We start from the raw sequence: 288,358 nt of genomic DNA, 5'->3' as shown, positions 1-288,358 counted from the left end.
TTACAGCCTGTGCCCTTAACTTATTGAAATCTGAAGTCTTTTCCCACATATCCATCACCTAGGTTAGTAATGACTGTATCGCCCATCTATATGGACACCTACTCCCCTCTTGGATTATTTTGAAATCCGCCCTAACCAACTATTTATTTTGAACAGTAAAGCTCACAGAAAATTTCCAAGTGTAATATAATAAGCGTCCATTTCTCTTCCACCTAGAATTATCAGTAGCTAAGATCTGGTCGTATTTATTTGATTTATCTATGCTTTTTTCTGACTTTTTGGACAATCAGTTGCAGACTTGTCACTATTTTTAATAACAAGTTGTGTGTGTGTGTGTGTGTATGTGTGTGTGTTCAAATGTTTTATCTACCTAAGTTGATATAGTCTCAGAAAGTTTGTCTCATTTTTTTTAGAGTGAAAAAATCACTTGATTTTTTTCATGATTATGAAAGTTATGCAATTTAAAAAATACTAGACAATAAGAAAGACATAAAGAGAAAAGTAAAAATCACCTCAAATCCTACCCCTTAAAGATGTTAACATAGACAAAAATGTGGACAAGGATCCTATTTCCCGCTTTCCTAGTTGTATCTATGCAGGGTCTGGGCTGCTTGTTCACTTCTCAGAGCCTGCTTCCCAGCTATGAATTGGGGATGTGATGGTCAGTCTTATGTGTCACCTTGGCTAGACCACAGTAACAAGTTATTTAACTGAATGCTAATCTTGGTATGGCTCTGAAGATATGTTGCATATGTGGATAACATCTACTTCTATAATTAGTTGACTTTAAGTAAAGATTACCCTGGATGATGTGGGTGGACCTCATCCAATCAGTTGAAGGTCTTAAAAGAGTAAAACAGGTTTCCAGAAAGGAGATTCTGCCTTAAAATTGCAACATCAAATCCTACCTGAGTTACCAGGCTGCCAGCCTGCCCTATGAATTTCAATTGACTAAGCCAGTTCCTTAAAAATAATACATAGCTATAGATATGCATTATCCTGCTGGTTCTGTTTCACTGAAGAACCATGACTGATACAAGGGGTAATATTTGTTATCCATGCCCATCTAGGGGAGGCAGGGCAGGGCTCATCCCTGCTGTTGGAAAGTTGTCCGAGGTCACCAGGAGGCAGAGCTTGGTCTACAGACACCCAAACCAGTGCTCTTCCCAGAGTCAAAGACAGTGTGGTTCCTGAGTAAGGGACAACTGGTGTTAGTTTGCCCTGGTTGGACCCTCCACTGTGTGATGCTGGGTGAAATGTTGGATGTCTCTGAGCCTAGGAATGGGATCATGGAGCATTGTTCTTTTTCTTTTCTTTTTTTCCTTTTTATTGCTTTTTATTGACTACATTTATGGGGATCCATTTCTGGGCTCTCTATTCTGATCCATTGATCAATATGTCAATTCTTTCACCAATAGCAATGCTGTCTTAATTACTGTAGCTTTGTAGTAAATCTTTTTTTTTTTTAATTGAGTTATAGTCAGTTTACAATGTTGTGTCAATTTCTGGTGTAGAGCACAATTTTTCAGTCATACATGAATATACATATATTCATTTTCACATTGTTTTTCACCATGAGCTACCACAAGATCTTGTATATATTTCCCTGTGCTATACATATATAAACTTGTTTATCTATTCTATATATACCTGTCAGTATCTACCAATTTCAAACTCCCAGTCTGTCCCTTCCCACCCACCTCCCCCAGGAAACCACAAGTTTGTATTCTGTCTGTGAGTCTGTTTCTGTTTTATATTTAAGTTCCTTTGTCTTCTTCTCTTTTTTTCTGTTTAGTTTCCACATATGAGTGATATCATATGGTATTTTTCTTTTTCTTTCTGGCTTACTTCACTTAGAATGACATTTTCCAGAGACATCCATGTTGCTGCAAATGGCATTATGTTGTCATTTTCATGGCTGAATAGTATTCCATTATATAAATATACCACATCTTCTTTATCCAGTCATCTGTTGATGGACATTTAGGCTGTTTCCATGACTTGGCTATTGTAAATAGTGCTGCTATGAACATTGGGGTGCTAGTGTCTTTTTGAATTAGGGTTCCTTCTGGATATATGCCCAGGATTGGGATTACTGGGTCATATGGTAAGTCTATTCCTAGTCTTTTGAGGAATCTCCATACTGTTTTCCATAATGGCTGCACCAAACTGCATTCCCACCAGCAGTGTAGGAGGGTTCCCCTTTCTCCACAGCCTCTCCAGCATTTATCATTTGTGGACTTTTGATTGATGGCCATTCTGACTGGTGTGAGGTGATACTTCATTGTAGTTTTGATTTGCATTTCTTTGATAATTAGTGATATTGAGCATTTTTTCATGTGCCCATTGATCATTCGTATATCTTCATTGGAGAATTGCTTGTTTAGGTCTTCTGCCCATTTTTGGATTGGGTTGTTTGTTTTTTTCTTATTAAGTTGTATGCATTGTTCATTTTCTATGTGATAACTTAGTTCAGTGCCTGCCACACAGGAAGTACAAAATTATTATTATTATTAACAAAAGTCTGCAGAATGAATCCCCTCAGAGGACAAAGTCAGACTATGTACTAGACCCCAACAGGGCTCCCATGGCAGCAAGTCATGGTCTCAGTGCTGGGAGGGGAACGAGGCTACTGGGCCCTGGTGAGGAATGTGCGATGATCCTGATACCAGCTGAGGGGAGGAATGGCCCTTGGCGAGTCTCAGGAAGTAGTTTGCAGAGCATGGGGGTGGGGGTAGGGGAAGTGTACAGAAGGCACTTGGAGGACAGCCTCACCCACAAGGCCCCTCTCCAGAGTCCACTGGCATCAGGACCAAGCCCACTCCTAGGCTGGGAAATTTGCTTCCCCACTTAGGACCCCAGGGAACCCACCCGGGTCTGCTCTGCCTGCAGAGGGAGCAGAGGAGGGAAGATGCTATAACTGCCAGGTTTGGGGGTCCTATACCCTCTGCCACCTGCCTGCAGGCTGTCTCAGGTGCAGTCAGGTGGACTGGTCACCGGTTTCTCCCCTGCACCTGACCAGACTTCCAAGTTGTATTAACAGCCCTGTTGTTGAGCCCCTACTGTGTGCCTGTAATAGAGCGCACATGTGTTCTTTGAGTCATTGGATGCATCACTGGCCCCACTTAACAGATGAGGAAAGTGCGGCTCAGAGGGGCAGGGACCCGCCTGAGCTCCTGGCCAGATTGGAACTGTGCCTCCTTCCCACCCACAGGCTCAGATTCCAGGCTGCCACACCCCACCCCACCCTTAGCCTTGGCAGTCTGCCCTCCCAGTCCAGTCCCTCGGCCTGACAACTGACATTCTCCCAGTCATTTCCACTTCCAGAACTCACTACTGCCAGTTTCCAGCCTCAGCATCCAAACAAGATGCTTTCCAACCACTCCATGGTTCCGTGTCCCTGTGCCCATCCTATGCCACTTACCAAGGCGTTTACAGTGCCCTGGGGCTGCTGGCCACCCTTGCTCTAAAAATTGTTAAGTGGCATAGATTTGCTTCTCTTCTCACTAATTTAATCCTTAAACCTTCTCAGGCAACTTTTCCAGAGTAAGAGCCCCCAGAAGGCCTTTGAGGTAATAAAAATAATTGCTAACAATTTGTTGAACATTCACTAATTGCCAAGTACTGTGCTAAGTGTTTTTCTTGCATCATCTCATCTAATCAGCCAATCAGGGCTCTGAGGTAGGGTCTAGTATCATTCCCATTTTACATATGGGGAAACCGAGATTGGGAGAGGAGAAGAGGCACTGCTCAAAGCCACAGTAGCAGTAATACCCTGCATTTACTGGGCACTTCGTCTGTGTCAGACACTGTTCCAAGGAGGTTATACATATTGGGTCACGTACCGCTCTCCACAAGCCTGTGAGGTCAGTACCGTTCCAATCCTCATGTGAGAGGTAAGGAAATTAAAGCGTACAGGGCAGTGAAATATCCACATGGCTGGGAAGTGGTGGAGACTGGTTTCCAATCCAGGGTCTGGCTCCACAGCCCACACGCAAGTCTTGTGGGCTTCTAGGAAGTAGAGGTGGGATTTGAACCCAGGTCCACTGCATGCAGGCCCCAGTTCTCCTCTTGCCTTCCCTGGGAGGTGAGGAATCAGCCAAAGCCAGGCCCTAGACCGTGGGATGGCTTCCAGCACATCAAGGCAAAAACCGCAGCTCGGAAGCAGGCCAGCTTCCAGGCGGACTCAGAGCTCAGCCGATTCCGAGGAAGTGGCTTTGGCCAGGACCCCCGAGAAGGTGGGAGACTCCCCAAGGACCGAGCTGGGACAGGGCCTGGACTCCCCAGATGGCCCAGGAATTGGCAGGCATTTGTGCCGACTGAGTGTTTTGCAGTAATTACTGTTTCCGGCCTCCAAGGGCTTCCAAGTTCTTTTATTTATAGCATATGAGCCTTGCAAACTCCTTTTAAAAAAATTCTTAAACATAAATTCAGAAACACATCTTCAGAGATGACCTCTCTTTGTGTAATTTCCATGCTCTCTAGAAGTTACTGTCAAAGTCCAATGTGGATCGCCCAAGCCCACTTTGAAAGAAAACTTGGAGTGAAACTTGCTGTCATAGCAGTTAAGAGCACAGAGAGCACAGGCTCTAGTGTGAGACAGGCCTGTCCAATCAGCTGTGTGTCCCCAGACAAGTCACTTCACTTCTCTGAGCCAGAATAGTGGGCGCTTTTATTATCACCAGGAGTAAAAGGGATGCCGAACAACCCCAGCGCACCCAAGTAAACTGCGTCTTGGGCTGGGCCATCTGCAAGGTGATGAGCTGTATCATGCTGACCAGACTGTTTTCCTGGAAGGATGGGAGCCCTTGTCCCTATCTCTGGGCCTGTGTCTTAGCTGGACCTCCCTTCCTTCCACTTCCTGACACTGAGGCAATGCCCAGCGGGCAGCGCCCCACCCAGGCTGCACAGGGGCTGGGTGTGACAGCGTCTGTCACCATTACATGGAGCTGGTGGAGTTGTTGCAGGGCCTGGGGCCAGGGTCCTCAGAGCCCAAGAGGCAGGAGATGGGAGGGGTGGAGGTTGGAGCAGGGACCCACATCTCCTCCTTCTGTATTTTCATATCATGGATGTTTCCCAGGGGTATGAAACAGAATTCACCCTTTCTGACCCCACACCTGCTCCACCTCAGTGATGGTATCTCATTCCACTTCTGTGTCAGCCAGAATCCAGGGGTTGTCTTCTCTGTCCCTTAGCTACAACATCTGGGCAGCCCCCAAGCCTCTCCACTCTACCACTGGACTCTAATTGTATGCTCAGCCGGCCAAGACAGCTTCACAGCTCAGGCTGAAGAAGGTGAACAACAGAAATCTATTTTCTCACAGTCTGGAGGCTAGAAGTCTGAGATCAAGGTGTTGCAGAGTTGATTCCTTCTGAGGCCTCTCTCCTTGGCTTATAGATGGCTTCCTTCTTCTGTGTCATTACATGGTCCTCCCTGTGTGCTTCTCTTATCCTAATTTCTTCTTATGGGGACATTAGTGATGCTGGATTAGGGTCCATTCTAATGACCTATTACTTTTAAAGGCCCCATCCCCAAATACAGTTACCTTCTGAGGTACTGGGAACTAAGAGTTAAACATATGAATTTTGAGGGGACACAATTTAGCCCCTAACAGACTCTCGAATCCTCCACCTTCTCTGTGTTCATAACCCCTGCCAGGTCCAGCCTCACCATCTTCTGACTACTGTGTTGACTTTCTCTATTCACCCCTCCAGCCCACCTTCCCCCTGCAGGCACCCTGATCTGATAATGTCATTCTCCTGTTGAAAACTTGCCCTGGCCCCACCAGCTTCCCCAGCCTCAGCTCAGTCTTACCACCTCCATGCCCAATACCTGTCGCACCAAAACCAGGAGCTAGCAATTTACCAAAGGCTGCCCTGCCCAGGGGCTGGGCTAAGATCTTATCTGAGTTAATCCTTATCAACCCTATGTGGTAGGTACTTAATGGATGAAGAAACTGAGGCACAAAGAGGTCAAAGAGCTTGCTCAGGATCACACAGCCAAGAGGTGGTTAGGCAGGACCCAAACACAGGCAGTCTGGCTACACATCCATGCTCTTGACCACTGCACTCAGTGTGCTAAGCTGTCTCAGCCTCTGTGCTTTGGCTTAGCTGTTCCTTCTGCCTAGAATGCCTCTCCACTCCTCTGCCTCATAAACTTCTATATATTCTTCAAAACCAATCTCAAATGCCCCTTCCCTTGGATGATAGCGTCTGCTCTACACTTTGCCCACCTACCATAGAGTACACCAGCAATCATAGTTTGAAGTGATTTTTGTGAACATGTCTGTCTCCCTGGGGACAGGCACCAGATCTGATTCATCTCTGTATTCCTCACACTTGGGATGGGCCAAGCACAGAGGCAGATGCCAGTGAATGAACAAATGAATGAAGGAACACTTCATCACATACAAATTATTAACCTGGGCGTATCTTTGAGAATAGATTCCAATTCTTTTTTAATAAGCCAGATGTTTTGAATCCCCCAAATTCCTGCTTTTGGAGACAAACACCTGTATACTTTTCTTATGGAAATTTACATTTTTCCTCACTTTTATCCCTGAGCCTAGTGCAGCCTTTGAGCCTTTGTGACAAACTCATACCTACCCCCTGGGGGAAGGAGGAGGTTATCTAAAACTCCAGGAGGGCACCCCTGCTGCGAGGTCAAGGGAGGCAGGGAGGAAAAATAAAACAAGGGAAGGAGAAATTCTTAGCACCCCATGGGTTCCTTCCATATCCGAATTCGTTGAAAATGGTGTTTTCTTTCTTTAACACATAATAATAAAGGCTTTGCTTTTGTAAAAATGACCTAGCTCCTTGTAAGATTGAAAAAGACTTAAACCACCCAGAAAGGGACAGAGAAGAAAATAAAATTACTTCATATCTTACCTCCCAGCTGCTTATGCCAGTGTTTTCACGTGTATAGTCATCAAACTACTCCTAAGATGTGAGCACTCTGTGTTATGTTTTACTAAAAAAAAATCACCACCCAGCGAAAGCATTTAATGTCATCTTCCAGACCTCACATCTGCTTCTTATAATATACTGATAATTTGTCTAGCCATTAACTGTTTATTGAGTACCTACTCTGTGTCAGGCTCTGCGCCAGGGTTCTGGGAATAAAGGGTGGAACTGCCTTTATGGGACAGACTTTAATCAAATGATTTGGTTGCAACTGGAGCCAGAGCTGAAAAGAAGGTGCTGGTTCTTTGACCTCGCCAGTGAGGACAGGGAGGGCTCTGTGGAGGTTGTGATCAGTTGATATGAAGGAAGAGGAGGCATTAACCCAGAGAGACTGAGAAAGGCATGCCAGGCAGAGGGCAATGCCTATGGTGAAGGAATCCAGATTTGGCCACCATGACTGGCTGCCCTGTCCCCCTCCTCCATTGCTGCAGAGACCAGATTTTGTTCCAGTGTCTTCCCCTCCAGTTCACTGTTACTCTTTTACTCAGGTAAATCCTGATGGGTCTAAGCTAATCATGGTGGTCCTCATCCCCTTGCCAGTGGTTGGGTGCAGCAAGGGCACGTGGTTTGGCTCCGACTATGCGGAGGGGAGGAACCATCTGCAGGAGGACTTCCAGGAAGGACCAAGCCAATCCCTCTTCTGCCTCGGACACTCACAGTAAAGAAGTGATGCAGAATTGCTGTAGCCATCTTGCACCCCTGAGGATGAGTCAACATGAGAGGGTGGCTGATCAAAGAGAGCAAGAAACTGGGTTCTTAATGATGTCATGGACTTTGAATAATACCCTGAACTGCTTTGCTCAGGACATCTTGTTATGCAAGGAAAACCAGTCCCCTTGTTGTTGAAGTGATTTTGAGTTGGTTTTTTGGGCGTGTTGGTCTAGTCGAAAGTGAAGGGTTTGTCCTGCAGTGATTGCGTAATGAGAAGAGCACACTGTTTATACCTGGATTGTGGGCTTACTAAGGTGCGAGTGGGGGCTAGTGGAGATGATGGTGGGGGCACCCAGAGCTTTATCTTTTGGCTTCACTGAAGCCTATTAATGGGAGTGTCCCCTAACTCAAGAGGCTATTGGAGCTCGAACTCAGAGCAATGGAGAGGAGGCAGGAAATATGGCAGAAGTAGGTACACATCCATGCATGCGGAAGACGCTTGTCAACCCCACCTGTCCCCAGGTTGTCCAGGCACCGTTCAGCATTCCACAACTTTAGCTCCTGTTTCCATACACTGTGGGAAATGCCCCTCCAAGAGTCCTCTGGATGCCTGGTGGGGGTGGGAGGGGTAGATACTCTATTGTGTCACTGGCTTCCTCATCATTGCTTTGGATTTGTCAGTTTCTCCCTGAAATTATGTCAAAATTTGTTTCCTGAAACATTATTCACATACTATAAATTTCACCCTTTTAAAGTGTGCAATTTAGTGGGTTTTAGTATATTTACAAGGTTGTGTAACCATCATCACTATCTCTCATTCCAGAACATTTTTTCACCCCATAAAGATATCCCATACCCATTAGCAGTCACTCCCCAGTGCCCCCTCCCCTTTGCCCCTGGCGAACACTAACCTTTCTGTCTCTATGGACTTGACTATTCTGACATTTCATATAAATGGAATCCTACAATCTGTGGCCTTTGTGTCTGGCCTTCCTCTCACACCAAGCATCCCATCAGATAATATTCATTTTTTTTTCCATCAGATAATATTCTAAACAAGTGCAAGAGCTACTGTAATCACCCCTTGTTACAAACAGCACTTCCCCCCTTGCTATATGTACATACAATTTTGTAGAAGTAAAACCATACTACACACGTGGTTTAAAAATTTTTTTATTCAATCAAGTATCAAGGCCATCTTTCTGTGTCAATACAGGTCTGCACAATCCTTTTTAGTGTCTGCAGAATAAATTACATGGTTAAAAAATTATGTCTGGCTCAAGTTCAGTGCTGAAGCGCTCTGGCCCAGGAGGAAGGCAAGCTAGTCCCCTGCCAATGGGTCTTTATGGCACTTCCAGCTTTGCATGAGTGTAAACAATGAGATGAAAAGCCTTGTGTGTACATTTCTTTAGAGTAAAGTCCTAGACATGGGACTGTGGTTCAAATAGTGTGCATGTTTACTTTTTTTTTTATTTTAATATTCTGCCAAATGTTCTCTGGAAAGGTCAGATCAGATAGGCTGTTCACTACAGTAAAACATTGTGGCCTCTGGACTCCAACTGCTTAGATTTTAATCCCTTCTTTACTGCGCGTTAGTGGTAGAACTTTAACTTATCTGTCTTGGTTTCTTTATCTGTAGAATAGGGATAATGAAAGTACCAATCTCATAGGATTGTTGTGATAATTAAATTAGTGTAAGACATGTAAGCAGTGGCTCTCAACCCATGGTGACTTCCTCCCCCTCCAAAACCCCACCCACCAGTGGGCAATTAGCAATATCTTGGAGAGATTTTTGGTTGTCACAACTGGGGTAGGGTACTACTAACATCTGGTAGGCAGAGGCCAGGGATGCTGCTAAACATCCTGCAATGCGCACGGCAGCTCCCCCACCAAAGAATGATCCAGTCCCAAATGTCAACAGTGCTGAGGCTGAAAAATCCCAGCATAAAGAGCCTGGCCCAGAATAAGCTCTCGTCAGTGTTGGCCGTCACTATGCTTCCACAAGCAAAGCCCGAGAATGTTCATTTCCCTATACTTTGGCCATATCTTTTAGATCCGAGTTAATTTTGATAGGGAGGACTTAATATGAGGACGGATTTCTAAGCCATCAGAGGAGCATTTCCTCATCCCCTTATGGGCCTGACTTCCTGGGATTAGCCTCCATTCTGGCCGTGGATTTCCAGGGAACTAGGTGGCAGTTGGGTCTAGCTAAGGAATCTTTGGCCTTGTGAGCAAGAGCTTCAGAGTCACTGGAATTAGCTGACTGCATATTTGTTTGTCTTTGAATATGTAGAGGCTGGCACATCTGGTGAGTAAAGGGTGAATTTTGAAGTCAGGTCTGAATTCAGATCCCAACTCGTCTGTTTCCTGGTTGTAAGAACAAACGACTCCCAAACCCCAGGTTTCCCTATCTGTAAAATGGAATCGTTGGGAGGATTGAATAAGGTAATGTAGCATCATGCCTGGTTCTTAGTCAGTGCTCAATCCAATAGCAAGTACAATTCATCCAGTGATTACTCCATCCAGGCCCTTTGCTAAGACTTTTCATAATTATTCAACTTAATGATAACTACTGTGATAGCCATCATTATAATCACAGTAAGGTCAGGACCCTGTCTATCTATCCAGGTCCAAGGGGAAGTCACTTGTTCAGCTTCCAGCCAACATTCCACAAATGTCTACTGAGCTTTGCTATGCTCCAGATCAGGCCCTGGGCTCTGCAAAATACCAGTGGCTCCTAATTCTCTCCTATTCATATTAAAGAAGTAAAAAACACAAATAAAATTCAGGGAAAAGACCAGACATGTGAGCTTTCACTATAAATGTAAATGGGTTAATTTCCTTTACTAAAACAAAGGTGACAACAAGACAAGCTGAAAATAGTGGGGAAAAAGAAAATTTAGTTGCGTGTTTTTTATAAGAGAATTAAGACAAGCTATGGAAAGAAAAAGTCTCAAATGAAGTAGCTTTGTATTTACAAATTTTTGAATTATGTTTCAAATGAATAATAAACCACACTGAAAGGGAAAAAAGGACTAACTCAAGCAACTATTTCTTGGTCATTCTTGTTCAGAGGCCAAGTTAATAATCTCCGTATTGTTCCAATTTTAGTATATGTGCTGCTGAAGCAAGCACCCCACATAACTTGAGCACAGAACTTTGACATAGACCCTCACCTAAAGACAAAAAGAATGGCAAACAGATACCAAGACTTACCTAACGGGCTTGTTTTTCATAGTGGCATGGATTAGTCATTCTGAAACTACTCTCTGTATATTGGTGTATTGAGTAAAAGGTGAAATATATTGAAGATGGTGAGAGCCAGGTTTCTTACTGTTGTAGAAGGGACGTGCAAATAGGAAATGGGTAAGGCCAGGAAGATTACTGTGGTTTTGGACCAGAACTGGAGGCATCAGTATGCTCTTAGATTTATATTTATCTATGTATGTGTTTCCTAGTTCTGTTCAATGAGAGGACCTAGAAACAATGATATTCTGAGAACAGTGAGCCCACCTAGTGCCCAGCTCCTTGCTTCTTAATACTGTAATGCCATCCTCCACTGGGAGAACGAGGGCTTCTTGAAGAAATGGCTGGTTTCTGGGCTGGGCCAGAGAAAGTACAGGATGAGTCTTCAGCATTCTTTTGTGCCAGAGAATAAGGAAGTGCTCAGTGAATAAGAGAGACACATCAAAAGGACATGGCATCCACCTCGAATGAGCTCTCACTGGCCAAATCCAGAACAACTTGGTTATTACATAAATAATGATAGTAATGAATTATAACCTGTTGACTAAGTTAAGAATGCATGTGCCCACGGTTGACTGTATGTGTGTATGTACCCCGTAAACTCTTCTTTACAGTAGAATGCTGTCTCATAATGATAGAAATTTTAAGTCACAACTTTGCAATCATCAGAGAAATTAATATAGATAAAAATCAAGATGCTAAAACTAGAGGGTGGAAGTTTATGGGAAATAAAATTTATATAGTCTCAAAGTACTCCCCCACAAATTACTTTTTAATTATGAAGAGAAAGTAGTACTTGTATAATAGATAAAATAAGGTGGTGATAGACACCACCTTAACCAAGTGATCAAAGTAACCATTTCCAATAACAGGACAAATTGGCATCAAGTACTTCTTAGTGTGATGTACTGAGAAAGACTTAGTATCAGATCTGTGGTATACCTGCCCAGAATGCACAGCCTGAATCTAATTATAGGGAAAATATCTGACAAATGAAAATTGAGGAATATTTTACAAAATAAATGACCTGCACTCTTCAAAAATGGTAATGCCATGGAAGAAAAAGAAATGCTGGGAAACTGTTCCAGAGTTAAGGGAGGCTTAAATGTGATGTGTTATTCTGGATTGGACCATGAACCAGAAAAGAATTGCTCTCAGTTTCACCAAATCTGTGTCAGACCTATAAATTAGCTATAACATTACATCAACACTACATTTCCTGATTTTACTAATTGTACTGTGGCTATGTGAGTGTTCACATTCTTAGGAAATATACACTGAAGTATTTAGGGGAAAAGGGGTGTCATATCTGCAACATACCCTCAAATCGCTCAGAAAAAAGCTGTACCTGGAACGATAAAGCAAATGTCACAAAATGTGACTAGTTAGTGAACCTGGGGGAAGAATACATAGGAGTTATTTGTGCAATTCTTGTAACTTTTCTACAACTTTGTCATTATTTCAAAGTAGAAAGTTAAACAGAAAGAAAGAAAGAAAAAAAAAAACCTGTTTGGATTCTTTTCTTCAAAGAAGCTATTTTCCCTCAAGGAACTCATACGTATGGTTGCCTTTTCAGCAAGTCTAGACTCTTCCTTAGCAATTTGGGTAAACAGCCCAATCTTCAGAAACAGACAGGGATTTGTTCCTGAGTTCCTCATTCCCCAGCCATGCGTTACAGGTTATGCTTCCCGACCATCAGCCCTTCCTGTCAGGCTCATGGACAATATCCACTGAATAATTTTGCCTCATGTCATCTCTGAGTCCCCAGTGCTCATCTCTGCACGAGGCCAGAGCAGGAGTGCAGGGGAGTTTGTGATACTGAAAGGCTGAAATATCTAATTGCCTCCAGGGCAATAGCAAGAGTTGGGACTAAGAGGGAATGAGGAAGAACCCAACTGGCCTCCTGCAGGGCAAGGACCCTCATACCTGTCTGGACCCTGGACCAGAAAACTTCAGACACAGAGGTGCCTGGAAGCCTCCATCCTGTGTCCTGCTGACAAGGGGATTTGTCTTGGAATGGGCAGTCAGGAGAGAGAGCAGAGTAAATTCCCCTCTGCAGGGGTGACTCAGGACTAATCCCATCTGTGTGGTTAAGGGTGAGCAGGATGACAGCTTTGCTAAACTGCTCTTCAGGGTTCATTGGAAGTTTACCAGCTCCCGCCGGTTTGTTAAACTCACTGGTGGCAAATGCAGTGAGGTCTCTGCCTGCCCCTCTGATCTTGATCTGATCTTGTGAGTCTGGGCACAAGGTTTTCGGTTCGACTTTCCAAATTGCCTCAGATCCTCACATCTCTGTTCTTGAAGACCCTAGGGTGATGGGGCTTTAGGTTGGGGTTTTTGGAAGTGAGTGGCCATGGATGAGACTGGGGAGGTGAATGAGGCCTTAAAAGTCACCCCTGGGAGTGTGGTTTGATCCTCAGAACAATGGGAGGAGCCATGGGACAGTGAAAGGCAATGGAGTGAAACGGTCAGATTTTTCATTTTAGAAAGTTCACTGTAGCAGCTGAAGTTGAAGATCAGAGGGTGGGAATGGACGACAAGCAGAAAGATCAACGCAGAGGCTGTCACACAAATCCAGGCAAAAACTAGAGTGAGAAGTATCATTCAGACCATGTTCTATAACAGAAACAGCAAAACTTCCTATTCTCAGGGCAAACATTGTTAATGCTTCATTGTCCTCCCTTGCCCTGGGCTCATGGGTGGGCACTCCTGTAGGTGCCCACCACCCATCAATCCGGGTAGGCTCACTGGGTAACAGAAATTTGCCCTCCCCATTCTCTGTCAGAGAAGGCAAGGGAGAGCAACAGTTCTGAGGATGCGCTTGTGTTTGCTAACAGCTCACCTTGCGGCTGCCCCAACCTGAGGCCCTGGGAGTTGGACCAAGGGTGATACCCCAAGTCAGTGCTCGAGGTCCCTCACAGTGCGTTGTGCCTCGGCCTGCTGTATGCCCTCCGTGTTCCCACTTAGCGCTTTTGCACTTCCATTAGCTCATTTCAACCGCACAATGTTCCTGGAAGGTCAAGATTGTCACCCCCACTTTAGAGATGAGGAAACTGAGATCAGAGACTTCAGGTAGACCACTAAGTTCCACACGGGGTAGGTGGCAGACCTGGGATTCAAACCAAAGACTCTCAGGCTCCCAAAGCCAAGGCTCCTTCCACCAGAAGCTTGGTCCAGCTGTAGCAGCTGTTCACATCTGTCACGGCCTCATGCAGAAAAGCCAGAACAGGTTGGGGCAGACCATCTTGGTAACAGTAGCTTTCCCTGTCAGTAAAATCCCTGGCTTAAAAAGACCTGGGAAACTTGACTTCTGAATCACCCTATCTAATCCGCTCTGTGTTGAGCCATGGAGAAGGGAGACTCTGGCCCCCGGTTGGGGGTGGGGGGATTGCTGAGAGGGTGCTGCACAGATGGTGGGGGGTGGGGCCCTCTTGCTGTGGAAGAGAATAAAGTTTCTGTCCTTGTACAGTTGGAATGAGGGCCCCGGAGCAAAGCAGCCAGGGCCAGGGCAGGGCCAGCCAACCTCTGGCACGTGAAATGCCACCCTGAGCTCATGGCAGATAATCTCGGTAATAATTCATCCTCCCTGGCAGGCGTGCATCCTGAAAGCCCTGTCTGTTCCTGCCTCATGGGGTCCCTGTTGGAATGTAGGGGGTCGAGGGGCTGGCCCCAGATGTGGGCAGAGTTCAGACTGGCCCGGGTGGGCGGGGTAGCGTCTGGGCACTGCCTGGGGGCAGAGGGAGTCTTTGTGCTCTGTGCCCTAGGTACCCCACCCCCACCCGCAGTCACCCCGTTGGGGAGAAATGGCTGATGCACCAGGCTAAGGCCTGCTTCCTCTCCTCCCTCCTCTGGGGCGGCTAGGGAGGAGGGTGCTTTCCTGGGTGCAGACTGGCATCTGACAGATCGACCCCATTATGCCTGGGGTGCTCCTGAGCAGTGGGAACGGAGGGGGAGGGGGCCTCAATCCTGAATGCCTGACACAGTCTCCTGGGGAACATTTCAAATAGGCCAGATCTCAGTCCTTACCCTGAGAAACCACGGTCTGTTGGTCTGGGGTAGCACCTGGGAATCAGGCAGTGATTCCACCAGGAGCTGGGTTTGAGAACCACAGGCATGGTATTTTGAGAGCTTGGTGCTACAGCTCAGCTCCTACCAGCTGTGTGACTTTGAACATGTGATGTAGCAGTTGGCGCCTCAGTTTCCTCAAACGTGGACAGAAATGGTACATATTTCGTGGGGTCACTGGAAGGATTCAGTGAGATGATGGTGTAAAGACACAGCAGTGTGTCTGGCACAGAACACACACTCCGTTGTGGTTGTATAGACGTTACTTCCCACCCCAGCCAAGGGGAAATTTTAGGGCTTGAAGTCCTAGGGAGAAAGTCTAGAAGGTAGACAGAGGTCTCCTTTAGGGACCACATCATTAAAGGGGACCAGAGAAAGCTCTTCACCCTGACAGGGAGGCAGGTTGGGAGGTGTTGGCTGCTCTGTGACTCCTGTGGCTCCTGGAGAAGGCCACACCCCTTGGCAAGGCACCTGGAGCCCCTCGGGGCTCCCTGCTCTTGAAGCACCAAGAACACCATGGGGATGTGGTCGCATCTGGCTTGCCTACCTCCCAGCAAGTTCTCAAGGGGAGGGTGAGACTTACTCAGCTTGGTGCCCCTGAGGCGGGCACAAAGGCATCAGTCACGTTGAATATCCCTCAGCGCATGACACAGACCTGCAAGAGAGGGCAGATCCTCTGAGCAGGGAATTAACTGGTCACATGGCAACAGTAGCTACCACTTCCTGAACGCCCACCGTGTGCTCGGCATCATGTTCAGGGCCTACAAAACATCACAAGCCTTGCCACTGTTCTTTCTGGCAGGTGATACTGCCCACCAGGCTGGTGAGGGCCAGAGATAAGTCATTCTGACCCCTGAGCCCACTGGACTCTACAGATGCTGGCCTTTGTTGGCCACTGAGACGCCTTGAACACTGGGTTCAGAGCTGCATGCCTGGCACATCCAGCATCGTGAGAGTATTATTGCCACAGACAGCAGAAATGCCACAGCTTTCTTTGCTGCCCAAGTCCCTGGCTGCAGACCAGGGTGGAGTGTTTAGGCAGGTGTATTTCCCTGATGATGGGTTTTCTCATTTTCATAGAACTGCGGGATGGAGAGTCACTGGAAATATCCCGTCTGCTCTCCAACCTTCTGATCCAAGACTGCATTCTAGAGACTTCCGCCTAGAACCTGACTTAGGGATGGCCTCCACAAATATGCTGCATAAATAAAATGAAAGTGTGGCCCATTCAGTGGCCACAACCTCAAAGCCAAGGGTGCCTTGGCTCAGCAGACTGTATATGAACTTGGCCAAGGTTCTGTGACAGATCACTTGGCTATTTGCAGACATTTGCCGGGGGTCTCCTGGGTGCTGATGCACAAGGAGGGGACAAGCTCTGCTTTCATGGAGATAGGCCCTAAGCATGTAAACTAATAAGTAAATACCTGTTAGTGAAGAGACAGAGGGCTTGTGATGACAGAAACTTTAAGCCCAGTATTGAGGACAGCTTCCCTGGGGAGGTGACATTTCAACTGATACCTGAATGACCAGAGGGAGGCAGTTATGCACAGGTGAGGCTACGAGTGTATCAGGCAAGGGATGCGAAGCTGATGCAAAGGCCAGGGAGGATGGGCCATGGGGAACAGATGGGATCGGTGCCGGTGAGGGGCCAGAGAGGGGAGGTCATGGTCCAGGTTACCCAAACCCCAGCCATGTCTGGCCTGCTTGGAACTAGGGTCAGCCCCAGTGGGGTCTGTGTGGTGAGAGGGACATGGTCCCATCAGCCTCTGCCATGGCAGGAGTAGCACCGTGCTTCTGGCTGTCCTGTCCTGTGTGGAGTGGGACCCTTGTCATTGTACAGGGCCACAGGGACAGTGCCCAGTGCCTAGCTCCCAGGCAAGGCAGGGGCTCTGCCAAGGCTGGCCTGCAGCTGGGGAGGCCGGGGAGGGAAGGCCTGGCTGAATAAGTGTGTGTGTGTGTGGGTGGTTAGTCCAAATCCAAGTCTCCCATCAGCTGTTTGAGTGCTCCTTGGAGGTACCTAAGCCACCACGTGAAGGACCATTGAGTCACATGGGAGAATCTATACCCTTCTGATCTCATCCCTCTGATTACATAAAGGACAATGTCCATTTGCTGTTGGCTCGCCCTTCATGTCCCCTGAACATTTGTTAATCTTCCTATTTACACAAAGAGCTTGAACCAGGCTCACAGGCACAGGGTCCAGCGGAATGCAGTAGTGCAGTTTGTTCTCAGTGTCGCATCCCAGTCACCTTGTATTTGCGGTCACTAGCTTTCTTTTTACTCTTGTAATATTCCTCCTTTAAGAACTAAAAAAAAATTTTTTTTTTAAATTTTTGTTAACAGCTTATAAAGCTTCTCTTTGAAATATAATTATTTTAGTAAAAAGAATGAAATGATCAGAAAAAGAAAGAGAGTAAACCACACTGAAGATGGTAGGGAAATGACAAAAATCTCAAAGAGGGCCTGTACACCAATGACCGAAGTTTGAGAAACATGGGACTCAGTGGTGCTCCAGGCCCCCTCCCCAATTCCATGATACTGTCTTTTTCCCAGGAAAGCATTTCTTTTTGTTCTGACCTCTCCCTCAGCCCCACATTCTCTGACCAGGATTCTGTCTGCAGCCAACACAAGAAGTAGGGCTGCAGGCCGTGTCTGCACAACTTTGGGAATGGTTTTCTTCTCCTCTCCACTGGGAGGGGTCTGGTTTTCAACCTGAACTGGATTCTTCAGCCCTAGTTCATTATTCAGATCAGTTTCCAGCAACAGTAGAGTCACAAGGCCAATTCTCAGAACAAACTATTTTTTAAGTTATTAAATGTCTATGTTAGGATATGGATGCAGACCATAGCATTTGGTCAAGACTTTTAAGTCAAGCTTTTGATCGTGTATTTATTTAAGTACGTTCCAACTTGCTTCAAAAAAGGCGTTGTGGTGATTTACAAAAATAGATAAAATACAATACAATAAAAATAAAGAGATCCAGGTAAAGGTAAAAGCAGAAAGCTAAATGAAGCCAGAGTCCAGTAGGAGACTCAGTACAATTGTTAAAAATAATCTCAATTTGACTTTGAGCTTCTCAGTGGCCAAAGCAAAGAAGAAAATCTGACTGGTTACAAAATTCCTAACAACAGTTAGTTTGGGGCTTTGGTGTAAAAACAGACCTGGTTCAACTCTTGACTCTACTACTTGTTAGATTCATGACCCTGAGCAGTTTGCTTAACCTTTCTGAACCTGAGGTTCTTCACCTGTAATGGGGAAAAGTAATGCCGACCTGGGGGTTCCTGGGTGGATCAGTGACAATGTATGTAAAGGTGCCTTCTAGCTCGATGAGGATACTGCTTGGGCCCTCAGCTGTTCTTGGTCCTCACTAAGCTGCAAGTCTTCAGCCATAGAAGAGAGCTGACATCCGTCCCCATTGTCAGTCCCTGCCTACCCGAACAAGCAGCATGTTAGGGGCACAGCCAGGTTCTAACCCAGGATGCGCTAACTCCTGTCCAGGGCTCCCTGACAACCACCCAGTGCTGCGTCCTCCTGTCAGCAGGGTGGTTTCCAATGCTGTCATGGAGGAAAAGATGCTTTAGAGCACATGGGCTCTTAGGAGCCCTCAAATCATTCCCCAGAACCACCCCCCACCCAAAGCCTCACCTTTGGGCAGAGGCGCCGTTCTCTCCCCAAACAGAGCAGATTAAATATTAAGGCCTGGAAATCTCTAGGGAGGAATCAGAGGGAGGTGGGTGCCAAGTCCCCTTCATGTATTATGTTGTTCAGAAACACCAGAGATGGCTTCCTTAGCCTTCATAGCCCAGGTCAGCAGGAAACGCTGGCCCTCTCCTTCCTTGTTTGAAGTACCTGTTACCAAATGTAATAAATCCTACAACAAAAACCCTTCTCTGCCTCCCATCCCTGATAGGACAAAATCCAATTGTTTTAGAATTTTCTTTTCTCTGTTAATTTATACTGGACTTTGTTCCAAATGTGACTGTAGGCAGTCACTCCTTGGCTTGGCATTTAAGGGTCTTTACAAGCTGACCTCAACCTTCTTCTTGGGTCTCCTATGCAGATGTAGTTTATGGCCAGACACACTGGTGAAAAGCAATGGCCACCACTTCTGGAGCTGCCACTAGAGTGGCACACAGTTGGTAAATAACATATACTGACCAGCCCTGAAAGCCTGAATCTGCCACAAACTAAGCTGCGCTGTGTTCTTGGGTAGTCCCTTCACCTCGGGTTCCTTATCTGTAAAACGTGCACAATCTGAGTATGTATATATACATATACCTTCTACTGTTGTGAAGACGCAAGAAGTATGTGCATGTGGCACGCTTAGCCCACTGTTGATGCTCAGGTTACATTATCTGATCTGGGAACCTGGCTCTCCACTTAACTGCCTCCATTTAACTTCTCTGGGCTCCAGTCTGACCATCTGTAAAATGAGGAAAATAACCACCAACAACGTAACCCACATACAGGGGCTTGAAAACAGAAAGGCCTTAGTGAACGTTTAGAGGCCGCAGCCAGCATCCTCCCCGCCCTGAAAACCATTTTGCTTATCCTTTTTCAAAATCGGTCCATTCTAACTTTCCCTTTTCTCAGACTAACGGGGAAAGAGGAGCCTGAACACTTCTCACATGGTTGGGCTGTGATATCACAAAAGACAAGAGTCTTCTGAAACCCACACCCAGGGCCAAGGGAAACGCCGGGGCTCGCAGCCCCCTGAAGAGTCTGTAAGCCGAGCCCTAGGCGTTCGGCTGGGTGGGGGAGGCTGGATGTGTCCACCGCTATGAGTCAGGCCTTGCTTGGCTGGGCGTCATCATTCCCCTTTATTTCCGGGGTGAGTTACAGCTTAAACAAAACAACATCACCTGACAACGCCTGAAAGAAATGTCTTCTGCACAAAATGCAATTCCTTACACTCTTGGGTATGCAGCTGAATTTCCTAACATGGCAGCTGGGTGTTCATATATACAGATACCTGGGAGCTGGCATGGGGACAGGGTCTGGGGTTGTGTAGAGATCAGCAGTAAACACCTTCCAAAGGTGTTGGGATGGCCTGGGTGCTGGGTGGCCTGTTGCCTAGCTGCCTCTAAGCCAGGAAAGTAAAGGATACAGCTGAAGCCCTTCTGGAAGGAGCTCGACTGTGTCCTGTTCCCAGTGTGACCCCAAGCCATTCTCTAAACCTTTCTGGGCCTATTTCTCCTTTGATGATATAGGGAGTTGGACCAGAGGACTTCTTCCCAGCTCTAAAAATGCTGTTCAAAGCATATGAGGGGCCGGTCTGAAGGTTTGGTCCTCTGGGCTGCCTGTGTCTGAGGCTCAGGGGAGCACCAGGTGAGGTAGTCCACCTGTGCATCCTCAGCCCCAAGTCTTGTGCTCAGGGCCGCCCTGACACCAACATCTCTGAAGCCAGGAAAAGTCCGATTCACAGCCCCTTTCTCCTTCCCTCCCAGCTTCTCTCTGGCTCTTCCCTGCAATCAGAAGGTCTGAAATCTCCTCTGGATCTGACTGCCCAGATCTTAGCCTTCGCCAGCTCCCGAGACTGCTGGGCTATCACACCAAATGACCAGGTTAGGACTGACAAGGAAGAGGGGGCCTGTTTCATCCTGGCACCACCCAGCCTCAGGCCTGGGGTCTTGCTCATGGCAGACCTGGAGGTATCCCTGAGTGCACATAGACTGGGTTCAAAGGCCTGGAGAGAAAGGATGAGGTGGACCCCAGGCCCAAAGGCTCTGGGAGGGTCTGGGGAGAGGTCCCACAGCCCGGGTATGTGGCCAAATCCAGCACTTTTGGGTGGAGAGGGAGCCTTGGGGCCTGGCCCAGTTCCCCACCCTGGTAGAGCTGCTGCTGGCAGGCAGCTGCCTGTAGTCTTTTCAGCTGCTGCTGCTGCAGAAACAAATGACGGCACTGATGAAGAACAAGAGAAAATAAAAATGAGTACAGAGGGAGGGGGTCTTGGAACGGGGGCTGGTATTTTTTCTTAGGGTGTGGTTTCTGCTTAGTGGCTGGGTGACTGTGGAGGTTTGGAATGTGGTCCGACAGTGGGTGGGGTGGGTATGGGGGACGGGCCAAAGGCAAGGAGCAGGGGTATTAGCCAAGGGTCCCAAAGCCCAGGGCCACCAACAGCCCAGTCAGAACAGGGGCCTGGGGTGGCACACAGAACTGGGCTTCCACCCAACACTAGTGTGTTGGTCCCAAAGGCCCCTGGTTTTGAGTAGCCCTGGGGAGGGAGACAGATTTGAAAGAACAAGAGAAACAAAGGAAGAGGGGAGGGGACTGGAGGTAGAGGAGAGCATGGTTCAGATCTCCTCATCTGTAAAATGGACCTGCCTGATCCAAGCTGAGGCCTCAGTCTCATCTGTTAAATGGGCTTAACTGTCTCTCCCTCCAGGGGTGTTGTTGGGAGGATTAAGTGGGTTAGTGCACAGTGATGCTCTTGGCACAGTGTTCTGTGAGTGGAAGTGATTGTTATTCCACTGGGTGCTAAGGAAGTTTTCTCCTGGCTACACAGCCTGCCTAGCACCTAGCCCCGGGCCTGGCCCCCAATAAATATTTGCTGAGGGAGTCCGTTGCAGGAGTTGCTGTGGGGAGCCCCCATGCCCACAGCCACTCCTCTCCTGTGGGCACAGGTCCTCACTCAGACCACGAAGTGGAGGGTGTAGGTGAGCTGGTGGCCATTGTCCCAGGCGTATAGCACCCGCTCCTTGGGGTTGTAGTCGATCTGGGTGGTGTAGGCGTGCTCGTTGAGGAAGGGCAGCTGCGGGCTGGCATCGGTGCCCGTGTGCGTGTCGAAGGCGTAGGCCACGTGGCCCTCCTGCTGGTTGTACGTGTCCACGGCGTACAGGATGCCGCACACCAGGAAGCAGTTCCCGTAGGAGTTCCGACGCAGCCGCGTCTTCCACGTGGTCTCGCGGTGCACTGACAGGTCGCCAGGGTCCAGGCGGCTCAGCACGATCACCTCGGACTGGGCCTCGTCGCTGTCGTCTGTGGCGGGGTAGATGACCCACAGGCCGCTCTCGTCCACAGCGAAGTCGATGTCCGAGTGGCCGCGCCACTTCCAGGGGGTGGTGTCTTCATACACCACGTCAGGCAGCAGCGCCCAGGAGGCCACGAAGCGCTGCCGCAGGTCGTACTTGATAATGTTCTTGGTGAAGGCGCGGTTGTAGTAGAAGGCACCCTGGTACACCACGTGGCCCGTGCCGATCCAGTTGTAGGGCAGCTTGTACATGTTGCTCCAGCGGCCTGCGGTGGGGGGCGCACGGTCACACCAGAGCCTCCCGGACAACCCCCAGCCCACCCTCTGGACCGATGAGGACACCCAGGACTCTTCGGTGCCCCAGCAAGCAATGGATAGCGAGTGTGCTAGGGGCCTGGAGCTTGGCCAGTTATCTTATCCAATCAAGACAGACTCATGAAAGAGGTACTATTATTATCCCATTTGCCGAGGAGGAAACAGGCTCAGAGGGTTCAAAGTCACCCAGTTGTGGAACAGCACAGCCAAAATTTAGACAGCTAATTCCAGCCCCTGTGTTCTGTCTCAGGGTGTTCGCTCATGCTGTTCCCTCTGCTTAGATTGCCATTTCCACCCTATCTGCCTGGGGAATGCCTCTGCATCCCCTCCTCTGGGAAGTCTTCCCTGATCTCCAGGCTGGGTTCCGCAGCCCCCTGAGGTCTCCCTCTAGCACTAAACTGAAATTGTTTCTTTAAGCCTTTGTTACCCATATCAGATTGTGCATTTCTGGAGGGCAGATCATGTCTAAACGACCCTTTCTCCCCATCATGTTCCAGATCTGATAACCCAAAGTCTGCCCTTCTCTGCCCAGACTTGACGCTCCTGTAAGGCCTGGGGCTCTGTTCACCTGTAAAACAAGGTGATAACCCTCCACCTCATGGAGTTATGAAAATACCATATGCTGACACACACAGGGTGATTAGCGCATAACAATCACTCAACAAGTGGAAACTCCAAGTATTATTACCCTTGACAGTAAGTTATACTCATGAGGGCAGGACCATGTCCATCTTGTTTGCTGCTGCATTCCAGCTCCCAGAACGGTGCCAACACATAGGAGATACCCCCAGACTCCCTTTTTTGTGGGAGGTGCTGACCATTTGGAGCTAGGCCAACCTAGCAAAGTCTGGACCACAGGAAACCACAAGGCAAGGAAAGGCCAAGTCCCCATGCGGGACCCGCCCCAGGCCACCCACACCTGCCCCCTTCCCATCCCAGGCGTTCCCGACCTTGCTTGAAGTTTTCCAGGTTACGGAACTCCACCAGGCTATTTCCATAGTAGTAGTTGGTGACGTAGATCCTGTCATCCCTGGCAGCAGGGTCCTTCATCCAGGCTCCCTCGTGGCGCCCGTAGCTGTGGTGCCTCACGGGGGGATCCACGGCTCTGAGGGTGCCCTCACAGCTCGCCTCCTTGCCTGTGAGGAGCGAGGGGTGCCCATTTGGTACGCAGCCCCACCAGCCCCAAGCCAGAGCAACAGTCCTGGGAATATTATCTGCATCTTACTTAAATCCCTCCTGAGGTTCTGTTTGCAGCCTTTTCTTTTCTTTTTTTTTTTCTTTTCTTTCCTTATGATCAAAGCAATGTCTGATCATTGTAGAAAACCCAGAACATTTAGAAAAGGAGAGTGAAGAAAATAAAAATCATTCAAAATTCCACTATACAAAGACACTTTTAAACATGTTCTATTTCCTTCCTTTTCTTTTTTCTTTGCATGTTCAGTCATGCAGACATACTTAAAAAAAAAAAACATGATTCTTCTGAATATACAGTTTTATGTATCCTGTTTTGTTTTCCCTCCACTGAGCAATTTCTCACATCATTAAATGGCCTTTTAATGATGTGATTCCAAGATTCCACCAGGCCACCAGACAGCTATGCCCTTGAATTTATTTAACCAGTCCCCTCAGTGTTAGACCTTTAGATTATTTTCAGTTTTCTGACACTAGAAATAGGCTGCAAGGAAACCAATTAAGCTGCAGCTGTTGTCCACAGATCTGATGGATCCTTTAGGAAAGAGTCCTGGAAGTGGAATGCACGTGGACGAAAGTAGGGAATGGTTTTAAGGCTTGCTATCACAGGTTGCCAAGATACTCTCCAGAAGGACAGGCTCGATGAATTGAGGAAGATTTCTACCTAAGACACAAGCCAAAACTGCAAACGTGCACATAAAAACAGAGCCAAAGGGCTGGACAGAGGAAATAAAAACGTGAAAATAGTTGCTGAATTTGATGACAGGATCCTAGGTGATTTTTTTAAGAAGAATTTGTTGAAGACACTACCTGTTTCACTGTAAATGTTGTCAGACTGTTTCTGTAAAGATCAGATAGGAAACATTTTACACTTTCCAGACCACATACTTCTGTCCTATATTCCCTCTTTTTTTTTTTTTAACAACCCTTTAAAAATGTAAAAACCATCCTTGGCTCAAGGGCTGTACAAAACCAGGCTGCAGGCTATATTTGGCCCACAGGCTGTGGATTGCTGACCCTTGGGAGGCTTACTCACCTTGGCTGGGGACTTCTGGGCGTGGAGGTGGCTCGGTGGGCAGGGGACTGGTGGTGGGAGTCGGGGTAGAGGTGGTGGTGGGATTCGACGTGGGGGTGCCAGGAGCCGAGTCCGCTCTCTCGGAGGCCCTGGGTCCAGCCTCGTCACGCTCTGCCAAGTTGGGCTCGGGTGGCCTGCCCTCTGCCCTGGGTGGCAGCTGCTCTAGCCAGGAAGTGCCCTTGAGGGCGTTGTCTGTGGAGAGAAGTTCCTGTGCTCAGATCCACGCGACACCTGCTGCCGCCCAGGGTTCTGCCCAGGCACACCGGGCTCCCAGCTCTGGGGCCATGGGGGGAGGTGGGCGCAACCCCAGAGGAGTACAAGACCTCTAAGTGGGAGGGGGGAGGCCTTCGTGGTCAGCAGACTGGCTCCAAGCCCCTCGGTGAGTGGCCTCAGCCAAGTCCCCTGCCGCGGTCAGCCTCAGGAGAATCACGAGGTTCACCACGTTAAGCTGTTGTACTGATTAGAGAAAAATGTATACAAAACATTTGCACAGATCCTGGTAAATATGAGGCGCCAGTTGTGAGACCCCTTTCCCTCCTAGGTGTCAAACACTGTACTAATTCTTTCATTTCCTGTATTCAATTCCAGAAGGCAGAAACCCTTTCTCCCATTTTACAGACTTTCTCCTTGTCCTCTGCCCTGGAACCATCCTCTAGTTCCTCTCACCTAGGATTTGCCATTTCAAGTAGGAAGGGCAGGTGCAGCCAGCTTCCCGTCACCTCTTGACCCCTCTCTCTGTCCTCTCGTTCGTCTCCTATCTCCCATCTCTCAGTTCCTGGCACTCCCACCCCCACCCCTGCTTTGCTGATAGGAGGACTTTTGCAGCTCCATGGGACTGGTTTGGGGGCATCTCTGGATCATCTCCGACCCACATAATTCCCTGGGCTGGGTTGGATGCAGTCCGAGGAGGGAAGGCAGGAAGACTCAATGGCACACAGCAGGGGACCAGGACTCCTCAGCTTCCAGGTTCCAATCCTACTAACTCGCTGTGGAACCTGGAGGCAGTCACTTCACCTCTCTGGGCTGCTTTCCTCACCTCGATCAAGTGCAGCAGCACGTGTGAGAGGACTCAGGAAGCTGGGATGCCAGGGACAAAGGAATGGTGCTCTTGTGACTGTGATGGTGTGGGCCCCAGGGATGCACTGAGGCCCCCTGACTCCAGGACAACTGCCTGCCTTCTTCCTTTTCTCTCCCTGCCGGCCTTCCTCTTTGCTCAGGGGCTTAGCTGGGCCCCACTGTGGAGCAGCCCTGGGAGTCTCTCGGGAATGGGGGCACACCCTCTGGTCAGCGGGCCTCAGGAGTGCCTGCCAGGACAGGGGCTTGTTCCCACGGGCCTCGCTGACAGAGTCAGATGCCTGCAGCTGTTCTTGGGCAGAGCCCGGGGCAGGGGTCAGGCTGAGTTGGCAGGATTCAGAGCCAACAGCTGGCACCAGGAGCTGGGAGAAGAGGCCCTTGAGCCATGAGAGACCAAAAACTGAGGGGGGCTCTTGAGGGAGACTGGTCCCTCGCAGTTCCACCCCCCCAACACCCCTTGGGCATAGGCTGGGCAGAGGGCCTCGCGGAGGAGGTGGTCAGCAGGCCCCAGGAAGGGGGAGCAGGCTTGGGACACCTCTCAGGGACATCAGACGAGAGCAGGCGTCAGGGGAGGGGCTCAGAGGGACTCAGGAGCCCCACCAGTGGGGATGGCCCAGAAGTCTGGGCACTCTTGTTTCTCAGTTAACTATTTTGTTGCCCTTTGTTGTGATCTGGGAGGAAACTGTAGGAAAGATACAGGGGTCTGTGGGCTCTTCTCCGGGGGGACAACAGTGAGAGATGCTGGAGAGGCCATCCATCCTAAGACCAGTCTGGAAACGGGAGGTCCTCCAAAGACCCCATGGCATTTCCCAGAACCCTGGTCTGTCTCTGCGTTCTCCCACCCCACATGTGGGGCTGCCTGGTTATGGGTATGTTTTTTGCCACTAGACTCTGAGCTCTGTGTTAAGCAGAATGTCTGGAAAATACAGCAAGTACATAGTGGATCTTCAGCAAATCTTTTAGTGATGAAGGGAAAGTCCAGTGAGGGTGGAGACAGCTGTGAGAACTGGAGAGGAGCTGAGTAGTCCTTTGTGTTGATTTTATCATTTCATTCCCAACAGTCTTCTGAGCGGGGATTATCCTTTGTGTGGGTGAGCAAAGAGCACCAACGGGTAACCCATGGGGCTGAGATCTGGGTCTGTCTGACTGGAGAGAAGACCCAGGTCTCCTCAGGGGCCCCCACTCCCCAAGGTTCAACCCACCTCCACCCCCAACTCACCAGCCATGGCCTCCGGAGCCTCCTTCCTGCCTGCCTTGTAGTAGGTGATGCCTCGGATCACGGCCTGCTGCTGGGCCAGGGCCCGGGGCTTGGCTGTGGGCCGGGGGAATCTGCTCTTACCGCCCTCCATCCTCAGCTTCTCCGCCTTCAGCAGCTTCTCCTTAGGAGGTTTTGGGAGGCCCTTGTCTACAAAGCTCTTCTGCACGGTGCCATATTTGTTGTCCTTGCCTTTCCCTCCAGCTGTGTCCTAGGGGAGAAGGGAAGTCTCAGAGTTGGGGGATGGTAGGAGGGATGTTGCGGGGCGGGGGAGGGGGCGATCAGAGAGGCTCAGCATGTGGGGGCTGGAAGTTAGTCATGTTGCTTCAGGCCCTACATCCCATGAAGTCACAGCTTTCCTCCCATAGTGGTTACATACATGACTGGGGTATGCCTCAGTTTCCCCACTCAGCTCTCTATTTCCCCTGCAGGCTTGAAGCCCACCATGGTAGACTAGATTCCTGATCCACTTCCCAGCTCTGGCACACTCCCAGCCTGGGGGGGTCAACTACAATGGTCGGCTCCCTGGGGAGGTAGGTAATCACTGGTCAGCTTCCCACCCAGTCTCTCTCACTCACTGGTCTCTGCATGTAGACAGGTTCTCAGGCTCCTAGGCAGGGTGACCAATTCATCCCAGTGTGCCTGGAACTTTCCCAGTTTTAGCACTAAAAGTCTTGCATCCTGGTAAACGCTTCAGTCCTGGGCAGACTGGGATGGTTGGTCATCAAGGCACTGCCCAGAGGGCATGCTGTTTCTAACATTTTGTGAATTTTGTTCCTTTTAGTTCCTTTTAAATGCCTCTGATGTCGGCTTGGCACAAGAACACAGAGCCTATGACATCACCCATTGTTAGTCAGAATCCCTGGGAGATACAACAAGGACAGTGTCTAGACCCTCTGTGCCATTCCCCAAACAGGAGTCATTCTTGCCGTGGAACTGGCACAGGAATGAGCAGGAAGCCAGCTCGGGGCCAAGGCACCAGGCTTCCTCCCTGCTTTATCAGCGTCTAGGTGGTCCCCGTTGCAGACACGAATGGCCTCATCATCACAATGTCAGCACAGGAGGCAGAGGGTGGAGAGGAAGAGCTTGGGGCTTGGCAGTCATGCAGATCCAGGTTCCAGCACAGCCACCCTCTCCATGTGACCTCACTCCACGTTTCCTCATCTGCGAGACTGGCAACAAGCATCCCTCCTCATGATGGGTAATGGGGTAACTGACATAACGTTTGCAAAGAAGTCAACTCCCTTCTTCCCCTGCTCCCCAAAAACTAGGCTGCCATGGGAGTGGTGGGGGCTGTGTCCTGTACCTGGTGACTGGTCAAAGGGGCATAAATGGAATTGAAGTCTAGTCTGTACCCCATTTGCCAAGCCACACACCCTGGTGTGTGTCTTTCACAGGAAGGAGCCTTTATACGATTTGCCCAGAGGGAGAGCCTTTTCTGCAATTCATCTGTTTTTAAATTTGCTGAAAGGTCTGTTGTATGTCATGGGTGTCTCTGCTTGGTGACAAAACCACTGCTTCTGCTCACTTTGTGCTCTGAGCTTGAATGTGGAACGTCTGGGTGTTTGCTGCAGGAGTTCTCTACCCCAGAATGGGTTGGATGAAGTGGTATTAGTTGGCTGGGGTCCCGGAGGCATTGCCAACCTCGCCCTGAGCAGGTCTGATCCAACCAGGGCCCCAGTCACAGCAGAGGAGGCTAAAAGAGGTTTTGCTACAGGCAACTTGGTCCCTCAGGGCCAGGCAGGGAGGGTCATCTCTACAGTCTTGTTCCCACTAGCTTAGAACTAGGAATGAGAATACTGCCAAATGCTTGGCTCAGGGGACACACCCCTGGGCTGGATCTCCATGTCTGCTCCCAGCTCACCTGTGTTGACTGCTCACTGCACAGCAGGCACCACCTGCCCCTGCCCCACCACGGACTCTCCAGCTGTGCCAGCTCTCAGCCCCGCCCCATGGCTAGCCTCAAACTCCCATCTAGCTGGCCCTCAGGGCCGAGGTCCTAACACACTGTGCTCCCAGCCCACCCACCTTCTGGCTCCATCATCAGAGCCCTGGCCTCACCTGAGCCTTGCTCCCAGGGCCGGTGGCCGGGGCAGCGTCAGGTGCTGTGGCTGCGTCCTTCTGCAGCAGCTGGAGGCCCAGGCTGGAGAGCTCCTTCTTGATGCTCATCATGATGGCCGAGTGGTTCTCATAATGCTTCAGCTGCTCACTGAAGTGGCGCATGCTCTCCCTCACCACCTCGTTCTCCCGGCTCAGGTTGGCCTTGATGCTCTGTGGGGGCAGGACCCTTTCCAGCTTCCTCTGACCGCACCCCCTCCTCCGCTGCCCTGGGGGTCACCCCAACTTCTGCCATCAAGCTTTGCTGCCCAGAGGCTTTTTTGCCTCTTCTGAGCAGGGCCTGGGGGAAGGGGTGGGGGCAGCACCAGCAAGCATGGGTGGAACAAAGCCAGCTGCTAAGAGTCCCTGTAGTTATTAGTTTTTTATTTAAAAAGTGAATGAATGAAAAAACAGATATGTTCATAGTACTCAATTAAAAAGATACAAATGGGTATAAAAAACTGTCTCCCACCCACCGTTTCTCAGTGCTGACCTAACTTTCTTTCTTTTTGTGTCTGTTTGTCTCTCTCTCTCTTTCCTTTCCACTTTGTCTTTTCACTTGAGCCTTTTCTGGGGACTCTTGCATATCTGTGTGTATAGTGCTGCCTATTCCCTTTACTGGCCACACAGTCTGCCACGGTACCGATGGGCCAAAATGTATTTAGCTAGTTCATTATGGATCCATCATTTAAAAAGTTGCTCTTTTGCTACTTTAAAATTACTTTTTAATTTCACAAGTAATACATATATACCTCCTTTTCATAAAACACTCAAACAATGAAACTCTTTGGGGCTCTGATTCCTCCTAGTCTCTAAGTCTCGGACTTCTCTCCTGGGTGGGGTTGGCTCCTCCCACAGAACCAAGCCCTGCCTTTACTCCTAGTCTTATTCTCCTGCCCAGCCTCATCTCCTCCTTGCTGGGGACCTTGCCTGGCTTTAGCAGCCCCCAGCCCCACCCCTACTTCACCCCGACCCCGTAGTATCTCCTGAGCTACTCCTGGTTCTGAATGCTGCTGGAAACACATGGACTGCTTAGAACCACTAGGCTCCTCTCTGTGGATCCCCCAATCCACAGATCCTCATTGCTGGGCTTTGTCCCAGGCTAGTCTCAACCACTGGGCAGGTCTCAGGAAAGCTAGGTGGTCTGGCAGGTATCAGCCCCAGGTCCCCAAAGCCTCAGCATGTCGGGAGTATGTGTGACATTCTTTTGTCTGAGTCTCCTTCTCAGCTGAAGGAAGAGAATAGAGTCAGATACAGGAAGCACCTCTTTGCTGTGAAGCCCTGGAGCATCAGAATTACGAGCTCATATTCATTGACAGAAATTTGTACAGAGGAGAAGATAACCTGAAAATGATTTAGGTCCATTCAACCCTGGGTGTAAACAGATTCAGGGACCAAAGGCAGCAGGGCAGGAGCTGGGACTGAACTGGGTTCAAATCCTTGCTCTCCACTTCCTGGCTGGGTAACTTTGAGCTAGTAGTGACTTTACCTCTCTGAACCTCAGTTTCCTTGCCTGTAAAATGAGGATCCTTATCATAATAACAACTAAATGTCAGGGTGACTGTGAGGACCAGAAAGGCTAAGGAATAAGAAAGTGCATTCTAAACTGGATCACAGGGCAGACAGAAGGCAAACTGTGTAAGGCAGGTTTCTCAGCCGCAGCACTGTTGACATTTGTGCGCCGTAGGGCTGTCCTGTGCACTGGGCATCCCTGGCCTCTACCTACTAGAGCCAATAGCACCCACCACCTACCTCCCCCAAGCTGTGGGGGACAAGCAGAAATGTCTCCAGATTTTGCTGTCCCCCCACGGAGCAAAATCACCTCTCATTGAAAATCATTATTATAAGGGAAGAAAGCAGAGGGAAGCTGGGACCCCAAATTGCTGCCTGACCTCCTGCGATGTTTCCCCCTTGGGCAGAGGGAGCCAGCTCTTCCTGAGTGAGTTTGCTCCCTCCACCGCCTTCCAGGATTAGTAGAAGTTTTTTGTTTTTGTTTTTGTTTTCAGTTATCACTTAGCGAACAGGAAGCAAAGCACAGATAATGCAAAACAGAACATCATTAAAAAATCATTTCTTTATGACTATGGAAATATTATCTGATTTGTTCCAGGCTCTGCAGAGGTACCCTCCAGATTGCCTGGCTCACAGTTACATGAAGTGGGTTAACATTTCCTATGATTACAAGAGGAAAGGTCAAAGGAGGCTAACTGTGGAACCAGACACAGCAGAGCCTGGCACGTACTAGATGCACAGGAAATAACTGGTGCACAGTAGAAATTCAACAACTGTTTCTCCCAGGCTGGTGTGGGCCTAGCTCGTAAGAGATACTCACCAAACACATTTTGAATAATTAAAGCCACTGTGACCCCAGCTTTCGGGTTAGTAAGGGGTTAATCTCCCATCGTGGGGCACAGGATGCCCAGGTGCCCCCTCCCTCTGGAAAGGAAGCTGGGAAAGGAAGCCCTCACGCCCCTCCTGGCAGCTGCAGGTCCCCAGGCTCCCAGCAGCCCAGCAGGGACCGGATGCAGGAAACAGGCGGAGGCCAGGCTGTGCCAGCAGAGATGCGAATCTCAAACCTCCAGCCTTGGACCTCCATACTCACTCAACTCTGTCCCTGTCCTCAAGAGGCAGTCTCGGCCACCTGCCCAGCCCTCCAGCGCATTTGTCCTGACCAGGAGAAGACACTTAGCATCTCTGCCTCCGCTGTAGGTGGGTCCTGGGACAGCCATGCTGCCTTGAGCCTGGCCCCAGTGGGCTTGGCCAGTCTTGCACAGTGCTCGTATTTTACGTGCGTGGTTGCCCCGGAGTCGTACAATATGTGGGCCCTGGTCTTGGCGAACTGAGGGCAGCTGCAAGTTACAGCCCCCTCCACATCCCTTTCACACAGCCAGCACATGCCTCAGTTTCTCCACCCAGCCTTCCAGCTTCCTGCGGGTCTTTAAGCCCAGTCAGAACTCTTCCCCAAAGGCTGGACTCTGTGGCTTATATCTCCTTCTCCCAGCTCCCTGCTGGACTCCCGCTTCTAACAGCCACCAGGGTCCAGACAGAATTGCCCAGGCCCCTTCGGACACTGCCCTGGGCCCCCAGCATCGTACCAGCCTGGCCTCTGGCTCGAGCCCTGCCCTTACCTCTTCCAGTGTGTTCATCTGGGAAGCCACCTTGTGGACGTAGGCGTGCACTTTCATCAGGTCCATGCTGTACAAGGTGCCCTCCAGGAGATCCACCATGGACTGCAGCTGCCCGGGGAAGGGTGAAGGTTAGGGGAAAGGGCCCAGCACTCGGCCAGGCACAGAGGGTGCAAAAGGAGCCCCACCAGAGCCAGAACCCCAGAGCCTCAGAATGGTCTGCTTGACTAGACCCAGCTTGTTCATATCACGAGAAAAGCACCGGTTCCATCTTTTGAGCACTTACTGTGTAGCAGGCACCGGGTATGGGCTTGAATGAGCCAATCACTTAATCCTCAACAACCCCATGAGATGCAGGAGCTCCATCCTCATCCCCCGGATCCCTCCTACTGCTCCTTGGGCCCATCCCTGGCTTCCCTGTGCCTGGGAGGGTATGTCCTCCTGGGGCTGCCTGTAGGCAATGCCTGCCATGCGGTCATCTAGAACCCAGCCCCCGGCCCCTGGGGCTGAAGCTGGAATGTGAGCCGAGACCACAGCCCTGCTGGGCTTCTTTCCCTCCCTCTTTCCCCCACCAGTCCCTGCTGCTGCTCCCACTTCAGTATCCGTTTTCCCAGGAGCATTTTCCTAATAAAACCCCTGCACACAAGGCACTCGCCTCAGAATCTGCTTCTATGGACCCAGCCTAAGACGGGGCTTGGGTAACTTTTCATCTTACAGTTGGGCAGCTGCCGCTTACAGAGGTGAAGCTAAGGCCACCTGGCTGCTAAATGGTGGGGCCAGGAGCAGAAGCCAAAGCCTCTCTCCTATCACGCTTTACTGCTCCTGTCCTGTGTTCAGATGGGGAAACTGAGGCCAGGAGAGGGGGAGGGGCTTTCACAAGTCAGCGGCAGATGCTGCGTCTCCCTTGCTCAGTTCCGGGCTCTCCCCTGAGCCGCCCCCTCTCCTTCCCCTCTCTGTGGCACCACATCAGGGTGTGATCCTTCTCTCCAGATGGCCAGGATGCCAGCGAGAGTGTCAGGGAACGCTTGGCACAGGGGACGGCTTGGGAAGTCAGCTTTCCCTTGCTCCTGGTGGGCAGCTCCTCCAGCCCCCACTCCTGTGTGCATTTCTCAGGGTCTCAGCAGACCAGCACTCCTGCCTGGCCTTGGCCAGCTGTTTCCAACACAGTTTTACTCCCACTCTCCCAGGGGTGTTCAAGCTGTTTTAAGCCAGAGAGCTTTTCTCTGAGTAGACTCTCTGATCTCTAAGACAGGAAAAGGGGGTGGAAGGCTCTGATGGAAGGAGGGATAGGACCTTCTCTGCTCCCCTACCACCCTGCTCAGGCTCTGAGGGGTTACATAGTGCTCCCAGGGCTCTGTGGAACTCAGTTTGAGAACAACGCATGTAGACTCTCCTGGGCCTCAGCTTCTTTCTCTGTGAAGTGGGCAGCAAGGCTGTGGTGAGGAGCAGTACTGTCTGGGCAGGGCTCAGCTCCGAGCGGGCACACAGCAAGGGCTTTGGGAACATCAACAATCATGATTACTATTCCAGGTGGCTAAATGGAACTTCCCAGCTTCACTCTGCTGCCTTTGTGGCTACCCAAACTGGGTTCCCAAAGCACAGCTTTGACCATGGTTCTCTTCCCTGCTAGATTACTTGCTGTGGCTCCCCAGTGCCCATAAGTAGCTTCTTATCTTCTGTGCCTGGTATAAGAGCCCTCCTTGATCTGCCCCTGCCTCCTTCTCTGGCCTCAGCAAATGTTCACTCTGGGCCAGTGATGAGTAAGACAGACGTGAGCCTTCATGGTCTTTCACAGGCTGTCAAGGAATGCAGAGTAACACACAGGTGCCCAGGTCATTAACAATGGGGCGTGACCTTGTCTGGAAGTGAGTGTGGGTTAGTAAAATCTGCCAGGAGGAAGTTTGGTTTGAACTGAGCTCTGAAGGAGGAGCCCAAATTAGGCAAAGATGGCAGGAGAAGGACATGCCAGGCTTCTGGAATAAAGGGAACAGCTTGTGCACAGAGCTGGAGTTGAGAAGAAAGATGGCGTGTTTGAGCTGTGCTACTCAAAGTGTGGTCTGCGGACCAGCACCAGTCTAAGCTGCTTGTTACCAGCCTGTGATACAATAACTACAAAAAGTGAGAGTAGGCTTTTACACACTTTCAGAGCCATTTGACAGAGCAGTTTTATACCTGTGGACTCTAATAATACAACACTGGAATTTATTTTGCACATCTATTTCCATTCCATTTCATTTCTCTAACAATTCATTTTTATAGTATTTTACAGAAGTATTGGTTCTTGACAGATCTTAAAAAAAATTTGGTCTTTCACCCCCTACAGTTTGAGAAGCACTATGTTAGAGGAACTGACAGGTGCTAGTGGGGCTGGGGCAGAGAGAGGGCAGGAAGGCACCCTGGGTCACACCTACTCCACTGACTCTCACCCAGAATGTCCTTATTTCTGCTCTACCTGAGGGACTCCTACACATCCCTCAAAGCCCAGCTCTAATATTACCTCCTCCTCTGGTTTCCCATGGTTCCTGGGACGTCCCTTGGCTCAGCGCTGACCACACTGCCATTACCAAGGTCAGGAGCTGTGTACCCACAAGACTAGGGATTCCTCAACAGTGGGGCCACGTCTAGTTCATGTCCAGAAGGAAAGGGGATGAAGAGGAGAAAGGTATGCCCCCTGAAGCCAACCTCCCCAAGAAAGGGGATCTAGAATCCCATCCCTCCTACTCAGAGTTATGCCACATCACAGCCGGAGTTCTTAGCTGGAGGGGAAGGGGTGGGGTAGAGACAAGGGGTAGGTACAGGGTGGGTGTGCCCTGGCCCTCTCCACAGTGGCTTCCCCTAACCGTCTCTCCTGGGGGGCTGTCCACGGAGAGCCCCCCACTGAGGGAGGGGGAGCTAAGCCAAATGGGAGAGGCCTCAGCCCTGTCTCACTCTGTCTCTGTCTGCTTCTCCTCCTGGGGTTCTCTGGGTACCTCTCAGGTACTCACTCCTGCTCCAACAGTGTCAGAGAGGCAGAGTATCTTCTCTGTGTTCCTCCTACAACCCCACCTGTGAGTTAATCCCACCACTGCCCCCCTCCAGTCCTCTAAGGCTGAATAAAAACCCCCATGGATGCTGTGCACTGAAGGGCCTAAAGGGCCTAAAGGCCACTGGGCTCCTGGCTGAGAGAACTGCCTAGTGACCATTCCAGTGGGCAAGGGGACACAGCAGAGAATTCCTGGGTTCAAATCTTAGTGCTGTCAGTTTATTACCATGTGCTCTTAGGCAAGTCACAATCCCTCTCTGGGCTTCAGATCCCCCCCCCCCCCCCCCCGGGTAAAGCTGGGAACTTTAGTAAGTTCCCTCTCCAAAGGGTTGTAGCAAGAATTAAATTAACCAGCATTTTAAAAAAGGTTTTGTGGATCCTCATGTCAAGTATGCTTACAATTCAGTTATTGAGAAGTAGATCTGAAAGTTGGGTTTGTCCCTGTAACTGGCCTATGGCTTCAGTGCCTGGAGTCTGCAGGACCCTAGTGGATCCCCAGGGAGATAGTGTGGCCCAGGGACTCACAAACTGTCAAGAGGCCACATGGCCTAAAAGTTAACCCCCCTCCCCACCAACAACTTTGAGAGTTTTGGTATCCATTCAGTTGTTACAAAAATAAAACTAAAGTTATATTTAGAGAAAACATTTTTAGCCACATGCTGGGAGACAGTTGTTCATGGGCCTCTTGCTTTTCTGCATGTCTTGCCTGCAGAGGCACTGACTGTCCTTGCAGACCGTCTTGTACAGTGAGCAGCCTTGGCACATCCAGAGAGTATTTCCCTCTGGAGCCGGGAAGGCATGTCGGTGCCTGTTATAAAAGATCTGGAGTATCTAAGTTGGGGCTTCTCTCTCGGAAAACATCCGTGTGTGTGCAGGTGTTACATGGCCCTCACGGCATCCCCCTGTGGGAAGTGGAGTGGGAGAACCAGTAGAAGAAAGTGGAGACACTCTGAGTAATAAAGTCCTTTGTCCCTGGCTTGTGTCTTCCGACAGTGTCCATGAGACTGGCAGGCTAACAAGTAGGGTGACATTTTAGGCAACTTCACAGTTCTTGACACAAAAAGGGCAAAATAGATACACGTTTGGAAGAAATTATTAACGAAAAAGATCCTCTCAAAAGCCACCAAATTATCTGGGCTATTGCAAAAATGAAGACAGGAGAGCAGGGTGATTTAGAACACATGCTTTGGACACAGCAGGACCTGAGTTCAAATCCCAACCCCACCAGGCCCACCAAACACCAGATCGAGCATGGTGTGGACGGCACAGAGGTGCCTGGCTGGCTGGGGGACTGTGACCTAGCCTGCACATGCCTATCCAAGCCATGGGCCTGCTGGTGGGCCCCGCACGGGGCTGTGTCGCCCAGAGGTGGTGCCACTTTCTAATCTTCCTGTGGTGGTGGTGGTGGGGTTATAAGTACAAAATTCACATAGAAGAATGGTATAAACTTGAGGCTGCATGTCATTATGTGAGAGTTCGGGCCAGGTACCCGACTTCTCCGAGCCTCAGCTTTCTTGCCTATAAAATGAGGACAAAGATCCCATATTTCACAGAATCATTTAAGAATTTAGAGAAATAATGTGTAAGAAGAGCTTAGCACAACATCTGGCACATTGGTGGTATGTGAATATGGGAAATGTTATTATACATTGAACACAATCAAATGCCACAAAATTTAAAATTTAAAATACTCCATGGAGGTGCCAACAGATGACTTGGTTTGGGTAAAATACAGGACGCTGGAGTAGGTGATAAGGGTTAGATTCAGTAAACCAGCTAAAGAATGCTGCCTCCATCACTGACTGGCCGCATGGGCTCAGGCAGGCAGGGAATGGCTTCCTTTCAGGGATCCTCTGTTTCCTCCCCTGTGAGATGGGATGATAATAGTCCCTGCCTTAGAATGTGTGGACTTTTCCTGGAGGTACAGCCTGGCACCAGCCCATGCTAGGTACTCACGCAGGAGGGGTTCCCATCCCTGCCTTTACTCCAGAAAGTCTACCTTAAGGAGCTCGGGTGCCTGTTTCTTGAGTTTCTCCATCTTCCACTCGTTCTCGCAGGGGTTGAGCGAGGAGGGCGGCGCCGTGCAGGAGCAGCGGCAGTCGGTCCCGGAGCTCACCGTCTCCACCGTGTAGAAGTCCTCCACGCGCGCCCGCCCGCTGCGCACGCGGCTGCACGCGTCCTTGCTCAGCGGCCGCATGATGCACTTGCAGCGGCAGTCGGAGCCCTCCGAGGTCATGCGCACCTGGTCCACGTCGCCAAACACCTGCAAGAGGTGAGCCAAAGGCCAATGCTGGGAGGAAGGGGGAGAGGAGGGGAGGGAAGGAGAGGGAGGGGCAGGTAGCGGGATCTCGCCCCCATCTGGCCTTTAGGGGCATGGGTAGGGTGGGCTGAGGAGCTAGTTAGCAACCCTTACAAGGAAACAGAGGCGTTATAATAATAAACAACAATGAAAAGAGTAATGGCTGCTGTGATAAACAGTTTGGCTGTTTCTCAGTACATTAACCATGGAATTACCATGTGATCCAATAATTCAACTCCCCTAGGTATATACCCAAAGGATTGAAAACAGGTATTCAAACAAGGACTTGTACATGAATGTTCACAGCAGCATCATTCGCAATAGCCACAAGGTAGAAACAACCAAATGTTCACCGACTGATGAATGGATAAACAAAGTGTGGTATATCCACACAATGGAATATTATTCAGCCATAAAAAGAATGAAGTACTGATACATGCTACGTGGATGAACCCTGAAAAATATACTAAATGAAAGAAACCAGACACAAAAGGCCACATACTGTATGATTGCATTTCTGTTAATATTCAGAATAGGCAAATCCCTAGAGAGAAAAAGCAAATTAGCGGTTCCCAGGATGTAGAGAGAAGAGCAAACGGGGAGTGTCTGCTTAATGGGTATAGGGTTTCCTTTCGGAGTGATGAACATTTTCTGGAACTAGGTAATGGTGATGGTTGCACAACACTGTCAATGTACTACATAAGTGCCACTGAATTGTATACTTTAAAATGGTAAATTTTATGTTATGTATATTTTACCACAACAGTAAAAAATATAAATGGAGACCTCTTATTGAGCACTTATTATCTCCCAGGTTTCATATGCCTTACACCCTTTAATAATATCTGTGTACGGGGGTATCATTACCTCCAAAGTCCTCACCATGGCCTTCAAGGCCTAGGTGAGCTGACACCCTCTCCCAAACCCCTCCTCTTGCCACTTTTTCCTTCATCCCACCCCAGCCTCAGGGCCTTTGCATATTTGGTACCCTCATCCTGAAACCCTGATATTTCCTTGGTTCATTCCTTTACATTAGCTTATACATCACCTCCTCCAAGAAGCCTTCCCTGATCACCATTTCCATTACTCTCTGTCCCCTTATCTAGTGGCTCTTATTTTCTTTATTGTACCTATTGCTGTCTGAAATCTTGTATCTGTGTTTGCTTATTTGTCTCCCATACTCTAATGAAGGCACCAGTAGAGGCAGGGGCTTTTTCTAGTTCCCTCCTATATTCCCAGAACACTGCCTGCCTGGCCCATAGTAGGAGCTCTGTACATATCTGTTGAATAAATGAGCCTGCATTTTACAGACACTTCAGAGCACAGGGCTAAGAGCATGGTTAGTAACTGTGAGATGGTGGGCAACCCAAAGTTTCTGTGCATCTTTTCCATTTTTAAAATGGGGTTGTGCCTCATGGGTTGTTGTGAAGATTAAATGAGCTAATGGAAGTAAAGAACAGAACCTTGCAATCGTGAGCGTGTTTGAAGACATGTGAGCCATTATTAATACGGTTAAAGAAACCGAGGCTCAGAGAGGTGAATTCACATGTCCAAGTTCACATAGCTTTGACTGGGAAGATCCAGCTTTGGACCTGACTCCAGATCAAAATCACTGGGCTATGCTGCTTCTCCTACAAATCTGTTCCCCCAAACCCTGTGTGACCTTAAATAGGTTATAGAACCTCTCTGAGTCTTGTTCCCTCATTGGTAAAATGGATGACTCGATACCCAGCCTCCTGGTAGTGAGGCTCAAATGAGATAACATGACCTCACTTAGTGGTTTCCGTACCTTCCTCCCTTCTCCTTCAATCCCACCCTGGGCTGCCATACACCCAGTGTCTAGGTGTGGTCACTGGTCACTGGTCACTTTTTGCCTGCAGGAGTCAGCTCAGTGAGATCAGTGGCAGGTGCCAGGCTCAGTTGCCTCCAGACTGCCTGCCCTCACACATCAGCTGGGCTCTGGGAGCCCCAACCCGCCATCCGCCTAGCTGGCTCAGTCAGCCCATCCTGGGCTCCAGACTTTGGGGACACAACTATTCATAGCTCAGTCAACAAACATACCAGGCCTCATGGCTACTCAGCTTTCATGGAAGCCATCATAACCCAGGTGAGTTCATGACTCTCTTGGACTATCTGCTGAGCCCAGCCCCCATGAGTATCCAAGGGCCCTCTGGATACATAGGCACTCTGTTTCTCCTCTAAGCCCTCAGACACATGTTAGAGCTCCTGGCCTCTGCCAGACTGTGGTTGATACCTGGAGGTGCAGAAGAAATAGATGGAGGTACATCCTTGAACTTCTCAGCCATAGGAGAAGCTGACATAGAGAAAGTGCATAGAGAAAGCCACCCATAACGACTGCTTGGAGGAGGGCACCACAGGGGACAATTTGAAACAGGAGCAGAGCATTCCAGGAAGAACAAATCAGATATGCAAAGACAAGCAAGGGCCCGGCACTTTAGAGGCCTGGAGGAGGTTCACTCTGGCTGGTGCTTGCAGAGAGCCTGGGGTGGCAGGAGGTAAGGCTGGGGCGGGGGGGCAGAGCCCGGCTCATGGAGGGCCCTGCAAGCTAGGTGACAATCTGGGCTTCTTCCTGAAAACACTGGGGAGCCATGGGAGGGTTTTAAGCAGGGGAGAGCCAGGGTCCGATCTGCATCATGGGAAGCTCACTCAGGCTGCTTTGTGGACAGACAGTGGATGGAGGAGGCAAGCCTGGGGTGCAGGGCCCAGGGACGAGACAGTTACTGAGAACTCACTGAGTGCTGGGCAAGTATGGGGCAGTGGTTAGGAACACAGCCATGGGCCACCTACAGCTGTGTGCTCTTGGGCAGATTACTTAACCTGTCTGTGCCTGCAGGTTACTACTAGTATCTACCCAATAAAGGGCACGTGAGGACTGAGAATACCAGAATACGCTGAGTCCAGCCACCAGGAGCACGCCCAGCAGCCTGTGTGTCGTAGTTGTTATTATTCCCGCCAGTCACCCTGACAGGAGGTTGTTTATCTCTTTGGCAGATATTCTTAGCAGTGTCCTACAGACAAGGAAACAGCCCTGGAGCTTGCTCAAGGGGATCAGAGCCCAGGGTGGGTGGACCAACACTCCCCTGGAGGATGAGGAGGGTGGGGGAGGGGTGGCTATGGGTGGAAACCTTGTCCTGGGCTCTCTGTGGGCCAAGTGTACTCTGGGGACTGCTGGGCAATTTTCCCTGCCTGTGAACGTGACAGCCAGGCTCGGCGGCTGTGCATTCCTTAGATCGTTGCTAGTGCAGCAGCCTGCCTTCTCTTCAAGGCTTCTGGGCCCCCTTCCCAGCTCTGCTGGGGCCCCTAGCCACCACCACCCACTCCTCCAGGTGGGGCTAAGAGACTAGTGGGTGGGTGTGGTGTGTTCTGTGTGGCCAGGCCAGAGAGGTCTCTTCCTTGGGACCCAACCATAATCTCCACGCCCATCCCCACCAGCAGCAGCCTCAACATCAGACTGCAACATTCCTTCCCTCCTCAGATGAGGTGCTACGTCCTGGTGGGGGCGGCCAAGGCCCTGACATGGGCCAGGAGTCAGGAGTCGGAGGAGGGCCTCTGCTCCAGCCCCAGCTGCCGGGAGCCCAGGCAGGGCCCCACCTCCTGTGGTTACTGTGTCCTGTGGTGTTTGACTGGAGGCTGGAGAGCGCCATGGGAAGGAGCCAGGCCTGGGCTCAAATCCCAGCTCGCACGTGTCCTCCCTGCACGGTCTTGACCCCTCTGAGCCTCAGCTTCCCCCTCTGTAAAATGAGGAGGGTAACAGTCCTTTCCTCATAAGCTTGTCCTGAGGCTAAAATGAGTCAATGCATGCAGAGCGCCTGGCACAGAGCCTGGCACAGAACAACTGCTAAGTGGTACCTGCTATTGAAGTCATTGCCAACATCCCTCCCTACATTTGTACATCATCTTCTATCTCTCTTTGCTCTCAACACAGCCCCATCTTAGAGAGGAGAAATCTGAGCACCAGAGAAGACTAGGAGCTTGCCCAGCATCACACAGCACAGCCTGACTCCAAAATTTAGTTCACATGCTCTTCCTCCTAGGACCACCCCTAGTCATCAGGCAAGGGCTCCTCCACCAGCACTTGGGCTGGGATAGAGAAAGTGGCCCTGGACTGGGCCCAGGAAATGGGGCTCCCACTGGGCCTGATCCACCTTGCCCTTGGCATGGGGGCTGGAGTCGCTGCCAAGCAGGAAAGTCCCTGCCTCAGCCCCTCATCTCTTCTTCCAGCCTCACTCAGCACACTTGCTGCCAAAGCCCCCAGAAGTGTGGGTGGTTTGTGCTTAAAGAGTCCCTAGCTATTTGCAAGGAAATCCCACAATAAGATGGTGAGAAGACGTACTTGAGATTTTTCTGAAGAGAGCTGGATAAATCTGGCCAGAATGGGGAAGAGGAGACTCAACCCATAAAATGTTCTGGAAACAGAACAGGTTCAAATTGTGTCACCTTGAGATTGAGTCTTCCCTCTTCTCTCATAGCTAGCACAGACTCACCGAGAGGCAGTTTCCATGTCCTCCTGCAGGTAAAGACCTCCCCTAGAGCCCACTGCCAGCTCGACCCCACCCCCTGGATGCCCACATGCACTCCAAACTTAATCTATCCAAAATAGGGCCCAGCATCTTCTCCCACACCCATGTCTACCTACACTCCTGCCCAACCCAGATCTCTAGGCCTCCTTACTCTGGAACCTATCAGTCTTATTCTTTTGATGCTTCAACCTAAATATCTCCCATCTCTATCCCTTGCTTTCTACTCCATGGCCACAGCCTGAGTTCAGGTTGCATTAATTGCTACCTGGACAATACAGGAGCCTCCTCTCTGCTGGATTAACCTTCCAAAAGCTCCTCTTTGATGATCTGTTACTCTCTTGCTCCACAAACTTCCATGAGCTCTCAACTAGGGGATGCGCCTCAGAATTACCTGGGGTGGAAAGACTTGTAAAACACAGATGCACTGTCCTTACTCTGCACCCATTGACTCAGACTCTCTCAGGCTCCCCCAGTCATCTGGATGCTCACTAAAGGCTGAGAACCCAGACCTCCAGGAATCTTCAAACTCTCCAAGGTCCCTGTCTAGGATTTTTAAGCAGCCCCAATCTGACTCTTTTGAGACTCAGTATTTAAATCTGTTTAACAGGGAGGGACCACCGAAGTCTCTGAGTGTTGTGTAAGATCCTGAATGTAAATCCTGGGCAGGGGCCTTGACACCTAGGATGCTCTTCATGTACCCCAGCCACTGGGAGAGACGGGGCAAGACCTTTCCTGCAGAGAGTGGCCCTACACTCTCTGTGTGTGGAAGGACGACTCCATCACCGTGCAGTCCTTGCCTGCTCTGGGGCCTGTTTCCAATTATACCCACAAGCGGAAACTCCCTGAGCAGAGGAGGAGCAACACCTAAGTCTCTGCAACTGGCCTGGCCTGGAACATCTGATCCAGCCTGGGACACCACCGCCTGCTTGCTCCAGCCCCTCCTGCTCCCCTCCCTGGCTCAGTTCCCACAAACCTTGGCCTCCCCGCTGTCCACCCAGCAGCTCTTTCACAGACTGAGGTAGAGATGGGGAGTTCTCAGCCACAGTCCAAGGACATGCAGCGAAAAGCAGGTTCCCAGAGGTTTCTGCAGCCATGCCTGGGTGCCGTGTGGTTACCTGACCGTCCATCCTAACCTCCACACTGGGCAGCCCCTCAGAAATGCCAGGGACTCCTCCCACTCCTAAGATGGACAAAGCACTTCCTTAGATGGAAACTGCAAGTCCTGTTTCGGAGAGACCTTGTTATAAACACCAAATTAAAACACGCTGAGCGAGGATCTGGCCAAGAGTACTGGGGTTGAGCTGCCCCTGTACCCCCAGAAAGTACTGGGCAGGAGAGGAGGCTGGACCTCCCAGGAGCAGGAAGTCTGAGGAGGGGCCAACTTAACCCTTTAGGGCCCTAGATAGACTTCAAGTCCCAGACTGGCCCTCCAAAGGGCTCTCCCGTCACCCTCAGAAAATAGGACAGGCTTGAAGAGGAAGGAGGATTGTTACGGGGGAGGGAGAGGGTGATAATGAAAACAGCTCTCTCTACAGAGCCAGCAGGAGTCCGGCTGTGCTGAGGAATGCGGAGTAAATTCACCCATCACTTGATTTTTATTTTTCCCAGCTGGCTCAAGTGCTGTAGGGTGGGAGGTGTCTAGGGGAGGGCTGTGCTGAGTCCCCCAGCTGCTTCATCCTCTAAACTCTAGGATGTGCCTCCTCACCCCACCAGCCCCAGCTTGCCCTGGGACAACTAAACACACACACACACATCCCCAACCTAGCAAGTGTTTGGCTGACTCACTACATAAACAGGCTGTTGGGTTTTCTTTGTCTTTGCTTTGCTTTGAATGCAAGCCCTCCCTCCACAAGCTCTACAGCTCTCTGCACAGCTGGGAGGACACCTAAGACCAAATATTTCTCCCAGCCAGAGAGATGAGAGGAGGCAGAGTGCTGAACAGGTTTTCTGGTTTTTTTTTTGGTTTTTTTTTTTTTTTGCTCACTTGTTCCCCATCCTTAGCCAGGACAGGGAATCCTAGAAGGCCCTATATGGAAGGGAAATTGGGAAGATAATATTTTTCAGATGGGGTGGAACCAAAGTCCAGAAACAGACAGTGACTTGCCCAAGGTCACACAACCAAAGAACAACAAAGGGCCAGAATTTAGGTTTTTTGATTGACAAGCAAGCTGCCTTTCTATACATCCTAATTTCCTATCTGTAACATGGAAATGATACTCTTTCTCTCCTTGTCTTTGGAGCACACGGCCAGGACTGCAGCTCACTTGTTTGCATACCCTGAACTGAATCTTCAGGCTGAGGGTCTGTCAGTGCCCACTGCTCATATACTTACCGTGTGGCTAGTAGCCTCTACCCTTTACCTGCCTCAACTTTTACCCAGGAAAGAGGCTGGAGAGACATCAAGAAAAGTCATTCTTGCTCTCATGCTCTTCCTCACTCTCCCCCAGTCCCAACCCATCCTCAAGGGGTCCCTGCTCTTACTGACCCTAAGTGCTTCCTCTCTCCATGTTCTGGATCTCACCCCCTTTTGGGGTCTCTGTGGTAAGATTTCATAATGACAGTATCATTTATTGGGCACCCACTAAGTGCCAGAGTGATGCTAAGTATTTTCCAGGCCTGATCTCACTAATCTAGAGATCAACTGTGGGGAGCGGAAACTATGTTATTTCCGTATTTACAGGTGAGGAAATTGGAGGCTCAGAGAGGTGCATGCCCAAGGTCATCTAGCTGACAGATGGAGGTAGGATTTGAACCCAGGTAGATCCTTGACACCAGAGGAGATCCTTTTAGCCACAACTGAGAACAGCTCAGTTACTTCTGGAGACACAGTGTCCTCTAGAGGGTACATCAGATCCCTGGCAGGAGCGCTAGAAGTCAGTAAAGTGGCAAGCCCAGTTGGGTTCATTGCAGAGGAGCTTTGGGTCCCCAGTATGGCCTCAAAGCCTTGGCCCAGGGCCTGCTGCAAACCTAGGAGTCTCTGGGTAGCAATTACCACTGCCCCCACGTGGGTCGGCCTCCCATGAAAACTTTCAGCCAGATTTCCAGGTTGCCCTTGCCCAGTGCTCCTGGGAATCCCCTTCCTAGGCTGGGGACTGCATCTCCCAGTCTGTCCCTCCTCCAAGCTCCCGGCGCCCCTTCTCCCTAGCCCTGGGTTTCAGTGCTGACACCTCCCCACTACCCCGCACTGGACTGGGTCCCAGCGCCCCTTTCTGAGGCTCCAGGCCACAAGCACCCCTACGATCTCCAGAGCTTCTTCCCCGAAGCGCTCCTCTCCCGGGGTCCTGGCCCCTGTGGCTTCCGTGGTAAACCCCAGGTCCGGTCTCCCCTCTCCTGGTCCTTGGTTCCCGGCCCTAGACAACCAGCTTGGCCCGCACCCCCAGCCACAGCGCCCCCTCGCGCCCAGCTTCCCGCCGAGCTGCGCCCGGGTCGGAGGGCCGCGCGTACCTTACTGTCGGCGCGCACGGAGCCGGCGTGCAGCAGCAGCAGCAGCAGCAGGAGCAGAGGCAGCGGCCGGGACCCGGGTCTGGGCGCGAGGGTGGCCGCGGCCATGGCGGAAAGGGCACGGCGGGCACGGCGGGCACGGGCCGCGGGCGCGGACGCCGGGAAGCGCGGGCAGCACTGCGAGCTGGGTTCCGCCGCCAGCTCGACCCGCGCGGCGCGCCCCCCGTCGCCCGCTGCTCCCCGCCCTGCGCCCCCTCCCGCGCCGCTGGGGGCGGAGCTAGGGTGGAGGGGGGCACCCCACCCTGCCGGGACCGCTCTCAGCGGGGCCTCTTTGCCATTGGGCGGCTCTCCAAAGGGCATCCCTGCAAGGACACAGAATAGGATCTTTTCCAAGTCCGCAGTGGCTGCGGGCAATGAGAGGATCGCGGGCTCCCCACGCCGGCCGAGGTCCTGTTCAGTGAGATGTAGGACCTTGGGCGTGTCTCTTCACCTCTTTGCGCCTCCGTTTCCTCGTCTGTAAAAGGGGGAGAACAGTGCTTTCCTTTTGGAGTTGGTTGTAGAGTTCAGATGAGAGGTGTTTCCAGGGCAGGCGAGGTTTTGAGCTCTTCCAACACCCCGACATTGCCAGCTCTACCGTTCTCACGGCTCAGACTCGTTTCCCTCACGCTCCATTTCTTCCTCCCTCCGAGATCCCTCCCGTTAATCCCTAACAAAACTGCAGTAGCTCCAACCTTTTAAGCACCCTCCCCATCCTCAGGAGGGAGCGCCTTGTTGCTCTGCTTCCTAAACAGCAAAACTTTCACAGGAGCGGTCTGTGGTCGCCACTCCTCAGATTTCCTGTCCATCCCCTGGCGCCAGGGGTCTTCGGTCTCACTGTGGAAATGCCTCTTGGGGTCCCTGGGACCTCCTGTAACTGAACTCAAGGCGGCACCTCTCTACCTTTTGAGAATCTACAGCCCTTGATCACACCCCCTTCTCCAACTTTCTGCTCTCTCGGTTTCTCTCTGATTGCTCCTCGGATCTCACCCCGCAGTCCTTCTCTGTCCCTTTTGTAGGTCCTTCTGCCTCTGGGTTTGCCAGGGGTGTGGGGGGGTGGACCCCCTTTTCTTCCCTGTCCACGCTGTCTCTGTAGATGACCCCTCCCTTAACCCGAGAAGGCTCCAATTTGTGTCTGTTTACCTGGCTTCCTAAACCTCAACTGCTTAAAAAGGAACACAACTTGTGTCCTCAAGTATTGCCACCTTCCACTCTTACCCCCTCCCTACTCTCCAGCACTTCGCCTCATGCACTCCGCCACCCTTTTCGTTTCCCTCATAGAATTTATCACTTTATGAACTACATTGTTGGTATGTGTTTCTTTGTGTCTGTTCATGCCTTTTCTTGTGGGAGGAAAATAAGGCCCCCGGTCCACATACTTTGTCTATGAGCAGCTAGCTCAGCAGTCTCAAAGTGTGGTCCTCGGACAAGCAGCCTTACCTGGGAACTTGTTAGAAATGCAAATTATCAGGGCTTACCCCAGACCTAAGGAAGCAGAAACTCTAGGCATGGGGCCCAACAATCTGTTTTTTTAACCAGCTCTCCAGGAGGTTTAAGATTTGAGAACCACTGGCTCAGCATAAGGTCTGGTGCTCCATAACTCTCAGTTGAATTAAAGGATCATGTGCAGTAGGTGCTCAGTACAAATTAGCTTCTTTCATAACTAGAGATCGCTTGGGGAGGGCTAGATCAGTGCAAAAATTCAATATGGTGTATGTTCTTATGTGTGGAGACTATATGTGAATGGACACAATTAATGGATGGGGAGGGAGCCAGCTGTTGGGAATCCAGTAAGGAGAAAGGCTTACTTTTCATTGAATACTTTTTTGCATCCTGGGAATTGCGTAACGTGTGTCCTATCTGTTCAAATAATAGACAAAATGTACTTAAAACAAACAGAACCTGGTGGGGGTTCCCTTTCCCAGCCCTTTCTCCCCAGGCAGCCTGGCTCTGACTCTGGCTAAGCCCTGGAAGAGCAAGACTGCTGTCACTGGAGAACTCTGCCCCCACTGCTGGCTGTTCTCCCACATGGCCCCATGGTTTCCTCTAGCTTTTTCCTTTTCACCCCTGCCTCTGCTCTGTCTTTGGGTAGGCGCCAATCACAATGAATTCTCAGTTCAACTGGACCACGGGACCTTTGCACATGCTGTTCCTTCTCCCTGAAACTGTCTCTGCCTAGTGTGACTCACTCCTACTCAACCTTCCATCTTACTTCAAGGCTCATTATCCCAGAAAGCCTCCCCTGATGACAACCCCTGACCAAAATGAGCCCTGTCACACACTCCTATGGTGCCAGGAACTTCTGAGCCTGTTCTCAGTTGTAGCATTTATGTACAAATGTGGGTGTGTGATTATTTCATTTGATTAGTGTCTTACAGGACAAGGCCCCCATGATGGGACCCACACCTGCCTTGTTTTAGCTGGAGCCCTATCTGGTCGTCTGTCTGCCTCTGGCCTTGGTACTGTCCCACAGATCCTTCCTTCTCCTTAGCTACTTTATTTCCCTTTCAATCTGTCTTTCTGAGCCTGTTTCCTCATTTGTAACTTAGAGAGAAAAGTATTGACCTCTCAGGATTGTTGGGAGGACAATGTAGGGGAGGGGATCCATCTTAGGTGCTTACCTCACAGAACCTTATCTGCTGTGACACTGGCTGGGGTCTCCGAACAGTCATTTCCCTAACCTTTCTCAGTTTTATGGTAGTTGGCTCTTCCCAAGAAGCATTTTCAGAAGAGAGGTAACTGGAAGTTAGGACCGCACTTTAAAGAACATTAATAACAAGTCCCATTTATTAAGCCAGACCTTATATTAATTGCTTTGCATGCATGATTTGATTTTCATAACAATCCTGTAACATAGCAACTGTCATCATTATCCCTCCCCGCTTAGACACCAGGACTTTGAGGCTTGGAGGTAACCAGCCCAAAGTCACAGTTATTAAGTAGAAGTCAGATCTGTTTTATTTGTTCTTTCACTCACTCAGTAATTATTCACTGAGTGTCTACTATGTTCAGGCCCTGTGCTCAGCAGTTGGGGTTATAATAATAAGAATGAGGAAAAAAAGGGATTTGACTTGCCAGGGAGATCTAGAAAGGCTTTTGGGAGGAAGTGACAACAGAGCTGGAGTCTGAAGGATGAGGAGTTACTTCTAAGGGCTGAGGTTTGGCTGAACTTTCCTGTCCACTTCTGAGAGTCGACTTAGAATCTTCATCCACCACTGAAACCCCAGGACTTCAGGAAGCTTCTGCAGTGCCATTCTGATTGGACCTCAAGGGAAAGGGAAGTCACTATCTTCAGAGGCCTGTGATAGAAAGGGAATTTGTGGCTCTAGGAAGGCCACCTGGTTCTAACTCATTTTAGAAACCAGAGCTGAGAAAATGGCGCAGAAGATCCAACCTCTGCCCACCCCCCGGGACTCTCCTCCCCTTCTGGGGCTGGGAATGGTAGTGGGGAAGCAGTTACAGAGAGATCATTTCTTGCAGTCCACAGAGAGATCATTTCTTGCAGTCCACAGAGAGCTAACAGAGCACTAAGGGAACACAGAGGTGATCTAGATGTCCCCTGGGGGGAGATATTAATATCTGGGGTGGGGGAATATTTGAACAGGATCTTGAAAAATGAATAGGAGTTTGGGAGTGGGTTGCGTGAAGCCAGTAGTGTGAAGGAGTCAAGGGTTCATGTTCTGGTGTCTGACCCACTGAGTTTGGAATTCCTATTATTCATGGGTGATTTCAACAGCGTGTGATAGGGGCAACATCGGAGCTACCTTACAAAGTAGATGTGAAGTTTAGAGAACATAGCATTAATGTAAATCTCTCAGAACACTAGCCGGCACAGATTAAGGATGCAGTACAGGTTAACCAATGTTGGTAAGGAACAGCCACTCAACCCGAAAATGTGGGGAAGCGTTGTAAAACATCCTGCCTTGCAGATGAGGGAAGGACTGCGACGAGAAATGTGGGCAGGGGTCAGACCAGGCAGGGGTGCGAATGCCAGAATGAGGACTTAAGCAAGTAAAGACATAGAAAAGCCAACGGATTGGTGGGCGGGGTTGGGGTCAGGGTGGGGAATGGGCAGCCAGTGAGAAAGCTGCAGCATAACCCAGCAGAGTAGAGGTTGGCAAGCCACCAGTGTTCCTGTTCTTTGTCCTCAGGCAGGCCAGGTAGAGCTTAGACTTTGGGCAGCAGCCGCTAAAGAGTCCTTTCTTGAGAGGGTCGCTGAAGGCGGCCGCCCCGGCAGGCCCAGAGGCTGGTGGCCGCGCGCCACCTGGTGGCCGCAGGAGGTGGGCTCAGCCAGCAGCAGCGGAGACCGAAAAATCCGGGATTTGCAATGTAAACTGAGGCAGGGAGCGGGGTTGGGAGGGGTTGAGATCTTCCAACTGGACACCGTTCCTATTCTAACCCCATTTTACAGATAGGAAAACTGAGGAGAAGGGAAGGCGAACAAGGCTGAGTAAGGAGCCTCTCAAACGGAGGGCTTCAAGACACCAGGAGTCAAGAATCTGTTTCCTGAATGGCATCAATGGCCTGAAGTTTAGTTTGCCATTCTGTTCTTTGGGCAGGGGGAAAATGAAAGAGGAGGAAGAGAAACTTTAGTCTTTCCCGCCCATCCGGCGGTAAATGGCTTTAAAGAGTACCCCGGAAAGCAGAGTTTTATAGATTCCATTTGCATACGAACGCAGTCACCTCGAGTTAAACTCCGGTGCTTTAATCTCAGGTCCAATTTGTCCCAAAGCCGCGGAGGAAGGCCCTCGTGAATACCTCAATACTCCGCCCCCCCGAGCCCCGCCTACAGGGCTGGGCTTCATTGCACGTGCTCACCCGGCTCTTTCACGATCCGCCTCCTAGGAAAGACTCATTGTTAGGGCGGGGGGGATACGAGGCGCCTTAGTGAATGTTGATCATGGATAAGTCACAATAACGAGAAAGCCCTGAAGTAATCTTTATTCAACTTTTACAAGAACTTATTATCAGGGCTCGTGAATTTGACTGGCCTTGGCCTCCTCTTCTCAGGGTGACTTTTCCCTCCTCCCACCCCTTCAGTTGGTGGAGTCCCGCGTGGTCGGCCTCTCCCGGCGGACTTCAATTCCCAGCGTGCCCCGCAGGGCCGTGCGTGGCAGCGGCGCGTGACGTCGTGGGTGGGAGCTGGCCAGTGCTGAGGGGGCGCGGCGCGGAGGGGCGCGGAGCCGGGAGGCTCGCGGCCCAGAGAGCGCGGCGGCCGGGAGCCCGCCGGCCCCTGACAGCCCCCTCCCCCCGGCGGACGACGACTACGACTACGAGGACGCCGGTCATGGCGGAGCGGCGAACCGAGCGCGGGCCCTGAGCACCACCGCATGGAGCGGGACGAACGGCCGCCTAGCGGAGGGGGAGGCGGCGGGGCCTCGGCGGGGTTCCTGGAGCCGCCCGCCGCGCTCCCTCCGCCGCCGCGCAACGGTGGGTGAGGGGCGTGCAGAGCTCGGGCCCGGCGAGAACCGGCCCCTTTTCCCCTACCCCTGGAATTCCTCTCCTCTTAGCCGACTCTCACTCTGGGAAGCCCAGGCGGCCCTGGGTATCCACAGTGCGGACCTTCACCCCGGTCCCCCTTGGCGCGGACCTTCCCTCTCCTCCTCTTTTTCCGTTCCCCTTCGCGCGGATCCTCCCCCTGCCCGGTTCCCTCCACCTCGACCTTCGTTTCCCCCTCCCCCCGTCCCCTCAGCACAGGCCTCCCCTCCCCCCGTCCTTCTGCGCGAATCATCCCTCCCTCCCCCAGGTCCCCTCTGCACCCCCCTCACTTCGCATCCCATCGGTAGGGGCTTCCCCTCCCCCTCGGGTCCCCTCTGCTCCGAACATCCCCTTCCCGCCCCCCGGGAGACCCCTCTGCGGGGTTCTCTCCCCTAAAGGATCTCTTCAGCGCCAATCCCTTTCCTCTCTCTCGACTCCCCAGCTCTCCTCCACGCGGGTCCCTCCGTGGACGTCCCCTCCGCGCCCTGCCGACGCCACGCCCTTGTCCCCTTGGTTCTCTCTGACCCTCACCTTTTTGGAGCCTCTTTCCCTCCCCTCTGCCGTCCCGCGCTTCCCATGCTGCCCCAGCCTCCACCTCGGTGCCGACCCCCTGTTCCCTAGCTACGGGCTCCGCGTTTCCCTTTCGGACCCCGCACCCCACTTCTCTGCCCTCCTTCCCCGCGCTCTCTTGCCCGTCTGACCTCGGCCCGGCTCAGCTCCTTCTCCCTGCTGGCTCAGGTCTCCGGCTCGAGCGGGTGCCTGGGACACCTGCCTCTTCCCTCCTTCCACCCTCCCGTCCCGGCCCGCGCCTGAGCCACCTCACTTCGCCTCTTTCCCTTCGCGATCACCGAGCCGAGGCCGGAGAATTCCTCACCTGGTCCGGCCCTTCCCACTGCTCTTCCCCAGCCCCCATGTCCGGGCCAAGTCCTCAGGTTCCTTGGGACTGTCGCTGGGCCCGGCTCGCCCTCCTCCCTCTCGGCTCCCTCCCCCCGCGGGGTGTTTTATTTGTATCTGTTTGATATTTTCCCCCTCAGTGTTTGCGGCGGAATGTTTTTATTGGTAACGTGTAAGGAGCTTTTGTGAGGTCGTAAAAGGTGAACTTTTGAACTTGGAAAGCGCCCTGGAGCAATTAGCGCAGGCGATAGCCCCGGGAGGCCTGCATTACAAAGGGTGCTCGTACTGACCGGCAAACGCTTCGGCGGCAAACCCGATTTATTTATTTATTTGCCCTGCCTTCCACCTTTCACATCTCCTCATTTCCGAATAAAGGGCAGGCGCTCGGAGATCCGTGCCTCCTCCCCTTTCTGCGCCATAAACGCGCAATTCTCTGGAAGATCTAGGACCGAACAGTGTCTAACAAGTAACAGATTTCAAATTGAATGCAAACACCCGGGACAGTTAGGAGGCACTAAAAATTAATTGCTTCAGCAAGAAGTTTCTCGATCAGGACAGTGACCTGGCAGGTGTGAAGGAAGGAACCTGGAAATAGGTCACTTAGGCGCTCCATTGAATGAATGAGGAACTACACAAGGGGAGAGAAATCTTGGGGTGGATCTGCGCCTTCATACATTTATTAACTCGTCAAACATTTATGGCCAGTTCAGTAGATCTGATATTTTTAACCAGTTAAGGGAAAAGTCTGTTTAGAAGACAGCATGGTTGATTTCCCTTATGCTGCTGACCAAATAGTGATATGTTTTCAAAGCTGTTGTCCTTTTTTAAGATGTCTGTGATGTGTGGTATCTAGGTGGCTGGCTGTCCCATGGGATGTCTTTGGAGAATAATTTCTGAATGTGAACATGTTTGAGATCAATAAAATTCCGTGTCACAAAGGAGGAGGCTGGAATCCAGTTAGGGTAGAAGGAGACAGTATCATGAACAAAGGATTTTTTTTAGTGCTTTTGACTTTTTAAGCTTTTAAGACGTGATTTGGTTTGGTGTTAATGTGTTAATGTTGTAAATCCTGATCTAAAATTTACCATGTTAATATTTTACCCAAGCCCCAGATCTATCTATCTCATAGCCTGTATTAGGGTGTGTATTTTCATAATGCCTTTCTGTGTATATACTTCCTGTACCCACCTGTGCATGACATGTAGCTGATGGATTTTACTGCAGACAGTATTTACTGTTCTACTTGAGAATATTGTTGTAAGGGAAGCCTAGGAACTGCATTTGCTATTAATTATTCATTAGTACATTTTAAAGAACTCAGTGGTAATTTTAACTGTTAATCAGATTTCCCATTCACAGACTCATTTCCTCAATTGGTCAAAGCCGTTTAAAAAATTATCAAGCAATCTATTTAGGCTAAGGTGGCTTCATTATTTTATATCAGTCTGATTTAGTGCTGCTAATACTTCCTTTTTGTTAAAAACACAACGGGACTTTTGGCAGTTTGATGGACTTTAAAGAAAATAAACTTGTGGGATGTTTTATTTTTCAGGGTAAAAATGAGCACTGTTTTCTGTTTTACAGTTTATATTCATTATCTCTCATAACCTAACATGCTCACAGAAGAATTACCAAAAAAAGAAAAAAAAGTTTACTTTCGGAATGGTGGGACTTTTGTTTTTTCTTTTACACTTCCTAATTAATATTTTCCTCCCAAAGTAAATGAAACTGTTTAGATTCTAAGCAGAGAAAATGAATTCTCTGGCTTTTTATCCTAGTGACTGACTGACATTTTGTATGAATTGTTTGCAATAGCTAGCTATCTAGATAGGAGGTCTTTTGGTTTGTGTCATCAAGAAATAAACTGGAGGTGGAATTTTAGAAATGTTTTCCTGCCGGAAACGCCATTGATGCTGAATTTACAGTCCTTTAAATAGTTTTTATTATTCTATTGGAACAGAGTTGCTAGCCTTTTGATGCACCATCACCCTTCCAGGAATTCCTTGTGGTGATTGCTCTAGATATTTTCAGTTATTGCTTGTAGGTTTCCATGACAAACATGAATTCACTTAGTCATAATTTCAAAGGAAGATGAATGACTTGAGGAACTATATGCTGAATATTGCACTTGTTTAAGAGAATGAGGCAGTAGGCTTTTAAGTATTTCAAGCAAAGGAAGGTTATAAGCCATTATAAGTAATTAAAAACATGTTTTATATAATTACACTTTAGAGGAAATGAGGAGAAGTTCACTAAATAACATCATGCCCTGTTTTCCTAAGACCATGCCATCCAAATGTTTATCCTGAAAATAATAGTTATTTTCCATGACAATTTAACTTTTCAGTTCTGTGACTTTAAAGATTAATTCTGAATCACCTCAGAATATTCTACTTCCATTAAAAAAATGCATACTATGGTACTGTTGTTCTTTAGTACGAATAGCAAACTGATGTTTTTTAAGTCGGTTCTGCGACCTCCAAGGAACACTGAAAGGCAACAGTGAACAGATTCATTGGTGATTTTGAGCAGCTGAGGTGTGAGAAGACCACATTTCCAATCTCAGATTTACCAGATTCACCATATTCTTTCTGAGCATTTCTGTTCCATGTAATCAAGATATGAACATGCTTCCTAATCCATAAGTCAATTCAGAATTCTATAGCAAAAAGGTGTGTGTGCGCGTGCGCACGCACGTGAGTGCATGAATCAGCACGTGAAAGGCAGTTAGATGAGGAGGAGGGAGAGGAGCTAACGAAGAAAATCCTGCTGGTAAATTTCCTAAAATGTGTCCAAATCCTGTTTTTCCATATTATATTCATAATTTCTTGGCTTCTCAATTTTTTTCCCCCTGAGGTTTTGGAGCAAAAGTAGAAAGTAAACTTTAGGTTAAAATACTTAGGTTTATGTTGATGGAGGATGGAGAGTAGAAATGCCAATTGGAAGTATGATATCGGTAAAGAAAGTTTCTTATACCACTTCCAGTGCTTGTTGAGCAAGTTGGCATTAAATTGTTAATGCTGCTTGCATGTTCTGGGGCCTTGGGCTGTATTTGTTAGTTTCATCCTGTATTAAGACACCACTGCTCTGTTTTTATAACTAGGTAGGTATTTATTGGTTTGTGCTGAATAAATTGGCTCATTAATGAATTGTGTTCAGATGACAACTTCCTTCTGAATTTCAAAAGCCAGGATAGCTCCTTCTACATTAGGAGACTTCATTTTCAGCAAGCTTATCTAGGTCTTTAGGGCCTTGTCATAATTTTTGGCTTTTATGTTTACTTTTTGTTGTAGCCAAGTTAATTGATACTTCTTCGATTAAATATTTTATCCATTTGTATAATTAGGTTGAAAGCTAAATTTGGGATGATTCCTTTTATGAATAAATTTTACCGTGTTGGTCAGATCTATAGAAATAGGACAATAAAGATGCCTTATTTTGTGTGAACTAGTCTTATATGTGAAAAAGGCTCACAGAAAAATCAAAAGTTCTGAGTCAACAGATAAATCTTACGTTTCAACAAAGAATAAAAGTGTCCCTGAAACAATTTTAAACAGAAGGTAGCTATTGAATATGCCCACACAAGAAGTGATGTAGAGTATTTCCCAAACCAACTAGTTGTGAAAGAAAATGTTTTCTTTCAAACTTTTGTATTCTTAGGGTCAACTTTTCTCTGGTTCAGGTAGTTTCTTAAGGATTTTTGGATGCCTTTGACTGATAACTAGGGTTCAGAAATACTAGAATTATGTTAAGTTAGCAAGAAGTATTGAGCAGGTAATTCTTTTTCGGGTGTTGAGTCCCTGTTAGAGCCGATTTCAGATCCATCTGAACTTAATTAAAAAAAAAATCTCTGGATTAACTTTGATATACAGTATTTGTAGAATCAGACCCAGTCTTCTGTTTGTTTCTTGTTTTCCGACATGGCTTGTTTTTGTGAAAAAGATAAGGCTGTTAGACCGTAGATAATGGGAAATTAGAAGAAAACCATTGTGAGATGGCCAACCTGCTTTTTCAGTGTGGTTTAGAAATAACTGTAGAATAGAGAAATTTATTTGAAAGAATGAAACATTTCCTACTTTATTTCATTCTTACTACTTGCTGTTAAATAGTAGCCTGCGGAGAATAGCTTCTCAAGAAAACAGCTTTTTTTTTTTTTTTTTTTTACTGTTTACGATTATTTAAATAAGACTTTACTATGTAACCCGGTAATTCTAATTAACAGTGATTTAGTTGGGGAGCGAACCAGGATTTCCTCAGCTGGCTGCTGGGGACCTGAATTGCTTTTTTCTCCACCCTCAGCTGCACCAAATCTTTTGATCCCTAAGCTACAGTGGTTGTCATTTGAGAAAGCAAACTGAGAGAAAATTTAAGTTGTGAAAATAGTCTAGTTTGAGGCTTCATTTGCATCTTGGAAGTTTCATTCTTAAAAAAAATTATAGAGGTAACTGAACCTTCAGAATTTATCTTGAAGGGAGCAAACTCTCATGTCTAAATAGAAAATTCCTGGATTTCCTTAAAAATACATTTATTTCTTCCTTAAAAAATTTGGGGGATGTTTTAATATTGACGATCACTATTTAAAAAGAGAAATTATCCCAATTATAAGTTCACCAGAGACATTCAAGTGTTTTGAATTTCTTGAAGAGAGTGTGTTTGGAGAAAACAAATTAGCCTTTAAGCAATGGAAAATTTTTCATTCAAAGTAGTTGTGGTTTCTCCATCAGCATTATATTAAGTTCACATAGAGAATCACAAATTCTTATGTCATATACTAAATAAATTCTACAACTTGTTATATTAAGAGTTAGCTTTAAAAAGTATTTCAAATGGTGAGATCTTTGGATCTTAATTACAAACTGTACACCCGTCAATTTGTTTACACAGGAGAAGCTATTCAAGCATAAACCACAGATGGCAGTAGCTGCATATTTTTTTATTTTCTGAACAGACTCTTGCCTTTAAGTTGGTGTCAATTCTATGGGCACTGTTGATAAGTCAGCTGTCAAGTGTAATGTTTCCAAAACCAATTCCCTAGGCGGCAACATGTAATGTATTCTGGAAACAAATCTGGGTATTTGATTTGAAGATATACTCTGTGGGTGGTTTGAACCAGAATAGTGACTTTGCTCTCATTGTCAAAGTGAGAAATCATGAAGAGAAATGGATAATAATGATAAAGGAAATTGTTTGAGTAGTAGTTACAGTACATTGGGATTGCAGTGGTGATATTAGCAAAGGATATATCAAACAGATATTTGCTTGAACAACTGTTTGCGTTGGAAACGATTTATAATTCATTAGAAAATATACTCAAGAATTAAAATTTTGAGAGAGGGAAATACACAACTAAATTCCTCATTTGGAAGAGGTAGATAACCTCAGCTTTTTATTTCCAACTCCTTAAGTTTCATGCAATTTTGTATCTGTAAAAGCATTTCAGAGGTCTATGAGTGCTTGTTTTTCCAATGGTAGTGTCAAAATTTCTGTTAATTTTTCTTCTAAAAACATTGATTGACAAAGGACATAATTGATTAAATAGATTTTTAAACTTCCTATAATACTTCCTTTGAGTCCAGAGATACAATCCCATAGTTTAAGACTCAGGAAACATTTTCAGTAACAGATCTAGGCCAAGATGAAGGACATACTGATTCAGTGATGGGGACTACCTTAACCTGTATCGGTTTCATTAAAAAAAAAAAAAATTAATCCATGCACTCATTTCAGTCTTGAAGCTGTACCATCTTGGAAGGATGGAAAATCAGTCTTGATCATTTTTGTTAATTTCTTATGTGCTACTGCATCAGATACAGTGTTCTTTTTATCACAGTTAAAACTCTAGTGTGTGCAGTTTAGTTTTTCTCTCACAAAAGGAAAAAGGACATGTGAAGTGTTAATACACTTTTTATCTTGCTTTCTCACCTCTTGTCTTTTAAAATTTGTAAATGGTTAATTAAATAGTACGCAGTTGGGTTTGTATTTTTTTTTTTGTCACTCATAATTTGTTGATCATTTGTTATTGGATTATTTGTTTCAGACTTACTCTCTTCCTACTTAGTGAGTCCTTACATTTGTTATTTACTGTATTATCTAAAACAGTGGTTTTCAAAGTGTGTTCCATTAACCTCTGGGGGTCCCTGAAACCTTTTCAGGAGGTTCTTGAGGTTAAAACTATTTTTATAATAATGCTGACATTATTTGACTTTTTTACCGGGCTGACATTTGCACCAGTGTTGCAAAAACAATGGTGGGTAAAAATTGTTGGCGCCTTAGCAGAAATCAAGGCACCAAACTGTCCTAGTAGTCATTGTAGTCTTTATTTCCATGCACTTGTAGTTTTAAAAAAAGAAAACCATTTTCATTTAAGAATGTCCTTGATGAAGCAGTAAAAATGATTAATTTTATTACATCTTTACCCTTGGGTATACATGTTTTTGATATTCTGTGTGAGGAAATGGCAGGTACACACAGCATTTCTGCTGCATAGTGAAATAGAATAGTTGTTTTAAGGAAAAGTGTGCAGTTATATTGTGAGCTGAAGTCTCTGCTTTTTTCATGAAACACAATTTTTACTTGAAAGAACAATTGACTAATTATGGTTTATTCAAACTTAGGTATTTGGCACTGTCCATTAAAAAAAAAACCTGAACAATGAGCTTGTTATGCCAGAGAAAACTGACAATGTATGTTGCTACTGAATAAAATTTGAGCTTTCAGATGACAATGAGAATTTTGGAAAATTTGTATCTGCCACTTTGAGCTTGACAACTTCCCAATGACGGTATTATTAATAAATGTGATTTTTTGATACTGTATAATGAAATGTGTAAACATTTTGAAGATCTTATTTCAGTGAAGGAGTATTTTCCAAATCATCTGGTATATATACAGAATTCTGTATGGGGAAAAGATGTGTTCAAAATGCCAGATGTCAGGGGCAGGGAGGGAAATAGCTCAGTGGTAGAAGGTCCTGGGTTCAATCCCCAGTACCTCCATTTAAAAATAAAATAAAATAAAATCTGGTTTTGAGCATTTATTAAAAAAAAAATGCCAGATAGACCAATGGATTTAAATGTAACAGTACACAAAGTTCATTGATACCATTTTAGATTTCAGATTGAACTAATTTTTAAGAAACCACCACTTACTGAGTTTTGGTGTATTATCAAAGAAAAATGTCCACAGTTATTTTAATTAGGGAATAATTCTTCCTTTTCCAATTATAAATCTGTGTGAGGCCAGTTTTTCTGCTTATACTTCATCCAAAACAATATATCACAGCATACTGAATGCAGAAACATATAGAAGACTCTAGCTGCCAGAATTAAATCAGATATTAAAGAGATTGGCAAAAATATAAAATAATACCACTCTTCTCACCAATTTTGTTTTGTTGGAAAATACAGGTCTTTTTTTTATAAAAATGTTATTTATATTAACATGTAATGGGTTTGTTGCTACTTTTAAATGAATAGATATTTTAAAAAATTTCATAGTTTTATTTTCTAGTATGATAAATAGCAATAGATATACTCTTTGTGAACTTTGGCTTTTTTGGTTCCTCAATAATTTTTAAGTTTGTAAAAGGCCACTCAGATGAAAGTAATGTGAGAACCTCTGTTCTAAATGGACCAACTTAATGTCTAAGAAAATGGTTACTTTACCAGATAATAGAACTTAATTACTTTTTTTTTTAAATCTCTGTAAAGGGGCTACGGAGGGAAAAAATGAAAATGAGTTTATATCATTTTAAGTTTTCTTTGCTTGAGTTCACTTCACTGAATTCTCTGATAAGGCTTTTGTTACCTGCTATGTGAAACCTGTTGCTTAACTGTTAATTATTTGTGGCAGAAATTTTCCAACGGAACCTGTTTCCTCACCAAGAGTGGGTTTATAATTGTGGAAATAAATCTCGCAACACAAAAATATTTTACTTAATAAGAGTCATTGCTATAAAAATAAAGAAATATTTATGAGATAAAAATCCTATCTTTTAAAAGCTTCCTTCAAGAATAGTTTGCTTGTTTGCTTTCAGTAGACGTGTTTGGCTCTCACTGAGCCTTCTAAATTTGTGATTTTGGCAGTGTCATTTTGTAGATTGGCTTGCCTTTAACCTGGTTTTCACTGAAGGAGGTCGTAATAAAGTCTGTATAGGAGAAGTGTCTCCTTTTCTGGTGTAAGAATACCCTTTCCTAGTGTGAGTAACATTTTAGTGTAAGTCAATTACTGTGTTGTTAAAGAGTTAGGGATTTACTCCTTATGGTAGTTACTAGGTAGAACTCATTCTGTCGTGAGCTTGCTGGCAGAAGAAATGTCACAGAACAATGTGAATAACAATAAGGAATTACTGAATCAGAACTTAAGATGAAGTTTGGTGGGTGATGAAAGATCAGTGAGATATTTGGGCTACCTTCCTGAGAGCTCTTCGGGGTTATCTTGATGTTCTTGGAGTTTCACGTAACATACCTTTTTTTGTGTTCTCTGGGAGTTGCAGCTTACTCATGAGAAGATACAAGCCTTTCCTTTTTCGTTTTAATGCTTGGATATTCAAGTGTCAGATGAGTTTAAATCGTGTTAGTTACTAAACTTAATAACTGAGGCAGAATTTTTTTTTTTCCTACCATATTTTTGCTGTACTCTTGAAATCTAACCTGTTAGGAGACTTCTCTCTAGTCTTACAATCCTTCCTCCAAAATGCCTTTTTAGCAGGATAATAAACCACCTGGGGGGAACCCCCCACGGATATCTGTTTAGAGGGCTTTGTTTTTTGGAAGTGGCAGTAGTAGTCTCAGCCAGGGAGGAAGGATTTTGGTTAGATGGTGTGAGAGGGAAAGAGCAGGGACTCTAGAGTGTGGCAGAACAAAGATCACAGCTATGTGACTTTGTCACTTGACTTCTCTGAACTTTTGTATTCTCATTTAATAATAATAATATGGCTAACATTTATATAGTTGTTACCATATAATATTCTAAGCATGTTTCATGTCTTAACATACTTTATTCTCATACCCCAGTGAGGTAGGTGTTCTATTATCTCCATTTACAGATGTGAAAACTTGAAGCCCACAGAGGTTAAGCCCTAGGTTTTACAATTAGTAACGCTATTAATAATTTGTTTCCTAGATTTAATCTCTCCTCTCACTCCCCTACTCTCCACATACTATGACATTTCCCTGAAATTGGCTGTAGGGTTATTAGGATTAGTGATTAAGTCTGTAGAGTGCCAAGCATAGTGTCTGCCTCTAAGCAGACACTTGTGAATCCAGGCCATTTATAGTTATTGAAGAGGCCCGGAACTCAGTTCCCCATAGATTAGAGAGTCACAAAGATCTACCCTTAGAGTTGCAAGTGACTTTTTTCTTTCTCTCACGTTGGCTTTAATAAGCCAACCAGAAAACAATGGACCAGAAAATAATTTTGCAGACTCAGAAACAATCTTTGGTGAGCCTAAGGGGTAAAAGAAGGAGTTTTGAGCTATTCAAGGCAGGGATACCATATCTTGTATCTGTGGCCTCAGCACTGAAAACACAAGGAATTGGTGTTCTTGAATGTTGAATGAATGAATGAAAGAAGGGTCAGATCAGGAATGTTGAGTCTTTTGCTTATATCAGAGTCCTTTGAGTATGAGTCTTTTGCTGGTAGTCACAGAAAGTCTACAAAATACAAGGTAAGGAAATGTGCTTTTCAGTCATTTGAGAAAATTGAGGCCAGTATCTAAGTCAAGCCATGTGTTGAAGCTAATCCAAGGTTCGTGGGCCCTTCTGTAACCAGAATGAATTTCTGTTTGGAAATGTGGCTTTCCTAACAAAAGTGACTAGATACACCGGATTAAGATGAGATGGCCAATAAACTCCTGGCTGTTTGCTTCACTGCGTTGGGAAGTGCAGTTTAGGAAAAGGTGGACTTTGTCCTCTGTACTTTTTTTTATTTCTGTCACACAAAAGCTGGCTATCTGGAAGAAGAATCAATCCAAGAAGGCTGATGTGACCCCTTTGAAAATGAAAATACAAGAGCCAGTTGTCCAAAGGTTGTAAAATATAGAAAGTGATTTTCTAGCAAGAAGTTAGTGAGAATGACATGGCAGTGGAGGTTAATAGATTAGTGTAGCAATGTAGTTGAGTAGGAAAGGACTTGAGCCAGGAGGCCAGCGACGTTATTTGAAGAGGTATGAAGCCCAGGAAATAGTTGATGGGTCTCAATGTTGCCTGGGTTTTGATTCTAGCTCTCTTATAAAGTCATGTCCCTGTGTTCCCACCTGTAAAATGAAGGAGCTAAATTAAATTAGATAAGTCCGGAAGAAATTTTCCAGCTTTTTGATACAATGAATTGAGTAAAACAAAATTGCAGTTTAGGAAAAGCCCCGCCTACAGTAAATAGCTGTGGTACTCACAGCCTAGATTCATTGGGATGATTTTTATTTCAGATACTGTTCAGTCATCCCTCAAAGGACATTTACATTTCTTAATGCTTAACTGTACTGTTTCCCTGTTTAAATTTTAGAACATCTGTCTGCTTTAAAGTCTGTAGGATCACATAATTTATATGTAAATTCTGCTTTCTGGGTCGACTTTATGGAAATGTTGACACTTTATGGAAATGTTTGCAGTTCTGACGTTATGATAATCTTTTTTACATTATGATAATTTGTAATGTAAACTCGAACTTCAGTGTAGTTTTCATTTGTGTTTTTTTTTTCTTTTTAACATGATCACTTTGCTTCCAAATTTATAACCCCTCCATGCCATACTTGTCTTTTGTAAGTACAATTCCATTCACTGAGTGAAACCCATAGTTAATTTCAGAGTTTTTTTGTTCCTCATAAATGCATTTTTATCTGAAAAACTCACACAGCATTGAGAAGAGCCCTATCCTCTTATGATTAAATGCCCTGTGTTTGAGAATGTGGGTTCTTTAAGGAAAATTGCAGAACCTCCTTAAATGCTGTTGGTCTGTAAAAAGGGAACCCAGCAGGAAAGAGGCGGCAGTGCATGGGGGAAGGGTAGAGGTGGGGTAGCCAGGGAGCTGCAGTTGTGAAATATTCATCAATCATTTTACTGGCACCAGGAAACCAATCAGCCTTTTAGAAGAGAGAACTTAATCAATCACCTAATGTGGGAAATTACAATTGCTTTCCCACAAAAAAATATTCCCTTACTTGCTGACAGATTAAATCTGGAAGAGAGTTGGGCTGGCTGGAATTCAGAGCTGATGGCAGACAGTTACTGAAAGTAGTACTGTGATGGAGAAATGCATTTAACGGTAAAATGTACTATCTGCTGTGAGCCTTTTTAAAGTAATTCAGAGTAAGTTTGCTTTTCATATAGTGTGTCCATTAATAAAAAACAATTACCGAACACTTATGGGTAATATTATGTGTGTGAAATACTGTAATTTTATTCTCTCAGGCTAGTTTCAGGAGCATAGATGTGGATCCTGGCTGAATAATACCCAGTGTTTTCAGTGCCTTGTTTGGAAAGGAACTTTAGAGCATTATCTAAGGGACACTTCCTGGGGAACACAGTTGGAAGTGTTTGCATGTAAATAAAAGCAGGAGGGATTTAGATGTATCTTGTATTTAGATTTTAAATGGTGTGATTTCTGAATTCTGTGCTTGAATTGTCTGTGGCCCGAAGATCCTTAGGTGTGAGTTGCTTAGGAATCTTTTTTAAATTAGAAATGTATAGTCACTGTAGAAAATACGGAAAATGAAGGGGAAATTACCTATAATCTTGCTACCAAGCAACTTTCATTAACATTTTCTCATTTTCCTCTAAACTTTCTTCAAATCCTAGTTTTTTGCTTATTGTTGTGCTCATACGATATATACCATTGTTTTATGCTTTTTGATTTTACACTTTAAAAAATTATGTTATAAACTTTACTTATTCAACATTAACTTGTTTAAAACTTTTAATAGCTATGTAACAGCCTATTGGTTTTCATTGTTGGACATCAGGTATTTTTCAATTTCTCACTGTTAACATCAGTACTGCCCAGACCATCTTGTGCTTTCTTTTTTTGGAGGGGGTGGGTAGACTGGTAGACATATGTATCTACCTCAGTGTACCATTGCCAACTACCAGTTTAGTTTACACTAAGGTGCTTTGTATACTCACATCTAGGGCTGTCAACAGTACTTATTATTTATTAACTGCCTGATGTTTGAGATAGAATTGAGACACTGGTAGGCTCTTTGCTCTGTTACCATGTTTTGGAGAGATATGTGAAGTCATTCCCAATGCCTTTGCCCTCTGAATCTTTTAGATTTCTGGAACCAAGCTCCCTGTGCACTTTGCCTTCCACCCTCACTCCCAGTATCTTCCAGCCTGGTCAGAGCAGTGCTTAGGAACCCTTCTGAGGCTGCCTTCTTTCTCTTATAGATTATAGGTGAATGGGTGCCAAAGACATTTTGGAGCCTTCTCTCGTTCCTCTAAAAATCTCAGGAGGATGGATTGGTGTGTATGTATGTGTTTGCATGTCTTCACATACAACTGTATCAACTTCCTCAAAGTCTTGAATATGTCCTGAAACTTAAAACTGAATTTGGTTGGAAATTAAGTACATGGAGAGAGAAGTTAAACTGACACTCCTTTAGATACCTGCATAATCTGCATGGCTTTCTTAGTGGCTGACATCCATCCTGACCCTGTACAGGGTTTGATAGTGAAAAATCCTAGATGCATCTTATGCTAATTGGAAAGGCATTCACAGTTTTTAACAGGGCTTGTTTCAGAAACATTTTGGGAGTCTTGGGAACTAGAAACATTTTGGGAGTCTGGCTATCTACATATTTTGAATTAAGTCACGAATCATATTTGCTCAAGTGAAGATTAAAGAGTTTCTAGAAATTTTAAAACTGTATGTTAATTGAGGATAAACACAAATGTTTGAAGATCATTTGCTCTGTTTCTTTGTGCTGGTGGTCAGAAAACTTGCAGTTTGCCGAGATGGTTTTTATAAAGCTCTTTAATAAGAAAGTGAATAAGCCAGCTGTTTTTTCCCTTGACTATACCAATTGCAAACCTCCTCAAATCCTGGTTAGTAATTAAAAGCCTTGAGATGACCTTGAATCTAACTGAACTACAAAAGCTGTGTTGAGTTAAATTTATAGCCTTTGTTGATTTCAAAAGAGGTTAGGAAGAATCCCGTTCTATTTGCTAAAACATTAAGGGTAGCCTTGAGTGTACATTGACGATCAGAACTAATTAATAAGAGGCACTTTTAAAGTCCACTGGCATGGACTAAAAAAAAATTAGGTTTGTCATCTCTTCATTGAGCATTTAAAATATGTATTTGAAAAGGTTTAAGGTAGGGTGAAATTTTCCAGAGTCAGTTTGCGATGTTCAAGTTTGCTGAAAATATCTGTCTTTTCCCCATCTTAACATCAAAGAGATTTTTGAATCAATGGGGAAGTCAGAATATATGTTTAATGCTTTCTAAAAGTAACAGTTTAATTCAGTCTTAAAATATTTTACAGGAATGGGAACTGTGTTAGTAAAAGTTTCTGATTATATTCAGGCAATGTAAAGTAATAATATTTTAAAAATGCTTTACATTTGGGTCATAGTGTATGATCTAAGAAAGAGAATTTTCCTGCTTACCAAAAAGGACAGAATATATTTTCAGTTGTTTATAGAGCCTTGAACTGCTATCTTACTGATAAAAGGAAACTTGAAAATGTTACTACAAGAAAAGTCAAGTTTTATGTGTAAATAGGTGAGGTAAGACATTTCTCCTAGCATCATAAATCTGATAAATCCCAGCAGTAAGGCAAATTGAGAAACCACTGATGTCTTATATAGATCTTGTGGATTTTAGGATTTTTTTAGTTTTTACGTTTATTTAACAAGACTAGCCTATACTTTGATCAGAATAACTGATCATAAATTGTATATATGTGTATGTGTGTATACAGCAGATATTGTCAGTCTGAGAATCCCTAAAGATGGTAATGGGGGTTCTCAAGCAATTTCAGTTGTGCAAAGTTTGATCTGAAATCATATGAGTAATAAGAGTGTCCTGCCTCTAAAATGTTGACTTTTGCCTGAAATTATTCCAGTTTAGTCTGTCAGTAGCGCAACTCAGCCTGTTAATAGCAGATATAAATTTTTGCAGAAAATGGTGAATAGTGTAGTATGGTAGACAAACTGCAATTGTAGGGGTGGAAATTTAAAATTATACCAGTGAACTCTTACTATGATGTAGTGATTACTAGGTGTGTTAGGCCATGAGGTATAGTTAGATCTGGGTTTAAAGCCTGTCTCCTACTTTTGTGATTTTTTTGGTGGGGGAGGTGGGGCGGAGGGTAGTGGTCATAAAGGACATAGAACCACCACACAGAAATTACTGGAGAATGAAATGATGTAGTGTGTGAAGAACCTAGAGTGTCACTGTGTTACTTTAGGAAGGTAATTGAACGTAAGTAAGGTTAACATGCCTACTTCATAGGTAAGCAAGCCAGTTCACCGAAATCCAGATCACTGAAACTAGTTTACCAAATGTCCAATTTACACAGTATTCAACTCAACAAAAATAAATTTGCTGAATCTTACTTGTAGAGCTTAAAGAATTTGTCACTTTCCTTCTCCGTAGTTGCCGCCCTACCATTTTCCCCCTTTTCTTCTCCCCCTTTTCCTGTACCCCATCTCTTCCCCCATTACCTGCAGCCCAGACCAGGCTGTATCTTTCCACCAGCAGAGGTCCCCTCTCTGCCCTGGCTCTTTCCAGTGCAGCAGCAGAGAGCTGGGATAGAGACAAATTGAACATTGTTGAAAATGCTACCATCCTATCTTAATTTGACAGAAATCTTTAAAAGCTAATTAAACTGTCCCATCAATATGAATTTTTATAAACTGTCTACATAGTTAAAACATTTTTGGTAAAGTTAGAGAATTGGCTATTTGGAGATTTGGCCATTTGGTGAATTGACTTGAAACTACCTCACAGGTATGTTTGGAGAAATTAGGCAATGTTATGTAAAATAAGTTGCTTATTACCATACAATGGTTGGACTGTAGTAAGTACTCGGTGTTCAAGTTCTCAAAGCACTGGGAACCGTCTCCCCCATTCTGACTCAAGGATTTTTTTTACTTGTGGGATCTAGTTGGACAATAGCAAATGATCACGTGATCAAGGCTGGTTTATGGACCAGCTGGTGACTTCCCCTCCCATTACAGTGTTGTTAAATTTGCCCAAATGAAGTACCTTTTTTAGGCTTGGAAAACTTATAAAATGGCCCTGCCTTCCCTGCTACCCTTTGTGGTCTGACTTCTCAGTGATTTTAGAAATGTACCACTTTTCTGAAGTACTTATTCCCAGACACTTGTAACTAGAATTATGAGCCTTAGGAGAGTAAGTTGCAGCTTTATCAGGGTAAGAGCAAGGGCAGATCCCTGGAGGTTCTTGGTGGAAAGTATCACCAGAGCAAATGCTCCTGTTTCTAATACACAGGAAGCCTGGCTTCCCCACCCCCGACTCAGTCTCTGGAGGCCTCTAAAAGGGCTTTCTGGTAAAATCTTTAAAAAGGGAGGGGAACAAATGGTTGTTGAATGCTCAGTGTGTGCCAGGCAGTTGCTAAACTAATGTAGTCCTTTCTGTAACTTTTCTGATTGTTGGTGATATTCCCATATTACAGATGAGTTAACTGAGGCTTAGAGTTAAAAATAACCTGCCACTACTTAACACCACTATTCCACTAAACCAGCGTTTTCCAAACTTTAGTTTTTCCTGTATCACCATCATGATTTTTGTCATTCCTAAATTATCAAATATTTTAAGTATTGAATAATTAGTTAATACTTTGCAACCCAAAATTTATTTTAAAAGGAAATTTTGTCATTATCCTAAATGAAAAATTATATGCCATAAAAGAGAAGGTAACAATAAAAATAAATTTAGTGAAAATAATATCATGTTAAATTCTAGCTGAGATACTGTTTTCTGCCCAAGTCTCTATGAGTAGGCCTTTGTTAGAAAGGGAGGTAAACAATCATTAGAGAGGTAATAGACAAACTAGCACCACTCGAGATTTTCCTTCTGATATGATTAGAAGGATTGAAAGAGAACTGAAGAAGTTACAACTTTGGAATGTTTTAAAATGCTTCCTCTTTTACCACTTCAAGTGGTCTCCTCACTTTGGGAAACACCGACATAGGTGATGGTGTGTTCATTTTCCATATGAGTAAACTGAGGGGAGAAAATTTGTTCAAAGTTGAACTACTAGTTCCACAGACCTTCCTGTCTAAGGACCCTTTTCCTCCTCTTTGCTTTTCCTTTTCTCATTCTTCCCTTCTCATCCCTTTCTCCCCACCTTTCCTCTTTTCTTCCCAAGAAGGGCGTTCAGTTGACTACAAGGTAGTGTAGAGAAGATGTTTAGATGCATTTTTCTGATTTTTTTTTTTTGTTTGTTTGTTTAACTACTGTGAGATAGGATTTCATCTTCTGGAATTCAGGTCTTTCTCCAAACATTGCATTTCTTGGTTCTTACTGAATTCTAGATGTTGAGTGTAAAATATAAAGTAATTTTGTAGATATTTGTACCCCTATATAAAGTATTTATTGAAATAACTATAAAGACATCACAAACCTTCCTCTAACACCTAATTAGATAATGTTGGAAAAGTAAATTTGAAAAAGTATACTGCCAGCAGTTTTTGAGACATGTCATTGCAAGTGCAATAAAAGACACTTTCTTTGATTTTACTCTTTTGTAGTTTTGTAACATTTACAACAGTTGTAAATTTAATTAACATTTTATTGCATTATGTTTCAGTGGAGACAGTAAGTACCTGATGTAACTCTGTAACTGGAGTCTAGATTATAGTTTAAATTCTTAAAATTCCATTATTTTAAAAAGATTTACATTTAAATTTGTTTTTTATTTATCTTTAAAATTTTCTGAATAAGAGAAACGTTTTCTATTGTCATTTTTTTCCTTATTGAATTCTGTTCCTTCTTAAAATGCGAAAGGAGGAGTTCTGTAATTCTCTTGTTTAAAAGTTTGTTTCATGAGTTATTATGTAAGAAAAAGATTTGGTTCTGAATTGTTTTAAATAGCATCTTTAAGGAGGAGAGGGTATAGTTTAGTGGTAGAGTATGTGCCTAGCATGCACAAGGTCCTGGGTTGAATCCCTAGTATCCATCAAAAACTTAAAAAAAAAAAAAAGTAAATTAACAAACCTAATTACCACCCCACCCCACCCCCAAATTTAAAAAAATAACATCTTTATAGTTCTTCACAGAAATATTTTGCACTTGGGAAGAAATTTTGAGAAATTTTCTTAGAAATCATAGTTATGATAATATGCAGATTTAAGGATAAGAGTTCTTTTTACTCCAGGAGTTTACTTTGTGAATTGATTTTCCTATGTCTACTTTATTGTACTTTTGTCTTCTTTAAAATTTATTTTATTTTTTACCAAATGAAAGATTCTTTAAATTCTGTAGTGCTTTACAATTTTCATATAGATGATTTCATGCAATTCCATAATCTTTTTTTCTTCCTACCCCTATATTGCCCCTCTCTCTTCCATCTCCCCACTGGTAACCACTAGTTTGTTCTCTGTATCTGTGAGTCTGCTTGTTCTTTGTTTTATTCATTTGTTTGTTTTGTTTAGATTCCACATATAAATAATATATCATACAGTATTTGTCTTTTTCTCTCTAACTTATTTTACTTAGTGTGATGCTCCCCAGGTCCATCCATGTTGCGGCAGACAGCAAACTTTCATTCTTTTTTTTTATGCCTGAGTAGAATTCCATTATATATGTACATATTTTTTCCTTTCTTTATCTGTTCATCCATAAATCATTTTTAACCATTCATCTGTTGATGTACACTTAGGTTTCTTCCATATCTTGGCAGTGGTAAATAATGCTGCTATGAACAGTGGAGTGCATGTATCTTTTTGATTTAGTGGTTTTTTTGTTTGTTTTTTCAGATAATGTACGTAGGAGTGGAATTGCTGAGTCATATGGTAGTTCTATTTTTAGTTTTTTGAGAAATCTCCATACTCTTCCACTGTGGCTGTACCAGTTTACATTCCCACCAACAGTGTATGAGGGTTCCTTTTTCTCAACATCCTTGTCTTTATGCTAGGTACATCTTTGACTATTTACAGTGCATTCTTGATAAATCATCTTGTGAAACCTATTTCTAATAGATTTCTAATCCCAGAGGCCAGACTGGTGTAGTGTTTGATGGTCCAAACCTGGTATAATTTATACTTTAATAATTTTTTTTTAATACTTGGCATAAGCCAAAATAGGTAATTCAATGCTCTATGACACTTTGAACACAGGGTTTCAACCCAGGGCTTATTCCAGGCTAAGATTTGTCAGCATGCCTTGGTATGAAGTAATTGAGACTTTAGAACAAGAGTTTGAATTTTACCACTTCAGATTCTGAAAAACAGAAACTTAATTTCACAAACATAAACTTAATTTCTCTCTTGATTCAACATAGAACATATGTTGAACTATTTGTGTTCTTCCTGTTAAAAAGAAAAATTTTTGTCCTAAACTGATTTCTTAAATGAATTGTGATTTCATCTAAGAAATTCACATACAGAACTAGTCTAATTAGTACTTGATTTGTGACCATTGTCTTTCTCTGAAAATTTTGTAGTTAAGCGTCTCTTTTCTTTCTTCTTAAACTGAAATTTATTGTATGCTTACTGTGTACTTAATTTTGTACAGCAGTCTTACAAGGAGAGTTACATTGTCACTGTCACTTTGCAGATGAGAGAATGGAGGGTAGTTATGTGACTTGGCTCAGTAAATGGGAAAGATGGGATCTAGGTCTCTTTAACTCTAGGTCTCATACCATTGGAATCTCAGCACCAGCTTCTGGTAGAGGAGGATCTTAAGGGCCATTTGTACCTTAAGGAGTCTAGTATTTAGAATACATTGCTTTAATGGTAGGTGCAAAAATTAAACCCAAACATCAGAGTAACGCCACCTCCATTTTTTAGGTTTGGGAGACATGTGCCCTTTGAAAAAAAGGCAATTTGTGGTGTTGGAGAAGGATGCTGTCATGGGGTTTAGGACAGATTCTTGCAAACGGGGAGGCAGTGCTGGCCCTGGGCATGTGACATGGAAGTAGATCTCTGTGTGAAATGGGAGGGATTTTTAATACTTAGTGTCTTTTAAGAAATAAAGCAAACTAGCATTAAGCTACTGAATACTATTTGGAACAAGACAAAAAGTGAATAACGTGAACTGAAAAAACGTGAAGACTGTAACATGGTAGGGACTGTAAGCAGCCAGTATGTCTACACAATTTCAGTTTCCAGGTTAGCTTGTATTTCAGCCTGCCTTCTTGACCTTATGAGTATGCTCTTCTCATTTGACATTGTTAATCAATATTTACTTCTGAAAATTATGGTCACTTTGACTTATTTAGGAATGTGAGGCATATTCAGGAAGGAAATTGCTAAAGTCAGATCAGAACAGCTGTGTACTAAATAATGATTTCTTACTCTGATAGCCTGACATTTTTGGTATTTCACTTAGTTTTAAGACACATATTGGGAAGTAAGAGTGCTACATTGTTTGTGCTAACACTAATGCATGATAATGCTAAAAGAGGAACTTTACCTCTAAGCTGACACACTTTATAACAGGTATCAAAAGGTAAAAGGAAGCATGTATTACATGAATATGATTTTCGTGGGTCAGTGTAGACTGGTGTCTGTAGCTCTTAAACATGTCCCAGTCATTTATTTCGTTGGTCCGGTGATCCAAGATCTGAATGGTTGACCCAGAGGTCAATTTTCACATGAATGCTGTAGCCTCATCAAGAAGCCAACATCTCAGTAATAGCACTGAGTGATGACTCAATAAAAGGTCCTATTCCCTGTGTGTTCACGAAGTGGAACAGTTTTCGTAGAGCTGCTGCAAAGTAGTTTACATTTTTTAATCAAGAAATCTGCTTCACAAGACTTAAATTTGTGGTTTGGGGAATGAAGATCAGAATGACATTACCAGCCATAAATAGTGGCTAACCCTTAAGATTGAACACATACTGTATACCAGCTACTCTCTTGAGTGCTTTAAAATTTTTTGTTTCATTTAATCCTCTTGGCAGCCTTATGATGTGTACATACTGTTATTATTGCCATTTTTTTAGATTAGGAAAATGCCAAAGCCTTAAGGATCATTATTAGTGTTTAAATCAGAGAGAGATGCTACAGATGTTACTCCCTTTACACAATTTCCCCTGTCTGTAAAATGGAGGCTAGAGTGGGATGGAAGAGATTACAAATGATTTATAAGGTTCCTTCTAATTTAAAAAAAAAATCTAAGAATTTTGGCAACCCCTTAAGGGTTCCTCAAGTGTTAACATTATATCCTCTGTACCTCCTAGTACACACAACTGCCAGCTTTTGATAAATGCATAGACTTTAGAGCTGAAAAGAATACTAAGAAAATTGGCCAGACTTTCTCCTTTTACTGACGAGAAAATGGAGCACAGAGGGAGTAGATTACTCAGCATTACACAAATGGCTTATTAGTACTAGAACAAGGCTAGTGTTTAAGTGTCTTGCTTCCTTAGTATATCACTGTATTGATGTCTCAATATTAGGAAATTTCTTTAACATTAAAGCTGGTATAGATATTTTTATCTCTGTATAAAGATTTAGAACTTGGAAGTAAGAATTTATGTATTATCCTTTCAAACTGCAGGATGTGTTAATGAAGGGAAATGAAGGTTGCAAAGAGTAGCTTTTCAAATGTTGTGTTTGCTTATTTCTATGATGTGAGGCCACGCGTGCTGTACTAAACATGTGGAAAATGGGGAGCCAGCCAATAGGTATATGAGAAAATGCTCAGCATCACTAATCACCAGGGAAATGCAAATCAAAACCACAGTTTTGTGAGATAGTACCTCACACCTATCAGAATGGCTATCATAAAAAAGAACACAAATAACAAATATTGGCAAGGATGTTGAGAAAAGGGAACCTTTGTAGACTTTCGGTGGGACTGTAAGTTGGTGTAGCCACTTTGGAAAACAGTATGGATGTTTCTCATAAAACTAAAAATAGAACTCCTATATGACCTAGCGATTCTACTCCTGGGTATATTATCTGAAAAAACCAGAAAACAGAAACACTAATTCCAAAAGATTCATGCACCCAGATGTTCATAGCAGCATTATTTACAATTGCCAAGATACGGAAGCAACCTAAGGTGTTCGTCAGCAGATGAATGGATAAAGAAGATGTAGCATGTATATACAGTGGAATACTACTTGGCCATAAGAAGGATGAAAACTTGCCATTTGCAGCAACATGGATGGACTTGGAGGGTATTATACTAAGTGAGATAATTCAGACAGAGAAAGGCAAATGCTGTACGATATCACTTACATGTGAGATCTGAAAAATACAACAAACTAGTGAATATAACAAAAAAGTAGACTCAAAGAGAACAAACTAATTGTTACCAGTGGGGAGAGGGAAGGGGTGTGGGACAGTATAAAGGTAGGAGATTAAGAGGTACAAACTATTATGTATAGAATAAGCTACAAGGATATATTGTACAACACAGGGAATACAGCCAGTATTTTATAATAACTGTAAATGGAGTATAACCTTTAAAAGTTGTGACTCACTATATTGTATATCTGTAACATATAATGTACATCAACTGTACTTCACTAAACAAAATTTAAATAATAAGGCTTGTGACACATACACACAGATTAATAGAGATAAAAATAAAGTAAGTAAATTTTGAAAATAGGGAACCAACAGAGAATTTTTGAGTGGATTAGGAAATCTCAGTTCCAGAAATGAGAGAAGAAAGGAAACAAAGAATAGTTACAGTAGTCTAGGATTCTAGGGTGGTGAGAAGGCTTGAACTAGGTTTGTCGAGATTTGAGAGAGAATGAAAATGGCCTTGTGATTGATTTGACTTATTGTGATGGGATTTGTGGGAGGATGGTAAAGTGGGAGCCTGGGAGGAGTCCCTGCGCATCTCTGGCTTAGGAGATGGGAGCTGGTGGTACTAAGAACCTGAGTGGGAACACAGGAGAAGCAGGTTTAAAGAGAGAATAATAATAGGTTCAATTTGTTACGTTGAATTTGATGGCGTCTATGGGATATCCTGGTAGTTGTTGACAGTAGGCATTTGGATGGATGGGTCTAGAGAACAGTCTTATCTGGAATTGAAAGTTTGGGGATTACCAGTTGGGACTTACAGGTGAAAATGTGTGTTGATGAGACCATCCAACCAAGGGTAAGAGGGTAGTGTGTGTTCTGGGGTAGGCCTTTCTTACCCTCTTGACTTCATTTAGGAAAGAACATGTAAGGCAGGACCTATATAATCTTCATCTGTTAGGATGTGACTGACTCTGGGGGAAATGTTTGCCAACAGTGGGTAAGAACATTCAGAATACATACAGTTGACCCTTGAACAAACATGTTTGAACTGCACAAGTCTACTTATACAAAGATTTTTTTTCCCAGTAAACATATACTACAGAAGTTTATAATCTGCAGTTGGTTAAATCCTCAGATATGGAACCGTGGAAATGGAATGCTGACTGTAGTTATACTCAGCTTTTCGACTTTGTAGAGGATCTGCACCCCTAAGCCCCACATTGTTCAGGGGTCAAATGTAAATGGCTTACTGAGTACTATTGACTGTATTTATATTCTTTCTTTACTGACTAGCCTGATACAAGTGCTACTTGCCATCAAGACATTTCCACTTCCCTCTGGGAAGAAATAAGTAGTTTGGCTACTGCTGCTAGATTCTTCAGTAGGACATTTCCTTCATAATTCCTTGTATGCAGTCAGATTTTTGTTTTCACGTTTAGATTATAAGAATCTAGGGATAACTAGCTTTATTCATCTTTGTGTCCCTTATTAACACAGCACAGTGCTCTATACGTTGAAAATGCTAGGTAAATATTTTACTGAATTTAATTTTAGGACATAGGAAGTTTGGCATCTAAGAAGCAGCAGTTTTTCACCCTTAATCTTGTCCGTGGAGTGTCCTTTGTGTTTATGTGGTGCTATAAACATATGTTGGTTATTGCTCTTCTATCTTGACTCCAGTTTGAATAGTTTTAAATTTTTTGTTTTGGGGTTACTTCATACTAACACTCTTTGTTTCAGATTTGAAAGATTCTGGGGTAAAAGGTTAAAAATGTTGTGTCTCTGTTGCCACACAATGGATTTCTGAAGTTGGGAGATGAGAGATGGTACTGAGTTTTAGGCATTAATGATTAACCGGTATGTCAGAAAGATTGGTGTCCAGAATTATGTTTCTAATAAGAAGTAATTTAAAAGTCATTTAGAGAATGGGAGTTTTTTTCCCTTCAGTTAAAATGGTCCATTTTAGAGTTAAGCCAAATCATTTTCTTACTAGGATTTTTTAAATGTGTGTGTTTCTGCTTATAAAAACAATATATTTTCAATCAGAAAAGTAGAATGAAGGGGAAAAAAATTAGCCATAATGTCCACACTAAGATAATCAATGGAAAAGATAGGCCAAAATGTGCTTTATCATGTTTATATGTATTGGAATATAGCTGAGCTGATTCTGAAAGTATATGATTTTATATTTTATGTGGTATTTGCCCATTATAAACTCTTAATAAACATTTATAGTGTTCAAAAATACTCCTCTGAATAGGTATGCCATAGTTTTATCATTCTGTGTTGAGTTTTCAGTTGGCTTCTTATTTTGTACTACTTATTTCCCACCCCTTTCTTAGGATAAATTTCCAGAATTGATCCAAAGTGTTAATGTCTTCAAGGCCTTTCATGCTTCCATGCTGTTCCATTTTTATATGGGGTTTTTCAAAGAGAATTAGGAAAAGGTACATTCTGCTGCTTGTGAGGCATCTCTTTGGTTGCATCTGCTCCTCACTAATGGATTTCCTGAACAGACCTGGCTGCTTCTGTTCCATCACACCATCTGTTGGGGATGATATAGGGCATGTTCTTAAATGACCTCAAAAGCTCACACAAACCCTTTGGTCTGTAAGACTTTTCTTCAGTTAGTCTTTAAGATGACAGTGAGCAAAAACAAACAGACAAACAAAAACAACAAAAAAACTACACTCTCCCTACTCTTGTTGGGAGCAACATGCAGGTTTTAAAAGAAGCTAGTTCTTGTCTAATTATTTTATTCATAAGTGTAAAGTTTTATAGTTTGGTTTGGTCTGGTTAGTGAGGTTACTCTGCTTGTGACATAGACATCTTGGATTATCCAAGAGGAGGTTTATAATGGACTCATCTGAGGTGTATTTTTTCTTGGACTCTGAGGCCCTGCTGTTGTGAGGGTGTCAGGGTTTGTTCTTTGCAGTAATATTGAGCTCCCATCTATCTGGCTGTTGCAAAGCACTACGATACAAAGGTGAGGTTTTACTAGTCAAACTGCTCTGAATAGAAGTTCTCTTGTTTTGACTTCTGTAACTTTTTCCATATAACAAAATACAGTAATCTCTTTAAGCCTATAAATTGGAGATAACAGTAGCTCCTTTCAGTAAGAATTCATGTAAAGCATCAACCAATGCTTGGCATATGGTAAGGACTGAATAAATGGCGACTCACTGATTATTTTATGTATTTTATTGTATGTGTGCATTTTGAAGTTTCTTTAACCTCCAGGTTGAATGAATAATTGTCAACAATCCCTTTTGTTACTGCAGAGATCCAGAAATTGTAAATGAAAAATGTCAGAGGCCCATCAGTACATGGCAGTTTTCTGAGAAATGCCTGTACTATATTTCCATAGAAACACTAATGACCTCTGACTCATAAACCAAAATGCCTTCCTAAACTGTTTTCACCTTCTGATTCTGTAGCCATAGCCTTGAAGCTCTGTACTGCCTTTTTTTTTTTTTTTTAATATTTTAAAATTGAAATGTCATAATCTTGGGCTGGCTTTTCTGCCTTCAGTATAGTTTCAAGGCTGTAATTACAAAGCTAGAAGCCTGAAAAACTGCATGAAAGGTGATATAGGTTGATCAGGTGGAACTTATTAATGTTTCCATAGAAATGTAGACACTTCTTGTAAGCAGCATTTAAGCTGAGCAAGTATGTGGGCATAATAGGTTATATAATTGAGGATCCTTGGCTTCCCCTCCCCCAACTCTTTTTTTTTTTTTTTTGGCCCCTAAGGTTTCACATTAAGAAAATAACATTAGGAAAAAAGGCTTTGTTTTTGTTACAGTTTTTAAAATGAGACCTTGACATTTGAAGGTGGAGAAAGGGAAAAATGACTTGAAGCTCTGCCAGCCAGCTTTTGCTCTATGGACTTGTGATGTTATGTCCCTGTATTCAAAAGCACTTTCTGTTATTCCTGAATTATGGTTTATCAGGTTGCCTATGAGAAACAAAAGCTAATGGCCTAAGTGGCTTCTGCTCACTGGATAGAAAGGAAAGAAGCAGATGTGAATTTAATGCTCAGCTGATCCAAAGAAAAGTGTTTTTATGTTAGCTTGGGTTTGGGGCTAACTTGCAGGGTGCAAACCTGACCATGAGGCAGGCCATGGTCTGGCTAGCTAATGTTTGTTACCAAAAAGAAAAAAAAAGCCACATTCCTCTTCAGCCTCCACCCAAGCCATTCATTGTACCCAAAGGAGCCTAGAAGATTGAGCTAGGGGAAGGGCCCTGAAAAATGGAAGAGTTCCTAGAATTTCAGGAGCTGTGGATTGTTTGCCATGTATATCTTGGCTACCCCTCCCCCCAGCTCTTCCTTTTAACTCCTTATGCTTTTAGTTACCTGGTTGAAGTTTTCTAACCACTATATTTAAGTTAGCAGAATTGGACTGGTATTGACAAACCTAGGTATATCCGTATATTACCTTTCTCAGTGACTCTATTGCCTGTAAAGCCAAAAACTACCCTTGTATGTCAGTTAAAACCCTTTATGATACGGCCCTGGCTGGGGCTCCAGTCAAATCATATACCAGGTGACATTGTTCCCTCTCTCTGCTCGTGCCTCGTACATGTGGCTTCCTCTGCGAGTTTCTCCGATAGCCCTGTTCGGTGAGTGCTTATCCCTTCCACATGCCCCTGGCCCCTTGGTTGCTGCTTCTTTTCTCACTGATATGGATCACAACTACCAAACACTTACCAGTGACTTAAGTGGATCATTTCATTGAATCTTTACAACAATCTACAGATGAGGAAATTGGCTCATAGGATGAAGTCACTTCCTAAGCTAACGAAGTTCGTAAGTCATGGTGCTAGGGCTCAAGCCTATTCTAATATCAAAATATATGCTCTTAGTACTCTGCACTGATTCCCAGTTGCATCTTGTCCATTTGTCCCCATCTGTCTGTCCATCATTCACTCCCTACAGTTAATTTTTTAAAATGTTACTATTTATTTTTACTATCTTTATTTCATTTGGCTTTATTTTTTTAATAGTAAAATATATATAACATAAAATTTACCATTTTAACCATTTTTTAAGTGTACAGTTCAGTGGCATTAAGTACATTCACATTGTTGTGCTCCCCAGTTAATTTTAATTCTGAACCCCCTAGACTATTCATTGTCTGACAGTAGGGTCAATCTTACTGATACTTGTATCTTCCAGGCCTAGGACCTCCACAGTGTGGGCAGGTACTTAACATTCAAAAGAATAAGTGACTATTTGCTAGGCTGATAGAGTTACTTTTCTTTTTTTTTTTTTTAACATTTTTTATTGATTTATAATCATTTTACAATGTTGTGTCAAATTCCAGTGTTCAGCACAATTTTTCAGTTATTCATGGACATATACACACTCATTGTCACATTTTTTTCTCTGTGAGTTATCATAACATTTTGTGTATATTTCCCTGTGCTATACAGTGTAGTCTATTCTACAATTTTGAAATCCCAGTCTATCCCTTCCCACCCTCCACCCCCCTGGTAACCACAAGTCTGTATTCTCTGTGAGTCTATTTCTGTCCTTTATTTACGCTTTGTTTTTGTTTGTTTGTTTTTGTTTTTGTTTTTGTTTTTTAGATTCCACATATGAGCGATCTCATATGGTATTTTTCTTTCTCTTTCTGGCTTACTTCACTTAGAATGACATTCTCCAGGAGCATCCATGTTGCTGCAAATGGCATTATGTTGTCGGTTTTTATGGCTGAGTAGTATTCCATTGTATAAATATACCACCTCTTCTTTATCCAGTCACCTGTTGATGGACATTTAGGCTGTTTCCATGTTTTGGCTATTGTAAATAGTGCTGCTATGAACATTGGGGTGCAGGTGTCATCCTGAAGTAGATTTCCTTCTGGATACAAGCCCAGGAGTGGGATTCCTGGGTCATATGGTAAGTCTATTCCTAGTCTTTTGAGGAATCTCCACACTGTTTTCCATAGTGGCTGCACCAAACTGCATTCCCACCAGCAGTGTAGGAGGGTTCCCCTTTCTCCACAGCCTCTCCAGCATTTGTCATTTGTGGATTTTTGAATGACGGCCATTCTGACTGGTGTGAGATGATACCTCATTGTAGTTTTGATTTGCATTTCTCTGATAATTAGTGATATTGAGCATTTTTTCATGTGCTTTTTGATCATTTGTATGTCTTCCTTGGAGAATTGCTTGTTTAGGTCTTCTGCCCATTTTTGGATTGGGTTGTTTATTTTTTTCTTATTGAGTCGTATGAGCTGCTTATATATTCTGGAGATCAAGCCTTTGTCGGTTTCACTTGCAAAAATTTTCTCCCATTCCGTAGGTTTTCTTCTTGTTTTACTTCTGGTTTCCTTTGCTGTGCAGAAGCTTGTAAGTTTCATTAGGTCCCATTTGTTTATTCTTGCTTTTATTTCTTCTAGGAGAAAATTTTTGAAATGTATGTCAGATAATGTTTTGCCTATGTTTTCCTCTAGGAGGTTTATTGTATCTTGTCTTATGTTTAAGTCTTTAATCCATTTTGAGTTGATTTTTGTATATGGTGTAAGGGAGTGTTCTAGCTTCATTGTTTTACATGCTGCTGTCCAGTTTTCCCAACACCATTTGCTGAAGAGACTGTCTTTATTCCATTGTATATTCTTGCCTCCTTTGTCGAAGATGAGTTGACCAAAAGTTTGTGGGTTCATTTCTGGGCTCTCTATTCTGTTCCATTGGTCTATATGTCTGTTTTGGTACCAATACCATGCTGTCTTGATGACTGTAGCTCTATAGTATTGTCTGAAGTCTGGGAGAGTTATTCCTCCAGCCTCTTTCTTTCTCTTCAGTAATGCTTTGGCAATTCTAGGTCTTTGATGGTTCCATATGAATTTTATTATGATTTTTTCTAGTTCTGTGAAATATGTCCTGGGTAATTGGATAGGGATTGCATTAAATCTGTAGATTGCCTTGGGCAGTGTGACCATTTTGACAATATTGATTCTTCCAATCCAAGAGCATGGAATATCTTTCCATTTTTTAAAGTCTTCTTTAATTTCCTTCATCAATGGTTTATAGTTTTCTGTGTATAATTCTTTCACCTCCTTGGTTAGATTTATTCCCAGATATTTTATTACTTTGGGTGCTATTTTAAAGGGGATTGTTTCTTTACTTTCTTCTTCTGTTGATTTATCGTTAGTGTAAAGAAATGCAACTGATTTTTGAACGTTGATTTTGTTATCTGCTACCTTGCTGAATTCTTCAATCAGCTCTAGTAGCTTTTGTGTGGACCTTTTAGGGTTTTCTATATATAGTAACATGTCATCAGCATATAATGACACTTTTACCTCTTCTTTTCCAATTTGGATCCCTTTTATTTCTTTCTCTTGCCTGACTGCTGTGGCTAGGACTTCCAGGACTATGTTGAATAGGAGTGGTGATAGTGGGCATCCTTGTCTTGTCCCAGATTTTAGTGGGAAGCTTTTGAGTTTTTCACCGTTGAGTACTATGCTGGCTGTAGGTTTGTCATACATAGCTTTTATTATGTTGAGATATGTTCCCTCTATACCCACTTTGGCGAGAGTTTTTATCATAAATGGGTGTTGAATTTTATCAAATGCTTTTTCTGCATCGATTGAGATGATCATGTGGTTTTTGTCCTTTCTCTTGTTGATGTGATGTATTACACTGATTGATTTGCGTATGTTGAACCAGCCTTGTGTCCCTGGGATGAGCCCCACTTGGTCATGATGTATAATCTTTTTTATGTGTTGTTGGATTCTATTTGCTAAAATTTTGGTGAGGATTTTGGCGTCTATGTTCATCAGTGATATTGGCCTATAATTCTCTTTTTTTGTAGTGTCTTTGCCTGGTTTTGGTATCAGGGTGATGGTGGCTTCATAGAATTAGAGTTATTTTTCTAATAACAGCTGATAAACTTATAAATTGGTTAGTAAATAACACTATTGTAAACATTTCCACATTTCATTTACTTTAAACCTGCAACAGAATCCAAAAGGTGGCATAACAAATTGAGAAGAGGAAAATCTTTTCTCCTGTCTTACATTGTCCATTGTAATAGCCACTGGCCTTATATGGCTACTTTAATTAAATAAAATTTAAAGATTCAGTTGCTTAGTCTCATTAGTCACATTTCAAGTGCTCAGCAGTTACATGTGGCTAGTGGCTACTGTTTTGGACAGTGTAGATAGGGAACATTTCTATCATTGTAGAATTTCTGTTGGACATTGATTGTTATTCTGCAGAGAATAGTGAAATTTATTTTCTCTTAGAACTTGATATTTTGGGAAGAACTTCATTTTAGTGGCATATGGTTTAGTACCATTGCTTTTTAGAGAAAGAAACAGTTCCTAAACATTTACTGAGCAGCTTTTCCTGGGATCCTGGAACATGCCTCAGCCTTGGGGTGGGGATATGTTTGGGGATGAAATGGGAAACTGATACAGATGACCAGAGCTGATGATCCAGAAAGGACCAGTGAATAACTTATATATCAGTACAAAGCCTGGATAAAATTTTTTAGCTTTTTCTTGGAGAGTATGGAAAACAAAATTCTCTACAACCTGTATTCACAGTCAGTAGCCCTGAACATGATTTGATGTGGGAAGCACAGGGACTTGGGAGCTCAGGGTAGGGGAACCTAACTAAGCAGAGCAGTTTCAAAATGCTTTTAGATCCTGATTTCCTTCTGGAAGCTCTGCTTCATTTCATATTGCACATTTAAAGCTATTTAAAACTTGAATTGCAGTTGACTAGGTGAAATAATGTTATATCATATTTTTAATTGAACATTTTAATTAATGTTAATATATGATTTCTGTGTTGGGGAAAGATAAGGTTTGATTTGAATTGTAGAACTTTGCCTTTTAATGGCCTCACCTTAATTTTGCCTGTGGGCTTCAAAATAGACTGGCAGAATCATAACCAGGATCCAAGTCTTTACTGCACCATGCTGCCTTTCTAAAGTCAAGTTAAATTAAATTAAAACATTCCTAGAGTAATATTTAACTTGCTTTTGTAGAAGACACATTATAGATTACAGTTAGCTAGTCTTTCAGGCTTGGGTTTGTTTACTGGCATTACCCATGGCTTTTATATGTTCACATTTGGTAAAAAATGGATACTCAAAGTTTATTTAAGATCCTATTATGGTGGGTGGGAGGGTATAGCTCAAGTGGAAGAGCGCATACTTAGCATACACGAGGTCCTGGATTCAATCCTCAGTACCTCCATTGAAAAACTAAATAAACTTAATTACCTCCCCTTTGCAAAAAAAAAAAAAAAAAGTTTGTATAAATAATAGCCAAAGATGTATTATTTTCTGTATACTATATAATTCACCATCTTCTCTGTCTTCTGTGAAATACAGCCTTTTCTGACACACAAAAAAGGTCCTATTATGGTAAATACATAACTTTATAGTCAAAATAGTAAAGAAAAAAATCAATAATTTTTTAATCTGTTACTGAAGCCAATCACAGACTGAGGAATCACTGATCTTTTTCCTATTGTCAAATTTTCTCCTATTGGAGAAAAGCTTATCAACTGGATCTTCCTTCGTATTAAAGAAAATCCCTAGACTTTGAGCCATTTATTGACCTCCTGCTGTAAAGTAGGTGATTTATATATATTCACCAAATCTCACAATGGTTGAACAAGATGGTTATTTTTATCCCCATTTCAAGAAATAGGTATAGGGTAGTTAATTAAAAATAGTGGCAAATCTGGGGTTTGAATCCAACTCTAACTCAGATGAGTGAAACATAATTTCACTATGCATCTGTCTTCTAAGGTAACCAATGATAAGTGAATGTAAGCTTTGCACTAAATTATAGAGTGCTTATGAGCATGGTGACTTAGTGATATATCTGTCATTTTAGGAACCAACCTGCATTTTCTTTCACTTTTTAAAGCAATTTAAGTCACCGTCCTGGATTTCCACAACATTTCCTAATCTGTTTAATGTGTTGTATTCTGTGTGACAGAAGGTTTTGGGGTTATGTTTGTGTATTTATGTGGCTTAGTGATCTGCTTTTTTACCAAACAGCTCTGATATCCTTTGCCTTTGTGTTAAATTGAACACACCTTGGGGTTACTTCTAGCAGTGATTTGGATTCTTCTAGCTAGCAATCATTTTGCTAGCTAGATCTGGTTGCTGAGAATCTGGGTGAGACTGTTTGAGACTGGTAGCCACATCTAGCCATTCCACTGACTTGTTGTCAGGAGGTGGAATTAACATTGTTCTCTGTATCTCCTCAGGCCTCCTGCATTAGTGATGATCTGTAAAACCAGAGACAACATTATTAGCCAATGGTCTCAGGGCTGGATGGAGGGAATGTAGACATAGTTACTGAATTCCATAATCAGGGCTCTTTGTGACTGTTGGAGGAATTTTTTAGGGCAAATAAAAAGAGTTCTTCCTTTAGGGGCTCGCATACTACATTTGGAATCACTACATCAAACAATTTCCAGGCTCAAAATATTGGGGAGAAAAAGGTTCAAGAATCACAGCAAGTAAATAAACAATGATGTTATAGGGTTCCATCCGCGGTCTTTGAGGATGATGTCATAAATGGGTCAATAGTTACCTCCTATCATCTGCTCTTTGCTACCACGGATACAGCCCTAGATCGGATGGATCCTTGGGTTTAGTAGTAGCTCACACATGTTGAGCTTTTACTTCGTCAGGTACAGTGCATAGTCTTTACATGCACTATCTCATCTAATCCTTTTAACAGAACTATAAGGTAGGTGCTGTTGTTAATCCCAATTTATAGCAGGGTTAGGGTCAATCCTACTTGGGTCATATGGACTGATTGTGTAAAAGGGTAAGTCTCCAAAGGAAAATCGGGATGCCATTAACAGAAGAAGAGGGGAGTGGTTGCTAGGCAGATAAAAGCAACAGACATCCACTTGAACTGTTTTTCTTAGGGTTGTCTTTGTTTTTTAGTCACCTCCACTTTGTGTTTGATTTAGTTACTTTGAGTTCAGAATGGTATTTGTTTTCAGAAAATGTGTTAGACTTTGTCCTTTCTTGAGACTTCTAATACAGTTCTTTCATTTAATGGTCAGAATCTGAGGTCTAGAATAGGGGACTTGAGTGACTTGCCTAAAGTCATACAACTAAACTAAAAGTGGCTTGAACTATAACTTTGCTACATACATTAGCCTTCCTGTGCTTTTGTCCTATTTTTGAGTGAGTTTATGTTATGTGAACACTTACTCTCAGTTTCTCTTCTGGCAGGGTGTTCAACATTGGACCCATGTGTAATGATGAGTTATTTCCTCTTTGCCTAGTATCTCTCCACACTTTCCTATTCCTGTTGCGTTTATGTAGAAAGGCTTTAAAGTTGCTCTGAGGTGAGCCTTCTTAGGCATCTCAGCCACTTTCGCAGCTTCTAAACTCTGGTTTTCCAGATCAGATTTCCTCATTCAGACATTCCACACACTTTTCAGGCTAGACTTAAAATTTTCTGATCCTATGACTTTCTTTCCCTAGACTAATTTGAGGCAGGATCATGTTTTCTGTTTAGTTCATCCTGCATTTGAGCACCTTGCATAGTGTACTGGCAGCTGCTCTGGGCGTAGAAGCAGCTCTGCAGGTGGATGTGCACAGACCCTACCCTTGAAGCATGGAGGAGGCCGTGTTTCATGGTGGTGATGATATCTGAGCTGGATCTTGAAAGATGATGAATAGTTCTCTACCAAGTGGAGAGGAAGGAGGATGCACAGGAAGGCAAGAAGGCATGTGGCATGTTTGGTGAATGGTGTGGCCCAAACAGCCCAGGATTGCAAGGACTTTAAAAGTTATGGTGTTTAAACATTCTACCTGCTATTTGAATCCCTCTTCTTCACAGTGATTCTTTGGCTTCTGGTTGCCCAGCTCTGATGATAGAAAATGCTCTTGTATTCCTCTAGTCCTAGGGGTTTGCTCCATTATTTTTGAATTTATCGTTGAGATACTACAGTTGATGTTTATTGAACAGCTACTTTGTGCTAAGCTTGTGAGAGATAATGAGGATACAGCTGTGAACAAGACAGGCCCAGTCCCTTTCCCTGGGTCAGTGGAACACTATTAGTGGAACAGTCTATTAGTGGCATTAGACATTGAAAAAGTAACTCCTAGTTGATGAGTGCACAAAGCATTACAGATCGTTATTACAGGGAGCTTTGACCTTGTGTATGAGGCAAGGGTAAGGGAGGCAAGAAAAAGCTTTTCTGAGGAAATGCCTAAACTGAAGATGAGTAGAAAGCAAACTGGAGAAAGTAAGCAATCGTTCCAGGAAAAAAGAACTTTTATTCACTGGGTATGGAATACCTACTGTGTGTTTGCTATTCACTGTGCTTGATCTTTCTCTTCAGCGTGATAATTAACACACTAATCAGACAGATGTAGCTCAGACTTTTTGGGCTGAAATGTACTTTGAGAGATATTTATTCCAACCTGAATAGCATATTTATTAATGGAAGAATTGCTTCCATTTATGTGTACAGGTAAAAATTATTCAACATCTGTGAAAATTTTAAGTAAAATTACCGTTTGATATTTGTTATAAGGTCACATTTGTATATTTTGCTTTCTTTTGGAAGGTAATTAATTGATAACATAAATAGAACATGACAAATATTAAATGAATTGAAATTTTACTATGAATTTTTATTCTAATTACCATTGGCTTGCCTTGCTTATTCATAATTACTTGTGCTGTGTGTTTATTGAGCTCCTACTCTGTGCTAAGTAAGCATTTTGTATCAATGTTTTCACTTAATCTTCTTTACTACTTCATGATAAGTACTGTTACTATCTCCATTTTTATATAAAGATGATTAGATGGAGGCTCAGAGAGGGATATACAGTTGCTAAATGTTAAGTCAGAGCTAAGATTCAAATCCAAATTTGACTTCTGAGTCTGGATTTATTGTCCACTATATGATACTTGATTTTTTTGTATTTGCAAGTACCTTAGAGTAATTCATGAATCATAATCTTTTTTTCCTGTTGTTTCTCTTTAGGTTTTTGTCAGGACGAATTGGCAGAGCTCGACCCAAGCACTAGTAAGTTCTGAATGTTCCCCAGGGCCCAAGGGTAAGAAAAGTATACATGTGTGTACCTTTAAATGTATAACTTAAATGTGTATCTGTCATTGATAGAGCTATTGGCTGAGATTTTATTTTACTTTAATTTATGATTATGGAAGGGCATTCTCTTTTTTCTAGTTATGTTTTCTTTTTCTTCTCCTAATACTGTTTGGTGGCCAGAGTCCAGCCATTTAATAGAAAATTCTTTGCTGAAAATTTCTGTGTAATACTGCTCCCCTTATTCTCCGTCATCCCATGGAACCAGCAGCAACAAAAACTGTGCTTTCATTTAGGCACACATACAACCATATACCCACAACCACTTTTTAGAAGTATTGGCTAATTTTGACATAATGGCTTTCAAAGAAGGATTATATAAAGGTTTAGATATTTATAGTTGATAACCTTCATATCACAGTTTAATTTCTAAAGCACCTTCATCTACATCCTTAATTTTAAGGTATAAGAATGACCATTTCAAGGTCTAATTAAATGAGGCTTTTCGGGACTATGTAAATCTTGACCATAGATAATCATCTGTGTTTATAGTGCTCTCATACTGTGGTGAACACCATTCTGGGATATGGTTACAACTATTGGAAATAGGACATGGGGATATGCAACGTATACAGACCTCATTTTGCTGTAATTCCAAAATGTCAAATGATAGTTTAGATTGAGAATCAGTGAGATGATCCAGAGCTATTTTTTCTAGTTCTAGTACTTCTTAGGGTCATGGAGCTGGCTGTTTGTCACCAATCTGCTGTTGTGGTAAGTGAAAAAGTTCACCTCACCATCCTGGCTAGTATCAGCTCTCTGAGGGTGTGGGCTCACACACGTTAATAGTATAAACATTCATGTTTGTCCAACTAATACTTATTAATTGCAAGATAAAGTAAGTCTCATAATGCTTATCAAACACCAGGGAAATAGATCTGTCTTTTTTGAAAGTCATAAAGTTCAGAATCAGCTTAGTAGGTGTAATGTAGGCTCAGTTTACTCTATCTTCCCACCTGACATCCCAATACCTGTGAGTGAACACACTGTTTTCACTTTGTCTCATGAATAGCTATCATTTAGGAGGAGAAGTAAATTTTTGAATCATGGTCTTTTCTTAGAAGTATTTTTGAACACTAGGAAGACATTGACATGCCCTGTAATCTTTCAGACAGAACTACACGTAAAACAAGCCAGATAATTGAGAACTCAGTTTAGCATTTGAATGTTGTCTCTGCTCCAGGCCCAGTTCTAGGCTCCAGGGATGCACAAAAAATAAGTCTGTGTCCCACCCTCATTTATTAACGGTCTATTGGAAAATATTTCCTTGTCTAGAATTATTTGAAAATATACTTTTTTAAAACCTCTAATTTAGCACTTAGTACCCAAACTTATTCTCCTTTTCTGCACTTAGTAGCAATTGAAAATAGCTCAAAATAGTCTTTAAAGGCACTTGGTATTCTTACGGAGATTATTATTGGATGATTATTCTTTCTGGACCAAGTAATTCTACCTCGTTTAACATTTCTGCATAGAATCTCTAGCTAGATACGGTGATTTATAGACCTCTCCATTCTATGAGAATGAACAGATATTGAACATAACTTTATATATCAGTATAGTATGGGAGTTACCTTGAAAATAAGCACTCTTCTTTTAAGAGTTGTGCTTAACTTATGTGGCCAATATTCTCAGTAATCCCCATACTATTTTTGTGAAGCTAGTGGTATTTTTAGTCTTCCTCTTTCAATGTATAATGATCTGATATTATTATAATAATGAATAGGCAGAAATAAAAATTTATCATCTTGGTATGAACCAACTTTGGAGTTCAGATGAGCACGCTCAGTTCTAGCAAGTGGTAAGAAACCTCAAGACTAAAATAGGCTGTACATGTGTAAGTAGGTTATGGTTGTTGATACTGCAAATTCTACGGCTTCTGATGGGAAAGGAATAATATTTCCTGTGTTAATATCTGTGACTTTTGCACATTAGACTGAAAATAGTAGAGTTTTCTCTGCGATGCGTCTTTGGAATTTAGAGGCTCTAGTGTCTCCCTTACCCACCAAATTCCTGATAGGGATGGTGTGCTCATACTTGCTTATTTTGAACCAGGAAATAACCATTGTTGCTGATTTCCCATTGTGCTTGGCAGTGGTTGTAGACAGCAAGTTTGGGATAACAGGTGGGGTGTGTTGGAACTAGATAAGGAAAGACTGACTTTGTCCAATTCATATGGCTTTTCCCCCTCTACCTTTTTTGTGATGTTTAGAATATGGGCAGCTGTTCACACTGTGGCTGCCTTCCTATGATTCCAGGGCTTTCTGGAGTCCAATGTTATGGCACAGGTTCAGGCTAAGTTCATTTCTACAAGAAGCATCTCTGTACCCTGCCTATTAGCATAAGCTAGGGACAAGGGCAGTCAAAGGTCAAGAGAAGTTCAAAACAGCATAACCTTTCTGTGCTTCTGTTTCCAAATAACCCCAGTCTGTCCTGCTCCCCGAGTTTTTTCCTCAGCTATCATGTTTACCGTGTAGTTGTAAAACTCAAGAGAACAAGGACTGACTTGATACAAGGGAAATTAGAGAATAGAAGTCATTGTTGCTTAAAACAGGAGAAATAATTGATTTATGTTTGGGGGCCAATTAGGCTATAAAACAGGAACAGTAAAGGGACCTGTGACTTCAGGACAGCTACTTGCTCTGATTTCTGTTCCACAGACAAGAGGCTCCCCAATAAAGGCTGTCAGCTTTCTAGGCTAAATTATTAATTCCTTTCATGCCTCTCAGGGATTGTAAACAGCACATAATACAGGAAAACAATTGATACTGTTCAGTTATTGGCCAGATAGAGGGTCAAAGGGTAAATAGTTGGATTAGCAACAGCTGTTCTTCCACCAGAGTCAGACTTTTGTCCCTTATTCTATTTCAGCAAAGCCATTCCTGGGTTTTTGGCCTCTATAGTTAAATCCATTTCTCTTCTTGTAACCATAATTCAACAAATAATTAGACAATAAACACTGACCAAAATTGAAAATACTTGTAATTTAATTGTTTCTGAAGTTGAATATGAGCTTTCTTTTTGGTTACATGCTGACTGTTGTCAAGGAAAGTAACTACTTGAAGTTTAGATTAGAAGCTTTTTAGCTGTTTATACCAACTGCCCGTCAATCTTTGTGCAACTTGATTAAAAGAAAAAAATTGCCTTTGTTTAAACTGATGGTAGGATAATGTATGTTCATTGTGGGAAACACTAAAAGAAAAAAATACGCATAATTAAAAAATACAAAATAAAAAAATATAAAAAAATCCCACCACCTGGAAGTAACCATTGTTTGTTATTTGAAAATATGTCCTTCCAGTTTGTGTCTGAGTGTACTTATTTTACATGGTTAGGAATCATATATACAATTTCGTATCCTGTTTATTCCTTTCCCACTCAGCATTACATTGGGTACATTGTCCCAAGTCATGAAACATTTTTCATAAATGTTTTTAATGGCAGGATAATATTTCATTGTAAGTGAATAACTTTGCCATGATTTATTTAACCCATTTCGTTGGACACTTAGGTTATTTCTAGTTTTTTCTACATAATATAGAATGCCACAATGAACATGTATTTATATAAATTTTTTGTCTGCATTTCAAATGAGTCCTTTAGGCTTTTTATATAAGCCGGAACTCTTCTGAATTAAGAGCATGGACTCTGACTCAAAAGCCCAGGAATGCTTGGGTTCAACTTGGCTTCAGTATTTACCAGTGCTGTAATCTTGGCTAAGCTATTTAACTGCTCTCTGCCTCAGTATTATCATCTATTAAATGGGGACAAAAAAAAATTCCTACTTTACATGGTTGTTGTGAAGGTTCAATGAAAAAATATATGTATTTGGAACAATGCTTGGCAAATGGTAAACACTATTAAGTGTTTGCTATTCTAGGCTATGTAGTATAATGTTGAAATTCTCAGTCTTCTCTTTACTAATGGTCGTTGTAACCACTTTATTCAATTAAACTAGCCTGTGTTTCTTAATGACACTAAGATAAATCATTCCAGATGTTAGCAGGTGTAAGTTACTGCTTCAAGTAAATAGTTCCCTCAGAGGAGCAGAGCTCATAGACTGCTGACCACTTTGGCCAAGACTGTTCTTTACCATCTGGTTGACTGCTAGGGTGTTTTGGACCCCTTCCCTCAATCAGCAGCAGGTAACTCAAATGACCATCTGCCAACTCATTTATTTAACCTCTTGGGGAACTAAAGAAGTTAACCCTCCGCTTATTAAAAATAAATACACAGATTATGTACTTCTTCTTTGATCAGTAGCAAGGTCTTATAGAGAGCATACTGAGGAAGAAATATGTACAATTAAAAACCTGACCATTACCATTTAAAAAACTGCATACTTGGGATTCCTGCTGACTTAAACTTTAAAATATATATGTTATATATGTATTTTTTCTACTAATCTAGGCCCTAGATAAATGAGCATTTTAAAAAAGACTTCAAGGTTAAATTACTCTTTGCCCTCTCTTGCCACAAGATGCCCACCAAGCAAAGGTTCCTGAGTGATGGTGGTATGAACAGGCAAGATAAAAAACAGCTTCTCAGAATAAGCCTAACACCATTAGTTTGCTCTGGCTTTGCATTCATCTGTTATGTGTTTTGGGATCCCAGGTAGACTTTTTGTGGATTCTTCCAGCTACAAACGAGAAATGCACATCTTAGCTAGAGTGCTCATAGGTACATTCCAAAATTCCAGTATTCTGTTCTATGTCTGATGGGTCTGTTCCTTGTTGTCAAACTATCTGTCACAATTTTTGATCTCAGAAAACAGTTCATATAAACCTAGGTGTGGTCTGCAGAGAATGATCTAAAGCTGAGTGTTAGAGAAAAAGGAAAGAAATTGAACATTTATTGTGTATTCCCTTATGTGCCAGGCACTTTGAACATATTCAGTGGTAATGAGAAGGCTTATATCATATAAAATTATCTAAACTCAAGTTTGACTTTGTAATACCTACTTCCATTGTTTCCTTCCTTTCCTGCTTTTCTTTTTCTTTTTGATGTGTGCACCAAGCTAAGACACAGTTCCTGCCCGCTAGGGACTCTGATTTAGTCAGGAAGACAGACACACAGACACAAAACTTGATGATATGTGGCTTTACTAATTAATAATAATAACAATAACAATAACAACAACAACAATAATAATAATATAATAAAAATAATGGCTAAATTTTATTACACACAAAATTTTTCATGTGCATTTTTCATTAAGCACTCGTAAAACCTATTTGAAAAGATACTATCTCTATCCTACAGATGAGAATGCTGAGGCCTGGAGAGGTTAAATGACTCACCCCAAAGTACATAGTGAAGTATCTGAGACTTGAGAGCTGCAGTTTTCCAAATCTTCTGTCCTGTCTCTAAGACTTGCTAATGGAAGAGTTTAAGGCAGTATAATGATTTGTAACATATATAACGGGGCTCTTTGTGTACAGAATAAAGACTATTTTAAAGTGTCATTTGGGCTCTTTTGCATATGTTAGAATGATTTTGGACATAAAGTAGAGTAATTCACTGTGAAATAGGTTCCCAAAGAGATTTCTCCTGTGGTTCAGCTTCAGGGTTATTCCACTATTTATTATCAGACTGGTTTTTTCCTGAAACAAATGAAGGTAAGTTCACAAATCTCCCTTGATTTTTCTCCATTCTATTTGTGATTTTGGTATTTCACATTCATAACAGTTGTAAGAGCCTTGCTTCCAAAGCCTCAGCTGAATCTGCTAGATCACTGCAAGATCACGTCTCCTGAATGTGGCCTTTTACTGGGGAGTTCCCTTCTGATAAGGTTTCTTTTGAACAGGGTTGGGGTGGAATGAGATCCAGAGTTTAGGCTGAGCTCTCATCCCCTTGACCTCTGCCCCTGTTTCAGAGTTTATACTGACTTGGTTGGGACTTCCTATGGAGCCAAGAGTTTAGGACTTGTTTACAGTTGATGAAAAGATAGTTGCATTCAAAGGCTGTTGTTGGGTTCGTGGATAGTCATGGATCTCTGCTATTATCTGTGGTGGGTTCAGGGAATGCTTGAACATCTGGGTCTGGAGATTTGTAATGGATGACTAAGAAGGAATGAGAAGAAACTCTGAAAGTAGGTTGCTGAAATTATTTCTATGGGAGCAGTATTGCAGTAACATTTTCAGAGTAGAGAAAGATTCTTACAAACCTGTGTTTTATTTCATTTTTAAAAAGTTTAAGTGGTTGTTTAAATTCAGTATATGATGACAAAGGGGATGTGTGGGAATTCTTTTGATATCTCACCAAAGAGAATATTTACTGTATTAGGCAAATGTATCAGGTAGTGGAAGGAAACCCTGGATTATTAAAGCCACCTTTTTAAAAGTTATACATAGTTTTACAAATGGATATTTTCTCTAAAAATCTTGTGGTTCTCTAGGTATATTAAGGAGAGGATAGCAACTCAGTCCCAAATGAGTCTTCATCAGCATTTTCTGAGTACACTAGTCAGTTAAGACAGCTTTTCAGCTTTTATACCTGAAGTTACATATCTTTTTAGGGGGGAGGTTCCAGTATTTCTTGCAGATGGGAATCTGTAGGAAAAGATAATCATCTTTCTTTGAAGGGTGCTGACAGTATGAACCAAAATTGAATAACTGCATCCTCTGTTGGTAAGCATAGGAAAGGATAAACTGCATGAGTAATAAGAGTCAAAGTGAAAATAGTGCTATGTCTTTTTCACCTTAGCACAGAATTCCGTGTACTAAATGTAGTCTGGCCTATGGACATAATTTGCCTGACTAATTAAGATGTTTAAATAAAAGCATGTTAGTTGTCAACATTTAAAACCTGCAGGAGTTCCATAAATACTTGGGGTTTTGGCCTTGATAAGTTGAATGGTCCAGCACTGGGCCTGGATTTCTACATGGCGTCTGTTGGCCGGAACAGAGTAGTGACTGCTGTCTTGAAATGAACATGCACTCTCAGGATTGTCACAAAGCCACATGGCCTCCTTCATCCACTTATGTTTCCTTCTTATCTTCTGTAGGCATTTGAGTTTGCAATTCCTACAGTGAAAAATGATAATTGTCAGTGCAAATCAAGGTGTGGGAAAATGGGAAATCAATGAGTATAATCTAGTAATATCTGTCAACACTAAAAATGTTCAGGTTTATTTTTGTAAATTTAGCAGTTTAAAATTCTAAATTTTTAAATTAAAAATTGTAGATTTACCAGTGAATACAGCTAGGTATTTATCCTATAAGAAATAACAGGTGTGCAAAATGTATATTCACAGATACTCTTTTCAGCATTTATAATAGCAAGAAAATTAGGAACAGCGCAAACGTTTGACAGGGGACTGGTTAAATGGATTGTGTTTATCCATGCAATGTAATAGTGTAGAATCATTAAGGAGAAGGTAGATTTTAGTCTGGAAGAAGTTACATTAAATTGTTTGTTACTAATGATATTTTTGGGCAAATGGGATCACAGAGTAACTTTCACTATTTTTGTGTTTTAATTTTTTTTTAAACAAGGCTCTTGTATTAAGAAATGACATACATATTTTTAAAAAATCTCTGGTTCTCATTTCATATGCCAAGTTTCCAGGGTTCTTCTGTGAGATTGAGCCACCCAGGCTGCAGCTTCCCACTTAGATCACAGATTTCACAGTCAGAATTCTCTTATCTTGAAATTGCCCTAAGGAATGGGAATTGGTGTCCTCAAGTGTCAAGAACCATCTTGTGTTTAAAAAAAAAAAAAAAAAAAAATCGAAAGCACAAACCATAAGGCAAAAAAACCCCAAAAGCAAAAACAGAAAGGTTAGTTCAAAAGAAGATATAAGAATTAAAGCATAGTTAAATAGTGACTTCATTCATTATTTTACCAATTGTTTTTCTCTCTCTTGATCATTAGTCTAAATTTGGTATTGAGCCTTTTTACCTTTTAAACCTACAACAAGCAAGGTCCTACTGTATAGCACAGGGAAGAACTATATTCAGTGGCTTGTCATAACCTGTAGTGAAAAAGAATATGAAAAAATAAATATATATGACTGAATGCTCTGCTGTTCACCAGAAACTAATACAACATTGTAAATCAACTATACTTCCAATTTAAAAATGTTAAAAGAGGGGCAAAAAAAAAAAAAAAAAAAAAAAACAACACCTATCTTGAAGCCCATGAACAATGTAAAAGCCTAGAGCAGCATTTTCAGGCTTCTATTTGGAGGCTTCAGGCAGGAGCCCTGCCTCCATTCACCACTAATCAAGCTCTCAGAATTGGCCTCTTTTTTTAGTGTCAAGCTTAACACTACCCTGCCATCAAGAATGTAGGGAACCTTAGTAAGCTTTTCATATGAATTGTGCTGTCTTGGCAGTTGCAGGGACATGTTGCTGAAAGTGACCATTATGGACATCATGCAGTGGAGAAAAACATGAATGGAAGCTTGCATCTTGGCCTTTGCCACTCCTCGCTGAGTGACCATAGGCAACCTGTGAAGATCAATTTCTTCATCCATAAAACAGTAATAATCCCTGTTAGGGGTTGTTTTAAAAAATAAGTGAGATAATATATGTGAATTGCCTAGCATTTAGCTGCTCTAGCCATTCCTGCATGTTTCTCCTTCGCTGAAATATGTGATGAAAGATTTCTAACTTTTTGAGTTAATATTTAGTGAGCATTTACTGTATCCTAATGTTTTTAAAGCACTATCTGATTCATTCTTTCTGGCAACTCTCTGAGGTTGTTCTCAAGTCTTGTTCTCCCCATCTTACAGATAAGGAAACTGACAGTTTTAACACTTGGCCAAGGTCACACAGCTGGTAAGTGGCAGAGCTGAAGCCTGTGTGATTCCAAAGCCAATGTACTTTTTTATCTTTTTAAAGTAGTGATATGATGTACATACAGTGAAACACACAGATACTAAGTGTAAGATTCAAGCAGTTTTCACAGATGCATGTACCCTTGTAATCCATGTTTCATCAAGGTACAGAATATTATCATCTGTTCTGAAAATTCCCTTTTCCTCAGTCGATCCCACTATTCTACCCCAAGAAGCAGTAACTTACGATTTCTCTCATGATAAATTAGTTTACCTGTTCTAAAATGTCTTGCAAATGGAATCATACAACGTGCTCTTTTGTGCCTAGGTTTTTTCAGCATTGTTTGAGACTCATCCATGTTGCTGCAGGTGTTAGTAGTTCTTTTTTTTTTTTAATCGCTGAGTAGTAGTCCATTGACTATATCATAGTTTGATCTATTCACCTATTGATACCTGGGCTGTTTCTAGTTTGGGGCTATTATGAATAAGGCAGCTCTGAAAATTCTTGTGCAAGGTTTTCGTGAATATATGTTTTGATTTCTCTTAGACATCTATCTGGAATTGTTGGGTCACATGGTAGATATATGTTAAACTTCTTATGAAATTGCCAGTTTTCCAAATTGTACATTTTACATTTCCAGTAGTATGTGAGTTCTAATTGTTGCACATCCATGCAAGTATTTGGTGTTGTCAACTTTTAAATTTTAGTTGCTTGAAGTGAGCAGGTAATGGAATTGACGTGGTTTTAATTTGCATTTCCCTGATGACTAATTTCATTGATCACTTTTTCATTCCCTTATTGTCCATTCATATATCATCTTTTGGAAGTGTCCGTTCAGAGTCTTTTGATGATTAAAAAAATCATATTCTTTGTCCTAGTATTAAGTTGTGGATAGTTTTTATTATTATACACATCCTTCATCAGATATGTATGTTGTGAGTATTTTCTCCCAATCTGTGGCTTTCTGTTCTACTTTATTAATGTGATTTTTGATTAGCAGAAGTTTTACATTTTTATTAAGTTCTATTATTAATATTTTTCTTTTATGATTAATGCTGTCTGTATCCTGCCTAAGAAATCTTGGCCTAATCTGAGCTTGCAGAGGAATTATTCTGTGTTTTCTACTAGAAACTTTATGGTTTTAGCATTTCTCAAGTTAATTTTTTTGTGTCATGAAATAAAAATCAGTCTTTATGAGTATTTGTTTCAGCACTATTTATTGACAAGACTTTCCTCACTGACTTTTTGATGCACTTGCTGAAGTATAATTTGATCTTTATGTGTATGATCTGCTTAAAGCCTGTATTTTCTTCCATTAACCTATTTATGTTTTTACTACTACCACAATGTTTTAAATACTATAGCTATATAATAAATCTTGAAATCAGGTAGTGTCAGTCCTCCAACTATTCTTCCTTTTCAAAGTTGTTTTGGCTGGTTTGACTTTTCTGAGGTTTTGTTTTGTTTTCCTTATGCATTTTAGAATGAGTGTATACATTTTAAAAAATTGGATTAGATTTCATTGATCTTATCAGTTTGGGGAGAGTTGTCATTTTAGAATGGAGTCTTCTAATCTCTGAATTCATTATCTCTTCCCACTTATTTAGAACTTTATTTTTTCTTGGTGATATTTTTAAAAGATTAGTGCTGAAATCTTATCCATCTTTCTTTAAACATCACTAAATATGTTTTTTTAATGCTATAGTAAATGGTATTATTTTAAAAAGTTATTTTCCAGTTGTTTGTTGTTAGCATATAGAAATGCAGTTGATTTTTGTATATTGTTTGTATTATACAATGTTGTTAAATTTGTTTACTAGCTATAGTAACTTTAAAAAATTCTTTGGGACTTTTTATATGTACAACTATGAATAAAGACAATTTTACTTCTTCCTTTTGGATGTTTATGACTTTTATTTTTCTCACCTTCTGGCATTGGATAAAATTTCCAGTCTGACAGTAGATAAAAATGTTGAGGGTGGAATTCTTGTCTTGCTTTTGATCTTGGAAGGAAAGAGTTCAGTATTTCACTATCAAGCATGTTAGCTGTAGTTTTTTTCTAATTTTATCAATTTTTAAAAATTAAAAAATACAGATCAAAACACAGATTAACCATTTTTAAGTGTATAGTTTAGTGTCGTTAAGTATTACACGCATATTATTGTGCAGTCATCACCAACTTCCATCTGCAGAACTCTTTTCATCTTGCAAAAGTGAACCTGTAACCATTAACAGTATTTCCCGATTCTCCATACTCTGGCAACCACCGTTCTTTCTGTCTCTCTGAATTTGGCTAATCTAGGTATCTCATCTAAGTGGAATCATACAGTATTTGTCCTTTTGTGCCTGGCTTCCTTCACTTAGTGTATTTCCAAGGTTGATCCATGTTGTAGCATGTATCAGAATTTCCTTCCTTTTTAAGACTGAATAATATTCCATTGTATGTTACATACCACATTTTGTCTATTGATACATCTGCTGTTAGATTGTATTGCCTATACGTTTTGGCTGTTGTGAATAATGATGCTGTGAGTATTGGGTGCACAAATAGCTCAAGTCCCTGTTTTCAGTTCTTTCAGGTATATACCCAGAACTGAAATTGCTGGATTATATGGTAATTCTATTTTTAATTTTTTGAGGAACCACCATGTTGTTTTCCACAGTGGCTGCACCATTTTACATTCCCACGTAACATTGCACAAGGATTCTAATTTTTTTGCATCCTCACCAACACTTGTTATTTTCTGTGTTTTTGTTAGTATCACACACACATCTTAATGGGTGCAAGGTAATATCTCACTGTGGTTTTGATTTACGGTTCCCTAATGATTAATGCTGCTGAACATATTTTCATGTGCTATTGGCCATATATATATCATTTTTGGAGATATACCTATTTAAGTCTTGTCTATTTTTTTTTTATCAGGTTTTTGTTGTTGTTGTAAGAGTTCTTTATAGATTCTGGATATTTATCAGATACTTGATTTGAAATATTTTCTCCCATTATATAGTTTTCCTTTTTACTGTTGATTGTGTCCTTTCATATAAAGAAGTTTTAAAATTCTATTTAGTACACTTATTTTTTCCTTTTGTTGCCTGTGCTTTTGGTGTCATATCTAAGAAATCATTGTCAAATCCAATGCCAGGAAGCTTTTCCCCTTTGTTTTCCTCTAAAAGTTTTATCATTTTAATTCTTACGTTTGGGTCTTTGATCTATATTGAGTTAATTTTTGTATATATGATTTAAGGCTACATTCATTCTTTTGCATGTGGATATTCAGTTTTGCCATCACTGTTGAAAAGATTGTCCTTTCCTCATTGAATGATCTTGGCAACCTTGTCTGAAAATAAATGACCATGTATGTGTTTCTTTCAGGGCTCTGTTCTATTTGATTTGTTTGTATATCTGTCTTTATGCCACACTGTTTTGGTTATAGTGGCTTTAGAGTAAGTTTGAAATCAGGATGCTGTACATTTTTTGTAGATTCACTTTATCAACTTGTGTTTGTAGTTTGCCAAGAGTTTTTATCATGACTGGTGTCAAATTTTTCAAATACTACTTCTGCACCCATTTAGATACTTAGAGTATTCACATGGTGAATTATACTGATTGAATTTTGAAAATTGAGCTAGCCTTGCAATCCTGGGATAAGCCTCATGATGTATTATTATTTTTATATATTACTGACAGTCAAAGCCTATATCCTTAACCTCAGTGCCATATTGCCTCCAAAAGATTTTTTATCTTTGTTGAACTCACTATTTGGGACACATTCATTTTTATTTGTGTGAATCTGTGTTTTTTGTGTAGTCTTAAACCAACTTACTAGGTTAGGAGCTCTCCTTCTGCTTCAAATTTGAAGTCTCCATCTAGTGGTCTCTTCTGGAGGCACAGTGGTGAGAACCTGTGATAATGTATTGGCATTTGTTCCCACTTAGTCCACTAGGTGGCAACAGGCCCTAACTGAAGAGCCAAGAGCAAGAAATTAAAATGAAAAATAGAAAAACAGTGCTTGTAAAAATAATAATTAAACAGAACAGAAAACCAGGACTTTATGAAAAGTAATACGGATATCTCTCAAGAACTGAGAGAAGGAATAAGACTTTAGCTCATTCTAAGAAACTCTAATTAAAGATATATGAGAACCCAGTTGACTGTTTTTCTTCCATTGCCTCTCAAACTTCAGAATCTTGGCTTATTTAGTGGCTATACAGTTGCTTTTCTTTGAGTATTGTGGGTTGGAGGGGTAAGGTGATAGAACTGACCCTTAATGCAGAAGAATCTGAGTTTGGAGTGTGGTGCCAAGAGGGATGTGCTGTTATATCCAAGAGCTGAGAATCTGCTTCCAGGGAGACTGCAGGAAGAGATATTAGTAGCTCCCTGGTGTCCCTTGGGTCTGAGACTTTTTTCCCTTGGGTGTGAAGAAAGGAGTTTTATGAATGTTACAGTCTAAAGTGTGGGCTTCCCTTATAAAAATGGAAATTGGGAGAACAGAAATTTTCCTGGACAAGGAATTGTTTAAGATAGTGGTGAAGGCAGAAGTTCACTTAAGGAGGTGTAAGATTTTAAGAAGCTGTGGGTGGAATTGTCGGGCTGTGAAAATGAAAAGATAATGAGTGAGGTGAGTTTTGAATGCTCCCTGAAGTAGTTAAGAAGAGAGAAGGTTTGGGAGGACAGCTAGGCTGGAAGCAGTGTGACCTGGCAGCCTAGCATAGCTTGCTTGATTATGGCAGTGATGCCAACTTTTTTGACCTCAGTGACTTACGTAGGTAATAAACACAGCTGACTTAAGCAGGACTCCATTACCTACTTAACCTTCCTGTTCCTGCTTTACAGTTCAAAATAATTCATTGGCAATGGACGATTATTTTATTTATTACAAATAAATTTGGGTGGGAGAATGATAAATGTGCTTTAACAGTTGAGGTATGGTTCATTTTGAAATATGACATATATATGTCAGTCTAATTGCAGTACTAGAAAGTTTTAAAATAAGGATACTGTTGATATACTACCTATCATTATACGTAGCATGTATCAAACTAATATGAAAATGCTGATGGCTGAATGAGTCATAATTGAAGATTAAAAAGCAAGAATAGCAGTAATCGAAAAGTATCACTAATTCCCTCAACAGTGATAATGGAGTTCTGAGAACTGCAAGATTTCCAACTGATTTTATCCGTGTATTTGCAATAGGATATTTGGAGCATTGACACTCATTTTGTGGCAGCCAGGCTTTTTAGTAGGATACTAAAGAGTCTCTTGTTACTTTTAGCTTATAAACAGCGAATTTTATTGACAATCCATTACCAAGCTACTTAATAGCCTTTATTCATAAGTAGAAATAAATTGAGCATGAGTTACTCATAAGATGGATAAAGGTTGGATTAATTCGCCAGGACGATCCTTTATATTCATGCTTTCAGAATCATAGTGCTAAAAGCCTGGGGAGGAGGAGAAGCAGATAGAAAAATTAGCCACAGGCTGGCTAGAAGAAGGCTCAGTGCAATGGCCTTTGGAGTTAGGTGTGAAATAGAAAAAGGGTGTGTCTTCTGTGACTTAAAGCAAAATCTCACCATTGTGTGTGTGCATGTGTATGATCACTGTGTATGCACAGATGTTTATGACAATAGCTCTAATACTATTGATAGAATTACTACTCGCATGATTAGTTCTATTGACAGAATTATTTGTTATGTGAGTCTAAGAACTAAAGGAATTGTTCTTCCTTATTTTCAATGAAGTAGACCTACGTAATTGAGAAGGAAATAAAGTTCTTTATGTAATGATTTTTGTACTGGGACTTTTGTTGATTTTTTTTTTTTTTTTTTTTGGTGTCTTCATTATTTAGCATCTCCATTGTCTAGGAATCTCAACAGAACTAAGATGCAGTAAAAACAAGCTTTAAACATTTTCATCAAAATAATTGTAAGACGTCTCTGTCCCTTTCTTTCTCTGTCTTTCTCTGCGAGAGGTTTTGTTAGACAAAAACTTAAAATGTCTTAGTCACCCTTTCTTAATAGTCTTGGTAATTTTGGCCCTTAATTATCTTTTCACCAAAAATGTATTACATTCTTCTAAGTTTTATAAGTTAAGTCTGACTAGTTAGTTTCAACTTCTGACCTTTGTTTTATCTTTTGAAACAACTTGGGTAAAAATATCACTAAGCAAACAAATTTCATAAGCAACATTGGTAAACTAGTGGGAATGACCCTATTAATGCAGATGGAAGATAACAGGGTAATTTGGAAAACTTCAAAAATACAGTGGGCCTAGAAACAAGTTTGGGAGAAATAGTTGTTGATTGGAAGTTGGTATGACTGCTCAAGTGTCAGCGATATAGTGCTGTCATGTGAAAAGAATGTTACCCAGCAGGAATTACTCGTGGTTAGTTTTCTCGGTATGCTTGGTGCCATTCAGATCCAAAATATTAGTGATGTGATTTTTTTTTACCTAATGTTCAGAATGTACAAGTTTAATCAAGGTAATATAGAAAAGAGCTACCTTTAGTGGGGCTTGCTGCATGTCAGATGCTGTGCTGAAGCACTTCATTCTGTTTATGTAATCCCCATCACAACCTTATAAAGTAGGTGGTGGTTCTCAGATGAGAATCTAAGGTGAAAAGGTTAATACCACACTGCCTCTCATTGCCCTGTTCATCATAGCCAAAGAAAACTTCACAATTGCATCAGTAGAATAAAAGACTTAGAAATGAGATTAACAAAAGAAGTATAAAATCTGTACACTAAAATAGTAAAATATTTCTGATAGAAGCTTAAAAAGAACTAAATAAATGGAGATACATTCCATGTTCATGGATTAAATGTCTAAATAGTGTCAAGATGACAGTTCTCCCCAAATTTATATATTGATTCAGTGCAATCTCTATTTAAAAAATCCCAGCAGACTTTTGGGGAAGACTTTAAAAATAATTTATATGGAAATGCAAAAGCCCTAAAATAGCAAATACAATTTTGAAAAAGAACAAAGTTAGAGGACTTATTTTACATGGTATCAGAAATTACTATAAAGTCACAGTAATCGAGACAGTGTGATTTTGGTGTGAGGAGAGATACTAGAACTGGACTGAGAGTTCAGGAATACATCCTTACGAATGTGGTCAATTGATTTTTGACAAAGATATCAAGACAGTTCACTGGGGGAAAAGATCAACAAATGAAGCTTAGAAAACTGGATATTGCTATGCCAAAAGAAAAAAAAAAGAACTCAAGACCCTTAATTTACATGAGACACAGAGTCTTATTAACTCAAAGTGTATTATACATCTAAATCTAAAACTACAAAATGTTTTGAAGGATACCTTTGTGACCTTGGGTTAGGCAACAACTTCCTAGACATGACACCAGTGGCACAAGCCGTGAAAGAGAATTTTGATAAATTGGTTTCATTAAATTGTAAAACTTTTGCATTTCAGAAGACATAATTAAGAGAATGAATAGAGAAGCTACAGATTGAGAGAAAATATTTGCTTGTCTGATATCTGATAAAGGAGTATCCAGAATACATAAAAAACTCTTAAAACTCAATGAGGAAACAACTCACTTTTTAAAAATGGACAAAAAATATTGTATGATTCCACTGATGTGAGATACCTAGAATAGACAAATTCGTAGAGACAGAAAGTAAAACAGATTGCCAGGGGGAATGGGGAGTGGATAGTTACTGTTTAACGGGTACAAAATTTTCATTCAGAATTATGAAAAAGCTCTAGAAATGGATAGTGGGTGATGGTTGTACAGCATCTTGGATTTCATGCGATTGAATTGTACGCTTAAAAATGGGTAAAATGGTAAATTTTGTGTTATGTATATTTTGCCACAATAAAAATAAGTGAAAACCATTAAAACATGAGACAAAAGACTGGAGCAGAAACTTCATCACATGAAAAAGTGCTCAACATCATTAGTTATTAGGAAAATGCAAATTAAAATCACAACAACTTTCCACTGCACACCGTCTGGAATGGCTATAGTCAAAAAGACTATAAAAATGTTCTGAGAAGTGTTGGTGAGGATGAGTGGTATCTACCCAAGAGAAGTAAAAATATTTATCCACACAAAGACTTGGATGTGGATGTTCACAGCAGCATTATTTATGATAGCCAAAACCTAGAAACAATCCAAATGTCTATCAACTGGTGAATGAGCAAACAAAATGTGGACTATCTGTATAATGGTATGCCATTTAGCAGTAAAAAAGAATGAACTACTGGTGCTACAACATGGATACACTTCAGAAATACCCATTATGCTAAGTGAAAGAAGCCAAACACAAAAGACTATGTGTGAGTCTATTTATGTGAAATGTCTGGAAAAGGCAAATTTATAGAGACAGAAAGCAGATCAGTGGTTGTCTGGGGCTAAGGGTAGGAGTGGAGATTGGGAAACAAGCTCAAGGGAAGTTTTAGGGGTGAGGAAAATGTTCTAAAATTGAATTGCAATTGATAGTTGAACAACTCTGAATGAGTGAAAAAAACTGTACACTTAAAATAGATTAATTTTATGGTATATAAATTATATCTAAATAAAGCTGTTATTAAAAAGTACCTAAGATTGGTTGGAAGGAGATAAAGGAGGGGACTTTTGGATAAAATGGATTAAATTCATCAGCCAAGTGATGCCCTATTTGATGATTTGCTCAGTCTTGTCTTTGGAAGCCTGCACCCTCCTGGTCCTAAAGCTTTAGCCTTGACCCCGCCCCATTAAAGAGTCCATTGGGAAGAACTTTTTCCTCGTTTGGGAAGACTGACTCAATTGTTTGTAGTGTGACTCTGATGGATCGTCTAGGCTGGTGACATATATATACCTGCATCTAGCCCCAGGTACAGATTAATAACCTCAGCTAGACATCTTGAAAATATGTGCTTTTAGTTGACAAGCAGGTGGGAGTCCAGGGAGTGAGGGAATCTTGTCTGCTGGAGGTGGATGGCCCATGGAGTAGCGCTGTCAAAGACCAGGATGCTTTGGGCTGTATTGCTGTGTGCTGTTTGTGGCACATTTTTCTCTGTGTTCTTTTTAAGCCTCACAACAATCCTGTGAAGATGGGAGAGGTGTTCTTAGTCCCCCTTTCACAGAGAAGTAAGACTGAACAAGCTGACTCGTTTGTCCAAGAACACATAAACCATGGGAGAGTTGGAATTAAATTCAGGTTTTCTGACTCCATACTATCCCAGACCATTTCTTCTATACTCTACTGTTTTGCCTCAGCTATTTACAGTCATCCCTTGGTATCCACAGGGGATGATTCCAGGATCCTTCTTGAATACCAAAATTTTAGAATGCTTAAGTCCCTTATATAAAATGGTGCAGTGCAGTTGGTCCTCTGCACCCCCAGATATGGAGGACCTACTGTACTGGGAAGAGACGAGAAAGGGACATGTGATTTTGTTTGATTGTATGTGTGTTTCAGTAGATTTAAGTTAGCCTGAAGAGTAGGAGGGGAAGTTGGGCTCCATTGTAAATTCAGGGGTCTACAGCAAGTATAATCAATCAAGATAGCTTTGTTCTGATATCTGGTAGTTAGTAAGATTACACCTCTGTTGAAAGGTACTTCATGGCACAGATGACTTGAAAGTATCCTATGCTTACTTCATGGAGCCTCCTAAGTTACAAACCTAATTGTGCCAGAAATTATAAAAAATTCATTTAACAACCATTTATTGTGTGTATTCCATGTCAGGCCCCCTGCAAGATTTGGGATCACAAGGTGCAGTTGTATCCTGTTGAGATACAGTCTGAGAGGAGAACAGGAGGAGGCTGGAATTTGCTTTGTTTCTTTCTCTGAGGCTGATATGGGTGCCCTCCAAAGTGACCACTTCAACCGTGGACCTGGAGCTTTTTGCTTTCTGCTATCCCCACAGCTGTACTTTCTGCAGGTCCCCATTCTTGATAAAAATAGTCTATCTTTCCTTCCTTTTCCACTCTGGATTCTTCCCTCTGCTTTTCAGCCTAACAGGTAGATCTTGGATCTAAAAGAAATCTTTGCTTTTTAAAAAAGACATTTAAAAATAATTTTTCTTAATTATTGAAATAGTTCGTGTTTATTGCTAAACACTTGGACGATCTAGATGGGTTATAAATAATAAACGTAAAAGTCACCTTTAATTCTACAACTTAGAGATTTCAGTCATTAACATTTTTACTTCCAGTCTGCTTTTTACTTCCTGCCAATGTACACTTGTGCACGTGTGCGTGTGCACACACAAAGATGTTAGTATTTTGTTGTGGCAGGCTCTGTGTGAAATATTTTACACATACTCCTATTGTTCAGGTAGTCCTCTGAAGTAAGTACTATTATCATATCTCCTATTTACAGATGACACATATTTAAAGGGTCAGTAACTTGTTCAGTTTCACATAGTTGATAAGTGATTGAGCTGGAATTTTTACCCTCATTTAGCCCAGGCTCTTCACCACTCCTTTCCAGAAATCTATTTTCATCCATGACTTGCTCTCCAAATTGTTCTCTCCAAGACTGTCGGTAATTGTTTTTAATTTTTGCCTTCTCCAGCCTTGTTTTAAGACCTCTTCTTTGTGCTTTAGCCACACTTGCAGTTTCGTGAAAGCACTATGCTCTTTTGGCCTGCACACATCCCATCTGTTCCCTCTGCTTGGAATGTTCACCGTACCTGTCTTCACCCAGGTAATTGCATTTACCCTGCAAGTCTTCCTTGAGGTCACTTCCTGGACCTTTCTCACCCCTAAGACTAGATTGGCCCCTGCTATCATTTGCTCCCATGGTACGTTGTCTTTCTCTTTTGCAGAACTTTTCACAGTTAAAATTATTTGTTCATTAGAACTTGGTCTGCCATTTTCAGTATGCACTTTTGTTCCCTTCATATCTCTGGTCTTGTGTTGTATTCCAGGTGCATGGTAGATATCCAGTAACTATTTGCTATCTTACCTTTTTCTTTCTGTACTTAGCTTATTTACTTTCAGCTTCATACTTGAAAATTCGCATCCTCTGTTCAAAAAATGAATTCCTCTTTCTTCCAATCTGAAATTGCTCATTTCTTAGTGCACTTCAGCCCCCTAATCTAGTCAAAAGAGTTTGGCACCATTCTTGACTCCTCAGTTTTTTCTGTTTAAATATCTCTGAGATTTCTGGGAGGATATACACTGAACAGAATGATTAAGGGAGCCAACTGGTGGGCTTTAGTTTTCTCTCTTTTGTCTGAACTTTTCATTGACTACATGGTACTAAAAAAAATCCTATTTTGAAAAACAAAAAATAACCGAAACTAAAAGCTAAAATGCCTTTTTGAGATACCCTTTTTACTCTCTCTAATTCTGCTGCCTCAGTTTTAGCTTAACTCCTTTGTGCAACAGATTTCTATTTTTTTTTTGTCTCTTTCAGATCTCTCTCGCCTTCCTCCTACTTCATCTGCTTGGTGAATCTTCCCAGAGTCTTGCTTTCATTGTCTCCTTTCAGAGCTCAGCACTTAAAGTGGCTCCCTATTGCACTGATTCTTTTTTTCTGCCTGACTCACAAGGCCATCTGCAATTTGTCCTTTTACTTTTTCAGTGCTGCTCCTCATGACTTTCTAACATAATCTCTGAACCATTCTGTTCTTGTCCCCTGTACATGCCGTGTATTTTCTCTGTGGCAGATATTTACTTACAAGTCGCATCTGCAGAAAACACCCTCAAACTCACACAACTGTCTCCTTTCTAAAGCACTTAGTTTTATCCAAGAGAAATTACACAGGATTTTGATGGCCAAAATATACATTGTTTTCATTGGCGCATGTAAAGAATACTGATTATCTGTGTAAATAGACAGCATGCTTGTTTTAGGTATACATTTTCAATGTGTCAGACACTCTTTCTAATGTTTTCAGAAAATTTGGAAATAACTGGCAGTTGAAAGTAAATGCCTATGGTATGCATTGGTATTCTGACAAACAGCAATATGTGAATTACCTTCTTTGTGTCCACCAGGATGAAAGAATGAAAACTTTTTTGGGTGAGGAGGAGAGAGGTAATTAGGTTTGTTTGTTTGTTTGTTTATTTGAATGGAAGTACTAGTGATTGAACCCAGGACCTTGTGCATGAATCCTTGTCTTTTTTTTTTTTTTTCGTTTTTCTTTTGGCTTTGATTTCTCTCTTTAGCTTTTGTCTCACTGCACCTGTGCTTCTCCTTCATTCCTGTCCCTGAGAAAAAAAATTTCAGAAGGCTAAGTTGACAGCCTCTTCTCCTGCTGCCTTATTTAATTTGACTTTTGCTGTGAGAATCTGTTTCTATCTTGGACTTAAATATATGATAAATTATTTACAACCAAGGCCCTTGCTTTCCTGTCATTATCATGAAAGATTTAGTGGCTCATCTCATCTCATTTTAGAGGATTCAGAGAGTTGATACTACATTTTAATTTTTGTTAAGAGAAATGATGTGCATCTCCCATCTCACTTAGTTTTTTTCCTACTTGAGGGACATGGCTTACAAAGATAAGAATGAATAGACCCTATAGTTTTGGTCAAAAGAGAATATTTAGGTACATTTGAACAATAATAACCAGGGCATTCATACTAATGCATAATACATAGCCACTTAAAAGAATGAGTGCAATATAGAGATTGTTGTAAAAGCCTATCTATAATATATAGTTGAGTGAAAAAGCAGATTGTATGGGAGTAAGTATAAAATGAGCTAGTTTTTGTTGAAGCCACCCTCCAGAAAACCACAAAGTTGTGGTATGTGTCTATTTGCATGTGCATGGAGGAGGGTCTTCAAGGAAATAATACATTTAGTTTGCTTATGATATTTATTTATTTAATGATAGATATACAACAAATAGTTTACTTTATAATATTTACTATTTTAGTACATTAATAAACTTATTATTTATTATATTTATAAGTGGTTTCCATTGAGGAAATGGATTGTAGATGATAAGAAAAGGGATTTTCAGTTTTTACTTAATAGAGTTCTATATTTGAATTTTAAATAATGAACATGTGATTCTTTTTAACTTAAATTATAAAATCGTTTTTTAATATGATATGATGTTAAGGTATATAGTTAATTCTTTCTGTAAAATATTTCCTTAACTCTAGAACATCTTTAAGAAAAAAAGGAAAAAAGAAAAGTACTAGGAATTTAGAGAATTTACTCCATATTAGAAGCAAACAGAGCCTTTCGCCAATATGCAGGAGACAGTAGCACAAACCCAGCACAGTAGTGGATGCACTTGGGTGATTCTCTGCACATGCTTTTGCTTCCCTTGGGTTGTTTGGTCCGCAGTTTGCATTCATTGATCAGTGAGTTGATTCAGACTCAAACCCACCGACAGCAATGAATGTTGAGTGCAGCCATCAGTGTTTTCATTTGATGGAGTTTCCTTGGCCTGTCCTGACTCCTGGCTCTTTCTTTTCCACAGTTTTTTTGAGGTCTGTGTCTGGCATCTCTTTTAGTAACCAACCATTGAGTATCGACATAATTATAGATAACATTGACATTAGAGCTGGGAAGTTCTTAAAGATGGAGAAACTATGCTTCAGAGAAGGGAAGGAGTTCCAGGAAAAGCTAATGAGTAGCTCTGTGACCACAGGGGCAGTGCTTACGTACCAGTAGGTCTAAACAGCCTGGTTCTTCCTCTCTGTTTTGAACTGAGAATTATGAATGCTTTTAAGGTAAATTAGCACAGATTATGTTTTGGATTAAGTAATGATAATAGCTTACATATATTAGCATTTGTTGTGTGCTAGGAATGGGTACAAAGTACTTTATATATTATCTCACTGAATCTCAAAACTCTACAAGGTAGCAATACTTATTATCCCCCATTTTAAACGTAAGGAAACTGAGACTCAGACACTTGCCCTGGGTCACACAGCTAGTTAGGGAGTTGAGCCAAGATTCATCCCAGATCCTTCTGACTCCAAACCTGACTTTTTACTTGAATTTAACATTTAATTAAGCATCTATGTGGACGGAAATGGTGAGGCAATAGCTGCTTTCAGACAACACATATTGTAGTGGGGCTGTCAAAACTTAACCACATTAACTATAATTAGAAATGGAATATGTTAAGAACATTGCAGACATTGGACAGTTCTGTGCTATTTTTGCTTATTAAATCCTCCCCTTGTCCCTAATTAAAGGTTTGAGGGGACATGGGAGAAGTGGGTGTAAAATACTTAATTGGATTTCACTCCAAAATGAAATACATGTTTTTAATAAATCTCTTCTTGTTACATCCTGTTTCGCACCAGAATGGCGTATTTCTAGGAGATATTTAGATACATTAGGTATTATCACGGAGTACTCCTTATCTTGTTGAGACAAAACATTTGTTTTTCAGAAACACAATAAAAAGCAAGGAACAATGGGTAGCAGAAATAGAGGGGAGCTTTTAAAAAAATAAACTGGACCACCTTTGGGGGACAGGCAGCGATACTGGTTCTGGTGATCTCATGCGACATATGAAGGTACAGCCTGCCCCTTTGCTTCAGGAAGTAATGTTGTCTGTAAGGACCCTAAGGTACAGTCAACGGTCGGTGGTTTTTTCAAATCCCAAACTCACCGACAGCGTTGAATGTTCCTTGGAGTCCTCTGAAGACTGGGTCCTGGCCCTGGCAGCCCTTCTTCAGCCTGCTCCCACGTTCCAGGAGCCATTGGGCAGTGAGAGCACTGCTGATGGAGCCTCTCACATTCTTTTCCAGGTTTCAAGTTGAGAGTATTTAAATTAAGAAATCGATTTGTGTATAGCACAGAGCTAATGAACCTCAGGATTGTGAGGTTGCAGTTTATACAAGCAGACTCGAATGGATGTCTGAGAAAAGAACTTTGAATAATATTTTGTAATTATGAAAATGTCAAATATCCTATTTTATAACAGTATTTTAATTATTAAAGGGCAAGGATAAGAAAGAAATTAACATATACTGAGGACTTACTCTGTACTGGGATTTGTATATTTTTATTTCCTTAAATTCTCAACACACTTTTATCTCATGAGAAAACTGAGTCAGAGAAATAAAGTGATTTGCCCAAAGTTACATAACCAGGAGCCAAAGTTACAAGCCAGAACTTGAATGTTGGACTACATGATTGCAAAAAATCACTGATCATGCTGCCTCTTCCCTTGACCACCACACAACTTACTGTTGTATATCTGGAGGCAGGACCTTCAGTGAGATCTAAGTCAAACAAGTAAACATCCTCTTCTTGTTTGCCTGTAATAATAGTAGGAAGCTGAAAAAAAAAAAGTGACCTTTATAATTGGTGATCTCCCTAGCTGAGATCTTGGATCACTAAGTTACCACAGAGGTTCAGTGGTAGTCTACAAGATATTTTCCATATGAAAAAGCAAAAAAATAAACAAAAACCCCTACCATCTAATAGAAAGCCTGCATTACTTACTAAGCCTGTCCTTAGATCACGGAGAGTAAGTATAATGTCAGATGTCTTTGCTTTTGGCAGAAATGATGACAGTGCGTTGTCAACATACTGATTATTTGTATTGACTGTTGAATGTCCTTGATGAAAAATCTGGGAAATAAATTAATTCCATGGAGCTTTTCAGAATATAGGGTTTATAATGGGAGGAATCCAGAAGTGCTCTGCAGAAAAAGGGCTTACAAAACTGCTGGCTGTTGAGGTTAATCTTTAATTAGGGATAGTTACTACTATTTGCTTTACATTTAAATATTAAAGGTTGATTGTTCTCAAATTCATTTTTAAAGCAGCCAAATGGTACACACATTAAGAAAAAAAATCAAACCATTGGAAATTTGGTTTGGATGTAAATTGTTTACATTTTATATCAGTTTAATTATTTCACCCTCTGTCAAAACACTCCAGTTAGCCAGCTTTATTGAGTCCTCAGTGTTATGACAGTAAATAGTATACAAATGACAACAAAAAAATCAAGCAACTGTTACTGTTTAGTATTTTTAAAACTCTTTAATGGACTTATTTTAAATGGCCTTCCCTGAAGTACTTAATGCCTTATTCCATTTGGATAAATAATCAGGCTTTAAGCAAATACTGACCTCTTCTACCTCAAACCATTAGATGTTTACAAAATATCATTGCTTGAATTCATGGTATTCTAAGGTTTTTCCTATGAAAAAACTAGAAAAGAGTGAAAGGCAGGTTTTTAAAATGACACAGGGGTGTTTCTCATTGTGTTTGAGAAAATTAATTTTCATGGCAATAAATTCATTATCTTCATCCTTTCAATTTGCTTTAAATCTTTAAGCTTAGTTTTTATAATCAAGCAAGTTTAAGGCACATATTGAGTCTTTCAAATGAGTTTGGGAATTTGACTAATAGGCTTATGCAGTGCAAGGATATAATCTATGAGTTAAAAAAGTGTTAAGGGTTAAATTAGCCAAGAGTTACAGAAGCTACACATTTAATAAATTGGTCTACTGTTTAATTCTTGATCTAGACTGGTTTTGAGGGGTTTTTTTGGTGGGAGGTGGGGTTGGGTAGTTAGGTTTATTTTATTTATTTTTAATAGAGGTACTGGAGATTGAACCCACGACCTCGAGCATGCTAAGCATGCACTCTACCATACCCTCCCCTAGACTGGTTTTGAGTTTGTCAGAACTCACCATGCCATCCTTTACTGTTCCACTTACCTCCTTTTCTTTCCTTTTCCAGAGGTACTACGAAATATTTTGGAACCCACATTGCTTTAACTTGGAGATGTAAATGTTTTCACAGTCCTCTTGAGGCCTCTTGATATACTTGAAAGAAACAAAAAGCATAAACTTAATAAAACAATATATATTTGAGAGATTAGTAGCATAGAAGAGGAGTCACTGTCTCCGGTAGCTGTACACCCTTTCATTTCCCAAGCACTATGCAGGGAGCATCTCTAGAAGTATTTGGAGATAATGTTGCTATTCTTGAGGACAAATTCTTGTTATGAAGATGACAACAGAATGTCAGCATGAATTCATGTTCCTCTTAGCCAGACTGCCAGTGTCCTGCTTCATCCTTTTACTAACTCACCAGCAGAATCTTTTCAAGGAATCCTTTCTGTTTCATACAGCCCTTGCCATCACGGAGGCCAGTGTCTACCCAGGGAACTAACACAGACACAGATAATAACAAAGAGGATGATTGCTATGCTGGTGGAATGGTATGAACCAGATTAAGGGAGAACAGAGAAAAGAAGGGTTAATTCTGCCTAGAAATGCCAGAAGTGTATCTAAGTGGTCACATCTGATCTGGGCCTTGAAGGTTTAGTTGAATATTTACTAGACAGAGAAGGAAAGATACTCCAATAGAGGGAACACTGCACAGGAAATCCTAGAGGCAGGAAAGTTCAGGTAATGGTGCGTAGTATTGAGATTAACCCCCTAGAGCGTCAGTTAACTCATCTTTAAGATGCAGGACAGATAGCACTCACTTGTCCTGTGCACACAGCTGTGAAAATCAAATGAGGTTATATATGTGAAAGTAGCATGCAAATATAATTGCTCGATCTCTCTCCTCATTGTTCTTGGTTCATATGTGCTGAAATAAAATAAATGAAGTACCTCATCATGATAGACTTTTCCAGTTGGGTTCTTACTTGATTTTCTCTTTTTTTTTTTCCTTTAAAGCGACCATAGTTTAAATTTTACATAAATTAAATGTTTAAAATAATTTTTATTGACATGTGGTTGATTTGCAATGTTAGTTTCAGTGTAAGCAAAGTGATTGAGTTATACGTATACATACATATATTTTTTTTTCTTTTCAGATTCTTTTTCATTATATGTTATTGCAAGAAATGGAATATCATATCCTGTGCTATAAGTAGATCCTTGTTATTTATCTACTTTACATATAGTAATGTGTGCCTGTTAATTGGGGAAGCAATATTATAGCATAGTAAAGAGCACAGACTTTGGAGCCAGAATCTTGACTTTGCAAGTTACTATATATATGACCTTGGGCAAATTACTTAACCTTTTTCTTCCTCTGTTTCCTTATGTATAAAGTGGAGATAATGATAGTATCTACCTCATAGGACTAAATGAGGTAAGATATGTTAAGTGTGTAAAATAGCACATAACACATATTAAAAACTGTGTGTTCTTATATATGTTATTTCAAAATAGTTTAAATTGTTAAAATCATTTACAGTTATTATTTACATGTTACTAAGTAAAATTGCATGTTTTGCCCTGAGTTTGGTTTCCATATACACTAATATAAAAACCTTCTTATGTAGTTAAAACAATCTCTGACTAGCTATTACATTGTAAATATACATATGTTCTTAAGACATTTTGAAAATTAATGCTCCACCACTTTCTTTGTGACCTTAGGTAAAGTTTTTATCTCCTGTGAGCTGGAATTTCCTCAATATGTAAAAATTAAAATATTAGTATCTGTCTCATATTGATTGTGAGGATTAAGTTAGATATAGAATTTAAAACTCTCTAGAAAGCTATGGATTCTCTCCCTAAATACATACATGTAGGCACAAAAATTTGAAAGGAGTTTCATTTATGGAATCCAAGAACCTACCCATAGGCTCCCTGTGAACTTCAGGTTGAGAAATTCTGACCAGAGCCAGAGACTAAAGTTTTGCAATCTGGTCTTGTCACTAGTGTAACATGGCTATTTTGGAAGTCTTGGTCTCCATCTTATCAGGAGTGGCTACTTGCCAGCAGCAGTGCAGACTCACCATCATCTAGTCATACCTTTCCCTGTAGAATAACCTCTGCAGTGTAATTGGACCGTGGTAACTGTAATGATGTGATGTAATGGTAGTCTCTGGAAAAGTGATTATTTGGACTTCATCAAATTCTGTACTGATTGCAGATACCAACCATTACTTAGTAAATCTGTGCTTATACAATTGGCATTTGTAAAAGAGGTTGATGAGAAGTTAACACAAATATTTGAATGAATTTATCATATTTTGCAGTAGTTCCCCACCTCTCCTCGCTTCCCCAGCAGTCATTTGGTTTGGATCTGATCCTAGCACTATGACTGCTAATTCTGACTTGAAGTTAGTCTGAAAAAATGTGTTGTTTCAAGGCAAAGCTTACAGAGGAGCCTGCTGAGTTCAGAGTGTTTACTTGAATTGAGAATATTAGGAAGCAGGGGGAAAAAGAGTGTGCAAAGATTGTGGTTGTATATGGAGTTATTGATCTTCCTTATATTTAGCCTGCTTGATGTTTTTACCAAGGAGTTGAGAGATAGAAATAGAAACTTAAACTTAATAGCTTGGAACATTTTACTATTTGACATGGCAACTTTATATCAGTTTACTTGAGCTATTTCAGATGAACCTAGAAGACAGGAGGTAGAAGGACCAACTCACTGAGATAGCAAATTGGCATAATGCCAGAGGCATTATTCTCTTCAGATGGGATGCTAACTTCAGAGCCATACATGTAAATACAAAAATTTGAAAGGAGGGCCATTCTAAGGGCCACTTGAATTCTCCATCCCCTAATTACAGTGACTTCGTATGTTTGTGATATTACTGTTTCATTTTGCAAACCCACAGGAAGTAGGACTTTGTTTTTCCATGATAAATTAATTCCCAGGGTATCTGTAATCAATGAACTCTTCTAAGTAACTCTGTACCAAGGATTGTTGTCCAGCTGAGATAAGTAAGTGAGTACATAAATGAGTTAGGCATATGAAGTCATAAAATAAATCCCAAATCATGAAGTAGCTAATATTTATGGGAATTAAGGAATGAGCTGGAGAGAATCTTGGGTTTTATTGCAGTGTGTGAAAGTGTTGGTAGAGATTTTAAAAGTCCTTTAGAGCAACAGGCATGTGTTTTGCAACAACCAGTTAATGAAATAAACAGGAAGAGTGATCAACAGATTCAATCTTTCCTTTTTTACAATAATGAAACCCTGATGATGTATCAGTAATGTAAGACTTTGCATTTCTCCTCTGGCCTATTTTAGTATTGGGTTAAAAATATAATTATATGGTACTTTATGCTTTACAAACTTCTGTTCTTACGAAGTTTATTATTGCCTCAGGTAGATTATAGCTTTGTGTTAAGGAATCATAAGTTATAAGTACTAATTAGATATATTCACCCCATAATTTTTTAGTTATTGATAACATTTAGGGAAAATGCTTTTTAAATGTTGCTTTTCTTGGCTATTCCCAGCAAATAGTTGAATCTTTGCAAACTATGATGTCTTAAAGTTTTTTGAATGTATGTTGTCTAGGAAAGCTATACTTAGATCTACTTTATACTTTCATAAATGAAATATTAGTGTACTAGGTTGGGTAAGCTATTAATACTTGACGAATTTCTTTTAGACTTAGGTCTCCATTGCTAACTTTGGATTAGACAATCCTGATGTTAGAGTGGGAATGCTAATTGTGGATCGGGGAAAAAACTCTGGGTTAAAAGAATAGAGAAGAAGTTCTAGTCTATAGTTTTATAACCTTCAAAGCTATCAGGAGTCTTTGAGGTCATTTAATCGAATGATTTCCAAACCTGACTTTGCATCAGAATTAGAAGTGGTGATCGTGGGAAATACAGACTGCTCATAATGCAGGTTCCTAGGCATCACCCTAGACTTAGTAAATCAAATACTCTTGGAATGGCTTCTATAGTTTTCACAAGCCCCCCAGAGGATTTTAATGTAGCCATTTCATGGACATTTGGGAATCTCTGATTTAGCCTAAGATCTTTCTTTAATAGACGAGGAAACAGATGTAGAAGTGAAATGAAGACCCCCCCCCAAGTCACACAGCAGATCAAAATCGAAATCCTTACTCTGTGTGTGTGCTTCCATGTGTGTATTCACTTATACCACACTATCTCTCCACCATGAAAAAGCAAGCTTTTTGCAGAAGTTTCGTAAGTTTGTCCTCTTGGGCATCTGCAAAGTACTTCAGGGCAACCTGCTTGGCAGATCAAACATCTGAGCTTTAGGGATGCACCCAGAACTAGTGCAACAGACCATTGACTTGAATTTGGTATGGTGACTTGAAGCATTTGACTAAGTAAGTGATGCTGAGTGTGGTGTTGGCTTAAAAACTGTCCATGGTATGAAATGAGAAATAGCTGTAAGTGATCAAAACTCAGTGAAGGCCCTCCAGGCTCTGACATTTATCAGGCACCGCTACACGTTAAGACTTTTCTCTAATCAAAGGTGACTACCAGTGGATGGAAGAGGCTTGCAGAGCCTTTGGCTGTTCTCTGGGGAGGAATTTATTTTAATTGCCAGTGAGAAGGTAGAAATGATTTCAAAAAGGATCAAGAAACTGCAAATCTACTTCAGCTTGGGCTCCTGGCCAAGAGTCCATCCTCAGGAGGGGGTTGGTGTCAGCTTCTGCCTTGTGACTTGATGTATTTCAAAAAACCCAAAGGCATTACAGAAGCCTTTCCTGAATTGGCAGGCAAGAGTGGCACCAAGAATCAAGGCCTGACACATGTCATCAGCCTAGAAAAAGTGGAGTTTGGACACTAATGATGGCTCTTGTCAAGGCTCAGTGTGATAAAGCCAGGAGGACTCAGCTTGGGGGTTAATTTGCATAGGAGAGGAGTTACAGCTTAGAGAACACCTGCCAAGAGTTTTCACTGCCCCAGCTGTGTGTCAGTAACAAATCCTTCACCCTTGACTCCTGTCACTTCTTTTTAACGGTTGATGGTAGATATGCTGGATGGGTAAGGAAGAAAGGCAATTGGTTATATGTATCTGGCATATCTGCCTATTTGCTGCTTGCCATTCCCTGTGTAGAATTAAATTTCTGTGGCCATACTCCAGGCTAGTGTTTTGTTCTGTCTGTATGTGATGGTGTACTGGACCAGAGTCACAGCTCCTCTGTTTCCATAAATGCCACTGCTGGTGACCACACAAATGTTTTGATTGGCAGTCATGAGAAAGCTTTTTTTTGCTGATCTCTCTCTGTTAGAAGTGTTACTTTCAAATCCCATCTGCCATTTAGTAGCTGTGTGACTTTTGGTTTAACCTCTGCTTCTCATCTGGAGGTTAGTGATTAATTGTACTTCTACCACAGGGTTGTTGGGAGAATTAAATGAAAACAGAAATATAAAAATACCTAGGACTTAACATTCGAATTTCAGTTACAGTTATTATTGTAATTATTCAGTCATATTTCCTGCTTACTGGGAAGAATAGAATGAGGAGTTTCTAAACTATGGTCTTAGTGAATACAGGAATTGTAATCTAGAGTGAATGTAAAATTGAAGTCAGGAGACCCAGATTTAAGTCTTGACTATGCTATATGTTACTTCAGTTTCTGTACTTTTCTATTAAGAAAAATTGTACCAACCAAACACAAAGTCAGATCTCTAGATCTCTTGCCACACAAAAAACTCTACCTTCGTAAACATTGAGATTTCCAAGAGCTTTTGTTTATTTGGGTTATAGGTAATCACTTTACTGGATTGGCAATTAAAACAGAAATTAAAAACATTTATTCACTTAAAATAAAAATAAAATCATTATATATCAGCATAACATTTTAAAATAAAAATAAATATAAAAATAGTTATATTTTCCCCAGAAAGCTTAGCGAAAAGTGTAGTATTATTTTATACTTTCGCAGCTCTCTTTCATGTCTGGCTTCATAAAAGACAGTGGAATTCTCGTATCTGCATGTAACTGCTTCTGCTTTCTGTCTGTTCAATATTTTATTTTGGCTGGTACATGAAGAAAATCTGGCCTCTCTCTCACTCTCACTCTCTCTCTCTCACTCTCTCTCTCTCTATATATATGGAAAAGGGAGAGGAATTTTAATAGGTTCTCCAGATAATGGTACGTATTATTCTTTGATACTATTATACCAGATCTTAAGACTTGGTAGTTTCTTAAAAGCTGGTTGCAGTGTGGAATCTGAAATCATCCCAATGAACTTTTCATACTCTATTCTCTTAAAATCCGCTGATTCATCCTGCACTTTGCATAGATCTTATATCCATTCATGATTTTGTAACATCGTGCATTGGCCATTTGGAAAACACTGGTTCACTGAGCAGATTTTCTAAATGTTGATGCATTTCATTATACAATATCAAATCAGTTTTGCTAATATCACCACTGATCTCATTGGAAACACCTTTAAATATTGGAAAGCATGTGAAGCACACGGCGACAGATAAAAGTTTTCTGAAGTTTTAATTTTTGTTTAAAGGCTTGAATTTTATCATTAGCGACAACTGCCAGTAGTTCTCCTTGACACACTCACTTTGTTCATTTTCAGGAAAATATCTTTCAAACATCCAAATCTGAATAACCGTCATTTTCTGTTAGTTTTTCCTTCTCATAAATTGGGGATCCATGAAAAAATTGGCTAGTTCAATATATAAGTCAAACAGTAGCTCAAAGTGCATTTCCTTGAGGACAGCCAGTGTACAGTAGAAGTGCTTTCTGTGTACTTTCCATTTTGTACACAAAACATTAAAAAAATTGTGTACTCAAACATTGAGATTTAATAAAACCAGTAAATCTTACTGCTTCATCAAGGACATTCTTCAGTTATAATGGCTGTTCTCCCCCTGTGGAGTGTGTGGCAGTGATGAATACAATGACTATCAGTGTGTTTTAGTGCCACTGTTTTGATTAGTGCTAAGGCCAGTAGTTTAATTCAGCATTGGCTTTGTGCCATCAGTGCAAATGTCAAGTGAAAAAGACAGTGTCTTATAATTAGTACAGAAAGGATCTCGAGGACCTCTGTAAACCACACTTTGAGAATCACTACTGTGGAGTCCAAATGTTAGGAAACTCTAGGCAAATGGTGGAAACTTCCTTAATTCCTTCAGATTCAGAGGGCTGCTGTAGGCTATCGGAGAGAAGACAACCTCTGGCATATTGTTTGAGCATCCCCTAGGGACTTAGTTTGCATGTAATGGAGCTCAATGAAGGTTGATCAATCAATGTAGATTGCCTAAATAATATATTTAGGAGCTTCTCTTTTCTTCTATACTTTAAAAACACCACATGTTTTCTGAGTCTTGCTGATCCTTCTGTTTGTTCAGAGTTACCTTTTTATAACTTAAGTTAATTAAATTTATTTAGCAGATATTAGTTGGATAGTATTGTTACTATGTGTGTTTTTTGTCTTTGTTGGGGGATAAGTAAATCACATGGGATTGCTCTTTTATGATCTTGGGGAAAATAAGCTGTTAAACAGTTTATCAACCATTGTCCAGATACAGAGGTTAATAGTACCTGGCATAGAATTCAGCATTTAGTAGGTACTTGTAATAAATACCTCCTTTTCTTGAGCATTCTTTCAGTGTCAGGAATTGTGATTTTTTTTTCCCAGCTTCATTGAGAAATAAAATTGACATATATCACTGTACAAATTTAAGGTGTACAGCATGATGGTTTGAGTTACATATATTGTGAAATGATTACCACAGTATGTTTAGTTAATATTCATCACCCGTTGTGATTTTTTAAATGTATATATACATATATATTCAACATATCACATGTATAGATATAAATATAGATATGTATTATGTACGTATATGTAGTAATATAAAATCTTTCTATATAAATCATTCACATTTAATCTTCATGACAGTCCCGCCAGGTATATGGCATTACACTAACTTTATTCATGAGACTCTAATAGGGGATGTGATTTGCTCAAGGTCTCAGCACCTTGGTTTTTGAGGTGCTAGACTTCTCAGTAAATGCCTAATTGCTCAGAGGGGTTAAGCAATGTGGGCTGGACTGGATATAATTAATTATTTTCCCAGTGCCCAATTTTTTCTAAAGCTTTCCCAGATTTCTCTCCCAAATCTCTTCTTTCCTCCTTGGTTCTCATGGTATACCTTGTATTAGAGTTGTGTACAAGGCTTATCTCTTCAACTATAATGTAAACTCAGTGAAAACAGAGACATTGTGTTCAGATATATATCAGGCACTTGATAAATGTTTATATAAACATTTTATTAACATTGAATTAAAATTAACTCATTGTTTATCTAAACAGTATATAAATGAAATCATTTAAATATATTAAGTTAATTTTTAGCATATACTCAGTACTTCCTTTTGAGATGTGACCAATAACCCTATAATCTGTCTATTCTAAAAGTGGCAATAGTTGAATGCATCTGTTTTCGGGTGGGTGTGTCAAATATCTTATTTTAAGCTCCTAAGTTTGAAAAGCAGTGAAAAGCTATAAACATATTGCTTATGTTGATTAAGTAGCACCCTTTTTGGCTCCTGAGAGATGGTTCTATGATAAGATAATTGGAGAGAGGTTACTGACTTGAGTTGATACTACATTTATTTTTTGGATGATGGCAGATGGAAGAAGGTTGTAAAAGTCCAGCTTGCTAATCTTTTTAACGTAAGAGATAGTTTGCAGCTTAATAAATCAATTTGGGGATCAAAGCATCCTCCATTAAGTCAGTCTTGAAAAGCCAGTAGCTGGCAGGGGATTATTTATGTCTACAAAATAAACAGTGATCAGAAGCAGCCAGTTGTATTAATTGCTCTATTTTTGTGCAGTCTCTATAAAAAGATTATTTAAAGAGTAGCATCTGTATAAGAGACTGACCTTAATGCTTAGCTACCTGGAAACTTGAGGTCTGGTTAGGAGAAGGAGACTAGTTGACAGTTTTTTGTAGATCGTGCAGATGGGGTACCTTTGCTTCCTAGTATGCCCTCAGCATATCTTTTTGTTTCTAGGAAGTACTTAGGACTGGAGCTCTTCCCTCTGGGACTTTCTTACTACCTTCTCAAATTTTTATTTCCTAAGCAGAGTCTTAACTAAGTTATGTGAAAGCACAGTGACAAAAGGAATTTATCCTAAAGTTCTCTTCTTAACTGTTGCAGAGATACTTGGTTACACAAATGAATCCATGAATGTTTTGGGTATTAGAAGTAGAATCTTTGTGCTGCTCCAGGATGTGGAGGTGAGAAGAGGCCATTTCTGTTAAATCACAGCATAGTCCATGTAAATCTAAGAAGGTGAGGAGTGCTGAGGAGGTGAGAGAAGTAACACCCTTTCTTTGTGTTATCTTAGTGCTTCCAACAACACTCGTGATAAGGTAGTGGTTATTGCATTTGTCACTGTGCTGGGATAGTCTGTCCCACTCCACTCTTTTCCATTTGACCCTGGAATTGCTTGGTTTGCATTTACCAAAATAATTCATAGCCATATGTTGTCCAGTCACATGAATATGTTAATTTAACAGTGGTGTATATTGCTAAATATATCAGATTAACTAGGTTGTGTCATTTGATTGAAGTACTAAATTCTGCAGTAACTGAAGAGTGGTGATATGTTTATATGAAACATAGACAGAACTTTACTCCATGAAAAAGCTGTTGATTAGGGCACTCTTTAAATTTGTGTGTGTACTGGGGCTAGTATTATGTAGGGATCTGGCTCATTTAGGAAGACTGTCAGCTTCTAGGGATGGAAGTGTGGCCTCAAAATGGTTGTGAGCTTTAAAGAAAATATAATTGGGGTGGGATTTATTCAGACCTTGACAGGCAATAAAAATTCACATATGAAGGATTTAAATTTGAATCTTCTCTTAAAAATGACTTAGAAATGTATACTGATTACAAGCTTTCTTTAAGTCAAAATGAATTCCACTTTTCCTTTTGGTCACTTTCAGGCTAGTATTCTCGGTCTTCTGACCCCTTTAAAATGTTGCAGGGGTGCTAATGGGCATTTCAAATATGTAAACTTTTATTTTTACTACGTTTTTAGTAGTAAACTTAACTGTTTACTGTTTCTACTATTACTGCTTTGAGTTCTGCATAACTTCCTTCTGTTTAATGAGATCAGTATGGCCAAAATGTGTACGATTGACATAGACATTGGCAAACTATTTAAGAAGACAGAAAAGTAAAGCCTAGATCTAATTATTAGTAGTAAAAGGAAAACTTAACAAGTGAAGAATAATGCTATCTGAGTTCAGAATAATAGCTATACATTGGCAGCAGGGGGAGGTCACAAGGGCATATGTGGGCTGGTATAAATGTTCCATAATTTTATTCTGGGGGGTGGTTACATGTATGTATCAGGCTTACTTAAGATTTGTTCACCTTCCCATATGTGTATTATACCTCAAAAAGTAAAATAGTAATAATCCTTTTCGAAGCAAGTGTGACAAAATTCTGATCATTGTTAAATGTGAGTGATGGTTCATTTTACTCTTATCGCTGTTTTTATGAAAATTTGCTGTGTTTCATGATAAAAATAAAAGAAACAAATCCTGTCATTCTAAACATGTCAAATTATATCTAATTTATGAGCGTTAAAAGTGTTTTTTTCTCTCTCCTTTAACCTATCATTTTTTTCTGTTTTCATCTGCATTTTTTTTTAACTTTTTTATTGAGTTACAGTCATTTTACAATGTGTCAAATTCCAGTGTAGAGCACAATTTTTCAGTTATACATGAACATACATATATTCATTGTCACTTTTTTTTTTTGCTGTGAGCTACCACAAGATCTTGTATATTTTAGATTTTCAATTTTGTGTTTTTATTGGATGTTACTGGAAAGAAGAATGAAGTCTTGTTTTTGTGATATCACTTGTTGAAAGAGGAGAGACCCAGTCTTGATCTTAAAACCAGCTTATGTAAAATCTTTTCATTCTTGAATCTGAGTAGAGAAGTCAGATGACTTAGCTCTATTAAGTATATGTATGGTAGTTCTAAACACCAATTTTAAAGGTTCTGTCTTTCATAAGCATATCTAATTCTTATTGGTGATTTGCCATGTATTGTGAGAACTGTCTTTTAGGGTGATATTTCATTTAACATTTGAAGACACTGAGGATTTGAGATGAAATAACTTGTCTAAACTTTCATGGCTGAAGTACGGAGAGATCCCCATTCTTGGCCTCTACAGGATACCTAAGCTGCCGATGTCGGAGTATAAATATGAGGATAATTAACATTATTTGTAACTGACTCTTTATTGCCACAAAACGATAATCACTAGTTTAAGAGACATTCATATACTGTTTTAGATGTCTTTCTAGAACTTGTATTGAATGGCCTTTAAAATCTCAGAATCATTTCTAACGCTTTCTTAATACCCTAGGCAATATGGCTTTGTCCTTTAAAACAAAATCTGGGGTTTAAAAATTTTTTTTAAATCTGGGAAAAATTTTTAAATCTGGGCAATATTTATTTCCCTATTGTATGAAAAAGGCTATTTCTAGGTCATCATTTTTTAAACAGGCAAGAAATTCTCTCTCCAAACCACGTTAGAACCCATGCCAACTTGGTACAGAGCCCTTACCAGAGTAATGATGTAAGAATTTGAAAGAGTACTTAGTGCAGCTGCCAAAGCTCACACTGTTTAATTTCAACACCGTCTGTCTGCCAGAGTCCACAGCTTGATATTTTTTTCTGTATGTACCAAATTATAATCACATATATTTATCTCATTGGGGGAAGGGAAATAAAGAACTATTGTTTGATAAACACTGCTTTCTAAGGTAATGGTGCTGTTTTGTCTTTCACATACTTCTGAGCATCTCCACCCCGCCAACTCTCAAGTATTTATTTATCCTGCTGGATGAATTCTTCCAAAATGTGACACAGGGCTCACACCTTGCCTAGTTTATGTTTTGCAAGGAAACCCTTCCCTTTGCTCGGTTCTCTATTCAGGAAGTTCCATGTGCTACATTCCATCCATTTGCCAAGGTCTTGAACTCTTCTCCAAAGTACAGTATTTGAGTATGCGATTACACATACACATACTGGCAATGGCATACTTTTTCCTGGCCTCTCTTAGAGAAAGCTCAAAGCCAGAGGAGCAAACCCAGATGTTCTTGAGTCTGGCACCCTCAATTCAGTATTCTAGAGGACCAGACTTCATTTGGAAGTGTACCAGGCTTACTCAGCACCTGCTCTTGCTAACGTCACATTTTTATGACTAGAGATTCTGGAGTTTGTTTCTTTTCTGAGCAGAAAGAACATCACACCAGAGCTGCATGGAAGGAGGCTCTCCATCATTTGGGAGAAATCTGATTTGCTTCAACAGGCATGCAGAGGAGGGTAGCCTTGCTGTTGGGAATAAGTCTGGAATGAGAGCAGGTGCAACTGCAGCTGCAGCTCCTTAACCAAATCTGGCCTTGTTTAATTTTTAAATAGTTTAAAATGTTTTGGCATCAACATAAGTGAACCATTATGGGTTCTCTGGCACCTAACATAGTACCTTGCACAAGGGGGAGGTGCTCACTGACTATGCTCAGTTGCTATTTATTGATCACCTTCTGTGTGAACCAGGCAATGTACTAGATGCTGGTGATGAATGAGATCTTTCTTCAAGAAGCCCACAGTCTGGTATGAGGCACAGACTCGTAAACATAAATTACAATTCACTGATTTTATTTGTTGTTGACGCAGTTCAACATTTTGTTCACTTTGTGAGTCAGTGACAAAAGCCAGTCTGCAGGATTGGCTTCATGACCTAAGAACAAGCATGGGATTTCTTTTTAATTCGAAAGTATGCTACTTGCCTGCATTTTTGCCTCTTTAGATACCTCTTCTGACTTGTCCAGGGATTAAGATTCATGGAGGGTGGAAGGAAATGTTAGTATAATGCAGACATTTCTAAGAAGGCTTCCAGAATTGGTTATCCTGTTCTAAGCAATGTTTCCTTTACCTAAAAAAGATGTGAGGATCCACTAGCTATGTTGGTTATCAGACTATTGTAAGGTAGGAGTAGGAAAAATTGTTTCCTTCTCTCTGTGGGATGTTGGCTTCCTTCATCTGAATTGTTGCATAGTTAGGGCAGAGCCAGAAAGCACTTTTTTAAAAAATAACTATTTCTGGACAGATGAGGTCACATTTCCTTAGTAGTGTGTTCTTGTGTTATATTGTTATTCTTTGAGTCTTTCCCCCCCATTTTTGAGGATGGGTAAATGAGTATTTCCGTTGGGCTTCTCTTAACCATAAGAAGAATGTTAAATTGCTTATACCCAAATTTATTTACCCTATTCCTTTGATGCAAAACAGCCTCAGACAAAACATGTGTACTGCTGCTATTAAAATAATAACAGCTAATACTTACATAGTATTTATGTTCTGAGCTTTGTTTTTAGTTTTGTATATAAAGCACTTAAAAGAAAGGTTGTCTAATCCTCACAATAGTACAGTGAGATAGACACTGCTTTTCCCATTTTACAAATAAAAACAGGCAAAGTGAGGTAAATAACTTGCCCAAGATCACATAGCTAATAAGTGGCAGAGCCAAGATTTGAATTCAGGAGTTCTGGACCCATTGTGTTCTTAATCGGTGCACTATACCATTTCATACTCATGGTTACAGAGTGTGATAATGATACAGAGTTCCCTAAAAGTAGGAGGTAATGACAATATCTATCATTTGAGTCCTTCCTGTAGCTAAGGTTATGCATGTCATTTTACTTCTTTTCATTCTCATGGGTATGTGAATTGGTCCCATGCTGCAGATGATAATAACATTTTTGGTCAGGCATTATACTAAGTGCTTTACTTTGAATTACCCATTTGATGTTCATAGTAGTTCTGTGGATAATTAATATTCTCTTTTTGGATATGAGAATACTGAAGGTGGAGAAGTCAGTTGCCTAGAGTCAAATAGCTAAGGAGGGATAGAATTAGGATTTGAATACAGATTTGTTTGTCTCCAGACCACAAGCTCTTGATACCACATAATACTTAATGGGAAGCAGTAATTAGCTATAGCTAATCCAGTGATGAGGTGAATCTGAAAAGACAGAACTCAGCCCTGTATCTGTTTCTCATATTTAACCCTGACATAGTTTGTTGATTAATCTTGAACCTTGCTTTTCTTCTTGTTCACACAGTAGAGAAACTTGATAGGTGTCAGAGATGGCCTTCTTGTGTGAATAGCGGAGATTCTTGTCTAACTGATGTCTTCCCAAATCATGGAGTTTAGCGAACTTGCCTTTTATTAAGGCTTTGACTTTTTTTTTAAATTCCATTTGCTGGGGCTCATCACTCTTTATAGATTTCTTTCTGTTGTCTTCATAGGGATTCCTGGAAGTTACAGTGGGGGAGGGCTTAAGCATTTGTGAGGTTCTGTTTTTGAAATACTGCACTTTAGTGTATCTTTATCTTGCTTCCTTTGGATTGTAAATTTATTTGCTTAACCACCTAAGATATGGTGTTGGAGATTTTTATTTGTTTCTTTTATGTTATTTCTTAACGTGAAACCTTTGTATGTCCCACTGAGTCTCAGTAGTTGTAGTCAGTTCTTGAATCTTGCTTCTCACCCACTCCCATTGGCAAACTCAAAGCTAATGGTTTCAAAATAAGTTATGTTTTCTGTCCCTTCTTCTGTCCCTAAATATCTGTTCCTTTTCTGTCATTCTAGATTTTCTCTTCTTTCTCTTCAATCAGTTGGTCACTAAGAGTTATTAAGTCTACTTTTCAAATATCTTATCAAACTCTGGCCGAAGGTACTCAACATCACTAGATACCAGAAAAATTAAAATTAAAAAAAAAAAGATATACTACTAATACCCACCAGAATGGCTAAAATTAAAATAACAAACAAAAAAACTGACTATGTAAAGTGTTAGAATAACTGTAACACTCAACCTCTGTCAGCAGAAGTAGAGTGTAAATTGGTACAAACATTTGAAAACTTCAGTAATATCTTTGGAAGTTGAACATAAGCAACCCCATTTCTAGGCATATACTCAACAAAAATGGATAAAGTGTGTACTTGAAGACCATGTGTAAGAATGGTCATAGCAGCATTATTTGTAGTAGTCCTTGACTGGAAACAACTAAATATCTGTCAAAAGGAGAATGGATATATGACTTGTAGTATAATTCATAAAATGGAATGCTATGTGGCGGTGATGTGGACAGACTGTCACAGTATGCAGCAGCATGGAGGAATCTCCTGTACAAAATGTTGAGCAAAAGAAGCCAGAAACAAAAGATTATATGATATATGATCACCTTTGTAGGAAGTTCAATGACAGACTAAGCTAATCTGTGGTGATGAAAGTCAGAATAGTGGTTACCTTTACTGAGAGGATATAGTGACTGAGAGGGGACACAAAGGAGGTTTCTGAGGTGTTAGTAATATTCTATATCTTGATTTGGGTGTTGGTTCCACAGGTGTGTTCATTTTGTAGAAGTTAATTGAACTGTACAGTTGAGGTAAGTGTGCTTTACTGTATTTTCACACTTGGATAAGCAAAAATAATTTTTAAAAAACAAGCTAGATAGAAGCTTGGTTTAAAAGTTTGAGGGGAAGCAAAGGCTTGAGGACTTGTGTTAAAAGACCATCTCTAGTTAATGACTTGGGGTTGGTCACTTAAGAGTGTCCTTAAACAATGACTTTTTAAAATGTAAAGAGCTGGAAGGAATCATACCAAACCAATAATACTTCGGGCCAAGAGTAGAGTTGTGAGAGAATTGGTGGGGTTTCACTTTGTATTCTGATTAGTACTTCTTACATTTTTGAGTTATTTTATTTTTGAGTTATTTTTCAACAATACTTTAAGCATGCTTTTTTTTTTTTCTTAAACAAGTTTAATGACAAATAATAGGGTAAGATACTTGAGGCCATGTGGAACTTTGCAAATCAGACCTCATTTAGCTATATTTATTTTACAATTCAGTAAAAATGCAAGAGAATTGTTCAGAGGTTGAATAGAGGAAAATGTCAAAATAAAATAAAACAAGCCCTGGCCTCCCTTTTGCATCTTTTTTAAAAAATTATGGTTAAAAAATACATAACCTAAAATTTATCATCTTAACCTTTTAAAAATACACAGTTGAGTAGTGTTAAGTATATTCACATTGTTGGAATACTACTCTGCTATAAAAAAGAATAAAATAATGCCATTTGCAACAACATGGATGAACCTAGAGATCGTTATTCTAAGTGAAGTAAGCCAGAAAGAGAAAGAAAAATACCATATAATATCACTGATGTGGAATCAAAAACAAAAAAGGCCACTATGAACTCATCTGCAAAACAGAAACAGACTTGCAGACTTAGTAAACAATCCTATGGTTACCAGGAAAAGGGGGTGAGAGGGTAAATTTGGAAGTTTGAGATTTATAAATGTTAGCCACTATGTATAAAAACAGAATTAAAAAAAAAGTATATTCACATTGTTGATCAACAGATCTCCAGAACTTTTTCATCTTGGAAAAGTGAAATTCTGTATCCATTAAACAACTCCTCAGTTTTCCTCTCACAACCCCTAGTAACCACCATTCTACTTTGTTTCTTTGAATTTGACTACTTTAGATACCCCATATAAGTGGAATCATATAGTATTTGGTTTTTTGTGTGACTGGCTTATTTTACTTAGCATAATGCCCGCTAGGTTTATCCCTGTTGTAGCATGTGACAGTCTTTGCATCTTTATTGCCACCATCATTTTTTCATCTGAATGACTGCTATAGCCCAACTGTTCTCCTTGCCTCCAGTCTTGCCCACCTCTGATTCCTCTTCCATCCAGTGGCAAAATGCAGTTTGACCTTACTTAAAAACTTGATGCCCTGACTACCTTTAGAGAAAAATCTAAATACTTTAACCTGACAAGGGCTTTCACTAAGAGGCCCTAATACTACACTAGTTTCTGAGTTACATCTTCCCTTACTGCTCCCAAACTAGACACACCCTTGCTTCATCCATCTTAATTTTTTTCTTGATCGTACTATTTCCTGTTACTAGTCATTATTTGCTGGCAGTGAATCATAAATGAATCATGAATTTTAGTGAGGCTAACTGCGTTTGTCAGCTGTGGAGCTAACCTAGAGAGTTGATGTCAGAATGTAATAATTTAGAAATAAAATACGGACTTCTCATTTCCTAGCTTTTTGGACTTTTTCTCAACAACTAAAAGTAGTCTGATCTAAAACAAACAAACAAAAATCCTTAAGGAATATGTTGACCAAATTCATGTGAGGGGAAGGCTAGCAGAAAAAAAGATGGCAAATAGATTTTGTAAAAAGTTTCTTTTGTATAGCACAGGGAACTGTGTTCAGTATCTTATAATAACCTTTAATGGAAAAAATATGAAAATGAATATATGTATGTATATGCATGATTGTGACATTGTGCTGTACACCAGAGATTGACACATTGTAATTGACTGTATGTCAATTAAAAAAATTTTTTTAAAAGATGGGGAAATTTCTTTATTTTAAAGTCTTCATTCTATTTGGCTCCTTAACAAAGGGTACCATAAAGGTTTTTCTCTCTCACTCGCTGTAATTTAATTCAGTGAGTATTTGTTGAGGGCCTGTTATGTTGTCAATCCTATGAGTCAACAAAGTAGAAGTCTACCAAAGCAGTTTGTGTATCTTAAGTAGCTGTACATACTTCAATAATTACCCAGTTCACATAACTTCTTTGGTTTCTCAAGCAGTGTCTTCTGATACTAGATGGAAAATCATTAGTGTGTGGAGTGCATATACCTTCACAAAACCAAGTATGTAGTGTTTTGTGTTTTTTTTTAAACTAGTTCAATTGAGGCGGAACTAACATATTAGGCTGTCAGATAGGGCTGAAGTCTCCCTCTTTACACAAGTTTAGCAAATTATTACATAGGGTTAAAATGTATTTCACTGTTTGAGTCTGATAAAGGAAGCTTCTACCTCCCTTATCAACCTCCTCTATTCACCTTGTACTCCAGCCACATGGTACATCTGGTTTCTTAAATATACGTCTTGGTCTCTCATGTCAGTGCTTTTGCTCATACTATTCCTTATGCCTGAAAAGCTTCTAATCATATTCTTTCCTTTTCTACAAATTCTATTTATCTTTCAAGACTTATCTCAGATATTCCTCCTCCTGGTTTTCTTCTCTTTACCAGGTTACGTGCTTTCACTTTGGGCTTCCATCATCCTGGGCTTTCCTTTATCATAGCACTTAGAGCACCCTGTTATCTGTTTAAGGTTTGTCTCTATTACTAGACTGTTAGCTTCTTTCTGGCAGGTTTAAGACATTCTTGTGCTTAACTTGCTGCAGGGTAGGTGCTCAGTGACTCCTTGAATGAATAAATTGTACTGTTATTGAATGTTTGGTGAAAAAGTATCTGACTGCAGGAATAACAAAAGACCAATCCCAGATCTACTAAAAAGCTAATTGATTTTCAGCCACAAATTCTGGGCAGTGCAATCCTTATTCCTATATAGGCCGTGTCTGCTAGCAAACCTGGAACTCTGGCTCTTATAGAGAAAAAAACTCCCTAAAGGGAAGGGAACTAATAATAATAATAATGGAACACTTCTTTGTGTTGGGCACTAGGCACTTTGTCATTTAAGACTCTAATTCAGCCTTGTGAGGAACTTAATTTTTCCCATTTTACAGCTAAGGCAACTGAGGCTCGGTATTTTAGTTAGAAATTTAGCAATAAAGCTTTGATTAAACTCATGTTGTCTTACAGTCTGTGGTTTTTTCCTCCACATTTTGCTGTCTACCCAAAATTAAGGATCTTACGTAGTGAATTCTAGTTATCTGTTGTCAAAAGCTAACCACGAATTTCTTGAAACTATTAAAGCAGAACACGTGCCATAAAATAATGATAATTTTGTTTTACTGTTTTCAAAGGGCTTTCACAGTCACATGTAATAATCCAGGGGTGCCGTTCTTTTAGGATATTATCTGTTCTTTTAAAGAACATTAAAGTAATAGCACAGAACTTTGGTGCAATGGACACTAGTGTAGTTTAGCAAACACTGAATGTATTTCTTCAAATTAGATTATATTGCTTATACTTAAGTAAATTTTTAAGAAGATTATATAGTTCCTTCTACTTTTCCTGGAGACTTGAAGCCTAATAAATAAATGATATCCAGCTATTTTTAAAGTTCTATGCATAATTTAGACTGTATGGTTGCTGACATTCAGAAATCTATTTTCATCATAATATAAAATTGCGTTGTACTGCCCCATATCCTTGCGATCTTGGAAACTAGTTCTTTTCAAAGTTAGAGACAGAAAAAATTTATCTAGTCCTTGACAGGAAAAATTTTAAAGGGAGGAAAAAGTCCATCCAAACCATTGAAACGATAGAAACTCAGATTGCTGTAGTCAAATGAGCAGGTCCCTAAGAGCCAGTCATCTGCGGTCAAATCTGGACTCTGTTGTTTCCCTGCAGTTTTGACAATGGACAAGCTTCCCAAGCTTCAGTATCTTCATCAATAAAATAAGTGCTGGTAACAGTACTAGGTTGTTCAGGTGGTCGTGATTATTAAATGACACATTTAGAAAAACATTGCACAGGATTTGACATGCAGTAGGCCCTTAATAAATATTATTTGCTGTTTGGAGAGGTATATTTTTGAAACACATTAGGTATGTGTAGGTATCAAAGTCTTAGATGCAAAACTTTACCAGAAATCTGATCTTTCACACTGATCAGCTTTCGTTTCTGGAGCATGTAGTGACTGTGACAGTTTTCTCTTCTGTGTGGTATGCATATTCTCAGATATCTTCAGGAAGCCTGGGACATCATTTTCTCTTAAGGAGAAATACCTCTTGTCAGACTAAAATTAAGCAGGATTTATAGGGAAAATTACAAAGAAATGAGAAACCATAGTAATTTTGCTAGTTATGAAAGTAAGAGGATTTTTTCCCTTCCTGTCAATATTTGAATTCCTCTTGACTATAGGTACTTGAGTAAACATTGCTGTATGCTAATATGAGGCCATATAAGTGTAATCTATTCGATTGGATTGTATTGAGTTTGGGTTTTTTTTTTTCCTCTCAAGAAATTTTTATTTTTAAGTTGATCATTCAGTACAGTGTCCTGAAAAGTTTTCCTTTTTCTAGTCATGACCTGAAATACTTGATATTTCAACAATTAGGCAGGGCAAATATTACATAAGGTAAGCGGGCCAGATTGTGAAGAATACTAAAGGCAAGCTTTTTGAGGAAACAGCACTTCTTAATGACTTTGGATCTCTTCTTAAATGTAAAAGTACCTAAAACAAAGTTGTCATTCAATAAAGCTTTGTTGAATAAATTATGTTCTTGATTATCTTCTTACCTTGATAAGAATTTATAGACTTTTCTATTACATTTTTGGAAACCAAAAATTTATATCCATATTTAATACTCTCTGCTCACTCCTAAAATTTGAAAATAATCATATGTGAGAATGCTGATTTTTGTGCATTTAAATTTATCAACACAGTTTTCCATGTCATTTTTCTCCCAAAGGTGGGACTGATTTTTGAGTTATGTCATTGTTTTCAAGTAATGAACATATCCATGAGATAGAGTGTTTTGTTTTGATATGATTTGATTTGATTTGATTTGATTTGATTAGTTTATACTTCTGAGATTTTTGGAGCTTAATGTTAAACTTCCCTGTGTCCTGCTGGAAGGTTTGCAAGATTTCTATCAACTGCCTAGCATTTTCAGGGATGTACAGTTTATCTTACTAGGGAGATTCTTCTGTTTTCTTATCCTTATTTCAGTTTGAGTTTTCCTTTAAAATTCTTTTTTTCCCCATTATTGAAGAAATGGAAACTTCATTATATTTGGGTACCAGCTAATTATGTATAGCACATTCTCAGTGTTTATGAACTTAGGGTGAGACAGGTGCTATCAGTACCTGTTAGTAGGAGTGTAAATTGGTCAGACCAAAAAAATTAGCAGAAATGTGGATAGAGATTTCTGTATGAATATGTTCACTATAGTATCATGATACAAAATAACCACAACCCCCCTGGATATCTAAAAAAATTCATTTTTTGCAGACTTTAAAAAAATACTTATAAGTGAACAAATTAGAATATAAAACTTTGTATAAAGGCTTTATTCCATTGAGTATAAACTACACCAAGATATTAATAAGGATTTTCTCTGTGGGTGGGATTACAGGTGACAAATTTTGTTTTTCTTTATGACCTAGGTTTTCTGTAACATGTTACATATATAGTGACAGAAAAACTCCCAGTACTTTAAAAATCACTAATAGATAACTACAAAATAAAACTAGAGGGAAATTTACTAAATATTGACAATGGTTATCTTTAGATAGTGGGATGATGAATAACTTTTTGAGGGGGTTGTGAATAGCTTTTTGTCTTCATATTTTTTGTGCTTCCCAGGCTATCTGCAGTAAGCATACTATGTTTATAAGATGGAAAAAAAGTTATTTTATAAAGTTTATCACTACAGTCTACCAGGAATTTTCTTTCAGAGAAGTTTCTTTCTCTTTGAGACTCATATAATGATCTTTAGAGGAAAGACATGCTTTCTTTGCTCTGCTTGATAACTGTGGTAGACTTGAGAATCCCAATCTTTGTTATGTTTCTTCTATACAATTTCAGATTAAATTGGCTGAAATAGTAATATTGCTAGAAGTAAAGTGCCCTACCCTTTGAAACCTGGTAGAGTACAACGATCCATTTCACCATTAATATCTCAGACTTAAAGTATTTTTCTCATATATTTTTGCTACCTTGTGTTTAGCATATGCAGCCAAAAGCTTTTTAATAATCAGAAGTAACATTCATCCATTAATGGCTTTTATTCTACTTAGCTCTTAACACCTGAAACAAATGTTTTTGATACACTTAGGCCTTTGAAACCTGTTATTTTGAAAAAACCAGAGTGATTCTCATATACATGGATATGAAAGCAGGATGGATAACAGTAGTATCTTCTATTTCTAAAACGTTAGCTACTGTTTGTCAAGTGTCTGTCAGACACTATGATGGACACTGACAAACATAATTTTTACAACAGTTCTTCCAAGTAGTATTATTTCTCCTTTTTCCCCCTGGAGGAGGCACCTACGGTTCAGAGAGGCAGATTTGTTTAGGGTCACACAGTGAATGCTTAAGCTGAGACTGGATTCAAGTCTTTGTGAGTGCAGTGCTGGAGGACAGGACCTTTGTCTTATTTGCTATTGTGTATTCATTTGTCTGTAACCGGGCTTGGCATATACTAATAAGCATTCAACAGATAGCCTTTGAAAGAATGAACTGTATACCTAGAAGCTTTAAGTGGAGAACGTAAGAGATTGTTCTAGTAATGTAGGATTATATATAGAAGTGAGCCTGATAAAATGTAATGCTATTAGAAAGCCAAATGGAGGTACTTCTACCAAAATCTAGGTCATAGTAACAGATGACCAGATTAGGATCCTCTTTTTTGATTCAACTGTCTTAATTTGTTCTGAGTCCATTTGCCAGATCTCTTTTTCACTTGACTTTAATATTCAGTGAACAAAGAAAAAGCAAGACACCTGATGTTAGGTCCTTACCAGTGGGAAAAAAAGTCTGTGTGGAAACCTAAGTTATGTGTCAAGGAAGTAGAATGGTAGTTTCTTGATTGGGATTTGGATACTGGGAGCCTCAGGCTCTGTGGAGATGACATTGTGTCATTGTGGTACATGGATAAACAGAAACTTCTTTATAGCAGTCCTATGACAACAAAGACTAAATTCCAATTGGAAGAGAGGGTAGTATTTAGATAACTCATAGACATGGTTCTAGCTGTACGGTGAATTGCTGCAGAAGCCCATTTGTGACTCTAGCCCCTCTTTCTTGTATTTGTCACCCATGTCTCAAATATTCTTGGTTGCTAAGAGCCAGCTGAGTCATGGATTGGATACTAGCTAGCTGTGTAATCAGGATGGTCATAGCATGTAAGATTAAAGGAAATGGTAAAGTGCCAAGAACACAGTGTAGGGAAAAGTAGGAAAGGTTGTGTGTATCACATTTAATGCTCCAGTGTATCATGATCTGTTCTTGGAATGTCATTCTATGCTCAGACTCCTTTTACTCTGTCCTCTTCAGAAATTATTTTATTCTTAATCATCTGTCAAAAGGAGGCTGAGTTTAATATAAGATAGTGGTTTGCCACAGATCTGAGTAATGGTCATTGTGAAACCATCCTATGTGCTTAAAGGTACTTGATTTAATGGCTTAAAATCCATTAAGAACTTGTAGTTTAGCATCTCTCTTTGCTTGAATTGAACAGAGCTGAGGGTTTACCTTCTTTCATATTCCTATGAATTATGTCAGTTCAGCTTTAAGGGATGGCAGGGCTGTTTCCCCAAATCATTAGATCCATTCTCAGTTTCTGAATTCAGAACCCGACCATTTTTTAAATGTGATGACTTCCAACTGTAGTTACCTCAATTTATAGCTTATCAGCTCCATGAGAGCAGCTTCTATATCTGCTTTGTTCATCATTCAACCTGGGTCTAGCACTGTGTATGGTAAATATTGGGAACTTAATATTTGTTGAATGAATGATTAGAGAAAGAGGGCTCTGACTGATTAGCATTCAGCAAGAACCTAGAAGTACCTGCTAAGGAGCCTTTCTTCTAGATATCTTTTGTGATTTCTTTATCAATGCTGATGGCATCTGTGGACATCCTTGAAATTCTCTGTCTGTCTGTCTATCTATCTATCTGTCTATGTCTGTCTATCTAAGCTACCTGCTTAAGCAGTCTTGTAAAATATTTTATTGTAACTAGGGTTTGCAGAGACTAAATTTGAATATCCTCCGGCACATTGAAATTTCTCACCTCTAAGTGCTGTCTGTCTTTTAGCTTCCAGTATAGATGCGTTTAGGACCACCACTGGTACAGACTCAGAGAGAATTGTATTGTTAAAAGTCACCTACTTAGATAGTGGCAGAGCTAAAATTTGATGTCCTGTCTAATCCAGCTGGTTTCTGGGAGATAAATTTACCAATTCAGATTTCCCAGTATACCACATTATCTCCCTTATAAGTAGTTCTGCTGTTTGCTTTGGAAAAATCTATTGCCTTCTGTACTCTGAAAGGTTTTGTGGTATGTTCAGCATTTTTCAGTTATTTGGCATCATCATTAAGAATCACTTACTATTTCTAGTTTCTGCTAGCTTATTTTCAACTTTAAAATGAGTCTACAGATATAGTACTGATCTTGCCCGGGCATTCCTTCTATGGTTTTCATTTTAAAACATGTGAATTTTCTATGCAGGAGGCTATTTTAATTTCTCAGTCTTGGACAGTATTAGAATTTTCCTGTTTTTGTTTAAATTACCAAGAAGAATTAGTAGAAATCTTATTCCAAAAAAAAAGAAGTCTGCAGGAAATATTATTTCTTAATTTAAGGAAATGATTCTTATATACTTAAGCTTTAAATTAGTATCAGTATTAAATTACACCTTATAAATACTAAAATCTGATGTCCCACCTCACCTTTCAAATAATAATTTTCCTATAATTATGTAATCAATTCATTTAATCTTTATGTTTCTAAGACTTTGTGAAATTTTTTGTGCGGTGTTGACAACTTTTACTTTCATATGTTTGCCTTAATTAAAATTTAAATAGAGAATGACCTGTACTATAAATCAGCCTGGAACCCTTCTATTTACATTCTCTGTATTTGGGAAGAGTCTCAGACAATGAATTGAACCTCAAGCCCTTATTATGTTTTCACAGAATTGACATTTCCAGAATGTTTTCCACTGTGCCAGGAGCAGTTAGAGATCTTTTATATATATGATCCTTGAACCTTAAAACAACTGGCAGGAAGGCATTAATATTCGTATTTTATGCATGAAGAGTCTGAGACAAAGAGAGGAAGTGACTTATTCAAGATCATACAGTAAATAAGTGGCAGAGCCAGGATTCCAGCCCATGTCTACTTGACCCTAAGACCTGGTTTCCCGCACCTAGCAGGCATAGGATGGGTTGAGAATGGCATCAAAATTGAACAAGCTCATATTCATGTTTATTGTGTCTGATTTATTTGATGGTAGATTAGGAGGTTAAGACATGTAGTCATGATAGAAGTCACTTGGGTTTTGTTTTTTGGTTTTTTTTTTTAAACCACTAAAGCCTTGAGGAGGGAGGCACCACTTAATTGCATCTGGTCTTGACCATAAACAAAGTTCACAGTAATTGAAGGCCATAAGGCATTTGATGTTTTGCCAGTTCATTACTACTATTATTATAATCTATGTTATTTAAATGTTCCTTGGGAAAAAAGCTTTAGTACATTAAAAAAATTTTTCTATCTATAGTGTTTCTGTGTGCTTCAGTCACCTCAACAAGGAAGAATAAGTCGTCTTATCATTGCATTTCTAAGATAGCCATTTACGTTTTCTGGAACAGGCATCAGGTTCCCAGTATTTAGAAATCATTACTTTGTATTCACTTAACAGTGTGCATGCATCCCTTGGTAGAGTTTACTTTTTAGCTATAGAACATAGTCCTTCTATGTAAAAACCTAATCCTAGATCTGTAAATTTAAGACTCTGAACACAGAGAGACTCTACTGGTTATTTGAGCCAAGTCTGGCATGAGATTCTTCTGGCAAATATTTCCATTTTATTCCAGTTGAATTACTGACATGGCCAGCATTAGTATTTTAGGATGCTTGTTCATGAAGGCTTACCTTGGGTGTTGAATGTTATCTGTCTCTAAGGAGTCACATTATGAAGATTTAAGGGGAAAATATAATAATAAATAATAGCTATCCTTTTAAAAAGAATCTCTACTATCTGCCCTGGGACCTTACCAGATGCTTTATATACTTTATTGGAGTCTTTTCATGTAACCTGCAGAGTGGATATTTCCCCATTCTGTAGATAAGGATACTAAATATCAGAAAGGTGAGTTAGTTGGTGTAATATTCATCATTTACGTAAAGTGCATGCTATCGATAATCAAACCCAGGTCTGACTGACTTCAAGGTTCTTCCTTTCTGTTATTCTATATTATTCATGGCAGCAATTCTGTGGAGACCCTACATTTAGTTGATTCATATGTTTAGGAAGAATTTGTTTTTGACACCGAATACCATTCTGGAGCATTTTAATTTCTCTGGCCACTGCTACCTACCTGCCACTACTGTCTTAATATTTTTCATAATTTCTTTATTACAGACCAAGAAAAAAATGAAACCTTTTCTTTCAAAATGCTTTTTTTTAGACACCTCTCAAATATCATGGTGCTAGCTACCTTGTCATCTTGTCACTGTGTTTTTTGCTTAGAAATTAATTTCTTTTATGTCCAGCTGGATATATAGTTGAAGACAGGTATTCTAGATATTAGCATGGTCGTGATCAATGCTGTCCACTAGGACTCTCTGCAGTGATGGAAATGCCCTATGTCTGCGCTGTCCAGTATGATAGTCATGAGACACGTGGGGCTATTGAGGGCTTGAAATGTAGCACTTGGGACTGAGGAACTGAATTTTAAATTTTATTTAATTTTGATTGATTTAAATTCAAGTAAAAATAGCCACATGTTTATAGTCATGTTGCCACATGACTGTAGCACAGTTTGAGGTAGTAATTGATGCTTATGTTTGATGAGTAATGATAGAATTTGAGGAAATCCAATAATTAGTAGTTTAAAAGTTGCTGATTTGTTTTCGAGCAACATAAAATTTGGCATGTGTTTATTATCTTAAAGCCATAGGACCAAATAGAGTAGAACAGTTCATATTTCCAAAGTACTTTTTGATCATTCATGATCTCATTTGATGAATATTTCAGGTACGATATCTTGGGATTTGTGTTTGCTAATTGATCACAGAAGAAAGACAGGAGAACAAAACCATTTACAACTTATGTGTAGGGTCTCCTCTTGTTGAAATGGATACGTTCTGGCCCATTGGTGCTCAGGCTGCAGCATGAGGGCCTGGACAGGAGAATTACCCCTCTCCTCTCACCTAGAATGTCCGTTAATCTCATTTTTTAGATCTAAATAGAGGGAAGTAGAGGCAACTTCTAAATTTAGCCAAGGAGCTATAATAATTTGATAACCAACAAAAGAAAGTGTAGTTTTCCTTTCTAGTATTTCAAAATAAGTCCTCAGGGCTTTGATTTTAGTTCTTTGTTTCGGAAAATACAATCCAGAACTCAGAAATGTTCTGTGTAAGATTAGTTTTTAAATTGATACATATCTTCTGAGGAAGCTTTTGATGGAATTAAGTAATAGATTTTATATGATATTTTGAAGAAAAATTTGCTTACCTGGACTCTTGATTTGGTTTCATTTTGATTGTCTTATGAAATAATTTGTAATATATATTAATTTTATTATGTGTTACTAAGTAGCATATTTTTTTCTCTGACATTTTATTTGTAAAATGCTCCTCTCCTTTCTATCAGAGCTCACAACTAATCAACTCTGGGTGCTTTTGATTTTTTCGACTGCCAGGGCATTGAATGAAGTTCCCTGTAGTGAGAAAAGAGAGCACATGGGACTCGTGACTTTATGTACTCCAACAATAGAGCTTTTATGACATTGGAGGTGGTTAAAAAAGCTAGAAGTAGCTCTTAAACATGGCATCGCTGTGTTGCCTTTTTTTTTTTTTTTTTTTTTTTTTGTATTCCCAGAGCTGCCAGGAGTGCATTGGGCCTGTAATTTCCTGTTCTCTGAATCCCCCATCTTTCTGCAGCTCCAAGCTTTGTGTCCCACAGCCTGTGACTCTGTGCTAACAAATCGCTATTGTCCAGTGGGGCGAATGGTGGCTGGAACTAAAGAATTGCTGTCTGGTTTCTATTCAAATCCAGGTAGTGAGATATATGAATGGACTTTTCGGATCGTCATGTGAATAACGTCTGCTCGGCATGAAGGCTCAGAGCCACACTAGGAAAGATTAACTCCTAGACTGACCACTAACATCCTTTGTGGTAGGAGGTAGAAATATTCCCCAGTATCATTTTATTCACACTTAATTTTCCATTTCATCTTCCAAAAGTAGAGTTAGCCATTCAACTATTAAGCTACTTTTCTCTCAAGTTTTAGTGTTTCTGTTGATAATATGGAAGTTTGGGAAAATGCTAAGTTGTTTTTCACTTAGAACACTATTATTTTCTGTCAAAAGTTTTGTACTTTACAATTATAATGGCATAAAGCTATCTTTATAGCATACATGCAAAAATGAGAGAGAGCGAGAGAGAACGAGATGCTTTTTCCAAGAAACCAACCTTTTTAAAACGCTTTCCTACCATTGAAGGGAAAATCTCCTTTTCCCCCCCAATGCATTCTACTTTGCATTTTTTTCTCCCAAAGTCCAAATTTATACAGAGAAAAAAGAAACAACTTCAAATGCAATATACTAACAAAACAAACAAGCCTCCTTCAGATTAGGAACCACCTTAAGCATTTGTAAGTATAGCAGAATCAGGATTTTTAAAATTAGATTTGGAAGCTGGACTATAATTCATAATTCTCATCTATCCTTGGAAAATTGTTATATTATCTTTCTCCTGTATACCTGAAAAAATGTCCACAGGCTTAAAGGGCCATGCGTTTTACATTCCTTCCATATCGCAGGTAGTATGGAATGGAGAGCCTTTTATGTTTCTTTTTGTCTTAAACTCAGACAGCTTTGTAAGCAGTAGTGTGTAGATTACAAGAGTTAGACAAAAGCAGGCGCGACTGAGAAGAGTTGAGGAGGGGGGAGAGCTTGGGGCACTTCCTGTCACTCAACACATTCCAGATCACTAAAAAATTTCCACACCCTCTGCATTCCCTCTTGTCCACCCCAGATCCCAGTAATTTCTGATTCCATATGTTGTGGTATTTATCACACTCCTCGTTATCACTGGGCTCTGGCAAGACTGCTTCAGAGGAGATGCATTCCTTTAGATTGCACAAAGCATAGCTGGGAAAATGGCTGGCAGTTTCAGAATCTAGTCACGATCGCACGCATGAGCACCTCACACATCCATGCCCCTTTCCCCCCTTCTCCCGCCCCTGCAGCTGGCTGACCTGTCTCACCCACTGCTGGCCTATCGAACGGCCAGGACTGTCTGGTTTTGGCTCATGCCTTTGTCCATGTCTGGCTTAGTTCCTCTCTGTCTACGCTTGCCTCTACCCCCACCGCCCCAGGCGGCACAAGTGTTTGGCCACACAAAACTACAGATAGAAAAGGTAGTAAAAACTTCAAACTTTGCTAGATTCTCCAACAGTTTATTCTTTTGTTTATTTAATTTTTTCCTTCTTTAATACTTCATTTTAAGAAAACAAATACAAAATTATCTAAAGGCAAAGAATGCAAAGCAACCTTTGTGTTCCTTATAATAACTGACTTCATAACTCTCTCCAGCTGCGTTATGGGGTGTGTATAAAAAGCTTCTGTTCTGAGAACAAAGGAGCACGTGCAGAAATGAGACTAAAAAATCCACTGACAGTATTTCACCACACAAATTACTTTAAAGATTTTAGTCAAGCCTCTCAACAGATTCAATGTTAAAATGGTTTTTAGTTTTTTAAAAAAAAATTGAAAGTGCTTACCCAGTAAAAGAACCGAAGTAGTCCTGAACTGTTACGTAAGACTTTTTACAGTTGGATCTTTGTCAAAAGGGGGTGGGGGTGATGGGAGAAAGCAGCAACAACAATCAAAAAAGTTCGAGCTGCTGTGGCTTAGAGGACAACTTCTGTGTTTCCAGATAGGATTCTTGCTGTAGAAATGGAACTTCCAGCCAGCACAGCATCCTGTCCCGGTAGAGAAATGAGTTTGTCAGTAAAAAAAATTAGATACTGGAACCCAGGCTAGACGAGGTATTGAACCGCGCCAGATTTCCTTGCAGCCCTGTCTGCTCAGCTCGCATTGAACTATATATGACCCAGATGATGGACAGAAGCACATTCAGTCATGTGCACACTGGAAGAAAGCGGATTTGCTGGTCCCTGGCAGTGCAGGGGTTTGTCTTCTGATTGGGCTGTGCCCTGATCAGTGAAATGTGAAGCCCTCACCATTCAGAGGCCGTAATTCAGGACTGGCAGTTTGAGTGTCTGACTGCCTCTAGTCACCGAGAGAGACTTTGAAGGTGTTGCTTTTGTTTGGTGGCATTACCCACCCAGAAGTTGCTTACACCTATGTACTGGTGTCAGGAGCAATGCTGGTCTTTCTGAAATGCAAGAAGAAAGCCGACTTTTCCTGAATTCTGTCATCTTATTGTTGATGAACTTTGCTCTGACTTACACCAATTATTTGATTTGAGAATTTTTGTGATCTTAACCAAAGCTCATGTCCAGACCACACCCTGGCCCTGATTTTATGGATTTGATAAGGTAAAAATAAAGATGGCATTGGACTTTGAAGCTTCCTAGATGATATAAATTGCACTTAATGAAAATTGGATGGATGGACAGCAGAGAAGTTAAGATTTGGTTCTGGAGTCTTTGAACAGGCTAGGAAAAAGCTTTATCTTCTATTATCCCCTTTGTGTGGCTGTTACTATGATCCCGGTTCTTAGTCACATAGGAGACTACCAAGGCTTAGACCACACTGAACTGTGACATAGCCTTTAATTATGCAAGACAGCCACAGTCTACTCTCTCTAGTCTATCTAAACTAAGGTCCTTGGGATTTATTTCTCATCTTTCTGGGCCGCTAGGAAACCAGGTCATTATTTGGACTGTCAGTTGTGACATTTTTGTTTAATACGAAAAGTTGCTTTGTTTAATACAAGTTAACACTGTTTTTTAAAATTTGAAGCAATAAAGTTGTATTATGGGGCCTTAGATATATGAAACCTACTCTATGTGGACCAATTTTTTTTTCCAGGGACTTTCTTGTCTCTTTAAGAATTAGTTTATATAACCCTAAACTGGTATTTAGACTACAAATACTTTGGTTTATTTTCCGCCTCTCTTATACACTTATGGAAATAAACCCATGGTGAGTTTATAGCATCTGTCTATTTTGCTGTAAATTCTTGGTTTGGGTATTTAAGTACTTGTGATTTTTTAGATGTTACACAGCATCCTATGTGTAGGGACTGCCCAGGAATTCTTTTCATATCTTAACCTGGAGAAGCTAGGTTGATTGGCTACCCGATAAAACAATGATCAAAGTCAGAGAAGAAGGGATACACTCCCTCTCTCTTTTTGTAAGCTACAGAACAATCATTCCTTTTTTTTTAAATTGTGGTAAAATATACATAACAAATTTTCCATTTTAACTATTTTTTTAATTGAAATATAGTTGATTTACAATGTTGTATTGGTTTCTGGTATACAGCAAAGTGATTCAGCTATATGTATGTGTATGTATATATATACACACTTATATATTTTTCATATTCATTTTCATTATACATTTTATTACAAAGTATTGACTATAGTTTTCTGTGCCATACAGTAGGACCTTGTTGTTTTATCTATTTTATATAGTGTGTATCTGCTAATCTCGAACTCCTAATTTATTCCTTCTCCCACCTTTTCCCTTTAGCAACTGTAAGTCTATTTTCTGTCTTTGAGTCTTTTTCTGTTTTGTAAGTTCATTTGTGTCATTTTAAAAGATTCTACATATAAATTATTTCATACGATACTTGTCTTTATTCATACTAAGTGAAGTAAGTCAATCTCTAGGTCCACCCATGTTGCTGTAAAGGTGTTGTTTCATTCTTTTTAATGGCCAAGTAATATTCCATTGAATATAGACACCACATCTTTTTTTATCCATTTATCTGTCAATGAACATTTAGATTGCTTCCATGTCTCGGCTGTTGCAAATGGTACTGCTATGAACTTTGGGGTGCATGAATCCATTTTAACCATTTTTAAGTGTACAGTTCTTTAGCATTAAGTATGTTCACATTGTTGTACAGTCATCCCCACCACCTTTCTGGAACTTTTTCATCTTTTCCCCAAACTGAAACTGTGTACCTAACACTTTCTTATTCCTCCCTCCCCCCAGCCCCTGGCAATCACCATTCTACTTTCTGTCTCTACAAATTTGACTATTCAAGGTACCTCATAAATGTAGAATCATACAATATTTCTCTTTCTGTGACAGGCTTACTTCACTTAGCTTACTATCCTCTAGGGTCATCCACAATATGGCATGTGTCAGAATTTCCGTACTTTTTAAGGCTGAATACCACTCCTTTGTGTATATATATATATCCTTTCACCTGACAGTGGACACTTGAGTTGCTTGCACTTTTGGCTATTGGGAAAATCATTCTTGATCATTCTTCTTACAGTCTTTTGAGGGTTTCTTTATGGAGTTGTTCTGACCCATCTTAGAAGCTATTCCATTTTATAAGTTGAAAGGGTTTGGATGTGCCTTTCACTGATAGAGACTAAGTAGGCCCTAACATCAGGTTTGCTCGAGAAGAGCAGATTCTTTTAATCCTTCTTGGATGAGACTTAATACACGATTCTTTCATACTTACTTTTTATGGGTTTATCTTTCCTATTACACTGTGAGCTCTTCCTGGGTAGAGACTGTAGTCAGTTCTTCTTGAATTGTGCCTGAGACCTATAACAAAGTAGACATAGGTAAAAATTAGTTGGAAAAAAGGTGAATTAATGAATAATAATAGAATAATAACCAATTTTATTGGATTTTTGTTGTGAGAGATGTTATATATATATTATTTAATTTTCAAAACAGCCCTATAAGATAAAGTACTGTTACCTTCATTTAATAGATGAGGAAACTTGTTTAAGGCCTCACAGCATGTAGAAGATATAATTAGGATTTAAACCCTTGTCTCTTTTGGCTCCAGATCCATTATGCAAACTGCACAGTGAGGTGATGATCAGTGGGTTTGGAAGCAGGAGATTTAGCCTAAGCATTGATTCCAAATCAGATATTCTTGCATTAGGTATCAGGAGCTATAGCCCTATGATAGATAATGGTTCATGTGTTGATACTCAGAGGAAAGCTTGACACATTAGTAACTTGAACCTTTTGTATAGCTCTTTAGCTGAACAGCCCCTTGTTGAACTCAGTTAACAGATATTCCCATGTATGTAAATTCCTTCTCATGTTATTTTGAAAATGCAGTTACATAGAGTGTACTGGAATGGATGTATTGGTGTTCTTCCTTGGTTTGTTAATTTGGCAGATAAGTATGTATAGAATGGCGTCATTTATATATATGTATGTACACGGCACTGTTCTATGTGCTAAGGAGAGTTAAGAATAAAACAGAAAAGATTCTTATGAAACTTGCACTCTGATAAGGAAAAAAATAAGTTTACAAAGTAATGTAAAATAAAACAGGAAACCATGCTATGAGGAAAATTAAATAGGGTAATGTGATGATGGAGAATGCCTTGGGGCTGGAGTAGTCAGATGGAGGACTCCTTTAATGAGGAAATAGTCAGGAATGCTTCTCTGAGGGACTGAAATATACAAGCTGAGAGCCAAACAATGACAAGAAGAATCCCAGCATATGAAGAGCTGAAAGAAATGGGATCTGTGCCGTGAGAACAAGAGATGTAAGAGCTCTAAGATACGATTGAGCTGGGTGTGTCTGAGGAGCTGAAAGTGGCTAATGTGGAGTGAGTGCAGGTAGGAGGTGATGTTGGAGAGGAGGGATGGGACCCTATCACATGGGGCTTTGTAAGCTGTGGTAAGAAATTTGGATTTCCCCCAAATTAGTTTTTTTTCCCCCAAATGGTAGGAAATTGGAAAGTTTTAAGAAGAGTCCTCTTGACACCACCATTAACTGGAGTCCTTCCCAAACGAGGCTTTGCCAAGGCTTTCGCATATTAGTGGCGAGCTCTGGGTGTCCTAGCAGAGTGATATTTCTTTTAGAATAGTCCTGGGGCTAACATTGGGTTCACTGCTCTTTACACATCAGAGAGGGCTTGTCTGACAAGAGCCTTTTGTTGTTTTGACTACATCACTGTTGTCTGGATAGGGTTTTGCATGCTGCTTTTCTGTATTAATTTAGGCTAAAATTCAGTTCTTAATTAGACCTGATCTTTCTGTGTCAATAATTTAGAAGGACATGTCCTTGGCAAACGATGATGGCTGACAGTTTCATTTATATGATATACTTAAAGAAGTACTGATGACAAGTAAAGAGGAATTTTCCCAGTATTCTTAAATAAGATTGTATTCAGATATTCTGACTCTAATAGGCTTAATTGCTAGCATTTCACCTACATTATTTGTTTTTTTTCCAAATACTCTGAAAAATAGCCAATATGACATTACACACCTGATAGTCTCTCACTTTATAGGTCAGTGGCTTTCAGATTTTTTCGACCATTATCCTCTGTAAGAAAGATGCTTTATATTGCAATCCATTATACACATTTTTATATATATCTGTATATAATATCTATATGTATCTGAAACCATTCCTTTATGAAATAGAACTTGTCTTTATTACATATAGTCATCTGATACTTTCTTTTATTTTTTCACTTAAAAAAATGTTATCTGCAAGCTACTAAATTGATTTCACAACCCACTGAAGGGGCAACCCAAACTTTGAAAAACAGTGTAGGGGAGATAACTGACTCTCAGAAAGGTTGTGACTTTCCAATGTCACGTAACAAGGAAGTTGCAGAGCTGGGACTTAAACCAAAGGTTAATTCCAAGGCCCTTACTTGTTTTACCACATTGTATAGCTTTTCTAGTGATAATAATCTTTAATGAAACTGAACAAAAATGAAACACCATTTAAGTGACCTTAATTGTGATTATATAAAATGTACATGTCCCAAAGCAGAGGCTGCAGGAAGAGGCAGAAACACTCTTCCTCTGATCATTTTAAGAGCTGTTGGCCACTTGGAGTTGCCTTCCATGTCTTGGACAGAATGCAGTTGATAGTACTCATTAGTTATGCTGGAAACTTGCAGGTTCCCAAAGCCCTTGTATCTCATTACTCATCTACCCCTGAGCTAATCTTGGCTTCTTAAAATAATAGCTGTGTAAGACCCAGCTTCTGAGAGTGAGAATGTGGACTTTAAAAAGTGAGCTGTTGCAATGTAAGTTGGAGTCAGTGCTCAGACATGAGAAAGGATATATCTAGGGTCTGAATCCAGCCCTGCTGTCTCTGACCTGGTCATGGTACTGGCTGAGTTAATTCTGTAGAGGAGAAATCATGTTCTTCTTTCCCTCTAGAGGATAAGACTGTATCAAAGGGGAAGGGAGGGGAGCGAATGCCTGTTGTTTGTACTCTAGGCCTGTACTCTAGGCCCTTTTGACATAGATTTTAATTGAATTCTCACAACAATTCTGTGAGGGGAAAATTATTATCCTTAATTTTTTTTTTATTTTATTTCTTAAATTACCATGAAGGAAAATTGACTGTTGAGTATATAATTTTTTGAATTTGAACGTATGTATGATTTATGTTAGCACCTCCATAATCAGGGTGCAGAACACTTACAGTGATCCCCAAAACTATCTTGTGTATTATCTGTTTTACAGAGAAGAAACATTAAGGCTCAGAAAGAGGAAATGATTCTTAAACAATCACACAGTCAAGTAGTGGCTGAGGCTGGAACAGAAAATTTTTAAAATCATACCTTTACCTCAGAGCTGAACTGGATCTCTGAGTTGATGAGACTGTGTAGAGGGGGACATTACTAGGCTTTAAGAATAAAGGATTATGTCATAGGATGGAAGCCTTGAAAACCTAACTGTGGAAATAGAGCTGCTTTTTCACTCCTGTGCAGTGTGAGGTTTGTCCAGAGTACTTCCAAGACTTTTCATCAATACAGATTCAGAGTTTGGGGCTGGTTTTCAGTCTTAAATGAAAAGCAGGAGTTTGCTTTTCTGCTAGTTTTCTTTATTAGCCAGCTGGGGTGTTTTGTGTGTGTGTGTGTGTGTGCGTGTGTGTGTGTTGTGTTTTGTTTTATTTCGTTTTTCTTTCTTCTGCCATGGTTTGGATCTTCCCCCTGCTCTTTTGGGCTTAAATTGGGTTGATTCTCCAAAGCTCATGGATCTTGTTATTTCTTGGGTAGGCAGAAATAGTCAGGTGCCAGTGTCTGCTAGGGAAAAGAGTAACATCATGTGGGTAGGGTTAGATTGAAGGCAGACCATAAACGGTTACTCCTGTGGCTGCCAAGAAAATACTTTTTTTTTTTTTTTTTTTTTGGTGAAGATGAGACAGGCCCAATGTTAGTCATTTGATTGTATAATTAAAGCAGGGATTTGGGGGTAGTTTGAGGCCTTTAGATGTAAAATGAGGCCTCTTTTTTTCTCCCCCACTTTGTCTTCCCAGGGATCACACGAAGGGTAAAGATGACAAAGTAGAATGAGCAAAAAAATAAAAGAGTTGAGAACTACCATGGGCCAGGCTGTATGGTAATGTGCTTTGCAAAACTGTTAACATTGAATTCTTACAATGTCCTTATTAAGTTAATACTGTCGTTTCCTCATTTATACAAAGAAAACTGAGGTACAGAGAGGTTAAGTAGCTTCACAATTCCTAAGACCGAGCCAGTAATCCAGCTCCGGTTTTTTTGTGGGATTTTGTTCTGTTTTGTGTGTGTATAGGTTTTATTTTGTTTCTGTTTTGTGTGTCTCCAAAGCTCTCTCTTTGTATTACCTATTTACTGTCTTTACTAAAGCACTTTCAATGTCTCTCAAGGGTGTTGCCTGGGTTCAGAGAATGGTAGTGGTGACTATACCCCTTAGGACAGATTCCCCCTCCCCCAAGTATCAAATCATTTCTGAACATTTCAAGTGTAAAAAGAGATTCAGTTCAGAGTTGTGTTATGGTGACTTCACCATCATTTAAAATTCAGGCCATCAAAATTTGGGGGAGCTGATTATGACATAGAGGAACCTAGGGCTGTTGAGATTTGGAATATCCCCTGATCTAGAGCCTCATGGTTACTGGGCAGGAAGTGACCAAAAGCAAAAAGCATGGGCTGAGCCCACATGGGGTCAGACTGTATCACAGGAAGAAGCCAGGAATGAATTCCAGGTCAGAGAGAGCTGAACCTAGGCAGCTACCAGGGCTTCCGAAGGATGTGATTCAGAGGTAGGCCATTGGTGGCCAGTGCTTTGGCCTGACTTCCTATTTGTAATTACAACTAGGCCTCTCCCAGCAGGTCTATTAACCTTTTACATAGAGAGGTCATGTTCAGGAGATATCTGACACTGAAATTACACACTTTCTAGAAGTTTACATGTTCACCATTCCCGTTGGAGTCTTAAGTGCCCACTGAGAAAACATGACAGAAATTAATTTAAGCAATTTTAAGGGAGTCCTTTTAACTTTAAGGATTTTGGATATATAGTTTTCTTCTTTGTAACCATTGTTACCTCCCCCTTTTTTCCCCAGGCTCCCAGGGGCAATAGCTATTAATACTTGAAAACTTAGAAAATTGGTATTTTTTTCTTTTACGTAAATTTTATTTAATTAATGAACTTTATTTTTAGAGCAGCTTTAGGTTTACCCCAAAACTGAGTGGAAAATACAGAGAGTTCCAGTATATTCCTTGTCCTCAACATGCATGACCTCTCCTACTATCAAGATCCAGTACCAGAGTGGTGCATTTGTTACAGTCGATGAACCTGCATTGACACATCATGATCACCTAAGTCCATAGTTTACTTCAGGGTTCACTCTTGGTGTTGTACATTCTGTGGATTTTGACAAATTCATAGTGACATGTATTAGCATTGCAGTATGGTACAGAGTAGTTTCATTGCTCTAAAAATTCTCTGTGCTCTGCCTATTTTGCCCTTCCTTCCTCCTTCCTAACCACTGGCAGCTACTAATCTTTTTTACTGTCTTCGTGGTTTTGCCTTTTCCCAATTGTACACAGTTGGAATCATACAGTATGTGGCCTTTTTAGATTGGCTTCTTTCACTTAGTAGCTTACATTTAACTTTACTCCATGTCTTTTCATAGCTTGATAAGCTCATTTCTTTTTAGCACTGAATACTATTCCTTTGTCTGGATGTACCAGAGTTTATTCACTCACCTACTAAAGGACATCTTGACCACTTCCAAGTTTTGGCAATTATGAATAAAGCCGCTATAAATATCTGTATGTAAGTTTTTGTGTCGACATACATTTTCAGTTCATTTGGTAAATACCCAGGATGATTGCTTGATTGAATGGTATGAGTGTGTTTAGTTTTGCATGCAGCTAGCAAACTGTCTTCCAGGGTAGCTGTACCAGTTTGCTTTTCCAGCAGCAGGGAATGAAAATTCCTGTTGATCTGCACCCTCACCAGCATTTGGTATTGTCTTTTTTTTTTTTGGCTATTCTAATAGGTGTGTAGTGGTATCTCATTGTATTAATTTGCAATTCTGTAATGACAGATGATGTTGAACATTTTCTTCTTATGTTTACTTGCCATCTTGTGTATCTTCTTTGGTGAGGTTTCTATTAAGGTTTTTCACCTGTGTTTTAATCGGGTTGTTCATTTTTGTGTTGTTGAAGTTTTTTTTCCTTCTAGTGGAGTTTTAAGAGTTTCTTTTACAATTTTTTTTATAACAGTCCTTTATCAGATGTGCCTTTTACAAATTTTTTCCTCATCTGTGCCTTGTCATCTTATTTTCATGACATTGTCTTTAGCAGAAATTTTTCATTTAACTGAAGTCTAGCTTACTAATTATTTCTTTCATAGATCATGCCTTTGGTGTTGAATCCAACAATTCATTGCCATGCCCAAGGTCATCTAAGTTTTCTCCTGTGTTATCTTCCTGGAATTTCTTAGTTTTTGTTTTGATCCATTTTGTCTGTGATCCATTTTGTGTTAATTTTTGTGAAGCGTGTAAGGTCTGTGCACAGATTCATTGTTTTACATGTGGATATTCAGTTATTCCAGCACCATTTGTTGGAGACTATCTTTGCTTTTAGTGTTCTTACTTCTTTGTCAAAGATTATTTGGTTATATTTATGTGGATTTGTTTCTAGGCTCTCTGTTCTGTTCCACTAGTCAACTTGTCTCTTCTTTCCTCAATACCACATTGTCTTGATTACTGTGACTTTATAATTCTTGAAGTCAGGTAGTGTCAATTCTCCAGCATTGTTCTTCTCTTTCGGTATTTTATTGGCTATTAGAGGTCTTTTGTTTTTCCCTGTAAACTTTAGAATCAGTTTATTGATATTCACAAAGTAGTTTACTGGGAATTTGGTTGGGATTGCATTGAATCTATAAATCAAGATGGGAGGAACTGGTATCTTGGTGATATTGTCTCTTCCTTATCCATAAATATATAATTTCTCTCTAGTACTTTGATATTTATAATCAGAATTTTGTAGTTTTCCTCATATAGATCTTGTATCATTAAATATTGATTCAGTTTCTTGAATAGATAGTCCTGTTTAGATAGTCTGTTTCTTGTTTGAGTATTGGCAGATTATGTCTTTCAAGGAATTGGTTCATTTCAACTAGGTCATCAAATTTGTGGGCGTAAGAGTTGTTCATAGTATTTCTTTATTCTAATGTCTATGTGATCTGTACTGATGTCCCCTCTTTCGTTTCTGATATTAGTAATTTGTATCTTTTTTTCTTAACCTGGCTAGAAGATTATCCATTTTATTTATATTTCAAAGAACCAACTTTTGGTTTTGTTGATTTTCTCTGTTGTTTCTTATTTTCAATTTCACTGATTTTTTTCCTCTAGTTTTTATTATTTCTTTCTTCTGCTTGCTTTGGGTTTAATTTGCTCTTCATTTTCTAGTTTCCTAAGGTGGAAGCTTAGATTATTGATTTTAGATCTTTTCTAGTATTCAATTTTCAGTTGTAATATGGAATTCAAATTCAATTCTAATACATTCCGTGCTATAAATTTGCCTTTAAGCGCTGTTTTCAGTGCATCCTTCAAATTTTGATAAGCTGTATTTTCATTTTCATTTAGTTCAGAATGGTTTTTCAATTTCTCTTCAGATTTCTTCTTTGACCCACATGTTATTTAGAATTGTATTGTTTAATCTCCAAGTATTTTAAGTAATTTTCCAGCTATCTTGCTGATATTGATTTCTAGTTTAATTCCGTTGTGATCTGAGAGCATATGTTGTTTGATTTATATTTGAATTTGTTAAGGTGTGTTTTATGACCCTGAATGTTGTCTGTTTTGATGGATATTCACATGAGCTTGAGAAGAATTTGTAATCTGCTGTTTTTGGATGAAGTAGTCTGTATATCCATTATATTGAGTTGATTTATAGTGCAGTTTAGTTCAACTATGTCCTTACTGATTGTATGGCTGTTGGATCTGTCCATTTCTGTTCAGAAAAACAGTGTTTTGATGACAGCCCTGCTTTCTTTTGAATGGTGTTACCATGATACATCTTTCTCCATCCCTTTACTTTTTATCTGTCTGTGGGTTTCTAATAGACAACATATAGTTTAATCTTGTTTTTGGATCCACTCTGACAATGTCTGTCTTTTGATTAGTATATTTAAACCATTGGTGTTTAAGGTGATAATTGATATAGTTGTATTAATATCTACCATATTTGTTACTATTTTCTACTTAGTGCCTTTGTTCTTTGTTTCTGTTTTTGTCTTCCACATTTTTTCTGCTTTTTGTAGTTTTAATTGAACTTTTTGTATGATTCTGTTTTCTTTCCTTCCTTAGCATGTCAGTTGTACTTTTTTTTTTAAACCTGTTTTTAGTGGTTACCCTAGGCTTTGCAATAATACATTTACAACTGATCCATTTCAAATAACACTGTACTGTTTTGCAGTTAGTGTACACACCTTGTAATAACGATATATTCCTGATTCCTACCTCCCATCCCTTATATCATGTTGTCATTCATTTTACTTATACATAAGTATATACAATAAAATATATTATTGCCATTATTATTTTGAACAAACTGTTACCTGTTAGAACTAAAAATAAGAAAAAATAAGCTTTTATTTCACCTTCACTTATTCATATTCCACTGTTCTTTTTTATTACATAGATCTGACTCATATCATTTTTCCTTCTCTTTGAAAAACTTCTTTTAACAATCAATTTGCTAAGCAGGTCTACTGGCAATAAATTCCCTCCAATTTTGTCTATCTGAGAAAGTCTATTTCTCTTTCATTTTTAAAGGGTAATTTCACAGGGTATGTAGAATTCTAAGTTGGTGAGTTTATTTCTCTCATCACCCTAAATATTTCACTCTGTTCCTTTCTTGCTCGCATGGTTTTGAGGTTAAATTGGATATAATTCTTATCATTACTCCCCTATAGGTAAGATGTTTTTTCCCTGTGGCTTCTTCCAAGATTTTTTTTATCTTTGACATTCTGAAGTTTGAATATATCTAGGTAGTAGTTTTCTTTTGGGCATTGATCTTGCTTGCTGTTCTCTGAGCTTCTTAGATCTGTGATTTGGTATCTGACATTAACTTGGGGAAATTCTCAGTCATTATTACTTCACATATTGCTTCTGTTCCTTTCTGTTTTCCTTCTAGTTAACCTATTACATATATGTAACACCTTTGGCTGTCCCAAGTTCTTGGATATTCTGTTCTTTTATTTGTTGCAGTCATTTTTCTCTTTGCTCTTCAGTTTTGGGAGTTTCTGTTGTCATATCTCCAAGTTCAGAGATCTTTCTTTAGCCGTGCCCAGTCTACTAATGAGCCTATCAAAGTCTTCTACATTTCTATTGCAGTATTTTTTATTTCTAGCATTTCATTTTGATTCTTTCTTAGAATTTCCATCTCTCTGGTTAGATTATCCATCTGTCTTTCATGTTGTCAGTGTTTTCCATTAAGGCCCTTATTAGCATATTAATCATAGTTCTTTAAAGTTCCTAATCTGATAATTCCAACTTTCCTGCAGTTATCTTGACTCTTGATTCTGACGCTTATTTTGCTTTTTCAGACTGTTTTTTATTTGTTTGCTTTTGCATTTTAGTATTGTGGTTTTTGTTGTTGTTGTTGAAAGTTGAACATGGTGTGTTAGGTAAAAAGAACTGCTGTAAATAGGCCTTAGTAATACAGTGGTAAGATGTGGGGAAGGGGAAGCATTCTGTCGTCTTTTGATTAGGTCTGTCTTTCAGTGAGCCTATGTGCCAGGACAGTGAACTTCATGAGTGCTTCTCAGTCTTTTTTTCCCTCGTTGGTGGGACAGGGTGGTTAGGGTGGGCTGGAGTTGGGTATTCCCCTTACCTAGGCTCTGATAAAACTTCAGCAAGTTAGATTCTGGTGAAATAATTTTTCCTGAATGCAGGCCTTGTTAAGAACAGAATGCTCTGGTATATTTCAAGGGTCCTTTTCCCCTCTCTCTGCCAGAAGCAAGGGGGAATTTTTCTCTGGTACTCACTTTGAGTTCCTGGTAGAGGTCTTGGAGGTAAAACTCACAAAAGTGTAGGGCCCTCCTGTGACTGGGCCCCCCTGGAGTTTTTAACTCTTAAGAGTTTTATCTACATTTAGCTTCCAACAATTCAATTATAACTTTGGTGTTCTTGCCCTGGCACTGGTTCCCGTGGAATTTTCTCCTCATGAGTTTCTGCTTTGGTAGGTTGTGATTCTTTGTTATCTGTATCTGTCTGTCCAATTTGGGGGGCATTGGTTTGTCATGTGACCACACTTCTCTGCCAGATCTAAGAAGAGTTGTTGATTTTTCATTTTATTCAGGTTTTTCTTGTTGTTAGGACAGAGTGGCAACTTCCAAGTTCCTTACATGGCCAGACTGGAAACTGGAAGTGGTATTGGTTTTTAAAAGAAATTGAGATGGAGATATCATTTCTTCCTATTTTTAACCTTATCCAAAAATTGTCATTTATTTAGAGAGCTTTCTGACAAGAAATTTACTCGTTTTTTACATCCTTTTTTGTAAATTTGGCAGGTATAAAAACTTACTCCATGACATAATGGGAGTCTTCATCCAGCTGCAATAAGAAAGCTCACCATTTGGAGTTCTGCGGTTTTTGTTTGAAAAATTTTATTTTTCTCTTGACTATCCCAAGAGTTTAGTACTTGCTTTCTCAGACCTTGTCTCTGGAATTCCTGACCCTTAGCATAAGTCCTCTCTCTGGTATTTGCTCTTGCATATCTACAAGGATCACATTTTCTGAATCCAAAATCAGGACAGCAGATCTTACATGAGATTTTTTTCCCCCTTTTAAATAGACTTTTTAAGAGCAGTTTTAGGTCTTTAGGTTCACAGCAATATTGAGCAGAAAGTACAGAGAGTCCCCGTACACCCTCTTCTAAACATACTGTACAACCTCCTCCCATCGACATCCTGTACCAGAGTGGTATATTTATTACAATCTGTGACCTACGTTGATACAAAATTATCACTCCAAATTCATAGTTTACATTAGGGTTCACTCTTCATATTTTGTGTTCTGTGGATTTTGGCAAATGTGCCATGATATCACATGGATTTTTTTGTATGAAGGCTAGTTTGAATTCCTGAATATTGGAATTTAGAGAACACTGGTTCATGGAGACCACAGAACTTAATAATTTGGAAAATTTAAAGTACAGTCACTGTTAGTAGATGTGTTACTGTATGTAGATCAGTTTCAGTGCTTTTCTGCTTTGGATGGTACTTGAAAGGGCCTTGGAATAGACTACAGAGCAGATGACAAGCAAGGATGCAGTCTTGTTTGCTCAGGTGGTTCAGCAGAGGCTGCAGGAGCTGTCTTGGGGGCTGTTGGGGACATGGAGGCTATATATAGAATCAGACAGATTTCACTTCTAAAGGTATCAAACAACTGAAATTTGAACAGTTTGGTTTGGATTCAACTCTTTTTTTCTTTCACCAATGTCTCTAAAATATATGATGAATATTAAAAGCTCTGAAATCGGTTTAATCTTTGGGAGGATCAGTACATAACAGTTTTTTAGTTGTCTGGTGACAGGATGAAAAACTAAAGTCTGTCATGTGCAAATTTATAGTTTTTTTGTGTTTTATTTACTTTATATTTTTTTCTGATTATATTTCTTTCTGAAAATGGAATACCTTTTCTTCTGGTCTTGGTGGCAATACATATTCATTGTCAAACATGTCTTCTAAGTGTATTTCTTCTGAGAGCTTTACAGTTAAGGCATGTAACTGGTACTCACTTTGGAACTGTTAGATATAACTGAAAGCATTAAAAGTTCAGGAGACATAAAGAGTGATTTTGATACTTGATACGTAGACCTACACTTACCCTTCTACCCAGCTACAGGCCAGAATTCTTAATGCCTTTCAGATATCTCTATTTGCATGTCCCAAGGTCCCTCAAGCCTGCACACTCTCCTTTCTTCCTTATTTCTTTTGGTGGGATGAATCACACAGAATTAAAGCAGCGGTCACCTCTGCTGCCTTCTCCTTTCATGGCCTCCATATCCAGTCAGCCAGCCAGTTCTGTCATCTCTGTTTCTGTGTTACTTTTACATTTCTGCTGTCATTGGTAGAAGTAACGACCTTCTTTCCTCCCTTCCTTCTCTGCAATCATTTTTAACGCTGACATTTTGGGAGAATTTTATATGTCAGAAACTATGTCAAGTGTTTCTCAACTGGAGTTCGTTTAGCAATGTCTGGAGACATTTTTGGTTGCCACAACCGGGGTAGAGGTCGTGTATTGGTAGAGACTAGGGAAGCTGCTAAATACCCTATGATACACAGGACAGCTCCTCCATAAAAAAGAATTACTTGGCCTCAATTGTCAATAATATAGAAGTTGAGAAACCTGAATCATGTTAATTGCTTCAGATCTTACTTAGTTGTCACAACAACTCTTTACATGGGTTTTATTATTGCCACTTTATAGGTGATAAAACTGAGGCGCACAAGGTTTGAATTAACTTAATGAGAGCCACACAGCTAGTAAGTAATGGAGCCAGGTTCAAACTTAGGTTTGAACTGGCTCAGTCTGAGCTTATAGTGGTCATGATACATATTACCTGGACTACTGTAGTGGGCTCCTCCCTGATCCTCTTGCCTCTTGTCTCTTGTCTTCTGATTTAAGTCTGTCTTAAGCATGGCATAAGACTAGTTATGCTGCCTCTGTGCTCACAATCTTGTAATGCATGCAGAATGTAGCTTTGATTCTCCAGCCTGGCATTTAAGGCCAAGGCTGCTGCAGTCAGTCCCTGAACTACCTTTCCAACTAATTTTCCACAATTGTTGTCTTTTCAGAGTTTCTAAGGCATGCTTTATTTCCTTATTTTTGCTTCTTTATGGTTTCTAATATTCTATAACATATATACTTAGATTATTAGTATGTAATATTGTGTTGGAAAGTGTCCTTTATAATATACGGGAAAGAGCCCTAGGTTGTTTGGAATCAGGAGTCTAGGAGTTCTTAGAACAGGAATCCTTTTTTGTGAGATTTTGTGTAATCTTTGAAGTGAAACAGACCTGATTTGAGAAAGTTACTTACCCTCTCTTGAGCCATTTTTCTTGTTTGTACGATAAGGAGAGAAATGCTCACATGGCAGAGTTTTGAACATTAAATGTAATAGTTTGTAAAACATGTTGCCTCGTTCATAGTGGATATTTAATAAAATAAATAAACTGTAAATAATAAATGTATATTATTCTCACCTACAGGAAGAAGTCCAACTGTTTAGCTGAGTATATAAGACCTTTTCAAACCTGACTTTACTCAAAATCCCCCAGTCTCTTCTGCCACTCACTGTCATATACCTTAAACCCAAGCTACACAAAATTACTGCTTTTGCATAGAATGCACTTTCCACTTCTTCCCCCTTCTCTGCCTTTTGGGAGCCTGCGCCTTCAAAGTTGAGCCTCTAGTACCCCTTATGATTATGAAATTCCCATTAGATCTGCCCCCACTCCTCATAGATTTATCCCTCCTGCCTGTGAGTTCCTATTTAGCACCTTGTTTGTGGTTTTATCCGGCACTGTAGATAATTTCCTGGTCTGCCTCCCCAATACTTTCTGGAGAACAGTGACCCTGTCTTAGTGTTTCTCTAGAATTCTCAGGCAGCAGAGTGCATTACTGTATCTCACTTGGGGCTTCCTTTTCGGTTTGAGTTCTAGATGTGAAAAATGTGACGGCAGATCTCTTTGTTTTAAAGCTCTGTGAGATATAGACAGTCCACATGGAGGTTAATCTCATTGCTGAGATTTGGACATCACCATGTGTGCAGTTTCTTTAATCCTCCTCTAGCTATCAAAATGGATTTAGAAGTTAGCATCCTCTTTTTTCTGTCTGGGGCAAATGGAGCTTTGTAGAATTTGGCCTGGAGGAGCAATGACCTTGCCTCCCCAATTTAGAATGATCCTGAGGCATAGAACTAGATGTCATTGAGGCCCTAGCATGACCACAGTGTAGCTAGTGACAGAGTACTTGGGCCCTTGTTTATATTTATTCAGGAGACCAGGAATAACATTCAACCTCTGATTTAATTTTCTGTGACATATTGAGTCTGTATTTTAGCCTACAGAACACTACAGCTGTGTCCTAATTCTCTTCACCCTTTCCCTTTCCTATCTTGTGATCTTCATATCACTACCTTTTAAAGCACTGCTATTCTTGGCTGATAGTCTTGCGTTGGAAGTCACAACAGCACAGTGAAAAAGATAGCTTTGAATCATCCATGTAAGCAGGCAAAAATCACCACTACAAAGGAGCTGAGAGCAATGGCATGTGTTGGGATCAGTGGTCAGTGATCTATTCCTGGGACTCACTTGTTGGTGTTTCTCTACCAAGTGGGAGGAGATCTCATTTAAGAGAACTGAGCTGTATAATTTGTGTAATGACCAGTCTGAAGGGCAGTACAATAGTAGCAATCACCATTTTCTCAGGTCCTACTGAGTATCTAGCTCAATGCTAGGTATTAGAGGCACAGAAATAAGTTGGATAAGGTCCCTATTCTGGAGGAGTTTGCAGTCTAGTAAGGGAGATAGAGTCATACTGCAGTAAAATCAGTTCAGTAATGCTTAGAAGTAGAGTGCTGAGAGCACTGAAGAGAGACATATGACTGAGACTCGAATTCTCAGGCAGCAGAGTGCATTACTGTATCTCACTTGGGGCTTCCTTTTCGGTTTGAGTTCTAGATATGAAAAATGTGATGGTAGATCTCTTTGTTTTAAAGCTCTGTGAGATAGACAGTCCACATGGAGGTTAATCTCATTGCTGAGATTTGGACATCACCATGTGTGCAGTTTCTTTAATCCTCCTTTGGGAGCAGAAAAGGCTAGGCCATTTTTTAGAAAGAAATCTTGTGTTTGATTCTTTTCTGTGGATAGTTTGGCATCTGTCCACTCTCATATCCCATTGCATGAATGTTTTTCCTCCTCTCCCAGACCAAGGGAGGTTCCTTCATTGTTACTCATGTCTTGTGCAGTTAATCACAGTTATCACGCTTAACACAATTATAATTAAATATTTCTTTATGTAACTGCTCAGTGTTTATCCTTCTACTAGTCTGTAAGGACAGTGACCATATCAGTCTTGTTTGCTCTGAATCCCCATCTTGAAGATTGTAGGCACCCAGTGAATATTTGTTGAATGAATGATTGAATCCTCATACTCCTCAAGCCCTTGGGTTGTCTCAACAAAATATAGTGTGTCTGAGGTTTAGGAAAAAATAAGCCTATAATCTTGTGAGAGAAGCATCTCACATCAGATTTATTGTCCTTGCGGTTACATTGTTAGTTAGCCAAACCTGTGTCCTTTACAAGGAAATCCCTTAGGTTCTGACACTAGGCTTTCTTTCTTTTGCATTTTCCACGGTTGGTTTTTGGTTAATGATATCACTCTTCCCTGAAAAAAACAAAAAACAAAAATAAGAAACAGGTGCTAAAAATGGCTGACATAGTGTTTTGATTCTCAATATCTCACATAATAGTTTTTCTCTCATACTCAATATGTGATTGTTTTTCTTTGAAACTGCCGACTTTGCAAAGCATTGGAGTAAGCTACGTTATTTTCCAGTATTGAGTGTACCAGATGTGAGGCTAACTTTTTTTTTGTATTCCTTCCATCTGACTGCTGAGGGTCAGGGTTTGATACTGACCTGGGCAGGATCTCTGCCTGCCTTGAGGAGATGCTGGTGAGACTCTTAAAAGGAATGTGTCTGTCTAGCTCACCATTCTATCCTTAGCACCTAGGAAAGTGTTCGTTGCTTAATAGTAGAATGAAAGTATTTGTGGCCTACATAGCACACAGGCTGTATGTGTGTCCTTGACCTGTGTCCACTTCTTTCAGATAGGTAGCACTTTCCTTTCCTCTCACCAGGACACTCCCCACCCTTAATTGGCCCTATGCTTCTTTAACAGTCAGGAGAAAGCATACTGAAATTTCTTCTGTTCACCTTTTTAGGGTTGCTGAATCCTTGGTTAGGTGGAAAGATTGTTTATGGAATTGGGACTGAAGTAGCTTAAAACATAGATTGGCCTTAAAAGGGTATTTGTTCTCTTATGTTCATCCTGTCTGGAAATTCTGAGGCTCAGAAAATCTTAAAACATCATAGCTGAAAGATAGCCTTACACAGATATCTCCCCAACTTTCTCATTATGTAGATAAGAAGACTGAGGCCCACAAAGGGCCTTACTGTGCCTAAGGCTGTCCAGCAAGTTAATGGCAAAGTCTCTGCTGGAACCTAGTCCCAATCATTGCTTTGTTTTTTGTTTTTTTTTTTTAAGTTAAATAACTGGCAGGAAGCATTCACAAAAAAGCAAAAAAAAAATTTTATTTTTTTTTAATGGTCTTGTGTTGAAGCAGTAATTCCAGATCATGCATGACACTTTTGTTACAAGCCTGTTAGAAGCAGCACTTTGCAAATTTGGGGAAATTTCACAAGAGACCTCCCGAATCTTCAGAATTCCAACCTTTGTCCTGGTCCAAAAAGAAAATAGTAGCTGCTGGGATTGAATAGATTTCAATTTTCCATCTTTATGAGAGAAGTGAGGAAAGATTTGCAATGATTTTGGGGGAGAGACTCTTGGCCCAATTTTCCCTATAACGTATGCATCTGACAGCTGGCCTACCATTCTATTTTTAGACATAATCTATGGGATTACAGAGTGGTTTCATTTCTTTCAAAGCTATGCTGCAGAAATGCAGGCTGTGTAGAAAATGGTTTTGCTTTGTAGCAATTTGGAGGCTATTTAGTACACACTGTATTTAAATTTTTAAAAAGTTAATCAGCTAATGTAGATCCCTTTATCCAAATATTCCATCTTAAAGTCTACTTCAGTTATGACTGTATTTTAACTAATTTGAGAGAAATAAATGCTAGAAATACTAGAAGTGGAAATGAGATTTTACTTTTTGTTATGTCATTAATCTTCATTTCCCTCTCTCTGGGTCATAGGAGGAACAATAGACATATTCTTTATAGAGCTTTAAAGCAATTTATAACAAACATTAAGCACATACTGGCATTTATTGAACACCATCTACATCCCTTGCCTGATACAGTAGTTCATTTACTTTATATGTTACAGTAACCATTAAAAGCAAGGGATGGTATCCTTTTTTGTTTTTGTTTTGTACCAGAAAACGGGATCCAAGCAACAGAGTAACTTGCCAAAAGTATGAGCAAGAATTGGAACCCAGATCTATCTGACCTTAGAATCCACATGCTTTTCCCTTCAATAGGCAGCCTCTACTAGTTTTAAAAAGAAGCTGATTGGTAGAACTGGGATGGCTGAGTTCAGAAAAATCCTAATAATTCAGAATATAACTTTGGGGGGGGCCCTTTAAGTATTGTATATAAAATAGAATTCACATATAGCTATGTGTTCATAAATATTCATTTTGATTTAGAACTGTCATTTTGTAGGTTCTTTTACTTTCTTTCTTGATTATGTGAGTGAAGAAATTTAGAAAACATGGTAGACTACCATCTCAAATGTTCATCTGGAAAAGTTTCTTGCTTTAGTTCACAAAATATTTACAATGTAACAAATGATTAACGGGATAAAGTTGCCCTAAAATTTGAAAGGAAAAAAATCAGTATCACTGTAGGTTACTCTTAACCTGTGCCAAGGACTGCATTATCTAGGAAAACCATGTGGAATGATTTAGAACTTGGTGGGATGACTTTGTTGTTCTTTAGATTGGAATGTCTAAGAAGCTACAACTCTAGTAGTGTTTATCCAACATTGTACACAGAGTGATGTTAAGACAACAGAAAGAAACCATTCTATTTTCCCAGAAAATGGCGGTATTTAGAAGAAGGAGGACACCTCAAGAAAGTGAGAGGCCCAACAGAGAAGACTCTGATGGCTTTGAGAAATTGCCTTGAGAGAGGAAAAACACTCCCTAGCTCTGCCCACTTGGGCATTTGACTACCACTCTGAGCCTCGATTTCATCACTGATAAAATGGAGTAATGATACCTTCTTGCATAGTTATTCTGAAGTCATGGTTATAAGTGGAGTTTTTAACAATCAAGATGAAAGAGAATGTTTTGAAACTACTTGAATTGCAACATTTTACCAGTGATATAATTCTGGCAGTAGTTAAAATTAAATAACTTGCTGTCACATTTTGTTACAGCAAAATACCTTCTCATGCAGCTGGTCTACTTGGCTTGTTTTAATGTAGTTTAAATTAAATTTATTTGGCTTGATAGCAGACAATTCTTTTTTCATTACTTACCATTCTGCAGATTCCTGTCGGTGGTTGACAGGCTCTGAACAACAAGCAAAATGCAGAATTAGTTTTCTCTGTTAAGTCTGTGTGTTTGTGGCCGGAAGAACGTGAATTAAGGATGGATTCTCAGGCTATCTGAGATGGGGAAAGGGAAGAACCTCAGGAGACAGAGGCCTCTTTGGCTTGGCTTTGACTTGACTTATCACTTGGACCTGAGATGGTCAGCAGAGAGGATGTACTGGCTTGTTAAAATTAACAATGGAGACCAAAAAGGGTCCTCCCACCCCATATATCTTTGCCCCGTCTACTTTAGTTCATTAGGACTGCTGCACTTTCTGTTGTTTTCTTTAAAACAAAAAAACAAAACCTCACTCTTGTTTGCTAAGGCATTGCTCTTTACATCCAATCTTTTGCTGTAATGGAACTGCTTGTTTTGATATCCTACTGAAAACCCCTCAACCTGTGGATTTCCAAAGTCTGCTTAAACCCAGTGCTTCTTGTTTTCTACCGTTTGAGCTTTTTGCCATCCCGCATCAAGGAATGAATGGAGGAAGGGAAACAGGTATATCATAGTTGATCACTCCTACCTTTTTTTCTTTTAATGTGTAAGGTATGTATATCCTGTAGTCTGAAATGGGTCAGTGGAGTCAATCTGATTCCAGCTTTACCATTCCAGCTTTTCCAGCTTTACCACATTCTACTTGTATGACCTGTGTCAAAACTGTTTCGTCTCTCAGAGCTCAATTTGTCATTTTCAGAAATGGAAAACATTAATATTGTCTTTGTATTATAGGTGTTAAGGTTGAATAAAACAATATATGTGAAACACCCTGTACAGTGCTTGCTTAACACATGTGAAGTGTTCAGTAAATGTTGGATTCTTTTCTTCCAAAAGTATTTTCTAAGTAGAACAACATTGATTCTTGCACTTACCCAAAAACATGCATTAATCACTCCTATAAGGATAGCGTCTCAATCCTTTGTCTTTAAGCTCCATTTTATTACTGAGAAAAGCCTTTTGAATTGGAGGCAGCTGGCTTACAAGTGACTTTGGGAGCATATGTAATTTATAAATCAGTATCTGTCGTGCTGAAGGAAAAAGGGCTCTGGAGATAAACCTCTGGATTGAATTTATCCATGACATTTCTGTCCCTTATTATTAGAGCATAGGATGGTCATTGTGAATCCTAAACAAAACTAGATCTATTAGTCAGGATTCTCCAGAGAAACAACCATTATGGGGGGGGGGTGTATAAATAAAGATTTAATATAAGGAATGGGCTCACATGATTATGGAAGCTTTTAAGTCCAGAATCTGCAGGATGAGCCCACAGGTTGGAGACCCACGAAAGCCAGTGCTGCAGTTCCAGTCTGAAGGCTTGCAGACTAGAGACCTAGGAGAGCCAGTGTTCCAGTTTCAGTCCAAAGGCAGCCTCCTGGAGGTTCTCTATTGCTCAGGGAGGTCCCATCTTTTTATTCTATTCAGGCCTTCAACTGATTGGATGAGGCCCAACTGCATTGTTGAAGGCAGTCTGCTTTACTCAAGAGTCTACTGGTTTAAATGTTAATCTCATTCAATAGCACCTTCATGGAAGCACCCAGAGTAATGTTTGACCAGATGCTTGACCTGATGGGCCAGCCACATTGGCACATAAGATTAACCACCACACTAAGTTTAATGAAGAGGACAAGATTTATAGATTCTTGTCAAAATTGGTCAATACTTTTGTGCCTCTTAATAATAACATGACTGCAGCTCTTTCCAAAGTATTTTCACATACATTATCTCGATCTTCAAGCAGATCTTGTTAGGTTATCAGAGTAGATATACAACCCCATTTGTTGAAAGAGAGTACTAAGACAGACAGAAGGAGACTTGCTCAAGGTCTAGCTAGTGAGGGGCAGGGCTATAATTTGTCCAGGTCCCTTAACTTCAAGCCCGAGCATTTCCCCCTTGGCCATTCTCCCTATGCCAGCTGAGGGATTCTGGAAATGGTTTTGAGAGCCTTGTGGCTTTTCTTCTTGCAACTATCATACTCCTTCTTGGAACCATTTTGTGATAAAGTTAACAGAATATATATTGGCAGAACCTAAAGGTCTTTTCAGATGATTCTAATGATGTCCCAAGGCAAAAAGAAAAGAAGGAAGGAAGAAAGAGGGAGGAGGAAGGAACAGGGGGAGGACGTTAGCAGCAAAAGAGTAATGTCAGAAAGTAATTAGAGCAGGACAAATGGATTGTGCTGCCATGTTCAAGGCTGTTATTTCTGTAGGCAGTGAGGAGGAAGGGCACTAATGCAATGTGACGGATCTGGAGCAAAACCCAGGGCACTGCGCAAACTGCAGAGACTCAACCAATGGCAAGGCTCAAATTGCAAGGTTTGACTGAACAATATTTGATATCTCAAAGAGTTGTTTCATGTTGTTTGGAGAAACTATTGTGTCCGGGGACCTACTTTCTTGATTTCAGCTTTTGGGAAACAGCCTCATGGTCCTGTGTAGGTAGTTAGTGTGTCCTAGGATAACTCTCATTCCAGCATTTTGTCCCTGCCACATCTCCAGGCTGGGCAGGGACATGATGCCAACAGGGGTTTGGAAGAGAAGATACCTGATATGAAATGACTTGGGTATTACCTATGCAGAAAGAGAATGAAATAAAAAAGGAGTCTTACCAATATGCAATTTGATATTATGAAGTCAAGCCTCAAAAAAGGCAGAAGGTAATACTCTCATCTGTCTGGGGACAGATGTGCTAGCCTAGATAACCTGTGTCTGTGATTCCAATGCTGCCACCATGTATACGGAAATTGCCACAACCCTCGGAGAAGATAGAACTTCCTATTTGCCTGGAAGGAGATCTTTACAAGTCTCTCTCCCCTGTAAGTCACCATACCCTTGAGGTCTCTTACTAATTGCTGTCACTACAATGGCATGGTATTTAAGAGCCTTAATACTCAGACATTCCTGGGTTCATATTCTAGCTCTGCTCTTTATGAGCTGTTTGACCTTGGGCAGCTTACCTAACTTCTCTGAGCCTCAATTTATTTATAAATTGGGATAATAAGCTTACTTCCAGACTTCTTATGAGAATTTGGTAAGATAATAACACATAAAACATTAGCACTGGTGCCAGGCAAAAATTAAGGACCCAGTAAGGGTAGAAGAAAAAGTATGGGGTGGAAGGATATGTGGTTGAGGGAGTGGGTGGGGCCTTAAGTTGTCTACCAAACAGGCCTCATAGGGGAGTTAGATATCTATTATTCATATCTCTGGTCTAAGCAGAGATGAATGGTTTAGCCCTTAAGACTCCACAGAATAGCTGAGGTAGGTCTAGAACAATTAAACTAGGGTTTCTTTACTTAATACTCAGGTGATAGGAAGGGGAAATTAAGACAGAGTATTAAGGCAGAGTGTTATGATTCTAAAAAATTGGACTCACAAGGTATAGATCATTGCTACTGGTCATGTGAAGAGAATCACCTTTCATTCCTAGCTCTTGGCTTGCCTGAACTGCCGCTGACCTCCCACCCACATCCCCATTCCCACCCTAAGATCCTCTGACAGCTCAGAACTGACCGAAGATCAAGTCTTTATACCTTGCCATCATATCCTTACTTTTCTTCAGGTCACTTCATTTTGACAATTCTTTTTCTTGTCACGCCACCATCTCTGCAGACAGCTGACTGGTAAAGAGGGGCAAAAAGAATCCTGTCACTCCCTGCAGAGACAGACCTGTTATTTGGCACACTGCAAAGGGAAGCATATTTCTGGATCTTTAGAAGTACTCTTCGCCTGGTGTTGGGGTCATAGCCCCGTTATTAAGATACTGTAGTTCTATTACAGCGTTGAGTCTTCTGAGGTACTCCAACCATGGATTTATGAACTATTTTCCAAGGTCTGTTTCTCTACGCATAAAATTATATAAAAATTGAACCCACTTGTACATTGTGCCTTGCTTGTGCTGGATCTGTGTATCTATGAGAAGGTCCCAGGAGGCAGAGGAGCTCAGTTTTGTGCTTTTTTGGTTAGATTTTCTAGTACCTTTATTGGTTGGCCCAGAATTCCAAAATTCTGTTTGTGGCTTGTGGCTTTTTTTCCTGATAGCCTTTACCTTCTCTGGGTACCCAAATCCTAAAGAATATGTCAGGTATGAAGACAAAAGTAAATCCCAAATATGTTATGGTGGTCCAGGATTTATAACTTGCTGATCTTCTATCTTTTCTGGTTTACCAGTTGTCTCTAAGGCCTTTCTTTCCGGAGAACATAATTAGGTAAAATTATCTCAGTTGTCAATGTTCAGTGCAAAGTGTTTTAGTTAACAGTTTGAGAGCCTTGATTTTTTTTAGCTGTGATCAACAGAAAATGCTAAGGAAACTTTGACATTTTGCCTGCCTGAGCTTATTTTTCCATCTGTAAAATGGGAATGAACACGATCAACCGCACTGTCAACCCTATTTAGTGTGACAGACACAGGAGTTTTCATACCGGACTAATTCTTTCCTAGCACAGTAACCTGCACCTAGTCAGTAAAAGAGAAGACTGTGGGGAAATCATTGGTTGGTCATACTAGGCTTTTGTTGTTTTCTTAGTAGCTTGACTGATGCTGGAAAGGCCTGTGGAGACTGCAGATGCAAGTGGCTGTTTGTACTTCTTAGCAAAATGGTTGCCAAAACTAACCATCTTGCTCCCCTCTCCCTCCCAAAAGTAAAGAATCTTCCGTATGGCTTATGTTTTGAATTTTGTCTCCTGTCATTTCTCTGTAGTTTTTTTATACAAAATGAAATGCAAGATGCATTTAGAATAATTTCCGAAATAAGCCTTTTAAATTTTATAATTATTCTTCATAGGTGTTAGAATCATTGAAGCTACATTGTGTGCTGAGCATTTTATGACCTACTGAAAAGAAAATTTTTTGTTGCTTCTGGGAATTGCTTCTGGGATCCGTAATGATTTCACTTTTAGCTGAAAAGCATCTTTTATTTTAAGTTTCTTAAATGCACATTTATTCAAAGTTAAAAAAAATTTAAAGCCCCTGTCCTTCGGTATTCAACTAAAGTGTGATCACTCTTTGGCGATTGTTCTTGGAATCTTGCAGTCTTGGCACATTTTTACTGCCACATTTATTGATTTAGTTATGTTTAGAATCTGAGCTCCAGTTGCTTTACTTGCTAGCAGTGGCTGTGGGCTAGTTATATTTCTTCTCTGAGCATTATATTCCTTTTCTCTTCAAAGGGCATGATCCTTACTCTGCCTCACATGCTTGTGAAGGTCAAATAGAATAATGCAAGTGAAAGTCTTTTTTTCCCAGGAGCAAAGTGTTACATGAGCTTAAAATAATGCATGGTTTATAAGGATATCTTTTTCCAACCCCCCCTTTTTTTTTTGTGGCAACTTCATTGACACATGTTTTACTGATTGTACAATTTAGTGTTGTTTGGTAAATTTACCCAAGTTGTGTAACCATTACCATAAATCAGTTGTAGAACATTTTCATCATCCAATAAGATCCCTTGTGTCCTTTAACTGTGTTAATCCTATTCACAATTTCCAATCCAGGTGATCCCTAATCTACTATCTGTCTCTGTAGATTTGCCCTTTTTGGACATTTCGTCTAAATGAAATCAAACAATATGCGTTCTCTCTGTATTGCTTCTTTCACATGGTGTGATGGTATTGAGGTTTGTCCATGTCATTTATATATGAGTAGTTCTTTGTATTTCTGAGTAACATTCCATTATGTGGATATATCATACATTTTGTCTATCCATTCACCAGTTGATGGACATTTAGGTTATTTCTAATTTTCTATTATTATGAATTATGTTGCTATGGAAATTCACATACAAGTCTTTGTGTGGACATATGTGTTCATTTCTCTTGAGTAAAAGAATGTATTTTTTAATTATAAAAGTAATACATGTGACTTCTGAAGAATTCTTTATATATGGAAATATAAAACTTGGTCAGTGGTTACTCCCTAATTACATTTTCCAGAGGTGGTAATGGTAGTAATAATTACCATCTTCTGAATGATTTGAGCATTTGCTGTATGCCAGGCATTGTGCTGCCTTACACATTCAATTCAGTAATTTCATATAACATATATATGAAATAAGCCTTTGAAGTTGATACTGTTTTCCCCTATTTTTTGGATGAGGAAACTGAAATTTAAGAATTAAATGTAAAGTCACTCTTTACATTTAAATTTAAAATTTAAAAATTCTGACAGAGCCAGAATTTGAACTTGGGCATTCTAGTGTTATGTTCTTCCAGACTTTCCAAAATATGCAGTTTTTTTAAAACAAAAATTATGTACTTATTTTATTCTGTAGCTTGTTTTAGTTCACTTAATATGTCTTAGAAATTATTCCATGGTGAAATTTATAGATCTGTCTCATTTTTATAGTTGCACAAATAGGTATGTCAGGATTTGTTTAATTCATCTTTTGTTAGTAGACACTGTTACTTTTTTCCTTCTCTATTATGAACAGGGCTTTAGCAAATAGCCTTGTATAATGCTTTGCTTACTTATGGTGTCACTTTTGTGGCAAAAAGTCCTGGAAGTGGAATTTCCAAGTGAAAGAGTTTGTACATTTAGATTTTGGTGCTATTAAATCCCCCTCCACCGCACCCCACCGCTGCAAAAGGTAGTAAATAACCCCTTCCGACTCCCTCGCCCCTGCATCAGGATATAAGAAAACCTATTTTTGCAGCTTTAGCAATGCTGCATTATTACCTCCATAATGTGGTTATGTATTATTAATCATATAAAGTTCCAGAGAGAAGTTAACATGTCAGGGAAGGGCAGTGGTTAATAGATGGTAAATTAAGTAGTTTCCAGCCTTTTGATAGGTAAGGATTTGACATTTAGCTAGGCTCTCAAGAGCTGCAACATGAAGTAACGCAATCTGTAATTCATATTAATTTAGGATTACCCACTCAGTTGATGATCTAAAAGGAACACCTAAGACATTTCAGCCGCAGCTATTTCCGTTTTCTTCGATCTGTACCCTAACTGCTCTGGCCTGCTGGTTACGTTTCACCTCACTGCTGCCTACAACATCCTTGCCTTGCCCCCAGCTCTCTTTAAAGTGAAGCCAAGAAGGGAGATGAAAACTTGGACATCTGTGACAGATATGCATGCTTGATACTTCCATTCATTCTTTCAGCAAAAACTGCCAAAGTGAGGCCAACAGCCTAATGCTATCCTTCTGTAGTCTTCCCAGAGGTAAGGCTCCATTCATCTCTGTTGCTCGCAAGATCCAAGTATGGTCTCTGGCCAGTATAGCACTATATACACCTGTGTCAGGGGAGCTAAGTTTTCCATCCTGGTGCCAGTAGAAGAATCAAGGACACAGAAGAGTGTTGGATGTTGCTAGTTGTGGATGATACCCAGTTGTCCTGCAGGAGCCAGGGCCTACCACACCTCTCAGATATTGGGAACCCTGGTTAGCACTGCCCTGTGGTTTTTACCTTTATCTTCTGACCATCTCTTTCCTCTCCACTCCATGCTTGGTGTCTTCATCCCTAGGCCCTGTTAGTCTGGGGGATGCTGCCCTCTGCTGGTGGACTGCAGGATACCCACAGCAGTTTAGATGGGTCTGATCACTGGAGGAACTTACAAGGCTATATAGAGGCATAGTTATAAAGCTCTCTAGTCTCCAACTTCATGAACCAATCGTAAGACTTTCTGCTTTGAGATTAATTCAGCAGGCACTAGAAAGTATACAAATACAGAGACTCTCATTATAACATCTATAGTGGTTATAAAAGAGTAAAACCTAGGTGTCCAGCACAAGGGCTTGTACTTAGCTGCTAAAATTGGCCATGTAAAAGACAACATAGAAGAATGAAAATACTTTTCACAAAAGAACATACCAACTGCAGACATGGTAAATATCTCTTATGTAGGATAATGGCTAATCTGGAATCCTCAAGACTAGTTGTCAAAGCTAGGTTGATTTCCTTTGATATTTCATTGATACTGTTAGTGGAATAGTATGCTCAGCATTTCTTTAGTATTGTTATATATCTGTATTTCCTCCTGAAACAAACATTTGACATTTCAGTGACCTGCTACAGACATTTGTATGGTGCATGGTCTTCCTGCAGACTTGATTTCCTAGGCCTTAGGTAGCAGCAGACTAAAACAGGCACCCCAGCTGTGACAGGAACTTCCTAGGCAGCCTTTTCACCTGTGGTAGCTTTTATAATAGAATGGCCACATAGAGTGTAGACATTACTTTGTGTGATTTGATGAGACTGACTTGCCTCCCTGGTATTGGTCTCTCTACCTCAAAGGATGCCCAGTCGGATGGTGACAGCCTACAGTTTATGATATTTCTGAGAATTAAAAAATTTTGTTTGTTTGTTTTGTTTTCTTTTAGCAGGGTGGGTAGTTAGGTTTATTTATTTTTAATGGAGGTACTGGGGATTGAAGCCAGGACCTTGTGCATGCACATACTACCACTGAGCTGTACCCTTCCCTCGAGAAGTTTCTTTTTGTAAAGAGCTATAAGGAGAGAAAGGAACCTTTTGCAAAACCAAAACTTCTGTTTTCTAAAACTAATCACCTCACTTGGATGAAAATAAAAAGTATTGACTCATATACCTTGATCCTTTTAATTTAACAAGTAAATTACTCTGTTTTCAACAGGGCTAGAACTAGAGTGAGGCAGATGAGATACCTACAGTACAAATTTTAAGACTACATTCATTCTCAGGGTCATGCAAGTTCAGGATCAGCCCTGTTTCTCAGTCCCTGAGTACCTCCTGTGTCAGGCCCTGTGCTCAACCCTGGGGAAGACATCATTCTTGATGTGATGGGATAGATTGTTTATCATCTTTTCTCAGTCTGAGCTTTGACCTAAAGCCTAGGCTCTATCTAGCCTGGGTTCTGAAGGCAGCTGCCTGTTGGAGCAGGTTTTGATCAACCACCTGACTTTTAGCCGTGGGTTTAGCACTAGAGGAGTAGCCCATTAATGACAGCCTGACTAAAATACAAAATGAGTCTCGCAGAGTGACAAAGTAAGGTCTAGAATGTCTGGTTTCTTACCTCCTTAATCGCTTCTCCATTTCTTAGCTTTTCCTATATTGGTGAATATTTGAGTTTCTTCTGGCTTTTAAAAATTGTAACATGTTCCAGCAATCATCCTTATACCTGTATCTTTGTGAACATATATTGAAGTATTTCTGTAAGATAGAGTAGTAAAAGTGGGATCCTTGAGTGAAAGAGTGTGCATAGTTTAAATGTTGATAGATACTATAAGCTGTATTCAAGCCATGTATCAAATACCAACATAGTAAAGCATGCCCATTTTCTCAAGTCTTTTCCATCACTGAAATATTCACAGCACTTTAACTTTTTTGCCAATTTGATGGATAAGAAATGGTGTGTAATGATTGCTTTAATTTGAGTTTTTATTAGTGACCTTTTCAATATTGTACTGTAATCATATTAGGGCATCTTTGTTTGATGTTATTTTCCTATTGGAGTGTTTTGGTGTCTGCCTTTCAGAAGTTAAACATGTATATAAATGCAAATATGATCATCTTTTCCTTAATGATGTCTGGGCTTTATGGTTAGACTTTTCCTCCTCCTAATAATAAAATATATATATTCTCATATTTTCTTATTCTGATACTTCTCCAATTCAGTTTTTTGTTTTTGTGATTAGTTCTTTTATATCTTATGGAAATCTGTTTGATGAGCTATCAATGCATTTTATTGCCAAAGGAGAAAGAATGAATTTTTTAATTTAGAAAGATAATAAAAACGAAAGAAGTATGCCCTTTTCGTAGGGATTACATTTGGATTATAGACTTGGGGCCAGGCTACCCCTTTCCTCTCCCCTCTGGTCCAATTATACATCCTTTTCTTACTATCTTTTTTTTTTTAAGTACATGTTATTTTTACTAAAAATAATAATTATATGGCACTTCTGTTTATAAAATATTTCCACACATATTCTGATTGGTTCTTCAGAATACTTCTGAGTTAGGACAATAGGTATAATTAAACCCATTTTACTGTTGAAGAAGTTTAAGATTATGTAAGTAATAAGTAGCAGAGATTTTTCTGGCTCTGATTATTCCAGCTGTGGAATAGCATACAGTTGTCCAAATTCCAAGAACATTTGAATATTGACCTATAATCATTCTTCTGTTGTTCATCTCTTTAAAAAAGGTTTGTAGTTCAGTGTCTGCTTGCAAGGTTTTGCATCCTCCTGGGGGAAAAAAAAGAATAAAACAGTATACCTCACAAATGTTTCTTAAGTGCTTTGTGGAAGGACGGAGAGAGCTGGAAGCTAGAATTTAACAGGACTTTCCTGAAGTTGAAATAAACGTTGTGTTGCTGCTTGCTTGCTAACCTTTTACATTTTCCAGTATCTGGCCTTTGTGGAATTCTCCATCCATACATTTAACATTTTGAGGGAGCTGGATGGATCTTTCACCTGCAGTTCTGTACCTGGCTCGCATTCCAGAGCCCCATCTGTGTGCCTGCTCCCAGTTGCCTCTCAGAGGTCTATGACACATTTTCATTTTGCTGAGGGTTGATTTTCAAATCACTGTGACTTTTGTAGTGAAGCCCTTACTGTTAAAAGTACCTACTCATTTTCTTTTTGTTTTAATTTTTCTTTTTAATAGGTCATTAAAGTAATGGCACTACAGCATGTTAACCTGGAAGTTTAGCAAATTCTTTTTATGCTGCATTCATGTGAGAATTCTCAATGTTAAATGGTACAGGATCTAAGCTCTCCAACTTTGTATTAACTTCCACTGAACAGAGATATTCAATGAAATCCAAGTATCTTTTTTTTTTTTAATTGAAGTATAGTTGATTAACAGTGTTAGTTTCAGGTGTACAGCAAAGTGATTCAGTTTTATATTTTTTATGTATATTCCTTTATAGAGTCTTTTGTATCATAGCTTATTACAAGATAATTGAATACAGTTCCCTGTGCTGTATAATAGTTCTATGTTGTTTATTTTATATGTAGTAGTGTGTATCTTTTAATCCCAAACTCCTAATTTATCCCCACTCCCACCCCCCAACTTCTCCTCTGGTAAGCATAAGTTTTTTTTCTATGTCTGTGAGTCTGTTTCTGTTTTGTAAATAAGTTCATTTATATCTTGTTGTTAATGGAGGTACTGGGGATTGAACTGAGGGCCTTGTGCATACCAAGCACGCTCTCTACCACTGAGCTGCACCCTCCTACCCCCTGTATCATTTTGTTTAGATTCCACATAAAAGTGATATCATATGATATTTGTTTTTCTTTATCTGACTTACTTCACTTAGTATGATAATCTCTAGGTCCATCCATGTTGCTGCCAGTGACATTATTTCATTCCTTTTTATGGCTGAGTAGTATTCCTGTGTGTGTGTGTGTGTGTGTGTGTGTGTGTGTGTGTGTGTACACATACTACTGTATTCCATTGTGTATATATGACCTATATATAGAAAATGTCATGTGTATATATGTATATGACATTTTCTTTATCTATTCTTCTGTCAGTGGACATTTAGGTTGCTTCCATGTCTTGACTATTGTAAAAAGTGCTGCTATGAACATTGAGGGTGCATGTATCTTTTTGTTGTTGTTGTTTTAATTAAATATAGTCAGTTTACAGTATGTCACTTTCTGGTGTACAGCATAATGTTTCAGTCATAATTATACATACATATTTTTATTTTCGTATTCTTTTTCATTATAGGTTACTACAAAATACTGAATATATTTCCCTGTGCTATACAGAAGAAACTTGTTGTTTATTTGTTTTATATATAATAGTTACTATTTGCAAATCTGGAACTCCCAATTTATCCCTTCCCACCTCTTTTCCCCTCCCCACCCCTGTAACCATAAGTTTGTTTTCTGCTTCTGTGAGTCTTTCTGTTTTGTAAATAAGTTCATTTGTGCCTCCTCCTCCCCCTCTTTCTCCTTCGATTCCATGTAAGAGATATAATATGTTATTTTTCTTTCACTTTGTGGCTTATTTTGTATGATGATCTCCAGGTCCATCCATGTTGCTGCAAATGGCATTATTTTATTCTTTTTTATGGCTGAGTAGTATTCTGGTGTGTGTGTGTGTGTGTGTGTGTGTGTGTGTGTGTGTGTGTGTGTGTGTGTGTCTGTATACCACATTTTCTTTATCCATTCATCTGTCATTGGACATTTAGGTTGCATCAATGTCTTGGCTATTGTAAATAGTACTGCTATGAATACTGGAGTGCACATATTTTTTTGAATTAGAGTTTTCTTCAGATATGTGCTCAGGAGTGGGATTGCTTGATCATATGATAACCCTATTTAGTTTTTTAAGAATCTCCATAGTGGCTGCACCAAACTACATTCCTAGCAACGGTGTAGGAGAGTCCCTTCTTCTCCATATCCTGCCAGCATTTATTGTTTCTGAACTTTTTATTGATGACCATTTTGACTATTGTGGGGTGATATGTCATTGTAGTTTTGATTCGCATTTCTCTAGTAATTAGCAATGTTGAGCATTTTTTCATGTGCCTTTTGGCCATCTGGATATGGAGAGATGGCTCTTTAGGTCTTCTGTACACTTTTTGATTCCACTGCTTTTTTTGTTTTTTTTTTTAATTAAGCTGTATGAGCTCTTTGTGTATTTTGGAAATTAATTCCTTGTCGGTTGTATCATTTGCAAATATTATCTCCCATTCTGTAGGTTGTCTTTTCATTTTGTTGATGATATCCTTAGCTGTGCAAAAGCTTTTTAAATTTAATTGCGTCCCTATGTTTATTTTTGCTTTTACTTCCATTACTCTAGGAGCTGGATGGAAAAAAAATACTGCTGCAATTTATGTCAAAGAGTGTTCTGCCTATGTTTTCCTCTAGGAGTTTTATAGTTTCCAGTCTTACATTTAGGTGTTTAATCCATTTTGAGTTTATTTTTGTATATGGTGTTAGAGAATGTTCTAATTTCATTCTTTTACAGATAGCTGTGGGTAGTTTTCCCAGCACAGTTTATTGAAGAAATTGTCTTTTCTCCATTGTACATTCTTGCCTCCTTTGTCGTGGATTAATTGACCATAAGTACATGGGCTTATTTCTGGACTCTATCCTGTTTTGTTGATCTATGTGTCTGTTTTTGTGCCACTACTATACTGTTTTCATTACTGTAGCTTTGTAGTATAGTCTGAAGTCAGGTAGTGTGATTTTCCCTAGCTCCATTCTTCTTTTTCAAGATTGTTTTGGCTATTTGAGGTCTTTTGTGTTTCTATACAAATTTTAACAAATTTTTTGTTACAGTTCTGTGAAAAATGTCATTGATACTTTGATAGGGATTGCATTGAGTCTGTATATTGCCTTGGGTAGTATAGCCATTTTAACAACATTGATTCTTCTGATCCAAGAACACGGTCTATCTTTTCATCTGTTTTTGATTCTTCTGATCCAAGAACGTGGTTTATCTTTTCATCTGTTTATGTCCTCTTCAATTTCTTTCATCAGTGTCTTATAGTTTCTGGAGTGCAGGTCCTTTGCCTCCTTTGGTAGGTTTATTCCTAGGTATTTTATTCTTTTTGGTGAGATGATAAATGAGATTTTTGCCTTAATTCTTTTTCTGCCATTTCATTCTTAGTGTATAGAAATGCAACTGGTTTCTATATATTAATTTTGTATCCTGCAACATTGATGTAGTTTCCTGGTAGTGTCTTTAGGATTTTCTATGTATAGTATCATGTTATCTGCAAACAGTGACAGTTTTACTTCTTTCCATTTTGGATTCCTTTTATTTCTTCTTTTTCTCTGATTGCTGTGGCTGAGGCTTCCCAAACTATGTTGACTAAAAGTGGCAAGAGTGGGCCTTGCCTTGTTCCTGATGTTTAGAGGAAATGCTTTCAGCTTTTTACCATTAAGTATGATATTGTCATATATGATCTTTATTATGTTGAGGTATGTTCCCTCTCTGTCCACTTTCTGGAGAGTTTTTATCATAGATTGATAATGAATTTTGTCAGAAGCTTTTTCTGCATCTATTGAGATGATCATATGATTTTTATTCTTCAATTTGTTTACATGGTGTATCACAAAGATTGATTTGCAGTTATTGAAAAAATCCTTGCATCCCTCGGGTAAATCTCATTTGATCACTATGTATGATCCTTTTAATACATTGTTGGAGTCAATTTGCTAGTCAGTTTTGTTGAGGATCTTTGCGTCTGTATTCATAAGTGATAGTTGCCTGTAATTTTCTTTTTCTGTTATATCTTCGTCTGGTTTGGGTATCAGGGTGACGGTGGCCTCATAGAGTGAGTTCAGAAGTGTTCTTTCCTCTGCAATTTTTTGGAATAGTTTCAGAAGGATAGATGTTAACTCTTCTCCAAATGTTTGGTGGAATTCAGCTGTGAAGCCATCTGGTCCTGGACTTTTGTTTGTTGGGAGTTTTTAAATTAGTGATTCAATTTCAGTACTGGTAATTGGTCTATTCATATTTTCTGTTTCTTCCTGGTTCAGTCTTGACAAATTGTACCTTTCTAAGAAATTGTCCATTTCTTCTAGGTTGTCCTTTTTGTTGGCATATAGTTGCTTATAGTAGCTTCTTACGGTCCTTTGTATTTCTATGGTGTTGGTTGTAACTTCTTTTTCATTTCTGATTTTATTAATTTGGGCCCTCTCCCTTTGATGAGTTCCTCTCCTTGATGAGTCTGACTAAAGGTTTATCTTTTTTTTTTTTTTTTTATCTTTTCAGAGAACCAGCTTTTAGTTTCATTGATCTTTTCTTTTTCTTTTCTTTTCTTTTTTTTTTTTTAGTCTCTATTTCATTTATTTCTACTCTGATCTTTATGACTTCTTTCCTTTTACTAACTTTGGGTTTTGTTTGTTCTTCTTTCTCTAATTGCTTTAGGTGTAAGGTTAAGTTGTTTATTTGAGATTTTTCTTGTTTCCTGAGGTAAGCTTTTATCAATATAGACTATCCTTTTAGAACTGTTTTTGCTGTGTCCCAAAGGTTTTGGATCATTGTGTTTTCATTTTCATTTGTCTCATAAAGTATTTTTTGATTTCTTCAGTGATCTGTTGGTTGTTTAGTGGTATGTTGTTTAGCCACGACATGTTTGAGGTTTATGCATTTTTTTCCTTGTAGTTGGTTTCTAATCTCATAGTGTTATGGTCAGAAAATATGCTTGATATGATTTCAATTTTCTTAAATTTACCAAGGCTTGCTTTATGGGCCAGCATGTGATCAATTCTAGACAGTGTTTTGTGTGCATTTGAGAAGAATGTGCATTCTGCTACTTTCAGATGGAATGTTCTATAAATATCAATTAAGTCCACCTGGTGTAATGTGTTATTTAGGACATGTATTTCCTTATTGATTTTCTGTCTGATCTGTCAGTTGATGTAAGTGGGGTATTAAGGTCCCCCACTATTATTGTGTTATTGTTGACTTCTCCTTTTGTGTCTGTTAACAGTTGTCTTATGTTTTGAGGTGCTATTATGTTGGGTGTATATATATTTACAGTTGTTATATCTTCTTGGATTGATCCCTTGAGCATTATGTAGTGTCCTTCTTTGTCTCTTGTAACAGTCTTTATTTTAAAATCTGTGTTGTCTGATACAAGTATTGCTACTCCAGCCTTATTTTGATTTCCATTGGCATGGAATATCTTTTTCCATCCCCTCACCTACACTTGTATGTGTCTCGAGCTCTGAAGTGGATCTCTTGTAGGCAGCATATATATGGGTCTTCTTTTTATATGCATTTAGCCAGTCTCTGTCTTTTGGTCGGAGTGTTTAATCCACTTACATTTAAGGTAATTATTGATACTTATGTTCTTATTGTCATTTTGTTCATTGTTTTGGGTTTGTTTCTGTAGGTCTTTTTTTTTCTTTCTCTTTGTTCTCTTCTCTTGTCATTTGATGACTGTAGAGTTACATTTGGACTCTTCTTTTTATGTGTGTGTATCTATTATAGATTTTTGGTTTGTGGTTACCATGAGGTTTTGTTACAGAAATATACACACACACACCATTATTTTCAGTTGCTGATACTTTAATTTCAGGTATGTTTTAGATACCCTGCATTTGTACCCTCCTCCTTCACAATTACTTTTCTTGTTTCTAGTTTTGGCTTTCTCTTTTTTACCTACAAAAGTTCCTTTAACATTTGTTGGGAAGCTGATTTTGTGGTGCTTAATTCTTTTAGCTTTTGCTTAACAGTGAACCTTTTGATTTCTCCGTCAAATCTGAATGAGAGCCTTGCTGGGTGGAGTATTCTCAGTTGCACGTTTTTCCCTTTCATCACTAAGTATATCATGCCACTCCCTTGTGGCCTGTAGAGTTTTTGCTGAAAAATCAGCTCATAACCTTATGGGAGTTCCCTTGTATGTTATTTGTTGCTTTTCTCTTGCTGATTTTAATACTTCTCCTTATTTTTAATTTTTGTCAATTTGATTACTATGTGCCTTGATGTGTTCCTCTTTGGTTTAATCCTGTGTGGGACTCTTTGCTTCCTGGACTTAGGTGACTGTTTCCTTTCCCAAGTTAGGGAATTTTTCAGCAATTTTCTCATCAGATATTTTCTGAGGTCCTTTCTGTCTCTATTCTCTTTCTGGGACTTCTATAATGCAAATATTAGTGTGCTTCATGTTAATCTTAAACTATCCTCATTTCTGTTCATTCTTTTTCTTTTTTCTGTTCTGCTGTAGTGATTTCTGCTACTCTGTCTTCTAGCTCACTGATACATTCTTCTGCCTCATTTAGTCTCTTCTTGGTTCCTTCTAGTGTATTACTCATTTCAGTAATTGTTTTCTTCAACTATGTTTGGATGTTCTTTATATTTTCTAACTCTTTGCTAAAAACTTTGCTCTGTCCATCTATTCTTGTGCATTCTCCGATCATCTTCACAGTCATTACTCTAAACTCTTTCTCGGGTTGATTGTCTATCTCCTCATTACTTATTCTTTCTGGATTTTGTCTTGTGCCTTTGCCTGAAACGTATTCTTTTGGTGCCTCATATTGTCTAAATTCCTGTTTGTATTTTTTTGTAGGTTAGTTAAGTTCTCGACCTTGGAGAAGTGCCCCTCTGTAGGAGAAGTCCTACGCATCCCAGCAGTGCACTCTTCTCTTGTCACCCAAGAGCCAGGGTCCAGCTGATCCCAGCTGGCCTGCATTTGTGGATTTCTTCCACAGGCTTTGGGATTGTTATTCTCTTAATTCTGGTATGTGCTCCCTGGTGGATGAGGTTGGACTAGAGGCTGTACAGGATTCCTGGCAGGAAGAGTTGGTGCCTGCCTATTGCTGCATGAAGCTTGATCCTGGCACTCTGGTGGGCAGAGACATGTCTAGAGGTGGCCATGGGCTCAGGAAGTCTGCTGATGACTGGGGCTGTGTTCCTACCTTTATATTGTTTGGCTTGAAGTTTCCCAGCACTTAAGCCTATAGGCTGTTGGGTGGGGCTAGATCTTAGCGCTAATGATCCAAACAAGATGTCAGCCTCCAGCAAAGCTTATGTAGATGAACACTCCCCAGATGTCCACCACCAGCTTTTATGTCCCCAGGGTGAGCCACAGCCTCCCCCCACCCCACCAGAAGACCTTCCAAAACCAGCAGGCAGGTCTGGCCCAGGTTCCTATGAAATCACTGCCTCTGCCCTTCGTCCTGGCACATGCAAGTTTCTGTATGTGCTTCCCAAGAGAGTGAAGTCTCTATTTCCCCCAGTCCCATGGGGCTCCTGCAATTAAGCCCCTCTGGCCTTTAGAACCAGATGTTTTGAAGTCTCCTCCTCCAAATGCCAGAACCCCGGACTGTGGAGCCTGACGTGGGGCTCAGAACTTTCACTCCTGTGGGAGGGCTTCTGAAGTTTAATTATTCTCCAGCTTGTGGGTTGCCCACCCAGGGGTTATGGGGCCTGATTATATCATGAGTATGCCCTGCACCCCTCTCCCCCACTGCCGTCCCAATGTGGTTCCCTCTTTATGTTTTCAGTTGAAGGTGATCTTTTTTTTTGCTAGATTCTAGTCTTATTTTCTGTTGGTCGTTTAGCAGTGGATTGTGGTTTTGTTGTAGTTGTGAGAGGAGGTGAGCTTGTGGTCCTACTACTCTGCCATCTTGACCAGAAATCACTCCTGAGCGAATCTTTTCAGGGTATGATTTCTTGGCAGGCAGGTTCTTACATTGATGTGATTTGAAACTGACCCATCTGCTAACCCAGTTAACTAACTTGAAAGAGAGGAGTTTACTACTGTATAATGTTCAGATATGAGCTCCTTCTGCCCACAAACCTGATACTAATCCCTTTGGCTAGAGTGTCATTTAAGTCCTGCAAAGATGCTTGTGTTTTGATCCAAGCAACATTACCAAGAGAAGATGCTCGGCAAATCCTAGGAAAGCGTTTCCTGCAAGTCTTTGGTCTCTCTTCAGGTTGGGGGGGTGGTTCTTTATCTGCTTTCCATACTGGTTTGTCCTCATAAAGCTGAGTCCAGGGTGAGGTCTATGGAGGGTCTGCATAATTCACTACTTTTACTCCAAATGAAGGTTGATTTCCTGGAATCTGGGTGGACTTGAGGTGGGGGTGAGGGGACAGGAGAGAGAAGTGATACAATTCACCAAATGGGAATCCTTCCCTTTTTACCTGACATCTGGTTTTATTTCTTCATTTGGCTTTATTTGGAAACCTTATCAAAAAGCAAAATTCTTTGGGATACAATTAAGCTGAGCAATACAGCTGCACAACTCAGCTATCACTCACTCCAGGAAGCATTTCCAGACTTTTTGTTCAGTTCATCAAATAATCAAATATATACTAGGAACCAAGAACAATGGTGAGCTGCTCCTACCCCAAGTGAAATAAGGACATCTCTTCTGAGCACACCTTATATTTTGCCTTCCCTCTTCTAAAATACATATATATATATTTCTCTCCCACTGGTTTGAGCTCCTCAAGGGTAGTTGTCTTGACTCACTCACCTCTAGCTTGGCATGAACAGGAATTGCTTATTGTTGACCTGCTCAGTATGCTGAATTCTTTGTCTCTAATTCTGGACCAAAGAAGGGAGAATGGTCTTTGTTTAAAATCACTTTACTGAGATATGATTAACAAGTTTAATGTATACAATATGATGAGTTTATAGACAAGTATACACCTGTAAAACCATCATTAAAATCTATGCCATAAACTTACCCATCACTTCCAAAAGTCTCCTCCTGCCTTCTTATTTATTATTAGTATTAGTATTTGTGATAAGAACATTTCACGTAAGATCCTACCTTCTTAGCAAAATTTTAGGTACACAATACAGTATTGTTAACTATAAGCATTATGCTGTACAGTAGATCTCTAGGGCTTACTCACCTTGTATATCCAGAACTTTGTTCCCTTTGACTAGTACTTCCTGCTTACCCCTTCCCACTCTTCCCAGCCCCTGGCAACCACCATTCCATGGGAGAGAGCCTTTGATGGCTGCTACGGGTTTCCTCTCCTGCATTCGTGTCTGAGCATGTACTGTCTCACTAAGGGCTTGAGGACAAAGCTTCTGTGGTGAACCTAACTCACTGTGCTTAGGAGTAAAGAAAATAATAATTATTGCTAAGTTTGCTGGGCCCATGATAGGTACTTAATAATGTGATAAGTATTTTACATATATTCTCAACCAAAATAGCCTGATCCCCCCCCCCTTTTTTTTTGTAAGGAAAGTGAGCCATAGAGAGATGAAGAAACTGTTTTGTACTATGGAATCTTTAACCTCAAAAGCCCACTATATCAGGACAGAAATAGACTCATAGACATAGAATACAGACTTGTGGTTGCCAGGGGGGTGGAGGGTGGGAAGGGATAGACTGGGATTTCAAAATTGTAGAATAGATAAACAAGATTATACTGTATAACACAGGGAATCACAGAGGAAAAAATATGATAATGAGTGTGTATATGTCCATGTATGACTGAAAAATTGTGCTGAACACTAGAATTTGACCCAACATTGTAAAATGATTATAAATCAATAAAAAATGTTTTAAAAAAAAGCCCACTATATCTGCCTCCTTCTTCCCCTTCCCTGCAGTAAGTTTGAATGAATGCTAAGACTGAAGGGTGCAGGAAGGAGACATTTCCAGGTGGTACCCCAAAATAGCACTCTAAACTGAGATTCAAACTTGGGGTCAAAAGCACATCTCCCCTCAGTTTGGTCTTGGTCTCATTAAAATGTCCAATTAGATAAAGTAATCTGCCCTGTTATCTTCCACAAGATGGCAAGGTTTTTTCCAACTCTTTTAGTTTACTTATGAATTACCTACCTCCCATTCTCCCACAGAATGATCAGTGTCCTGAGTCATCTGCCTCCATCAGTGAGGTTAACCGTGTGCTTAAGGTACTACCACATGGCCTCTCAGAATAATTTGATGAGAAATATAGCCCAGTGTATGAGGTGGGCACTTGTATACTTTTGATATACTTTATTCTGGTGGATATTTTGGCAGTACATATGAAAAATTTAAATGTGCATAGATTGACTTAGTTAACCACTTCTGGCAAGTATGTCCTGAGAAACTAATCTGAATCAACAAGTCATGTAAAGTTTTTTGTCATAGTTGTTAAAATATTGAAAAATTTGAAGCAGCTCAACTGTCCAGTAAAGTACTGTTTAAATTATGCAACATCCATTAATGGAATACTTTGCTGCTGTTAAATAGAAACTTTATAAACAATAATTATTAAATATATTATTATATAATACATATTTAGTATAGAATACATTATATAATATGATATGTATTTGTTAAAGATGATACAGTCTTTAAATATTTAAATAATATTTGACAGCATTGGAGAATATAATATACTGAGTAAAAAAAGAGAGAAAATCATGTGCAATATGTTGACTTGAGTGAAAAAATTAAAAGTATATGTACACACAGAGGAAAACAAAGATGGCAGGAAGTACACCAAACTGTGACTAATATTAATTGTGGTTCTTTTTAGGTAGTGGGATTAAAAGTGTTTTTCTTCTTTATATTTTTTCCTGCTGAACACATATTACTTTATAATAAGAAAAGAAATATTGTTCTGAATAATATTAACCAGAAGTTTATTGATAATTTACTGTATGCCAGGCATTGTGTTGAACAGTTTCTGTAATTTTTAACTCTTTTAGTTCTTGCAGAGACTCTGGGATTGGGATGTAGGTACTGTTAACCCATTTTATAGATGAGGGTATTGAGACCAATGTTGTGTGGTTTTCCTAGAGTTACGTAACTAGTAAAAGCAAGATTCAAAATTTGAATCTGGGTTTAACTTCGCAACTTGCTTGCTTACCCTCTTTATTCTATTTTCTCACATTAAAAAAAAATGAAATAGTTTTGCACATGAGAGAATGAGGGTTAAGTCCAGCTCCAAGATGTACTGAAACAGCCTAAAGGGTTTATTCTCCATTGTACTGGAGTATATATCCCAGCCTCTCATATCTCTGCTGCCTTTACCCAACATGTTTAAATGTCAGGCTAGCAAAAATCTGAATTTCACAGTCCTGAATTGGAAAAAATTTAAGATTCTTCAGAGGAGAAGATGAGCAAATACAAACAGAGGCAGCATGTACTAGGAAAGTAACAGGGAAGCAATGCCCCCTTTGCCTCAACCTGCCAAGCAGTGGTAGGTTGACCCTATTGACAAGGAGATGCCCAAGGCCCACTGGGGTTAGACAGGCTGCCAGTGGGAGAGTGAGGGTGCAAACCTGATGGCCCTGGAGTCTGCTAAATTCTCTCACGGACGTGTGAACATAGCATTGTGTTATATTGCTAAAGATAATTTCAGATACTTTGATCTGTGTACTTATTTTTATTTAATGAATAACTCCTTGGAGTAACTGTTCCGTTTAACAGAGATAGAAGCTGAACTCAGAGAATTGATGGTACCTCGCCCAAATTTGTAAAAGTAGTGCAAGTTGTGTAGTGGTATTTAATTCCAAAGTATCTAATTTCAGGCTGCCTCTAATTTTAGTTAGCTCTTTTTATAGAATTATGGATTCCTTGGAAGCATAGGCCTTTTAATTTTTTTTAAATTCATCAAACATGAATCAAATACAGTCAACTCTCTGTATCAGCAGATTCCACATTCATGGATTCAATCAATCATAGGTCAGAAATATTAAACATTTTTAAAATTCCAGAAAGTTCCAAAAAGTAAAACATGAATTTGCTGCCTACTAGCAACTATTTACATAGCATTTACAGTGTATTGGGTATGTAAGTAGAGCTGATTTGAAGTATACAGGAGGATGTGCATAAGTGATATGCAAATACTCTACCATTTTATGTAAGGGATTTGAACTTGAGCATCTATGGATTTTGGTATCCCTAGAGGTCCTGGAATTAACCCCTGTGGATGCCTAAAGACCAAGTGTACCCATTTTGTGCCAGGTTCTGTGATAGGTACCAACAATACAAAGATGAACCAGGTTATTTCCCTATCTTTGAAATACTCACAGATTGATGAGCAGGCAGGTGTGTGCAAAGGAATGGAACTGTGGAACTTCATAGAACTGGAACCTTTAAGGCAGGTAAGAATTAGAGATTTCTTGGAAGATGTAATGTCTGAATTAGCTGAGAATTAAATAAATAATGGAAACTAGCCAGGCAAAAGGAACAGTACATGCAAACGCACATTTGGGAAACTGCAAATAAGACCATTTGTTGAGCGCACTAGGAATATGAGAAAGGAAAATGAATAGGTTGACAAGAGGCTCGATCAGAACCTTGTAAGCTTAGGAAGGTGCTTTATTCTGAGATAAATGCCACATTTTTAAATGGGAGGATCATAGATTTGAGTTTTAGAAAGCAGCCAGAGTGAAGAATGGATTTGGGAGGAGTCGGGGTAGAAAGATAGGAAAAAAATAGGAGCTAACAAGATAGACCTATAAGAAAGCTCTTGAAATAAGCCAGATGAGAGATAACAGTGACCAAGAATAGGACAGTGGAGATGCAAATAAATATATGGATTCAGGAGTTTTATTTGTTTTACTTTATGCTATTAGGTTTTTATATGTACATAGAAATATAATGAGTCTATGTACTCAGCCTCAACAATAGTCATCACCCAGTGGCTAATCCTATCCCACCCATATCTTTACCTCCCCACCCACTTCCATGTTATTTTGAAGCAAATCTCAGGTATCATATCATTTCATCCATAAAGATTCTAGTATGTGTCTCTACAAGATTTTCTAATCTTTATATTTCTCCTCCATCTCTTTTCCCCTTCTCATTTAATTTAAGAGATTGTGATTTGTCTTGGTTAATTTACAGCAGCCCAGATTTTGCTGATTGCATCCATCTGATGTAGATGCATACGTTCCTCTGAACATATGGTTTTGTCGTTCTTTGAATCTAGAGGCTTGATCACCTTCAGGTTCAACTTTTTGAGCAAGACTTCTTCATGGAGATGTTGAGTTCTTCCATCAGAATATATATACTGTCTTGTTCTTTTTGTTATTTAAGTAGCTGTTGATAATGTCTAGGCCCCATTACTTCACAATAACATTCTAATTCCAGTATTTCTTCTTCATTTATTAGCTAGAATGTTTCTATAAAGAGAAATTTCCCTTTTGCTGCTGATTACCCTGTGGTATATCTCATTTAGGCGAGGCAGGGTAGATACTTGATTCTTTCTCTTTAGTATAATAATTTTTAAAATGCTGTGTTAATTCCCTAGCATCCTTCAATGGTGACAAAATTTTAGAGTCATTAAGTCATGTGTTTCAGTTAATTGTAATTATTCTTTTTTAAAAGATAATCAAATTGTCTCATCTTTCGTTAGAGAGCAGCTGATTCAGCAGCTTTTGAGGAGACAGGAAAAGCAGAAATGATGATAGGGTTGAATGTGGGTGAGGCTAAAGGGGAGAAAGGAGTCAAGGAGAGTCCCAGGGTGGTTGAGGCTGTTCACTCAAACAGGAAGCTGAGAAAGAAGAGCAGGTTTTAAAGGGTGGACATGCCTGGACTTGTCAGATGCCTATGATAGATGCATCTAGGTAGAGCTGCCCAGGAGGCAGTTGGATATCAAGATGTGAGGCTTAGGGGAGCAATCCATGACTCCAGGATCCAGGATATGGCTCAGTCACTATGTGTAGTTGACTCAGATTGCAATTATGTATGCTATATCTTATTTGATAAAAAATCAGTCTGTTTGCCAGCTGAAGCTAGACTTTACCCTAAAGTAAGATTATTAAGCCCCTGTTGCCTTCTCTTTTCCTTGTGCTTATCTCTGTAGAGTCAGGTTCAATCCCTAGGAGAGTAGGAAAGTCAGAGTTGGTTATAGGTAGGATTGCCACTTGGCCGGTTTACAACCGGTCCTGTTGGTTTTCAGATTTATTACACCCAATCCCTCAATTAGAGGAGAGCTCTGTGTATGGGTAGGATTTACTGGAGTTGGAATTAAGACCAGGTGAACTGGTTCTAGCTTTGCAGGAATGGCCTAGGGCAGTCTTTTTGTGAATATGTGTATTCCTGAAGGATTTTCTTTCCTTCTCCCATGTTCCTGCTTTTTGAAGCAACTTCTTCCCTTTCTTCCTTCCTCTGGTCAACAAATATTCACTGATTACCTGCTTTGTGTCAGGCCCTCATGATAAAACAGTGAACAAGAATAGAGAGCATAGTCCCTGCCTTCATATAGCCTGGGAATCTAGCAGGAGATAAAAGTATGTGTTATATATGTTAATCAAAAGATCACCAGCAGCATATGATTCCATCCTAATACAGGAACTCAGTAAATAGAACATATTGGTCAGAAATCTTTTATCACCAGTGCTGGGTCTTCATTATTGGAAGATCAGTGTCCAGTAGGTTTACAAATGAGAAAATATATATAAAACAAAGGACCTGACACATAGGGACTCTGAAATGGAGTTTGTCTAGAGGGAAAAAACCTCTTCTGAAGTAAGATGAAAGAGTTAGAAAATGTGAAAATGAAGTAGAATATGAATACACCATTAAGTTTAATAAAAGAACTGAACACTACCTATCCACCTACATAACACACATACCAAAAACCTTCTAATTGCTTTAGCATATTATTAATGCCTTCTATATGATATACGCTAATCCAAGGCTGGGCTCTGGAATTACCAAAGCTTGACTCTTTGGGGTTATATTCAGATAATAAGGAAGATACAACTACAAAATAAAAACACTAGGTGACTTGTATTATTATGGTATATTTTTAGGGATCCAGGCAGCATGAAAGAAGGGTGTGGTTTGACCCTGACTTGAGGGCTGGGAAGATGGAGTCTTGGAATACCTCACAGTGGAGGTGATACTTAAATTGAGTCCAGAAAGATGAGTAAGTGGTAGTGGAAGCCATAAGGAAGCAGCAAGAGTAGTTATTTCAGGCAGATGTTACAGTTCAGCAAACTTGGAATACAGGTGGGTAAGTATGGCTGGAGTGATGGTTGTGTACAGGGAGTAGTGGTAAATAAAGCCAGAGACAGGGGCTGGATTGTAAGAGCGTTGGGAGTGTGGACCTTTATACTATAGGTGCCTGGGAGCCATTGACTGGACACAGTCAGATTATTCACAGTTGGAAGTTTTTGTCTTGTAGGCCTTTGTCCAGAGTCCTCACTTATACAGAACTGAGTTACTTGTAGGCAGAAATCTCTTTCTGTGTCATCTTAACTTTTTTTTCCCTCTCTGTCAGGCAAATGGATAGGTAGATAAATGAAACAGCAATAAGAAGTCAAGGCTGAGGCCAGAGTCTTTCTGGAAAGTACTGAGTTTCAAGTGGTCTTCCTTTTTAGGGGAATCAAAGGAGAAAGTCTCTCTTCCATTTGCCCTGCCCTCAAGTCTTGCTTTTTACTACTGTGATCTTTCTTACTTAATTTACATATGTTGCTTAACAGCAGTTTGAGCTGTTGCTATATTCAGAGCTGCAGCATTTATTTGCATTAACCTCTGTACTTAATTGTGAAGAAGGTGTACAGGTAGGGCTGCCATATGGGATGAATAAATCCCAACTTGTACAAACTTCTCAGGAGACACAGTAGTTGGCTGTATTTGTGTTTATATACTATATGTCTTTTTCTTTTCTTTTTCTTTTCATTCAAAAGGGCTGACTTATTCATACTATAATCAGTTCTTAATTGTGATACTTTAAAAATCCATGTACAACATCTTGACTGGGGAATTACGGAGATTTTTTGATGGAGGCCTCACTCTTTCTAGGTCTCCAATTTGTGGGTGGGAAACTGATCTAATCAAATACCCTACTCATATTTAAATTTAGTTATCTCAAAAATGACTTTTTCAGGTGATTTGTTCAAATCACAATCCAGGCAAGGTACATACATTGCATTTGGTTGTTACATGTAAGACTATTCTTAAATCACACCCTGTAGTCTTTTCTTCCATTGCCAGTCATATTACTCTTCAGCAAACAGGTTTCATTCCTGACTCTATAGCATAGGCATCAAATTTTTTGAGATCTTCCCGGTTCTACCTATTCTTTCAGTTCCTGAAATACTTTTCCTACCTGTATGCTTGTGGAACACCAAGGTTCAGCTCAAATGTAAAGCCCTCTCTGTGGCATCCCACTCCAATCCAATGAATTGTTCCTTCATGTATCTCCCTGACACTTACTACCTTCCCCTGTTATAGCACTCATACCATCATATTGTCAGGTGTCTGTTTAGTGTGTTTGCACTATAAGTGGGTACATGTGGAATGGTGGAAAATGAGGCTGGATAGATCAGCAGTTGGTGAGCACCTCTCAGGTAAGGATCACATAATATTCATAAGTGTCACTTCAGCCAGCATAGTGCCATCTCATGGGAGACACTCAGCAAATTCTTGTAGGGGTGAAAAACCCCAGTTTCTATAATATTTTTAGTTTGTAGCTCTGAGTTGGGTTTTTGTTTGTTTGTTTTCTGAACTATGGATTCTCCTTTCCAATTCCAGGAATAGATTGCAAAACTGGAAATCATCAAAGTATGCTCTTTGTTGCTCGTGTTCTTTTTCTGAACTCAGGAGGTTTGCTTGTTGGTCCCAGATAGTATGGACTTCATTTGACTATGTTTCATTATTCCTTTTTAGTTGAATTAAACTCCTTTGCTTGTCATAAGGAATGTCTGCGTCAAGGATCTGACAGATGAGAGCCAGAGACCTTGGGCTTTTGTTTTTTGTGGTTTGCAAGGTTAGAAAGGAATTTAAAATATTTTCTGCATATTTCTGTTTTTCTGAAATGGATAGAGGTTTTCTAACTAGTCCCTCTCCATCATATGATTACATGGCTTTCATTTTGCATCAGACTTTGATTGAAACTTCTTAAAAACAAATAAGGCCAAAACGATTCCAATGATTGTGTGGCCACTAGAATTGCTACCTTTTGTTTTACTTTGAAGGATAAATGTATTACATCTTGATTACCCCCTTCAGCTTCAAGCTCTGCCCTCTTCTTTGAAAGCTACCTCTTCTTTGAATAAACATGGGAAATGTTTTTGAATAGTAATGTCTAAAAAGAGGCTTTTTTTTTTCCTGCTCAAGATGTGTGGTATAGTGGAGGAAATGAGGGACTAGGATATTTGTATTTCTTCTCAGTTGATCTGATGACTCCTGCCTTTTCCTTTCTTTGGGCCTCAGTTTCCCATCTTTAAAATGAAAGTGGAACCAGTTTCTTGCAAGGTTAATTAAGGTTCTGCCATTCATAATTTGGACTCAACTTTTGAATTATATTAGATATGCAGTATGCCCACGTTGCATGTGTTGGTTGGATGTAGAATTTTGTTCATCGACTTTTTCCTACATTACAAAGTTAGTATTAACAAATAGAAAATGTTGCTGATTTCCTATTTTCTTTTGTCCCTTTCTCACTCATAAATTCTGTTAGTCTAATCTTTTAAAATGATTTTTCTTCTCTGCGGTTGTTTATAACAATCTTATTGGGAGCCCTGGTTTAGATTTAGAACTTGTCTTTTGCATTCATGTGGTCAGTGAGGTGCGCATGTTCATGTTCTCTGCCCCTTCCTCCCAGTAGAACCTATGAAGGGCTCTCAGAAAACTTGTGGGACTGAGGATGCTGAAGAAATATGACTTTGGATATATCCGAAGATAAGACTTCGCTGTCTTAAACTATGTTAGAGATTTGTTCTCAGGCTTTTGGGCACATCATGGATTATTACTAAGACCCACCCTTAAAAATCAAGAGCTCTGCTTCAGGCTTGATATTAGGAGCTTAACTAATAACTCCCCATTTTATATTTTCCTCCAAAGTTTGGTGCAATAAAGCAAAGAGGCTTACTTACACCTCTGTTGTATGCAGGTACTGAGTTCAGATAAACCTCTGTCCTTCAGGGAAACAGCTGCCCCTTGAATGCAGCTGTTATCAATTGAATAGCTTTTTGCTGGTGGAGTTTCCCCTTGTTCAGCTTTTGCCCTCTTAGTCTATTATAGTCAGTTTACTAAATTTAAAAGAGCTCCATTAAGTTCCCCAGGGACTGAGAAGAAAATCTTTAGTAATTTCTTGTCTGGGTGGGAATGGGTTGGGAATGGGGTGTGAAAGCTGGTTGATGTGTTTGTGTTGGAGTGAGGTATGTGATGGCAGTGGCAAAATTTTTATTTTCAGGCAGACAAATTATATAGCCTTTTCTCCTCCTCTAAATCATTGGTCACTTTCTGTTTAGGCCCTGCTTTGTAAGGTGACCTTAATGCTCTTTTTGTTAGTAACAGTGGTAGCAATATTTGATATTCCATTACATGGCTGCCAAGTGACAGATTCTACTCCCACCTCCAAGAAGGGCCTCCTTTTTTCTAGAATACTGCTGTGAAATGTGCCTGGACTTCAAGTTATTCCCAAGGCAAGCCTAGAGAGAAGGGATATTTCATAGGATGAAACACTTTTCCCAGTTAAAAAAACATTTATTCCTGGCAGTTGGTCTGTCTTTGGGCCATCCTACCTTCTCAGTGGAACTTGCCTTGTTATTGCGTTCTGATATCTGAATGGATAGCTGAATGTTTGACATCATGTGTCATTAGCATATGGCTCTGATTTGCCAGCCTCTGCAGCTCTGTGGCAACGTTTGAGTATTTATACACCCGGTAGGATGCACTCTGCCCTGTGTTACTGGTATGGTTCACAAATCAAGGAGGCATAGCATAATGATTGCGTAAGATCGTAGGAGTTTTAAAGGAATGAAGCAAGAAGCTTACTTTAGAGATTTAAGGTTTTGACTGGGGGCAGGGGATGAAATTTCTAACCTTTGCTTTCTAAAAGGGTTTTACAGACCTAGTTTCCTTTCTCCACTTTATTTCAAACTAGTATGTATAACCACAGGATGAAAATTAAGGGCCAGAGTTAAAGTGAACCCTGCAAATAACTTAGAGCTCCACATTTTAATTTTCTCAGAAGAATTTGCCTTGTCATTGTTTATTATAATGACAAAAAGCAGGAGATTCCACGCCTGCCCCCTCCACATGCGTAACATGGAGTTTTTGTTTTTCCTTTCCTTTGTATCAAAGGTTTTTACTCTAAATTTTCTAATCCAGATTATAAAAGAATATAGTATAGAATAGCTCTTGAAAAAAAGAAGGGGAGAAAAAACCCCAACATACTAGAACTCTTTTAAGTTTAAATGAAAACCAACTCCTAAAATGCTGCCTTTTAATTTTAGGATCTCGGCTTTTAAAAAAAGACCAGAGGATTATTTCCTATTAAATGTTTCCATTATAGTTTTCAGAGAGTTGTGGTAGGCAGTATTGAAAATAAGTCTATCAGTTCCACTTAGATAACCTTTGGTAATAAACGAACTCCATACACATTGTGACCTTAGTGCCTGAACTTTCTAATCACATGACTGGCTTGTAAACTGACCTGTGAGGATGACTGTTGTAGTCCGGGCTAAGAGAGAGAAATTGGCCAAGTGTCGGAAGGGTGGTCATCAAACTGGACTTGTCCTGTAATCTCTGTTTCTTCATGGCTGCAATAGAACTTCTCAGCAGACTCCGAGAAGCATGAAATGGAGACATGGGAAGGTAAGGGGACTGACTGTTTAAGTCTGGGCCCAAATCTAAGGTTTAGAAATTTGCTTTGAAGGTTTAGAGCAAATAGTAGCCTTGAGGGAAGTGGGAGGCAGTCTGCTCCTTTTTTGTGTTTTGGCAGAATTCAGTCAACAAGTTTTTATGTAAATAGCAACTAGCTATAAATGCTTTGGAATAAAGAAAAGCAAGGGAGAACTGTAGTAAATTGGTTGTCGTGGTTGATGTTTTTAAGAGAAAGAGCAAGAAAAAAGGAAAGAAAAAATGGATTTAAATTTTAGTGACTTGAAAAAAATCTTAAACTTCATTTTACATCACAGTCCTTAGATAAACTTTACATTTAAAAAAATTGTTCTGTTTACCTCTTGACAGAATTTGTTTATATTTTAAATTCCCTAATCCAGTTCACCATCTGCCAAAGTCTTATTTAGTACTGTTAATTATAGATAGTATTGGGGTCATAAGGCCTTTGATAAGGCAGCCTCATTTCCTTTGGGGGAACTTAGATACTTTACGGTTTGGGGTATAAGATTAAGCCATTGCTAATTTATTTTTAAGTGGATTGTTTTTAAAATAGGTAAATTCTCTCTCTCTCTCTCTCTCTCATTAATAGCAACTGGTTAGTGTTGAATTCGCATGTTCGGAACAGGCTTTTACTTGTCTGAGAAACCCCAGTGCCCCACAACTTTATTATTTGGGCCAGGAAAGACATAGGCAGCTAAAGAAGCAGCTAGAAAATAAATCATATTATGAAAGATTTGCTCTATGTGTTTGCTGTGTTTATAAAGTGTAGAGTCTAAAAATTTGCCATAAGTTTGGTTTCTCATAAGCAAGCACTGCTGAGTTATAGCTAGAAGAGTTTCAGACACTGAGGCAGTTGGTAAATTTCTAGGAATGGTATTAATCTATGAAATAGCTTGTCTTAGGGAAACTTCCCAGCCCCTTGCAGCATGCCTAACATCTGCCATAGGCATCTTTGCTGTTTAGTTCTTATTCTGAGGACACACAAACTAGGGAAGTAGGACACTCTCTACACAAAGTCCTTCTTTATAGTAATTCTCCCTTGTGTGTTCTTCCCCAGCACTCTGTATGCCAGAATTATCTCAGTGGTTTTTATTATAAATTGACAGAAACAACGAAGTTTATAGAAACTTTTGATTACATGCAAGCCTTGTTATTTTTTTTTTTTATCTTAAAGAGTTTCCTCTCCTTCCCCTAGTAGGCACAGAAATTCTTTGTTAAACTAATCTGGATATAGTAGCTTTTCCAGAAGGGAGTAGTTTAAGAAGTAAGATTTGCTGTGGATCCATTGGAATAGGAGTTTAGGGGTAAGCAGAGATACCAGAGCCATAGTTAGATCAGTTTGGAAGGGATAGCCCATAGGATTTGGATTTTTTTTCCAACCAGTTTGAATTTCATACTGATATATAGTTCACCAGTTCTGAAAGAGAAAAAATACTTTAATAAAAAGTTCTCCCTAAATTTTTACTTAATGAAATAATGAAACTTCAGTTTTTCTTTGCTATTCAGATGTGGAAAACAGTTTACAGTGTTGAAACAAGAACTTACAAAACAAAGGAGTGAATTTTAAAATTTTCACCTGAATCATCCGTTCAGAATTCTAATAAAGCAGAATGAATTATCCCAGCTGAAGGAGGTCTTTGGAAGCTTAAAAAGTAAAATCAAACTAGTTACAAAAGCGATCAGTGAAAAATGCTACTGTAAAAAAGCGTTGCCTGGTTTTAGATATTGAGTCCTTGTCCATTTAAATTAACCTTTGTCACAGCTGGGCATACAAATGTTTTGTTTTAGTTCACAGAGGGTTAACTCTATTCAAGCTTTCACTGTGGCAGGCCTGATCTGTGGAGTCATACAATCTGGTCTTTCAGCCCTGCCAGTCGCTAGGCAGGAAGTCTTATTTCTTAAGCTATCTTTCAGAATGGGGGGTTGGGATTTGGAGAAAGGTGGGGGAAGGGCCTTGGAGCATCTGTAAGGATCAATAACAGAGAACAAGCCGCAGAGAGGCCATTGTGCACACTTCAAGATAGATGTAGCCCTTGTGCATGGCCCCTGCCTGGCAAGACAGACACCTAAAACCAAAACAATGCCACTGAATGAATTCCCTGTGAAAGTAAGATTGCTGCTTAAAAGAGAAAAATATACTTGAGCGCCCTTTTAATGTTGAGAAAATTCTCATTCCTCAGCTTGCTGGGATCCGGCAAACCCCCACTAGAAATAACTCCAAATTGATTTTTAAATGTCTTTTGTCTTCATGCTAATACTGTATTGAATTGGAGGGGGTGATCATTTTGGTCTTAGTCACGTGCATCAAAGCTCTGAGTAATCTTTTTTCTTTTTCTTTACTTCTTTCTTCCTTCCTTCTTTCTTTTTTGTTCTAATGTTTGCTTTACCGTATTGGTGTTGGAGGCATCATTAAGGGAATGAAAAAACCAAAATTTGGTTAGGATTTGGGTAACACATGTGTGAAATCCCTCCCCCAACAGCTGGTATTGGCTCTTGAAACTTCAACTGAGCTAAACCGATCCTCTTAGTGTGTATTTTGAGATCGCTTAAACCAGGCTTGTAGCCATGAAATCAACAGAAATCATAGGTCTTACATTAAAATTCACTGATGTTGTGATATGCCCCATCTTAATGCATGGATGTTAACAGGAATACCTGAGCTTGGGAAAGTGAGCAAATTCCACCAATGAAGTTACGATTGTAAAAGCACTACCAAGGTTGTTGTTCTTTTACTCTAGCCCAGATTTTCATTTTTTGAATTCCCCTTTCCCAAGCGCAACCATAACATTCCTGTTTTACTGTATTCTTTTTCAGAAGACCAAGGCAGTAATTCAGTAGGTATTTTTATGGTGCAAATTCTTTATGGCAGTTGGAAAGAGTAATGGAGTAATTGCAGCCTCTTTTCTCCTAAACCACCAAAGTGTTGGTGACAACTGATGGTAACAGCTGTGGAAAATGGAATCATAAAGAACTTCTAATATCCTTATTCCAATTTGAAATCTTCCAGGAATAAATGCATAAGCTAACTGGGAGTCCTTAATGTGACTTGCAAATATACAAATGAAATAAGGTGGGGGGAAAGACCTGCATTTGAAATGAGCCCCTAGTTTATTTTATGATTTTTGATTTGAGGCCAGACTTATCCTTCTGGACAGTTTTGAGGCTTGAGAGAATACTTTGACACTTCATGAGATCATCCGGATATTTTAACCCATCTCTAACCTGTACACCTTTTCTGGGGGCAATTACGTATAAAAGGAAACTCTAATCATCACAGACCTCCTCGCTAGCATTGTTTTTGCCTTTCTGATACAATTCCGCATTACTCTTTAAACCAAGGGATCAGTTCTTTTAATGGGCATTTTCCAGGGAAGTACAAATATTACTAACAAAACTTGGAATTTCGGTTACCATTTATATTGTATTAAAATGGGGTATGAAACTTACCATGACCCTTTTGAACAATGTGGTCTTTAATGTGCTTTAGGGGGAGGGCCTAGTGAAGGAAAAGCCATAAAAGTCTTCAGGGTTCAAGATGAGGTTGGGATTTTAGGCCATTGCTTTTGTCATTTTCACACACAAACATCACTGCAATCATGTTTGATTTAGCATCCTTAATACAATGAGGTGGGAGAACAAAAGGATATCAGAGGCACAAGTATGGAAGCCAAACATTCCCCCTTCCCCCCAAACTTTTTCAGATCATTCTTTTCTCTCTGTGTTCCCTGCTACTGAGGTTTCTTTTTTAGCCAAGGAAATCAATCCATTTGTAAGAATCTTCTTTATGAATGGTTGATTCGGGCTTTTGAAAAATAAGCTGCTCCTCAAATTTTTTTAAGACACATGAAAAAAAGTCATGTCTCAAAGACTTGGTAAAAACACCACAATTGGGAAAAATGCATCCACTTATATTTTAAGGTTGAGGGTTTGGGGGTGTTCCCAATGCACAGCTGTTTTACATATTTTGAAAAGGCTGATAGATGTAAAGGTCATTGCTAACTCTTAACCGGGTATTGATGCTCACACTGTGATCCAAGGACCTTGCATTAATTAGGGTGAGAAGCATGGAAGGTCAGGAGTCAACTGACTGGTGGGCCTCAGTGGATTGTCATTGGGACCAATCAGAATTCCTATAGGATTTTTAGCCGTTGAAACCAAACAAAAACAAAAACAAAAACTGAAGAACAAAAACAAAACCTGCTGCTGCTTCCATGGCCTCTGAGCAGATCCCTTGGCCTGTATGGTAGGGACTGTCCCTGCTGCCAGATGGCTGATAAAAACTTGGCTGCATCCATTGCTTTGCTACAAGCTTTCCAGTGTTGGGGAAAGAACCTCAGCAACTGGCTCTGTCACTTGGCCAAGTATCTTGGCCTCTGTGAGCCTCAGTTTCCTCATATGTATGACTGAGGTGGAAATACCGATTTCCACAGGGCTGCTATAGGAATTAAATAAGAACTAAATAAACCCATTTCACAGTGCCCAGCGCGTGCCTTGTCATTGAAATGAGTTTTAAACAGTAGCAAATTTAGGGAGATTAGGAAGGAGAAGATTCTTGGGTGAGCCTGTGGCTGCTGCTATTTATATTCCAAGTAGAAAAGTCCCCAGGGAATGCCTCAGTGGGGAACAATCAGGGAAGGACCCTTTGGAAATATGAAAATCCTGTACCTACAACCAGTGAGACGAGCTGTTCGGCTTCTCCCTCCTGTTGCTGCACTAATATTCTGTTCCTGGGCTGATGAGAATGATTAGTAATGAGTGGGTCCCTGCAAAATTTGTGGCATTTTCCCACAGAGAGTCTTTTCACAGTTGTTTTAATGGAAAGAAAAAGGAGAGGGGATGGGCTTTGAGTGAGCACACAGATTAAGTCATTATTAGGAAAGGAAGGATAGTCATGTTAGTCTTATCTCCTTTCGTGTGTTTTGGGAGATAAACAGATGCCAAGATAATTGCCATGGCCATGGTTAGTAGCCCCTTCTCAGAAGCCTTACTGTAAGGATAGTAAAGTTGGGAGTTTTGTTAGCATGCTAATCATTTCCCTGCATAACTTTGAAATCTTCAGTCTCTCTGCCTTCTGCAGTTTGAGAGGATCTATCATAGGTTTACTATTCTTATCTCTGTATTTAAAATAGTAATTTGTGTAGCCAACATTCATTGAGCCCTGGAAGCACAGGTGAATCAGACATAATTTCTTACCTGAACTACAAAAAGGGAAAAATAATTTTAAAGTTGCTTAACAGATACTAACTTTATCGCTCAAAACAGTTTTTGAGGGCAGTTGCTAGGAGAGGAAGAGCATTTGGCTGCCAGAGCAGTGTTCAGAACCGCCAGTAGGATTTGTTTCCACTTTGGGGCCTGTATTTCTTTAGTGTTTTTTACTACATTTGCTAGATATTTCTTGAAATGTTTTTGCTCTTACAAATGTATGGTTCGGGTTAAAATATTCAAATATTTTTCTTAACATAGTAAAATTAGAGTCCTGGAATGCAATTGGCAAAAGCGTAGAGAGACTAAACTTCATCTCCGCTTCTCTGTTAGCATCCTGTTCACTGTTAGCAAAAAAGTTTTCCTTCCATGAGGTTTTAGCATGTGCCCTCAGTTGCTACGGCAATCTAGTTTTGCTTTTCAAAGGAGCTGATAAGTTACAGATCACTTATTAACTATCAGCTATATTTAATTACAATTTATTAAATAACTGCTCTACAGCAAATGCATGTTTGGCCCTAAAAAAAAAAGACCATACCAGAGGTCATTTAATCCCAAAACATGAGTCTGTGGAAAGAGGAGGTGTGTAAATGAAAGTCTTGGCACTCAAAACGTGCTGGTTATGAAGTCCTGACTATTTACTGTTACTATTATAGAAACATATGTACATGTACACAGACTTGTATGCATTCATGGTTTTTGTCTTTCAAGTTTGCCATGAGATAGTTGTTAATTGCTGCTGACAAGAAAATCTACCACCCTTAACTCTTCTATTGATTAGGGGCAGGATAGGGGTAAGGTGATAATGTGCCACAATTAGTGTCTTTCCCTGTCATTGGAAATAGTCCATACCATTGTTTTAAACATACCACATTTCTAAAGGGAACTTTAAGAAATTGACCACCACGTTGTGCTGTTGGGATTCTAGGTTCCTTTTGAATATGTAGAAATTAATTCTCCTTCATCACCTCTGCTCTCATTTCCACATAACCTTTTGCAGTCATGTACACTGAAACACTTGCCATGAGGGTACTAATCTGATACTAGAGAAAAACTCCCCACCATAGGCTATGCTTTAGTTTGGAAAATTCATCATACGCTGGAAAATATTTTAACTTAGTTTCTTAGTTCTTTATTTCCACCAACCATCAGTCTAACCAAAGTAAGAGAATGATGAATGTCTAGGGAGTCTTGGGGAGTGGGGGGAAGGAGTGCTAGTTTTATGAAAGTATTGATCCAAGGCCTCAGGGAAGCAGAACCCTGATGGCTACATTAGTAAAATCACGTGAGTGTAATTGTAAAAGAATGCTCATGTGCATTATTTAAGTTTCATAATTTGTGGTTTTAATGATGAGTGCAGAGAGATTCTAGCACTTCTTCTGAACATTGTTGTACATGTGAAAGTAGTTATAAAAGCACTTTTTGGCAATAGAATGTGACTGTCCAATAATGCACATGTCTGTGTTCTGGTCCTTTATACTAAATCTGGTCAGAATTCTGGATAAAGTGGCCTTATGGTAAGGCAGTGTAGCAACTACATTTTCCACCCTCCTAGAACATACGGTTTCACTTAAAGCATGCTAATTTGTCTCTCTTTCATCAGGACCTTAGAACTGGGCAGGGACCTAGGAAGCTGAGCACTGAGCTTTGAGCATTGGCATAAGGTTTCTGGGCTGGCTTACCAGTTTGTCATTTAGAGTTCTTATAAACTGTGCACTTTGATTTGCAAGTAGAGAAGCTACACTATTCATTCATCCCGCTGATATTCACTGGTGGTTGCCCTATGTTAGGTATTGAGCTATATATTATGGATATACAGGAAAAATAAGAACCTCTCCCTGCTCCGTGGAGCATACAGTCTAATCTAGGGAGATGAATAGATAAGTGCAACAGAATGTTGGAGGCACAGTGATAGTAATCCTGGAGGGTACAGAGGTAAGAGTGTTCATTTCTGCTTGGATTATCAGGTTAGGCCTCAACCAGGAAGGCATCATGACAGATTGGTCAATGTTTGCCAAGCTGCTAAAGTGGGGAAGGGTCTCCCAGGCAGAAGGAGCAGTGTGAGCAAAGGCATGACAATATGAAATAATCTGATAGAGTACAGGGTGAGTTATAAGACCCGTATACACCAGAAAGATTGGTTGATTCTAGATGCGAGGGAAACCCTAGAGAGCTTTGGTTTGTGAACGGATACCCTTACCCCTGTTGAGCAGAAGAGGACCCTCTTTACATTCCTGTCAATCCTGTCCTTGCAAATATATTGAAGAGATTAATGTACTTCACTAGAAAAGGGCACCAGTCTGCCCCAGAGCTGGAGGCCTTGGACGCTGATGCTGCTGGGGTTTAGGGAGAGCATGCTAACTTTGTTATAGATTGCCAGATATTACAGAGGGAGAGGCCTTGGTTAAATAGTTCTAATAAGTTAAAGTTATACTGTCTGTGTTCTGGGGGAGTGTTCCAAAAACAGAAATGGTCTGTTGTATGTTTTTAATGAACAGAGAAAGTCTTAGGAATATCTTACCTAGACTTTTCCACAAGTTTAGACTAAAAGTTTCTTCTGGCTTTCTAGGGCAAGTTGTGTATGTTTTTACTGAGATAGTCCTTGTATTTTTATTTAGAACTTGGTTAAATAGTCAATAACAGTGACCAAAGCATTATAATGTTTTTGGATAGGTAGTATTAGATACTTTGTTTTTTAATTTTTAATTTTATTTTCAAATTACACAGTAAAATTTAGGGGTTTTGAAAGGGGTGTGCAGTTCTATGAATATAGATTTGTGTGACCACCGCTATAATAAAGATAGAAAAGTTTCGTTACCCCGTGTCACCCCTCCCCCTCCAAAATAACACCTCTCCCACATGCCCTTACCTTAATCCTAACCTCCCATCAGTCACTAATCTGTTCTCTGTTACTATAATTTTATCTTCTGGACAGTGTTCTTGGAATGGACTCGCACAGTATGTAACCTTTTGCAACTGATTTCTTCACTCAATATAATGCCTTTGAGATTCATCCAGATTGTTACATTTCTCAGTAGTTCACTCTTTTTTTTTTACTAGTGAGTAGTATTCCATTGTATGTTTGTTGATTCATTCACCTCTTAAAGGACATGTGGATTATTTCCACTTGGCAGTGATTATGAATAGAGCTGCTGTAAACATTTCATGTACAAGTTTGTGTGTGATCTAACTTTTTATTTTCTGTGGTAAATAACCAGGAGTAAACTTGATGGGTCATATTTGTAAGCATATATTTAACTTTATGAGAATCTGTCAAACTTTTCCATACTGGTTGTATCATTTTGCATTCTCACTTGTAAGTGCATGAGAGTTCTAGTTGCTCCAGATCTTCACCATCACTTGGTATTGTCATTTTTAAATTTTAGCCATTCTGTGAATAAAGAAGATGTGGTCTACATGTACAGTGGAATACTACTCAGCCATAAAAAGAGAGGTGAAATCTTGCCATTTGCAACAACTTGGATTGATCTTGAGGGTATTGTGCAAAGTGAAATAAATCCAGTGGAGAAAGACAAATACTATATGATTTCATTTGTATATGGAATACAGACAAACAAACAATAAGTGAACAGATAAAACAAAAATGACATGTAGATACAGAGAACAGTGTAGTGGTTACCAGAGGGGATAGGATTAGTAGGGGGACAGTAAAGGGGAGCAACTGTATTGTGATGGATGGAAACTAAATTTTTGATGGTGAGCACACTGTAGGGAATACAGAAGTAGAAGTATAAAGTTGTACACATGAAACACATGAACCTTATATAATGTTATAAACCAATGTTACCTTAATAAAAATAAATGTAAAAAATAATGACCCAAATAACAAATGTATTTATAAAAAGTATTATGTGATCAGAATCTTCTAAAAAATTAGTTTACATGTACTTTTGTTTATTAGTTAAGGACTAATATTTGCATGAATGAATCTATTGTGGGAATAATGTAGAAGCAGAGTCACGAAACGAATTGAAAAAAAATTTTTTTAGCCATTCTAATATGTATGGTATCTCATTGTGTTATCTCGTTTCTCTAAAGGCTAATGATGTTGAACATATTTTCATATGTTTATTTGCCAGCCATATATCCTCTTTAGTGTAATGTCCAGGTCTTTCCATTTTTTCACTTGTGGTTTTTGGTTTTTCATTATTAAGTCATAGTTTATAGTTTACGCATCATACTTTTATAGCTTGCAGCCTTTTTCTTCAATAGCCAACCTGTGCTTTATGACACAGGAGTTTTTCTCACAATTCTACAGTGCCTTGTGGGATTTAGGAATGTTAAACAATTGAATTGATATATTGTGATTTAGTCCTCTGTAATGCTCTCCCTAGATATAACTTGCTCTTTTGACAATGAGAAGGGATTATTTCCAGTGAATGGAGAAAGGGTAGAATTAGATAAAGTTGGAGAATTAGGCCAGGGCCTGATCATACAGAACTATATATAGGCCGTGGATTTTATTTCATGTGTAAAAGGAAGTAGAGTGTTCTGAGCAGAAGAATTTTTAAAGATACCCCCTCCCTCCCACACATTGTAGAATGGGTTGGAAAATGGATTGTAGGGAGCCCAGGAGAAGTAGGGAAACCATTAGTAGAATGAATGGTCATCCAGGTGAGAGGTGATGGTAGCTTAAACAAGGGCTGAAAGTAGTGGAGATGGGAAGTAGATCTGTTTTGGAGGGCGAACTGATAAGAGTTTGCTGATGGTTTGGATGACCGAATATAAAAGAAAGTAAAAGGATTAAGGAATGACTCATAGATTTTAGGCTTGAACAATTAATGAATATTGGTTTCAGTTAGTAAGATTGGGGAGGATTACCCAGGAAACATGTTGATACAGGAGACACAGGAGTAGAATCTAGAATTATGTTTGACTTTGATAAGTAGATGCCTTGGTAAGTATATGCCTATTAGAAAGCCAAATGGAATGTCAAATAGTTTAAATATAGAAGTTTGGAGCTCAAGAGAGGTTTTTGGTTAAAAACACACTTTGGGGAATTATCACAATATAGGTGGAAGGCTGAAGTCATCTATGAGAGACAATTGATAGAAAAGAGATCCAGGGGTTACAAAGAGTATTCAATAAAAGACCAAGAAACTAGTGGCTTGAAAGAAAGTAGAAAAGCCAGGCAAGTGAGATTCTGGAAGCCAAGAAAGAAAAATGTTTCAAAAAGGAGAGATTTCATATGCTTGTCCAATTTCTTTCATTCATCCAGAAAACGTTCTTGAGTACTTTTCACTTAATGAGGCTCTATGGATAGGTTCAGCAGTGATCAGGACAGATAAAGTAGTCCACAGTAGAGTTTACACGTGTATTTTAAGGATTTCAGTGTGAAGCTATATAGGGATTGGATTCTGAGGGCCATCTATATTCAGTTATGATATTTAAATTCAGAAAGTTGCCTTGAACACTTTAACACTCATGATTCCACAATATTCCCAGTTTTTTTTTCTTTTTTACTAGAATAGAAAGTTTGGTATGCAAATTCATGTGATCCAGAATAGCAGCATTGAGTATTATAGACACACAGGGCACTTAAAGGCTAAATGAAATGCAGAGCCAGCTGTAGTGTAGAAGTTACTTATGCAACATGTATGTGCAAATTACTTTAATTCTCTGGACCTCAGTTTCTCCATCTGTAAAATGAGGATGAGGTACTAGTTTATTTCTAAAGCCTCCTCTAATTCTAAAATTTAATGACTCCATAATCCAGGATCAAGTAATCAGAGAAGTTACAAATGACTGAGCTAATGTAACAAACACATCAACCCTCAGTATCCTTAATATCCTTATCAGTGAAACCTTCAGTAGTCAAATCAGCCTCTAATTCAGTGTCTGTTGATAGAAGTGCAGGATTTTGACAGTTGGAAGCTACACTAATGAAAGTCTGAGGGAGTCTCTTTGGAATATACCCAAAGACAATTTTGTATATGCACACTTTCCTAAAAGAGACTTTGACAGCTTTGGTTTAATGGTTTGGTAGAATTGCACTGTGTGTATTTTTACCTCTCTGATAGGGGCCTTTAAATTAAATTCAAATTCATGGAAGATATTTTTAAAAAGAGCTATCGCCCTTCGGTGGAGAAATAATAACCATAATCATAATAAAATACAACTACGTTTGTTGATCCTCATCTTCATTTCAAGTACTCTACAAGCCTTTTACATATTTTAATCTCATTCTCACAAACAGTTCTGTAAGAAAAATATTTTTACTTTATAGATGAAGAAACAGGCTTAGAGAGATTGTCACACAGCTAAAATAATGATTAACTGGGATGCACAGTTGGGTTTGCTTTTGACTTTATAATAACAGTAAAAAGAAAACAAATTTAAAAACTTCAAGGGCAGTTTACTGCAAAAGGTTAATAAGTAAATTTTTGGTCCTCTAACTTAAGCAATAATCTCAAAAAAACAGAGGTAAATGTTAAGGGGAGCAATCAGGCTGCTAAGGAGAGCCACATATGTGAAGCTACTATAAAAAGATGTTTTTCTGCCTGGTAGGCAAACCCAGTAGGCCCCAGTCATAGAAGAGTTAGCTCACTGAGGTAAATAATCACCTTTCCTCATAGGTACCCTGAACTTTAGAATATCTGGAGCACTTTCTCATACATTCCTATTTAGTCCTCATAGAAACTTTTCAGGGGAATCACTGTTCTCATTTTACTAATGGCTATCCTGAGACAAAATGGTGATGATATAATAATAACATCACACATTTATTGAGCATTTGCTGTATGCCAGGAACTTTATGTGTATTAAGTGTGTTCTGAGCACTAAGCGTGTCACATGTGTGAACTCAGTTCTCACAGCAACTTTGTCATGTAAGTGCTGTTATTTTCATTTTACAGAAGAGGGGACTGAAGCCACCATACATTTAGTAAATATAAAAGCTGAGGTTTGAATCCAGACAGTTTGACTTCATAGTTCATCCTCTTTATCAGTATACTTGTAATCATTTCACAAGTCAGCATTTCAAGTCATCAGATTGTGCGCCTAAAACTTACATGGTGCTGTATGTCAATTATACCTCAATAAAATTGGGGAAAGTTTTAAATATTAAAAAAAATAAATTTTGGTATTTAAAAAATCACTATACTTACTATATTACTTTTTGATATAAAGAGAAATGACCAGCCTGAGACCAGCAGGCTAGCTTAATCTTCACCAGTTTTGTGTAAAAGCTGGAAGTACAGTTGTGGAATGTGGGCCTTGGGCTTCTATAGATGAATCAAAGCTAGGCGGGAAAGCTCATATCACCTTAATAGACGGAAATATCAGGGTGACTCAGACAAGGCAATAAAGTCTTTTTATTTGTCACCAAGGCCTAGTTTATAGGATGTGAATGAGGCAGCTTAGCAGCAAAACATGAAAAAAAAAAAAAAGACAAGAGATTTGTGTTATTGTATATTCAGGACTGATCAATAATATTAATCCATTTTGCAGGCATATAGTATATACTGTCATAAATACATCACAGCTGCCCTAAAGGTGATAAACCCAATTTGCATTCATTAAAAACATAGTATACGAAGGGGAGTAGGGAGACTAGATCCCCTGTATTCTGTACTCATCAAGCCACACGGGATTCTGAGCATCATATTTGCAAATGATCTTTACAAGCAGGAACATGTCCAGAGGGGAAGGCAGGTGACCAGTGTGACAAGGGGACTAGAAATCATATACTGCATAAGTGGGTCTAGGGGTATTAAACTCCAAAGGCTGAAAACTCTTGGTAAAAAGACAGAGGAAGCAGGCTTGTTCAGGTTGGGCAGTGTCCACAGATTGACTTAAGATCATATGTTTTTATTACGGGGAGTCATATTTAAGCTTCAGGAGCCATAATGACTGCTGTCAACTCTTACAAATCCACATGATACGTATAGCATCTCTGCTTCACCTCATCCCCAGCCCTCATCACCACCACTGTCATATAGATGAGCAGCTGCTGCTTTTCTAGAACAAAGGCCATCTTACTGGTCACATTCACAGTTCCAGAGGCACAGAGGAACCCTCAAATACTCATTTAGTGAATAGACATCAAGAGATAATTTGAAGCAAGAAATAATTATGGAATAGTGAATCAGTGTCTACTTTATACTTCCAATTTCAAAAATACTTATTTGTTTAAACAGTAGATCCAAGCTATCTATTAATTAAATATCTATATATTCTTTTTTTTTCTCCCAGAGAAGACTCTTCAGACTCAAACAACTCTTTTTTGCCTAAATGAACGAGTCCTTAAAAGTTCCCAGTGACAATTCAAATAGGGCAGACCACAGATTTGCAGGTTCTTTTCTCCAACTGGAAAGCTTAAATTTGCATGAATATGAAAACTGTTTTTATCACAAATTGAAACTTGATTCCTAGTTCAAAGATCCCTACATATAAGAGACAGGAAGGAGCTAGAGACTGTGGTCTGAATTTTTATGTTCTTACCCCTACCTGTTGAGTGATAGAGTAGTATTTTCCCTGGATTCATTTCCTGTGGCTTTCAGCTAATTTTAATTTGTGAACCATTTCATCTTTGTTTCCAGGCCTAAGAAGTTAATGGCGGTGGTAACATTTTCTTTTGTCTTTTATCCATCTTTTATTCAGTGACCTGTAAGGATAACTCCCATTCATTCCATACCAATCTTGTAAATTGCTCACTTATTTTCACTCAACTGATGTCATTTTTTTAGAAGTGTCCTTTGTGGAACTCCATGTGTGGCCTCTGGAATTGTATTTTTATAGTGGTATGTACAGTGGAGGAGGGAGGGGTATATTAGTAGAAGAGAAATTCTAGGATTTTTACTTATATCTGTTTAAATTCTATGTTTACAAATGAAATTTTGAGAGTACCTGTTCCCAGTTTCAATTCTGCTACACTACCTGAGGCCTTCATTTCAGATGATAGCAACTTATGAAAACGAGAAGAGTCAGTACTTAGACTGTGCAGCTGACAGGGAGTTAGAACCTGTAATCCAGTTGAGACAGATCCCCTTTGTTTTAGATACCCTTTAGCCAGCCAAGTTCCAGATTGCCTTAGTTGTCAGTATAATTTTGGTCTAGTGAGCAGCTGTACTCTCCATTTCCTAAATCTGGCCTTCATCACAGTCTGAAAAGCAGGTTTTGATAAAAATCAGTTTCCAAATGTAATTTGCGCAACCTGAACCCTTGGAATGGGTAAAATGCCCTTCTTGGGGTCAAAGAAGTATTTTTGTAACAGCAGGGCTGAGTGGAGGTTTGAGAGTCAGAGGCATTTTGATAACAGGGTTTGGCCTGTATTTAACCAAATTAAAGTAGAACTGGTTGCTAATATGAAAGTATGAAAGTATTTAGTGCTCACTCACAGCATGGTAAGAATACATCCAGTTAATTCTTTGTTTCGCTGATTTCATCGTGAGTCCTGTTGTTTCTTTGGTTTAAAAAAAAAAAAAAGCCAGCAGCAGCACTGAGGCTCCATTTTGATACATACCATCCTTCTCTTCCTGTATCCTGGCCCCATAGGTGGTTGGTTGGTATACTGGAAAGTCTCTTTGGAACAAAAAGTAGTAAGGTTGAGACACAGCTCCATCAATGACTAGCTGTGTGACCTTGGATGAATCACTTTACTTTTCTGACCTTAAGCAAGTACCTGTATCTTTTTCTTAACAAATATAAAATACATAAGAAAAATTAAAATGTTTAACTTTTTAAACTTTTCACGCAAATTTTTATTTTGAAAGTATGTCTGGATTACGGTTCTTTCTTTTTAAAAGCTTTTGTTCTTATGTTTATCTTTTTTAAATGCATATGAATTTCTACTATCTAAAAAAAAAAAGATCTTCTTAAATCTCCTGCTTCCTGTGTAATGTTTCCCTGTCACTCTTTAATGGAGTAATAAAATACTATTTAGTTTATTTCTTTACTACTCACCTATTTTTAATTCAGCCTCATTTTCATTCTAATCAGTTCACTGAAACTCTTCTCGTCAGTGACCTTTGAGCCTTTTCTTATTCCTTATACTTTTTGACCTGCGTTGTGTTTGACAGTGCTCTCTGTGTGAAACCCTTTTTGTCCCTTATCATCTCATAATCATGGATTTATATTTTACCTGTTTCTTCTTTGATCACGTCATCTCACTTCCCTTCCCTAACTTCTTACCTTCCCCTCTCTGTGTCTCAGTTTTATCCTGAGTCTGCTTCTCCACACATCCCCTTCCTCCTTGGAGTTCTAATCTGTTGCCATCTGTTGTGTTGATGACTCCCAAATCCTTCATTCTAGCCATAATCATTGTCCTCTAAATAACTGCCTTTGGAGTACTTCTGCTTGACTTGCTCATCATCCTCTCTTAAACTAATACCATTGACTTTTTTCATTCCTCACTCAGCTTTTGCTTTACTCTTTTCTATTAGTGATACCACATTTCTCATAATCACCTTGGTTTAGAACCTCAAGTGTTTTTGTTTTTGTTTTTGTTTTTTTTAACACTTTCCTCTTAACTGTCCCATCCTCCCCTCATCCTCCTGTAGAATCTAGTCAGTCAACAAGCGGTCTCTAGGGCCCTTAAGCTTTCTTTTCACTTCATTCAACCATTCGTTCATTACCATTCCTGTTACCTAGATGCCCGTGCCATCCATCTTGTGGCAACCTGCACATCACTGTGAGATTAATATTCCTAAAATACTGCTTTGATTCAGACATATCTCTATTTAAAAATCTCAGTAGCCTTTTAGCAGTATGATAAAAATCCATTATAGTCTATTCCAAACCAGTTTTCTAGACTTCTCTCTCGCCGTTCCTCTATTAATACTCTCTCACTTAACTATATCCTGTGCAGTTCCTTCAACCACACTTTACGTTTATTTTACTTCATTTTGCTGTTGCTGATGTCATTTCCCTTTCCTGAAGTGCCCTCCTGTCTTTTGTTTTCAACCTTTTTATTGTGAAATAAAACACTTAGAGAAAAGTACATAGAACACAAATTTATAGCATAATGAATTAATATAAAACAAGCACCCAAATCAAGAAATAGAAAATTGCCAGGATCCAAAAGCTCCTCTCCACCCAGTCTCTCCTCTCCTCACTCTGGTCTCTTTCCCCTCCATTGCCTGTTTATTGTTGCTACTACTGTTGTTCTAATTTATTTAATATAAATGGAATCCTACGGTGTATATTCTTTTTTTTTTTTTCTGATTTCTTTTACCACATTCTTTGTACGAGTCATCTGTGTTGTTGCAGTAATTCAGGAATCTTTACATACTTTAATCCTTACATTGTATGAATACACTATCTATAGTAAGTTGATGAATATATGGGTTATTTTTAATTTGGGGATTTTATAAAGCATGCTGTTGGTGGTGGGGGGAGGTGGGCATAGCTCAGTGGTAGAGCACATTCTTAGCATGTATGAGGTCCTGGGCTCAATCCTCAGTACCTCCATTAAAAAAAAAAAAAAGATTATAAAGCATATTACTGTGAACATCCCTGAACTTGTCTCCTTATACACATGTGCATGCTTTTCTGTTGGGTATGGACCTGGGGATGGGTCACAAGATAGGTATATCTTCAACTTTAATAATGACACACTGTTTTCTGTAGTAGACGTACCAGTGAACACTTCTGCCAGTGGTATATGAAAGTTAGTTTTTCCAAACTGCCACCATAGCTTGAAATCTTTTTTAATTTTTAGCCATTCTAATGGACATGTAATCGTGTATCATTGTGGTTTTAATGTGTATGTCCTTGATTAATAATAGGTTTGAACATCTTCTCATAAGTTTATTGATTAAGTGGCTAGCCTCCTTTCTGAAATGACTGTTCAGGTCTCTTGCCCAGTTTTATGCTGGGTTGCTTTTTTCTTATTGATGTATAGAAATTGTGTACGTTTGGTTATGACTTCTTTGTATATTGCCTGTGTCTTCTTTCACACTGTTGCTTGCCTTATCACTCTCTCGAATTTCTTCCTCTTAATGCAGTCCAGTTTTGTTACTTTCCTTTATGTTAGTGTTTTTTATGTGTGGCCTATTTTTAAAATCTCTTCCTATCCCAAGATCATGAAGATATGCTTTTTTATTATCATCTGAGTAGTATATTATTTTGCCTTTGATATTTGGGTCTGTTGTCTGCTTGGAATTAAATATTTTATGGTGTGAGGTAGGATCAAGTTTCTTTCTTATTTTTTTTTCATATAGCTATCTAGTTGTTCCAACATTGTTCATTGAAAAGAACTGTATTTTCCTCACTGCTCTGCAGTGCCACTCTTATCATAAATTAAATATCTGTATATGCATGGTTATGTTGTAGGATTCTCCATTTAGTTCCTTTGGTTTATTTGTCTATCTTTAAGCCAATAGATCATTTAATTACTCTACCTTTAAGATGAATATTGATATATAGTAGATCAAGTCTGGTTTTTCTTAAGTATTTGTGCTATTTTTGTTCTTTTACATTTCCATATACATTTTAGAATTAACTTGTCAAGTTATACACATAAACATATACACATAGTTGAGATTTTGAATGGAATTTTGCTAAATCTGTGGGTCTTTACGGTAATAACTTTCTTCCAATCTATGAATGCATAGTATATCTCTCCATTTACTAAAATCTTCAGTTTATCTTAGAAATATTTTATATTAAATAAGCATATTAAATTTTTTCGGTAGAGATCTTATATTCTTTGTTAGATTGCATCCTACCTATTTTGTATTTTTTGATGCTATTGTAAATGGCATCTTTTCAGAATTGTTCTGTTTATAACTGGTATGAAATATGGTTAGTTCTTGTGTATTTCTTACTTTACTGTGCTGAGTAGAACCTCTAGTACAATGTTGAATGAAGATGTTGATAGTGGGCCATCCTTGTCTTCCAGTCTCAGAAGAAAAGCTTTTTAAGTATAGGTTTCTTTAGATAACATTTATCATTTTGAACAAGTTTTTTCCTATTCTGGTTTGCTAAGAATTGAACAATAATTTGAACTCTATCAAAGCCTTTTCTTTTTTTTTTTTTATTAAAGCAGTATTTGTTGCTTTTGTTTAAGATGGATTTCTTTTTAAACAAAATACTTTCTGCAATGTTTCACAAGTTGCAAATTTTTGTCAGTGTCTAGTCTTACAGAAAACCTATCTTTCGTAACATCAGCATAAACTAATGTTTAGTAACAACAGCATAATTATATATTAGGAATTGTATTAAGCAGTATAGTATATAGTGTGAAAGGTGTCGGATCCTAGTGCAAGGTTGTTTGCTTAGAATCCTGGCTCTGCTGCCTACTAGATAGCTAGAACTAGTAGAGGACCTTGTACATATTTCTTATTCTGTGTGTGTGCCTCAGTCTTTTTTATCTACAAAATGGGGATTATAGTAGTGTCTGCTACGTAGTGTTGTGAGGAATGAGTGAATTATTATGTGACACATATGAACAGAACTTGTTACATAATAAGCACCGGTACATGTTAGCTATTGTCCCTGTATACCTTTACCATTTATTCCCTAGCAACTGCATCAGGTGAATACTGTTGTTATCTCTGTTTTACAGTTGACAGGCTTAGAGAACTGAGTCATATGTCCGCAGTTACAAAGTTAGACATGGTAGAGCTGGAATTCATACCCAGTGTGTCTTAATCTCTAAGCCAGTATATTCCAAACTTTTTACACTTTGTTTCATAGTGTGTTGCAACCCAGTACTCCACTGCACACATGAACACACAGATATACAAATGCACACACTTCAATTGAAAGAAAGGTTTCACAATATTTTACCCTTAGTACATGTGATGCGCTGTTGTGTGCTTTGATATTTCCTTTCGTTTCTTCCAAAAATGCTAGTCATGATGCTATGGGTTATGACTTACAGTTTGGAAAACACTGCACTAAGCCGTACCATTTATTCATTTATTGTTCATTTACTCATTCATTCAACAAAATGAGCTTCTTCTCTGTAGCAGTCATGGTGCCAGATGTTACTGTTAATGTCTTTGACTGAGACTTGTTTAACCCACAGTATAATCTTGGTTAGGTGTAACTGAGGGGTCCTGCTACTTTGACAAACAAGAACCTCAGTATTGTAAAATTCTGGTCAGATTGATAACCAGATTCGTTTATAAATATCTTGGTTCTCACTTGCTTTTTGTTTCTGCTAAATGATGTGGAAGTGGAAACCAATTTGTTTAAGCAGGCGCATATCAGTGGTGTTCTGAAGAGATGTTGCTAGGGCTCTATACTTGGTTTAGATTGTTACTCATTTTCTAAGCCAACCATGTCAGCTGCTTTATTCATCATTTTCATTATTTCCTTTGAATTTGACATTTCTGCCTCTGAAGATTAATCTGAGTCCGTAAAGACTCTAACCGAGCTCTGCGTCTGCCCTTCTGTCTTGCAACAGGCATGTTAACATTGAAGAAATGAAATTTAATATGATAGTTCCTGTTACCTGCACTAGAATAATTTTAAGTTTTGGAAGGCTGTAGCAAAGACAAACGTGTTACCTTTTTTTCTAATAATGTTTATGTGTGGTTACATTTATTTATCATGAGTAATCAGCAAATTCCTTTTAGAACATTTTGCAGGAACAAAATGTAGATTCTTTTACATATAGAGAGGTAGGACATATTGGTATTATATCCATGAATATTTCTGTGTAACTCATCTTGATAGTCTTGTTGAAGCCTAGTAAACTATCTTGGCTATTTTAGAAAGGAATGAAATTGTTTCAGGGAAAACGCGAGTTAGAGAGAGGTTTCTAGCGCCAAAATTAAGACATGGCTTTATACGCCAATTCTTTCTTCTGCCTATACCCTCCTTGACTTTCACTTGTCTTACTGGTAGTCATACTTCAGAACTCATAAACTCTGGGAAGTCTGTTACTACTGTACCCTGCTACCAGACTGAATGCTCCTCCTTTGTGCTAGTGGAATTAAAACAATTTTTTTTTAGGTTAAAAAAAAGACAATTAAGCAGCAATATTGTCTAGTACTTTAGGGTTTGCAAAGCTATTCTAATCCAGACCATGAGGAAGCGAGAGCTCCATGTCATTTATAGGTAATCTGTTAACTCATTGATTCTCTCAACAGTTCTTTGAAGAAGATAGTATGACACATTTTATAGGCTAGAAACTGTGGTACCTCTGGAGAAGTTGAGAAACTTTCCAAACACACAGCCAGCAAGTCACAGAGCCTAGATACAAGCCCAAGGATTCTGACTCTGGAGCCCAAGTTCTTAATTGCCATGTTCTGCTGCCTCTGCTTGAAAGATTTCATAGAGCAGACAGTCTTTTATTTCCTTTCCATCTCTGAGTTGGGGCTTGCCTTGCCGTGGGCCCCGAGCTCAACTCTGCCTCCCCACCCAGGCCTGTTCCCTTGACTACCAGGTAGATGTTTACCTACCCCAATTTTCTCAAAGTTTCAAGTTTAAGAGTTTAAAGTTCTTGAAAACTCTTAGTTTTCTCCCTCCTCTCTTCTCTTACTCTTTAGGAGGGGAGCAAGAGAGGAAGATTCCAATAGTTTTTACTTTAGTGTCTGATTTTTTTCCCTTTTATTAATCAATTTTCAGAATAGCGAATTGGTATTCTTGCAGCCTCCAGTGGTAACTAATGAGGTTTTTCTTTTTAATATTATTATAAACATTGATTTTTATGTTTGTTTTAATCCATTGCCATCATTATCTTTTTGGTGATGGCCTGCTCCATCTTAGGCCAGTGGGAGGTTTTTATGTTGATTTCTGTATCCTTTTGACATTAACCCCATTATTAATCTTGGGTAGTACAACATTCATCTTGTATATATTGGAATCAACCATTTCTCTTAGGAGTCCTGGCTCCTGTTCATAGGAAATGCTATTTTTAGAGTTCACAATCTGAACCCTTCTACTTTCTAGTATTCCCGATCAAGACAAATAGTCAGTTTCTCTGATAATAAGAGTTTTCTGTTTCCTACACTATTTTTACCCATTGCTATTTTTTTTATCCATTGCTATTTTTGTAGATAGCAAAGTTCCTTGTTCAAAGTTTCAAATAACTATCATTTTTTAAACCTTCAACTTTTCATTGACTTTTCTGTCTCTTACCTTACTGCCTTATGAGTGCTACAGTTACTAAGGAGCCATAGTCTCCTTTGTTTTTATTGCTGTTGTTACTTTATATATATTTTAATCGTAGTATTTGTAGCAAGTGTACAACATAGTGATTTAATATTTTTATAGATTATACTCTATTTTAAATTATTATAAAATATCGGCTATATTCCCATAGCCTTCACTTTGATGTACCTATTTGCCTGATTTTCTTCCCATTATATTTTCAGGTAGACTAATACAGATGAAGAAATTGAATAAATAGATTAAGAATGCTGAATTAGGAACGCTTGTGAACATCTCCTTCGTGTTAGGCTCACTAAAATAATTCAGACGTGATGAATCTGAAGTTTCAGTGAAGCATGTGACACAATCATGATATGCTTGTGTGTAAGATAGATAAATGCTGGCCAGACTCGGGTGTCTGGCCTAATTAACAGGCAAAACTAGTTTAACAGCTATTTCCAGGATGCTAATTTGTATAAGTCAGACTGGAGAAGGGGCTCCAGCAGCTTGCCTGAATACGATATTGTTGTTGAATATTGTTTTAAGGATGGAAATGAAAATGATCTAATACTGACCATACATGGAAAAAAGGAGGAGGAGGGAGAAATAACTTGCATACTGCGTGGCAGACCCTGATCCCCAAAGATTTCAGTAGGCCAAAATGATGTATAGAATTTATTATATAAGATAGCATTGATCAAGGACAAATGTAAAGTCCCACCTTTGAGTTCAAGAAGTCCTACCCTTCCCGAGAACGGAATTAGAAAGATATGGGTTAATGATATATGTGATAAATACTTCAAGATTTAGATGTATGTGAACCAGATATGAATTAAGTGTAGGGGGATTGGTAATACAGTGGTCTTAGAATCAGAAGGTCTTAAAATTCTAACTCCAGTTCTACTCCTAACTGTGTAGCCATGATTAAATTTTCTGACCTCCTTAAGCCTCAGTTTTCCCATTATAAACTGTGTGGCATCTTTATAGCATATACTGTGTGTTTACTGGTGTTGATAGTTGCAGAAACACAAGGAAAGCTAGTTGAGTCTTAAATTAAGAAAAACAAACCATTCACTTCTGATACTTTTGTTTTATGAGAAATTCTGATAGTATATGGTTAAGAAAAACAAATGGGAGAGGAAAAAAATTCCACAGATAGGAACTCTGTTTATCTTTAAATCTCTAAATGGTTGGTATACGAACTAGGCTAGGTTATACATTTATTTTTTGCCGTGAGCACATAACTCAGGGCAATGAGGAAAGCTTCAGGTTAACAGACTTTGTCTCAGTGTAAAGAAAAACTTTTGAACCATTGAAACTATCTAAAATGGAATGAATGGAATGAAGTGCCTTACTGAGTCACTGGAGATGTGCAGGTAGAGTGTGGGACAACCCTTCATCTTGGAATATTTTACAGGGAATTCATGCCTCGGGTAAAGGTCTGTTCAAGCCAGTTTAAGGCCTTTTCTAACTCTAAGATTCCCAGTTCTGTAATATGGGGATAATGAAACTTCTCACAGTTATTGTGATGAATAAATAAGACAGTACATGTGAAAACTTCTTGAATGTTGCATGGTACATGATTGGTACTCACTGAATTTTCTTTGCTGTATCTATAAGATAAAAATAATCCCTGCCCTGGCCTTGGTACATGTGAGATAATGAAGGTAAACATGCTTTAAATATCCTTCAAGTCCTTTACAAGAATGAAAGGTGCAGAAGTCTATATCTGACATCTGGCCAGGCGTTTGGCTTCAGTGTTTGTTCATTTACAAAGGGAGACCTTGGTTTTTGTCTTTTTTTTTTTTAAGCTTTTCTGTGAGGGGTTTTTGTTTTGTTTTGTTTTCAGGTGGGGGAGGGCCTGACTTACTTGCATCGAATGGATAGATTTGCCTTGCTGTAGCCACAGAATGTGTTGGTTAAGTGCAAAGACTTTGGGGATTCCAGGCCTAGCTTGCTTTCTTACTAGCTGAGTGACTGTGATATCACCTCATGAGCTTCAGTTTCCTTAACGTAAAGTAAGGGTACCTTATTTAGGTTTGTTGCGATGATTCAGCCCAATAACATGTGTTAAGTAATTGGCACAGAGTCTGCATGCAAGTGCTCAGTTAACAGTAGCTTCCTTCATTATGATCTTTTTCCACATGCTGTGAGAGAATTTGCCAAATGCTTCTTTGAAGGGCTATAGGGTTGATTGGGAGATGGCCTTTCTCTTGTACCTTTGAGAAACTTCCTTTTGAGTTGATTCCTGTCTGTGACATAGACCAGCGTCATTTATAGAAGCAGAATATGGCAGTAAGAATAGCTATGGCCAGACAGAGAAGCAGTCACAGGACTCAAGGGGAGTCTAGTCTCTCTGTGCCCATCAGTGGAGAAATTCTCCCTTCCAGTCTTGGATCTCAGTGTGGCCTTTTTTAAACTCTCATGAGAAGAACAAAAAGCATTACAAGACATGAACAGATTCTCAGCATGTCTATATTTGATTGTTCTCCAATGACGTTATTGATCTCCAGTCCTGATACTGGCAGATTGGGGTCAGCCACTCCTTAAATGGACAAAGTACTTAACTTTCTTTTAAATCTCCGAATTTTCTCATTTACAAAATGTTAATAGTTGTACCCACCTTTGGGATTATGAGAATTACATGACACAACACAAAGAAGGCACAGTGCCTAGTTGTAGTAGGTGCTCAGTGAAATCATATCTGTGAAGAAAGGAAGGTGAGATTCTTGTAGATATTGGTTAATTTTAACTATTTCTAAGTCTGTTCTAGTAGAGTTCTGGTTTATATTTTAATGTATACATATAATAGCATATTGGCAATTTTAATTAAAAATTAGAAAACTTAGATTCTTCTGTAGCCAATTATGATTTCCTGGCAGCGTTCCATGCTCTATTTCCAAGCCCTTTGAGCAGCTCAGGCCCAGCACTCTAGGAAATTACATCTCACGCATAGTGAGTGCTGTCCTCATGCCATTCATTTTGCCTGTTTGGCCCTTCCTGGTTTAGTTTTTCAGCTTGCTATTGTAACTTTCCTCTAATGTTTACCTTGAGCTTCTTTTCCTTTTTAAAAAGAAAAGGAATGCTTATTACTCTAGGGCCATTTTTATAGGGTTATCTTAGCCAAGTTTCTTTTAGTTACAAATAACAGAAACTCATTTAAGTTAGTTTAAGAAAGATAAAAGAAAGAATTGTATCATAAGAACATGGGAATGTCAGTTTGTCATAGTCTGTCAGTTTGCCCAAAGTTAGGAAGTGAATCCAGGCTTTAGAAAGACTTGGAAAGGTCTATGAGTAGGAGCTGTAGTCCTCAAAAACTAGACAATTCCCTTTTCATATTTTTCTGTTTCCCTATCTGTGTGGTCTCATACATCTGCTTCTCTCTGCACACTCGCTATTTGCCTTGTGACTTTGAGCAAGAGTCTTAGTATGTCTGGTTTTTTTTGTATGACAAATGTGTGTTAGTTTCCTAGCTGCTGTCAAAAATTACCACTAACCAGTGTCTTACAACAACAAAAATTTTTTCTCTCACAGTTCTTGAAACCAGAAGTCCAAAATCAGTTGGCTGAAATGAGCAGAGCCACACTTCCTTCAGAGGTTCTGAGGGAGAATCCATTTCCTGCCTCTTTCAGCTCGTAGTGGCTGCTAGTTAGTCCTTGGCTTGTGACCAGCTTCTGCCTCTCTCGTCACTTTCTCATGTATGCGCCCACATGTGTGTGTGTTCTCTTTTGTCTATATCACATCTCCCTCTGCCTCTCTCTTATAAAAACATGTGATTGTAAGTAGGGCCCAGCTTTATAATCCAGAATAATCTCCCCTTAATTTGATCATATCTGCAAAGATCCTTTTTCCTTACAAGATAACATTTACAGGTTCCAAGTACTGGGACTTGGTATCTTTGAGTGGCCATTATCCAGTATTACAAATGAGGATCATAAAGATATCTCTCAAAGATGACATATAATAAAGGCTCTATAAATGCTAGCTCTTTCCTTCTCTATGTTCCTCATACACACACACACACACACACACACACACACACACACACACACACACACAACATCATGCCCCGCTTTAACATTGCCTTTGGATGCTTGTCTTTTCAGGTATGTCATTATCACTTTAAATACCTGTTTGGATAATAATGATAATGAAAATAACAGCTATCATTTATTTACTGTCTCTAGCAGCCTAAGCACTGTGCAGAGTACTTTATCCACGATGTATAGATGCCATTATAATCCCCATTTTACAGATAAGAAACGAGGCTCAAAGAATTGACTTAATTTGCTCAAGTTCACCCAACTGCTAAGTGTCAGAACTGGGGTTCAAATAAGGATCCCTAATTCTGAGGGCTGTATTTTTTTTTTCACTGAGACATTTATTTTTTAATTTATTTTTATTGAGTTATAGTCAGTTTACAATATTGTGTCAATTTCTGGTGTACAGCATGTATTCTTAATCATTATAGCTTGCCTGTTGCTCAAGATTGAGCTTCAGATCTCTGGTATCCTGCCTTGGCCTCTGATCAGAATCTTTCCTGGAGGTTTCTTGCACCCGCTAGCAAGGTCTGAGATCACAGTTAACAAGGGTGCTTTTTTGGTCATATGTCTGTTCTGTGGCAATTGCTTGGTCCTGAGTAAGTGGAATTTGAGGGAAGAGAAAGTAGAGAGCTATATTCCAGCCTGAATTTCCACTTTGACTAACTTGTTTGTTGCTAGGCACTGAGTTCCTTGACTGTGGGGATCATGATGATTTATTTTTGAATACCCAATACCTAGTGTGGGACCTGGACACAGAGTAGATACTCTGTTGGAATATCCTTCAACAGGGACTTTTATTCACTGTTGTGTCTGTGCCTTACAACAGTGCCTGGAATAGAATAGTTGCTCAATCTGTATCTGTTGGATGGATGGATGGCTTAGCTGGGCATGGAAACTTCTTTCCCTTGTTAACTATCGTTTATTGGATATATACAATATGCTAGGCACTTACATACATGAAAGTAATTCTTACCACCTTCCTGCAGGGTAGGAGGGATGGACTGTTGCTGAGGAAGATAAGGGAGAGGGAGAAGTTAAAGATACCTTCCACATTTCCAATATGGATACTGGTTCAAGTGATGATGAAACCCAGAGGGAAGAACATGAGGTTTTTTTTTTTTGAAAGGCTGTGTTTGTGGTATCTGCAGGTAGATACAGGAGTCTGTTCTTACATCAAAGGCTTTAAAGATGCCCCCTGTTTGCCAGTTAGCCTGGAAAGGGTGATTTCTGCATCTGTCCAGTGTTGCTTATTTTAAAACTGCAGGCTCAAAGCCATTATTTCCACTGTGTTGTAACTTGAATATGTTCAGTTTCTGTTCCAGATGATCGGGCTGAACAACGAACCTGTCTCATTTGTGGGGACCGCGCCACAGGCTTGCACTATGGAATCATCTCCTGTGAGGGCTGCAAAGGGTTTTTCAAGAGGAGCATTTGCAACAAGCGGGTATATCGGTGCAGTCGTGACAAGAATTGTGTCATGTCTCGGAAGCAGAGGAACAGGTGCCAGTACTGCCGCCTGCTCAAATGCCTCCAGATGGGGATGAACCGGAAGGGTGAGTGGTGCCCATCACTTTACCTTTAGTGTCAGCTATTAAGCCTTGGAGTTACTCATTTCCCAAGCCTACACTCTATGCCAGGCCTTGTGCTGTGTCCTCATAACCCAAAAATGAATCTGCCTACGGGAATCTCCTGGATTAGCTGGAGAAAAAGACTGGTGAGATGTTAAGGATCCTGTGAGAATGAATGCACAGGCTCCACGTGGCAAGACCTCAGTGAATAATCCAGCCATGACTAGTGTTAATATACTCCACTAATTCTTTTTTTAGGGCAAGATGACAGGACATAGGAATTTTAGATGAGAAGGCAGTACATTCCCTGAATGTGTTATCATTTTGTTTGCTAGAATCATGGCCTATTCAGAGGCTAGATATGCCCAGAAATCAGCATCCAGTTTGGTGAAGAATTTGGGATTTATTGGGAAGTTTTCTGAGAGCCATTAGCTTAAAATGACATGAATAAACAGATATTCTGAGAGGATTAACCCCCAGAGGCAGCTTTGAAGAATGGATGGGGTGGAAGAAGCAGAAAAGCCACCTACAGTTTTAGAAAGGTCTAGAAGAAGGTGTGAAGGATCTAAAGGAGGGACGAGAAAATAATGGCACAGATGGGGAGATACAGGAGAAGCTCACCTGAGAGCAGTGGTGACATACCAGATGCTGGGCAGCACCAGAAGTTGAAATTGAAGATTTGAATTAATAGTGAGTGAATTAATAAAAGCAGAGTGGGGCAAAATGTTGGCCTCAGTAGGTGCTGAGTTTGAGGTACCTGAGAAGGACACACATAGATGTCACCAAGGAAGTTGGATATATATGATTGGAACCAAGGTGAAAGTCTTGCCTGCAAGTAGTTTTGTGGAGCTGTTGGCATAGAGGTGGTAAAGTGTTGTTAGTGGGTAGAAGTCACTCAAACAGAGAACTTGGGTGCAGAAGAGGGCCAATGTCAGAAGTCCAGGAACCCTCATGGAGGGTAGAGAGTGCAGTGTAGTTCAGTGAAAGAACAGAGGCTCAGGAGGCAGAAATTGGTGACAGACTAGCTCTGTGACCTTTGGGCAGTTTGCTTTATGCCTCTGATGCTCAGTAGTCCTACCTTTAAAATGATATGATAATCCTTTCAGAGTTCTATGGAGGATTAAATATGGCCATGTATATAAACTACCCAGCAAGGTATTGGGAGCTCATAGTAGCAGTATGCAGGGGTGGGGGTTGGTCAGATTTAATGAATTGTTCAGAAAGGTTTTGTAGCAGACATGCAGATATACTTCAGTTTTTTTTTTTAATTGTGTGTGAGATAATGAGAATTTTTTGAAAACTTACCCATGATGAAGGAAAAGTAAAAGAGATATAGAAGCAAATTTAGGTAAATATAGGTCATTTATAATTTACTTATAATACTAATATTTATTGAGCACTAAATGTACTAGAAAATCTTACGTACTTGTTATACATTATCTCATTAAATACACATAACAACCCTGTTATTAACTATTACCCTCAGTTTACAGATGCAGCTTAGGGAGGTAAAATGATTTGCCTGTTAGTTTAGTGGTGGTTATATTGACAGTTAATAGTTTTTAAATTGTAATTTGTTATTAATCAAGCATGGCTTGTACCTCACCACATGGACAACCTCCTGCTTCATGTGTTTACCATATGGGATAACTATTTGCATGTTGGAATGTCCTCTATTTACTGAACGATAAACACCTATAATAGGGCATTTAAACTGTTACCAGCTTCGTTGCCTGTCCGTGTTTCTAACATCATGTTCTGTCCAGAACTTACTGTGCCTCAAGCATGTCTTACACTCCCCTGCCTGCACTAGATTCCTCCCTCTAGCTAGAAATCTTCTTCCTTCCCCACTATCATTTTATTCCTACAAAAAACCCTTCCCAGCCACCATTACCAAAAACGTCATGTCTTGAAGAGAGTCTTTTGTCATCTACTCACCTTCATCTGATTTGATTTTGGTCTCCAAATCCCTTTGTTGCCCTTACTGTGAGTATTTTACCAAAGCATGTTTATGGGTTGCCTTCTTGATTACTCTCTCTCTGATGAATCATCCTGCTTATTCAGTGTGAAATTCTGATGCTTCCAGCCAAACTTACCTATTTCAGGGAAGCTTACCCCCATAACCCGTGTCTAACCCTAGCTAGGAGATGGCACGTGGGATGTGAGGGGTGTAGAGCTACCTTCCTAGGCCCATTTGCACGCAGAGCAGGCAGGCTCAGTTGCATGGTGAAGGCTGTGTCTCAGAGGGAGAAACCCTGCCACCTCCTGGTCGGTGATGAGAAAGCAGAATTAAAATTGCAGTTGCCTTTGGAATGTTTTGGGGTGATGGAACTATGATGTTTGACACAATTTTATGCATCTGTCAAAACCTAAAGAACTAAACACCACAAAAGAAGTGAATTTTAATGTATATAATTTTTAAAACAATCAGTATATGGCGGGAAAAGATAGGCTATAGACTGACAAATGAATCTAACTGATACTACAAATAAATCACATAGCCACACTAAAGAGACTAGGAAAGAAAGGAGTTGACCTTGGAAAACAGTGTTTTGACTGTATACTGTAAGACTGAAGACAAAAAGAACTGTGTACAAAAAAGCTCTAGTTTATAAATTTGTTTCTCTCAAGGTTATGGGTTAGGAATTCTGTCACTACTTTGATTATATACTAGGGTTGAACAAATAAGTGAATATACTGTAGACAATGAGAACTGAATTTCTCGCATCAGGGAAAGAAGTTATAAATCAGGAAAAGAGAAGGCTAGAATGAAACTTGGTGCTAGATTGGAGTCAGAGGTTTTAATACGGACTTAGGTTTAGGTATATAGATAGATAGACAGACAGATAGACAGACAAATATGTGAGTAGATACATGAGCTGGTATACATATGTATATTTTCTAGCTATCAATAAAAGGAATCAATACTCCTTGAAGAACTGGTTGATTTTACGGCTGATGAAGGGAAAATGTAAGATGAGTGAGCCTGGAGCATCCTGTGGTGCCAGAAAGTTAGAATGTGCTCTGTGTGTGTGTGTGTGTGTGTGTGTGTGTGTGTGTGTGTGTGTGTGTGTGTATTCCAAAGAATAAAACATTCATGAGTTCATACTGATAGAACGAACTGAATGGAGGAGTGGTGATTCTTTACAGAATTGTAATTAGTTAAGAGTAGAAGAAATGAGGGAAATAGAAAATCGCCATTAAAACACCTTAGCAGTAATTGCTGCAGGCAAGATGCACTGATGAATGCTAAAATAAGAGCATGGGTTTAAACAGAAACAGAACATTTGCCCTGTCTCAGAATATTTAGTAATTACAAAGGGAAAATAGTACATTTCAGTAGAGAATATTGACAGATAACACTTTATTCAAGTGATCAAGGGTGACATCAGTGTGCTTACATTGACATCGTGTACCCCCTGATAGGACACACTAAGAAGGGTACACGTATACAGATACACACACACACGGATGGATAGATTCATTCCCAGTCTAATCATGAGAAACATACAAGCCCAGATTGAGAGACATTCTTCAAAATAACTGGCATTCTACAAAATACTCCGCAAAAGTGTCAAGGTCACAAAAGATAAGGAAAGACTAAGAAACTGTCGCAGATTGGAGGAGACTATGGAGACAGGACAACTGCATGCCATGTGGGATTCTGGATTGGATTCTGTAACAGAAGATGGACATTAGTGGAACTGGGAAAAGCTGAATAAAGTCTGTACTTTGGTAAATAGTATTGTACCAGAGTTAATTTCTTAGTTTTGATGAATAGTCTGTGGCTGTGTAAGCTTAGTTAACAGAAGGGGAGGCTGGGTTTAGAGTATATGGGAATTCCCTGTGCTATTTTTCCAGTTCTTCTCCAAGTCTCAACTTACCTCAAAATTTTAAAAATTAACTGTTAAAAAATGCAGCCACTATGTGTGAGCCTGTCCTCTGTTGTCCCCCATCTCTGCACGTAGATATCTTTAGATATCTTTTCAGAGCTAGAAGTTGGCTGGTAAGGAAATTAATTATCAAGGCCATGAGAGAGATGTAAATAGGATGATGAGTAGAGGCTTGTCCATGCCTGTCCATCCCCACTGCTACCCCAGTATCCGAAACGTGTACTCCTCAGCCATCTTGCAGTCTTCAGATAAAGTTGGGCTCCTCAGAATGATTTCCAAGGCCCCTCTGGCATTCCTTCCCTTCTCCAGACTCTGCTGCTCCCCCTACACAATCTGCATTCCATCCCAATTCTCCAAAAACTCGATGATGTTTCTTGTTTGGGGGCTTTGCACATGTGGTTTCTTTTTCCTGGAATGTTCTGCCCCCTTTTCTTCACCTGACTGTATATACTTTTCTTTTTAAGCTCAACTTTTATTTGTAATATTCTCTAAGAAGTCTTCTCTGACACCCCTCCCCCACCAGATGGCCCTCCACAGCCCTTTTTTGCCCTCTGCCATAATGCTCATCCCCTTGTGCTGTGTTTGTATACTTGTCTTTTCCCCCCATTGTTAGACAATGATCCCCTCAAGGGCCATTACCAAGTCCTACTTTTCTCTTGTGTCCCTTAGCAGATAACCCAATTAGGATAGGATGCTTCCTGGTTTGATAGATTGACTGTGGTGGGGGACCGGGACAGGAAGTGGGATGGGGAAATATTGTTAAAATCATCAGAGACAAGAGGAAGCTACACTGAGCCCCATGGGGGAATTCATGTCGTTAAGTAATCATGTGAAAATATTTAAAATTCCCTTAACTTTGTTGTCTCATAACTTGCTAGATAACTAGTTCAAAAGTGAAAAGGTTAAGGAAAGCCTCTTGGAGGCAGTTGATGTTTGTAGAAAGGCATTGTGAGGTGAGACACTGATCCTGTGGCATTGCTATATCACTTTACTAGGAAAAAAAATGGAACACTGAGAAATCTCAAGGAGAGAAAACATTTGAGCAGAATCTTGAGGGAATCAAAGTCTAAGCTCCTTATAAACTAAAAGAGCTTTGTAAAAATGACTCCTCCTCTCCCTCTCTCTCGTGTGTGCGCGTGCGCTCATTTGCGTGTGTGTTTTCTTAACTATTTGGGAGTAAGTTACAGACTTCATTCCCCTTTGCTTCTAAATAACTGCAGCATTATTATCAAAATCAGGAAATTTATACTATTATCTAATTGCAGGCCTTATCCAAATTTCACCAGTTACCCCAGTGACCTTGATAGTAAAGCAGCTTATATTTTCTAATCTAGGAGCCAATCCAGAATCACACATTATATTTAATTTTTATGTCTCTTTAATTTCCTTTAATCTGAAATGATTCCTCTTTTTTTTCTTTAATAACATTGTCAATTTTGAAGAAAACGAATTATTTATTTCGTAGACTATCCCTTAACTTGGGTTTCTCAGTTTCCTGACAATTAGAATCCGGTTATGCAGTTTTGGCAAGAATGCCACAAAAGCAGTGTTGCGTCCTTTCAGTGCATCCTGTAAGAGTCCATGGTGTGAGTTTATCCCATTACCAGTCATGTTAACTTGAGTCGCTTAGTTCAGGTGGTGTCACTTGGGTGAGGTGGTGGTGTAAAGTTTTCCACTGTAAAGTTTCTTTCTGAGTAGAGGCAACAACACGTGCAGAGGCAAAACTGTGTTGTAGAACAGCACGGCACGTTTAAGAGCTAACAGATAGTTCTCTGTAGGGACAGTGTAACATTGTGGCAAAAATCAGATGGGGAGCCCCACAGGAACCAAACCAGATCACAGAGGATCTTGAATGCCAGGCTAGGGAGCTTGGATTTAATTAGCCCGTAGACCAAAGGGAACCACCAGTGGATTTTGAGCAGGGCTTTAATGTGGTTAGCTTTGTGTCTTTCTGGGTTTGGTTGGCTGCTCAGGCCTAAGCAAGTGAGGAATGGTAGGTACATGAGTTCTAGGGTAGAAAAGGTATTTGTGCTTCTTATGAGCGGATGGAAGGACCATAGCTGGTGCCGCCCTCTTGGGCTTAGACAAGGGGTGCAGCAGAACCATTCCTGTGACCCTGCACCCAGAAACCTTTGTTTTGTTTGTTTTAATAAGTTCACTACCAGAAAAACTCTCAGCTCTGCTGGAAAACTTGCTCTTAGCTGAGTGTAGCATCAAGGAACAAGCACAACTTTAGAATCAGAAGACCTTAACTGAAATCCTATCTCTGTCAAGTCTTCCCTGAGTAACCTTGAACAAGTCCTGTTTCCTCTCTGAGCTTCCGTTTCCTCATCTCTAACCTGCATAGGATTATAATAATGTATACTTTCTAAGGTTGTCATGGGGATTAAATGCAGTCACGTATATGTGAGTAAAATACAAGTGTTAAAATAAGATCCAAGTTTTTGTTTTAACAGAGGCACTGTGACACATGGTGGTGTTGCCCACACTTCAGGCAGTTTCATGCTATCTTGAGAGATTTTACCACCTCTGATTAAACCAGTACCATTGTTTTGTCCTTCTTTAAATTATCTTTTTGGAAAAAAAAAATCAAAGTTTATTTTAAAAGGGGATTTTTTTTTTTATCACCTCAGTGATTGGGAAATCGGTATTTTTTTTAATGCATGTTAAGATAAATGTATAATTAAGAATTTATCTATGTACCACCTAAAATTATGTTTCCCTGCTGGGATGCACACACACTTCGGGAAATTATAGTAGTGAAGAGGAGGCTGGTCTTAATCTGATAGTCTGAGTTCCAACACTGAGATTACACTTGGTCTTAGCCAAAAGGCTGAGAAGTGATAAACCCTGATTTTAATGTTTAATTTCTGTCACCCTAAGCAAAACACTTCATTTCTCTGAGCCTTAGATTCATCTGCCCAGGGGGAATGATAATACTAATACTTCCTTCATGGGTTTATTTTACCCAGGACAGCACATAACATATGTATGAGTTTCCTTACTCCAGGTGGGGTTGAGGGACAACATGAGCTTTTAAATACCAGAAGGAGAAATTGGTAAGATGTAAATCTTTAATACTGGTGGTCCTTTAAACAGAAAGGAAAGCATGTTAAGTTACATCCTCAACTCTACGACACTGAGAGTGAACTATCGACTGAAAAATATTCCGTGTTGTATCTGCCAGTGATAGATCTTTGTTCTGTACCTGTGGTTGGTACCTGAAGCCAAGACATGGGAGATATCTGTATTGACCCCGGAACAGCAGAGGAAGAATTTTAAGGATGTTTAGAACTTGAAATTAGGTTGAAAGAGAGCTCCTAAACAACAACCAGCGTGTACCTAGATAATGAATATATTTAGCTGTTTATGTTTCTTGCTCCAGATTTCACAGCAGCCTTGTAAAGCAGACTATGTTACCTCCTCCTTTATACGCCAGGCCCTGTTCTTGCTGCTTTAGCCCTGTTACACATAATCCTCACAGCACCCCACCCTGTAAGACAGGTTCCAGTAGCCTCTTTATTCTTCAGTAAACTGAAGTTCACAGAGATAAGAAACTTGTCTCTAATTACACAAACCTGGCAGAAACAAGATTTAGGCTCAAGCTTGTCTAATTCTGAAGTGTATAATCTTCCAAGACCAAGAATGATGTCTGCTTTAAGGAAAATGAACTTCCTGTCAGCCTTTCAGGTTCCCCAGGAGCCAAGTGTTAGACTTGGACCGCTCACGTTCTGAGGGCAACCAGCCCTGCCCTGAGGACTTTCTAGATTGTTTATGTTAAATTTTTTTAGGCTATTATGGCAGAGCTTGCTCTCACATGATTCCATTAGCTTATCTTCTGTTGTTACTAGTACCCGCTACAAGTCACCCTCCACGGTGGCCATCACAAAGATTTTTCAGAAATGCCAACCTGACCACATGCTCCCTAACATTCAAGGCTGTCTGTGATCTGGCCCCTGTTGGCTTCTCCAGCCTCATTTCTTGCTACTGTTCACACACAACACACACATAACACGCTTCAGCCTAATTGAAGCACTTGGAAATTCCCAGAAAGACCACTCCATGCTTACTTTCAACTTGAGACTTTTTCTGTATACTGTCCACTCAGCCTGGAGCAGCACCCTTTTCCTCCCTGCGTAAATCCTATTTATCCTTTAAGACTCAGTTCAGAAGTTGTATTTTCCAGAAAGCTTCACCAGACACCAGAGCCTTCTATTCATTACAAATCCGAGTTCCTTCTCTGTGCCCCCATATTAAGTGCTCTGTAAGCATGATGGTAATAGTGTTAGCAGTGGTTATTCTTAATGAGGCTGTTACTGTTTAAAGGATTTTTTTTATAATTAGGAAATACTAAATAACTTCTTTTTTTGTTGTTGACTCATCTGAATGGGAAATTAACTGCAAGGGAACTCTACTGACTGCTTTGTAGGGAAGAACCAATGAGATAAAAATTCTGATTAATTAAAAAACAAAAGCAAAAAAAATCTATTTTCCTCATTCTACAAATCAGACTCAAACTTCAACTGGAAATAAAAAATACTTTATTAAAAAGTGAAGTATTCTTTCTATCGCCTCTTCCCCCACTTGAATTTATCAAAGCCTTCACATGCATCATCCTGGTGGGATATTTGTAACTGTAGGACTGTTAATAAAGTTGTCATCTTTGTTGAGCATGCTGAATGTATACATGTGTGTAGTGTGTACCCAGTGCCTTCAGGACCCGGAAGCATCTGTTCCCTATGAGATAGCCTGGGATGATGGAAAGACCCATGTTTTAATCTTGGTTTCACCAATTACTGCCTTGTGCTTTTGGCCAAATAAGTTTTCTTTTTGTACCTAGACTTCTGTGGGCACTCTTCTTACTGTCTTATGTTTCCTTCTAGCAATCAGAGAAGATGGCATGCCTGGAGGCCGGAATAAGAGCATTGGGCCTGTCCAGGTGAGTTCCAAGCCTTACTCTTTGTGATCTGTCCTGAAAGCCGAGGCCTCCATGTGCTCCTACAGCTGCTCCCCTTGACCTTCTCATCTGCTACTGGGGGGAAGCCATCTTTACTTTCCTTCCTGTAAAACTGCTTTTACAGCTTGGATATGAAAGTGCTTTGAAAATCTTAAATATGTAAGATAATGGTTAAAGCTCTTGTGATGCCTCAACCCTTAGTAAGGATTTCAGAGGAAGTGAAACCAATTTTGGTTAAAAGGGCTTTACAAAAGTCCAGGTGAGACATATAGATAGTGGTTTCAGGTAGGGCAGTGATAGTGCAGATTGGGGTAGGGGGATAGAGTCAAGAAATATTCAGTAGGTAAAATCGATAGGATTTATCCAATTGAATGTTAGGGAATGAGAGGACAGAAATACAGAATTGTTTTGAGATACACGCTGATGATGTATGGGAGGGTTTTCTGTCACGTGAGTTTGATACACAGTTGGGGTGTGGTGTGTGCTGTATTCTCTTTTTAAATCACACATTTTTACTTATTTATTCAAGGCATATGTATCTCTTGCAGATTAAATTATTTTGGCCTGCATTCATAGCTCTTTTTGTGGTAAAAATACAACATAAAATATAACAAATTGTTAAGTGTGCAGTACAGTATGCTGCACATTTTTGTACAGCAAATCTCTAGAACTTTTTCATCTTACACTGAAATTTCATATCTATTGAACAACAAGTCCTCATTTCTCCTTTCCCCCAGTCCTTGGCAGCCACCATTCTACTTTCCCCTTCTGAGAGTTTGACAGCTTTTGATACCCCATGTAAGTGGAACCATGCAGTACGTGTCTTCTGTGACTGCCTTATTTCACTTAGTACAATGTCCTCAAGGTTCATCCTGTTGTAGCATATGACAGGATTCCTTCTTTTTAAGGCAGAATAATATTCCATTATATGCATATAGCACATTTTGTTTATTCATCCATCGATGGACATTTAGGTTGTTTCTGCCTCTTGGCTATCATGAACACTGCCTTGACTCCAGTGAACATGGGAGTACGAATTTCTCTTCAAGATCCTGATTTCAGTTCTTTTGGGATTACTGAGTCATATGGTAATTCTTTTTTTTTATTTTTTGAGAAACCTCCATATTGTTTTCCATAGTTGCTGCACCATTTTACATTGCCACTCAATGGTGGACAAGGGTTCCAATTTCCCCAATCCTCTCCAGGACTTACTTTCTGGGTCTGTTTGTTTGCTTATCTCTTCATTTTGATACTGGCCATCCTAATAACTCTGAGGTGATACCACATTATAACTTTGATTTGCATTTCTCTGATGATTGGTGATGCTGAGCATCTTTTCATATGCCCATTGGCTATTTGTATGTCTTCTTTAGAGAAATGTCTAATCAAGTCTTTTGTTATTTTTAAGTCAGGTTAATTAATTAATTAAGTTGCAGTAATTCCTTATGTATTTTGGATATTAACCCTTTATCAGCTATATGGTTTTCAAATATTTTCTCTTGTTCTGTAGGTTGCCTGTTCACTTTGTTGATTGTTTCCTTTGCTTTGCAGACGTCTTTTAGTTTGATATAATCCTGTTTGTCTGTTTTTGCTTTTGGTGTCATATTCAAGAAATCATTGAAAAAAATGATAGGAATAACGGATTAAACTAGTAATAGATAAAAACTACTATATAAAAAACTAGATAAGCAACAAGGACAATACTGTATAGCACAAGGAATTATACCTAGTTCCCTGTAATAACTTATAATGTGATAGAATCTGCAGAAAATCCTGAATCACTGTGCTGTACCTCTGAAAATAACATAATATTGCAAATCTAACTGTACTTCAATTTTAAAAGAAATCATTATCAAGGCCAGTGTCAAGAAACTTTTTCTCTGTTTTCTTTTAGGAGTTTTAACATTTTGGGTCTTATGTTTAAGTCTTTAATCCATTTTGAATTGCTTTTCCTGTATGGTGTAAGATAGAACTCTAATTGCATTCTTTTGCATATCGATATCCAGTTTTCCCAGCACCACTGTTGAAAAGGGTCTACGTTTCTCATTATAGAATCTTGACATCTTTGTCAAAGTTCTTTTGACAATATGTATTTGAGTTTATTAGGGGGCTCTATATGTCTGTCCTTATGCCAGCCAATACATTCCTTTAGCTTTGTAAATGTGTTTTGAAATCAGGAAGTGCAAGGCTTCTAGCTTTGATACTCATTTTCAGGATAGTTTTGGCTATTTGGGATACTTTGTGGTTTCATATGAATTCTAGGATTGTTTTTTTCCTGCAAAAAAATGCCATTGTAATTTTGATGGAGATTACATTGAATCTGCAGAACACTCCAGGTAGTATGGACTTTTTAACAATATTAAGTCTTTTACTTTATGAATATAGGATTCCTTTCCGTTTATTTATGTCTTTAATTTCTTTCAGTGGTGTATAAGCCTTTTCACTTTGTTAGTTAAGTTTATTCCCAAGTATTTTATTCTTTTTGATACTGTTGTAAATGAGATTGTTTTCTTAATTTCCTTTTCAGATAATTCATTATTAATATATAAAAATGCAACTAGAAAAAAATTAAAATGCAACTGATTTTCTGTGTTGACTTTGTATCCTGCAGCCTTGCTGAGTTCTTTTATTAGGTCTTTGTTTTATTCTTTGTTGGTTTAATAGGTTTTTTGTTGGCATCTTTAAGTTATGTACGTATAAGTTCACGTCTCCTGTGAGTAGAGATAACTTTACTTCTTCCTTTCTGATTTAGTGCTTTTATTTGTTTTTCTTGCCTGTTGCTCTGTCTAGGACTTCCAGTACTGTGTTGAATAGAAGTGGTGAGAGTGGGCTTACTTGCCTTGATCCTGATCTTAGAGGAAAAGCTGTCAGCTTTTCACCACTAAGTATGTTAGCTGTGGGCTTTTCATATATGGTCTTTATTTGTATTTTTTAAATATGTATTTGGATACAATAGGAAGTTTATCCATTGGGAGGAATTCTTAAGCATTCCCTCAATGAAAAACCTTCCTCAGTATTATCTAATGTTTTCTGAGTACTTTCTGTGACTCTCCCACCTTGCCAAGGGATCTTCAGTCATTTATATCTCCAGACTCACGTTCTCTCCAGAATTGAGGGGGCTGATGCTCAGAGAAACCTGTTTCATCTGGCATTGCATTTAGGTTTCTGATAACGGGCATGTAATTTTCCTTTTAGTCTTCTATTGTTTCTAGGTGGCGTTAGGAAGAGAGCTGTGATCTCCAAGTTTTTAACTCTGTTTAATTGTAATAAAACTAAGAAGGGGTAGAACTTCCATTTATTGAACACCTGTTATGCACCTGTGCTTAATAACTTTATCTTAAATTAACCTCCCAAGACTATCTGACTCAAACCTGCTTTTTTTTTTTATGGATGATTGAATTTTATTAGGTATACTTTCTTTTATTTTAATTTTTATTTTTAATTAAAGTATAGTTGATTTACAGTGTTTCAGGTATACAGCAAAATGATTCAGTTATATATGTATATATATAAAATAGATACTCTTTTTCAGATTTTTTTCCATTATAGGTTATTACAAGATATTGAATATAGTTCTCTGTGCTGCTACACAATGCGTCCTTGTTTATCTATTTTATATATAGTAAATATCTGTTAATCCCAGATTCCTAATTATCAACCTGCATGCTTCTTTGCTCCAGAACCCTGTGAAGGAATCCTGGGTTAGGAAGGAAGTGATATTATCTCTATCTTACAGCTGAGGGAACTAAGGCTCAGAGTACTTGAATGACTTACCAAGCAGTAAGTACCCAGCTAGGAAATGACAGATGAGATTTGAACCCAGATTCAAGCAGTCCTGACATGTTCCATCCCCTGTTGAACGTGTTACTGATTGCCCAGTGTCCCATTGGACCCACAGGAAGAGACAGGTACAGTCCAACTTTGACTCCCAGCTAGAATAGGCTTGCTTTTACTAACTGACCCTTCTCACCAAGCTCAGGTACTTCAGTGCCCTCCATGCTCTGGTCTTGCTCTCACACCATCACTGAGGCTGCTTCAGTCAGGGCCTCAGTAGATATCTTGTAGTTTGATTTGTCTTCACATGTTTATAAAATGTAAACATTGATTTCAATGTTCTAAGGACCCCTAAGAGAAAAGATTGGGAAGTTTTTGCTACATGTGACTGAAGAAAAAAGACAACCCCTCCAACTGAGTATGCAACCCAAGCTATTTAAAGCCAGTCACTCAACTTGAGCACCAGTTGAACACTTCTCATTTTCCCTCCAAGTCTCCTGTGTTGGCTGGCTTCCATTTCTAAATGCCTCCTGTATTTATGATTAGAGCAGCTCAAGGTTCCCTTACAGGCTCCTGGAATAAAGAAGTATACAGGTTTGAGTCAGACAGACTTGGGAGAAAATGTCCTCCCAGACTTTCCATAGGGACAAGAAATAAAAATCCATCTGGATCTTCCTACTTAGCTCTCACTCATTCTGTGTGCTGAGTTTAGCCAGTTTGGCCTCAGCTCTGGGCTAAACACTCTATAGAAGAAGTGTTTATTCACTGCTTATATGGCGTAGTCACTAGGACACTGGACTGAATACTTGGGTACTTTGGCCTCTTCCTCGAACTCCTGCTCAGACATGGGCAAGTGAGTTCCCTTGTCTAAGCTCTAGTTTCTTCTTTTATTCAATAGGCTTAGAAATATCTTTCTTACTCATATGAAGGTGTATAGTCAGTACTTAATAAGTGGACATTTATTCATTTATCCAACATGCCTTTATTTGAGTACTGCTTTTTTCTAGATGCTGTCATAGCCTAAGGTCTGATAGAGGATATTTTTATGATATGTTACCGTAAGTGCTGTAAAAATAACAATGATGATGAAGATATCATTGTCAACCTTCTGTTACAGTTGCTATGGGCTAGGCCCTTTTCTAAATATATGATAATATATTAACTAATTTAACCCTCACAACAATCCTGTGAGATAGATACTACTGTTCTCTCCACCGTACAGATGACGGAACTTAGGCTGAAATAGTTAAATGACTTGCCCAAGATTGTACAGCTAGAAAGTGGTAGATCCTAGATTAGAACAAGGGTGATTTGATTATAAAATTCATACTCTTAACCATTATGCTATTCTGCCTCTCTCAGAATACACAGAATTATGAGTGGATGGAAGAAGGACCTAAAATTCTGCCTAGGCTTAGTAATAGAAGGATTCAAAAAAGTGACATTTGAATTGGGTCTTAAAGGACAAGTAGGAGTTTGTTATTGAAGAGTGGTATTTCAGGGGTAGGAAAGAATAGACTTAGGGACACAGAGGAATATGGAGGAACCTAGAGGCATTGTGGCTTAAGAGGACGGTAAATGGGCAAAAGGAAGGCCATGGTTATCCATGGTGCTGGGAGGCAAGCAACCAAGGTGTCCTAAGATTAGAGAGAGACCTGGAGTATGGGTGTGGGGGGGAGGGAATTTGGGGGGAGAACTCTAGAGAGTTCTGGGAATCCCCATGAAGTTTAAATAAGTTCTCAGTCCTAAAGAAGGAACAGAGGGTTCTCTGAGCACCGGTCTAATACATATCAATTGCTTGTCAAAGATATCAGAGGAAGAGATCGAAAGGATTATGTCTGGACAGGAATTTGAGGAAGAAGCCAATCACTGGAGCAACCATGGTGACAGCGACCACAGTTCCCCTGGAAACAGGGCTTCAGAGAGCAACCAGCCCTCACCAGGTTCCACACTGTCCTCCAGGTGAGCTTCAAGGCAAACCCAGCATCATCTAGGGATCCCCCAAAGAGTGGACCCACAAGGATCCTCTGGGCCGGGTATTCCTGCCAGTCTCTCTCAGCCATTGTACTCTTGCTCCCTCGTCTTTCGGGGTAGGGGCCAGGATGATGCAAAGCCACATTTTGCAGCCCATTTTTTGCTAAAGACCTTGAAAATGTCAGCAGTCTCTTCTGCAGACTGAGAAAATGCTATAGCTGCCGTCCGTACCCTGCATTCTTCACCCGACAGAATAGCATTTTAATGGTAGCTCTTTTCTCTCATTTACTTTGTCACTGAAATAAAACAAAGCATGTTGACAATATTGAATTAAGTTATAATTTCTCTGCTCAGCAATAGTGAAGATTTTCACTTTTTAAATTTTAAGAATCAGGCTAATCAAATTTGCTGGTATCACGAAATACCAGTTTGAAGACTCTTGGTTCTAGAATGGTATCTTAAGCTGTTAGGTGTAAAATACAGCCATCAGCTACCAAGAAAGATTTTCTTTCTCCAGAAATCTTTCTTACAAGACAGGGATTGAGAAAACTTTTTTTTTCTTTTTTTTTAATAAAGGCCAGATAGTAAATATTTTAGGCTTTGCAGGCCATACAGTTTAGGTCTCAAACACTCAGTTCTGCCATCATAGTGGGAAAGCAGCCAGAGACCATGTGTAAATGAAGTATGGCTTTGTTCCGATAAAATTTAATTTACCAAAACAGATCGTGGATCATAGTTTGCTGACCCCCGTTACAGGAAATGCACCTAGGTAAAGCTAGTTGACTGAGTGGTTAGATTTTTCCAAGAAAGGGGAGGAAGATAAGAATCTGCCTTTCTCTTGATATTTTGTTATAACTTTCATGCATTCATTTATTCCTTAGTTTGTTCCTTCCTTTGAATGTTTAGGGAGTTGTTGCCACATGCCAGGTTCTTCGCTAGGTGCTGGATTTGTTTTATGGCCTTGCAAGGCACTTAGCCTGTCTCTGCCTTAGTTGTCCTAGCAGTAAAAAAATATAAACACCCACCTTTGTCCTCGTACTCTCTGAGTATTCATTAAAAGCTCTCCAAATGTGCACCTGTACAAAGAGGTCATTTAAACTATATTTATTCAGTACAACTCTGCCAAGTCCTGGGTGTCCAAAGGGGAGCCACACATACACACACCTGCACCGAGTCCCTGTCTAGTAGAAAAGACATACGTATAACCACTAATTATGTGCCCGGCTTAATGAAGACCGGAGTGCATGGCCAAAGAACACCTGAGCCACCTTCTAGCTCATTTCCTTTGAGTAGGCAGCAGACCTGCCATGGTTCTGCTTGACGTGAGACTTTTCTCTCCAGTAGGTCTGTGGAACTAAATGGATTCGTGGCATTCAGGGATCAGTACATGGGAACGTCTGTGCCCCCACACTATCAATACATACCGCACCTTTTTAGCTATCCTGCCCACTCGCCACTTCTGCCCCCACAAGCTCGCAGCCTGGATCCCCAGTCGTACAGTCTGATTCACCAGCTGGTGTCAGCCGAGGACCTGGAGCCACTGGGCACACCCATGTTGATTGAAGATGGGTGAGTGAGCCTTGCCCCGTTTAGCCCTGCAACTTTGGAGTGTTCCCTACCCCACAGCCACCTTCATCCCTGGCTGCCATACTCCAGGAAACATCAAAGGACAATTCTGTGCTTATCTTTGTAGTCAGTGGTCCCTCATTTTCCTCTTAAGCATCTTTTCTCATGGAGGGGAGCTATTTATCAATCCCTGTGGCATTGGGATTAATGAACTTTTGTTTCTGGTTGGGCCTAGGTAAGCCAGGCCCTGGGATGGGTCTGAGCATTTCTGTGCTCAGAGCCAGAGATAAGCTATAATTCGGGGATTTTTATACAGTAGGTCTAGGCTTATTAACAAGGCTTTCAAGGCACTAACTGGTTGTGGCCTGTCTGTATCCCTAGCCAACAAACTCGTGGGTAGCCTGGTGCCTTGTGCTCTGTGTGCAGGCCTGAGTGCGTGGAAGGGAATACTCTTTCATCCTGTCAGCTCTGCCTGAGCAGGTAATGGTTCAGCTGTTTAGGCCCACCTGTTGCTGTACCCATTACTCATTAAGCCTGGAGCATAGGCTGTTTGTTATTAAGCTTCGACACTCCCCAGAATGTATCCTGAGATTTCTCAAGCTAGGCTCCAATTTCAGAAGAAGTTCAGATGCCTGCCTACAAGAAGACTACCACCAAAACGTTTATAAATCTGGGTGTGAGGGTGTGGGAAAGAGCCATGCTAAGGGACCTCATCTCAGAGATGAGAAGTGCCCTGCTCTTTCCATCCAGCAGTTCAGAAGGGCTGAGCATCTCTAGTTGCTGAATTCTCACCAGCAGGGGGTGCAGTGAGAGCAAGAAAAGCTGACCATGTTGTATTCTCTTTCATCCATCTGGCCCTGAGGCTCATTTTTATGCCAATCCCTGTATTAAGTGGGCACCAGATCCACCCTAATGGAGCTCTCATTACCAAAACAAGTGCAAGAGTGACTGGGAATTTTTTCTAACACATGGAGCATTAATGGACACTAACATTAAAAGTCATACTCCCTGATAATTGCACAAATTTCTAAGCCTCCTTTCCCCTCAGCAACCTTTTCTCACCAGACCCACCTCTCCTGCCCTAAGCTTGCTGCTAGCCCCAGTGCTGCCCCTTTATCATTAGGCTGAATTGAATAGAGCTGGAGATCCATGGTCAAGGGCAAGGAGCTCATTGCCAGAGACCCTCTGTGCCCTTAGCAGTACCCTCCCCCTTACCCCCATCATCACCCTTATGGCCACTAGATGTAACTTTCCCCTTTTCTACCCCCAGATATGCTGTGACTCAGGCAGAGCTGTTCGCCCTGCTTTGCCGCCTGGCTGACGAGCTGCTCTTTAGGCAGATTGCCTGGATCAAGAAACTGCCTTTCTTCTGCGAGCTCTCAATCAAGGATTACACGTGCCTCCTGAGCTCTACATGGCAGGAATTGATCCTGCTGTCCTCCCTCACCGTTTACAGCAAGCAGATCTTTGGGGAGCTGGCTGATGTCACTGCCAAGTACTCACCCTCTGATGAAGAACTACACAGGTGAGAGCTGCTGGCTGGGGAGAGTCTCAGGCAACCAGACCATTGTTATCCCTGCAACGCAGAGTTGTCAGGCACTCCAAAGGATGCGCATAAAAGCTGCTGGATTTGAGTCCTCGCTCTGCCATTGCCTGGCTTTGTAACTTTGGTCAAGTCTGTGATCCTCAGGTCCTGAATTATAAAATAGTGTAATGACAATACCTCCCCAACAAGGTAGTTGTGAGGAATAAATGATAATGTGCAGCAAAGCTTAGCAGAGTGCTAAGCTGTTATTTTTATCACGTCTAGATTACTGCAGTAAGGTAATTCATCTGAGAAGAAAAAATCTAAACTTTTCCTACAAGGTGAGAGACTCTGAGCTGTAGTTTACAATCCAAGAACAAGAGCTGGGAGTTACCGTGGTACCTGCTGTGTGCCAGGCACTGGACTTGGTATTTTATATTGTCTCCTTTCTTTCTTACAACCTCCAGCATTGTAGGTGTTGTTTATGCCTGATTTATAAATGAGAAAACTGAAATTCACAGGGGCCTGCCCTTGAGAGTTTTGAGTTTGAATCCAGAGCCTGAACCTATGCCTGCCCAGCTGAAAGCTTGGGCCCTTTCACTCTGTCTCAGATGCAGTGACATAAGAGCGTGAGGCTGAAAGACTGAATTGTCCTCAACATTTTCTGGCATAAAGTCTCATCCAGGCTGGCTAGGATACTTCTAACTTCCCTGCCTAGAATGGGTCTTTAACTTACTCACATTTGGAGACCTGGAGCACATGGTGACATCTGAAAGTCGGCAAAAAATGATCTGTTGATACAACTTTTCTGGATTGTTAATTTATCCATGTGAAAAATAAAGTTTAAATCGCATTTAAATAGACATTTCAATATTTCACCTTTATTGGAGAGTTTAAAATAATAGAAGTCATGGGATTCCAGGGCACCAGAAAAGGCGCCTCCATTGATGAAAGCTGAGAAGGTGGTCTCCAAGGACCAAGGTGCATCTCCCTCTGCCCCTCAGTCACCATGACATAAAGATAAGCTGAGACTTAGGCTAGGAGCAAAGCTCCAACACCTTCAAGGACCCTTTGCACAGCTGAGGCGGGGAGGAGTCTGGGTACTTTGTCTCTCCCCTGGTTTTCTAATATTTCCTTATTAGTGATGCTTACAGGCTTGACAGTGATCTATAAATGACAGAGTTTTTAACCCAGTTGACATTTTATCCTGTAAACAGAGCTATCTGATTTTGCAGATGACCTAACCCCTTGACTTGAGCCTCTAATTCATTGTTTCCATCAAATTCCTGTCTCCTGCTCTGTAACTCTGGGCCAACTGACTGTTTGGATAGCAGTCAGCCTGCTCTAATATTGTCAGGGTTTGCAGAGCTGGCCCGGTGAGCCCAGCCTCCCTATTTGCCTGGAATCCACCAGTGCAGCCTGAGCTGCCTACAGAGTCAGCCTTGGAGGGTTCCACTCCCTGCAGAATGATGGGTGTTCCGAGGCCCTCTGCAGGTAGGCAAGGATTACTGGCCATGCAGGGTTCTCTGTGGCTTTAAGCTTCGTAAGGCACCCTGTCTCACTGTTTCCAGTCCCTTAAGCCCCACGAGGAATGCGGGGACCAGTTAACAGCTGAATTAGTGAGGGAATTATTTCCTAGGAAGGCTCCTTACCAAGGAGAATCTAAAGCTGCACTATCCAGTATAGTAGCTACTAGCCTCAAGTGGCTATTTTAATTAATTAAAATTTAAAATTCAGTTCCTCATTTACACTAGCCACATTTCAGGTGCCCAGGAGCCACACGTGGCTGGTGCCTACTGTATTGGACAGTGCAGATACAGAACATTTCCATCATCACAGAAAGTTCTACTGAACAATCTTTACTCTAGAACACATTTTACAGCTGAGTTCTCAAGTGTGTTCTGAGGATAAGAAATAGATTCATTGTTAGAACTCTCACTGCACTGTGAAATCCTTCAGTGGAAAAATATGAGTTAAACTTTAGTGTGTTAGTTCTGATTCCATGCCCACCTGTGTGTGTGAGCGCCTGTGTGTGTGCCGGGAGGAGAGCTGTTGGGATAACAGATAATACAGACGTAGTTTCAGACTTGGAAATGAGGGTCCTTGTTCTTGTTTTAGGGCAAACAGGGGGACAAATAGAAGCTGATACAATCTACAGTCCAGCACGATATTTGTGGAGATTGAGGGGCATCTGAGGGACTGTGTAAGCATGGACTAGGGAGTGAATCCCTCTGCTTGCATAATCAGAGAATGCTTGCCACAGGAAAAGACATTTGAGCTGCATCTCGAAGTGGGAGTTTTCTAGGTAGATAATGGTGAATAGGAGGCAGGCAGGAGAAGCACAGCGTCCTAGACGTCAGAGAGCCTGGGTGGGTGGTTTGTGGAGGTAACCAGAAAGCAACCCTGTGGATTAGGGTAGAGAGAGGATATCTCTGAGAGGCAGAGAAATGAGGGGAGAAATGACTGAAGAGAAAGAGACAGAAAAGATGGGTCATGAAGGTACTCAGATGCTAATCTAAAAAATTTAGATTTTACTGTGCTAACAGTTTTAAGTCAGGACATTTTTAAGTAGAGCAGGTACACGGTCAGGTTGCATTTTAGAAAGACCTCTGTGGCTATAAAGTTCAGGATGGATTGCATGGGCAAGGCTAGTGGACAGTGGCTGGGTAGGAGGCTATTCCATAGCCCAGGTGAAAGTAAAGGAGGCCTGGACAAGGCAACAGTGACTGTGGAAATAGACAGGGCAGCACAGTAAGAGGTGATAAGGAGGTAAAGCCAGTGGAACTTCAGTGAGTGAAAAAGCTGGGATGCTGCCAGGCAGGTGAGCACTAATTCTCTTGCCCGAGATAATGGAGCCTGGGAAGGACAGGTTGAGAGGTGAGTCACTGTGAGTTTACCTTGGGGTATGTCGAGTCTGAGATGCATGTGGAATGGCCCAGGAGGCCAGAGGAGATAGAAGTATGAGAACCTGTGAAATCAGGTTCATGACTCTGAAGCTAGAAACCCAGAGTGTGGAGTCTGTAATTGGCCATGGCTCTTTCCTACCTTGCCTGCTCCAGCATTACTCCCACTCCTGCAAAATGCCTCTTAACTTTTTCACAACTCTTGAGTGCAAGTGAGTTCCTGCTGTCATGAAAAGGCTTTTCCCGAATGATACATGACCACCTCCTTTTCTCTTCTCAAATATTGAATCAAATTTATGGTGCCCATTTTCCTTAATCAGGCTGTTATCAGACAGTGAGCTGGGCGAATTTGATTTAAAGCAGATTGTAGCACCAGCCAGTGACTGCTCCTGGCCCTAATCAAGACTCCTTCACTCTCAGGAGAAGATGCCTTGCACTAGATGGGCTTTAATGGGCACTTCTATCTCATGAGCACTGGCTCCATTTCTGCCAGATCTTTGGAAAGTTGCCTCCCAGCTTCCCTACTGTCTACGACCCTAGCTGTGAGGAAACAGTCTTTTCTTTTTGCTGTTACAATGGGAGTGATGATGATGCTGTTAATATTAATGGCTAACAATCATAGACTGTTTATTGCACCAAATTTCATCTTAAATGCTTTACAAGCAGTATTTGTTTAGTCCACACCACTACCCTAAGAGACAGTACTGTTATCCCTGTTCCACAGATGAGGAGCATGAGAGTCAGAGAGGTGAAAACTCAGGGCTACAAAGTTAAGAGAGATGGAGTTGAGATTATCACCTAAATCTGTTGTGCTCCAAAGCCCAGGCTCTTTGACATCACTACATTTTTTAGCCTTCTCAAAAGTCTGACTTTCTGGAATGTGTCCTGGAGCTGCAGTCTTCCTTTTCATCTGGAGTCTGCATGTGGTTGCTGAGATGGCAATTCCTCTAAAGCTGTGGCTGATCACTGCTTCTGGGGGTAGGTGCATTTAGACAAATGAAAAAGAGACAACTGGGCCTTTCAACCCCCTTAATGGAACATAACTTATGTAGTGTCAGCTTCAATTGCTGACTGAATGGTCCAGTGGTTTGGGGGATCCTGGCAGGAATGTTTTCCTTGTCCTGGCATGCTTGTGTAATGGGAACCTAGAAGAAGAATGGGTGTGTTTGTCCAACTTTCTGGCTTTGAATACTGATAATTTGTAGACAGGGAATACAGGGGTGTTAGAACTGTGGAGTGGGCAGATGTGGAGGAGGCACGGCTGCAGGAGAAAGCAGGCCCATGGAACAGAGAACAATTTGTTTATCAAGGGGTGGGATGCGGGGTGTGGAGGAAAGCTTTGCGGTCGGCCTGTGGAGACTGAGTGGGGGCTGCTGGGCTGGCTGCCAACCCCCCCGACTGCCAGGGGTCCACGATGGTTGCCTACCCTAGGAAATATGGGAGAGAGGGTACGTGCTCTCCCCAAGAGCAGGGGCAGATCTGGGGCGTATTTTCGGGCCAGGCATGTGGGAGCTCCGTTGTGTCCCTCAAGTCAAGACTCAACTAGGAATAGGTTTGGCAATGCTGTCTAGGAGTCTGGCCGGTAGCCACACACCTGCAGGTTCTGCAGTGCCAGAGTGAGCACTTGGGGCAAGAGGTTACTGAGGAAGGGAGAGAGCGTTATCTTTGCTTGCTACCAGACTGCTCAGTCACCAGACAGAGGCTGACCCTGCTGCTCTACTTGCATCCTGCTTTTTAATGCCCTACCCCATCTCCACCCCACCCCTCCAAAGAGATACTGAAGGGAATTTGCAGTAAGACCTTTTCCCTCTGAAGAACAAAAGTAGCTGACAAAATACTGAGATGAGGAGTGATCTTCACTCCCAGACACACTGCCTCCAAAGGTCTCAGCTGCGGGGGCGGGCAGTTCTGTGCACTGCAGCAAATCCAGCACCCATTCTGGGTTGGGCCCTGGGCTGAGTTGCTGTGGGAACACAGAGCTCCTGAGGTCCCCTCTGGTGGCCTTTCCCAGTTGCCAGTTGAGAACAAGTCAGTCAGGAAATGGACGGTAGTGCTGCGAAAGCCACAGGCTTGGAATGAGGTGACTTGGATTTAAGCCTTGGCTGCACCAGCATTTATTTCACTTATAACTTTGGGGAAGGCACCTCTTCTGTCTCCTCATCTCTAACATGAAGGTGATATTACTTATCTTACAGGTTATCAGGAGGGTAAAATATAAGAATGCAATAAAGGCACAATAAATAATTTCTGAGCCTTTGTTTCCACATGTAAACAAAGATTATCATATCCATTTTGTGGATTATTGTGAGAATCCATTGAAATGATGTATGTAAAATATTTAACCAAATGCCTGGCAAGTAGCAAACACTCAACAAATGGTAGAATAGTACATACGGTTATTATAGTGGTTGTTCAACATAAATGTGTCTGTCAGCCAGTCTGGGGAAGTATTAAAGTTGTAAAAGCCATTGGGCCAGGCACAGAAAGTAGAGTCAGCCGTGGTAGCTCAAATCCCATACTGACTGGGAGCCACACCTGAGGCAGAGGGTCAGAGCTCTGGATTGCGTGGAGCTGCTGCTGCGGCTCCCCCTGGTGCTTGAAAAGTGCAGGTGCCTCTGGCCCCAACAAGAGCCAAGCTTTCCTTCAGGAAGAGAAAATGTCCTGCCTTGTCCAGGAAACCAGGCTCTTGCGTAGCCTTCAGGGTCAACACAAAAAGCAGTAGGACACAGACAGCAGTAGTACCTCCCCAGGAGTTCTGGACCCCGCCCAGATAGGGCCTTTTTGCCCAACACGGGACTGCAGTACCCAGATCTGAACATGTCACCAGGCAGCAACCCTGAGGCTGAGTGTCCTGTGATTCAGCAGCATCTAAGACCTTTCAGGAACTCTCCAGCCCACATCTAGAAGGGCAGAGGCTGGGCCTGACCCCAGCTTTTATAAACTCCTGCTTCCCCATTAAGCCTTTGCCTCCTTGGTTTAGGGGTGTCTTCATCTCTGATATAAGATATTCTCCACTCTGACCCAGTATATTGGTCTCCTAGCCTTGGACTCCTTTGCCTAAACCTTGGTCTTTCCCCAAGGAACTAACTCCTAATCCACAGAAAGGAGCATGGTCAGCGTTGAGTCTTCACTGCTCATGGATGCCACCTCAGATGCTCAGAAAACCAAGATCTTGGGGAGTTAGCCCAGTTTCCAAGTTCCAGCTCCACTGCCAATGAGCTGTGCGCTTGTGGACCAGTCCTCTCTATGCTTTGAACTTCAGTTTCTCATCTGTACAATGGTGATTATAATCTCACCTAACCCACAGGGCTGAGAATGTTAAATTAAGCAAGATAATGCATATAAAGTGCCAGCACAGAGACAGAGATGGCATGGAGGCCCAGTTAATGTTCCCCTCCCTCCCTAGCTGAGGTCAGGGATGCCAGTAGAAGATTTCACTATGTATAACCTCAGCCCTGCTGGAAACAGTGAACTTAAACAAATATAATCAGTAGCCCTTTCTTTATTGCGGTAGACACTCACTCAGAGTCGCCATGGCAGCTGCCGTTGACACTGGAGGCTGCGTCGCAATGACAGCAGCATCTTAAAAACGTCCTATTTCACTACATTTACATCCCAGACCCCCTTTGGCCCTTGTTACCCCAAGCAGGCAAGCGTTACATCTTACAGAGGAAGACCTCAAAGCTTAGAGGGGTCAAAGAACTCCCCCAAGGTCTCGTAGCGTGTACGCGATGGGCTGAATTTTTAACTTGGATTTGACTGACCCTACCTGACCTTGGGAACAGCAGCTCGTATGAGTTGCCTTGGCCTCTAGACAAACCGTGGCTCCACCTGCCCTTCACAAGTGTTTTTGGATTCCTTTTCCCCCCCAAGCTCAACCTCTTTCCTATCTTAGCTGCCTTAAGGAGCCGTGGGAGATTCCTGTCTTCCCTTCCACTACCTCCGCTGGTATCAGGGCCCACTATTAACACCTGTGTCCATTCCCCAGATTTAGTGATGAAGGGATGGAGGTGATCGAGCGGCTTATATACCTGTATCACAAGTTCCATCAGCTGAAGGTCAGCAATGAGGAGTATGCCTGCATGAAAGCGATTAACTTCCTAAATCAAGGTGAGTGGCAGGGGGGTGGAAAGAAGGGACTTTTTCTTTTTTTTTGCCAGTGAACACCTGCCCTCATGTTTCATGTCTACCCCCTTTACCCTCAGGACTGTCACACAGAATCTGTCACAGCACATGGGGACCGATCTTGGAAGGCCTGTGCCCCCCTCCTCCTCATCCTGCCCCTCTATAGTGCAGGGCATGGTTTGAATTTTTTCCCTTCAAGCCTAAATGCCACAGCCTCTATAACTCATAGAGAAAGGAAGAGGACTTGCTTTGTTTAGTCAGTTTTAATGCATTTAAACACAGACACCAAGGACAGTACATGCGTCATTTAAAATATGCACGAAGTTTACCAACGACTGAAGAAGAGCAGAGTGACTGATGAAACTATTGGAGATAAGGCCCCTGTGACAGGCTGGCAGCGGTTCTGACGGCCCCTCCAGGGCAGAGTGAGGGTGCACAAAAACACAAACATGCATATCAAGCATGGCTTTTAGTTAGAAGAGTGGTGAATGTGATTTAAGGGGAGAATTACCTGCAAAGTGGAGCTTGGTAGCTGCTGGTAACCAGAGTGTGCAGGAGAATTTGTGTGCTCTTTTTTTCCAAGATAGCTTGTGAGTGCTCTGCTCTCAGAGTAGAGCTGGGCTGTTTTGCTGCCTGTGACGTTGAAAGTGCTCTGTTCCCATGTTCCGGTTTCTTGGTCCCCCTCCTTTGCCCACTCCTCCCTGATCATTGACCAAACCTCCTCCTTCTGCTTCTGCACCATTCATGCATTTATCTGATGTTCTGTGTACCTCCCTTAGACCAGGCCCTGTGTTGAGCATTAAAGACATTTAAATAAATAAGATTGCAGGTTCCTGGCCTCAAAAAGTATACATTCTGATGGCACATGATACATTGCTTGAGCCTGAGGGTCGGTGGGGAGATCAGTAACTAATTGGAGGAAGAGAAATCTGAGAGCTGGGCCTCAAAGTCTGGGTAAGATTTATATATAGAATACTTATATTCTATATATAAAAAAAGGGTAGGTGTGTGTTTATATATATAAATACACTGTATAATATGTATGTATGAGAAAGAGACGTCTACCTTACAGATACTGCAGGTTTGGTTCCAGACCAAAGTAATAAAGTGAGTATTGCAATAGAGCAAGTCACATGAATTTTTTGGTTTCCTAGTGCCATAAAATTAATGTGTGTACTATACCATAGTCTATTAAGTGTGCACTTAGCATTATGTCTTCAAAAACAATGTATCTACCTTAAAAAAATGCTTTATCGCTAAAAAAGGCTAATGATCATCTGTGCCTTCAGCGGGTCGTAATCTTTTTGCTAGTGGGGGTTCTTGCCTCCATTTTGATGGCTGCCAACCGACCAGGGTGGTGGTGGCTGAAGGTTGAGGTGGCTGTGACAGTTTCTTAAAATAAGACAGCATGAAGTTTGCTGTATCAGTTGATTTTTTTCCTTCATGAACGATTTCTCTGTAGCATGAGATGCTGTTTGATAGAATTTTACCCACAGTTGAACTTCTTTCAAAATTAAAGTCAGTTCTCTCAAACCCTGCTGATGCTTTATCAACTAAGTTTATGTAATATTCTAAATCCTTTGTTGTCATTTCAACAGTAATCATAGCATCTTCACTAGGAGTAGATTTCATCTCAAGAAACCACTTTCTTACTCATCCATAAGAAGCAACTCCTTATCCATTGAAGTTTTATCATGAGATTGTAGCAATTTAGTCACATCTTCAGGTTCCACTTCTAATTCTAGTCCTCTTGCTATTCCCACCACACCTGCAGTTACTTCCTCCACTGGAGTCCTGAACCCCTCAAAGTCATCCATGAAGGTTGGAATCAACTTCTTCCAAAATCCTTAATGTTGATACCTCTTCCAGTGAATCATGAATGTTCTTAATTGCATCTAGAATGGTGAATCCTTTCTAGAAGGTTTCAATTTACTTTGCTCAGATCCACCAGAGGAATCACTATCTATGGGCAGCTATAGCTTTACAAAATATATTTCTTAAATAGTTAGACTGAAAGGTTGTAATTAATCCTTGATCCATGGGCTGCAGAATGGCTGTTGTGTTAGCAGGCATGAAAACAACATTAATGTCAATACACATCTCCCTCAGAGCTCTTGGGTGATAGGTGCTTTGTCAGTGAGCAGTAATATTTTGAAAGGAATCTTTTTTCCTGAGCAGTAGATTCCCACAATGGGCTTAAAATATTTAAGAAACCATATTGTGAACAGATGTGCTGTCATTTGGGCTTAGTTGTTCCATTTATAGAGCATAGTTAGATTTAGCATAATTCTTAAGGGCTCTAGGATTTTCAGAATGGTAAATGAGCATTGGCTTCAACTGAAAGTCGCCAGCTGCATTAGCTGCTAACAAGGGAGTAGGCCTGCCTTTTGAAGCTTTGAAGCCAGACGTTGGCTTCTCTTCTCTAGCTATGAAAGTCCTAGATGGCATCTTCTTCCAGTATAAGGCTGTTTGGTGTACATTGAAATTTTGTTTAGTGTAGCCACCTTCATGAATTATCTTAGCTACATCTTCTAGGCAACTTACTGCAGCTTCTTCATCAGCACTTGTCTCACCTCACACTTTGATGTTTTGGAGACTGCATCTTTCCTTAAACCTCACGGACCAACCTCTGCTAGCTTCAATCTTTTCTTCTGCAGTTTCCTCACCTCTCTCAGCCTTCACAGAACTGGAGAGGGTTAGGGTCTTGCTCTGGGTTAGGCTTTGGCTTAAGGAAGTGTTGCTGGTTTGATCTCCTATCTAGACTGCTAAAACTTTCTCCATATCAGCAGTAAGGCTGTTTTGCTTTCTTATCTCATGTATTCACTGGAGTAACACTTTTAATTTCTTTCAAGAACGTTTCCTTCACATTCATAACTTGGCTAATGCATAGGAGGCCTCCTTTCAGCCTATCTCAGCTTTTGACATGCCTTCCTCACCTTAATCATTTCTAGCTTTTGATTTAAAATGAGAGATGTGTGACTCTTCCTTTCACTTGAACACTTATAGGTGATTGTAGGGTAATTAATTGGCCTAATTTCAATATTGTTGTGAATAGGGAGATCTGAGGAAAGGGAGAGAGACAGGGGAACAGCCAGTCAGCGGAACAGTCAGAAAACACACATTTATCAATTAAGTGTATCATCTTATATGGGTGCCCCAAAATAACTACAGTAGTAACATCAAAGATCACTGATAACAAACCTAATAATAATGAGAAAGTTTGAAATATTGCAAGACTTACCAAAATATGACACAGAGTCACGAAGTGAGCAAATGCTGTTGGAAAAAAAATGATACCAGTAATAGACTTGTTTGGTGCAGAGTTGCCGTAAACCTTCAGTTTGTGTTTAAAAAAAATAAAAGCAGTATCTGTGAGGTGCAATGAAGTGAAGCACAATAAAACAAGATGTGCCTGTATATAGAAAAAACAAAACAAAATTGGAGTGACCTGGCAGAACACCAGTGGCCCCCGTAGCACAGCGTGAGTGGAAGCACACAGGAGACCAGGGGTGGGGGTGGGGGTGTCCGCAAGGCTTCTGAATGGCTCCAGTAAAAGACAAATTTACAGATACTGTGAAGGGTAAATTGGGTAAGGTAGATTATTCAGTCAGTTATTCAGCGTCCCCTGCTGCCCTTTTTGTGCCAGCTGGATATGGAGCTGAGAAAGATAGACCTCAAGGGACTCAGTCTAGTGATTGTCCTTGATAATTTTTCCTTTATCTTATTTCTCTTCCCTTAACCATGGCTTTGTTCCTCCATGTCAGAGAGGAGATCCCCTGTTTGTGACAATGTTTAATAACTTTTCATTGAAAGATACACATATTCAAGGAGCTGGTGTTTCTTCCACATTAGAAAGCCCCACCCATTTCCTGTGTCGTTTTTTCACAGATATCAGGGGTCTGAGCAGTGCCTCGCAGCTGGAACAGTTGAACAAACGATATTGGTACATTTGCCAGGATTTCACCGAATATAAATATACACATCAGCCGAACCGTTTTCCTGACCTCATGATGTGCTTACCTGAGATTCGATACATTGCAGGTAATAATCTGGGTCCTGGGCTTCCAGCCCTTCCTTGCTTTTCTTAGCTTGTGAAGGGGATCAGGAAAGCAGTGTTTTCAAGATGCTGATGACAGGCCATCACCAGCTGAATAAAAGAGGCACTACCCTTGCCCTCAGAAAAGTTATGTTATAATGAGAAGTTTGTTTTTTCTTTGTAGGGAGGAGAATCTAACATTTTCTAAGCTCCTGGGATGTGCAGGGTACTTTGTGGCCTGATGTTATTTAATCTCAGAAAAATTTTTGCAAGGCTGGTTGGTGATATTATGGCCATTCTGTGGATGGGGAAACAGGCTCAGAGTTTCTCATTAAGTTCATTTCTTGAACTATATACTTTAAAAGGGTGGATCTTATTGTATGTAAACTATATCTCAGTTTTTAAAATTAACTTTATTTCATAGGATTGCCTATAGGTTTTTAGTGATCATTTATTTATAGTGATATCTTTAAAACAGTCCTCAAAAATCCTATGTTTGTAAAAGACTTTTTGTTTTGTGGTTCTGACCGTCTTATGAGCTTCTTGACATTTAAATAGCTCCATTTCTACATAAAATCCTGGCTTTTGTTGTTGTTGCTTTATTTCATTTAGTAAAGATTCTTGTTTATAGCTATATATATGGAGGGGCAGCTAAAAAATGTGACCTCTAGGCTGAACTTGTTCCTGTGTAATTCAGCATTAAATACAATTTTGATGAAAAAAATTTTCAATCTGTCAAAGGAATTTTTTCCTACTTTTTGGGGCCACCGAGTAGTCTAGGAGACGTGAACTAGCCCTAAACTATTGGAATCTTAGGAACATTTTGCTAGTTTATGACTCAGCATTTTCAAAACTGTTCTGCCAAAGTGGAATATTAATCAGGTGCTCTATGAAAGGAAGGGAAGTCAGTAATTACGCCCTGCTCGCCCTGGCAGAGCTGGGCCGTCAGCCCTAGCGGCGCTTAGTCACCTGGGAAGCCTTTACGAAATGTCTGTGCTTGGGTTACACCTCCAGAGATTCAGATTTAACTGGTATAGCGTGGAGCCTGGGCATCAGTATTTTTAAAAAAAAACCTAAGGTACTGTCAGGGAGAAGAACCATAGCCTCAGATATTTACAAAGCACGGTAGCACGCTGAGCACTGTGAGACATCCTCCGATAGAGAAACACTTTTTAACCCTGAATTTCTCAATTTATTTGACCCTGTAACCACCCTTTTTTCCTCAGTATTTTTATTAACCCATTATACTTTCTGAAGAGCAATGCTTTCTAGAATGCTAGTTAAAGAACCTACCAGGAAATAAAACAGGATATGTTTTTCATGGTATTTTAGCTCTAAGAGGAATGTAGGAATACCTCTCAGTTTCAGATTCCTTATCTGTAAAATGGGGGGAAAAGTAATTATCATACAGAAATATTGTGAAAATTAAATGAATTAATGCATTTTAAAATACAGTGATTATAGCTTGCACCGTTACTAGATTCCCTAGGGCGCCAAAATGAGTCCGAGTATCAGGACGCCGGCCTAGTCTGTCTCACCTCTGTAATGCTCCCGGCACTTTCCTTGCCCCAGTCACTCAAACAGGCGACGTTCTCCCTTCACCAGCCCGAGAGGAGGCAGACACGCCCTTCCCCTAGTGTCCACCGCTTACTCTTCTTTTCCCACCTTTTCCCAGGAAAGATGGTGAACGTACCCCTGGAGCAGCTGCCCCTCCTCTTTAAGGTGGTGCTGCATTCCTGCAAGACAAGTGTGGGCAAGGAGTGACCTGTCCCCAGCACCCCTCCTCCGGCCAGCCACAACGCCTGGGGTGGGCAGGACGGGCTCCAGAGGAAAGAGCCAGAGAGACCAAGGTGGAGGCTGTGGAGCAGCGTTGCCAATTGCCTCCAGAGCAAGAAGAGTGTTTGTTTGTTTGTCTGTTTTTTTAACCTCATTTTTCTATATATTTATTTCACGACAGAGTTGAATGTATGGCCTTCAACATGATGCACATGCTTTTGTATGAATGCAGCCGATGCATTTCCTTGCAGTTTACAGAATGTGAAGATGTTTAATGTTACAGTGTTGTCATTGTTTAGAGATAGTTCTTTTGTATTTTGAGGGAGAGGGTGGGATGGGGCTGAGATGACTATTTCCATAATGTTGACAAAGATGACTACCTCAGTGGAAAGGGAGGGGTGTGACCATCCCTACTTTTTCTGCAATTTCTCAGCAGACTCATATATCTGTCAGAGAGCGAACTGCCTTTTTCTAGCCGCAGAATTGACAGGTAAAAGAGCACACTGTAAAAGGGAAAGTAGTGTGCGGAGGTTTACCTGGCAAAGTGTGTGCGACATTGGGGGCAGGGCAGGAGATGAGGATTTAGCCATCTCTTTTCTTTGGAAAGCATAAAAGCTGAGAGAGTCAGGCATGGTGACCAAATCTAGGTTAGGTGTCCTCCCTCCAAACAAGTCCTCAGGGAGAAGGGTTTCTATTCTCGCACCACTCTGGGGGGCTCCGCTCCCCACCATCCATAGCACCACTACTGATTTCTGCCACTGTCACTTTTTCTCCCAGGCAAAGTCCTGGCAATAAGCTAAGTCTTGGGGCTTGCCTCCCAGCTCCGTCGGGGCTCACGGCTACCTAGATTCCTCTCCTGGATCTGCCAAGACCTGCTGTCCTCAGGCTCCTTGCCTCTCCCTTATAAATTTGACTTCCTATTGGCCCTTTGAAAAAACAACCATACCAATTGTCATGATCTGAATCCTGGTGCCCACTACTGATTTATTCTCCTTTCACCTTCAAAACATAGTGTGACAAAGGCCAGACTGCTAATAGAATGAACACTTCTCCTTTGGAATTCCCTGCTTCTTCCCCACCCCATCCCCTTCCACCCTCAGGTCTGAATCCAAAACTACACACAGCCTCTTTTTCAAGCAGTAGGAACATTTACGCATCTGCCGACCAGAATTTTTGCCGCTACATTCTGCTCCAGGCTCTCCTGATCTCTCCAAAATGAGTCCAGGCTTCCTCCGAAGAGAAAGCCCAAGGTCCAGAATGGCTCAGTTGCCCCTTAGAGCCTGGCTGACCGAGGCCTGGAGGGCTGGAGTCCAGAGCTCCTGGGAGGGAAGGGGGGCTTTAAACTACCTCACGTTCCTAAAGGCCTGGCTGCCCCTCTGCAGATACGGCCTGGACCCCTTGTTCTTCTACTACCTGCCCCGCCTAGCCCCGGGAAGTGTTTCTTACCCTCTTGGCTTTGACCAGTGGTCACACCAGGTCTGTCGTGGAACTCTTTCAGGTGTTTTTCTCTTCTCTGCCTCACTGCAGCAATTGTCGCTGCCTAAACCCGGGTACCTCCCAGAGCCAGTGTAGCAGACAGACCACGTAGCTGGGTACAGACCTTGGGTGGGCCTGAGGGGCCTACAGCACCTCCTTTTGCATATTTAGTCAAAGGCCGTTTGCTCTCTTCCCAGCTCAGCCTAGCACACTTACTCAGAGGGCCACCATACTGCGTGCGTATCAGGTAGTCTGTAATTGTGATTTTTCCTTTCCGGTGAAATGTTACGGGTACCAGCAGAGTGATGATTTTGTCACTTGATGGATCTAAAACTCAGAGCATTACTTGTCAGTGCTGTTTCCTCAACGACTCTTGAGAAAGAAAGAAGAAACATGTTCCTCAGGAAAAGCTTCAACCAGAATGTTTTTCACATGTCAGTGGGAAGATTTTTGAGTGTATATCTGTTTATTTCTAAGTTCACAACATTTTTGTTTTTCTGATTTTTTATTTAACCAACTAGATAACATTCTTTGGCTACAGGTCAGACTCCAAGCCACTTTCCTCAAAATAGGGGAGGGTGCACATTTCAGGGACCCCTTCTCCAAGACAGCTCCTGTGTGCAACATCTCTCTTTGCCAGATCTCCATCGGTCAAGTTATTAGTATTTTTTGAAATTGCTTTTCTCTTAATTAAGCATTTTGCCGGTTGTGTTGGGTATCAAAGGAAAATTGCTCTCTGATGAGGCAAGAACACATCTCTTTAATAATGCAGCATTAAACAGAGCAAGTTGTTAATTTGTAGAGTGGGGGAAAGGTTCTGCAAGTTGCCATTGTACAAATCCATTTTTACAAATGTTTGCAGCAGATTCCGCAGAACAAAGAGCCCATTCATTGCCGAGAGCCCTGCAGAATCGCTGAGCCAAGTGGCCGTGTGTTCTGAGCCGGAGCCTGACCTGTGGACCGCCTTTAATGTCTTCTGCACCCAGTCCTTTTATGACATGGGCTTTTTTTAAACAGGGTAAAGTGACTGTGTTGCGTCGCAAACTCAGGTATTATGAGAGGAAGGTAGGAGTATAGCTAGCAGCGTGGAGACATTAGGTCAGCCACTAGATGTATTTGTGAATTCAGTTTGAAGGACACAGAGAAAGGTTGGAGGGGGAGGTTTGGTGTGTTTGTTTTTTGCCTTTCTTCCCATAATGTTTGGTTAACAGGTAGCCTTTTTGCTAGTGGAAAAGAAAAAAGTTGTGCGTGTTGTCTCTAATTCCCCTCTCTTCTGTCCTCTCTCTGATCCCCTGCCACCAACAGCACTCACTTTGAGTGAGACTTTTTCCACCATGAAAAGACGACCATGAAAGCTGTGTGGTAAAGGAGAGTCCTGCCTCCTTGCGCTGCACTGAAACATACAAGCCTTTCCCTTCCTTTCCCTTTAGATGTTTCCTTGACCCAAGACAAAGGTTTGGAATCTTGGAACTTTAACTACAGCTCATGCTCTCTGTCTCCTTTGTAGACTTTTGGAGTCTTTCACAAGGTTTGGTGGTCTTGTCCTGAGTCTGGAGAAACTCGCCAGAACCTGTCTCAAAGCACTCCACCTGGCTCAGAGGATCCCCAGGCCCTAGCCCGATCCATAAGTGAGGTGGGAGAGAGAGAAGGCAGCAGGCAGGAGCTTCTCTGCCCTGGTCCCAGATCCAGAGGGGGGAATGGAGGGAACCTAGGGGTCTCCACGACATCACTGACAGTCACCCACTCCACACCATCCTGCCTCGCACCTGCCACCCCTTCTCAGGGAAGAGAGTCCTGCCGTGGCCGGTGTGCCACCAGGTCCTAAGAGCCCTGGGCTCTCTGAGCTAGCTGCTTTGCTCTACTACCTGTTTCCTACCTTTGTTTGTTCTCAGTTTTCTGGGGAATGGGACAGATGGAGACAGACAGACCCAGTATGGGCAACATCTAGGCCATGTCCAGGGTTGGCCAAAGTGAAGGGACACTGGCCTCCCAGCAGGACAGGAAGCTGAGCAGTGGTTCCAAGTCTTTAGCTCTGGGCCCCTGGTCTATGTCTTTTTTTCCATGTTGCTTTTTAAATTTTTGCAATTGTTTTAAGAAATCCAGTCTTTTAGATCAGCCTTTTTATTAAACTTTAAATTTTTCTGTATTGATATTTTTAAAAGTAAAAAACAACCCCCCCCCCAAAAAAAAAGCCAGAAAACAAACCAAAAAAAAAAAAACTATAAACAAAAAACCCACCACTGTTTCCCCGACTTGATCCATAAGGGTCCCCCTGCACTCCCCTCTGCCTTTGCAGTTGATCATCCCTCCCTTTTTCCTCAGCTTGAAGCATCTACGTGCAGTGTCTGTTAAATGATGTTTTATCTGTGTCTCAGGATAAGAAACGGCAATCATTCCACCAGGTGCTGGAAACTGGTTAGCCTTGAGGCAAGGGTTTCTAGGGCCACAGCTCAGGGATGTGTATTTAATTACAGGGTCCCCAGAAACCCCTCTTTTGGCTACCACAAGCAACGACTTCTTTTCTGGGCTTGGGAGCCAGACCTGGACAGTTTCCTCAGAGGCAGGGGCCCCCCCTTTGGCCAGAGGTGGGCTGCCTTGAGACCTGAAGTCCTCTGGCTGTCCTGCAACATGAGCTGCAGTGGTCCCACCTCTGCCAGCTCACCAGATGCCTGATCCCTCTGCCCAGTCCAGTCCCCGTCTGGTCTGCCTCCCCTGTGCCTGCAGCCCTGAATGAGCCGCAGCCTGCTCAGGAATCCATTGCAGACTCAAAGGGAAGCTGTGAATCAGGCCGGAGCTTGCTCCAAGCACAAGAAAAAAGTTGGTTTACTGGTGGAGGCTAGTCTTCCAGATCCTGGAGCCAGCCCTGCCAGCCAAAGGATCATTTTTGCCCTTTGGCGACCATTGTTTTCTCTGAAATGTCTTATAAAATAGGTGATAATGTTGTTGACTCAAATTTCCATGAAAAAGAAAAAGAAAAAAAAAAAAACTACCTCTTGAGTGACATCCTGGTCGATTCCTCTCTGAAGAATCTTGTGGGAAAAGAATACTGTAGCTCCTGCTCTGTTTACATGTTTCTGTCGGGAAAGAAACCTCTCCTGCCCTGGGGTGTTGGTGTTTTTGTCTGTGTTGCCATCCCAGGCCTGCGATAGGGGCTTGTGGCTGCGTTGTAATGTCTGGGCCATGTCTGAGGAGACCTTCCCACCTGCCCAGCCAGGGACTGGCCACCCCTTGAAGAGGCCTCCATTTCCTTCCTGTGATCCAAGGCACAGGGGAGTGCCGCCTCCCATGACACCACCTTCAGGAGCTCTGGTGGCATGTGCATCCGTGAGCCTACCTCTGGGCTGCCCACCCAGTGCCCACAGCTACCCACAGTCCTGTACAGGAATCGAGTAAACAGGATGTCTCTGAGCCCTTGTCCCCAAAGGGCCGGCCAAGGGCTGCCCGCCAAGCTGGCTCCATCAGCCCTGCGTGACCAAATGGTCGTTGGCGGGCTCTGCTACCCAGGCCCTCTGCTACCTCCCACCCTGCCATCTGGCAAGGGATGGGCCCTTTTCTGTGAATTGACTACCTGTGGAAATGTGACCAATTAGTGTGAAATGCATGTTTAGCAAATGTTAGGTACTGTATTTGAACCAATAAATGTGAATCCTTCTGCACATGGCATCTGTTTGTGAAGTGTGTCTGGGGTTCTAAGGAGGGAGGATGGGTTGTCCTAAGGAGCTGGCTGTACCTTCAGACCTGTTGCTTCTGCGTGTAGCTGATACCCACCAGTTCCTACTGCTGAGGGTCTGGCAGAGGGCTGTCTCTCAGAACTGTCTGAATTGATGAGCCAACACTGACTCAGATGTGCCTGCTCTGTGTGGCAGGCACTGTGTTGGGACTTCTTACAAACCTGAACCACCTTCCACTTAAAGAATTATCATCTCCGTGTTACAGTTGAATAAACTAGGGTAAAATGAGGTGAAGGGACTCAACAGCCAGAAAGTGGCGCAACTAGAGAAACTGAGTCAGTGGGAGAGGCAAACAGTCCTTTGCGGTACAGTGGGGTCAGGATTGTGATTAAGGACGTATACGGGGTTGTAAGGGCCCAGAGGAGGGAGTGACTTGCTTTCACAGATAAGTGTTGAAGGTGGGCCTTGAATAAAGTCACCAGACAGAAAGACTAGGTAGAGGGCTCAACAACATGTTTGAAGGCCCAGCTGTGAGTCAGAAACGTGGACTATTCAGGCCTAACAAGGGACTGCCATGGCAGGAATGCTGGCAGATGGGAGGTTTTACCAAGAGTTGATGGAGCCGCACTTGGGAGCCTTGAATGCCACATTCAGGAGTTTGGGGAAGGAAAGAGAGCTACTCTCGTTGACAGCAGTGTGCTGATGGGTGTCCTGTCTATGTCACTGTAGTCCAAGCAGTTAATACCTGTCTTTCCAGAAAATAGATGAGACTTTCTAGAGCTGAGAAAATGGAGGCTCTCAGAGGTCAAGGGCTGTGTCCGAAGTCACACAGGAAATGTCAGAGTCATGACTTGAACCTAGATCTGCCCAACTCAAAAGCCCAACTGTCCTGAGAGAAGTGACAACAGTTGGGGTTGAGGGGTTATGTGAAGACAGATGGGAAAGATGAACGCTCCTCAGTTCGGGAAGATAAAGGTTGAGTCTGATCAAAGTCTATTAAATCCTCATGTGTGAAATGAGGGGAAGCCCAGCTGCCTTCCCGTACCTCGGCCTCCTCCAGCACAAGGGACCAGAGAGCCCTTGAGGTTTGAAAGAGATGGTTTTAGAACAAAGGAAGCGCTGCAGAACTAATTAGTAGGCTCTTCCTTGCCCCGCAAGAGGGAACAGATAAGACACAGAGGTGCAAGGAAGAGAAAGAACGTATTTGCTGAGAGCCTAGTGGGTGCCAGGCACCAGGATCAGTGCTGCACATGCAGTGTCTCCTCGTTGTAATCCTCCTAACAGTTCTGCAAGGCGTAGGCCTCAGCCTCAGTTTACTCATAAGCACGTAGAATGCCACAGACACCGAATTGTGGTTTCTCGGAACACAGGCAACCCACAGGTGGCTCCGTGGAAAAAGAAGTAGGAGTTCTGCTGAAAATCTGGGAAATGCTGCGCTCACTTTGCCTTCCTCCCATCGATTCCCAACCTTCGTTAGTCTATTAAAGGCTCTGAGAAGTCTTACCTGAAGAAGCTTTAATTTTGTATAGCCCAGGGTCTACCGAAAGCACCTGAACATGGAACGTTCTTTCTTCCTGTTAAAATTCTGTTGGGATGGTGTTCCATGGAATAAAATTTAAGACACTGCCCTAAATTTCTAAATTGCTACTTAACTAATACTGAGCTTTTGGTTTCTTTGAGTGCCAGGCAATAGCCTGGAAGTAAAGAATAATAAAGTAATTAATATAAACAGCAAGGCCAAGTGCTATGCTAATAAGCATTTTATGTCCATTCAATTACTGATTCCTCAAGGCCACCCTATGAGGTTGATGTTGTAATGATCCCATTTTACAGATAAAGCAGTGGCCCAGAAAGGGGTAAGTAATTTGTCTAAGGTTACTTAACTTGTATGGAACTAAAGGAATGACTGTAAACGAGCACTGATTGACAGCCTGCTATCAGGATCTGCTGAGCCCCTTATTCTTCCGCAAACCCTCTGAGGTGAGATCATCTCTGTAACTGAAGAGGAAAGAGGGCAGCTCTGGGTTACGTCAGAGTCTGAAGCCAGAAACCCCTAGAAATGGTGGGCGGGAGAGGGTGTGGGGATGAGGTTGGATGTGGCTACGTGGAGCCCTCTCCCAGGGATCATTTTCCTCAGGCAGCTTGTTGACATCAACCAGGGGTCTCGCCACCTGAGTTCGAATTCCAGCCCTTTTCCTTGTATGTGGCCTTGACCCAGATGATGCCTCTGTGATCCTCACTTTCCCTGGCAGATAAATGGAGATAACAGTGCTGTGTCTTAGGGGTGTAAGGAGGGTTCACTGTGGCTGGTTCAAAGTAGGGACTCAATGAAGTCATTCCATAAAGGAAGCTGTGTGAGGGGAGCTGTAGCCCCTCATACCCCAATGGCAGAAAACTAGGAGAGCCAGAAGCCGCCGGTCTGACTTTGCCCGGCCTTGGCCTGGCTGCCCACCACGGTTTTAGGTCCACAGTGGTAATCAGCCTGAGATCCTGTGGCAAAAGTGCCCAACAGTCAGGCCCAGGGCTCTTGGAGTCTTGTTCCCTTAGCAACAAATTTCACCATGGAGACCACAGCCCCATCCTTGCCCTCCCTGCAAGCTCCCTCTCCACAGACCTTCGTGTTCCACACCTAGTCCAAGGAGCAGTGTGTCAACTAAGGAAAGCTTCAAGGAGGCTCTTCCTCAGGCTGGGGAATTTGAGCCACAGCCAACAAGAGAGACGAAGGGAGCTTCTATTTTTTGTGTCTACTGTATGCCTGACGAGCTTCTGAGGAGGCTACGTATGTGGTCTCATTTGGGTTGAAAACCAGGCCACTTGCCCTATTTTACATAGGTGGAAACTGAGGCCCAAGGAGATGAGATGGACCAGCTCAAAGTGTTGGAGCTGAGACTTGAATCCACGGTTTCTGATCCAGGAACCCCTTTTTTCTCTGCAGCTCTCCACCTCCACATGCATTGTCAAGACACAGCCTCCAGCCTCAGTCTGGGGAGGGTTGGATGGCTGGGCAAATCCTGTGCCCTAGGCCCCGGCTGGTAGCGCAAGCAACAGCCAGCAGCCTTCTGAGGTCGGGGCTGGGCTCTGGGAGCAGCAGCAGTGGAGGAACTGCACTATTTTAAGCCAGGGCCAGCAGGCCCCATGTGGGCACAGGGAGGGTGGCCTCGGGCCCTTGGCCAGCTTCCTGGAAGTCACCATGGCCTCCCTCCTCTCCCCTGAGCAGCTTTTTGAGGCAGTCACTTCCCTACAAACAGGAAGGAGGCTCTCAGGCTTAGAGACCTCCAACCCCAGCTTCCGCCTTCTACCCCCGGGGCTCTGCTGCACAGGGGAGCTCCCCAGCTCCAGACCCTGATCTGTGTCCATTATCTGGGCTGTCTCTTAGCAGGTGGGTGGGAGGAGGTCTGGATTTCTGTTGCTTGAGCTTCCACAGTTCACCCATTACAAGTCTAAGGCCTCCACTTGCCCGAGATCTCTGCCCTCTTGCCTACAGCCTGATTTCTCATGTACATTCCTATTGAGGCTGGCCACCATGAGCCAGAGAGAAGAGCAGAGGTGTCCCCAGAGTCAGTCCCACTCAAGGACCTGAGAGAGAGGCGGACTAAGAGCCAGCAGCAGAAACAAACTGGGACATTCTCAGAGAAAGATGGGGGCAAAAACTGACAAACACAGATTGACTGTGGCTGAGTCAAAAGCAGAGAGAGAGAGACAGCTGCAAAGAGCTGGGGCCAAGAGGCCAGTGGGGGTCTCTTGAGTGGTTGCTCCTGACCACCCCCAAGCACAGGCACTGTCTCAGGACTGTGGGGGGCCCACTGGCTGCACAGCTGAAGAGGAATGTGGGGAGCAAGGCTGGGTCACCCCTTGAGGGCCAAGCGCGTGCACTGTGAGATAAACTACCCCAGGAAGAGGGCCCCAGCTGCGACTGCACGCTCCAGGAGCACGGCGGGGAGGCCCAGGCCCAAGGCTGGAGCCCAGCCCTGCCAGACACCCAGCTCCTGCAACTCCTCCTGAGGGTCTCCACCAGGCCTCATAGTCTGGAAGGTCCAGGGACCCTCAGCTCAGCCCTGGAGGACGTGCAGATTCCCATCCATAGAAGAGCAGGCGGGGGGGGTCCTAGGGAGCCTCACTTCTCCAGCTCTGGCTACAGTTCTGGCTCAGGTCAGGGGGCCAGGGGGCGGGGGGGCGGGGGGGCTCCAGCGGAGAGGCACTGTGGTGCAGCAGCTGTGAGCAGGACCATGAGTTGTCCCCATATGGCTTTGCTCCCTCTTGTGCACGAGTGTGGTCTGTGTGCGAGTGTCCACGTGCTTCCTCACTTACAGGGGTATGCACAGAGTTACATTTCCAAGTGTTGCCAGGAGTCCCACTCTGCCTCCTCAAGTCCTTCCTCTCAGACTAGAAAAGGAGCCCCAGAGGCACCTGGTCTCTCCCGCCCCCATTAGGTGGTCCAGCCCCAAGAGCCATGAGGCAGAGGGGGAAGAGCAATCAGGTCTATTGCTGTCCCCCTGCCCCCCTCCTCACGCTGCAGCTGAGGCTCCCGCCGGCCACGGCCTTGACCCGGCACTATGGACTTCTCTGACATTGGCATCGGATCTGAACATCTGGCAGCGGGCTGATAAGGGGTGCAGCGGAAACAGCCTCTGCTGCTGCCAGCAGCCCCACCCCCTCCGCTGCCCTGCAAGGGGTCTTCACAGCCACACTTGCTGCCTCCAGCTCAGGGCCCCTGCCCTTCTCTTCTCGTTCTTTGCCTCAGGCTCTCTCTCTCTCTCTCTCCCTCCCCTTCTCTCTCTCTCCCCCCCAACTGCCTCATTTCTTCTCTCATTCCTTCTGCACCCCCATTACCCTTTACTCTCTGTCTCTGTCCCTCTCTCTGACCATCTCTGGGTCTGTTACATTGTCAGTGGTTCTCCCTTTCCTCTCATTTTCTGCCTCATTGTTTCTATGACTTCTTTTTCTGTCTGTCTTTCTACGCTGTACCCCAACCCCAGCCTGATAGTTCTGTCTCTTCTCCATTTCAGTTTCTGGGTCTCTGGTTTGTTTGTTCCTTGTTCCACCTCCAGGAAATAGGCCTGGCACTTTGGGAAAGTCCCCACTTAGAAGAGAGACCCTGGGCTTTGTTTGCTTCGGGATGGAGGGAGGGGGAGCCTGGGTCAGGCTACATCCCTTCTCCTTCCCCTCTGGGGGGGTCTCATGGCCTGGGACCACCTGGGCTGGAGCTGGAAGGAAAGGACGAATAGGCCACCCAGGGGCTCTGGCAGGGTGGAGAGGACTGTGTCTGCAAGCCCAGGTTCTGGACTCCCGCTGCCTGGATTTGAATCCTGATTCCATCACACCCTTGTTCTGTGACTTTGGGAAGATGCTTCATCTCTCTGAGCCTGAGTTTCCTCATCTCTCAAATGCTGCTCAGGGAGGTGAGGGGAAAATACTACCTACTTCCCAGGATGGTAGAGAGGGTTTGAGACTGGCCACAGGTGGGAACTGAGCACATAGGAGGCACTTTTGTGTCAGGGCCTTGCCACTCCCAGCATGCCTCATCCAGTAAGGGTGAGGACAGAGGGGCTGGCACAGAGGAAGAGGATGTCAGTAAACATATTCAGGGTGATTGGAGTGAGGAGCACCCAGACCAAGTGGTGGAAAGTGACAGCCGACTGCATATAGGGAAGGCAGCAGAACAGGAGAACAGGAAACAGAACTCTCCATGTACAGGAAGCATGCGGGCAACAGCAAGAAGTCATTCAACAAACACTCACTGATGCTGGCTCTGTGCTGACTGCTGCAGACTCAGAAATAAATCAGCCCTGAGCCTTTCCTTGAGGGTTCCCCAGGCTGGGGTGAGTCACCCCATCACAGAAGGGCAAACAGTGTTCAGGAGGATGTTGCAATCTCAGACTCAACCCAGAAAGGGCCACTAAGGACAGACCTGCCAGTCCTTCTGCTGGTTTGTTTGTATTTTGCTAACATTTATGGAGCACATATGACATGTCAGGCAGCCACTGAGTATGTTGCATATGTTGTCTCATTTTGTCCCCATTTTATGGAGAGGATGTGAGGCCCGGAGAGGGGAAGCAACTGGTCCCAGGTCACACAGCTAGAACATGGCAGAACCGGGATTTAAGACTCTTCCACTAGCCCCTCATCAGTTCTCCTTCTCCAGACTCAAGGCCTCATGAGGAAACTGGCAAAGCCAGGCTGGCTCTTTCAATGGTGCTGTGATGTTTAAAGACCCTGTTCTGTCATGTTTAAGAAGGTGGGGAAAGCACTTTTGCACTTCTCTTGATGAGAGACTTTGTCAGGTAGGTTTAGAATGACAATATATCTATGGTTTGTAAAAAATTGGTTTAAATGTTTTAAAACTTTATCCCCAAAACTTTGCAAAATATTCCATTGAAATAGTTGCAAAGGACTATGATTGTTTGTTGTTTGTTGTTGTTACACGTATGTGATATGTTGGTGATATAGGTATTTGCTGGAATATTTCCTTTTTAAATTCAGAGGATGAGTGGTATTAATCCTGAAGCAAAACCATTATATTAAAATGGGGAGACTAGTTATGTTTAGTGATATGCAAGAGAAGTGCATCTTGTAAGAAATCCTAGGGGTAAAAAAGACATAATTATGAGACCATGCACTTTGGAGAATAAGCTGCAAATTATGTCAGAGGTAGAATTAGAAGTAGAGTATATTGAGTCAGTTATGATTGTCAGTAAAATTTTTTCTGTATTTTCACACACAAAAAAACAGCCTTAACCTATTGTGTCAATCATTCACATTATATGTAAATCAAATCATCGTGCTGTATGCCTTGAACTTATACAGAGATGTATGTTTATTATTTCTCAATAAAACTGGGAAAAAATGTTTTAAGTGGCACACTGAGGAAGACACACTGGGTTTTAAATACAGTTGGCTTTAGTTCTCCAGAAAAATCCCTCCCATCCCAAGCCAGACAAGTGAAGTGTTCTGTGTGATTTACTTATTTCCTCAAATGAGGAGAGGGCTGTGTGTGGGTTAGCCACAGTGATTGCCCATGGTCCCCCTGTGCCCCTCCCCACGCCCTAGGATGAAAGGCTGGGAAGCCAATCCTCCGAGGACAGAGACTTCTTTCCTGTTCTTCCCTTTTCTCCAGTGCCTGGACCAGTGCTGGGCACCTAGTGTGCCCTCAGTGAGTGTGAGATGAAAGAAGGAGTGCACGAAAGAGTGAGTCATGGGGGGAGGGCATAGCTCACTGGTAGAGTGTGTGCTTAGCATGCACGAGGTACTGGGTTCAAGCCCTGGTACCTCCATTAAAAATAAATAAATAAATAAACCGAATTACCCCCCCAAATAAAATAATAATAATAAAATAAAACAAACAAACAAAAGCATTAAAAAAAAAAGAGTCATGCATGGGAGCGGTGCAGAGCAGAGTGATTTGTGCCCTCCAGGACCAGGACCTGTGTGGGCCTGGAGATTGGACAGGGTCACTCCCAGCTGTGCGGGGAGGCCTGGCCTTCTAGACAAAACCCCCTTCCCTCTGCCCTGTCCTGTCTATCCTGGTCTAGCTACCCACTTGGCCCACCCTGGGCCAAATGGCCCTGGCAGCATTCTCAGCCCAGCCTCAGCTTTCCTAGCTATCGACAAGCAACAGCAGCCCGCGGTGGGTGGTAACACTCAGAGAAGCCAGCGTAGAATGCACACACAAGGAGGTGTTCGGTCAGCTCACCTGCTTGCCTTCCGTCCCCCTCTTCCTTTCTTCACCTTCTGGAAGAGTAGAAAAGACCAGGCCAGAGCAGCAGGGCCACTTGGTCAAGTCATCCATACCCTGCCTCCACACCAGCCCTACCTGACTCCACTCCCATGTCTGGGCCAGGATGGACCCCGCAGGGCCAGGCCCCAGGGAGGTAGCCATTCAAGGGGAGAGAGGCTGGGCTGTAGGCCGGTGGGGGAGCTGCCCATAAATCAGGCCCCACTCCCACCCAGTCGCTAACAAGCGGGGCTGCCTACCCGCCTACGTGGGGTCCCTGCCTCTGGGCTCCCACAGAGGCCTGGAACAGCCAGCTGGCCAAGGCCTCCAGAGTGCCTTGGCCTCCGCCCCCACCCACGGCCCCGAGATAGATAGGGGTATTTTTTTTTTCTTTTAGGAGAAGAAAAAAAAATAGACCTAAATGAAGAGAAACACCAACAAAGAAGGAGAGAGGCCTGCAGAGTCACGTGGGGGCAGAGACCAATTGGGCCTCTGGTGGCCCCCCCCCCCCGGGCGGGGAGGAGGAGGACGGACGGACAGGGCCAGCCTACTGTCCGCCCGCCGCCCGCCGTGGCGTGAAGGAGTTTCCGTGTGCCCACAGTCGCCACTGCCCCACCTGGGCCTCTGGAGCTTCCCCTCGGACCCCCGGTGCCCACTGTCCACCCTCATCCAGCGTGAGAGCTCGCCTTCCGCTCCGTAAGTGAGGGCCTGGGCCCAGGCCTCTAATGGCCAGCCTCCCTCCTCAGTGCCTCCCTCCGGCCTGGGCCGGCCACTGCCTGCTCTGCTGAGTGACTGGTGCCCGCTACTCTGGGCAAGGAAGGGGCCAGGGATCTCCCCAGACCTGCCCTTCCACCATGCTACCCTTTCTTTTCCCCTGGGTGGCTGATGGGAGGAGCTAGGCCTATGGGGACAGGCCATACAGGGGTCTGTGGGTGTCCTGCTGTCTACGAGTGGCTCAGTGCTCACAGGGCTGTCTTGGCCCAAGTCTCATAGTCTGTGAGTGTGTCCTGAGTCCCTGGGTCTGTCTTTGGGGCTCTGGGCCTCCCTGCCTGCTGTCTCTGTGGATGTCTCTGAGTCTGTGTGGATTCGTGCGTCTGTCTCCAGTATCCTTCTGTCAGTCTGGGTTCTGTGGCTAGGCCAGGGCTGTTTGCTTCCCTGGGTAGATAGGTGAGGGGCGTGATTTCCCACATGTTGAGCTGGAACCTGGGGCTGTGAGGGGTGGGTACAATGAAGGTCTCCCAACCTATGACAGTGGAACCTCTGAGGGAGGGGGTTCTAGGTGGAGGAAGAAGGGGAGAACTGGCTCAGAGCCCAGCCCCCACCCCCCTGGACCCCCAGCCCAGACTTGCTCTTACACTGCCTGGGTCTTCTTCAACAATGTCCAGGAGACCCCAGTGGGCTCCACCCTAGGGAAACTGACTAGGGACCTCCCCAGCCCGGCCCTCCGCCTCAGTCCTTTTCACTGTGCTGCAGAGGTAGTGCCCCTCCTGTTTTCCACTTTCTGAGGGCCCCTCCCTGATGGGGAGCTGTTCAGAGGCAGTAGCCCCCGCCCCCCAGCTCCTGCAGACACTCTTGTTTCTCAGGGGCTTGGGGTGGGGAGCCTGCAACTAACTCTCTCTCCTTCCTCCTCACCAAGATTCGTCCATGGAATCTCACGGAAACCGCAGAACCCCTTCTGTAGGGCCGATCTTTTCCATTTTATATGCGGAGAAACTGAGGCTCAGAGAAGCGAAGTGAACTGCCCTAGCTTGCACCGCAAGTCGGCCGCAGAATCTGCCCTTCATTCCGCAGCGTGAGCGAGATGAGAGGTGGTCCGAGCGGGGTCTCTGGGCCCGGGCTCGCCGGACCAAGGCGCCAGCTTCAACTAAAGCCAGAGGCCTCGGGGCAGGTGCCCAGACGAAGCCGGCCTCAGCCAAGGGTCCAAGCCTTCAGATTTGGGTCTTTTGGTCGGCTGCGTCGCTGCCAATGCATAGCTGTAGTATTTCCCGGCTTGAAGATCTCGGCTTTTTGACTTCGCTTTCCTCAATACTGTCTCCGACTCTAGGTGCCCGAGGGGGCGGAGGCAGGATGCGAGCAGGCGCCTTCCTCTCTCGGGTCTCAATTTTTTCATTTGAAAATTGAGAGTGATCTTGTAGATTCCCTCCAGCCCAGGGCAATTGCTCGGCCTGGGAATCCCTTTGCACCCCCCCCCCCCCGGGGCCGCAGGGCACTCTCTTCCCGTTCCCAGCCCGGGTAAGAGCGCAGAACGGGAGGGAGAGGGGTTTCTTCTGCACCTGGGCTCCGTTCTCCCAGCTCCTGCGCCCTCGGTGGCTTCAGGTCCTCATCAGACCTTGGAAAACTCCTAGAGTGGGATTACGCCTCACGTTTCCAGCCAAGCAAATTGAAGCTCAAGCGTTTGTCCCAGGTCTCCCAACTGGACGCCGTGGATCGATTCCGCAGTTTCAGGCATGTGCTTTGCCAACACCACTTCGGTTCATCCGTACGACCACCCTTAAGGAAGTCCAGTCATCATTCCCACTTTACAGATGAGAAAACTGAGGGGGAGGAGATTTGCTTAAATCTCTAATGAGGAAATGTGCCTGGGCTGGGCCAGAACCCAGTTCCTAGCCTTAAACCCGTGTCTTGGCCACGGGCCCCCATGTTCAACCCACCTACTTCCACGCTGCAAAACGACCAGCACCCTCGGCGTGGTCCTAGCCACGACTAAGCTGGATTTACAAACAGGGACTCGTCCCCTTCCACCGCAGGCGGGTGGCCCGAGGCTCCCAGGCGCCCAGCACCTGCCCAGATTCTGGGACGCCAGGGCTCTGGGGTCCGGGATGGGGATGAGGGACCGAGAAGGCGAGGGTGAAGGCGCAAGCCGGGCTCAGTGGTAGCGGAGGGCGCGGGCCGGGCCTCCGCCCTCAGATACTGCAAGGTATAGAGGGGCCGGCCCCTGGCCCCGGCGCGGCGGGTTGCCGCAGCACGCACTGGCGGCGGAGGGACCCTGGTCCCAGGTGCGCCTCGGCGCGGCCCTGGAGGCGGCGGGGGCGGGGGGGCGGGGAGGCGGGGTGCGGGAGCGCCCAGGCCCCGCGCCGCCAGCCCCGCGCCCCCGCCTCCCCGCCCCCGGCCCGAGCGGCCGTCATAGCGGGCGGGCGGCGCTGAGCCCGGGTGCAGCTCATCGCCGGCGGCGGCGCGGCCGGGAGGTGCGGGGCTCCGCGCGGGCGGGACGCGGGGCGCTGCTGCTCGCGGGAGCGGCCAGGTGGGCTCCGGGCGGGCCGCGGCGGCCGTCGCGCCCCTTCGTGCTTCCCTCCCGGCGACTTCGACTCTCCGCCCGAGGCTGCTCCCCCGCCTCGGACTCGGCCTCTCGGGGCCCGCGGGGTCTGCGCCCGGCTCGCGGCTCCACGCCCGGCGCCCGCCGTCCTCGCTGCGCCCTCGTCGCCGGCTCTCCGCCCGACGTCTTGGTCTCGGTGGCACGGCCTCCCGTTGCCGTCGCTGCCGTTGGCTTTGTCTCTCCCGGCCCCGGGGCCCGGCGGTCCGCGCTTTCGGGCTCTCCGCCCCGGCGCCGTCGTTGTCCGCCTCTCCCGGCTCGAGCGCCTGTCGGGGTCCGGCTCTGCGGGGCCGCGCCTCTGAGCTTGGCGCCCGGGTCTTGCCGCTTTCCGTGCGTCTTCCCGTCCCCGACCCCCTTACCGGGCGCCTCCGTCTCTCCAGGTTTTCTCTCAGTGTCTCTGTCACTCTCTCTCTCTCTGCCTGGGTCTCTCCCAGGTTTTTCTCGTCTCACGGTGTCTCCGTCTGTCTCTCACCGACCACTGTGTCTCTGCTCTGCAGCTCTCTCCCGGGTATTCTCGTGGGGCCTCTGTGTCTCTCAGTCTCTCTGATCTGTCTTTCTCATTCGTTCTCTCTCGCCCTCTCTCTCTCCCACCCTCTCTGTCTCTGTCTCTACCTCTAGCTCTCTATCTCTCCATCTTTCTTGTCTGTCCCTGGTCTTCTCTGACTCTGCATCAGTGTGTCTCTGTCACTCTCGGGTTTTCGTTCTGTCACCCCAGGGTACTCTCTCCGTTAAGCAGCGTTGGTCGGTGTCTCTCGCTCTCCTTTCTGCCCATCTCTCCACCTCTCTCAGTCCCTGCCTCTGTCTCCCTCCTCCCTGTCCGATCCCCAGAACACTTGGGCCCCACTCGGCCCGGCTTCATTGGCGTCTCTCCGGGTGGCGGAGCCCATCTCGTTTTCTCAGAATCGGGGTTTTGTTCTCAAACGAACGAATGCGGATCAAAGCGCATCGAATCCACGAGTCCCAGATCGGGTGCGGGGGAGGGGGGCAGCTCAGGAGGAGCCTCTGGGAGGGTCGGGGAGTGCGCGGGGCGGGAGGGCCCTGACAGGGTCAGCAAGGGCCCGGCATGGAGCTCCCCGGGGCCCATGTGCTCCAGGCGGCTCAGAGCGTTCTAGTGGGTGGCCCGCAACAGGCCGCCTTGACCACGGCACTGGGATGGGGGCCAAGGGCCGGGCCCAAAAGGAGGGCGCTGTGGGGCTCGCGGCCGCGGTGGTGCAAGACCCGCTGGACCCAGGTCCGCCTCGCGGCCAGTCGCCATCCTGCCCACGGTGACCCTCTCCTCCCTTCGCAGGCGGACGCCGCGGGTATGGACTATTCGTACGATGAGGACCTGGACGAGCTGTGCCCCGTGTGTGGGGACAAGGTGTCGGGTTACCACTACGGGCTGCTCACATGCGAGAGCTGCAAGGTGAGCGGGCAGGGGATGGGCGTGGAGGACTGGGAGCTGCAGGAGGACAGGAAAGCCGCAAAGCCCTGCTGGGAGGTTTAGGACTGACTCCCTTCTCCCCCAGGGCTTCTTCAAGCGCACGGTGCAGAACAACAAGCACTACACGTGCACCGAGAGCCAGAGCTGCAAGATCGACAAGACGCAGCGCAAGCGCTGTCCCTTCTGCCGCTTCCAGAAGTGCCTGACGGTGGGGATGCGCCTGGAAGGTGTGCACGCCCCGCCCGGGCTGCCGTCCCTTGACCTCTGGTGGCTTGATCTCTGGTGGCGAGAGGGGGCAGGAGGTGGGAGTGGGAGGAGGAGTGAGGGGAGGGCACCGCTGGCCTTCTTAAAGTTTCTGGGGCCAGGCGATTGGCCCCTCATGTAACATTAGGGCCCCATCTCTGTGGGGGAGGGGAGAGAACTGATGTCGGTCTGGGTGAAGGGGTGCATGCACGATCAACCTGGGTTGGGTTGAGAAGTATCTAAAAGTGAACCCCAGGGAGATGATCCTCTCCCCAGCCCTTGGGGACAGGGCAGCATAGGCCAGAGCCCCACAGAACTCCTCCCTCTGGCAGGTGTTCTGTAACAGCCCCACTGGCACTGCATGCCAGCCAGAGCCAAGGCTTTTAATATCTTTACTAGACAAATCCCAGTGCCACCACTTACAGGTTAGGTGACATTGGGCAAGTTCCTTAACCTCTCTGAGCTGCAGGTTCCCCATCTGAAAAATGAGCCTAATAGTAACCCCTTCCTCCTTGAGTTAGTGAGAGGATTGCATGAAAAAGCTCCTAGCATGGTGCCTGGCCCGTAGAAAATGCTCAGCAGGTTAACTATTATTGTTCTCATTATGTATGTTATTACCCGTCCAGCATCACTGTGCAGCCCTTACTCACCCAGCCCACCCATCTGTTGGTCTGTCCATCCATCTACAAGATTCACTCAGTTCATTCACTCAGCGGGTTCTTAGCCAGGTCCCAGAGGGCTGGGGAATGGGGAACAATGGCCCCCCAGAGGACCCAAGCCCATCCTTATGCTCCCCTCACCAGCTCTCAGTCCAGAGGGGGAGGAAAACATTTCAGCAGGAAAGGCTCAAGCTCTTTGAGGGGTGAACAGTCATAGGCTTCCACCTCGCTGGCCCCAGCCGGGCTGCACGCCGAGCAGGCAGCTGTTGGTTAAAGTGGTTAAATGATGTAGAGAGCCCCGGTGCCTCTGAGAGCTGCAGCCGCAAGTCCTGTCACCTCAAGGAAGGACTCCTGGTGGAAGGGGGATATCCTGTCCTGTCCCCAGAGCCCATGTCCCCAGCTCCAGGTGTGGAGGGACCTAGGAGGGCTGGTTATTATGAGCAGCAGAATCCTCGGATTCTGGGGGAGGGAGCAGGGCTGTCCACCCCCGTGGCAGGAAGATTGGCTGCCTGGGGGAGCCCCGAGATGCATCCCTTGTTGAGCACTGCCCTCTCCCTCCTCCTCTCTCTTTCTCCTGGAGCCCAGGATGGGGTCCTGTCTGAGCAAGGGCTGGGGCCACACTACAGCTGCAGAGACACACCTGTTGGGTCCAGCTGGTGACACATTCTTGGCCAGGCAGTGGGACATCTGGTCAGCAAGGGAGGTCCCTTCCTTCAGCTAAGAGCCCCGGCCAGCCCTAAACTCAGTTTCAAGTTTGAAGGCAGCTGGGAAAGCCTGAGTTATTTTGTAACAGGGGTTCAACAGAGTCAGGCAGTCAGTCAAGAAGCAGCTGGACACTGGGAGCCACCTGTGAACAAGGCTGACCAGGGCCCGCTTCCTGTCACCATCTCCCTGCCAGGCCCTGTGCTGGGCACCTGAGCCCATTGCTCAGCCCCCAGGAGCTCTCAGCCTGGGTCCAGGCCCTGATAGCCCTCAGCAGGACAAGAGTGGGTGAGAGCAGGACATCTGGGGCAGGGTCAGTGAATGCTGCTGGGTGAATCCAGAACACTCTGGGTGTTTAGTAGGCACGAGAGAAGGAAAGGGTTTGAGGCAGAAGGAATAGCAAAAACCTGGCCAGGTTAAGGGGGCTGACTTCGTCTGCTGACTCTGGGGGAGCCCCAAGAGGTACTTAGCTGGGCAGTGACCCAGTCAGATCTGTTTGGGGAGGAGTTGTGAGTGGGGCGGTTTGGCGGGTGGCCTGGAGGGGGTGAGCCTGCGCCTCTGCCTCTGCCCACAGCTGTGCGCGCTGACCGCATGCGGGGCGGCCGGAACAAGTTTGGGCCCATGTACAAGCGGGACCGGGCTCTGAAGCAGCAGAAGAAGGCACAGATTCGAGCCAATGGCTTCAAGCTGGAGACAGGCCCCCCAGTGGGGGTGCCTCCACCGCCCCCTCCCCCACCGGACTACATGCTGCCTCCTGGCCTGCATGCACCTGAGCCCAAGAGCCTGGCCTCTGGTCCACCTGCTGGGCCACTGGGCGACTTTGGGGCCCCAGGGCTGCCTATGGCTGTGCCCAGCGCCCACGGGCCACTGGCTGGCTACCTCTATCCCGCCTTCCCTGGCCGTGCCATCAAGTCTGAGTACCCGGAGCCCTACGCCAGCCCCCCACAGCCTGGGCCACCCTATGGCTACCCAGAGCCCTTCTCTGGAGGGCCCGGCGTGCCCGAGCTCATCCTGCAGCTGCTGCAGCTGGAGCCAGATGAGGACCAGGTACGGGCACGCATCGTGGGCTGCCTGCAGGAACCGGCCAAGGGCCGCCCAGACCAGCCTGCGCCTTTCAGCCTCCTGTGCAGGATGGCTGACCAGACCTTCATCTCCATCGTGGACTGGGCACGCAGGTGCATGGTCTTCAAGGAGCTGGAGGTGAGTTCCTCCTCCCACCTGGCTGGCCGCTGGATCTGGGGTGTCCTCTCAGCTATCTAAGCCTCCCTCTGGGCCCCTCCTTGGATGGGGCTGTCTTGCCCCCTGGCCCCAGGCAGGAAGACCACACTGGGGACACTGAGGAGTGTTTCTGGCTCATCGTGGCCTTCCTTGTCCCTCTCCCACCTCCTCACCCAATCCTCCCTCTTTCTCCTTCTCTATTTCTTGAGTATCTATCTCTCACAGCCTCTGCTTCTTTTATCTCTGCCTGTCCCTGTTGTCTCTCTCTCTCTGGTGTGCTCACTCTCTCCTTCTTATTCTCTAGTCCTTTCAGTCTCTGTCTCTTTCTCTCCCAGTCTGGGTCTTCATAGACATTTATCTCTCCTTCTCTGAGACCCTGGGCTCTCCCAAAAGATGAGCTGAGTCCTTGGGAGACTGTCTCTGGCTGCCCAGCCCACCGTCATGTAGAGTCCCGCTCATCCTGTCCTCCCATTTGGAGAGGCCCCCGTGCCCTGCTAGCCTCAGATGTCGCAGAAGGGGTCTTAGTATCTCAGAGTTTGGAATACTTGCGAACCCTCTCCTTCCCAGCTAAGGTGAAAGATCTTACTGTCCCTGCATCTCTCATGTGTGATGGTTGGTCCCATGTGTGAGTGTGTGTGTCTGACGTGCAGGGAGAGCTAGGTGGGAGGGAAGGTAGGGGACTGCAGGGCCTGCCTCTCAGCTTCTAGACCAGGCAGCTTCCTTGACTCCAAGGCCTTCCATCCCCCTGGGTTGAGGTACCTGCAGCTAAAGTGAGTGGGAGAGCAGCAGGAGAAACTACGGCCAGACGCTGAAGGACTTCCTAGTCATCCCGCCTAGCGGTTTGAGGCGCCCAAGACTGGGGAGCTGCCCCTCTAGTGACCTGTCTCCCTATGAGCAGGGTGTTCTGCCAACCTCAGAGGCACCCCCAAGCCTGGCCTACCCCATCCTCCCGGACCTGGACAAAGACATGATAGGCCTTTAGCCCAGGCCTATGGATGTTTGCCTCTCCCGAGCCGGCCCCTTGGCTGTCTTGGGGCTGGGTGTGAACAGCAGGTTCTGTTGCCCTCCCTGCTGGGGCCACTGCAGCCTTGAGCAGCATTGTCAGTGCTGACGCCACTCAGGCCTGGGCTTCCTCCGGGGGCATGTGGCTGGATGGGCCGGGGGCACTGCTTGCCCTTCCAGGCCAGGTACAGGGGGAATAAGACAAGGGCTTGAGACATCATGGGACTGGGGCCCCATCAAGAATTGGTGGCTCCTGCTTCTACTGTGGAGGGCCTGTCCTGGCTGAGGCCTGGGGATGAGCCACGTGTCTGTCATGGGCTGGGGCTCCACCCCTGCCCCCTCTGTAGGCCGACCTCATGGATAGGACAAGAGGCGGGGCCTTGAATGATCCTGTCTGCCTTCTACGCCTGGCTGGAGGCCCTGGAGGGGGATGAAGATCCCAAGACCCTTGGGTTGGTTGCCAGCTTTCCCTCTAGGCATCCCATGAGCCCCCAGTGCAGAGGGAGGAGGAACAGAGCCTTTCTGGCCTCCCAGAGCCCTGCATCCAGGGGCAGGGCACTTCCTCTGGCCGCCTTCCTGGTCTCTCGGGGTTTTTCACGCAGGATGGGAAGGGCTTTTGTCCCAGCTTTGCTGAGTGTTTTTTCCTGCTTCTGGCTTCTCTGTGGTCCAAACCTTCCTGCTTCCCCTTCCCAGAGTCTCTGAATCAAGCCTAGGAATATGAACCATGGTGACTACCCTCTGTAAAGGAGCCTTGCATATAAGTACCAGCCCAGCCCTTAGAGGGCCGCTCATCAGCCATGTGGAATTTCTTTCCCAGCTAGTCCAGTGAGCTCTGGGAGGTGTCTGTTTGCAAAACCAGATATAGGGAGGTACAAAAGTGGGAGGGAGCTGAGTGATGCTGTTCTCCCTTTTGACTGAATGAATGTTTATCCCCCCACCTCCAGGCAGGACACATCCTAGCAGGCAGCAGAGGGGGCTCCCTAGCTCTGAGAGTGGGGCAGCCCTTGGCCTGGGCATAGGGACATGAATTGGACCCAGGAGGCTGCCAGTCTGGAGGAAGAGACAGACATGCACATAGCTTATGCCAGCACAGGGTGCCCAGGACCTGAGAGCAACAGAAAGGGACCAAGGGAGCCCAGCAGAAGAGCCAATGGCTCTTTTTTTTTTTTTTGAAGTATAGTCAGTTTACAGTGTTGTGTCACCAATGGCTCTTTCTAAGGAAGTTGCGGAAGGTCTCTTGGATCTGCACCTCTCCAGAAAGCAGTCGGAGAAGTTTAAGGGCATCGTTCTGGAAAGTAGGAACAGTGTAGACTGAGGCCCACAGGGGTGTAAAGGTGTCATGTGTCAGGGAGCCCCAGGTGGTCCCATGAGGCAGGGCTGGGGAGGTTGGCAGGGTCCGGAGCAGAGCTTGGACCAGGAGGAGGTCCTTTGGCAGTGGGTGACAGACAGCCTGCCAGGGCTGGCGGGGGCCCTGTATCCCAAGGAAGGACGGGCTCCCACCACAGAGCCTGAGCTCTCCCCAGAGGCCCACTCAGCCTTCTATGATACTGATAACGTCCTACTGCCCCAGGGGAGGCCTGGGGTCTTTGCTGGGCTGTCAGGGGTGCTGGCAGCCTGGATATTGGGGCTCCAGATGTCCTCCTGGGGTTCTCCTCCTCCATCTTCTTTCCTAGCTTGGATGTTCCACTGTCTGTTTTTCCACTGCACACAGTCAGTGTGTTAGCTCTGACATGGCCCAGAAGTTAATAACAGAGGCCAGAATCCAAGAGGCCTATGGTTCAAGTCCCAGCTCTGCCACTTACCAGGTGTGTGGCTTTGGGCAGGTGACTTTACTCCTCTGGGCCTCAGTTTTCCCCATCTGTAAAAAGGGAGAGTTGAAATAGAAGCCCCAGGGCTGATGGAAGGCTTTGGGGAGCTGGGACAGGTAAAGCACTTAGCACTGGTGCAGCTCCAGGAAGTGTTCAGCAAGTGGGGGCAGCAGCTCCCTCCCTGACTGTGCCTCTCTGTTGCTGTACCATTAATCTATCCTTGCAGGTGGTAGACAGGCCTGGCCAGGAAGAGTGGGAAAAGATACATTGTGTCCAGGCTCCCCCGAGAGTGCTAGAGCTCTGGGAGGAGATGGGGCCCACCTCACCCTGGGCTTCCAAACCCGCTTAGTACCTGCAAAGTAGCAGACACTCACCGGTAACTGCCGCTCAGCGGGCGCAGAGGGTAGGCTCAGGCAGCCAGCTTCTCTGGACAGTCCTGTGAAGGACAGGCTGGGAGGATGAAGACAGGATTCAGGGAGCTGGAGACGAGGGCCAGGGGTGCCTAATGACCCATCTTGACATCCGTTCACCCTCGTCGTCCAGCTCTGAGGCCTCTAATGGGCAACAGATTTAATTGTTTAGATTTATATATGGTTTCATTTAAGGGGCAGTCACTCTGTCAGTCCTGGGCTGGCAGGTGACAGCCTGCCGACCACTTGGCCGGGAGAGCGCCGTGGCCAGCCCGTGGCGTGTCAGCCACTGGAGAATTACGGAGCCCGCTGGCCTTCGGCCGCCAGACTGATCAGACCCCAGGGGGCTCCGGAGGGGGCCTGCTGGGAGGGAGGTCATCTCAGCACCCATAAATACCCGATCTCCGAGGCAGGCTGCAAAGTGTCAAGGCTCCGGGAAGATTTGTGGCAGGAGGGGTGGGCGGCTGATGGGCAGAGCAGACAGGCCGGGCTGATGAGGGACCCCAGGGCCCGGACTGCAAATGTCCTTGTTCCCAAGGTGGCAGGGCGGGCAACCTAAGGGTACAGGAAGAACCTTTTGCTTAGAGAGAAACCCACTGAAGGTGAAAACCAGCCCTCTTTGGTTAAGTGAGCCTCTTAGCCACCTGCTTTCTCATGGAGAGGGGCTGGCGGCCAGGGTCTTCTGGTTTTCTTTTAAATAAAAAGGGGAGTGCGTGTGTGTGTGTGTGTGTGTGTGTGTGTGTGTGTCTGTGTGCGTGCGTGTTCATCTGTGTGGGGAGTGTTTGGAGTTTGGTGTCTTTATCTATGCATTCGTCCATCTAGAGAGAAAACAAATTGCCTGGCTGGCGGGTAGGGGACCCTGGGCCAGGGCAATATCCCCGGAATAGCCGCCTGTATGTCCACGGAGCCCTTCCTGACTGACACCACTGTCCTCACAAGTTTTCTCTAATCAAGAGAGGGAGGCTCCCCCCTTCCTGCCTTTTTTTTTTTCTCAGAATAGGAAATCAGGGCAGAGGAGGGTGTGTGGCTCAGTGGGAATCTGAGGGCCCAGGGCACCAAGGCTCGGCCACCATAGTGCACCTCCCTGCCCCGCCGCCCCTGTCAGCCCCGCAGGCAGGGCTGCCCCCACTCCCGGGATCCGAGGTCTGGGTACAGAGTCTGCTACTGGGTCATTGTGACCCCCTCTGCTTTCTGCCCAAAGCTCAGCCAGCTTATCTTCCAATTCTCCCCCTTATCTCTGTGCTTCCACCTCCCCACCCCCGTTCCTTTAATTCAGGCACAAGGGTGTCTGCTCCTGAGGGCCCCAGTGAGTGGGGGGCCAAGCGCAGCCCCGCATGTCCTCCCTCCTCCTCTGCCTCCATCTGGGTCGCCCACGTTGGGCCAGCGTGACTCCCTGAGCAGGCACCTCCTGCCTGGGCTTCAGGAGTGCCCAGAGCCCAGCTCCCTGCCGTTACCTGAGGGGAGCCTCTGCCCCCTCATCTGTAATGAGCAGGGGTGTGGAGTCCTGGGTGTGCTGGGAACGGGGCCTGGTCTATGTGTTCGCTGAGCCTTGCCTCCCTCCTTGGAAGGGATGGTGGTGTGGTGGGGAGGCCTCCTGCCAGTGGCTCTCTGGGGACAGGCCACTCCCTGAGGAGGGATAAGGAGAGGGGTCTTTGTGATGCACCCTGCCCGGTTCCCAGTCTCTCCTGGCCCCTCCAGTCCAGACCATCTGTGGCTGAGCCTGTCCCCCTGGCTGGGTTTCCTGTTCTGACAGTAATGGGGCTCTAGGAAGAATCTTCTGCTGGGAGAAGGTAGGAGAGGTGTGGGTTCTTGACTTGGAGATGAAGTGAGGAAGGGAGGGTGGGAGGCAGTGACTCAGAGCAGGACAGAGACAGACCCTTCCTCTTGTTCTCAGCGATGTGGGCTGGAGAAGGGCTGGGCAGACGAGGTCTGAGGGAGCCTGACTGTGTCCAGCTGCTCGCTTTGCTTTTTGTCCACTTTCTCTCTCCCTCTGTCTGCCTGAGGATGGACCCCAGGGCCGCCCCCAGGAGAGGAGTCAGGGGCAGAGGGCAGGAGGGGGCTTCTACCTACCAGAAGAGAGAAGGGGGCTTCCTGGACTCCTCTGGCCTCCAGGGTAGGGGTGGTTCCTCCATGAATGTCTTGGGGAGAACATAATTTGTTCATCAAGCGCTCACCAACCTCTTCTCTGGGGACCCAGAGATGGGCTGGACACCAGCCTTGCCTTCCCAGACCCCAAGGTGTCAGAGAAGACAGAAGCGTGGACTGGTGCCGTCAGATGTTGCAGGTGCCATGTCCAGAGGATGCGAAAGTACTGAGGGAAGAGGAGGCAGTGGGGAGGGCTTCAGTGGTGGGGATAGCGAGCTTGCCATAAACTCCGGGGTGGCAAGGGTTGGTCTTCCTCCACACCTAGTGGTTAAGAGCACAGATGAGCCAGTCAGAGCTGTGTGACCTTGGGCAAGTTGCTTGACCTCTCTGAGCTCAGTACCCTCTCCCCATGCACTGGGAATAACAGCAGTACCAACCACAAAGGCTTGTGGAGCTGCAGCGTGACTTTAGCTGTCATGATTTGCATTCGCCACGGGGTGTGGCCAGTAAGGCTCCCTGGGAAGTGCCCGTTGGGTAGATGGTGGCTGGCAGATGAGTCGTGGATGCTGAGAAGGACTGAAGTCTGCACGGTGTCCTTGTAGGATGACCCACAGCATGCAGCGCAGTTCTGAACACTCAGAAGGGTTCAGTACTTGTCACTGGAGAGTTGTGGACTGAGGATGCCAGCCCTGGCGGCTCTACCTCTCTGTGTTCCTAGGAGAGTCCCTTGCCCTCTCCAGGTAGCAGATTCTTCATCTAAAAACAGGGGTTTAGGCCAGGGGAATCCCTGGGGACCCTCTGGCTCCAGCATCCCATGGTCCTGGATCCCACTTGTCATTGTCATGAGTGTCTACTCTTGCTGTGCTAGAATGTGGTGAACCCCAGACTGGAGGACAGTCCCTGCCATTGTGCCGAGTGCCCCTGACTGCAGCCTGAGGATTCAGACTCTCCCCCCGTGTGCCCTGCTCTTCCTCAGACCGCTGCCAGCCGCCTGCTCCTTCCCTGGGCCGAACCGCAGGCCCGGCGGGCCCTGCTCTCTTCCCATGAGACCGAAAGCTCGATGCAAGGCCCTGGGGCAGCCCTCCCTTTTCTCTACACGGGTCCTTTTTGAGAGATTGAGGCTATGAGAGACGTGACCACATGCCAAATGGGCACAAGGAAAAGTTAATACTAATCTCTCGCATTTGAAGGAATCCTTCACAAAGCACTTCCGTGCACGTTATCCACCAACATTTACTGAGAGCTTGTATGTGCCAGATCACCTTCTAATTCATTGCCCATGGTCCCGATGAGAAAACTGAGGCCTGGAAAGGGCCGGGGCCTGAAGCCAGGCTGTCCGAGTCCCGAGCACCTCCACTGGACCTTCCTGTTACTTTGCTAGACCCCGCCACACTCTGATGAAGAGGACAGATGGGCGACTGGACACAGAGGTTGAGCAGCTTGCCCGGGTCACATACCCAGCTGAGCCTCTGAACTCCGAGTTGGGAGGAGGAGGGGCGAAGGGCAGGTCCCCGGCAGGGCCCTGGCTGGGCCCTGGCTGGACCCTGGCCGGACGCCAGCCCCCTGCGTGCCTCTCCCCTGCAGGTGGCCGACCAGATGACCCTGCTGCAGAGCTGCTGGAGCGAGCTGCTGGTGTTCGACCACATCTACCGCCAGATCCAGCATGGCAAGGAGGGCAGCATTCTGCTGGTCACCGGGCAGGAGGTGACCAGGCCTTACTGTGCCCCGACCCCCACCTTGTACTTCCAGAATTCTGGGTCCAGAAGTGGTCCTAGGCTTCTCCCTGGGAGCCCTGAATATCAGCCATTCCCCCAAGTTCATGGGATACCCACTGGCCCAGCCTCCCTTTGACCTAGCTTTGGCCTTGAGAAGAACCAGCCCCTGAGAGCCCTGCTCTGGGGAAGCAGCTCAGGGATGTTGGCAGCAGTGGGGGTGGTAGTTAGGGAGGCTCTTGGAGGAGGTGATGGTGGCGCTGAATAGTGAAAGAATAAATAAGGGCTGGGGAGGTGGTAAAAGATGGTGGAGGGGCAGTCCCCTCTCCACACAGGCAGAGGGGATAGCACGGGAAAGGCTCAGAGAGGCAGGTTAGAACTGTAGAGTCACTGGGGGCTACTGGTGTGCTGGGATGTGGTTGAGGGGACAGGTGCTCCGTGGAGGGTGGGATGGGGTGAGAGGTAAGGCTGGAGGGGTGGCTGGGGGCTGGTGTGGGCAAGACCTTGCAGGTCTAAATCCTGAATGAGTGAATGAATGAATGAATGAATGAATGAATGGATGGTTGGACGGGCAAATGGTTTTAGGCCCTAAAGAGCTCAGAGTCAGAATTTGGGTGCTCAGAGCAAAGAATTAAGAGCAATAGGTTGGGGGGGCGGTGGGCTCTGGAGACTGAACAGAGAGCCACAGAAGAGTTTTAAGTGGGGAAGGACACAGCCAGGTTGTAGGCGAGGAAGCACATGGAGGAGGCAAGACAGGTGGTGAGGGGGAAGTGGAGGCAGCGCTCAGAATGCTGGGGATCTGGGAGGGGACAGTCAAGGGGGAGGTGAGGGGGGTGTAGGGGAAATGGAGGGAAGGGAGAAGGAAAGGGAGGTGGATGCCCAGGGTCTAGCCTGGTGGAGGGAGCATCGCTCCTGGGTGGGGCGTGGATACAGGAGGAGTGGGTTTGACAGGTGTTGGCAGGATTGGACACTGAGGTCAGGCTCCCCATCCTACCTCCAACCCAGGCCCTTTGTCCTCATCCTCTGTTCTCACCTGGGTGTCTCAGGCCATCCGGGGCCAGGGGAAGGTGGTCTTAAAAAGGAGTCTGAGGTGTGAGTGTGTTTGTGTTGGCCCATGTCAACATGTGGATGGATGTCTCCAAGGCCATGGGACTGTCCTGTGCGAGTGTGTGCCTGTATTTTATTGTGCAAATATCTCCACACACCTAAATAGGTAGGTGTCGAGCTCTGCCCATTACCTTGTAGGTGGGAACACATACAGGGCTGTGTGTCTGCTGCGTTCCCCTACAATGTGCCCACACAAGGGCGTGTGTGTGTTCCTGTCCTGAAGTGGGGGGATGGCCCTGTGAGTGCGTCCCTGCGTGTGTGTGAACGTGAGCTGAGGTGTGGCCACATCCCCGGTCAAGTGTCTATGTGTGGGTGCGTGGGCCCCGGGCAGTCATGTGGCCGCATCCACGTGTATCCAGGCAGAGCTGCCCTGCCCCTGCCCCCACCCCCAGCACGACATGGTACTCACTGCAGACGCCACACAAAACACAAAAGCCGCTTGTACCACTGGGCCTGGCGGCGGCTCTTTGTGCATGAAGCACCCTTCAGCTCTGCCTCTGCACCCACCTGCCCGGTGTCGGCTCTGCTGTGCGGGGGCCCTCAGCTCTGGGAATGGGAGGAGAGCTGGGAGCCTGGAGGGGTCCAGCGGCCTGGGGAGATGCTGCCCCCGCCCCCTCAGCTCCAAGGCGGGGCCCGTCTGACCCCCTAGCCTCCTAGCGGGGCCTCCCACCCACGCCCTCCCGTCACGTCCCCGAGCAGAGCCTCCAGCCTGGCCCGCCGCCCTTGACCCCGGTCCTCTGCCCTCCCAGGTGGAGCTGACCACGGTGGCGGCCCAGGCGGGCTCCCTGCTGCACAGCCTGGTGCTTCGGGCGCAGGAGCTGGTGCTGCAGCTACACGCACTGCAGCTGGACCGCCAGGAGTTCGTCTGCCTCAAGTTCCTCATCCTCTTCAGCCTCGGTGAGTGGGCTGAGCAAGTCCTGGCCTGCCCCGGGGTGGCAGGGGCCTGGGTGGATGTCTGGGCTGGCCAGGAGACCCCCAGATGGGACTCTGCAGTGGGAGGCCTTGGTGGGGCAAGGACCTCTCCCTTAGTAAATAAGGTTGTGAGGGGGCCTGGCTCTCAGAATAGGGCCTGCCTCCTCCCTGGGCCTGAGTTTCTCTGTTCTGAAGCACAGAGGCCAGGATAATGTCTAAGACTTGCCCTTTATGGGACAAGGACCCCTCTGGTAAATTCCTGGCTGAAAGCCCTAGAAAAGTACCCATGCCACCCCAGAAAATACCCGTATGATTTCAGGAGCTCTGATCCCTGGCTCCCATCCTGAGGTCCCTGTTTGTCCTAATTCTCTGCTCTAGCGGGGCCTAAATTCTGACTGTGAGATCTTTGGGGCCCAGACCCCTTTGCGCATTCATTCATTCACTCATTCAAAAAAGACCCCAAATCTGTCTTCATGGAGCTGACCTTCTCTGGAGAGAGAGACAATAAGCATATGATTAGTAAAATGTAAAATTAGTGAATGGGTGAGTGAAACGTATAGCCTGGAAGACTGTGATAAGTGCTAGTGAGGAAAACAAAGTGGGGCGGGGGGGAGGGCAAGCCCCGCCCACCAGCTCGTCCTGCTCGCTCCCCCACGTGCCTGGCATCTCCCTCCTGACCCCAGCCCAGCCTGGGCCGCTCACGTCTCTGTCTCCACCGGCTGGGCTGGCCTCCTTCTGTCCTTCTTCACCCAGCAAGCCATCTCCTGTGCCCAGCGATGCTGCGATTGTAGAGGTTTTCCCTGCTCTCAGGTGGCTCCTGGTCCGGGAGAGGCCTCCAGCCAACACCGTCAGGGCTGAGATAGAGAGATAGGGAACCCAGGGAATCCTGGAAGACTTTCTGGAAGAGGGACATCTGAGCAGGGTCTTGCAGGATGTGTAGGAGTTTTCTGGCTAGGTCGGGGTGGAGAATAAATCTTTTAGCAGAGATGTAGATAGGATGGAAGGTTGGAATTGAGGGCTATGGATGCCTTGTCACCTGGGGAGGGGGCTGGATTGAGACGTTGTCTTTGTGGCAGATGGCATTGTAGCCACAGTCTGGCAAGCGTGTCCTGCTCAAGAGTGTGGGGAGCAGGAGAAGCAGAGGGCAGAAGCATGCTGGGAGGTGGTGATTAGTGAAGTGTTAATTGGGGGAAGCCCTATGCTCAGGCCATGGCTGTGTAACTGGGTGCCTGGGCTGGGTCTCAGGACTCTGGGTCTGCTGGAGGGCTTATCTGCAAGGCTGCAGGGGTTGGTAGGGAACAACCATGGTGGGAGTGGGGGCAGAATCTTGGGCAGCCAGTTAGGAGCCTGAAGCCCTTAGAGGAGCCTCAGGGGCCTCGGCCCTGCTGGCTCCAGCTGCAGAAGCCCCCTCCCTCCTCTGCCTCCAGTGGTACCCTCCTCCTGATCTCATCTTTGACCAGCTCCGGGAACTGGCTCAGCCAGAGCCATGGATGTGTGTGGTACGGGGTGTGGAGGCTCCAGGGGTTATGTGTGTGTCTGTGCCTTTGTGTTAGTGTCTTTGTTTCACGCACGTACAGACTGAACTTCCCTAGGCTTGTGTTGTGAGGAGAATGTGTATGATTGAGGAGTGACTGGAGAGATCTGGGGACATGTGGGCTTTGGAGGGGTGGTGCTGGGGGGAACATCGTATTGCAGTGTGGGTTCTGCAGCAGTTTGGGTGGTTTGTGAGGTGACAGTTCTTGACCTGATCACAATCAAGAGGCCACGAGGGGGTCCTGGGGAGGGTGGGGCTTCCAGCACCAGGTTCCTTGGCCAGGGCTCCTTGGGCGCTCCCTGCAGAACAAACACCACGGGGAGTCTTGGCTCCCCAGACAACCCAGCGCCTGAAGCATGTGCCTGCAGCCCCAGCCCCTCTTCCCACCAAAGCCTGAGCGCTGGGGACTGCCAGGCCCAACACAGCTCTGGCCTCACCAGTGATAAATCCAGGATTCCTCTTTCTGTGGGGTGCGGGGAGGACAGCCTTGTTTGAGCCCCGCCCTCTTCTCCCAGGTCCAGGCGAGGGGCTGTACTCAGCACCATGAGTGCCCGGCTCCTCCTACATGCGAGCCTTCATCCTGTTTTCCAGAGGAGGCAGTTGGGGCCTGGGAGATTGGGAGTGTCTACAGTTCTTGGCTGGAATGGGCTGGAGGGGTGGGACAGAGGAGTGAGAGTGTGCGTGTGTGTGCACACGCGTGCACACGAGAGGTAGGATGGAGCAGTGGTTAGGAAAAGGGACTAGGGACACACCACCTGGATTCTAAATCTGGACTCTCTGATTATGGCCCTTGAGTAAGTCACTCTCTGAGCCTCTATTTCCCCATCTGTAAAATGAACATCATAACTATCTTAAGCTTGCTAGGAGGATTTAATAAGAAAATTCCCCAGAGCGTGCAGTGCATGGCCTCACCCCTTGGAATATGCCTCAGTGGTGTTTTTATCATAATCATCATTAAGTTCATGAAGAAATGAACAAATTAATGAATGAAGTGAACGAATGAACCAGTCCATCTCCATCTTTATCCCATACTGTGTGACTGGCACAGTGCCTTGTCTTTGGGGGGCAGTGACACGGGTCTGGCTGAGATGGTGGGGGAATGCTCTGCCCAGCAGGCCAGAAGCTATAGTAAGGTTGGGGCTGTGAGGGGAGGAGAAGGTCCCAGGACCTGGGCCTCTTTGAGCTCATGGGTACGCAGTGAGCGGAGGGCCAGGTGAGAAGCAGAGGCCGCTGGCTGACAGGTTCCAGGTGAGGAGAGGAGACTGAGCAGGCCAGTGTGACCAGGGCTGGGCCACAGAGGAGAAACCAGCGACACCTAGGATATCAGGGAAGCCTGCTTGGAGGAGGGGCCTCTGAGCTGGGCCTTGTAGTAGGAGTAGGAGTGTTCTGGGTGAGACAGAGCAAGCAGCAGCAAGTGCATTCCAGACTGAAGGATTGGCTTGTGCAAAGGAATGGGGAATCCTGAAATTTTGGGTGTAGCTGTGGGGCAGGAAGAGGGTGAAGAGGAGGCTGGAGAGGTGGGCAGGGGCCGAGCTTTGTGAGGCCTTGAATGCCAGGCCAAGTACTTTGAACCTTCTCTAGGGAAGGATTTTCAGCAGGGAGTGACATGATCAAATTTGCATTTTAGAGAGGTCCTTCCAACTGCAGCACGGACAAGGATGGCCGGTGGCACCCTGGAGCCCTTCACGAGGCTAGACCTGGGTCTGGGGCGAAGTGGACAGATGTGGGCAGGACGAGGGGGAAGACTTGCCCACCCAGAGCCTGGAAGGTGGGAGGGGGATACTCCTATGAGCCCACCCAGACCACCCTGGCTGGGTCCCCAAGGGAACTGGGGCCCTGAGAGGAGCCGCCACTTGCCCATCCTCCTCCAGCTGGCATGCTGGGTGTCACCCCGGGCCAGTGCCTCCCTAGGCTGGGCAGCCTGAACCCGTGTGATGACTGTCCCCCGCCCTTCAGCCCACTCAGCGCCTCCTTCTCTCCTGCCTCCACAGAAGGGTGCCATTTGGCGTCTAAATAGCCTTCTCAGGCAGGCGCGAAGGCAGGTAAGGAGGTTTAATTAAAATTAGTGCCTCTCTCCTGGCAATCACGGTGTTTATGAAGATGGGCCCGGCTGGCATTGTTCTGCAGAGGACTTAATCGAAGCTTAATGGATTGACCTAACATTCGATTTCCTGACTTGCATTGAGGCGGCGGCAGCAGCATTCCCTTAAGCGTTTGCAATTTACCCACTGCTCACGCCAACAAAAGGCGGCCTGAATAGCAGCCCCACTCGAGGGGCCATTGTGCGCGGGGGCGCCTGCCTGAGTCACCGCTATTGGGACAACATTCTTTATGCCTCACTGGAATGAAAGGATTATTCAAATATTCAATTAAACCGTGAAAAGGGGGCTTTTCTGAGAACGTAGGGGCCCCCAGCTCCGCAGAGCTAGCGGGCTGCTCTGGAGGTGGGGGTGCCATCTCCCAGCCCCCTCCCACCCCCCACCTCTGGGATGTCTGGGGGCTGAGCAGACCCACCTCCAGCCTGCGGCCCAGGGCCCAGAGCTGCGCAGCAGACGAGGTCCAGTTCTTGGGTGCCCTGTGAGGCAGAGATTAATTTGCCACCATTTTGCAAATAATAGGAAACTGAGGCTCAGGTTGGGGAAGGGAGATGCCCCAGGTCACCCAGCTGGTGGTGGAGCTGGCATTTGAGCCCCTGACACATTAAGGGAGTGTCTCCAGGTTTGGTGGGTGCGGAGGAAGGGCATGGGGTTCCAGGAGATGTTGGCTCTGCCACCTCTGTCATTCCACAGAATCTTCACAACAGTCCCTCTAGAGGGAGGGTGGGAGATGGGGCATGACTTAACTGGGATCTCTGAGGAGAGGGTCGAGCCCGGCATCCAGAGTAGCCCCTCTGGGGAAACCAAGGACCCCAGACTTGGGGGCCCTTGGACAGGACTTCTGGGTTGGATAGAACGTAAAGTTATCATGTCCAATCCCGCAGGAACCCATGTCCAGGGTGGCCCCTACCCCTGCTTGCCCACAGGGCATTAGAGCCAGAGAGGTCTGGGTTTGCCTCTAGGCTCTGGCATCTATTGTGTACTCCAGGCCCGCTCCACTGTCCCTGTGGGACGCCCCTTCTTGCCGGCCTGGGTGTCTGTAGGGATTTGCTGAGCTGGGCGCAAGGTGCTGGGGGTGCTGGGGAAATGGCTCTAGCGTCTTGTACTGCAGCGGCTGGGGCTCAGTCAGTGACTGCGCTTCCCTCCCCAGCCTCGTAGCCCACCTTGTGGTGGTAGCGGGGTCTCCAGCCTGCCGAGAGCTGCAGGACCCAGCGAGCTGCTAGGAGTGGGGTGTCCCTGAAAGCTGTCCTTGTTCTGCACCCCCAACCCCGCACTCCACCCTGTTGTCCCTGGCATGCTGCTGCTGGGAACAGTAAATCCTGGTAAAGCCAAGGGTCTGGTCCTCCCCGGCCCCTCCCACTCCTGCCTCCACTGCAGCATCTTAGTCAGTCCTCCCACCACCCTCACTGTTCCCTCTGGGCCCCTTTACTGCTATGTGGCCTTCAGCTGGTCCCCGGTCTTCTCTGGACCCCCAGCCTCCCACTGTGAATTGTCAGAAGACAATGTCAGGAGAATTGCCCTGCCCTGTGGATGGAGGAGGGGTTGAAGGTAGATGGGGCAGGATTGGAATGGAAAGAGACTGAGAAAGAGATGGGGCCAGTAGGTACCTCGTGCCCCCAGGAGGCTAGTTAGGTGGGGAGACTTCCCATGACCTTTGAGTGTGTCTGGAGAGGGCCAGGCTAGGGAGCCGGGCTGGTGTGTGTGAGTGTACAGTTGGACAGGTTATTTACTGAGCAAGGGCACCTAGACAGGGGAAGAGTAAAGGCTGAAATCCAGCCTGTGTGCCCCCCACCAAGCTGTCTCTCTGTGGACAAGGGGGAACTTCTTTCTAATTGGCACAAAGGTGCCATATGGGCTAAAGATGATCATGGGGTGGCCGGGAAGAATCTGACCCTGGCTCGCTTACTGAAGGGAGATGAGGGGGATGTGGTGGGTGGAGGATCAGGGGCCCAGATCCTGCCATACGCCCTGGGTCCAGCTCGGGTTTCCCTAAATCCGACTTTGGACAACATACGTCTCGGCGGGCATGCTGGGGGCGGCTGGGGATCAGGGTTGCCAGGAGCATCCAGCCCTCCTGGCGCAGCGGGTGTTAAGAGGGATTAGAAGGGCCAAGGGCTGCGTGTGCGGGGCTTCGGACTCCTGCTCGGCAGCAGGGCTGGGGGTGATGGGAGCAGAGGGGAAGTGGATGGATGACCATTTTTTGAGCCTCTGGGTGCCACATCCGAGACAAGGTGTGGCCAGGACCAGGGGATGGGGACAGGTTCTGTAGATTCCTGCTGACCTTCAGGCCCTAGGCAGGGCACCAGCTGGAGATACTGCCCAGGAGCTGAACAGTGTCTGGGAGCAGTGAGGAGGACTCCCGTGACAGGAAACTGGCTCTCCAGGAGCACCCCTGGGGGCCACCTGTGCACCCACGCTCCCTCCACAGCAAGGTGGGCAACCGCCCCTTTCATAGAGGAAGAAGGCCTTTAGGTCAGGAGAGGACAGGGCACAGGCCACAGATTCTAGATGGTGGGGCTGGGATTTGAACCACCATCCACTTCATGTTAAAGACACTTTATTTTTGGTCTCTTCACTGGACCTCCGGGGTAGGAGAGGTATTAATCACACTGCTCCGTCCCTGGTTCAAATGATTATCAGTCCCCACAGAGCCACCTCCACCCCATTCGCAACCATTCCTTCACGTTTAGCTTGGCTCTTCTTGTTTGTCCCTGTTCTTACATAATGTGCGTGCTTTGTGCAAGCATTTTTAATTTATGTAGGTGGCTTTACCACGTAGATCTCATTTTTGGGATCTCCTGTTTTTGTTTTTGTTTTTTGTTTTTCCCCACTCAGCCCCATGCTTTCAAAGGCCCATCCATTTGCTCTGTGCCGTGTCTGCTCCATTACTTGTGTCTACTGCACAGGACTCCTTGGGGCGCAGCCACCACGTGGCCATCCAAGCCACCTCTCCATCACCATAAGTACGATTGCAGTGAACATCCGTGGCCCCCCACGGCCCCATGAGAGAATTCCCCTGGAGTACTGGAGCCTCTTGTTTGGTCAGGGGGTGGGCCAAAGGAGTGCCTGTCATTCTCTAGAATGAGGCCACCAGTCCATGTGCCGTGCAGCTGGGGGATGAGGGTGACAGGGTGGTTTTGACTGTGGGGCTGGGGATGGTGCTGTTCGTGGACATGGTAAGTAGGAGTAATACTCATAACACTGACCCATAGAGCCTTGTTCTGTGCCAGACACTGTTCTTCTGAGCACTTTCCACATACCCACATCCTGAGCCCTCACAACAGTCTTGTGAAGTAGGTGCTATTCTCACCCCGCTTTGCAGGTGAGGAAATTAAGAGGTTAAATTAAGACTGCCCAGGGATACCCTTGGAGAGGCTGGTGGTGGTCTTGGTGATGATGGTGGGGATGATGACAATGGCAGCAGTGAAGGTGATGGGTGATTGTGGTGGGGTGGTTGATGGTGGCCGTGTTTGTCAGCACCACTGGGGTGTTAGCATTAGTGACAGTGATGGTGGTGACGGTGATAACGGTGGTGACACAAATGATTATGGTTTGGTTGTTGATGGCAGCAGTGGTCATGTCTGTGAAGACAGGGATGTTGGTACTGGTGACTGATGGCGGTGGCAGCGTTCGCCAATAACAGTGACGACACTGCGGTGGTGACGGGGAGGTGGTGGTCCGTTGCTGCTGGTGGCAGGGCCTGTGTCTCTGGTGACCACAGGGATGCTGGTGTTGGTGACACCAGTGACAGTGTTGATGCTGTGATGGGGCTGGTGACCGAGCTCCTCCCTTTGCAGATGTGAAGTTCCTGAATAACCACAGCCTGGTGAAGGACGCTCAGGAGAAGGCCAACGCCGCCCTGCTCGATTACACCCTGTGCCACTACCCGCACTGCGGGGACAAGTTCCAGCAGCTGCTGCTGTGCCTGGTGGAAGTGCGGGCGCTGAGCATGCAGGCCAAGGAATACCTGTACCACAAGCACCTGGGCAACGAGATGCCCCGAAACAACCTGCTCATCGAGATGCTGCAGGCCAAGCAGACTTGAGCTTGGGCCGGGGAGGGGCGTGGGGGACCAGGCTGGGGCCAGGGGAGGGGCCGCAGCATCCCCACGGCCCTCCAGATGGTTTATTTTATTATGCTGACCCAGGAACCCCACCACATAGGCCCCTGCCCCTGAGCTTTCCGAAGCCCTGTGTTTGGGAAGGTGGGTGAAGGTGGGCAGGGCCTCGCTGAGGTGGGGTGGCCCCCACTAACCCCTGGCCCTTGCCTGCCATTCTGAGTGCCCCAAGGAGGCGCTGCTAACCCCTCTCTTCCTCCCCCTGCTCCCAGCTGTCTGTCCTGGGGTCTGGACCACAGGCCCAGGGAGGAGGTTCGGTTTCCCTGGTGGGCCTCAATGTCCCTTGAATCACAGGCCATCCCTTCCCCCTTTCCTGGAAATAGAGGCTGAGAAAGGTTGAGTGGACATCAGTACTGGGGGACAGGGGAGGGTCTCCATAACCCCCTCACAGAGACCAGAAGGGAAGCCTTCTGTTTTGTAAACGAGGGGTAACAGTTTGCAAAATTAGACAGGGACGCTTGGGCCCTAGAGGACACTAGGAGACAGGTTAGGACAAAAGACTTCCTCCCTAAACCTTCTACCCCAACTGACTTCTGCAGGGGAGAACTTTGACACGTTATCTGAAAAGAATTTTGCTACAATCATCTTTCTAACCCTCTCCCACCAGAGGAGACGTTTGGCACCATCAACATGCTAGCCCCACTCACAGTTGGCCCGTCCAGGCTGGTATTTATCTGCAAGGCTGTAGTCAACAGGTTTTTTTGTTTGTTTGTTTGTTTGTTTCTTAATTTAGATACTCTTTGAAAGGTGTGTGTAGGGGGGAGACAGGGGACAGATTTGAGGACTGAGGCTGGGATTTGGGGATTAGCATGAAGTACGAATAGCCCGTGGTTTCTCCCCAAACACCCTCACACCAAGTACCCCACGGTGGTGCTGGGTGATTATTTCTGAGCCCCTGCTCCAATCCAGAGAAGAGCTGTTGCGATCCCCCCACCCCACTAGATGAATAGCCGAGTGGCCTGTGGGGGGGTTCGGTGTCTCTGTGGGTGGGAATGCAAGTGACCTTGGGGAGGGTGTCTGGGTCTCCACATTGGGGACACTGCCGATGAGCTCAGCCTCACTGGCCCCATCCCATTGGGTCCATTGCTGCAAACTCTCGAAGCTGGGCTTCACCTCCCGTCCTATGTCCTGAAAGACGCTCTCCAGAGCCAGGCACAAGGGAGAAGCCTCGGCTGTCCTCTGTCCCCGGGCTGGGCATCCACTGCCTGTCCTGCTTTCACGTTGCCGTTGCAGCTTCCGCTGAGCCTGCCCAGGTGGAGGTGACTGAGCATCCCTGCCCCCTGCCTTCTACCACCCTGTCTCAGTCCCTCCCCCTCCCCTCTGAAATGTGCCCCCCTGGCCAGGCTGGAGACCCCCAGCCCCAAAATAAAAAGTGCCCTTAAGAACCCCCCAGCCCCCGCAGCCCTGGAATAAATTTTGCAATTAGTTTCCAGCTACCTTTGCCTAGTTGCATTCTAGGGCCAAAGCAAAACCTCCTAGGTGGTTATGGTGGTCTAGGGCAGGGCTGTGCTCCAAGTGGGGTGGTGGCGACATTCAGATAACCTTTGGTTCAAAACTTGGGGGAAGCAGGCTGGTTATGGGGGCCAGGTGGGGGACACCAGTCACTGCGGGGGGGG

At 42.3% G+C, this 288,358-nt stretch overlaps 3 protein-coding genes and 1 non-coding gene across 5 annotated transcripts; 2 read left to right on the top strand and 2 right to left on the bottom strand.

The window, feature by feature from the left end:
• Nucleotides 1-10,640: 10,640 nt before the first annotated feature.
• LOC116152822 (U6 spliceosomal RNA) lies at nt 10,641-10,749 on the bottom strand. Its single transcript, XR_004136527.2, has one exon. It is a non-coding gene; the product is annotated as a U6 spliceosomal RNA (small nuclear RNA).
• A 9,521-nt stretch (nt 10,750-20,270) lies between these two features.
• OLFML2A (olfactomedin like 2A) lies at nt 20,271-45,566 on the bottom strand. Its single transcript, XM_031450438.2, has 8 exons — nt 45,334-45,566; nt 37,049-37,312; nt 32,031-32,138; nt 28,867-29,076; nt 26,770-27,016; nt 24,438-24,668; nt 23,161-23,346; nt 20,271-22,161 (listed from the first exon to the last, which is right to left on the bottom strand). The coding sequence occupies exons 1-8, from the start codon at nt 45,436-45,438 to the stop codon at nt 21,557-21,559; spliced, it is 1,956 nt and encodes a 651-aa protein (XP_031306298.2). The 5' UTR covers nt 45,439-45,566; the 3' UTR covers nt 20,271-21,556.
• A 4,947-nt stretch (nt 45,567-50,513) lies between these two features.
• On the top strand, nt 50,514-254,678 carry NR6A1 (nuclear receptor subfamily 6 group A member 1). 2 transcript variants are annotated; one of them, XM_031450436.2, is made up of 10 exons: nt 50,514-50,796; nt 86,118-86,159; nt 218,760-219,002; nt 227,794-227,849; nt 233,449-233,603; nt 234,960-235,184; nt 236,452-236,706; nt 243,598-243,719; nt 247,623-247,775; nt 249,446-254,678. In XM_031450436.2, the coding sequence occupies exons 1-10, from the start codon at nt 50,697-50,699 to the stop codon at nt 249,532-249,534; spliced, it is 1,440 nt and encodes a 479-aa protein (XP_031306296.2). In that variant the 5' UTR covers nt 50,514-50,696; the 3' UTR covers nt 249,535-254,678. The 2 variants fall into 2 exon arrangements, with proteins under 2 accessions (XP_031306296.2, XP_064346575.1); XM_064490505.1 differs by having other exon boundaries at nt 234,957-235,184.
• Nucleotides 254,679-262,937: 8,259 nt separating this feature from the next.
• NR5A1 (nuclear receptor subfamily 5 group A member 1) lies at nt 262,938-287,372 on the top strand. Its single transcript, XM_031450433.2, has 7 exons — nt 262,938-263,100; nt 267,003-267,119; nt 267,223-267,364; nt 269,316-269,941; nt 276,849-276,968; nt 278,833-278,980; nt 286,423-287,372. Exons 2-7 carry the CDS (start codon nt 267,018-267,020, stop codon nt 286,668-286,670), a joined length of 1,386 nt encoding a protein of 461 aa, XP_031306293.1. The 5' UTR covers nt 262,938-263,100; nt 267,003-267,017; the 3' UTR covers nt 286,671-287,372.
• The last annotated feature ends 986 nt before the right edge of the window (nt 287,373-288,358 follow it).

Source organism: Camelus dromedarius, chromosome 10, assembly GCF_036321535.1.
Source record: "Camelus dromedarius isolate mCamDro1 chromosome 10, mCamDro1.pat, whole genome shotgun sequence".
Lineage (NCBI taxonomy): Eukaryota > Metazoa > Chordata > Mammalia > Artiodactyla > Camelidae > Camelus > Camelus dromedarius.
The sequence above is the reverse complement of the archived record's forward strand: the minus strand, read 5'-3'. Positions and strand labels throughout refer to the sequence as shown.

What these genes read in the sequence shown, in the direction of transcription:
- NR6A1 (XM_064490505.1), top strand. Translation starts at nt 50,697, where the DNA reads ATGGAGCGGGACGAACGGCCGCCTAGCGGAGGGGGAGGCGGCGGGGCC. An exon ending in AGAGCTCGACCCAAGCACTA is followed by an intron (nt 86,160 to 218,759) that starts GTAAGTTCTGAA and finishes GAATATGTTCAG; the next exon opens with TTTCTGTTCCAGATGATCGG. An exon ending in TCTGATGAAGAACTACACAG is followed by an intron (nt 236,707 to 243,597) that starts GTGAGAGCTGCT and finishes TCCATTCCCCAG; the next exon opens with ATTTAGTGATGAAGGGATGG.
- NR5A1 (XM_031450433.2), top strand. Translation starts at nt 267,018, where the DNA reads ATGGACTATTCGTACGATGAGGACCTGGACGAGCTGTGCCCCGTGTGT. An exon ending in TGGTCTTCAAGGAGCTGGAG is followed by an intron (nt 269,942 to 276,848) that starts GTGAGTTCCTCC and finishes TCTCCCCTGCAG; the next exon opens with GTGGCCGACCAGATGACCCT. An exon ending in TGCTGGTCACCGGGCAGGAG is followed by an intron (nt 276,969 to 278,832) that starts GTGACCAGGCCT and finishes CTGCCCTCCCAG; the next exon opens with GTGGAGCTGACCACGGTGGC.
- OLFML2A (XM_031450438.2), bottom strand. Translation starts at nt 45,438, where the DNA reads ATGGCCGCGGCCACCCTCGCGCCCAGACCCGGGTCCCGGCCGCTGCCT. An exon ending in AGGCACCCGAGCTCCTTAAG is followed by an intron (nt 32,139 to 37,048) that starts GTAGACTTTCTG and finishes TTCCCCGGGCAG; the next exon opens with CTGCAGTCCATGGTGGATCT. An exon ending in CCTGGAAAACTTCAAGCAAG is followed by an intron (nt 22,162 to 23,160) that starts GTCGGGAACGCC and finishes CCCCCACCGCAG; the next exon opens with GCCGCTGGAGCAACATGTAC.